Source organism: Carcharodon carcharias, chromosome 2 (genome assembly GCF_017639515.1).
Source record: "Carcharodon carcharias isolate sCarCar2 chromosome 2, sCarCar2.pri, whole genome shotgun sequence".
NCBI lineage: Eukaryota > Metazoa > Chordata > Chondrichthyes > Lamniformes > Lamnidae > Carcharodon > Carcharodon carcharias.
In genome coordinates this window covers 28,193,798-28,482,155 of record NC_054468.1, presented here as the reverse complement: position 1 = coordinate 28,482,155, position 288,358 = coordinate 28,193,798, and the positions used below count along the sequence as shown (strand labels likewise).

Here is a 288,358-nt window from a genome sequence, read left to right as displayed (position 1 = left end):
CAGTGTCTTCTAACTGAAAGATTACTTACCTGTATAAAGAATGTGGCTCATGGCAGACCAATGCAGTCAATGAATGAATAACTGGGCCACCTACTTAGCTTTGCTACATACTGTATTATAGATAATGCCATCAAGCAGTTGTTACAAGGCAGGCAGTGTATTAACGTCAAAAGCAGAAGACAAAATGCCATTGGATGCTGGAAATCTGAAATATAAACAGAAAATGTTAGAAATGCTCAGCACGTCAGGCATCAATTGTGGAGAGAAAGAGAACTAACCATTTCAGGTCTGCAACCCTTCTGTCCTCACGGCAACATGCAAAATGTTAACCTATATTTTCTCTTTTCAGATACTAATGGGCATTCTGTATATTTCCAGCATTAGGAGTATTTTCTTCAGCTCCTCTTTTCTCCTTTTGATTCAGAGTGTGGGATTGAAGATTGAAAGTTTCATTTCCACTACTATGGTCCTTTCCTCCTTTGCAGTGTGCTAATCTGATGTCATGTCCCTTTTCTGAGGTGCTCCTACCCTGTAAATATTTGTTTCTCTGTCATCAGCTGAAATTCTGCTCTGCTCCTTCAATATTGGCTATCTGAACTTTTTGATTCCATTTCATCCACTTCCTCTGTTACCACAATGGGCATTTGCCCAGAGAGATATCCTCAACATCAAATATAGACATAATCATCTGTGAAAATGTGAACATCTTTATAAAGTTACGACTTTTAACAAATGATCTGTAAAGATCCATTTTAAGTATACCAAATTAGATTTTGAACTCCATTTTTGTTCAAATTTATGGAATGTAGACATGAGGACACTGAACATTGCAAATGTGTTAAAATGATATCATTTACAACAAGTAGCCCATATTACATTCATCTGATATCAGTGTAATGAATAACATCGTATCATGCAGGTATTATAAATTGGTTAGCTGACTGAATTCCTTCATTGTATGATGAGGGGTACCCTTCTTAACAATGTGATTTTTTAAACAGGACCCTTTACATTTTCACCCTTACTTTGTTGCAAATTGTTTAAGTATAGCCATCCTTTTAAATTCATTGGATCTCTCCTTCATTTTTCAGCCTCCCTAATGAAGTAGGTTACTTTATTTACTTTATTTTAGCTATATAACCAAAACACAGAATGCCTGAATGATGTGGGAAAATGTTACTTCTTTTCCTGAAATATGTTTGATGAGCTTAGGTTTGCCCACTATTATGGAGGATTTGTGACTGGTACTTCACTGTCAGTAAGGTGGTAAATTCTTTATTCTTTCATTGGATGCGGGTGTTGCTGGCAAGGCCAGCATTTGTTGCCCATCCCTAATTGCCTTTGAACTGAACACTTCGGAGGGCAGTTAAGAGTCAACGACATTGCTGTGGGCCTGGAGTCACATGTAGGCCAGACCAGGTAAGGATGGCAGATTTCATTCCTGAAAGGACATTAGTGAATCAGATGGGTTTTTATGACAATGGATGATAGCTGTCATGTTCGTTACTACTGGTGCCAGCTTTTGATTCTAGATTTATTAATTGAATTTAAATTCCACCAGCTGCTGTGGTGGGATTTAAACACACATCCCCAGAGCATTAATTAGCCTGGGCATCTGGGTTACTAGTATAGCAACATACCACTACTCCACTATCTCCCCTAAATATTGCATTAAAACTAACTTCCATTTGAATGGCTTTAATTAACACTGACAGTAAATTACCATTTGACAATACAGGAAATACTGTTCTATTAGCTAAATGGTGGTATGAATTTACCATCAATAATGTCTTACACCACTACCAGCCCCCACCCTGTCACCCTCCCCCTCCCAACAACATAGGATGATTCCGCAAAGACTTACCACCACACAGGATTGTTGTGTAACTTCCAAACATGTACCATCAGAAATATGTTCATTTTTAAATTAATGGATGAAATATTATGACAAGCATGTGTTGTAAATTCCAATGCACATGACCCATGAATGAGGCTTCCCACAGGGAGCATGAAGTTAACTTTCATATATACTCCTTATCCCAAATTTAACAAGGCCTGAGTCAGAGTCAGGACTATATTATTCCTTTACTTATTTCCACTGGTATGGATCAGGAAGAAATGTATTGCTGCCCCTATGCTTTCGTGTAGATAGTAGGAGTAGGGGAAAGAAATCATCCTGTGTGTCTGTGCCAAATTACTTTTGGCTGTGAACTTGAACTTCAAGATAATGTTTTAGGGAGGAGATCAACACATATATTGGTGAATCAATGAAGTTATAAAAGGACATTCTTGGATTGCCCCCCCCCCAAAAAGATAAAACAACATTTGCATGGATGGAGAATTGGTTAATGGACAGAAAGCATAGAGTAGGAATAAACAGGTCATTTTCAGGTTAGCAGGCTGCAACTAGTGGTGTGTCGCAAGGATCAGTGCTTTTTACAATTTATATCAATGATTTAAATGAGGGGACTGAGTGTAATATATCCAAGTGTGGTGATGATACAAAGTTAGGAGGGAAGGTAATCTGTGAGGAAGATATAAAGAGGCTGCAAAGGAATGTAGACAGGTGAGGTGAGTAGGCCAGAAGATGACAGAAGGAATATATCCACTTTAGTAGGAAAAATAGAAAAGCAGAATATATTTTATATGGTAAGCGTTTGGGAAATGTTAGTGTTCAGAGGGACTTTAGTACCCTTGCTCTCAAGTCACAGGAAGTTAACATACAGGTACAGCAAGCAATAAGAAAATCAAAAGAAATGTTAGTCTTTCATGCAAAGGTATTGGAGTGCAAGAGTAAATAAGTCTTACTGCAATTATCAAGGGCCCTGATGAAGTCACACCTGGAGTACTTATACTGTTTTGGTCTCCTTAGCTAAGTAAGGATATACATGCCTTACAGAAAATGCAACAAAGGTTTACTAGACTGATTCCTGGGGTGACAGGATTGTCCAAAGCAGAGAGATTGATGCCTATGAGATATTATGGTCTCATGAGGATCTATGGTCCCTAAAGTTTGGAAAAAATAAAAGGTGACCTCATTGAAACATTTAAAATTCTTAAGGGGCCTACAGGGTAGTTGCTGAGAAAATGTTTCCCCTGGCTGGGGAATCTAGAACAAGGGGTCACGGTCTCAGAATAAGGGGTCAACCATTTAGGACTTGAGATGAGGAAAAATTTCTTTACTCAAAGGGTTGTGAATCTTGTGAATTCTCTACCCCAGAGAGCTGTGAAAGCTCAACTGTTGAGTATACTCAAGACAGAGATTGATAGACTCCTGGATACCAAGAAAACCAAGGGATATAGGAAAAGTGCAGAAAGATGGAACTGAGGTAGAAGAATAGCCATGAACTTCATGAATGGTGGAGCAGATTCAAAGGACCAAATGGCCTACTCGTGCTCCTATTTCTTACATCCTAATTTCTGGGCACCAAAATTCCTGTGCTAAGACAGCCAATTTCTCAGATTTAGGAAATTTATTAATCAAGACTCATGTACTATTATATGTCATGTTATTTAACATATTCAGATATCAGCCACATATTTCTTTATCAGCCACATGAAAAGAAAGTCAACTTGGTAGAATATTAAAGTCTCTACACAGCATCCTGCTTGAAATTGATGTCCATTGTCCACTTATATCTGCATTCTAAAAAGAGTTCAATATCTTGTCAGGTAATCTTTTAAAAAAATCAGAATGCACAATAAGTACACAGTTAGATAGTCACAATTTACACACTCATATCTACACGGATGATGCATCCACACGCAGCATAATGGCTGAGTTATTCGACAAATATCTCATTATTCTCTCTAAGGAGGAAAGCAGCTCCTATGATCCTCTTCAAAGGAAGAGGAGGGAATGGAATCTTTCAGCATTAGACAATCAACATTGAAGGGCTATAAAAGAGCCCAGGAAGAAAAGCAGAGATAACCTCAATGTCAGCATCTTCCAAAGAGCTACCTAACATAAGGACAAAGATATTGGAAAAGATATGAAGGGACACATTAGCTGCAGGAATCATGATTTCTTTCAGAACCTTTTCCTCACTACATACCTTGGGCTTATCCTAACTATCAGTGAATGCAGGTGATATTGCATTGACAACCAATTATACACACCGTTCAATTTCCTTTCTGTTGATGTCAAACTGCCCTGTTGGGGTAATCAAAACAATTAGATTGTGGGAGGAGTTATCAGGTCATATATTGATGAGAGTCATTGGAACAAAGAGTCTTTTGGCTATTAAATATTGGCCTTTCAATCATTAGCCTTATCTCAGTGGTAGCATTCTTGCTTCTGGTGGGTCAGAAAGTTATGATTTCAAGACACACTCCTGAAACTTGAGCACATGATTTAGGTTAACCCTCTGAATACAATGAGGCCCATGTCCTCTCAGTTGCACATAAATTATCCTATAGTACTAGTCAAAGAGCAGGGGAATGCCTGCAATGGTCTGGCCAACATTTATCTCTCAACCAACACCACAAACATAGATTATTTGGAGATTTATCTCATTGGTGTCTGAGGGACCTTGCTGTGCACAAATTGGCTGCCCCATTTCCTTACATTACAACTATGCTTACAGTTCGAAGGCATTTCATTGGCTGTGAAATGTTTTGGGATGTCTCAAGGTCATGAAAGGTGCTATATAGGTGCAATTTCTTTGTTTCTTCCTTCTACCAATATGAGGGCATAAACTCACCAGTGTACAGCACTACAGATGTAGAAAAGGACTCAAAGATATGAGACCCATGCAGTTGCAGTACCTAGAATGTACTGTATGGATTCTTATACTTGACTATGGAATGTGTTGAATGGCTTGGCACATTTTACTCATTGAATGGCTGGGGCCTATTTTAGGTTTACAACTGCTGGTGGATAGCTTACAGAATTCCAAGGCTGAACTAGGAAGCCATTTTGGAATAAGTGGAAAAGTAGTATAAGAAATATCATAATTGGTTAAAGGATAGTGTTCACTTCAAAAAAGATAAGGAAAAATACTCTGATTTGAAAGTTAATCCCACTTCTTGTGTAACTTGATCTCTGAAACAGGGGCACCATTTTGCCATCAGATTGCTACTGTAGTTCATTGCAGACTTCCAGTCACCGGATTCTGAGCTAGCTCTTCACTTTGATTCCAGTGGTCTAAATAATCAATGTTAGAGCTTGTTCCAATACATTGCCTGTGGACTGTACATTTACTTTTTGCCTGTTCATGGGATGTTGGTGAGTTTGGGAAGGTCGCAATTAAGTTGCTATTGAAAGGGTGGTGTTGGACCATCTTGGACCACACAAGTTTTGCAATTACTAACCTCTGATATTAGTTTTAGGTAAGGCATGTTTGGATTCTGATGCTTCATCGTTTATGCTGTTGATACATACTCGAGTCAGTATACTTATTGACTTGGAGGGGAACTTGGAAATGATGGTGTTCCCTTGATATTGCTGCTTTTGTTCCAGGTAAAAGTGGTGGGGGTGTGAGTGTTGACAGGGCTCTTATTTGTCTCACATAGCAAACTTTAAACCCTTTTCTGTTTGTAAAAGATATGTAAAGCATTCAGTACACAAGATAGGAACAAAGGAACAGGACATGTAGCCCCTTGGACCTGTCCTCCCATTCAGTGAGATCATGGCTGATCCACGGCCTAACTCCATGTACCCACCTGTGCCCTGTAACTGATACCTTTGGCTGACAAAAGCGTATTTTACAATTAACAATTGATCTACCAATCTGATTTTTTACTGGTTTATCTCAGGTGGACGTAAAAGATCCTATGGCAAAATTTCAAAGTTGAGCAAGGGAGTAATTCCCAGTGTCCTGGCCAACATTTGTTCCCCAATTCAGATCACAAGAACAGACTAACTGGCCAAGATTACATTGCTGTTTATGGGACCTTGCAATGCATAAATGGGCCGCTGTATTTCCTACATTACAACAATGACTAGACATCAAAAAGTACTTCTTTGGCTGTAAAGTGCTTTGGGATGTTCTGTGGTCACGAAAGGCACCATAAAAGTGTTCTTTTTTTTATTTATTTTGGGTTTTTGGAGTAAATGTTATCACAACATTTTACATTACGAACCTACTATTATCATGTCGATTCAGAATGTTCTCAAAGAAAGACCTCATCACGCCAATTTAAGAACAAAGTGACTATATCTTCGGTCTGGATTCTCCCATCCGGGACTAAGTCCCATGGCAGGAATGCGGAGTGTTTCCCTCTGTAGAGGCCAACAGCGTAATTAATTATGCATCCAGGGCTTTGCACCGTCTTCTGTGGCACAGTGGGCTTGATGGGGCATGCCATGCTGTAGTATCTAGGCACCATATTTAAAAAGCACCCAGACATCCACAATGTCAAATCAAGAGCAGAGATGTCTGCAAATCATCCACGAGTACAGCTCCGAAATTTAGTGACACCTCCCTACACTTCCTCCTGGACCATGTCCAGGTGTGCAGGAATGGGCTGAACCCGCCTGATGGTAGGAGGGGACCAAGCAGGGATACCAACCCTGCATGGGTGCAGTTGGCCAATGCCATCAGTGCCCAGGGGTTGCACAAGAGGTCAGCAGCACAGTGCTGGAAGAGAATGAACGGCCTTATTCGCTCTGCCAGGGTAAGTCTCACCAGATGGTCACATAAACCACAAAGACCCCAATATGTCAGGGTCCAAGACCAGGTAGCAAGGGCATGTTCTGCCCCGCAGTCCCACTTCAGTGCATTCACACTGTGGTGGAGTGACTACTGTGCCTCCTTACCCTTCAGCAGATATGGAACACTGCGTGGAAGGGGGAAGGGGGGAACCGGCTTGGGTGCAGAGGGAATGAGCAACCTCTGCAAATCACATGCCAGTCTGAGCCTTCCCCTTGCATGTGTATGTGGGGGAAGATCATGCAGAGCTGTTGGAAGCCCTCAACAGAGCAGCATGTGAATCAGAGGAGTCTGTCCACCTGCTCTCTGATGAAGTGGTGCCCATGTGTGCACAAATGGAGGTCTGCATGGGGAGGATGGCAGACCCCATGGAGACCCAGGTCCAGCAGAATGCCCAGTTTCTGCCAGAAATGCATGCAGACTTGCATTCCATTGCATTAGCCACGGGTGAGTTCCTGCCGTGGCAACGCAAGAGGGGAACAAGGCACCTTGACCTCGTCTAGGTGTTCCTTCCCCTCAAGGAGTCAGGCCAGGGCCCTTAGGCACACAACGGGAGGAGGAGCGGCAGCTGGACACGCTTGGGTCATCCACTCAGGAATCCCAGAGGTTGTCCGCTCCCTCTGAATCCCCTTTGCCTGTGACCCCTTCAAACTCTTCCTCTGTCACCGCAGAGGGAGCAGCTGGCAAACTGAAGGACAGCCAAAGCAAGCCAGGGCCCTCAAGGCCTTGGCCCTCCAGAGGATGACTGCCGAAGTCATCAAAGGCAACTGGGCAAACAACTCCACAGGCTGCGGATGTCAGGGCAGCATCTAGAAGAAGTGGTGGGCCAAGAAAAATCAGAGAATTTTGATCACAAGTGGTTGCAGGGTGAACACAGTATTGTCACTGATTAATCTGCAAATATATTCACTTTTACTGCATAATGTGTACTGTTGTCTTTCAGTGTCATTTTGTAGGCTTTGTGAAGCCTCCCCCACCACACCCCTCCCACCCCACTAGCAGTTCAGCTGCACGCAGCCGGACCGTGAGTGAATCTGGAGAGAGAAGTGTGCGTGTGGCAGGGCCTTTTGGAGCCTCGTGCAAGGCCTGTCCCACACGCACAGACCCTTGATCCATCACACTCATCTCGCTGGTCCCAAGCATTTTCAATCCTGCCTGCCGGGGTTCCCTTTCAGTTGTCCAGCCAAGATGACCTGCATCCCCGCCCGCCTACTGATTTGCACCCCCATGACATTCTTCACGAGGTCCCTCACCAATTCCCAATTCCCCTCCCCGAGTCTCCCATGTCCTTTCCCCCCATAACCGTCGGACCGCCACCGCCCCCGCCCCCCCTCCCTGCGCAATAACCTTCAACCTCCCCATCATCACCCTCCAGCCCGAACAGAATGTCCAGGTGAATGTGCACGTTCCCTTCCTCCTGGAGAATCTCAACCCCATCCACATTGACCTCCTCGACCTCCTTCTTCCCAACCCCTGTGCATATGTGATCCTCTGTGTTCCCACCAACAACCCTCACCGCCCCTTCTACCGATACCGTTGAACCCTCACCCTCCCACCCCACCAACTCCCTCTGCTTCCTGTTACACCAGTCATCCCGTCCTACCACACCCCACTGAGTTCGCTCCCCAGGAGTCAGATATTGACTCCACTGACCCCTCCCTGTGAGCACATTCACTTGGACATTCCCCCGCACCCCCCAATTCGGACCTAGATATTCCCCCCACACCCTTTGTCGCCCATGTGGAAGTTCCTGGAAGAATGCTGGGGGCTCCATGCTGAGGTCCCTGGAAGTCCGAAGCCCCAGCAAAGTCAAAGTTGTTACATGGATACCTCCCGCCTTCCAAAAGCTGCTTTGTGGAGGAGCCATGTGAATGAGTCTCCGCCCACTATGCGATGCACGTGCTCCTCCAGGTTCCGGCAGCAGTACACCTCCATTATCATCTTCTCCTCAGATGTCTGAGTTGAGCAAGGCCCTAAAGGGAAGTCCTGACTTTTGCACACCACGCTGGTCCAGACATGTTCTGGACTCGTGTGTTTTCCCACTGGCATAACGGAGAAATGGGCTTGGGGCGGGGGAGGGGGTGGGTGACGATTCCAGTCGGGCCTTCATTTGCATCCCGTTAGCAGGATGCAAATCGGTATTGGGCCGGCCTCCAGAGAGTTTCCCGATCCACCATGGCAGGCAGCATCGGAAGACCCCGCTGTAATTTCACACCGGCGTAAAAACAATTTTTAGATCTTCTGCTGAAATCTCCCTCTCCCCACCCCCCGACCATTGATCCCACTGGTGGAGGCATGGGAGAATTGTATCCTTTTAGCAACTTGCTCTGGACTGAATATGTAGGGGTTAAAAATTATTCAAGAGTTTCGTTTTAGTTTTTACAAGGTCAGCTAACATGCTTGCATGAAGTTCCCAGCATTGAAAATCTGCCATCCCAGTCCACCATGATAACAATAAAAGACTGGAAACTCTTCAACACTGGCCAATTATGCACCTGATTGCCATGGAACTTCGGGCGGGCGTTTCTCATAATTTAAATTAAATGGATGGACGTACGTGCCAATAGTGATAAAACTGGATTAGCTGTTGTACACTCCTACAGTCACTATTACAGGAATACTCCACATAGTGCATTGAACTTTTGCAATTTCTGCCAAATAATGGATATCTTCAACATTTGCCTGTTAAATAAAAGTTTTGAAAATTAATTTCATTTATGGTGGCTTCCTGATTGGGGAACTATTTTCCCAAAATTTCCCAGTGGGGGAAATAGTGATATTTGAAAGCAGGTGGAGTGAACGGCTCAACTTCATTCCTCACTCAGTCTACTCCTTACACTTGTGGATGGAGCATCTCTGAACCACTGAGAAGCTTTAGTTACATTTGAAACAGGCGTATGTTGTATTTATTATCATTTGAAACAAAGCATCTCCCAAAATAAAGCTGGACATTGGCAGCTGGAGGCTTTAGAGTCCTAAGCATGTTCAGCTGCTACAGAAACAATGTTGAAGAAGCTTTGATGCGGACAGAAGCTGCAAATGGCACAAAGTCACTTTCAGATATAATTATCATAATGAACATGCTTTTCAAATCTATTTCTGTGTTCAAATTCACAGAGCCTTCTTAGAATACTGTTTCTGCCTGGAACACTGGGCCGAATTTTCCCCTGGACATTAGGAACCTAATCATTTAGGGCTGAGATGAGGAGAAATTTCTTCACTCAAAGGACTGTGAATCTTTGGAATTCTCTACCCCAGTGGGTGGTGGATGCTCCATCATTGAATATATTTAATGCTGTGATAGACAGATGTTTAGTCTTTCAGGTAGAGGGAGGGAGCGTGATAGTGGAGTCAAAGCTGAGGACATGGCAGAACAAGTTTGAGGGGCCCTATGATCTACTCCTGCTCTTATTTCTTAGGTTCTTTAAGAATCCCATGACTGTGGCACCCCAGCTCAAGCCTGGGCCTCACTACCTTCTTGATCAGTGGCTCCAAAATCAGACAACACCCTTTGTTTCTGATAGCCCCTTTTGTTTCTCGGCCACAGCTTCTAGCAAATACTCTCCCAGCTTCTCAAAGCTGTTCCCAGGACTCAACTGCAACTGTTGGCAGCTTTTTCTGTCTGCCTGCTTCCAAGCTGTTCCAGCTCCAGATGTAAACTACCTGTGTCTGTGAGAAAATACACAGAAAGATCCAAAACAAAAGGGCAACTCCCTGAAAACTATCCCCATGGCAATGTGGCACACCTGAGGTGTCCCAACTAGAGATTTCAACTAATTAACTTCAATTCCCAAGCCTAGTGTACGGATACTTTAAGACCTTTGCTTGTTCACCAGTTGCTTTCTAACCTTTCTTTGATCTGGGAAATTACATGAATAATTTAAACTCCTTATGAAGACAACTGTAGACATCTTGTCTCTACCAAGAAACTCAGAAAGGGGCCATCCATTGTTTAATGATTCCCCACATCCAATTTGTAGCTTGTTAGAGACCACCCTTTGAATGGCAATTACTCAAGATCTGTTCACCAGCTTCTCACAAGGGATTCCCGCCCATCTTACATTTAAAAACGTAATTCCCAAACTAAAAGTTATACTACTAAAATTTATAAAGCATAAAACTGACATTTCACAACATCCTTTATTCACTATTTGTAACAATTGTAGTCTGCAAAATATTCTAAAACTTTATATTCCCTAACTGCTAACCTAGCTGTGACATTTAAAGACCCCTCTCTAATTTTTGTGCAGGTTAAATAGTTTGCTCCATGTTCGATAAATTAATCTCTAGCCTGGCAGCCTATGAATTTCCAGCTACCTCATCGCTATATAGATGTTTGACTAACTCTAGTTTCTATATATTTTGGGTTCCTGTATTCTAGGACTTTCAGAATGGTTCTCTATTTGATAGATGTGCAAATTACACTGATGTTATCATAAGTGCACTGAATGTCTTTGTGTGAATTTTCTTTGCCCACTATTGGAAAATAAATGGTTAAAATATTGGACATAGGAATCTGATTCAAACATGCGGAATATTCATGTATTAGTGTAGTACAGCATAACTTCCCAATATTGGGGCTGAATTAAATGAGTGCCAGACTCCCTGCCCCATCCCCGGGCTAAAAAGCCTGGGGATTGCCTGCCAAGTCTAACGCCGGCTGCCCCACAACCATTTAACGGCCAGCAGACCATTAATAGGCAGGAGGCTGGAATTCTGCCCCTCGGGAAGAGAGAGTCCTGCCTCAGAGAGCCGCCAGCCAATCAGAAGGTGGCAGCTCTCCCGCACTTCGGGACAGAGGTGTGGGACGTTGGATTGGCATTTGGGTCAGTGTTGTGGCCGGGGTGGGGGGTCTTGCCAGGCCCCAGCGATGGGTGAAAGGGAGTAAGGGCTGGGGTTTGAGAGGCCAATGGGGGTGCGGGGCAACCTGGAAGGGCCCCAGAAGGAAAAATCTGTTCAGACCAGTACGCTTACTTCCTAGTTTGTCTGGTGTTCCATTTTAAGGTATCCAAGACCAGTTTGGACCAGTGTTCTTATTTCCCAGTTTTTACTCATTCTACATTCTGGGGATGGGAGGTGCGGGGGGAGGGCAGTGATGGGGGGGCCCACTGATGGGCCCAGGGGGGGCTTTTAAGGCATGACTGCCAACCAGCACAGGGAAACTGTCAGGCTGCCTACTTGGTGTGAGCTTCCACCGCCGCTGGTTAAATCCCAGTGGTGGGGGGATGAGGCCCTTAATTGGGAATTAATTGTCCAGTTAAGGCCGTCAACTGGTCAACTGGCGGGTGGGTCGCTCAACACCACCCCTGCTGTGAGTATAATTGCAGTGAGGTCAGGGGTGGACAGTGGGCTTGCTGCCCCCTGGATTTAACCAGCCCCCTCACCTTCAAACCTGCCAGCGGGGGAGCATTAAATCTAGCCCATGGATTCTAAACTCATTTTGCATTACATGTGTTTTGACTTTGTATTCTATAGCCTTCAGTCTTGCCTTTTCCTCTGTGCACTCATTTAATTATTCATATGGCCAAAGTTCCAAAAGCTAAAGTTAGGAAATTAACATCAAGAAGATGGGATGTTTTCACATAATGATAAATCAACTTGTCAAATAAGTCACTAAGGAAGGCACAAATGGGTTGAAATTACAACAAAGTGAGTTTTTGGAAAAAGAAGCAGTTGGGATATAGAGGTTGAAGATACTCAGGATTCACAGCAAACAAAAAGGATCAGGTTTGCTGATGATAAAATCTTTTTCTTGACCCAAGAATTTTTACTTTTGTATTCAAGAGACAATGAGCAATAATAAATAGACTAGTAGACAATAGTCTATAGATTTCTGCCTAGCTTTCCATTTCTTTTGAGCTCTTTGCACCATAGGGCAGAATTGTCCCAGATTTGGATAAGTGCAGTGGGGAAAAAGCATGTTTTACCCACAGACCGCAATGGCGGTTTTTCACGCCGTATCATCCCAATCCCGCCTCATTAATCATGCATTCCCAGAAAACATGCCGTATCGATGGTGGGCGGGCTCTCATTTGCTCGCCACACTGTCACCTTGCCGCTTCCTCACGCCGGACGCCATATTTAGAGTGCAGCTGCGCACACGTCTCAGTGCTTCCAGCCCAGGACTGCTTCACAGAAGACATGGCTCCGAAAGGCAAGAAGACTGCAGTCCCCTGATTCTGTGATGCGTTCATGGAACACCTTTGGATGCCATGGGGGCCCGCCGTGATGTCCTCTACCCCTGCTCTGGCCATAGGATGTCCAGCAATCTCACCACTCTGGCTGGGTAGGCAATGGCAGTGGTGAGCAGTGCCAATGCTGCACAGAAGAGTTTGGCCATCCAGTTCAGAAAGAGGATGAATGATCTTATCTGTGCTGCCAGGGTAAGGTAACCATCTCATCACTCTAAACTCACACACTCATGCCCCTCACACATTCACTGGCATCTCACTCAATGCCAACTCAAGAGACATCACCACTCAGCCTCTCACACACACACCCTCTCATCTCCATCTGGCCTAATCTTCTCTGAAGACTGAAGCATCCTCAGCTCGCACCATCTTGAGGCCACTTGCAGAGAACTTGTGCCCCCGCAAACGCCCTGGGATACCCTTCTTTCTGAGTACAGCCCTAGCCCAGCAGCCTCTTCCCTTGCCTGAGGCCACTTCTCTCCCTTCCCCAAGCACGCCCTAACCCTGCCTTATGGCTGGTCTGGTAGGTAGAAACTTGCCTGTGAGCCCCCCTAAAAGTGATGTGGTGCTGTCTACAAAGCCTGGCGCTGAAGACTGCGATTGCTGCCCGAAGCAAGGTAGGCAAACTAGCTTCAAAGCCCCAAGCGAAGTTCAGCTCGGCAGGTGCTTATTGTACAATTGTGATACACATCGGCGTGCAGCCACACCAATGTGCTTGGATGATCCAGCGTGGGTGGATGATTCCGGCAAGCTGGGCTTATAATGATATGCAGATGTATTACAATGAAGTTTCCAATGTTCGACAGTAGGAAACATGGCCCACCATTGCCGGGCAGAGCGGAGGATTGCAAACTGGATTCTTGACGTCGTGAAACCGATTTTAGGCCTTCTCGCCTTATTGCCCACTTGCACCGCCAAACACGTCCGCCGCCAATGTGCATAGAAAATTCCACCCATAGATTCTGGACTGACCTTATTCATACAGCGCTACATGTTTATTCCTAGCCCTGGTTACCATAGTTTCTTTATTCCCCTACATTCTTTCTATGTGGATGCGTTGAATGTCCTGAACTGTAAATTTTTGGTTAGCTAGAGCTTCCACAATTTCTTGGCTTGCTCTCTCTTCTGTATATTATTAGCTAGCTCTGTGTTTTATAGAACCTGGCTCTGTATTTTAAAATTTTCTAGGTATCTCAGGTTTCAATAACTTTCTAATTAGCCTTCCACACCTGATTGGGTGTCAGTCTTAGTTCAGTAGTAGCATTCTCACTTCTGAATCAGAAAATCAGGCATTCAAAATCTGTTCCAGAAATTTGGCTTTATAATTCTTGCTGACTGTCAGTGAAGGAGTGAGGGAGTGCAGCACTGTTGCAGGCGATATTTTTCAGATGGCACCATAAATTGAAGCCCCGCCTGCCCCCTCAGGGTGACATAAAATATCCCATGGCAATATTTAAAATAAAGCAGGGGAATTCTCCTGGTGCCTGGCCCAGTGTATCTGCTTATCACTAAAACAGATTATCTGGTCATTCGTTCCATTACTATTCAGAAAAAGCCAAGAAAATAAGGAAATGCTCAATTAAGAACATAATTGAACAGGAATCTATAGAATATCCATAAAATCAAAGAAGCTGTAGAATATCAAGTGCATTAATACTTTACACATGACAGAGCTAGCAAGTAATTAATAGAAGACACAGGCCTATCCAGGATTCTATAACATACAAAGCTAATCAACAGCTATAAAACAGAGAGCTGGGCAATATTCTATAGAAAGTATAGCTAGCAAGATTGTATAAACTACACAATGAACCTAAATAATACTGGTCATCATATCTCTAAAACAAAATGTCTATAGAAAGCACAGCTGCCCAGCAATCTACAAAATACAGAGCTAGTCAATAATCTAAAGAAAGACAAGCTACACATCTTATCATATCCTCAAAAAATTCAGAGCTAATGAAATATTTTTGAAGTGTTCTCAGTAGCCAAATGTTACAGGTTCAAGACCCCTAAGCCTCAAGCACAAAATCGAAACTGATGCTCCAGGACAGTAATAAGGTAGAGCAAACTCCCATAAACAGCAACATGATAATGACCAGAGATTCTGTTTTAGAAATATTGATTGCGGTATAAATATTGGTCAAGGTGCCGTGGAGAACTCTGCTGCTCTGCAACATCCACTTGAGAGGGCAGACCAGGTTTTGGTTTAACATCTCATCCAAAAGACAGCACCTCATACATATATCCCATATTACTGTCCTGGAGCATCAGTTTCAACTTTGTGCTTGAGGCTTAGGGGTCTTGAACACATAACATTCGGACTGAGAACTATCCCCAATATTATGTTCACTATCCTTATGCTCACTGCATTGTCACAAATCAGAAAGCCTAATACCCCCATCAAAATTTTGACCAAATGTGAAATACGAATATCTTAAATAGAAATAAATAATAATGTGCATGTATTTATGCGGTGCATCATCATGACAAAAGTTCAAAACATTTTGCACAATTAATTACTTTTGGAAACAGTGTCTATTATTCATCAGACAAGCATAAAACTCTTGGCAGATGAAATTCCTCTGCATCTTAGACCTAATGTGCACGTTAAGCTATGTTAATACATAGTGATGCATTAATACATTATACATATTTATAAAATTCCTTTGTGAACTAATCTGGATTTATGGAGGCCACTTTTCATTTTAATAGGGTGGAAGCCTCAAAGTGGGATCAGCAGCCTTACTGTTTGGTTAACACAGACAAAGAGGCCATGGCCAATTTAAAAGGGTGGGCTCTAAAGTATCTGCCTGTTACAGGGGGTAACATCATTTCAATTTGCATATCATTGTCATAGGACCCTGAATGCCATTTCAGGTTGGAAATGGTCAGAAGATGCACCATCCTTACTCTGACCCTTCCTGGGATGACAGTGGAGAGATCGAGGCTCAGCCAAAGTAATTTGAATTTTATTTTGTAGGGTCTGTTGGAACAGCACTGCTTCTCCAAACCTACAAAAATGATCAAAGCTGCAATCGCACTCCCTGGTCATCTTCAACATCTCTCTACATTTACTTTGATGGCTCCCAAGGTGGTCCAATATTGGTTAGTCTTTATCTGGTCACCAACATGATGATTGTTTAGTACCCTGCAACTTTACAGCCCAATTGAAAAACACAGCAATCACTTCGCAATGGTTATGGGTGACTGTTTGATGTGGGTACTGGACACCATCAGTGTGGGTTCAGGTGACTGGGCAGTGTAAGTATGAGGCACCAGTTGATGTGAATACAGGTGACCAGCTGGGGTAGGAATTGGTCATCAGTTCAATGGACTAACGGTTGGTGTCGGTACAAATGACTGACAAGTAGTGGATATGCAACCCCATTGGAAATTAACGTACAGACCTTCCGTTAGCAATTTTTCTTAGTTTTTTTCTTAGTTTCTTGGCTTGATAAGCATCAGTTAAAGACAAATATCCAGCTTTACTTATGCATGCTTTCAAGCCCACAATACATTAATGATCGCCATTATGTAAGTATAATTACAACAGAAGAAAACATTATTAGAGGATTAGAAAGGAGTGGAGGATATTGTAAGCAGTTTCAGCCCACGCAGAACCCTGGTCTCAGTATGCTGGACATTTGAGAGTCAGGAGTTATGGGGGATAGGCAGGAAATTGGAGTTAAGGCCACAATCAGATCAGCCGTGATCTTATTGAATGGAAGAGCAGGCTTGAGGAGTCAAGTGGCCAACTTCTGTTATTTCTTATGATCTTAACGATCTTTTGAATGAGGAAGAGCAGCAGTAGAAGAACTTGCAGGTCACAGGGGGAAATCTTCCAAGCCTGCCATTAGCTACAGACTTCAGTTGAAAAGAGAATCTGATGGAATGTCAAAGGACCTGCCCATTTACTATTGCCCATTTTGCATTACCAGACCAAACGCATTCCACCCCCATTCAGTTTACGTTGTATTTAAGCAACAGAGAGAACTTGGGAATAATCTTAATTAACTGTTTGGAAATGGTCGTTACAAGACTTCAAATATCTCTCGTCTGTGACAGGAGGTACTTACATTACACGCTCCATCTAAAACAGAAGGTGTTTACACCAGGTACCTCTATTATCTAATGCTTCAATAAACATCAATGAGCTTTGCTCATGGCTGAACAAGAGACAGAAGGAGATAATGTTCTTCGGGGCAAGAAATAAAATGTATTGTTAATAAAAAGGTCAAACATAGGTAAGGACTTGTCAACACATCTTTTTAAACACTTTATATTGATACAAGGGCCATTAGGAATAAACTTTTGATATTAGGTACAAGCAACTGGTGGAAATACTATTTACATTAATCACACCAAGGATAATTTTGACTTTGGTCAATGATGGACAAGGTTGAAAGTGATTCATCCCTCCTGAATTGAAAATGATTGTATAATGAGCACCTGTTTCAAGCAGTTCATGGACATGAGTTGGAACTAACAGATTATATAATGTTTTACAATGATTGATGTGTTTAAACCAGGTGCAACAGTGCCATTATTGGTGCGGGATAAATATAACTGCCATTAAATAGTTGGAACAATAGGTGGAGAGATGACAAAAGAAATATAGACAAACATCAGACTGTAATAAAGTAATAATTGGTGGAAGCTGATTTGGCAGGCCACAACCTTAGCCTGGATCTCTAGTTCGGCCCAATTCCACCATGTCTGGCAAGGAGCGCAGATGCTCTACAACTAAAAGGCCGTTGCAGAAGCTAGGCCCAGTAGTCAGGAGTCAACCTTTCTGGGTCCCAGCTGTACTTTCATTTTAGGGCCAGTTTGACAGACTCACCAAACGCTGCAGGACTCCACTGCTATAGTTGAGTCTGCCCATTGGCATCCCATCACGAGCTGTTGCCTCCATCAGTTCTGGAAGACATCTTCAATGCTTGGCTCCTCAATGTTTCACACACCTCTTTGTCGCCATAGCTGCATCGTATGCCTGTGAGAAGAATTTTAAATGTTGCAAACCCATTTGCATTTAAAACTCACCACGTAAGTGTAACACATTTCCAAATCATTCCTGTGGACAAATGACCAAAAGAAAAACCCACCGTCAATTACAGGGAAATAGCATGGCCGTGAGCAGTGTAGTAACACATCCTGGAAATCATTCTGACTTTGGGTAACAGGGACATTGAACAAAATCGATTCAGCTGCTTGTTACTGTGTACAATCCTGGGCACCACAGTTTTAAGGAAGTTGCCAAGGCTTTGGAGAGAATATAGTGAAGGTTCACCAGGAAGAAACCAGGGATGAGGGATTTAGTTATGTGGAGAGATTGGAGAAGCTGGGGTTCTTCTCCTTAAGGCATAGAACTTGTGGGGAGAATTAATAAAAATATTCAAAATTATGTGGGATTTTGATAGCATAAATCAAGAGAGAAATCTACATCACCCATTTTGCAACCACCCAAAGTCAAAACGTATACTACACGGAATAATGCACCAGGAAGTAGAAATATCTCTTAACTAGTTTGTTTATAAACACAGGAATTTTCGCACCTCCCCCCCCACCGCCCCCCCCCCCCCCCCCCCCCCCCCCCCCCCCAACACACACACCCCCAGCTTCCAACTCTGTGCAAATAGTACATTCTCTGTGTAGTATAGGTCATGGCTAACAGTGTTTTTGTCTATAGTATAGGATTCTCAGGGCCACATATACATTTTAAATCAACACTCCCACTAAAATGCATATATCCCAAGCTGTGATAGTGACTGATCTTGACATTCTGATTTCAGATTTACCCAACAATGAGGTAGCAATACTGAAATATCTCTTTTCAAATCTTTCATCTTCAAAATTCAGACAAGACAAGACAAGACAACCATTCAGATATATAAGTACAAATAGAACTGAGTTGCCTGGGCTTCAAACACATGTTGCCAAGGCCTGACCGTGACACATGGCCTGAAAACTGCAAGGTGCCAGTGCAGACTATAGCACCTGGCAGGAGATGGGGCACCAGGACACAGCAGCAGAGAGGAGCGGCAGGTTGCATAAAAAACTATGAGGGACAAACAGCAACAAGAGCAAAGAATGGGATTTAGATGGAGGAAGAAAGCAAAGTTGACTAGCATAGTATTGCAATGCATGTGTGTTAATGCGAGGAGTGTTTACAATAAAGGTTGATGAACTCTGGGTGCATTTGCCTCATGGAGCTGCGATATAATGCTTATAACGGAGACCTGTTTTAACCTTGGCAAGAATAGGACCTAAATATTCCTGCCAACAAAGTACTCAGGAGGCATAGAGAAGGAAAAAAGCCAAGGATAACATTGCAGTTCTCCAAAGGACAATTGCAAAAGCGTATGGCATACTTGGCTTAGTGGATAGGTGCATTGAATAAAAAAAAAACAAGGAAATTATGCTAAACCTTACAATTGACCCATTTGGTCTCATTTGGAACACTGTGTACAATTCTGGGCACCACACTTCGGGGAAGATTCCAAGGTTTTAGAGAGAGATTAGTGAAGGTTTACCAACATCTGACCAGGGATGAGGGTCTTCTGTAATGTGGAGCAATTGGAGAAGCTGTTCTCCTTAGAGCTGAGGACTTAAGGGGAAACCTAATAAAGTTATCCAAAATTATGAGGGATTTTGATAAAGTAGGAAGAAAGTGGGTCATAGATTTGAAATAATTGTCAAAAAAACTTGAGAGGAAATTCTTTCATAAAGATGGTTAAGACAGCACCACCTGCAAGTTCACCTCCAAGTCACTCATCATCCTGACTCGGAACTGGATCACTGTTCCTTCATTGTTACTTGTTCAAAATCCTGGAACTCCTGAACACTGTAGTTGTATTACACCGCATGGACCGCAGTGGTTTAAGAAGGTGGCTCATCACCATCTTCTCAAAAGTACTTAGGAATGAACAATTAATGCTGGCCTTGCCAGTGAAACCCCCTCCCATGAACAAGTAAAATAAGAAGATTGGAGTGCATTATCTGTGGTGAAATCACAGGAACTTTCAAAAGGCAGTTGGACATATACTTGAAGGGCACCATTTCCATGGTTATGGGGAAACAAATGGTTTGTGGGACTAAACTGACAGCCAAAGCTGGCACAAATAGAATGGACCAAATGGCCTCCTTAGGAGCTGCACGATTCTATGTGCAGGGTTTTTTGGATGGCAGAGTTTCCTGCCCTGCCACCTGAAGAGTCGGTAGAGAATGCATCCCTGCTGACATCAGCTGCCCTGCAGCCATTTAACATTCAGCAGAGCGTTAATTGGCTAAGGGCAAGACTTCCTTCCCCATCTGAGGAAGGAGTCCGGCCTTACAGAGGCTGGTAGCTCTGCAGTCCCAGCAGCACCAGGTTCAAGCTGTGGCCACTGCTGGGACTACAGGCTGTCCCCAAAGAGGAGGAACTAATGGAGGCCAGACTGAAAGTAAGTCCAGGGTATCAGCAGGGCCTGGCTGACAGGTCCCAGAGAGTTGATTGAGGTTAGAGAAGCTGGGGCCAATTTGAGAGGCTGGCGGCAAGGTTAAAGGGGGGGTATGACCTTGAGGGGCATGCCTCTAATGGGCACAGGGACTCCCAAAGGAGGTAACTCCCCCCGCCAATTGCGCAATACCAACCCATGCAGTTAAAGCTGCCAAGCTACCTGCTTGGCTTGGGGTTCCCCATGTCACGGGTAAAGTTTAAAAATTTTCTTTTTATTTGTTGTTTCATGGGATGTGGGCGTCATTGGCAAGGCCGGCATTTGCTGCTGATCCCTAATCGCTCTTGAACTAAGTGGCTTGCTAGGCCATTTCAGAAAGCAGTTAAGAGTCAACCATATTCCTGTGGGTCTGGTGTCACATGTGGGCCAGACCAGTTAAGGATGGCAGATTTCCTTCCCTAAAGAACATTAGTGAACCAGATGGGTTTTTATGACAGTCAATGATAGTTTCATGGTCACCATTACTGAGACTAGCTTTCAATTCCAGATATTTTGTTAATTAAATTTAAATTCTACCAGCTGCTGTGGTAGGATTCAAACCCATATCCCCAGGGCATTAGCCTTGGCACTGGATTACTAGTTCACTCATATTACCACTATGCCACCATCAACATAGCAGTGGGCTGTGATGAGACACTTAAGTAGGCGTCAAGAGGCCCAAGGGTTCTTGGGCCACCCAAAATCTCCACCACCACCTATAAAATAGGCGACATGTAGGGGACGAGCAAGTGGGCAGCGGGTAGACCGTACACTGCATTTTACAGACCCCCCACCCCCACCTTCAAACCCATTGGTGAAGGACCATAACGTTTCGTCCTATGATTCTACAATTTTTGTATTAAAACCATTGAAACTTTTAACAGATTATTGATGGAAACCAAGATGTACTTGCCTTCCCCTCTCTCTAATTCCTCAGATTACCAGCTATTATTCATTTTCCTACTTTCAGTACAGAGTCAATCTCTCCTGTATTATACAGTAAAACACAGGAGAACTGCAGTGGCTAACAATAATATCTGTGATGTTTTTTTCTAATTTGTCATACTCATTTGAATGAAGCTATGAATAATTACTCATTGTAATGATCACTTTGTGCTGCTGGATATAAGCACTTCTAAGGTAGATTCCTTCAATAGCACCTTCCAAACCCATGACCTCTACCAACTAGCAGCACAAAGGCAGCAGATGCATGGGAACACCACCACTTGGAAGTTTCCCTCCAAGCCACTCACCTTCCTGGCTTGGAAATATATCACCGTTCCTTCGCCGTCGCTGGGTCAAAATCCTGGAACTTTCTTCCTACCAGCACTGTGGATGTACCTACACCACATGGACTGCAGCAGTTCAAGGAGGCAGCTCACCATCACCTTCTCAAGGGCAACTAGAGATGGGCAACAAATGCTGGCCCAGCCAGCGATGCCCACATCTAATGAATGGGTAAAGAAAAGAACTTTAAAGCATGCAATGTATTGAATTTTGTAATATAGGAACCATTGGAGGGAAAATGTTGTATATCCAAGGATGAATATACCGGGCCCAATTGGTCAGCCTCAAAGAAATTCAGCCACTGGGACCAAAAGGGATTTTATGTGTGGGATGCTGGGGCAGCATTTCTCCAGCAATGGCCAATTAATCAGAGGGACGGTAGCTCAGCAACTGCAGCAGCACCACCATTGCAGGCGGGCCACTGCTGAGATCGCAAGGTGAAGGAGAGGGCACCTCAAAAACCGAGGTGCAGGACAGGTCAGATTGATTTAAAGAGCTGGGCCAGGAAGGTGATCGGGCAACACTGTAACCCTGGGGTACTCATTACTGCTGGGGTCTCTCCATGGGCCACGGAGCAACCTCTGTGAGTCCAGTGGCAGGCCCTCCTTTCAAAGGCAAAATGGCAGCAGGGGGCAGTAAGTGGGCCTAGTTGGGCCATCAAGTGGTTCAATTAGCCATTGGGTGGGTACACCACGAATGATGCCACTGCTGGTAATGTGGCATGGCAGCAAGAGGACATCAGGCTCCCCCATCAACGCCTTCTTCCACCATATTACCAGCCCTCCTGCCTCCCTGCCCATTGAATCCAGGGACTGAATGTTTAGGTCCCATTGGGGATGGGCATGGAGATAAGTGAGCAAATAAATTTGTGCCATTGACCAGCATGCTGGTTTCCTGGCACCATCTCGCCCTCATTTTGGCCATTTTTCCAAAGGCGGGATTGGGGGGTTGACGGGGTGTCAGGGGTGGCCTATTAAGACCTATTGCCAAAGGCCGACTAAATTTTTTCAGTTGGCCTTCAAGCCTCCCAAGGCATTGGGGAACAGTATAGCTGCCTGTGGGTGGCATCCCAGCAGCAGACCAAGGGACCAATGCTCCAGCAGTCTTAGAAGCCCTCCCCACCTGCACAGTTTAGGCTGGAGCCTCAGGCCACCCTGATCATGTGTTCCCCACCACAATGTTGGCCTGGCTGCTAAGGATTTTTTATATTTTAAATTTTAAAATGTTGGACAGAAGGTACCTCCATCATGGAGCATCCTCAGAATCACCTGAAAAAGACAGCCTACCACCTCTTCTATGCTGGAGGGTCTCCTATTGGTCCTCCAGATTTGTGAGCCCTCCCACTGTCCTTAATTGGACAGCCAGCCTGCCCTCTGGCCATTAATTGGCCAATTTGGGAAATTGTGCACCCACAGTGGTGTTAGGGAGGAAGTTCCAGGATTTTGACCCAGTGACAGCGAAGGAACGGTGATATATTTCCAGGTCAAGTTAGTGCGTGGTTTGGAGGGGAATTTCCAGGTGGTGGTGTTTCCATCTATTTCCTGCCCTTGTCCTTCTAGATGGTAGTGGTTATGGGTTTGGAATGTGCTGTCTAAGGAGTCTTGGTGAGTTTCTGCAGTTCATCTTGTAGATGGTACACATCCACAGGGATGGTCTTCTGACTCCCAGTTGACCCCGACAGCGGGATCCTGAAGCCCACAGGGAAATTTCTGCCCCAGAACTCCAATGCTGATGTCAAATTTTTTGTAGCAGCTTAAATGAAGATCAGAGCAATTTTCACGTTTTATTTTTCAAAAATTGTCGGCAATGAAGAAGGAGAAGGTGGGGGTGGGCGAGGGGTAGGGAGGAGTTTAAATCCTCTATGTTATTACACAGTGTTCACACAATCAGCATGTGTTGTCTGTGGGCTGGGCTGATCCAAAGTATTGTGCCTTAAATTCTTTAGCTATCTTGAAAAGGAGGCTGTTTCCACTTGTCTCGACATCCCGTACAACTTTGTCCTTCAGTAACTTGATTTTCCCATGGATTTTTTTTCAAAGACATTTTTTAACAAACACTAGTGATATATTTCAGGATAAAATACATATCGGAGTGGGATATTTCAGATTAAAATACTTTACAGTGATGGTGTAGGTGCATTTTGAGCTCGAACAGTATTCTTTCTCCACTGGAGCCTTGGTTTGAATATGCCCCAGACTGAAATCTTTCTCTGTCAGTTATAAGAATTTTGGATAGCCTTTAACCATAATAAATGCAACACAAACGAGCCCAAGCCATAGCACTGGATTGATAACCTTGTTCAGAGAGGTGCCTGAGATATGCAACAAATCACACTATTGCAGTACAAGATGTTTTTTTCCCACAGCAAAGCATTGGAGCATGGTGAAGAGAATTTGAACTTAAATCAGATCTTCTCATATGTTGAGGACCGTTTCTTATGGAAACAGTGCTGCCATCATGGTATTGTGTTGTGGTGTGATTTCCACCTGCCCATGCGATCCTGGTGAATTTTCCATTTCCTGGTGAATGGAGGGCAGGCATGTGTGGTAGGGTCCCTGGTAAGTATCCTGCTCCTGACTGTGAGCTTACCATCGGGAAGAGTAGGAATTAGCAACGACTGCAAGTTTCAAATGCTTCCAGCAGCTTAACAGGCCCCGCAAAACTTGGAGACAAAGGAGATTGGCAAAAAAGAATGAATGAAAGGTGAGCCATGGTACAGGAATTTCAACCTTCTCAAATTGGTGGGGTTTAGGCTGAGTGGAATATTAGTGTTCAAAATATGAATCCTGACCCCAACCAACTCCACTAATCCACTTACAGTTTTAATGGCAGCATGCAAGGAGATGGGCTGACAATATATTATAATGAGACTCTGTGCCTCATATTTAACCACCATTTTTAATTTAACCCTGGCCACCCATGTTTTCCAGGCCTCAGAAAACCCAATGGCTAAAGAGAGGTGAGGACTACGGGGCTCAGGTGATAGGTTTACCTTCTGGATTCAGTTTCCCTGCTCCACCAAGCATCCCCCCCACACCCCCACCCCACAATGGGAAACTCCCCTGTTCCTTCCAGTCTCCCTTCAACTCTTTACATCTCTTCCCTCAACCTTTCCAATCTCCTCCACCAGACTCCGGCCTTTGACCTTTGATCTTTCCTCCAGACTCCAACCCTCCCTCACCACTCCAGCCTTTCCAATCCCTAGCCCTTCTCTCCACTCCCCGGCAGCTGCTGTCAGCCAGCCAGTCTCTCAATCTGGCTAACCATGGCCCAGAAACAGAGATAAAATATTAATCAGGTCCTACCCTTAAATATGACAAGGCCTGCGGGAAACCCATCCTTTAGAGTTTCCCAACTTCAAAACTGCCCACCTCCGAATTAATATCCAGTCCTCTGCTTCCACAGAAGTTCTCCTCAGTGAGATTTGAAGGAGGATAGAGGCCCCGCTGACTCATCAGAGGTCAGGGAATCCCTGGCCACAGCAATGCAATTAAGCATCCCTCCACAGCCCCCATACACATCTAATCAATTGCCACAAGAAGAGCAATGACCTTACCCAGTCAGCCAAGATAAGAAGAATGAAGACCCAATGACCCAAAATGCACTAGACAAAGACATTCAACCAACTGGTTGAACATCTTTAAGAGTTTTCTTGGAAGATCCATTGGTCTAAGAATTGGGCTGTACACTGCCTGTTTTTCTTACTAAACCTTAACTAGGGCTCCAAAATGCTGGTCAGGAAGTGTGTGCATGCTTTTGGCCATGCCAGCCCAGCAGGTAGGTGCCAGCTGAATGTGGAGCTGCAACAAGCACTTATCAGCCTCTATATATGGCCCTGACCCCCAAACACAGAGTCCAGGCCCCCAAAACCTAATCTTGACCCATAAGTAACAAAAGTAACAAAGAGAAGAGATTTTCATTTCCTCCACTTAAACTGGATTCAAACTGAAGGACAAAAGTTAAATGTGCAAACCCATTTTTGCCTCCCTGGAGGGAGAGGAGAAAACCTGAATCTGCCTTAAATGTCGCTCTCCTTTATCTCCTGTTCAAGAGTGGCACTGAAGAAGTCCAGGTGAAAGGTCACCTGGTCACCCTCTGAATTGACAATTTTTTCCACTTTCCAAGCCAGAATTAACATGAGGGGAAGAGTAATATGAACTATGGCAAAATAATTTATCAAATTGTAAGAGAGGGGAAAGTATTTCATTTTTTAAAAAAAATAATGGCATATTGCCCAGGAGCAGTTATAGTATTTGGCTTAAGCCAAGATGTAGGGTGAAATGAAGACGCCAAAGGTACCTTAGTAAGAATATCATTCGTAGTCTTTAGGACGAGTAAACACATTTAAATAAAGGAATTCTAGGAAGATCTTTTTTGAAACACCATAAAAATTAGAATCCAGCAAATGCGACGATGGGGAACAGCGGCCAGGGAAATGTGGAAGGAATAGCGCTGGCTGTCTGGGCCTTTAAATATGGCACCCGGACCATCGACCCCATGAGGTAACGGGTTCATGTAACCCTGGGAATGCCTGCATAGTAAGATCTTCGGAATAATCTGATATCTCCCTGATCCTTATGTTCAAGACTAAAACTAATCTGCACTGCAATCTGTGCATTTCTTTGCCTAGATGGCTATCTTCATGTTACCCAGTTGTTATGACTGTAATTGCAATCTGCCATTTTTTTGATAATTTTATCTGCTATAGCAGATGAAAAATGTCTGGTATCCAAAGATGTTTGAAAGTGTCCTATGTATCCATCTTTCCCTCCTCCCCGACACATTAAAAAAAAAATCAGATTTTTTTTGTTTACAAAATTATTTTCTCTTTTCTGTCTTCCCATCCTTTCTACTGAGTTTCTGTGGCCTGAATCTTGCGTTCTGGAGTAGGTTTGGTGGTGGGTGCGGAAATGGGAGTGATTCCCACTGGTCGGGGTGGGGGAGGGCGTTTGGGATGGCGAACTAAGTGTGATCTAACACTGTTCAGTTCATTACATATGCATCCGCGAGGAGCTCGCCAATTCTTGTGGAGGTGCGGGCAAGAAGTTGCCATCTCTGCCATTACCTCAAGGGGTTGAAGGTTCGGGGCCATATTTAAGAGGCACCCAGACAGCCTGCACTTCACATTGCTTCCACCTTTGCCCAGCCACTGCTCCACCCTTACCTGCTAACCCTTCCTCCCTTCCTTGATCAATCCCCGCACAACTTGCCCTGCCGTCACCCGCTCTCAAGCAAAGGCTGGCATTTACCATTAATCATGGAAGAAGTCTACCTCATCAGGTGCACTCCACTCGTATGATGTTGTAAAAGTGAATGCTCTAATTTCGCACTGGTGGAAGACTTAATTTGGAGTGGGAGCTTAATTTCGGTGAGGTGGCCCTTTAATGTGCATGCATGGCATGCTAATGCATGCAAAAGAGTTTCCTGACATTGTTCGTCAGGAAGCTCGACCCGCCTTTAAAGACATGAGAGCATTATTGCTAAAGTTCATCATGCTGTCGGGAGACTGATTTTTGCATCACACCAAATTAAGTTCCCCCACCCTCCAAGCTTCCTGCTGCTGGTGGGACCAGAAGATTCCACCCTGAGTATCAGATAGATGTTTTCATCTATCGAAGGTGGCCAGACAACATGTCTCCATGTTGTTATATTCCAGAAAGCCAGATGGGGAAGGAGAGAACTGGAGCCAATCTTTACATACTTTTATAAGCATTTAATTACAGAGACTCACATTATAATCATACACTATTCACCCAACAACCATAGTTTTGGTTGGTTCCTATTTCTATTCTTTTGAGTACAACAATTAAACAAATAAACCAATTAACTAAAAAAAAATCACCTCTTAAAGGGGCACTGTAGGTTCCTATTTATAGGGGCACGAGTGACTCCCCAGTTAGTTTCCTCCAACTGCACACAATTAAATACAATTAATATACAATTAACATGTGTATTTGGAGATGATAGGCAGGAATGTATTTCCCTTGCTGGTTTTCTCTCTCCATCTCCATGAAAATATCTGGCCTCTGCTACGTGCCTCATCATTCCTGAAAATATGGTCAAAACCATGAACTTTTCTTTGAAAAATATAATTTCTCCCTTGTGGCAATAAGTTTTGTCATGAACCTGACAGCTAACCCCTTTACACTTAAGGAGGTTCCATCAAAAAATGTTTTTATTTGGGTACAACCAATTTACCTGGTAAAAAGAATTTGCATTTTATATGGAAACCCTGATGTGCTCAGGAAATCCCAGGCACATCACAGCCAATAAACTACTCTTAAACATTAGGCACTCTTATTATTTAAGCAATTACATGGCAGCCAGCTTATGCAGAGCAAGATTTAACAAATATTCATGTAAAATATTTTAAATGTTACTCTGTTTTTGGTGCTGGTTGGGGGATATAATTGGACCAGGATACCATGAAAACTCTTGTTCAAATACATCCACCTGAACAGGCAGATGGAGCTTTGATTTTAATAAAACGCATTCAAAAACTCCGTTGACAAGCAGAGTTCTCTCTGCACCACACTGAAGTAACAATATAGATTTATGTTCTAATCCTAGTAACTGTGCTGCCACCAAACAGACACATATCATTTGTTTAAATTTGAATATCTAAGGGAAGGTATTTTGATATAAAAAAGTAATTTAGGATTAGACTCAACTACAAATATCCAACTCGAGGTTCAAACTTTCCGGATGCATTTTCAGATCCTTCATAGAGAAGGCTTTGAGGTCCTAAAGCTGAGTGCATCCTGGGAGTACAATATAAACATTTGTAGGGAGGATGTATTACGAACTGGAATAACACGGAGGGACAGTTTAATTGTCATAGGGGAGTATTTGGAAAATATGCATATCGATGGTACAGGATGTTCATTTCAAGGGAGGTTGCTGCTTGTAATTTGCAGACACTGCTGATAATATTGTTTGTTTAGAAAAATACTTTCAGTCACAGTGACCTTAATTCATTTAAAATTAAATTTCCTCTCCATAATTTCAGTACTAACAATTACAGTTATTCTTTGGACTTCTATCTTTGATCTCCCAACACATACAAATAAGTTGCCTGCCCATCGACCCTAGCTGAGAACTATGTATGGCACGTAAAGGGCAGAACTTTCCTGGGCTGGAGAGTGTGGGCTTGAAGGTGGGATCAGAGGAGTGTCAAAGATATAAGCATCTGGCCAGTGGGCCAAGTGTCTGCATCTCCGGGTGATCTTCCCAGAGGTAGGTCACCACTGGCAGAGGTTACCCATCCGGCAGCACATGTAACCAGCATGCTTGGTAAAGTGCCCATCTATGAGCGGATTGGAATATAACTGGTCAGCCTCCCACTGAGGGCCAAGCCCAGCAGGTGGCCTAGAGGCAGTTTACCAATAGTTGGTCTTGATGGCCCACAAGGCCTCCTACAGTTAAGCCACCACCAAAGCTGCAGCCATCAGCGGACCACAGCTGTGACTGCCAGCCATCCTGTGCATGGATTTCCCCTCCACAGGGATGGCCTGACAGCTGTGGCCACCATTTATTTTATTCAATTTAATACCTCTTCAGAGGGTGCCTTACTGTCTGTAAGAGTGGGAGCGCCCACCTATGGTGATGGGCCTGCAGTCCTTTCAAGGCTACAGACTCTCTGATTGGCCTGCTTCCTCATGGACCTGCCCACCATCCTTAATTGGCTGCTTCCAGGATGATCTCCAAGGTAGCGCCCTGACAGCCAGAGCAGGTCTGGGACCCAAAAATGGCCCCAATTCACACTTATATCCTGAGAACATGAGATTCCACCCAAGACTTAGTAGAGGAGTTAGGGGGAAAAGAGAAAATAATATTCTAACTCAAATTAGAAATTGCATGTTCTTTGGCCCATAGAGCTGGAGCAGGTTTCGAGAATAGGATGGCACAAGGTGCATGTAAAGATTTGTAAACAAAAAACACAAAAGCTGAAATCAATGTGTTGAGGAATTGGGAGTCAGTAGAGGTTGGTGAAAACATGGATGATAAGTTAGGATTGGGTGTGTTGCAAGTATCCTGGATAAGTTGAAGTCTGTGTATGAGTTTCAAAGGCTGTTGAGAGATGCTTTGGAGAAATTAAACTTGGAGCTTAGGATGAAGTAAGGATTGCAGGAGGTGATTTATGAAATGGAAGTAGTAAAGGACAGAGTGTGGAGTTCGAAGTTCAAGTCAGATAGAGGGCACTGAGGTTCCCATCACATTCTATAATTTAAGGATGAAGAATGAGTATACTCTTGATTAATGTTATTGTTCCTGAGTTTCTATGTTTACAAAGCTTGCCTGAGCATATCTCTATCTACACTTGTCATGCTTTGGGGTTTTTAATCAGTTTTTTTTCTCTCACAGGAACTGGTTTTGAGGTTGAGCTATGTTTGTGTTGTGTTTTAAAACAAGATGAATTTGTGCAATTTTTTAAGAAACACAAGCTGCAAGCATTGATAATGCGTTTGAAAGACTTACAGCTTACAGAATGTCACAGCCACAACTGCCTGGGTAGAATCTTCTGTCCTGGAGTCTGGGTTAGGTGGCAGAAGCGGAAGTCGGAGTGATTTCTGCTGGGGGGTGGTGGGGGGGTGGGGTGTGGGGGTGGGGACCTGACAGCTGACCATGCACAATCTTCTGCTGGCCAGCTCACTGCTTATATTACTTATGTATCTGTGTGGAGCACAGAAAATCTCGACGGGAACGGGCAGGAGGTTGCCATCCCTGTGGTTACCTCATGGGGCTGAAGGTCCATGCGCTGTATTTAAAGGGCACCCGGACAGCCATTCACTCACTGGAGACTAGGAGCTTCAGTCTGGTTGTTCTTAATATCACAGAGGAGAAAAACAGCTTGGCTCCACAGTTCAGCGAAGACTCCCTGGAGACTCTCCTCCAAGCCGTCCAGGAAAGACAGGACATGCTGTCTCCCCAGGATGACAGGTAGGAGTTTCCCCCCGCCCCAGTCTAACCACAAAAGCCTGGATGGAGATTGCAGCAGCGATTAGCGCCTGTGAGGCCCAGCACAGAAACACCTAGCGGTGTCGGAAGAGTACGAATGATCTGCATTTCACCAAGGTAAGTGCACCGTCTACTCTCACTGCAAACTGACACTCATAAGGGCATCAGGCAGTCTAACTGTGCAAATGCACAGGGATGTCAGACTGGAATTTGGGTTGCAGAACTCACCAGAAGATGGGCTGTCTGCACTGAATGTGTGCCAGCCACTTCATGTTCTCAATCTTCTATCAATTGCAGGACATCTTGCTTCTTAATTACTGACTGGGGAGGGTTCAACAGCTGCCATTGGCCTGCATGCTCCTGAACTGTTCATTCTACCATTGGGATTGCGATCAATCCTTCTGTCCTTTTGCAGGAGAAGAACGCCCACAACAAGAGGGAGTGGTCCCAGACGGAGGCAAAATTCCAGACATTTGAGTCCTCGTCCCATGTGAGGCTGCTGAGATAGCTGGGGAGGAGCAAGACCGTGCCTGTACTGAAGGTGAGATAGGACTCCCCCAGGAAGCCAGTGAGAATTCCTCCTGTCTACAGTTGTCAGCTTCACCCACAGAGTGAGATATTGCTTTAATTAAGAAACCTGCATTATCAATCACTAAATCTTTCTTTTTGCTATTCCAGGTGCCAAGAAAAGGGGGAGGTCAACAAGGAAGAACAGCCACAGCCCCACCTCCAACCACCAGTGAGGAAGATGCCTCAGAAGCCTCTGAAGATGCACAATCACGGCGTTCATCCGCACCCTCCACCAGCACAGATACACTCACCTCGGTGGGTCCACGTTCTAGAGCAGGCTGAGGGTCACAATCTGGTGAGCACATCACTGATAATTGATGGAGGAAATGACAGCTGAGGTCTTTGATGCTTGGGAGTGGGCTGCTGGAGCCCCTGCTCAGCCCCATGCAGATGGTGAAAGTCTGGAGTCAGGTCAATGAGACATGTTGGAGATGTACAGACAGGCAGGGGAACATTAGGCAGCAATGCCAGAGGCCATGCTCTGACTGGACCAAAGGCTAGAGGAGTCTGTCCATGTTCTGTCTGATGTCATGGACCTGGTATGCCTGCATTTGGCTGCCACCATGGAAAGGGTGGCAGCTGCCTTGGAGACCCAGGTCCAGCAGAGATACAATGGCTGCCAGATGTGCACTCAGAACTGCACTCCATTAATCTAGCCATGGGTGCAGTGCAGCAGTGGCTAGGGAAGAAGGGGAGAGGGCTTCTCAACCGCCTGCCAGGTGTCCCTCCTCCTCATGGAGTCAGGGAGATGTCATCAGGCACCCACACAGAAGAGAAGCGCCAGCCAGGCACCCAGGAGCTTCAACCTTGAACACTCCAAGAGTGCCCTGCCGCTCCACCTTCCCTCTATCAGTGACCCCATTACCTCAGCAGGTCAGGATGAGGAGGGTGCGCCTATACCTAAGCAGGAGACACTTAGTAGACCACCGGTCCTTATGCCTTGGGCCACCGGAGGATGCCCGCCAAAATCCTCACAGTCAACAGGGCATAGCGGTCAGAATGCTTCCTCCATCTCGGCTGCAGATGTCAGGGCTGCACCTACGCATATCGGTAGGATTAGAAAAATTAAGAAGTAATAAAGGCACACAAGTGGCAGGGGTGTACACTCATTGTAAATAGTTTGGAGACTTATAAATATATGTTCACTTTCACTGTTTGGAAGTGTTCTGGATTCCACCTTGCTGCTAGTTGCTTCACTGTCCGTGGGCATTTAAGGCACTGGAATATGGGGCCCAAGAGAATCTGATCAGGAACTCCCACAGATTCAGTTCTCCCACATTATCAACATAGTGATTACTCAATAATCCCACATTTGCACGATTAAGCACTGGTCATCAGTTGTGGGTGTACTGCCTGGCCATGGCTTGGCCTAAATAGCCAAGTGGTTATGGTACTGGGTTTGTAACCCCAAGATCAAGAGTTTAAATCTCACAATGGCAAACTATGAAACAATGTAACTTCATCTGAAACAGATGGAAACAGGTTTGTACTTGAAAGAGTTACTGCCTGGCCATGCATCATGCAAGTCATTACTTGCAGCTCACCATGTTCTGATCTCTGAAAATGTGTTCATCGAGGTTGCTGCATTCTCCTGCTGTTGTTGCCCTGATGTCAGATCTGGGTGGATGCCACAAGTACTCAAGGGGCAAGTACTCAGGCAAGACATCCCCCTTTATAGCGCTGGGCTGTGCAGGGTGTAGCAGAAAACAATGATCTGGGACACTATGGTGAGCTTTGGAGACTCCTGACATCTGAACTTCATCTTTAGACGGCCTATCGTCTGCTCAATCTCCTCAGCAGCACTCTGCAGATGGCGAACTGGCATCATCAGCCAGGTCTTCTGCGGTATCCCTTTTCCCCGAGGAGCCAGCCCTACAATCACCATGTCCCTTCGAAAACCTGGGAATGGCTCAAAATGTACGCATCATGAGAGGCCGATGGGAACCCTGCACAAATATGCAGGATTTTATTTCTGTGATCACAAATGAGCTGCACGTTCAAAGAGTGGAATTCTTTTCTATTGATGAACGAGACTGGCTGTTGCCAGGGAGCTCTCAAGGCCATGTGTGTACAATCACTAGTGCCCTGCACTTGCAGGCAACCCGAGATGGCTGGAAATCCCATCAGTCTTGCAGCCTAGCTTTCAGGATCCAGGCAGAAATGAACAAATTGGTGCATTCTCCCGAACAGGGCACCTGTGATCTCCCATATGTACTTTTGTGTTGCTGACAGGAGATGCTGCAGAAGTCCCCAGTGGGGCCCTGGAAGGAACCACTGACAAAAATGTTCAAGGCAGTGGTGACCGATAATACCATCAGCATGAGGTGTCCTCCAAGTCCTTGTGGCCACAACTCATCCTGGAGAAGCTGGCGCATGTGGGCAACCACACTCGGGGACAAACATTGCCTTTTGCTCATTTCTAGATAAGAGCAGTACATGTGATTCAGCCTCCCCCATTACCCTGGACACAATTATTACTTATGTTGACATTTCTGCTTTCCTCCCTGTTCCCTTCACTGTCGACGTGCCCATGCCCCTCCTGACTCCTCCCGTTTCCGAGGCCAGCTGTATCCTGACTTTCTAAGACCACCACCCCCCATGATACCATCCACTAACCACACCCCATTTGCCTTGTACTTCCACCCGACCAGATCCAACTCCGTCCTCTGACTGTCACTGTACCCTCTAAGTGCCAGTATCCTCCATAAAACTCCTAGGACCAAATTCAGGAATTCATGGACCACACCCTTTAGACACATCTGTCTACGACACTCACTGATCATAGCGGCCTGTGACCGCCCGACAAAGGGACCAAGACATACGTGACATGCTTACCCTTTGAACATGCCCCAGGCAGTCTGGCTGGCTTCCCAGGACAGCCTCCCGCCCTTCCCGACTGCCATTCCCCCACCACGCACTGCCTCACTCCACCCTTCCCCGCTGGGCCTCACTCCACCCTTCCCCGCTGGGCCTCACTCCCCTTGCCCTGCCTCAGTTCCACCCTTCCCCGCTAGTCCTGCTTCCCCTGACCTACCTTTGCTCTACTCTGCCCTGCTGGTCCTGCCTCTCCCATCCTACTCCCGCTCCACCCTTCCCTGCTGGTCCTGCCTCTGATGTCCAGCCTTCACCCCGCCCATCCCCGATTCCCTGCTGGTCCTGCCTCTGATGTCCAGCCTTCACCCCGCCCATCCCCGATTCCCTGCTGGTCCTGCCTCTGATGTCCAGCCTTCACTCCACCCTTCCCCGATTCCCTGCTGATCCTGCCTCCGATGTCCAGCCTTCACCCCGCCCATCCCCGATTCCCTGCTGGTCCTGCTTCCCATGTCCAGCCTTCACACCACCCTTCCCTGATTCCCTGCTGGTCCTGCTTCCCGTGTCCAGCCTTGGCACAGCTTTTGCTACTGACACCCGAAATGAGGGAGGTTATGCGAGGTCTCCGAGAAGGCAAAAGCAGCGCCTACTGACCTCATAGTCATGGAAGGGGTGAAGCTCACCAGGTGCATAACACTTATATACAGTTATAAAACTGAACGTTCTAATTTCTGGCTGGCAGGGAACTTAATTATAACGAGATGACCTATTGATGAGCATGCATGAGATGCTAATGCATGAGAAAGTCCTTCCGACATTGTTCGTCAAGAAGTTCAACCTGTCTTTAACCCACCTTTAAAGTCCCGTGAACAAAACTCCAACAGATCTTCCTGATGTCAGGAAACAGATTTTTGGCCTCCCCACCAAATGAAGTTCCTCCACCCGACAAGATTCTCACTGCTGGTGGAAGCGGAAAATTCCGGCCTTTGTAGCTACATGAACCATGCAAAGTTTATGAAAACGCACAGAGAAACATAAGTAATAACGTTAATATTCAAGAAGGGCATACATTAATTAGGGGAGAATTTTCTCCCCGTCAGGGGGGTTGGGTAGAAGTGAATCGTCGCTGGCGATCAGCTGCGCGCTGCCATTTTACGTGGGCAGGCCAATTAAGGCCTGCCCAGTGTGACGAACACCTGGAAACGCTGAGCGGGCGGGGGGTGGAGGCTGAGTCGGGGCCTGCGCTCTTTCATGCATGCGTGCGTTAGAGTTTAGAAATCTCCCTGGGGCACAGAGCTGCCTCAGGGAGATTAGTTTGAATTTGAAAGTTTTAAATAAAGAAAAAAAATTTAAGACATGTCCCCTCATGTCACAGTGTCACCTGAGCTGGGACATATCTATGACTTTTATTAAAAAATGTTATTAAATTTTAAAAACCTTCATGAAACCTCATCCTGCCCATGGATGAGGTTTCATGATAAATGCAAAGGCCGCCTGGGCTCCATTAATTAGTTCAATTGATATCTAAATGACCTTAATAGGCCTTTGACAGTGCGGCAGGCGCGCTGTCCACTCTGGTGTGCGCCTGCCAAACTGAGGATCAGAATGACACACAGTGGCGTCGGGACACACACTCGACGTTACCACGCGTCATTTCACGCTTTGGCGAGCGGGCCCCGCCCCCGTACGCCGACCCGAAGATTCTGGCCATTGAGTGTACAGCACAGAAACAGGGCATTTGGCCCAACTGGTCCATACTACTGTTTATGCACTACATGAGCCTTCTCTAACTCTATCAGATGAGACTTCATCTAACACTATCAGAATAATCTTCTATTTTTTTTTTCCTCAGATGTTTTTCTATATTTCCCTTAAGTGCAAATTTGTCTCAACCTTTCCTGTGGTAACAAATCACTCTCTAGGTAAAGAAGTTCCACCTGAATTCCCGATTGGTTTTATTAGTTGTTATTTTGTATTCTTTCACGGATTGTGGGTGTCGCTGGCTGGGCCAGCATTTATTGCCCATCTCTAATTGCCCCTGAGAAGGTGCTGGTGCGCTGCCTTCTTGAACCACTGCAGTCCATGTGGTATAGGTACACCCACAGTGCTGTTAGAGAGGGAGTTCCAGGATTTTGACCTAGTGACCTTGAAGGAATGGCGGTATATTTCTAAGTCAGGATGATGTGTGGCTTGGAGGGAAACTTGCAGGTGGTGGTGTTCCTATGTATCTGTGTCCTTGTCCTTCTAGGTAGTAGATCTCACAGGCTTGGAAGGTTCTGTCGAAGGAGCCTTGGCGAAATCCAAGTGAGATCTTACATCCATGTTCCCTGGTTTTGGTCTCCCCTATAAGTAGAAACATCTCTACATTTACCTTATCAAACCTCTTCATAATTTAAAGATCTCTAACAGGTCACAGTTCAACCTTCACTTTTCTATAGAATGGAGCCCCAATCTGTTCAGCCTTTCCTGATAAATATATCCTCTCTATCATCCTTGTAAATTTCTTTACTGCACCTTCACAAGTTCTATATAATTTTTATAATATGTAGACCAACTATGCAAAGTGCTCTACTAGTCGTCTAACCAACGTTACGTACGAACATACAAATTAGGAGCAGGAGTCAGCGACTCAGCCCCTTGAGCCTGCTCCGCCATTCAATATGATCATGGCTGATCTGATTGTAACCTCAATCCCACATCCCCGTCTACCTCGATAACCTTTCACCCCCTTGTTAATCAAGAATTCTATCTAATTCTGCCTTAAAAATATTCAAAGACTCTGCTTCCACCGCCTTTTGAGGAAGAGTTCCAAAGACTCACAACCCTCTGAAAGAAAAAATTTCTCCTCATCTCTGTCTGAAATGAGCGACCCCTTATTTTTAAACAGTGATGCCTAGTTCTAGATTCTCCCACAAGAGGAAACATGCTCTCCACATCCACCCTCTCAAGACCCCTCAGGATCTTAAAGGTTTCAATTAAGTCACCTCTTACTCTTCTAAATTCCAGTGGGTACAAGCTTAACCTGTCCAGCCTTTCCTCATAAGACAACCCGCCCATTCCAGTTATTAGTCTAGTAAACCTTTTCTGAACTGCTTCAAATGCATTTGCATCTTTCTTTAAAGAAGGAGACCAGTACTGTACACAATATTCCAGGTGTGGTCTCACCAATCCCCTGTACAACTGAAGCATAACCTCCCTACTTTTGTAATCAATTCCCCTCACCATAAATGATAACATTCTATTAGCCTTCCTAATTACTTGTTGTACCTGCACACTAAGCTTTTGTAATTCATGCACTGGGACATCCAGATCCCTCTGAATCTCAGAGCTTTGCAATCTTTCACCTTTTAGATATTCTTCCTGCCAAAATGAATGATTTCACATTTGCCCACATTATACTCCATTTGCCAGATCTTTGCCCACTCACTTAACCTAACTATGTCACTTTGTAGCCTCCTTACATCCTCTTCACAATTTACTTTCCTACCTATCTCTGTGTTATCAGCAAATTTAGCAACCATACCTTCGCTCCCTTCATCCAAGTCATTTAAGGAAATTGTAAAAAGTTGGGGCTCCAGCACTGCTCCCTGTTGTAAGCCACCTGTGATGTGACGTCCTGCCAATGAGAAAAAGACCCATTTATGCCAACTCTCTGCTTCCTGTTAGCTAGCCAACCTTCTATCCATGCCAATATGTTACCCCCTACACCATGAGATTTTATTTTCTGCAATAACCTTTGATGTGGCACTTTATCAAATGGCTCCTGGAAATCTATGGACAGTACATCCACTAGTTCCCCTTTATCCACAGCACATGCAACTCCTTCAAAGAGCTCCAATAAATTGGTTAAACAGAATCAGAGAATTTTAACAACACAGATAGAGGCTGTTTGACCCATCGTGTCTGCATCAGCTCTCCAAATGAGCATTATGACCTAGTGCCATTGCCCTGCCTTTTTCCCATACCCCTGCACATTGTTTCTATTCAAATAATCATCTGATTCTCTCTTGAATGCCTGGATTGAACCTGCCTCCCCCACATTTCCAGGCAGTGCATTCCAGACCTGAACCACTCGAGTGAAAAAGTTTTTTCTCACTTCACATTTGCTTGTTTTGCCAATCACTTTTAATCTATGCTCTCTCATTCTTGATCCTTTTACGAGCGGGAACAGCTTCTCCCTGTTTACAAAACCATGTTGACTCTGCCTGATTGCCTTGAATTTTTCTAAGTGCCCTGCTATAACATCTTTAATAATAGCTTCTAACATTTTCCCGATGACAGATGTTAGGCTAACTGGCTATTTTCCAATTGAATGGAACCTTCCCTGAATCTAGGTAATTTTAGAAAATGAAAACCAATGCATCACTAGTCACTTGTCATCCTTTGCTGTTCTTTTACATTTTTTTCAATCTTCTGGCCTGCCACCCATCTTTGCGCAATTATATGCTTTTCCTTTAAGCTTGACATACTGTCTTTAACTTTTTTGGTTAACCACAGATGGTGGGCCCTCCCCTTGGAATTTTTCTATCTCCTCGGAATGTATCTATTCCGTGATTCTGAAATGTCCCTTTAAATGTCTGCCACTGAATCTCTATTGACCTCTCTCATTCTGTGTAAGCTTAACATAACTTCTCTGCTTTTCAATTCTATCCCTCTAGAAATCAACCTTATTAACTTGTGTCGCTATTTTAGAGATTCTTGCATCTGTACCCCTAGATCACTCTGCTCCTTCACTATATATAGGCTATTACTTTTCCTCCTTATTCTTCTTACTAAAATGCACCACATCTTATCTTTAGTTAAAATTCAATTGGCAATTATACATACATTGTAAAGGTTTATTGCATTTTGCCGCTGACTTCAATATTACCACACCACCCACCTCCCCAGTTCACCCCCATCACCACCACAATTTGGTATCATCCACAAATTTTGAAACTGCACTTCCAATTCCAAAGTCCAAATTGTTTAAACAAACAATGAACAACCGGTTCTAGCACCAATTCTTGTTGAACACAGTTTCCCAGCTTTTTATAAATGTGGATAGCTGCCCTTAACCCATTAATCCTGACTCTCTTCTGTTTTGTTACAAGCTTGTAATCCATCCTGCTGTTGTCCCCTAACTCCACATGCTTTCACCTCAATCATGATTCTCCTGTGCAAAGCTTTATCAAAGGCCTTTTGCAAATCCAAATATATTACATCTACTTTCTTACCCTTGTCCATTCTTTCTGTTTCTTTTATAAGTTGAATGAAGGAGGTCAAGCTGGTCCATCTCCTTGACTGTCAACTTTTTTTTCCCACATTTCCTTCCTAGTTTCATTCTCATTCCCTCAAAATCAGACTTTTTCCAACTTATGTCTTTTTCTTACTTAAGTTTCTCTTAATCATTATTTTAAAACTTATTAACATTGAGGGGCAAAAGAGACTGGATTCAGATGAATGGACATGGTGGAGTGGATGGAGGGATGAGAATGTGAAACCAGCAGGAAGGGCATTGGAACCTGGAAGTGAGAACCACATGGGAAAGAATTTTCCCCCCGTCGGGGGGGAAGTGCAGGAGTGGGCGCGGGTAGGCGCACCTCTGATCGGCGCCCCCAATCGGGGGCGCACCACCATTTTGCATGGGCAGGCCAATTAAGGCCCACCCAGCGTGATGCCTGCCAGGATGCGCTCCCTGTGCGGGCAGGGGTGGGGGGATTCCCGCAGCTGAGAGTGCGCTCTTTTGCGCACATGCGCACGAAAGAGCGTACTGATCTCCCTGAAGCTAAGTGCTGCCTCAGGGAGATTGGCTCCAAATTTAAAAATGGTAAAGGTACAAAAACAAGATTTCCCTGACATGTCCCCTCATGTGACACTGCCACATGAGTTGGGACATGTCCATCACTTTAAATCAAACATTTATTATATTTTTAAAAACCCTGTAGAAACCTCATCCTACCCGTCGGTAAGGTTTGATGCTTTTTCTGAAGCCCGCCGGGGTTCCCAGCCTGCCCGCCAACTTTAAGGTTGAGTGGGCAGGTCCATTAATGAGGTTAATGACTTTGTCAATTGACTCAATAGGCCGTTGACAGGTCAGCGGGCGCACAGCTGATTTGGCTGCGCCCCCACCTACCTGAAAATTGAAATGGCGTGGGGTGATGTCAGGAGTTCCGCCCGACGTCTTCCCGCATTATTTTATGCATTGGTGAGTGCCCCCCCTCCCCCCCGCACCGCCGCTCGCCGACCTAAAGATCCTGCCTATGTTTAAGAATTGCTGGAGCTAAAGTAGGGGCAAAGACAGGCACAAGTGAAAGGAGTCCTGGTCATGAATGTGGGGTACAAAGCTTAGCTCAGAGCAGGATACCAAGGTTACAAATGGTATAATTTAGCCTGAGAAGTGACCATGGAGTAAGTAGCTGGCTGCAGAATTTGTAGTGGGGACAAGGGTTTTGTTTTATCTTTGCTAATGTTGATCTGGAGAAAATTCTGACTAATTCAAATCATGCAGTACAAGGAAATGATAAAATTAAACAGATGGGTGTTATTGGCATACATAAGAAAGTTGGCACTATACCTGCAGATAGTTCAAAGTCATTCATGGGACAAAAGCAAAATACTGTGGATGCTGGAAATCTGAAATAAAAACAGAAAATGCTGGAAAAACTCAGCAGGTCGGACAGCATCTGTGGAGAGAGAAACAGAGTTAACATTTCCCTATGACTTCTGAAGAAGAGTTATACGGACTCATAACTCTAGAATGGATCCTTGGAGGATTTTGGTGTCCAGGATGTGAAGACCAGAAGAAAAGGATTACTGGCGATGTTCTGTTTGTGTTTGGATAGGTAGGATTAGAACGTTGCAAAGTCAGATTCACAGAAGGGGATGACAGAGGTGAGGCATTGAAACAGGATGCCGTGACCAATCATGTCAAATACTGCGGAAAAGTCAGGGATAAAGAGGAGGGATAGTGTTCCACAATCTGTGCACAAAGAATGTCATTTGGCAATGATAATTTTGATGTGAGAATTGTAGAAGCCAGACTGAAGAGATTTGAACTGAGGGTTTTGCGAGAGACGAACACAGAAATTGGAGAGTAATATAGTGTTCATGGACCTTGAAATGGAAAAGAGATTCAGAGATGGCATGGTAATCAAAGAGATGGATTTAGGATGGATTTTTTGAGGAGGGGTTGGTAATGACAGTTTTGAAGAGGCACATGCAATAAAGGAAATACTGATGGTGTCAGTGAGCATGGAAGACATGAGAGAGGCGTTGAGATGAATGGGTATGGGATAAAGGGAGCAAGCAGTGGATGTTGTGGAAAAGATAAACTTAAACATGGGATTGGAGAGGCTGGGGCCAGAACTGCAGAGGAGTGGAAATCACATTTGGAATGCCATACCACTCCTTCTTACCTATTTTTCATTCATTTGCATCACTGACTAGGCCAGCAATTTATTGCTTGTCCCTAATTGCCCTTGTTCAGAGAGCATTCAGGAGTCAACCACGTTGCTGTAGGTCTAGAGTCACATGTAGGATAACAGGTTTCCTTCTCTAAAGGACATTAGTGAACCAGATGTGTTTTTACAACAATGGTTTCATGGTCATCATTAGACTTTTAAATTCCAGCTATGGTTTATTGAATTCAAATTCCACCATCTGCCATAGCAGGACTTGAACCCAGGTCCCCAGAGCTTTACCCTGGGTCTCTGGAGTACGAGTCCAGTGACAATACCACTACACCAACACCTCCCCTACCCTAGTGGGGAGTGGCACATTTCTCACCTGACCTTCCATCTTGGGCCTGGTGAGAAAAGTGCAGCGCAACATGTTCCAGAGGCCTTCAGTGCAGAGCACCAGCGTCGGGGGAAGTGAAGCCATGCCCCCTTTTTACAGCACTAGCTGCCGTAAAGCAGGTAAGTTTAATGGTCCCAACTTTGAGAAGCCAGGGAGAAGGTAAGTGGATAGGATGAGGGGGTTTGGTGGGGAGGGTGGGTAGAATGAGTCAGGTGGGGTTAGGTGGTGGTCATTCAAGGGGGGGTGAGGGGTACTCAGGGGTGTTGGGATTGTAGTCATGGGTCAGGAGAGCAGTGAGAGGGGTGGGGTGGTCAGGAGGGTAGTCAGTATTGGGGGGGCTCAGGAGAGCAGTTGGGGTTTGGAGTGGGGATGGTATTCAGGGGATGGGCGAGTTGGTATGGAAGTCAGGGGGCTGGTGGGATAGTCAGGGCTGGAAAAGTAGTCGAAGGTTGGGGGTGTAATCAAGGGGTTGGGGAAGTGGAGAGAGTAGTCGAGGAAGTGAGGGTAGTTGAGGAAATGGGAGTAGTTGGGGGAGATAGGACGGTTGGGAAGAGTGGGGAGTATCCGGGGGTTTGGAGGGTAGTCAGGGAGTAGTCGGGGGGTCAACAGGGTAGTCAGGATGAGGGTGCTAGTCGGGGGGAGTGTTGGGGGCCATTCAGGGAGTTGAGGGTTCATTTGTGGGGTAGTTGGGGGGTCGAAAGGGTAGTCAGGGAGGTGGGGGTGGAAGTCAGGGGGTGGGGTGTCAGGGGGAAGTTAGCGGTGGGGGTAGGGAGGGTAGGCAAAGGTTAGGATAGTTGGGGATTTGTGGATAGTCAGGAGGCGGGGGTCAGGTGGGTAGTCAGGGTGTGTGGGGGTAGTCAGGGGTTGGGGCTGTGGTGGGGGGAGTCAAGGTGATGAGAGGGAGGGATGCTGAGGGTATCTGGGGCCTCCTATGGGGTGTGAGGAGGGTCAGTAGTATAGTTATCCAGGAGTTAGAAGTGGTTTTAATCCTTGGTTGGAACCATCCGAAGTCTGCGATTTAAATCGGAGTATCCGGTGATTCCCAGTGCAGAGTAATTGCTCATCGGAATTTTGAACTTCCCGGGCAATTGCTGTATAGTCCTTGTGTGAGGACTTGCAGGGAGACAAGCATCCTCTGAGGTAGCCCCGAGGTACGACCCTCCAGAGATTGGAAGTTCAGAGTCATGGAAAAGGCAGATGCAGTGATAAAATGGAGAGAAGACAAGGAGAGGTTAGAGGAGCAGTCATGAAGTATTGAAAGCAACATATACAGCCTATATTCAAGTCTCTCGGATTGTCAGTTTTTTTTGTGACTGATTTTTTTTTTCTAATGCTGTTGGGTAGTTTTAATTAGTTTTCAGTTTACCATGTATCAGACTAAGGGAAGTAGCATTGCTAATAACTTATCTTTTAATCAGTGAAAATATTTTTGTGGGATGGGCACGAAATGATTGGTAGTCTCGCAGGATAAAATGCTTGTGGTTGTGCTGCCTGTCTATGATCTGCAAAAGATATGCTCCTTAGCATATCTCCAGTTTCTCAGTGATCGTTGAATTGTGTATGACGGCTTTGGAAGAATCAGACTAGAGATCTAACAAAGGGAGTGGTGTGATCCAAACTCTGAATTTCCCACAAATCTTAACCCTCTAACAATGGCAGAGATACTGTTAAACAGCTAGGATCACAGCAAGCCTGTTCCTTTCTGTCTAACCCCATGGAACAGTGTCTGTAGATCAATGAAAACCAGCACAACATTAAATATGTAAGTCATAGGGGAGCCTGCAGCTCATTTTCCCACTCTTCTGCCTCATGGATTACAGCACAGTGACACAGCTATGAAAGAAAGAGTATGCGGGGGTAGGGGGGCAGCGAAATGCATCACAAAAATAATGTCTAAAAAACTTTTAAAGGTACTTATCTGATGTGTTATTGTCTCTTTGATCACAGTTTCTGCAGGGCTACATTGACATCAAAGACTTTGACACAGTTTGGAGATTTTAAGTTAGGGGAGAAAATACGTAAAAGCTTGAACATATCTGATAATTCCACATTGCAGATCCAACACCTCACATAGATTTCATATAACCAGGAGATAATTCAGTCTCCAATCAGTAGATAATAAAACTCATTAAACATAACAAGGCAGTGAGGGACAATGAATTTATTGTGTCTCCAAGAAATGAAACATGGAGACATTGATTCAATTTAAAATTACTTCACAATCTATAAATTCTTCTTATGCTGGAGGAAAGTCATGTAGCTGGCTTGTTTTACATATGAAAAACCCATAACCATTGGCTGTTTTGGTCTAGTGCACCCGAAAAAAATCTCATTCCAAAAGATTGTGTCACCGTGCCAGGTTGTTCAAAGAAAATGTGAGAAAGCTAAAGCATCTAAAGATGGACAGGAATCCTTCTCATTTTATTCCCAGGATTCACAGGGGGCAGAATTTTCCGTGCCCGCTGGTGTCGGGCATCATGGTGGGCATGAGCGGACAATATGGCGGGAAGGCCAAAACTTGGTTTCCCGAGATGGTGAAAGCAGTTTGTAATCCGCCCATCAATGGCAGGCCACATTTTCCACAGCGCACGTTGGGAACTTCACTGTAGTACATCTGCAAATCATTATAAACCCAGCTCGTCGGATCATCTACCCACATCAAATTTACCACCCACGCCGGAAGGAAAACACGCAAATGCAGAACACATCTTGACAAGTGTGACATGCAGAGGTTGGGGTTGACCATCAAGGCCTTGGTCACATTGTGGACATCTGAGGAGCAGAAGACCCCGACTTCTTCCTCCATCCTTATGCCTTCCCCTCTCCGGGTTCCAACTGGAGACTGACAGCAACGGGACCCTGGAGGAATGTGCATCTCTTGCTGGGTAGATTCTGATGGACATGGCACCGCCATGGAGCAGCTCACGGAAGGCGGAAAGTCACCGTTGAGGGTCTGCTTTGGGATTTCAGTGTCTTGGCCATGTCTGTCAAGTGGGTGGAGAGGAAGGTCCAGCTGTGTATGGGAGAGAAAGGTCTACGTTCAACTGGGAGAAGAAGGTGCATTCTGGGGTGGGGGGAGGGGAATGAAGGTTACGGGAGGGGTGAGGTTTTGGCAGGGGGGGGAATCAAAGGTGTCAGAAGGGTGAGGTTGGGAAGGGGGTAACAAAGGTTATGGGGGTAGTGAGGTTGTGAGGGGAGGGAGTAATGAGGGAGAATATGGCAACAGGAAGGTAGGTATAAGGGGGAGAGGAAGGTGTAAGGGAAGGAGTTTGGAGGGGAAGGGAATCTGGGGGTGGAAGGAGTCCAAAGAGGGAAAACTGTCCAGGGGAACGAAGGAGTCTGGGGGGAGGAAGGAATGTGGAGAGGAGAAGGCATAAGGATGGAGGAACAAGTAAGGCTGGAAGGAGAAGTCATGAAGGAGAGGAGTCTGGTGGGGGGAGGAATCAGGCACGGAGGAGTCCGGTCGGAGAAGGAGTTCCAAGGGGGGGAAGGAATCTGGAGGCAGGGGGATGTCCAGGTGAATGTGCAAGAGAGGGGTCTGTAGAGTCACTGACTGTCTCCTGTGCAGCAAACTGAGGGTCGGCATGGTAGGAGGGAATGTTGAGAATAACAGAGGGCAGAGTGAGGCTAGTGTGGGAGAGTGAGGGTACAACAGTATCGGTAGAAGGGACATCAAGGCTGATTGATGGGGACTCAGAAGCGGACACGGTCCCTGGAGGTGGGAAGAAAGTAGCCGGGGAGATTAATGTGGATGGGGATGGGATTTTCGGGAAGGTAGGGAATGTGCACATTCACCTGGACATCCCCGAAAGAAAAGGGTTGTGGCTGATAGGTGACAGTGGGGAGGTGGAAGGTGATGGCAGGGTGGTCGACAATGATGTGGGGAAGGACATGGGTGACTCGGGGAGGGGAAAGGACGGGGACCTGAAGAATGATGTTAAACGCAACATGCTTGCAGATCCGAAAGTGAAAGGGGACCCGTGGTGGGTGGGAACAGGTACTGCATGGGAGTGTGATCAGTGGGTGGGTGGAGATGGAGGTCAGCTCAGGTGCACAGCTGAAAGCAAACCCCAGCAGGCAGCAATGAAAATTCTCAGGAAATTGAGATGAGTGTGATGGAGGAAGGAGCCGCATGGGTGGGGAAGCGCTTGCACAAGGCTCCGGAAGGCCCTGCCACACACACACTTTTCCCCCCCAGAATCATTCATGGGCTGGCTGTGTGCAGCTGAATTGCTAGTGGGTTTGGGGGGTGGGGGGGTGCAGAGGGATGACTCACAAAGCCTGTAAATGAAGCACCATTACACATTATTCAGTGAAAGTGTATATATTTTCAGATTATAAAGTGACAAAATGTGTTCGCCCATGCAACCAACCGTGATCAGAATTTCTTAACTCTTCTAGGCCTTACACTTCTAGGTGCTGCCCTGACATCCGCAGCAGGGGAGGAGACAGCCTGTGCAATGGTAGACCCTGTTGCCCCTGATAACTTCGGTGTGGGTCCTCTGGAGAGCTGAGGCCTTGGGGGCACAGCTTGCATCAGCTACCTTCCTGTGGGCCAGCTGCTCCCTCTGAGGTGACAGAGGATCAGTTTGAGGTGGTCACAGGCAAAGGGGGCTCAGAGAGAGAGGACAGCCTCTGAGATTCCTGAGTGGATGACCCAGGAGTGTCCATCTGCTGCTCCTCCTCCCTTTGAGTGCCCGAGGGCCCCAGCCTGACTTCTTGAGGGGAAGGAGAACCTGGAAGGAAGTTGAGGTGCCCCGTTTCCCCCTCTCATTGCCACTGCAGGAGCTTACCCATGGCTACCGCGATGGAGTGCAGGTCTGCACACAACTCTGTATTCTGCTGAACCGAGATCTCCATGGTGTCTGCCATCCTTTCCATGAAGACCTCCCTAAACGCACATGTAGGCATCACTTCATCAGACATCAGGTGGACACACTCCTCCAACTCGCGTGCCACTCTGTTGAGGGCTTCCAGCAGCTCTACGTGATGTTCCCCCACCTTCTGCAGACTCTCTACGATGAGTTGGAAGGCCAAATCCAGAGGCTCACCATCTGACTTAGACCTCACAGATGCCTCTTCCCCAGCAGTGCTCCAAGTGCTGGGGGGGCTCGACTGAACTTGCTTCCTCCTGCTGCGGACACATGGCCGTGCAGTGACCACCAGATTGTGAACTCGAGCCTGCTCTAGGTCTAGGTCCTACTGAAGTGTGCGTACCTGCGCTGTGGAGGGTGTGGGTAAGTGCTGTGATGGGTCTTCAAGACTACTTATTTCCAGCTCTTCATTGGAGGAGTTGTCCCCTTGGCTGGAGGTGAGGACCTGGATGGAGCTGAGGGGCTGGCGTGAGAAAACAGCGAGGTTAAGGCATGGTAGGCAACTGAGAGCCTGCCCACCATTGAAACAGTGTGTTTCCCGGGAATGCATGTTTAATAAGGCGGGATTGGAAGAATATGTGAAAAGTCACCATTGCGGCCACTACCGCACTTAGTGCAAATCTAGGATGACTCCGCCCAGGAGAAATGAATAAGTAATGATTCATTCCAAAGTGACAAAGCTGGAAGTGGAATTTCGGTAACTATTGTAGCTGCTTGTCATGATCACAGTGTGATTGATACCAGTCCCTGTCTCTATTAAGGTGTAGAAGCAAAGTATTATCTGCAGCTGTGGATTCAAATATAGCAGACGTATCACCTACATATCGGAAATATGCAAGGGGTAGGAGGTTAGGTGCCATTCCATTGAAGACACATTTTTTACACACCTTAATGCATGGGCTTCACCCTGCACTCAAATTCACCTTTGAAATAGCGCAGTCAAATGAGGTCCCTTTCCTCAATGTGCTAGTTGAAAAATCTGCCAGGGGCTTCTCTACCACTGTCTACTTCAAGCCTACCTTCACTGGTCAATATACACATTGGGATTCCTACAGTTCCACTGGCTATAAGATTGACCTTATCAGCAACCTCTTAAATAGGGCCCAAGCCATTTGCTCACTGTGCAAGCTTGATGCTAAAATAGGGCGCATCAAAGCCATCCTGCAAGATAATGGCTACCCAGATCAGATCACATTCTGCTTTCTTACTTTAATGCCACTATCAGCGCCTTTTTTAACCCTTACCACTACCATTAACATTCCCTTTGTCCTTTTGTTCATGACATCTTTGTCAGTTTCTCCTTTGCCCCCGCCTTTCGCTGGCCTTCTATCTAGCTTCACCTGCTCCAAACCCATAAACAGGATAAATTTCCTCATATTTCTACTTCTTTTTAGCTCTGAAAGAGTCATATGGACTCGAAACATTTCTCTCTCCACCGGTGCTGTCAGACCTACCGAGTTTTTCCAGCATTTTCTGTTTTTGTTTCAGATTTCCAGCATCCGCAGTATTTTGCTTTTATCTGATCAGATCATTGCTCGCTCTATATCGCACAAACTCATGAACGGGCCTAAGGCCACCACTTTCAGTCCTGAAAAGTGCCCAGCCTACCTCAGATTACCCTGGAAGGCTAAGGTATCTCAAACATTTGAGCGATAGGTGAAGCTCTGTTTCAAGCTTATACTATGTGCGTAGAATAGTAGTGTTCACCACTAACAGGATGCTGCCATCAAGCCAGAAAGAGGTTCTGCCTACAAATGAATAATGTGGGATATGAATTTCAGCGCCTTTGTGACGCTAGGTATGTAGGCCGTACATCCCAAAGACTGGCGGATCATATCAAATAGTGTGTCCCTTCAGCTGTTCGTAACCGGCAAGGTCATGACCTTACCCAACTAGCCAGTGCTTGCAAAACTCAAAACATAGTGTCCATCTCCAGATGTGATTCCACAACTGGACAACATTTGCTAAACAATCCTAACTGTGCTAAGAATTACAGTGACAACCAATTTAAGATTATCAGTTGGACTCGCAGCGTGGCTCACTTATATGTGCTAGAAGCTACATGTATTAACACACAGGGTTCTGTCATTTTCAGACAGAAAGAACATGTACACACACTGTGCCTTTTTCAGCTAAACAAAATAGGCATCGGCCATTCTCTGGGTTATTCCCGAGAGCAATGCCTTGACCAATCAGGATCAACCTGCCTGGATTGAATTTAAACAAAACTTGGCAGTTAACTTTCAGTCATCAGTTAACTGGTGCATTCTCTATGGCAACACCTCTACCTATCAGAGTCTACTTGCCAACCAATCAGCACTCTCTTCTCATGTAATATAAATTGTTGTTCTGTTTATATTTGACGTTCTTGCAAATTGTCCTGATGTGTGCAAGAAGAAAAACTTTGACAAAGTGTGTCTTTTTTCAGCAATTATCTGTCTTATATTCTAACATTCAGAGTTAATTTGGGGTGCATGTGAATTAACTGGCACACTGTGGTCAAAGGCACCACTCTGCACGCTAAAAGGCAAATGCGACCAAGACAGATTCCACTGATTTCTCAATAGCCCATCCAGACGTCAGTAAACACTGTCATTGAAATCTCGTTGAAACCCTGTCTCTCTCAGGAGGGATTCCAGGCTTCACCTTTGAAGATCATGCTTTGGAATTCTCTCCAAAAATCACTCCAACTCGGACTGCCTACGTGGCAGGATTTCAGTCTCATCTCCTGAGACTCCACTTCCCTGGATTCTCAAGTTTGCACCCAGCACCAACTCACAAGCACAACTTCTGCTGCACCAAGCAGAACACTACTGCGCCAAAGAGTTACCTTCACCCCGACAGCTGCAACACAGAGTCACCAAACTTAAGTTGCCCTCTTAGATCTTCAGGGCTCCTCCCAAGCCCTGATTACTCAAAGTCTGCTTACCACAGCCCTTTTTCTGCTTGAAGTTTCTTTCTCTGCTCCTCTCTTTTTTCCTTAACTGGGACCTCTCCCTGTCCCCTCCCCCTCTTTGGGACTCTTCTGGACATGGTGCTCCGCTCCCAGTCACCTGATCCGGTTTTACACATTTCTTTTTCTTCCCATCACACAGGCATCCTGAGAGCACCAAACACTGAGCTACACATGCGCAGCTTGCTCCTGCTCCGCACATGCACAGGAGCACCCAAAGCCTGGCCGGGGCTTGGGAGTTCCCAGCCTCTGCTCACCAATAAGGTGAGTTTGAATCTCGGAACAAATTGAATTTCATTTCCTCCACCTGCCATGCTGGGATTTGACCCATATCCCAGAGCTTTAGCCCAGGCTTCTGGATTACTAGTCGAATGATCACTATGCCATCATCTCCCCCTTAAGTTCCTACAAAGCGGTTGTCAGACTGGAGGCTCTAATGGGCTAGTGGCTACTCAGAGAGGCTACCATGAATTTCATTGAATTGCTGATACAAAACCAAGGGCAGAATTTTTGGCTCATTGGGTGAACCTGAACTGAATGAGCGTAAAATGACGGGTGAGTGTCCCGATGTCATCGTGTGCTCGTGTGATATTTGGGTCGGCAGGTGCGCTGACAGGTAAGCGGCCTTTTAAGGCCCTTAATGAATTAATTGATTGAAATTTTTCACTGTCCGTCCAACCATTTGGTTAGCAGGTGGGCAAAAAGGCCAAGCGGCCTTTGCATTGTTGACGAGACCTCATCCATGGGCAGGATGGGATTTCAACCAGTGTTTAAAAAAAAATTTTAAACTTTTCAAACTCAAGCCTAACACGTCCCTGCTCATGCGGCAGAATCACATGAGGGGACATGTTTTTAACATTTCAAATTTCTTCATAGAACCATAGAGAAGTTACAGCACAGAAGGAGGCCATTTGGCCCATCTTGTCCATGCCAGCCTGAGGATACCCAGATGCCCTTTATAATCCCACCTTCCTGCACCCGGCCCATAGCCCTGCAGCTTACAGCACTTTAGGTGCAGATCCTTTTTAAAGGTACTTTTTGAAAGAGTTTAAAGTTTCTGCCTCTACCACCAACTTGGGCAGCGAATTCCAGACACCCACTACCCTCTGTTTAAAAAAGTTCTTCCTCATGACACCCCTACACCTTCTGCCACTTATCTTGAATTTATTTCTCCTGGTTCTAGAATTCTCCATCAAGGGAAACAATTTTATCCTGTCCACTCTATCTATTCCCCTCATAATTTTGTACACCTCAGTCAAGTCACCTCTCAGCCTTCTTTGTTCCCAGGAAAATAACCCCAACCTATCCAATCTCTCCCTGTAGTTACACTTTTCTAACCCTGGCAACATTCTTGTAAACCTCCTCTGCACTCTCTCCAGAGCTATTACGACCCTCCCGTAACGTCGTGACCTGAACTGCACCCAATACTCCAGTTGTGGCCTCACCAGTGTTTTATACAATTCCAACATTATATCCTTACTTTTATATTCTATACCTCTGCCAATGAAGGAGAGCATTCCATATGCCTTCTTTACAACCTTGTCTACTTGAACTGCTGCCTTCATGGACATGTGTGCTTGGACGCCAAGATCTCTCACTTCATCCACTCCTCTTAGTATATTCTCATTTATTTTGTAATCCCTGTAACTGTTTGACCTTCCTAAATGTATGACCTCACACTTATCTATGTTAAAATCCACCTGCCACTTTACCGCCCACTCCACCAACCCATCTATATCATTTTGGAGATTATGGCTATCCTCCACACCATCCACTACTCGGCCATTTTAAAAATTTTCAGCTCCCTGAGGCAGCTCTGTGCCTCAGGGCGCTTTTACTCCGCGCGCCCTCGCGCATGCGGAAACTTCAGCACTCACGCTCCTCCTGCCCCCACCCCAGCAGCGCTGATCTCCTCAGCAGGCACTTCACGCTGGCTGGCTGTTAATTGGCCAGCCAGTGTGAAAGTGCGGTCAGGGCCTAATCGCAGGCGGCGGCCTGTTTCGTGGCCGCTCCTGCTCACCCACCGCCGAGCCCACCCGACAACCGGAAAGTCCCGGCCCTAAGGTAATAAGTCACGATCGAAACTGAGTGTAGAATTGACAACAACCCTGCAAACTTAGAAATCTAGCATAACCTAGCAAACAGCTTAATAAAGCTGCCTGAGCCATCAAAAAGCTGGCAACTCAAAAACACTCCTGAATACAGGTCGTATGAACTCAAGAAACTGGACTGAAAATGTAGTGAGATGCAGACATGTCATAATTTAAACTGAAATTACCCCGAACACTTGATCACCTTCATTGAAACAGGAAATAGCAAAGTAGACAAAAGCACCATTTTTCAGTGTGAACCTAATTGCATGGTAATGTCTGTTCATTTGATAGAAACTAGCCTACAATGGATTTACGAATTATTGAAAGGAAATGTGAATGCTCAAGGCATGAGATTTATTTTCAATGAACATATTCTCCCTTAAAGATTATGAGTTTTGACAGTTTGACAGTTGCATTTTTAGGCATTTTGGAGTCTGATCTAATTCTGCCTCACAAACTAAAAATAATTTATCATAGCTTTTATTACAGAAATCCAAACCTAATCCTACTTTCATTCTCTCTCTCTTCATAGTCCTGTCCCCTGCTTCAAATGTTTCTTAGCTCCTTCCCATTAGCAGATGGAATGATCTCTGCCTAAATAATTCCTGTGGCAAAGCATGCCACATTTAAACAATTCTGCCTAAATATTACTCGTAACCTATGTCCTTACTATCCTATTAATAATCTTAAATTGATCGCCCCTCATCACTGACACCTCAGAGGAAATAGTGTTTCTCCAATCACCCTGTCAAAATGCTAAATAATTTCTTAAAATTCTATTAAATTTCCTGTCCTCTGTTACAGTGGAAATAATCTAACTGTTAACAATAATAGCTATAGTATCATATTCCTGATACCGTGCTGATGAATTGATGCCGGATGCCTTCTGTGAGTTTAATGTCCTTTCTATGACACACAAAACTGTACACACTATACTCTCTGACTGTGGTTACTGTTGTCTTGCATGGATTTATTCTAACTTCATTCCTCTTGTACATTATGCTGCTATTTATTAATTGTAAATTCTACTTACATTTTTTTGGCTCTCTATATCTCTTTAGCAAGTGTGATCAGCTTTGAAGGAAAAAGATGAATTTGGACCAATGGTACCCAATACTCATCATCATTGGGGTTTTCCTAATGCTGTTCCTGAGTCAAGATGATTAATGACATCAATCACCTTAGTTGATGCCAAAATCGAATTAACTTCGGGAAAGGGGGAATCAACACTGCAGAGCTTTCTAGCTCTTTGTGGGGATTGATTGAGAACAGCAGTGAGTGCTATCGTTTCACAGCTGACGGAAAAATCCAGGCCAATGATGTGCTCCTTTTGTCAAAGATCACATCATCTATATACACTTCAATATTTAGAATGTATCTCTTCTAACCCTTCTCCCATCAGGACCAACACCGATTTACTGTAAATCTTTTGTTTCCTCTCTATAACCAACTTCCTATAAATGAATTTACATTTCCTCTTATTACTAATTTCAGGTCTACTTCAGGTATTCTCTTGGTTTATTATCACCAGTCTCTCTCATAAGAAAAACTTGCACAACTCCTTTATTTTTACCTTCGAGAAACCTGTTCCATGGTGCAAAAGAAATTGAAGAGCCAAGGGGGACAACTGTACATTGTGGTTGATTTGGAATCAATGGCACATCAAGAATACAAATCTGCAAAGGGGTTTCAGGAATTAGGTGGCAGATTAAGGAACAGAATCTGTCCGTATAAATCCTGGTACCATGCTCTCTTCATGTACTACATTATCTAACAAAATAAGTAAATATGTAGCTGGAAAGATGGTATAAGACAGAGAGGCTCAGAAACTTTGGACTAGTTCTGGAGTAGGATTGACTGCAGTGTCAAGACTAATGTCCTCACTAAGAGAGTAAAAAATGCTGTGGAGAAGAGTTTGAATGCACACAGCAATGGTGAAAGAAAGGTAAATTCAAAAGCATAAAGGGAAACAAAAGAGCTAAGGGTATAAAAAGGTTAAAGGAAAAAATGGGAACATTTTTAAATAACAGATTTGAAGAAAGAAGAATTGAAAATAGTAAAATTGACAAACAATTGAACCAGTATTAAGTGTTAGGTATGTGAATGCACAGGACATTTAAGAAGAATGAAGTGTTATAAGAACTAATAACCATATAGGGATATGATATAATAGGTGTTATTGGAGACATGATTTAGATTTGCATAGGTCTTGTGTAAGCCCTAGCATAAAATGCTGAGAATTGTTTTAAATAAAAAGGTCAATGAAACACTGTTTTGTTGGTCTCAATGGTCTATCCTGGGTGCTAAACTTTTTAAATCCCAATAGGCAAAAAATCCTTGAAAGGTTTCATTTATGAAAATTAAATCATGAATACTCTTATAAAGAGGAGGAACCATAGAAGAGATACATGTAAACACTTTCCAGCTATTAAGTGACAAGCAGCTGATTGTAAACATACTGTAGGATCCTCCAACTCATTCCTTATTATCTGGTAACTGTTTCACACCCTCAGGCTCCTGATGCTCCTGTCCTGCCGAATGTAAAAATTATTTCTTTACAAGGTCATTGATAAGCTCTGCGTAGCCAAAACTGCTTATTTCTCAATGCTGCTATTCTCCCACATTGCCAACATGTTGTCAAAGACCATTAGCACTGACACTATCTTATGAGTTGAGGAGTGCAAGTTGAGAAAGGAGCATGAGGTGAGAAAACAGCAGCATGAACATGGCATATTGGATGCAGTAGCAAAGCTGCTCCATATAATCCAACCCCTGTTGCTTCAGTATCCCAAATGTCAACTCAATCACAATTATTGTTCACAAATGTACTTCACTGTAGTTTTCTCCATGGGATAGTGGGATTGCCAACAGGTGCCGTTAACAATATCTGTACTGAGGACCAAAAGTTCCCTAAGAGTCAACCTTCCAGCATTCTTTCACCTTTGACCAATTATAAGCATTGAAGACAGCTATGCAGGCCTTGTAGGAAGCGTGCATTAGCATAAAAGGCCTTCTGTTTTTGGTTGTGTACCATTTTGGAAGGGTGCATGAACTACTTATATGTCAGCTGGACTTGCTGATAGTATTCATAAGATGTGAGGGTGTGTGTGAGAGTGAGCAGTGATGTCCCTTGTGCTGGCAGTGAGTGAGATTCCAGTGAATGTGTGATGGGCCTGTGAGTGTGTGAATTTAGAGTGATGCCTTGCAGCATGGATGAGATCATTCATCCCCTTTCTGCATTGGATGGCCAATCTCTTCTGTGCAGCATTGGCACTGGTCACCACTGCCACTGCCTCCCAAACTGGAATGGTGAGATTGCTGGACCTTCTGCAGCCAGAATGGGGGTAGAGGACATCACAGCAGGCCCCCACAGCATCCAATTGGCATTCCAGGGACTCATCACTGAATAGGCGGGGGGTGGGGGGGGAGGGGGGCGGCTGCAGTCTTCTTGCCTTTAGGGGCCATGTCTTCTGTGCAGCAGTCCTGGGCTGGAAGCACTGACAGGTGTGCATACGACTGCACTTTAAATATGGCATTCCCCCTGATGAAACAGCGAGGTGACGGCGTGGCGGGCAAATGAGAGCCCACCCGCCATCGAAATGCAGCATTTGCCAAGAATGCATGATTAATGAGGCAGGATTGGGACGATACAGGGTGAAAAGCTGCCACTGCAGCCAGCAGGTAAAACGTTCTTTTTCCCGCCTGCTACTGCACTCATTGGAAGTCTGGGATGATTCCGCCTGTAAGTGCAGCGCCATATTCAAGTTGCACTTCTGTGAAAAAGAGAAGGGAGTTTCTTCCTCAGCCAAAATCAGCAAAGGAAAATTAATTGGGCGCCGCTGTTTTTGGGACTTTGCTAATCACAAATATGGCCAACTCATTTCCCTACATAACAAGAGTGATTACATTTCAAAAGTAACTAATTGTCTTGGGACATCTAAGGGAATGATTTTTTTCCCCCCTTGTTCCCTCTATGTGAGTTCAGTGCATAATTCTCCACAACTTATGATTTGATCTTCTCGAGGTACCTTTTGTCGTGTCTCACACAATAACCTCCATTGGATAAGTCTGCACTTTCAATGAGCTATAAATCAAGAGCTTGTGTGGAAAGTAATCTGGGATAGGGTGCCATGGACAATCGACAGGTCAATTTAATTTTTCTTCAAAAAAATAGGCAACTACTCCTCCAAAGGGGAAACCTCCTATTGGTGCAGAATCCTGCAGGCATCTTGCCTAATAGCCGTGTATTGTCTCTGCACCTGTTGTAACTAGGGCATAAGTTAGAATCTCATAGCTGTAAAACCCTCACAAATACAGTTTCCTTTAAAAAAAAGTCAGCCTAGGGAACTTTATTTGAACAATGGGCAGCAAAATCCGTAACATGTACACAAAAGCAGCTATTTGACAAGTCCTGCCTTGTATTAGACCCAGCTCAATTAGATTATGTTACCAATTAATAACCCAGTGATACTGTTTCTAAGATCTAGGTAGATATCAGTCTTCTGTCATTATTAGTTGAACAAAAGGGTAATTTTGCTCCACTCTCATGTCTGGCCCTAGTTTTACAAGACTGCCTTAAATATAATTAATGATATCAAGAAATATAACTTAAAGTCTTCCTGTTACATAGCTGTGAACCACAGATGGTGGCATTTGTGGCTCAGGCAATTTACATACAACGCCCAGTAAGCTGTGTTGATGTAACCCCTTTTAAAGTAACTACAATGCTTTCAATAATGCAACAAATAAATATTAAAACATGATGTTGGTCCAGTTAATTCATTTGAATATCTTAATGATGCTCCTATTGAATGCTGCCATGGAGCCAGGGCCCACAATGGCAAGCATCAGCAGCAGTGTACAGTTCTGCTATTACTTTAAACTTTAATATGATATGGCAGAAAGGTGAATTGAATATTGATGGCCTGCAGCAAGGTGGGACAGGAGATAATTAGCCTGATACCAACTGAGACACCCTGCAGTATAGTATTTGATTTTTCAGACAGGTCTCTCTTGCAGCACCTAGTACTGTTGAGACTGTATGGAGCATTGCTGAATTGCTCCAGCTGCTTTCTGAAAAGGTCCCAAAGTTAAATGATTTTTGAGGCCTCGCTGCGCCTTGACCGCTCTTGGTTTGCTCAATGCTGCCTGCCTATATTAGGACACAGTGACTATATCAAGTATGGAGTAAACAACAGTACTCCTTGTCTGATAACACAAGGCCCTGGAACCCAGAGTGCTACGGCACTTGATTGGCAATCTGTCATTGTATTACTGGCCCCTCAGAGTCTTGTATAACTTGAAACATGATCCACTTTTGATCCATCATAGTCACCAGAACAGACATATTGATTGCTGTCTCCTGCTGCACTGTTGCAGAAAGCAAACAATCATGTTGTACAAATATCTAGAGAGTGGCTATTTTAACAAACACAGGTATTTCAATGTTAATGGCTCATTACAGGTGCAGGTTCCTAAATCAGCTCAAGTGGGGTGGTACCTGAACTGCCTAAATACTGTTCTCTGCTATAAAACCTCCTCCTACATCCCCAAACTCTCTGGGATTGCCTTTTCCTCCACCTAAGTCAATAGTGGAACATCATGGCAGGAGGGGAGGAGGACCTCCGCCTCAGTCTCTCACTCAGCCACCATAAAGTTAGCAGAAACAACCTCCGAAAGGTCCTTTATGCTGTTTTCCCAAGGGTGCCCGACCAGATCAGGCGTAAAATAGCGCACGATGGTGTCATGCGAGCGTCCCAGCATCATCACGGCTTGCGTGATATTCCGGTCAGTGGGCACCCGCAAGAGTCGGCAATGCTGCCGCCCATAATTAAGAGGCCTATTCAGGCCATTCATCAATTACTTAAAAGTTCTTTTTCACTGCCTGTCCAACCGTATGATTGACAGGCAGGCAAGCCGGCCAGGTGGCCTTTGGATTTTTTAGGAAACCTCACCTACTGGCGGGATGAGGTTTCCAACATTAATTTTAAAAAAATGTTTTGACATAATCTTTATAATGTTTATGTTCATGTGTGAGTCTTGTGTGGGGACCTTAAGTTAAAGGAGACAGTTTAAAACATAACCATCTTATAAATTCTTGCATTCCTAACAGTACACAGTACTGCCAGGATGTGCCAGTGGAGGGAGAAAATGTTTAAGCTGGTGGATGGGGTACCAATCAAGGGGAATGATTTGTCCTGAATGTTGTGTTGTTTCTTGGATGTTGCTAGGGCTGCACTTATCCAGGCAAGTGGGGAGTATTCCATCACATTCCTGACTTGTGTCTCATAAATGGTGGACAGGCTTTCGGGAGTTAGGAGGTCACAGCAAAATACCCAGCCTCTTATCTCCTATTGTAGTCACATGTGGTACATGACTCCACATGTGGTACATCCAGGTAAGTTTCTGGTCAATGGTAATCCCCAGATATTGATTATTTCGGAGTCATTGACGGTCAATGATTAAACTCTCTCTTGTTGGAGAGGGTCATGCCTGGAACTTGTGCAGCAAGAATGCTACTTGCCAATTATCAGCTCAAGCCTGCATTTTGCCCAGGTCTTTTCGCATGCGGACATGAACTGTTTCATATTCAGAGGAATTACAAATGGAATTGAATGCCATGCAATCATTAGTGAATAGCCCCATTTCTGACCTTATAATGAATGGAAGATCATTGGTGTAGCAGCTGAAGATAGCTGGGCCGAGGACACTGTCATGTGGAACTCCTGCAATGATCTCCTCGGGCTCAGATGATTGGCCTTCAACAACCACAACCAACTTCATTTGTGCTAGGTATGAGTCCAACTAGTGGAGAGTTTCCCTTTGATTGCCAGTTACTTAAATTTTGCTAGGGTACCCCGAAGCAATACACAGTCAAGTGCTGCCTTGATATCAATAGCAGCCACTCTCACCTCATCTCTGGAATTCAGCTTATCTATCTGTCTTTGGATTAGGACTGTAATGGGGTCTGGAGTTGAATGGTCCTGGCAGACCCCAAATGGAGCATCAGTAAGCAGGTTATTAGTGAGTAAATAGTAAGCAGTGAATAAATGCTGCCCGATTGCATTGTTAGCAACGTCTTCCATCAATTTGCTGATGATCAAGAATGCACTCATGGGGTGGTAATTTTCAGGATTAGATTTGCCTTGCATTTTGTGGACAGGACATACTTGGGAATTTTCCACATTGTCGGGTAGGTGTTGATGTTTTGGCAGTACTGGAAAAGTGTGCCTAAGGGCGCAGCTAGTTCTGGACTCTTCAACATTACAGCTGGGATATTGTAGGGGCCCTTGGGTGTATCCAGTGTGTGCAGCTATTCCTTGACATCAAGTGGAGTGAATCACGTTGGCTAACAACTGACTTCTGTGATGGTGGGGACCTCAGAAGGAGATTGAGATGGATCATCCATTCGGCACTTCTGGTTGAAGATGGATGCAAATGCTTCAGCCTTGTCTTTTGCATTAGTGCGCTGGGCTCCACGATCATTGGGGATGGGAATGTTCATGTAGGCCCCTCCTCCCGGTAGTTGTTTAATTCCCTACCACGATTCATGACTGGATGTGGCACAACTGCAGTTCTTTGATCTAATCCTTTCATTGTGGAATCACTTAGCCCTGTCTATAGCATACCGTTTCTACTGTTTAACATGCATGCAGTTCGGTGTTATAGCTTTACCAGGTTGGCATCTCATTTTTAGGTGTTGTTCCTGGCATGCTCTCCTGCACTCCTCATTGAACCAGGGTTGATCCCCTGACTTGACGGTAATGACAGAGTGAGGGATATTCCAGGTCATAAGGTTACAGGCTGTGGTGGAATACCGTTCTGCTGCAGCTGATGGCCCACAGCACTTCATAGATGCCCAGTTTTGAGCTGCCAGATCTGTTCTGAATCTAATTTAACAAAGTATTAGTGCCAAACAACATGTGAATGGTGTCCTCAGTGTAGACAGGACTTGGTCACCACAAATATTGTGCAGTGATCACTCCTACCAATATTATCTCAGATAGACACATCTGCGAAAGGTAGTTTGGTGAGGGCGAGGTCAAGTAAGATTTCCTGGCAGAACTCAGCCAGCTCAATCGTTAGTGGTGCTACTGAGCTTTCTTGGCGATGGACATTGAAGTCCCCCCCAGAGTTTGTTCTGTGCCCTTGCTACCCTCAGTGCTTCTTTCAAGTGGTGTTCAATATGGAGCAGTATTGATTCATCAGCTGAGGGAGGTGTCAGTAGGTAGCAATCAGCAGGAGGTTTTGTTGCTCATGTTTGACCATGAGACTTTATATTGTCAACTTTGAAGACCCCCAGGACCACTTTTTCCCAACTCTATACTGCTGTGCCACCACTTATGGTGGGTCTGTCCTGCTGGTGGGAGAGGACATGTCAGAGGTGGTGACAGAGGAATCTAGGACTTTGGCTGATTCTGTGTATGGAATTGTCAGGCTGTTTCTTGACTAATTTGTGGGACAGCTCTCCCAATTTTGGCACAAAAGTGTTAATGAGGATCATTGTAAGGTGTGCCTTTGTCATGACCAGTGTCTAGGTCAGTGTTGGGTGATTCATTCTTAATAAGTTTGGGTCAACTGGGTAGTTTGATTGGCCATTTCAGAGGACAATTAACAATCAACTATCTAGTTGTTGGCCTGGAGACGCATATAGGAGAGACTGGGTAAGGATGGCAGATTTCCTTCCCCACAACTCAATGCAGTTTCCTGAATTAACACCGCTGTGATTGCCACTGACAACTGGACCATTGCAAAACAGTGCTGGTGGGCTCATTTGTACAATCACAAAAACCACATTTTAGTGCTTAAATTAACAAGCAATTGTATTGGCCTTGGTACTCAAATCTTGATGAAAGTTGCAGATTGGGATACACAGCAGTCTAATCTAAGGGCCCGGATTTTGTGATGGTAATAATGGCAAAACTGTCAGTGTTTACTGTCATCACTTCACAGAAACTGAGAGCAACTTCTGGAGTCTGCACTTGCGCAGAACGACACAGAAATCCAAAAATTGCCGTTAGTGAGGCCACACTTCTCTAGAGGTGTGCTGTTGACTCCAATCAATGGGGAATCAATTGAACAAACAAGAACCTCCACTCTTACGTTGTTATTCTCACAGTAAAAACCCTTGAAAAAGTTACACCTTATTGAACGATGTATAATTCTTTTTTAAAGGTGAACTAACTTAATAATTACTGTGAAACACTGGACTTGGAAAGCGAATTTTATATTTGTCAAATGTCAAATTTCTCCATTATGATAAAAACTTCCACATATTTTTGACATTTTTTTTATTTTTTAGAAGTTTTTTTTGTTTTAGCTTCTTTATTAATCCAATCATAATCATTTATTTCAATGTATTAAAATTTAAATTAAAAGTGAAGGATATTAACTATGCTTTTAACTTGCTGGTGTGCTGTCTAAGCGATAGGCTACCCCACCTGCTGGCTGACATCACCACTGCTACACACCAAGACTTGGTGCCAGATGTGAACTGCTGTCAGAAAAGAGGGAAAACAACAAGCCTCAGAGATCACCAAACCTTTGCAGGCATCTTTTTCACGGTCAGCCGCAAGTGCCCTCGCTGCACGGCTGACCACAAAATCCAGAACATGGTGCTCATTGCTAACAACACCTCAGCAGTGAATTACAGCTATTGTGCCTCTGATTTTTGCTTTGGTGCATTTACAATCAGACTGATAAATGGAAATGCAGGGAGTGAAGTGTGATCAGCAGAGAATGACTGGTCAGCATATGAGAACACCGTTAATGTTATCCCAAAACATTCATACCTTATTACTAAACTGTTACACTGCTGCCTGAGGCAAAGGATGAATGGTTTCATGGTTCAAGTAATTTTATACAAAGCTGGTGGTAATGGAGGGCCAAGGGCTCAGGTGTGGCTGGCATCTAATGTTGTACAAACCTATTAATAAAATTGAAATGCTCCTGCCCATGAGATTACACTGCTGTGAGGTACTCGAACGCAAACAATAAAGAAGCCTGTTCAGCAAATGCATTTAATTTAAAGTCGACTGAAGGAACAATACTGAGTGGAAGTTAGTGGAGCCCCTGGAGCTGGCAGGTTGGTGGGCCAGCTGGGAAATTGCACCAGAGGTCACGCGTCTGGCTTCCACCGACAGGAAAACTGTCCCACATTTAGTGAGCAGTGGGAAGGGACCAGTGCAGGAAAGGGAACAGTTTTTGTTCCGGGATAATTGGAGTAGAATGTATGCAAGTGATGCCTGAGTGAAATACCTGAGAATCTTTGACTTCCAGCAAAAACGGGCATGGAGTTGACAGAGTGACCATGCCACCTACCCGAAGCCAACGTGGAGAGAAGAAACCATTTTCATGTTCAGGCCTCATTTAAGTGTCGTGGGAGAGCCAGAAATCAGTCATCTTCCACACTGAGTGTTTCTCTATAGTGGAAAGTGGCAATTACCTGGACAATTTCACCATGTCGAGGGCTGGTATTTATCTAACACCTGCATTGTTTCTCAGTGCCCAATGCTTGGAGAATGTTACTGGTATTTGTATAGCATATTGTGCAATGTTAGGTCCAGCCCTATGTCAATGACACAAAGAGGCAGTTAAGATAGTTTTATTTAGACAGATTGATGCAGCACTGATATTCTGCCACTAGATGCTGCTGGTATATTTATTAAGTGCTGTATCATGAAGGATTTAAAATGCACTAATTTTCCATTTTGACACAGTCAAGAGACAATGGGCTGCTGAAAAATGTGCAATAGAGCCAGAAAGGACTTCTTATTTCATTATGTTAAATCTAATAATTGTTTGACCTTCATACTTAGTTCCAAATGAGTTGTCTGCGATGACCCTTGTGCTTAATCCCACATGACTAGGTTACACAGTACTGTAAGGTTTAATCGTTTCTGAACTGTGCCCTTTTCTAATCTTTTTCATGTCTGTTTCTTTCAGTCTTGTACATGCAGTGGCAAATCAAAGTGTCATTGCGATGGAGTGAAAGGCAGCAAGGTAAGACAGTCAATATCTTCTATAAACCAATGCACTGTCTGTACTTTAAGAATTAAAAGTCAAAGAACTGCCAACTGTGATGTAAGTTAAATTATTAATTCAGTAATATTCCAAATTATTGCACCTTTTACAAAGACCATATACCAGGTAAATACAAATTCTGCATGATTCAGCTAGATCTCAGTGCAAGCTCCTGTGAATACACAGCATGAACTGATTACATTTCATACCCAACACGGAAAAGTGAGAATGGGGTAAGCTAAGGGTTTCTTTTATTGCTCTCCTTTCTCTTTCTGTCCTGCGCAGTGTGCACTGGTACTTGGCCCAAACTGTCACTCATTGCTGTGGTCTCTTAGATGTGGAGGGATAGAGTTTCTATCGTGGTTCCCCACAGGACCAACTGTCCTGTATTTTAAAGGATTGTCCCTTATTTTGTCTGTTTACATCATGTCCCTTAAGATTCGACTTTTGTCTGATAATGCTAGGATAGCCTGTGGGAGACAGATCCTGGGGATCTCCAGGGTGAGTTTGAATGATTTCGAGTTGGATTGCGAGTAAGTGAGTTGGCCAGCAGAGAGGTGATAATGATTCAACAGGATAAGTTGTAAGTTTTAATTTATTTTAACTCCCTCACCTCCCACCCACCCACCCATCCACCCCAGCTATTATGGTCTCAAGACCCCCTCCTCACTCCCTGTCATGTTGAACCATCCCCCACTCTCACACTTACCAACAACCCCTCTCTGCTCTCACAGCCCCTGCTCCTACAGTCACCAGAACACCCACCCTTGTCCCCCTCACCTCGCTGATCTCACCCCCGCAGCCCCAGTCCCATTGTCAAAGTGTCTCTTAGTTTATTTCACAAGTCACCCTGGTTCTCCAACCACCTGCTATAGCTTTGCCGTAAACCCCAGAGAAACAGTATTGTAAATTAAATAGTAATGATTTCCTGGGAGTGGAGGGAACCCATACTGGCTGCTCACAGGCACATTAATGTACCAACAGTAATCTTATTTTTTCAAATCATATCCGATCCATAAGAGACCTGCTGCACATTTACTCACTCAATAGAGGGGAGATCTCCCCAGGAGCACGAAGAACAGTGCAATGGGAAGATACATGTAGCTGGACAGTAAATTACATGGTCAGGTACTATATCACTTACAACTGAATGAGAAATCACCTGGGAAGAAACACCCAGGAGCAGAGATGTTGGAAAAGTGAAAATGGTGACATTTATAGAACAATCTCTCAGAAAAATCTCAGGAAAGGAGATGTAATTTGATAGTAGGATCATGTTATAGATAGCAGAAATGTCTGAATATGATATGTATATGGAGGTTTATCGGATGGATGCTGAGGTCAAGAGGTTCCTTGTCATTATTGTGAGAGGAAGGGGAAGGAGTGGGGACAAAGACATGGATTGAATGTAGTGGGGGCCATTATTGGCCACAAAACATGGTAAATAGGAGAGAATAGAATTCCAGAAGCTCTTGAGTAAGCAATGTATGAGTAAGTTAAAAGGAACAGAATCCTAAACACGGTGCAAATAGCCTGGGCTTGCAAAAGAGCTGAGGGTTTGCATCAAAACCCAGATTGTGAACTGTGTATTGCTGGTTGGTCAGTTGAAAAGGAACTCAGGAAAGCGACACCATCAGGACTGACGTGACCTGAGTAAGAGAGGGATTGTAGGCATGTGCCTTGTCAGCGTTAGCCTTATCTGGGGACCTTGGATGGAATACGGCTGCTGGAGGATGTGACTCGTGTGCTGAATCAGTTGAGTGGGAAAGTGAGAGATCCTGCGTACCAGAGGTCAATTTAGAGAACTTTGGAGCTGCATGTGGGCCCAAATTTGTAAGGGGAGTGATGCGGGTGCTTGTGGTTGCATAAGACGTATTTTTGTTGTGTTGACTATTTCAAGTGAAATTTACCCTTTTATTTCAAGTATCATTTTCTTGTTAATACATGTTTAATTTCCATTGATCCTGATTCGCGCTGAAGCAAAAGTTACAAAAAATGAAATCTTATTGATAATTTCTTCATTCGGGGATCGTTTGGTTAGTTTTGGTTTACGGTTTCCCCACAAGGATTGTAACACCTTCAAATCATTCAACATAAGTTACACATAATTAATTTGCAATTTTTTTTCAATTGAGCTGAGAATTGGGTTTTCTTTCAGAATGTTTTCTTCAGAGTTAGGGGAAAACTTTATTCAGCTGAATTATCAAATCAGGTGAGGATGTTAACAGTGTTATTTTTGTGTCACGCCTGAGAAATATTGGTCAGGCTAGAAGCAGGCAATTTGTAGAAAATCACTCATTACTTTATTATCATACTGTCCTGTTCCAATTATCACATGAATGGGAGAGCAAACTTATGTGTTTGCAGTCCATATACACTGATCCTGATACAGTCCCAGCAGATTGGAGGGTGGCAAATGTAACCCCACCATTTAAAAAAGGAGGGAGGGAGAAAACAGCAACTTACACACCAGTTAGCCTAGCATCAGTTGTAGGGAAAATGCGAGAGACTATTGTAAAGGAGATGATAACAGGACACTTGGAAAATATCAACGGGATTAGACAAAGTTAAAATGGATTTATGAAAGGGAAGTCATGTTCGACAAATCTACCAGAGTTTTTTGAGGACTTAACTAGCAGAATAGGTAAGGGAGAACCAGTGGATGTGGTGTCTTTGGATATTCAGAAATCTTTTGATAAAGTCCCACATAGGAGGTTAGTGTATAAAATTAAAGCACATGGGATTGGGGGTAATATATCGGTATGCATTGAGAATTGGTTAGCAGACAGGAAACAGAGAGCAGCAATAAATGGGTCTTTTTCAGAGTGGCAGGCAGTGACTAGTGGAGTACTGCAGGGATCAGTGCTTGAGCCCCAGCCATTTACAATATATATCAATGACTTGGATGAGGGAACAAAATGTAATATTTCCAAGTTTACTGAAGACACAAAACTTGGGGGAACAGTGAGGAAGCTGTTAAGAGGCTTCAGGGTGATTTAGACAGGTTGAGTGAGTGGGCAACTACATGACAGGTGCAGTGTAATGTGGATAAGTGTGAAGTTATCCACTTTGGTAGGAAAAACAGAATGGCAGAGTATGATTTAAATGGTGATAGATTGGGAAATGTTGATGTATAAAGGGACCTGGGTGTCCTTGTACACCAATCACTGAAAGCAAACATGCAAGTGGAGCAAGCAGTTAAGAAGGCAAATGGTATGTTGGCCTTCATTGCAAGAGGACTTGAGTATAAGAGCAAGGATGTCTTACTGCAGCTGTACAGGGCCTTGGTGACACCATACCTGGAGCATTGTGTGCAGTTTTGATCTCCTTATCCAAAGGATATACTTGCCATAGAGGCAGTGCAGCGAAGGTTCACCAGGCTGATTCCTGGGATGGCAGGACTGTCATATGAGGAGACATTGGGCCGACTATTTCTGTATTCAGTGGAGTTTAGAAGAATAAGAGGGGATCTCGTTGAAATATATAAAATTCTGACAGGGATGGCAGACTGGACGCAGGGATGATGTTTCCTCTGACTGGGGTGTCTAGAACAAGGGATCACAGTCTTAAGATACAGAGTAGGCCGCTTAGGACTGAGATGAGGAAAACCTTCTTCACTCTGAGGTTGGTGAACCTGTGGAATTCTCTATCACAGAAGGCTGTGGAGGCCAAGTTATTGAATGTATTTAAGAAGGAAATAGATTTCTGGACTCTGGATTCTGGGGCATGGGGAGAGAGTGGGAGTAGGGCATTGATCATATTGAATGGTGGACCGTTCTCAAAGGGTTGAATGACCCACTCCTGCTCCTATTTTCTATGGGCAGAATTTAAATTCCGCAGGCAGGCACGCGCCTGACCCGATCAGGCATAAAATCACGCAGAATGACATTGGGCGAGTGTCCTGACGTTATCCCGCAAGCGAGCAATCTTCAGGTCAGCGGGCGAGTGGGGGTGTCAGAGCCACACCCGCCATCAATTAAAAGGCCACTTAAGGCCATTAAAAAGGCAATTGTTTGTGATTTTACGTTGCCCGTGTGATTTCGCACTCGTCACACGGGCAAAACGGGCAGGCGGGCAGCCCAATTTTTACAAAACCTCATCCAAGGGTGAGATAAAAAGGGTCTGCAGCATTGTCATTGTGAGTAGTGAGGAGTTTAGAAGATAGTTTGCTGCTGGTTGCTTATTTGAACTTGACAGCTTCACCCCTGATCTCAGCTTCATTCTTAGCATTTCTAGGCTTCATTTCAGGAATCATTGATGTCTCCAAGGCACCTGGAGGATTTTGACCATGTGGACCCTTCCAGGTATCAGCCAGCCTTCTGTAACCCTGGTAATGGGGATTGTGGTTTCCACTGGTGGCACCTCCTCTGAGGAGAAAGAGAGGGACAGGAGGCCAGGTGTCCCAATGCAGCTTCCAGCGGAGCGACCTGTGGGAGGAGAGGCGCAGACACAAAGGGCGCAGGGCCAGCAGGTAGTCCAAGGCGTAAGGGTGCACAGAAGATGCCACTATCCTGCTGCTAGCGATGAAGCTACTTCAATATGTCCGAGGTGCAAAGCCGAAGGAGGCTCCGCCTCTCCAGGGAGACAGTGACCTCTGTTTGTCATATGATTAGGCCTGAGATCACCTCCAATTGTGGCTCTGAAGGTCACAGTGGCCCTCAACGTCAATGCATCCGGCTCTTTCCAGGGCTCAGTGGGGGATCTTTGTGGAGTCTCCCAATCAGTTGTGTCAAGCTGATGGCTGATGCTGTTTTCTTTACCTTACGGATGAGGCCAGCCAGGCACAGCGAGCCAGAGGGTTTTCAAAAACTGTTGGGTTCATCCACATCCAGGTTGCAATGGACTGCACACATGTGGCCATTAAGGCACCAGCATTTCAGCGGGTGCCTTTGTCAACAGGAAAGGCTTCCACTCCATGAATGTCCAGTTAACTTGTGACCTCAAGCTGCAAATTCTGCAAGTCTGTGCAAGGTACCCTGGTGGCTCCCATGACATTTACATCCTGAGACACTCCCAGGTGCCGAGGCTATTCAGTGCTCCAGCCCGCTTGGATGGATGGCTGCTGGGTGACCAGGGCTATCCATTGAAATGATGGCTTATGACGCCTTTCCGCTACCCAAGAACAATGGTAGAGCAGCGTTATAATAGGTAGCCTGCCTCCACAAGAGTGGTGATAGAGAAGACCATAGGTCTTCTGAAGGTGCGCTTCCAAGTCTGGACCATTCAGGGGCAGCACTACAATGTCCCCCCCACAGCAGGTGTCACTGATAGTGGTTGCATGCTGCACTCTCTACAACCTGACATGGAAAAGGAGGGACCCACTGGAGGAAGAGGATCTTGACTGCGTGAGGGCTTGCTGGTCTGACCGCAACCCCAGGAGCCTCTGATTCTGTCCCTAGATCTGCCTCTCCATGAGCATTGTCACTCTCAATGGAGGAGACAGTGTGCTCGGCCATGAGGGTCAACGCAGAGCTCATGTTCCGCATGGACTCCTCCACAACAGAGACCATGGCACGCATACCCTCATGGATCCCCACCAGATCCTCCCACATATCTTGCTGGACATCCAGCATCTGTTGCCTAATGGACAGCTCCAGAGGCTCATCATCAGCCTTTGATTCAGCATCGTTCTGGTCTCCTCCAACTGCCAGCACCCTGGACACTCTCTGCCTCTGCCTGCTCCTCAAGCGAGTGTGAAGTGCCCTCACTGCTGTGCATTGACATTCTAGCCGATGATCTAATGTCCACCGAGGTGCTGGCATCAGCAATGGTGCCTGGTTCAGAGACAGAGTGTGACGGAGGTGTATCTGAAGCCCGGCAGTCCTCTGGGGACAAGGGTAGCTCTTCAAGGGTCCTGCATTCGAGTGCCTGCTGGCAAATCTAAGGGAGAACAAGGACATGTCATTAGTTAAAGTCACCACAGTGTTACTGTGCATGCCAGGCACGCAGGTGAGACAATAGAGATCTGCATCATGGTGCCAGCATCTTTTAATGATCAATGGGGACTCCAGGTTTGAGGCTCCCATTATTGATGAGAATACACAAGAATGTTCACACAATCTGACATTCTCACCTCTGTGCACTGCACATTTACCTTCGTCAGAGATCCCTGCCTCTCCATGACTGGCTGAACGAGCTGGGTGGCGGCTCTCCAGCTCCAAAGCATCCATTTCGTACCTTGTCATGGTTAGAAGGTTTGGGGGGCCTCTGCCTGTCCTTGACCTCTCTATGTTGTTATGGCTCCTCTTCTCCTGAAAGGACAGAGGAGCATTGATTAGTCCACTTTCCACCTGCAGCACCACTGCAGCCTGGCCAATCCTACCTGAGGAACACATCGCAGGGCACATCCGAGCCGCTAGGTACTCAGGCCAAGCAGCCAGGGCTCACCCTCTTGGCCAGCTCCAGCGTCATTGATAGTGGCACTCAGACTCTAACACCCCTGAGCCCCACGGGAGACGGCCAGCCCTTAACACTTCTCCACACTGATCCATGCCAACACAGTACTTACCCATGCCAAGCGCAGCAGGTTGTTAAACCTTTTGCGGCACTGCACCCATGTGCACCTCACAACATTGTGGCTGCTAACCACGGCTGCCACCTCCTCCCAAGCTTTTTTTGGTCTCCTCCTGCCATCCTTGGGAATGAGGGTGTCCTGCCTGACACCCACCTCCTGCATGAGGACCGGGAGGCACTCGTCCGAGAAACAGGGCGGCCAAGTGCCCACCTGACCTGCCCTCCCATCTGACGTTTCCTGCCACTGGTGAGGCCATTTTCCAGTCTCTGGACCAAATAAAGATTCTCACCTTGCAGCCTTCAGGGAGCTGCCTTTGCTGATTTTAAAGCGTTGGACCCATTGGGCCCAGCGCCTCTGCCTGGCCCCACCCGACCATTCAGAAGACGTGTTTCACACTGGGCGGGCCTTAATTGGCCAGCCAGCGTGAAATCACGTTCGGGGGCCCATTTCCCGACGGCTCCCAGGCCCCCTGATCACGCACACCCGACAAGGGAAAAATTCAGGCCTATGTTTCTGATGTGAATTAATATCAATTCATGCTGTAAATGCGTGAATCCCAATCACTGGCCCCTCTCTCCACCGATCACTGCCCCCTCCCCTGCAGATGAGGCCCGAGGCCAAGTATCGGTTTGGCCCAGTTCATGCTGTCAGGTCAATTTCCAGGCCATTGTATTGGGTTTGCCCAGAGTGGCGTGATTGCTGTATAAATTTTGAGTGAAATGGCACATCCCAGTGCATAATATTAAGCTAAAGGACCTTTAGTTGTCTGAGTCATTCTTCTTTTAAACGTGGTTATGTTTACTTATTTTGAACGTGCAGCACCTGACTAATGCCCACCAAGTCCTTAATGAAGACCTCCAGTGCCGCAGAGATTTTCTTATTACCTCCCTCAGCATACTAAGATATATACCACGAGGCGAGGCGGGGGAGGGGGTTGTTAGTCTTAGCTGTATTTAACTTTCCGAGTACTTCTACAAAAATGACTTCAAAATCTTCCTTCATATCATTGCAGGGTGAAAGAGGTTTCCCTGGTCCACAGGGTGCACCCGGAGTTCCAGGGTTTCCAGGTCCAGAGGGTCCACGAGGTCCAGAAGGTCCCAAGGTAGGTCAGCTCCAAAGAGGCTACAGGTAAAGACAAGGACAGGAGTAACCAAAACAAAAACAAAAAAAAATGCTGGAAAAACTCAGCCCTGCTGATTCCGAGTGCCCTGCAGTCATTTCATGATTGAGTCAGTGTCATTTGTCTGCAGGTGGGACTTCTGCCCTCACTCCGGAGGAAGTCAGTGAGATAGCAGTGTAATGGTAATATCACTGGATTAGTACTCTAAAGGCCCAGGCCTGGGGACAAAGGTTCAAATCCCACCATAGCAGCTGATGGAATTTAAATTCAATTAATAAATCTGGAATGTGAAGCTAATCTCAGTAATGGCGACTGTAAGAACTTTTGATTCACTTATGTCTTTTAGAGAAGGAAAGCTGCCATCCTACATGTGACTCCACAGCTCATGGCTGACGCTTAACTGCCCTCTGAAATGGCCTGGCAAGCCACTCAATTCAAGGGCAATTAGGGATGGGCAACAAACACTGGCCTTGCCAGTGATGACCACACCCTATGAAAGAATAAAGAAAAAAAAAGTAAGCCACCAGGCCTTGATGACATGCGCCCTTACCAGGCAGCAGAGGCCACAATTCCTCAATGTGTCGTAGGATTGGAGGTACAGGTTTGTTGCGATGAGAAATTTGTAACTAACAGAGCAGTAATTTCTATTAATACCTTCCCAGGCTCTGTGGCATCAGTCACTCCTCAGCATCTTATTTATATGAGAACAGACATGTACTGCTGTATGGTTACTTACATGATCGGATAACATGGGATGTAATATTAACGCCCACTTTACAACCTGAAGCAGATATCATGCCCATCACGCATGTTTCCTCAATTTCTCTGAAGGCACACCAAACAAACATTTGGTGAGCTGCGGTCAAATACACAATTATTTCACAGTAAGGTGAAAATACAAGACAATCGTTACAATCAAAGTCACTTAATCCAATCAATACCATTAACCTTTGCATAAATAGCACATTGGATGTGAGATGTTTCAAATACTCGAGATAAGGTTATCATTTATACTGTAAATGGGGAAACAATATTATAGCCAGTGCAATATCATCTCAAATAGCAAGCATCTTTTTTTCACTAGTGCGAACATGCTGTTTTAAAACACAGCTATTAAAGGTACCAATCTTTTCCCAAATGTTTGTGTGGCAAAATGGTCAAAAATCTCAAGGAATTCCAGAGTAAAGAAAATTGAAAAATGTACCTTTCAAACTTAATCAAAGCTACCAATTAAATTTACACTTTAAGAATACAAAGACATTTGCATTTGAACTGATTGACCAGACACCCTACCTGGGGGCAAGAATGTCTTAAATGTTTTAGAAGAATCCAATTGGTGCCTATTGTTAATCACCTTTTTACATAGTGTCACGGAGTCCCAAAGATTGTTCTACAGAGAAGGTTGTCTTGAACGCTACTTTAATGAAGATTGTAATACTGGACATTTTCATAGCTAAATCTGAATGCATTTCAACTTTTTTCCCATTTTTGATATTAACAGGGCAATCTTGGATTTCCTGGATCTCCAGGAATGAAAGGTTTGAGGGTAAGTGTTTCCATACTCAGCAGACAGGGTAGCAAACATAGAAGTAACAACTGCTTCCAAACTGCTGTTGCAGTGACTCTGTCATGTTCTTACCTGGATATTTCCATCAGTTTCAATGTCACAGGACACTCCCATAAGCAAGTCCTTCCCAACCAACAACCATAGAACACTAAAGCACAGAAAAGCAGGCCATTTGGCCCTTCTAGTCTGTGCCAAAATATTATTCCGCTAGTCCCATTGACCTGCACCTAGTCCATAACCCTCCAGACCTCTCCCATCCATGTATCTGTCTAATTTATTCTTAAAACTTAAGAGCGAGCCTGCATTTACCACGTCAGATGGTAGCTGTTCCCCCTAAACCTTTCCCCTTTTTCCTAAAGCCATGTCTTCTCGTGTTTATTTCTCCTAATCTAGTGGAAAGAGCCTACTCACATTTACTCTGTCTATACCCCTCATAATTTTGTAAACTTCTATCATATCTCCCCTCATTCTTCTATGCTGCAAGGAATAAAGTCCTAACCTGTTTAATCTTTCCCTGTAACTCAACTCCTTAAGACCCGGCAACATCCTAGTAAATCTTCTCTGCACTGTCTCAATCTTACTGATACCCTTCTTGTAGTTAGGCGACCAGAACTGCACACAATACTCCAAAGTTGGCCTCACCAATGTCTTATACAACCTCACCATAACATTCCAACTCCTATACTCAATACTTTGATTTATGAAGGCCAGTATGTCAAAAGCTTTCTTTACAACCTTGTCTACCTGTAATCAACCTAGACTTCACCTTTATTTGCCTGTTATCTAGGTAAACGTTGCATGTTCATTGGTTGAATCAAGAACCCTTATTGTTATGTTGGAACTTGCTGGATAAACCACATGATTCTGTGGGGAGAATTTTCTCCCCATTGTGGGGCGTCGGGGGGGGCGGGGGCCAGGGTGGTTGCTGAGCAAGAGTGGGCACGGGCGGGTGCATGGCTAATCGCCGCCCGCTATCGGCTGCGTGCCATCATTTTACGTGGACAGACCAATTAAGGCCCGCCCAGTGTGACGCTCACCTGGAAGCGCTCAGTGCTCCCTGTGCGAGTGGGGAGGAGGGAGGGTCGGGGCCTGCAATCTTTCGTGCATGCGCATGAAGGAGCGCAGAAACCTCCCTGAGGCACAGAGCTACCTCAGGGAGATTAGTTCGATTATTATGAATTGATATAAGGAAAAAAAATTCAGACATGTCACCTCATGTGACAGTTTCAGATGAGCTGGGACATACCAATGAATTTTAATCAAAAATTTTATTCAAATTATAAAGCCTTCATGAAAACTCATCCCGCCGCTCCACCATTGAAGGAAGAGCAAACAATTGATTTATAATAATTGTGCATTTAATTATGCTAGAATTTACAAAATAGCAGTCATCTTTTCTGCACTAACACCCATTAAAATCTGAATCTTAAAGCATACTCCCTTCTATGTAGATTCTTATTGACTGATCACATGTGTGTCTGCCTAATGCCTATGTGATGACTTCAAAGCAGCTGGAGAAAGGTAGCCTCAGATATACTTGTAAAAGTATTTTGAAGTTGTGAATAGGTTTCGTAATTTATCCTTCAAAGTCAATAAGAGCTGCCAATCAAACATATAAAAAGACTGTTGTTCAAAATCACGAGGGTGCTAGACAGAACAGCTAAAGAGGAACTTTTCCCATTGACAGGAGGGTCGAGAACTAGAAGGTATTGATTTAAAATGATCAGCAAAAGGATAAACATAAGGAAAAGCATTTTTACACAGTGAGTGACTAGTATATAGTTTGCACTATCTGAGAATGGCGGAGGCAGATACAATTTGGGCTTTCGAAAGGGAATTGAATAAGAACATGAAGAGAAAATGTTTGCAGGGCTACAGGGAAGGGTGGGGAAATGGGACTAGCTGAGTTGCTATTGTAGAGAACCTGTACAGACATGATGGGCTGAATGGCCCCCTTCTGTGCTGTAACCATTGTAACATTGTATGATTATGTGACTCTATGGCCTGAATCTCCTGGTCGGGATGCGAGGGTGGGCCCCGCTTGCCGAGGCGTAAAATGACGCGCAGTGACATCGAGCTGGGAAGGATTGGGAGGAGCATAGTGATAGACTTCAAGAGGATGTAGACAGGCTGCTAGAATGGGTGGACACATTCAGTTCGGCAAACGTGCACCGGAGTCAGCTGCCCACCCACCATAGAACCATAGAACCATAGAAAAGTTATAGCACAGAAGGAGGCCATTTAGCCCATCTTGTCCATGCCAGCCCGAGGACACCCAGGTGCCCTTTCTAATCCCACCTTCCTGCACCCAGCCCATAGCCCTGCAGCTTACAGCGCTTTAGGTACAGATCCAGGTACTTTTTAAAAGAGTTTAGAGTTTCTGCCTCTACCACCAACTTGGGCAGCGAATTCCAGACACCCACTACCCTCTGCATAAAAAAGTTCTTCCTCATGTCCCCCCTACACCTTCTGCCACTTATCTTGAATCTATGTCCCCTGGTTCTAGAATTCTCCACCAAGGGAAACAATTTTGTCCTGTCCACTCTATCTATTCCCCTCATAATTTTGTACACCTCAGTCAAGTCACCTCTCAGCCTTCTTTGTTCCCAGGAAAATAACCCCAACCTATCCAATCTCTCCCTGTAGTTACACTTTTCTAACCCTGGCAACATTCTTGTAAACCTCCTCTGCACTCTCTCCAGAGCTATTACGACCCTCCCGTAACGTCGTGACCTGAACTGCACCCAATACTCCAGTTGTGGCCTCACCAGTGTTTTATACAATTCCAACATTATATCCTTACTTTTATATTCTATACCTCTGCCAATGAAGGAGAGCATTCCATATGCCTTCTTTACAACCTTGTCTACTTGAACTGCTGCTTTCATGGACCTGTGTACTTGTACACCAAGATCTCTCACTTCATCTACCCCTCTTAGTATATTCCCATTTATTTTGTAATCCCTGTAACTGTTTGACCTCCCTAAATGTATGACCTCACACTTATCTATGTTAAAATCCATCTGCCAATTTACTGCCCACTCCACCAACCCATCTATGTCATTTTGGAGATTATGGCTATCGTCCACACTATCCACTGCTCGGCCAATCTTTGTGTCCTCTGCAAATTTCCCAATCATGCCCCCCCATGTTCACGTCCAAATCGTTAATATATAACACAAACAGCAAGGGTCCCAACACCGAGCCCTGTGGAACACCACTTGAGACAACTTTCCATTTGCAGGGGCATCCATCAACCATTTGTTTCCTGTTACAAAGCCAACCTTTTATCCAGTTTGCCACATTATCCTAAATCCCATGGGCTTTTACTTTCCTGACCAATTTGCCATGTGCGACCTTGTCAAATGCCTTGCTAAAATCCACGTACACAACATCCACTGCGCTACCTTCATCAACCCTTCTTGTCACTTCCTCAAAGAATTCAATCAAATTTGTGAGCCATGACCTTCCTTTACCAAATCTATGCTGACCATCCCTGACTAGTCCATGCCTTTCCACATGACAGTTAATCCTATCTCTCAGGATTGATTCTACTAATTTGCTAACCACCGATGTAAGGCTAATTGGTCTATAATTGTTTGGCATTTCCTTTGATCCCTTTTTAAACAATGGAACTATGTTTGCATTTCTCCAGTCCTCTGATACCACCCCTGTATCTAGTGAAGATTGGAAAATCATCCTCAGAGCATCTGCTATCTCCTCCCTGACTTCCTCCAGCAGCCTCAGAAACAATCTATCTGGCCCTGGTAACTTATCAACTTTCAAGGATTTCAACCCTTCCAGTACTTCCTCTCTCTTTATGACTATCCCGTCCACAATCTCGCAGTGTTCCTCCTGTACTATTATATCTACATCCTCCCTTTCCTTTGTAAACAAGGAGACAAAATATTCATTCAAAACCCTTTCCACAGCCTCTGCATCTACACACAAGTTTCCATCTTCATCTCTGATAGATCCCACTTTTTCCTTAACTAACCTTTTAGCATTAGTGTATTGGTAAAACATCTTTGGGTTATCTTTAACTTTACTTTCTAATCTTTTTTCATGTCCCCTCTTTGAGTTCCTTATTTCCTTTTTTAGTTCATCCCTGCACTTCCTATATTTGTCTCGGCTATCTGCAGTGCTTAGTTCTTTGTGCCTATCATACGCTTTCTTTTTCTGTTTGATCTTCCCCTGTATTCCTCTAGACTACCGGGGGATCTAGATTTGGCAGTACCACTCTTATTTTTGTAGGGGACATGTCTATTTTGTACAATTAGCATCTTGCTTTTTAGTGCTTCCCACTGGTTTTCCATTGTTTTATCCTCCAGCGGTGCTGACCAGTCCACCTCAGCCAAGTCCCTTCTCATTTCTGCAAAATTTGCCTTCCCCCAGTTCAAAACGTTTACTCCTGCCTTATTTCTGTCCTTATCCATGGTAATGCTAAACCTAACTGAATTGTGATCACTGTCCTTGATATGGTCGCCAACTGTCACTTCACCCACTTGCCCTTCTTTGTTCCCCAAGACTAGGTCTAGAATTGCATCTCCTCTTGTTGGGTTTGTCACTAATTGGTTGAAAAAATTTTCCTGGACACACTGCATTAATTTTTCTCCCTCAGAGCCCCTTATATTGTTTGAATCCCTTTTGGTATAAGGATAGTTGAAGTCTCCTACTATTATTGCCCTCTTGTTCTTACAAGCAGAAATTTGCCTACATATTTGTTCTTCTATCTCCCTTTCACTATTTGGGGTCTGTAGTATACTCCCAGTGTGACTGCCCCTTTTTTATTTCAAAGCTCAATCCATAAAGCCTCGTTTGTTGACCCATTTAGTATATCATCCCTTCTCACAACTGGAATTGATTCTTGAACCATTAGTGCTACCACCACCACCACACCACACCCCCCGCCCTTCATTTGTTATCTCCTACCCTATCGTGTCTGAAGACTCTATAACCAGGGATATTTAGCTGCCAGTTTTGTCCTTCTTTTAGCCAGATCTCCGTTATAGCAATGACATCCTGCTGCCACTTGTCTACTTGTGCCCTTAACTCATCTACCTTGTTTATAATACTCCTTGCATTGAAGTATAAACAATTTAACCCTGTCAATTTCTCTTGCTGGACACTTTTTAAACTTTGCTTCTCCTATAACTCCATGTCTATCACAATGTCCCTAGGTAATGTTCTACCACCATTTTTCTGATCTGACTGTCAAAGGCCTGTTAAGGCCATTAATTAACTAATTAAACTGATTCTCGGGGCTGCCTGTCCGACCTTAAGGTTGGCGGGCAGGTAAAGAGCCCGGGCGGCCTTTGCATTTTTCATGAAACCTCATCCATGGGCAGGATGAGCTTCTAATTAAATAGTGGGAATTGTTCTTTTATGCTTATTGTTCTTTTTTTTCTTGTGCAGGATGAGATTTCATGAAGTGTTTATTAATTAAATAAAATCTGTTCTGGAAATTCATAAACATGTCCCAGCTTATGTGACAATGTCACATGAGGGAACATGTCTGAGTAATTTTATTTTTTATTTTTTGCAATGTTTCATTGTTATACTAATCTCCCTGAGGCAGCTCCATGCCTCGGAGATTTCTGTGCTCTTTGTCCAGCCTTCCGGACTGAATATTGAGTTCAACAATTTTAGATCATGAACTCTCTCCTCCATCCCCACCCCCTTTCCAATCCCCCTTTTTTCCAATAATTTAGATAGATTTTTCTTTCCCACCTATTTCCATTATTTTTAAATGTATTTCCATCCATTGTTTTATCTCTACCTTTTAGCCTATTTCGATCCCTTCCCCCCCCCACCCCACCCCACTAGGGCTACCTGTACCTTGCTCGTCCTGCTTTCTACCCTTAATGTCACCATTAGCACATTCCTTAGATAATATCACCACCTTCAACACCTCTTTGTCCTTTTGTCTATGACATCTTTTGGCTATCTTCACCTATCACTGGCCCTCTATCCAGCTCTACATGTCCCACCACCGCACCCCCACCCCCCCACCGCCCCCCTTAAACCAGCTTATATTTCACCTCTTTTCTATTTTTCCTTAGTTCTGTTAAGAGTCATACGGACTCGAAACGTTAACTACGTTCATCTCCGCAGATGCTGTCTGACCTGCTGAGTTTTTCCAGGTATTTTTATTTTTGTTTTAGATTTCTGCACTCTTTTGCACACATGCATGAAAGAGCACAGGCCCCAAATCTCCCTCCTCCCCCCCGCCCGCACATGTAGCGCTGAGCGCTTCCAGGTGCATGTCACACTCAGCGGGCCTTAATTGGCTCCCCCACACAAAATAGCGGCACACAGCCAATCAGCTACGCACCCCCCCGCACCCGGACCCGCTCCCGAACCACCTGCCCAATGAGGAGAAAATTCTCCCACATGTGTTTGAATTGAACGGCTTGATTCTCTACCTGTGAATAAATCATCCCACCCCACCTAAATGTTTCTGTGAGAACCTGGTTGGTGTCTACTAGTAATTACTTTTTGAGCACAGTGGGTCATTAAGTAGGTACAGAATTTCAATTTACTTAGGTATGTTTCCTTGACATATAAATCGCTCAGTTGTATGACTCTGAAAAAGGTGTAAATGTTCACTCTCCCACCTGACTGTAAAGCTAGAATGCAAATCAGCCACCTATTATAGATACCATTCAAATTGTGGTAATTGAAAATTAAGCAATTTCTATAACAGACAAAAACAGAATTACCTGGAAAAACTCAGCAGATCTGGCAGCATCGGCGGAGAAGAAAAGAGTTGACGTTTCGAGTCCTCATGACCCTTCGACAGAACTCAGGTGGGAGAGTGAACATTTACACCTTTTTCAGAGTCATACAACTGAGCGATTTAGATGTCAAGGAAACATACCTAAGTAAATTGAAATTCTGTACCTACTTAATGACCCACTGTGCTGAGGACTCGAAACGTCAACTCTTTTCTTCTCCGCCGATGCTGCCAGACCTGCTGAGTTTTTCCAGGTAATTCTGTTTTTGTTTTGGATTTCCAGCATCCACAGTTTTTTTGTTTTTATCTCTATAACAGACAGTTGGTTCAAAATGTCTGCTTTAGGCCCAAGTAGCAAGCTGAAAATCCAGCCCCTGGCACTTCTGCTATTTCCCTTTAAGTGAATCCTAATTTTAACCTTGTATGGGCCAAGACCCAAAAAAGGGAACAAAATAATACATCGCCAACAAAAAGGTTTCACTTTAACAGTTTTGTATGTTACAGCTAAAAAAATCATAAGAAATCATAGTGATTAAAGCAAAGCTATGTTGACTTGGAGGAAGAAAGGAAACGGCCTCACACCTAATAATCTTGAAGATTCAAAGTGTTATATTTATTTCAGACTGTCAGTCTCCTCTGCATGACTAGGATCATAGACAACCATCAGTCCTAAGGGCATGATTCAGGTACAGACCATTGTCGGGATGGAACGTGACATCAGAAGCCTCACCCATAACTGACTGTCAATTCCAACATAACCTTTGTTAACACAGGCATTTTATATAAACAAATTAGTATTTTCATATATCAATGATGGACAGCATGATTTCAGCCTATCTGTGTAAAAGTGGCTATGTTAACAAAAACAAGTTCCTGTTTGTGTTTCCATGTGCTCATAAGAATTTATATATATTGCACAGTCTGTATTGTAACTGTATCACTTTATAACTTCAGTTCTTTTCATTTCCATAGGGACCTCTGGGTTTACAGGGCTATGCAGGGAATCCTGCTGTTCCAGTAAGTAAATAAAAATGAGAGGTTATTTTTTTTTCCACGGAACACCATGCAATGCCTGTCTTTCTTTCACCACAGGATACGCACAGCATAAAATACCAAGAGAAATGCAAAACAGCTAAAGCTTGTCACAAGAAAGGATAACATTATGGACCAGTGCCCTAGCCCATATTTATCAACAAAGCATGTATTTATATAGTGCCTTTAACACAGTAAAACATCCCAGGCATTTCAAAGGATAGGAAACAGTATTGGTGAAAATGCACTGCAGCAGGTATCCAGTTCTCTCCTGTCGTGGGACCAGGAAAGGTGTGTCAATCTCAGAAACTCATCAACTCCTGTTTTCCTATTGGGTGTGTGATCATTGGCTGCTAATCTTCTCTCTACCCCAGTGCTTGAAGTGTATGCATCTGAATTAGGGTTCTGCCTTCACTAGATCATGTCTCTAGTGATGCTTTAAATAAAAACAAATATGGGCTACATTCCACAAAGTCAACCAGACCACTTAATGCACATTAATATTAGCCATCAAATTTAGCCACTGTGATTCAAAGGGTAGGAGGACTGGGTGGTGCAGTGGGTAGCATCCCTACCTCCAGGCCAGAAGCTCTGAGTTCAAGTCACAGGACTTGATGGCCATGGAAGGTGCATTCATAACATGGCCAAACATGTCCTCCAATGCAGGTGGTAAAGAGTGGGAGGATTTCCTGGTCAGTCATCCTGTAGAAAGCAATGGCAAACCACTGCAGGACTTTGTCAAGCATAATCATAGACAAATCCAATAGAAGCCCATGATCACCAATGCTCTCTTAGGGCATGGTGCCTGAAGGAGAAGGAGGAATTCAAAGGGTGCAAAATGCATATAAGGAGCTCCATTTCTAGCAGCACTATTAAGACCTACCTGCATTTTTTTGGGACAAGCTACACTTTTGGTCACTACCTGCATGGGTGTCCCCTGTGTGCACTGGAACATATTGATTTGGTGCTATCCAGACATCAATCAGCCTAACCGACTGTTGTGACTCCAGAGTCCCAAATGTGGGCAAAACTGGTCCAGGCAACGCCTGCTTTCTCTGCTCATAAAAAACAAAGCGTGAAGCATCAAGATGGGCCCTGCAGTAGCCTTATTTAAAGGATCAGGCACCCTGATTGCAGATAAGTTAATTTTTTGGATTTTTTTTCCATTGCAAAGTGACTTACAGTACTTTGGAGTGTTTTTGGAGATGTTTTCTTGATTTCCTGCATTTGCCAGGAAGTGTTGCTGCATCCTCACAGGAAAGGCAGAAGAGTAGGTGACCTAATCAAACAAAGGCTGCAACAGTTATGGGGGTAGCAGTGGCAGTGCCTCTGAGTGTGCAGCTCCACAGAGAAATGGAGGAGAGGTGGTGGAGAAGACAAGTTCCACGCCACGTCCTCGGCCAAGTTGGAGCCCGACTCCTTCACAAGGGTAGTTAGGAATGGCAAAAAATTCTGGCCTTGCCAGTGATGCACCCATCCTATGAAAGCATAAAAAGAAAGCTCTGTGACATTTTGGTGTGTATGCCTATTCAGCACCCATCAACATTCTCATTGAGTCCGCTGCAGCAGAACTTGTCTTCCATTTTGCCCTCCAGTGAGGTAAATGAATCAGCCTTCCATCCCGGCCTAGTTACAGTGCACTCATGCCCGGTGACTCACCATGTGTTGATCCCAGCTTTAAAGGAGTGAGCTGCAATAGAGGTTAAGAAAGGCAGAGGGTGCTTCAAGATGGAGATCACCTCACTCCAACTCTTTTAAATCTTTAATTAAAAAATGGATCATCAACAGGCCACCACTGCTGATGAGGGGTGCTAGCAGGAGGAAGTCCCTCTCCCGGGCTTCCTGTAAATGCTCATGTACCCAGGCAGGCAGGGAAGGCCTCTAGGCTTGCCTGGACTGCTACCCTTCCACTCCCCGGCCTGCCGCCCAGAGTTCACTTCCAGGCAACTAAGCTGGTCCCCGCCACCAGTGGTAATCTGGAGACCGAATGAAAAATCCCAGTCAGCCTCCTTTCACTAGCCTCAATAGATCTTTAATGAACCATGTTGGTTACCCACAGTGTCTGGGCAGGTAGCCCTACAGCCGCGCCCCTCCGCCCCCAACCCCTGCCTCGACAAAAATGGCCTGGAGGTGAGATGAAACCGAGAAACCGGCATGTCTGCCAGCAGTCGCTTTTATTCTAGTTTCCACTCGCCTCCGTTCCTCAGCTGAATGATTGATTATGCCAACAGCTGCTGCACCTCCAGCACTGCTCTCTGCTCCTTAATGCTGCCTGTGAGCTCTGTACACAGCGGGAGGCCCCGGTAGTATTGTTTACTGAAAGCAATGCAGGTGAGCGTGAAAAGAGATGCCAATGCCCCACAGGGGACCAGACACCCCTAAAGAACCACCCTGAGAATGGAGTGGGAGAAGGTGGCCAGGAAGGCCAACTCCTCTTTAGCTCCCACCCACTTCCGTTCCCAGCCCCTGCTGGAGCTCAAAATGCTGCCCACGGTGTTGGCCTTCCTGGCCACCTTTTCCCATTCCATTCTCAGGGTGGTTCTCAGGAGTGGCTGCGCCCGCCACCACATGTTACCCCCCCCCCACCCCGGCAGGGCCATGGCATCTCTCCTCATGCCTACCTGCATTGCTAATGCCTCCAGGACTACATGGATCCCTCTGACTGCCCTGATGTTTGTTTCCAAGAGCTTCCATTGCAGCAATCTTGCCTTGCTGCTTCCATTTAAGAGGCGGTCTGTCTCACCTGTACCCTGTGATCAGCAAACAATGCTGCTGAGGCCTCCTGCTGTGTACAGAGCACAAAGACAACATTCAGAAGTAAAGAACAGTGCTGGAGGTGCACCAGCTAGCAGCACAATCATTCACAAGAATTTTGTGTATTGCCAACCTCAATCTGAACTGGTGCAAGCATATCATTGAATTGCAACCCTTCTGGCTGAAAATCAGTACAAATAATTTTCTGGCTCATAGAGTCTACTAGACCCAAATTGGCCTCATGAGTCCGAGTCAGATAAGAACCTGGAGAGAGAAAATTATTTTCTAATTGAGCTTCTAAGAGGGTTATGTCAGAGCAAAACAAACAAAATTGGTTTATGATATTCTTGTACTGCGAAATGTGCCTTAATACAACCTCAGAAGATCTCAAGCTACCGTGACATTTCTGTTTTCCGCTCTAGCCATCACCGTGGCTAACCTGAATGTGAATGTTCTGAGTTATGGATAGTTTTGCACAATGTCAACTAGGACCTAGTGCAGAGTGAGCTAATTCCTTTCACTTAAAGAGCTATATAGGGGAAGGGGGCTGCTCTCCCATTAATCTATACTGGACTTTTGGCCAGAGCTACAAGGACAGAGTGAAGCAATTAATCCTTACACTATAACACACTTTGCACATCATTTTATATACTGATGCTCTGCTGTCTTTGCATTTGTATAATCTAGCCTGGATGATCAACTCAAGAAAACATAAACTGATATCAAAACTACTGTTCATTAGTAAATTTCTGAAATAAACTGCAACATACTTTTTCTGTTTAGGGTATCCCTGGAAAGGATGGTCCCCAAGGTCCTAAAGGTATACCAGGATGCAATGGCACAAAGGTAAGTTCAACTTGAAAACATCAGCTTGTCAAAAAAAATGGCTAGCATTTGATTGCAGACATGTGCTGCATTGCCAATCCTCAGAATTTCTATTATAATTTGAAACTTCTAGAAAAACATAAAGGCTGTCTTACGAAGGGATACATAAGTTCTTTCTTTTGCAGGGTGACCCTGGCTTTCCAGGAATTCCTGGCTTAGACGGACTGGAAGGATTTCACGTATGTATTTTCCAAAGCTTACTGAAAACAATGCTATCTGGTAGATTTTATTTGCGCTCTCCCTGGTTGCTATCCCTTTCTATTGTGCACCAGGTGAGTTCTCTGCAGACAGCACAGGGCAGTTAAAAAGTGGTACAGCAATAGTAGAAAGAGGTAACTGGAGGCTTTGCAAACAGGCTGAGAGCTAATGCTGCTTACAGAGCTGAGAGACTGCAACTTGTACCAATGCCATTCACCTTTATGTTGACTAACTATTTACTCCAAATAGTTTGCTCCCAACTAATAAATTTTGATGAGAGTAATTTTGGCTTTTTGTGGTAGTGTTAAACAGGTGCTACATTACATGACATGAAAACAATGATGACACTTCAAAAGTACCCTGAAGACATGAAAGGTGCCATATCAATGGAAGACTTTTACAGCCAATTGGCAGTCTGATTTACATCATACCTTATTTACATCTCTCTTGATTTTTAAATCCATTGGCTTCAGTGGAAATTAAAATCAGGAGCGATATGAAAGAGGCTGTTGCTTCACTATTACCCATTTTACATTGTGGCAGAAAGTCAAAGTTACCGCCAATCAGAACAATGTCAATATTTCCAAGAGGAGCTAAAAAGTTAAATTGCCATTTAACCCAGTTTACTTACTGCAAACTTTGAAGTGCTTTTCTGTCAAAATCCTGAATTAAATTTCTCTGAACATTAATTTTCAGGGCCGCTCGGGAGTTCCAGGACAAAAGGTACATCATTCAGTAAAACGAATACCAGCACAGGCGTGATGGGCCAAGTGGCCTCCTTCTGTGCCATAAATGTTCTATGATTCTAGAAGGTCTTTCATTTAAAAATAAAGTTAATTCTGCCTACTGATGCACTAAAAAGAGAATTTGATTGGATAAAGCTTATGCAAAAGCCCATAAATATAATTTTGAATTTTATTTTGTTTCTTCAAATAGAAATGACCAAAATATCTGAGTATTTTTGAGTGACTTTTTTTGCTGCCATCAATCTGTCAATGATTACCAACAGTTACAATGAAGGCTAATATTCACTCAGCAACAGTGAGGCTGAAAATATTCTTGAAGATTGATGAAAATTGACACCTAAATTGACCATGCGGGTGAATATCCACAAACAGATTGATAGAGTTGATGGTGAAGGTGAATATTCACAGATTGACAGCAAGGGTGGTTATTCCTACAAAAATTGAGTGTAAGACTCACACATAGGGCAGAATTCAATGCTTTCCCCACCAGAGGAAGGAGGACCTGCATGATCAGGCGGGAAGGCATGAGGTGGCAACCCCGTCGACTTCCCCGCTCCCCATGATTAAGTCCAGAGCGGAAATGGTTGAGGATGGCCTTCCCACCTGGAGGCCAATTGAAGCCCCTAGTTGGCCATTTAAGGGTGTTATAAGGGCCTCATTCCACTGCCACTTGTATTCAACCGGTGTCAGGCTGGGGCCATGCCATGTTGGCAACTGCCAGGTAAACCCTGCTGGTTATGGATATGGCCTAGTTGGCGTGGGGTTGTGGGGGAGGGGGGGGGGGGTGGTGGTCGGGTGAAGGCCCCCCTACTTCGGCAATCTGTGCCAATGGAGGAACCATCCTGCGCAAGGACTGCCCACACGTGAAAACCCCTATCTGTCCTCAAAACTAACCAACACTCCGGCGCCCCAAGCGATAAGGCCTCCCTGACTGGTCCCAGCAATGCTACCTCACTTTCCTTTCCTCCATGACTCCTGGGCGTGCTGCAGTACTGGCAGTAGCTTCTGGTGGTGCTGCCGCTATTGGAGAGCTGCCAGGCTCTAATTAGATGGCATCTTTCAGAGGAAGGACAATCCCCTAGACTCGATGAGGACCCTGTCACCGATCAGCTAAGTGCCTGAATGGCATTACATCGAGTCAGGGTGTCCGGGATGGCCACAGCAGGGTTGGCTCTGGAGTTCCAGCTGGTGGACATGCACACTGCCATTACCATTAAATTCTATCCATAATTTGACTGCTATGGTGAATAATAATATTCACACGCACAATGGTGGATTGCATTTTAGCACAGAGTGATTGATAGCCAAAATTAATATAAAGCAACAGTCAAGGTAACATTCTCTCAGGAACATTTTAGTCCAATGTTATTCTTGTCAATAATAAATTCTTGCTTTTGGAAACAGCCATGGCCATGATGAATAAATATCTTCTGATGTATAAGTGAGAAAAAAGTAGTTCTGGTGCAGCCTTAGTTTTGCTGACTATGCATACACTTCTTACTCATTTACCAGGTTAAGTACTAATTGTTGTGTAACTATGCACAGTTTATGTTTATTTAGCAGGTTAAGAGTTACTTAACACAACTGTATGAAATTGACACTTGTTAAGCTGGAAGTGGAGGTGGTGGTGGGGATTAATGCCATAACTGATTAATTTTGTAATATGTTTATCTCTAAAGGGTGAACCAGCTCAAATTATATCGTTATATCCAGGAGACAAAGGAAGCCGTGGCCCTCAAGGCCCTCAAGGACCTCCAGTAAGTGTGACTTCCCAACCAGGTGCGGTTAGATCTGCTGTGTGTGACGTACAGGGTGAGACTGATCAGATACAAAATATAGCAGAGCACAATGCAAAATTGGGCATAGTGGTACCTGTTAATTGGCCATTACTGTTCGACTGCCATTTAATTTTAACTGACACCTCACCCATGTTTATACTTTAACACTGGAGTCCTGATTTTACAAGAGCAGCAAAAAATGGTGTTGAGCTGTTCTGTGGTGCAGACTTGCATGTGTCAATACCTCAGAGAGCAGGATACACTGATTTGAATCAGATTCGGGCACATGAAAATCTTACCCAGAGTGCCTGGCTGCAAATGAGGTATCAAGAGGGAGGGAAGTGTTTGTGTTCTCTTCACCTTTAGGCATTTTTCTCGTGGGGCTTCTCCTCAACCATCAACAGCCCCTCTGAGAGATACCATTTTGAGTATTGTGCAAAACCGTTGCTCTTTGGCACACACCTTTTCATTGTACCCAAACTAAGTGGAGGTGATGGCTGTGGAACTGCAAACAGATCCTACAACTTACTGCCTCAGGCCCTCCTCTGTTGTTAGGTGTTTCCTGTTGAGGTCAGAAGAATGGGTAGTCTCCCAATGGCCACCCACCTAGTGTTTCTCCTCCTACACAGAATGTGAGAGCTTCCTGGATAATGGCTACTTATTTTGCATGATGTTATTTCTGCTGATCAGACACCACCAGAAAAATAAATTGTTTTTTAAATAGGAGTCCAAATGTACTTATAGCAAAAAAAAAATTCAATTTATTAATTATCTAATTCAAGGGTCAAGCAGGGCTTCCAGGACAGCAAGGACCCACTGGGCCTCCAGGTCCCTCAGTAAGTGTCTCTTTTTCCTACGTTAAGGGTCTCTGAGGCTTTATGTAGAAGATTAAGGAAGACTGCTTATGTTAGTATAGAATATACTTCACTGGTAGCTGACTAGCACTGATTGACAGTTTTGTGCACCGAATAATACTGAATCACAATGCTGCCCCAACAGCTCTGTAAATCAGGGAGTACTGTGACTCACTGCCACTGATGAGGCCAAGGGAGGTAGCTGAATGGAAAGGAAAATGAAATTGTTTTGGCTGACAAGAGAATCGAAGAAAATCAGTCAAGTCGTTAAACGTGCTCTGTTTTGCCTGAGTGAAGCTAATTCATTCCACATGCGCCAGGTTCAAACCTGGGACATCATGGGTTCAAGAGCATCCCAAGCCCATCACTGAGCCACAAGAGAAAGAAAAAGCAACACTTTCAACTCAGTCAAATTTCATATAGAAGATATTCCCCTGTGAATGTGTAGGGAGATGGGGAGATTATTCAAAGAAGTTCTGAATGATAGTGAATGTATATAAGGATAAAAGATGTTTCTCAGCCCTTTGACAGATGGGGATAATTTTCTGAATTACAGTTGTTGGCGGAGAACCCCTCAATACATGAAACATAGTGAGCAGTGTAAGCGAGCTTCCTGCTGGCAGCACAAACCCCCATACTTTCTCTGTCATAATAAGAGAATAACCACAGAAGCGTCAGAAGCTTGCTATCAGCCAATTATGGTACATGATTTCTGATTCCCAATTAGGGGGAGTTGGTGGCATAATGGTAATGTCACTGCAGAGGCCGAGGCTAATGCCCTGGAGACATATGTTCAAATCCTACCACTGGAATTGAAAGCTAGTGGCCATGAAACTACCATTGATTGGTGTAAAAAGCCATCTGGTTCACTAATCTGCTATCCTTACCTGGTCTGCCCTACTTGAGATCCACATAATATGGTTGACTCTTAACAGCCCTCTAAAATCGTCTAGCAAGCCACTCAGTTCCAGGGCAATTAGGGATGGGCAACAAATGTTGGCCTTGCCAGCAATTTCCACATCCATGAAAGAATAATAAAAAAAATACAAGAAACAGAAGGGGAGGGGCATCATGATGGAGAGTTCAGGCAATAAGATTAAAACATGTCTGCAGCACACCCAAAATAAAACCCACTTTAGTTAGGGAAAGTTCTACACCTCCACCAGACTGTATTTGCAAATTGGTCATTTTAAGTATTTATTATAAAAAAACAAAGCATATTTACAATTAAACTAGTTTTCTGTAGGGAAATATTTTTATGCATTGGATATTAAGAATTGAAGGAATAAGTGTGAAACTTCAGAAAACTATGGCAATTTAAAAATAGCTTTTTATATCAATAAGCACATCATGCCTGTGATTTCATTATAAATGCAGAAATCGGTAAGGTCTGGTACATTAATCAATGATAAATCAAACAGAGAAGACAGGAAAGGATGGAGCAGAAAGATAGATTTGAGAGGTGGGAAAAGGTTTCACTTGTATCTTGTCCTGGAGAAGGGGCAAGTGTTTTGAAGACTTCCACATGTTCACCCCAACCCAAACTAGACATGGACAAAATAACAAGGTTACAAGATCATCCTCAATTCACAGAGTGAAAATAAAAATGTAACATTCACTTCCAAGGAATAGTCCCAATTGCAACCTAAGAAACAATCAAACTTGTCCACCTTCACAGCATTCTCTGATTCAAATCAAAAGCTTTTTGTGAAGGATTTTGTAAATGAATCCAGTTTTGCCATCTGATTGTTATTATTATTCTTATTAATATTGGCTATCCCTCGCAAGTGGGGATGATTGTCTTCCATGAGTCCAAAGATGGCTGCTGAGGCTGATTCAGGATCTGCAGACTTTAGGACACGTAAGGCATTTGTTGTTATCTGGGATGTCCGGTCATGTAATAATAACTAGAAACTTCCAGACAACACAATCCTGCTCTCATCACCACTTACTGGTCACCAAAGGGCTTAGGACATAGGCTCAGAACAAAAGACGCCGTCTGATGTCCAAGACATCTTCTTGCGTGGAGAATCTGTTGCACACCAGCTCCCACACACGTCTTTACAGAATGAAACGTTGATCCAATGGCAAGGAAACCAGAATAATTGGAGGTTTCGTTCTGCTGTAGCCTTTGTCTGCCAGGACAGCCATTGAGATATTCCAGATGCCATCTGACATACTTTGAACAGCCAATTTCACACGCCTGGAATAAGTTTCAAATTTTAATTTTGATCTTCTTATTTGTTGCTAGGGGCCACCAGGACCACCTGGTTATCCAGGACCGAAGGTAAAATGTGTGGAGCCAGCTTTGTTGTTTTTACCCCGCCATTTAAAAGATTATTTTAAAAGCTTCGATAAAATATAAATCTGCTTGAATTTTTCTTTGTGCAGGGCAACATGGGATTGTTCTTTGTGGGTTCCAAGGGCGACAAGGTAACAGAAGTTTGTTATTGGGGTTGTGGCTGGGAGGGGGCTAGATGAGACCAAATAGTTTGTATATTTAAAGAGGGTTTACCACAAATAGTGGAAAATGGACATACTGTGCCACTGATGGATTCTGTACCTATAAAATGATATTTTTTCAACCACAGTTCAGCAATTATGCCTAAATTGATGAATAGCAGATGCATTCTAATTAACCATTTCTCAAGTTATGACTACATCTGATAACTTGATGCTTACATTGGAAACAGGGTGTGAAAGGTCTTCCTGGCCCTGTTTATCGACAAGAACGTGGCCCGACCACTACCGAGAAAGGACAGAAGGTAAGTTAGGCTTTCCGATAAAGCAGTTAAATCTGTGTGATGTGGCCTCTACCTATGCTGTAGCACCCATAATTCTACTTTTCATTGTATTTAACTGTGAGCTTGGGTCAGCTGATAGCACTTTTCCCTCAGAGTCAGCTCCAAGTTTGTGGCTCCAAGAGCTACACTAGGTCCTGAGCACATAATCTAAGCTGACAGTTTAGTGGATCCGGTGAACCTGAAGACAGAAACTCTCCTTACTGAGTGTATCATTGGTTCCTTAGTAAATCTAACAGTACTTCAGTGGATAGAAAAACAGCTGTCTGATAAGTTTAAAGAAATTTCTGAGTTTGCATAACCAGACAAAATAATGATTCACAATAGATTTACTGACACAACTGGTGAAGACGTTTCAGTCACTGCTAGTATCTGCCTTGTTAGATGCAGTTCCAGTAGTATAAAAAAGCATAACTTACACTCTTCCCATAGATAACAATGTTATTATTCTTTTTCCTTTCATGTGGATTAGTGTAAACACTTCTTCTGCTCCACACGATGCTCCTCCTTCTCCATAAAGCCTGATTAGTTCCTCCTACACTGGACAGGAGGGTATCCAGTGTATACAACAATTACTTATATTTTTATCAGTGCATTTGATTGAAGGAATATCAATCAAACATACAATATTATATTTTTAAATCTTGAGTTTTGCGTTATACAGCTTTTTGTTTAAAGTACTGAGACTGTCCATAACCCACTCTAACAAATGAGAGCTTTCCAGAGTCTACTGATGGTGCTGATCTCCAATGGAAACAACCATTTAACAGTAATGATATAATTTGTAAAGAGTGGGTAGTTGGTAAAATAAAACGAAATATATTACATTAGTTACGGAAATAATAATAAATTAAAACATGGGGCTAGATTTAACTGAGTGCCAGAGACCATGACCATGGGTAGGGGGGTGGGGGGGGGCAAGGGGAATGTGGCGCTGGGGTAGACAGGTTGGGGGAGAAGGGAACCAGGGTTTGGTGCCGAACTTAGAGGCGGTAAGAGCTGCTGGGATGGACATTCGGTGTGGGCCTCTCCCGCTACAGATTAAATCCCATTAATTGGCCACTTAAAGGGCTTTAATTGGCTCACAGGCAGTCAGGCTGCCCAACACCTCTCCCACCGCTTGGGTGGGTAGGTGACAGGGATGATGCCCATGACAAATTTTGGGGCCAACCTGTTGCTGGGGGCCGTAAAATCCAGCACATGATATACTCTACCTGAAAAATGGGAAATAAATTGAAACACTATTTGATACATCACCAGGCAGAATGCCAATTGGAGGGGCAAATGAATGCCAAGTTGAGGAAGACAGGGGTGCAACATTTCAGGAACTTTTTGCTTGCTCAGACTGCATCCCCACAGCAGTTCACTGATTTTTGTTATCTTTCTAATCGCCCTCGCGGCAGTGAGCCTGACCTTATCCACAGGCTAATCATTGATGTATGCAGGACTTTGGATGGACAACTGGAGAAGTAGAACTTCCATGCAAAATTGAGACTTAGAGCAGGTTACCCTGAGCGGTAACAGTGTGTGTGGGCAGGTACAGCTATTTCTTTTTCATATTTTTTTTATTCATTCATGGGGTGTGGGCTTCGCTGGCTGGGTCAGCATTTATTGCCCATCCCTAGTTGCCCTTGAGAAGGTGGAAGTGAGCTGCCTTCTTGAACCGCTGCAGTTCATTTGATGTAGATACACCCACAGTGCTGTTAGGAAGAGAGTTCCAGGATTTTGACCCAGCGACAGTGAAGGAATGGTGATATATTTCCAAGTCAGGATGGTGAGTGACTTGGAGGGGAATCTCCAGGTGGCGGAGTTCCCATCTATCTGCTGCCCTTGTCCTTCTAGATGGTAGCAGCCATGGGTTTGGAAGGTGCTGTGTAAGGAGCCTTGGTGAATTCCTGCAGTGCATCTTGTAGATGGTACACACTGCTGCTACTGTGCGTCTGTGGCAGAGGGAGTGAATGTTTGTGGATGTGGTGCCAATCAAGTGGGCTGCTTTGTCCTGCATGGTATCCAGCTTCTTCAGTGTTGTAGGAGCTGTATTTGCCCAGGCATCCTGTGGATCGCCCCCAGCTGCGGTGCCCTTCAGCCTCCCCAGCCGGCGGGTGGCCTCGGCCGGTGCCTAGCAGCTGACTTAGAACTGGTGCGGACCAGGGGAATCCTTCTGTTTAATTAAGACAAAGCATTGCAAAGGCCACAGGAGGGTGTTGATGCGGTGTGACTTCTCCCCAGTGCTCTGCCACTACAGTGAGCACAGAAGCCCAAGGGGGGAGCGAGAGGGGGGGGGGGGGCAGGTGGAGCTGCCACAGGTGCAGATCTTGATGATAGTATCAAACAATCAAACGACAATTTTTCATACATGTACATGTGTTGCTTCAGAAGGTGGGCGTTATGTTGACTCTGGGTAATTCCAGTTTAAAACAGAGAAGGATTATTTTACATGTTGCTAACATATCCCAGAACAGATCTATGGACAGAGCTAAGACCCATGGCCAGAGTAATGAGGCCCTCTTAAACGTGCATGCAGGAGTTGTCAGAGTGGGTAGTTATGGCTAAGTTAGAGTCAGCGAGTTTACGGGTAAGTTAGGATTTTGTTGTGAATTATGACAAAACAAGATGGCAACAAGAAAGATTTTCAAAATAATATTTTAAGTAATTTAGTTGGATTGCATTCTTCTCCTGGCTAGTTGCTATGTTAATAGTATTGATAGCTGTTTGCTGACTGCTGATCCTTTATTGGTAGTTTGCTATTCTTCCCAGAATTTCTTCATAATAGTTTTCATTTACAGATGCTACTTGCATAATGGTGCCTGTTAAATTGTGATTGATTTTGTTGTATATGAAATTTGACCAGTCACATGCCAGTGTGGTATTTAGAAGTGTGGCGAACACAAGGTAAATATAAGATATTTATGTCCAGAATTAGTATGAAAATGGTACATGTATATTAAGTTGTACTTATTCATTGACATTTCAGTCACGTCCAAATTTTATTTTCTTCTACAGGGCAATCCAGGGCCCCGTGGAGAGCCAGGGTTTCCAGGCCTCACAGGTTTACCAGTAAGTAGCAGTGGTGATTACTCTAAACAATTATTTAGCTTCTGTGTTTTCAATTTCACTATCCAGTCAGCTGCCACTGCCTGCCATGCTGGATTGACGATGCCGCTGCCAATCCTGCGGCCAGAGCGGGGGTAAAGGACATCACGGCGGTCCTCCATAGCATCCAGATGGCATTCCAGTGACGCGTAATTAAACCTTGGGGCTATAGTCTTTTTGCCTTTCATGGACATCTTCCCTGCAGTAGTCTTGGGCTAGAAGCACTGAGATATGTTCGCGCGGCTGGACTTTAAATATGGTGCCCAGCGCGATGAAGCAGTAAGATGATGGTGTGGTGTGGCAGGCAAGTGAGAGCCCGCCCATCATGGAAACAATGTGTTCCCTGGGAATGCATGAGTAATGCAGTGGGTTTAGGATGATACGGTGTGAAAACCCACCATCGTGGCCAACGGGTAAAACACCGTTTTACCCACCCGCTACCGCACTTAGTGTAAATCTGGAACGATTCCGCCATATGGTGCAGGTGAACAGGACCATGATCAGAAAGTGGGAGCCCTGTTGAAATAATAACAATAAAAGGCATTGAACTGAAAAATGCAGCTGGGGTGTAGGGCTGCAGGAGGGTTCTCACCACCCCCCTCACGTAACTTCAGCAGAAACATTGTGGTGACCTCAGAAAAACAGCATAAATGTTAGCCAAACAAGGGAACTTCTGTAAAATTCACCATCTGTGTCTTTTTGGCAAAGTTATTCATGTTCACTTGCTGACACGTGAACAAGAATTGACAAAGGTCATAAATGAACATCTCATCACCAATTTCATATCACCTCCAAATATAACTGATACATTCACTCACTTCATTCATTAATGAAGTAGAGGAGCATTTAGTCTTAACCTGAACCTAAAAGGGTAAATAATAAAATGTCTTTATTTATGTTCATTAGATTATGCATGTTACAGGAATGGAATCCTTTTTGTATTTTGATTGTGTTAAATAATAGAAAACTTCCTTATTTGTTTTGTAGGGTCTTTTAGCACCTGGGTTGAAGGGAGCAAAAGGAGAACCAGGAGATCCAGGGGCTCCGGTACGACATGATCTCCAGAAATGGACTTGATTAGTTCAGGAAAAAAATTTCTGCACCCACTAATGAGTTTTCTCTTGCATATTTATTAATCATTGGGTTGCTTAGAATCATAATAAAGAAACCTGAAGAGTGGATGTAATGTAAGGATGTATTGGGCTAGATTTTCATCCTACCACCAGACTGTAAAACTAGTGCTGCAGGTCAGCTGCCTGTTAAAGAAACTGTCTGATTTTTATTTCCAAGGGAATGAAAATCGAGTGGCTTCTGTAATGGCGGCCAATTCACAATGCCAGTTTTACAGTTGAAAATCTACCCTGTTGTATCTGAATAAAGAATTGCATTTCAAGTATAGTTATTATAGAAAATAATGGCGAACAAAGAGCGAATTAATAATTCCAAATAAATGCAGGAATTCAGGTGGTTTATATATAAAATAATGTTCACTTACAGTATGCTCTTCTTTAGTTCTCTTCTGGAACACAGGTCCAACCCCCAAAGTGCCACACTCTTCATCGTGGATAGGGCTCCTTGCAGGTCCCAAATCCGTCCCAGCCAGAACAGGGTCAAACCCTATGCTTTTAACACCAATCTGATCCACACTGGCTATCCAACCAACTGAGCAACCGCCTCCCCCCAAGGAGTCCAAGTTGCTATGGCAACATGCACTTGACATGCATGTTGTAGCCTGAAACTATGGATGGTGATGGTAAAGGTTCCAATTTTCTTTCCACCACATGGCTGACCACAAAGCTTTCACACTTTTACTGCCTTCCATTGACATATGTTGGAAGGATTTACAGGTTGATACTCAACCCATTTGGGCACATTATGAACATGCCTTCCTTGACCATCAAGTCCCGGAATGGGTCTTGAACCCAGAGCTTCTGGCTGAGAGGCAGGGACATTACCCCTGAACTACAAGACCTCTTTACAGTGTGTTATAAATGATATAATAGCCATTTTTCTAAATGACATAAACAGTCAAATATATTCTCCCTGTTTGATAATATTAACAAAACATCAGTGTAATTTTAAAGTACGTTTAAACAGTTTATACAAACAGAGCAAAATATACCACTATCTGTGTGTTCTCAACCAATGTATATGCTGTTTTGTTTATAATATGTATTGTACATGTTATTTCTATAACATATATATGTATTCTTTGCATTACATACACTGAGTGTTAGCTCAATAATATGTACATCGCATGGTGATTCTATTTGTAACTCACATCCTGGTAATTGTTCTCCATCATTCTAAAGTGCAAATTGATCACATGATTAAATATTATTCCAATGAAAAGTATTATTTGGCTTTAGTTTTGAACAATATCCAAAACACAAAGCCCAACTGAATTAGCTCATTTTATTCCGAAGTTCTATGCTGTAAAATTTTCCCTTATTTGTTTGCACCAGGATTTATTGTTGGTATGATAACATTCAAATTAAGCTTATCTCTGTAACTCACAATCTGTATGTGCTCATGTTTTTACTTTCTCTTTTAGGTTATAGAAGTGAATTATAGAGTTGTAAACTGAGTCGATTCATTTTTTAAAAATTATTTTTAGGGAAGGCCAGGTAAAAATGGGACACCGGGACCACCAGGTCTTCAGGTTAGTCTGACTTCCATTAATAATAAAGTTCAGACATTCATCAGTTCAGTTTTTTTGCAACAGGTGTTTGCTTTACTCAACTGAAAAGAATACTCCAGAATCTCTTGGTAGTTACGATATAATTATTAATATTTTTAACTGACAAACTGTGCCACCGATATTAACCAATTAAAATTGAGACATTTTTTTTCAAAGTTGACATTCCATCACAAGGAAGTGACCATGTTATGAGCTCTGTCATTGTGTTTTCTGTATCTCAGGGATTGAAAGGTGATTCAGGTTTCCCAGGGTTTCCAGGAAGAGAGGGAAGACCAGTAAGTTGCTGTGCATTCTGACTAGTTGACCAGTACAATTTGGTTTCATTGTAATAATCATGCAAATGCAATATATTTTTTAACGAGTTAACATACTAAATATTATTATTTTAATCTAGGGAAGGAAAGGGGCAATTGGTCTTCAAGGACCGCCTGGCCCAGTAAGTACTCACCTCGGTTTAAAACTCTTTCACTATAATACATTATTTTAAGATTTAGCTTCAAGAACAAAGCTTTCTTCTCTCCTTCCCATTCATCATCAATAAACAAAGGGGATTCAGATCTTTACTGATGATATGGAGTCAAATGCTGAACAAAGACCATGCCTAGTTCCTTCAAATTGAAAAGAGTTCATTCAGTTGGCAATAATTTCACCATAAACACTTCTCCTCTCCATTTCCCATTTACTTTCTTCAATTTCTTGGTGGGCTGCCATTGGAACTGCTATCTCTGCCATGGACCACCACTCTCACATCCCATCCCCACCCTACCTACCTTGGCAGGGTGGGAAACTCATTGTAGCAGGCATCTGGTGCCTGCTTATACCTGCATATAAGAGCAAGCTGCCTGCGGGGCAAGTCAACCAAATATAAAAAAAATACATTTTCAGCGCAATCAATTACACTTCCCGTAGAGCCTTCAAAATTTAATTCCCTCCCCTCCCTCCTCCAATGTCACAGAAATACATAGGTGTTCCTGGCACTCAGCATTATTACAGCATAAGTCGTTGGAAATGTGTCAGATGGCCATTACCAATCAGTCAGAAGAACTTTAAATATTTCAGCTAGTATTCAGGCTGACAATGTCTCAATCTCCTGTCAGTACAGGAAGTAACTTCAATCAGTTCTGTAATGCTTAATATCCTTGTCTAGCAACAATCTTATCAATCCCAATTCTGGCATTTTCAATTGACCCTCCACCCTCAATGGCTTTGTTTGAGTGGGAGAGAATCAGCAGTACAAATTCACATTCCTAGCTTATCAGTAGAGCAATGATCTGCCCCGGAAGAAGAATTTTGAAGCTTAATAAGATCAAGCAGTTCAGTTGCAACCTACTTTATATTTAAAATCAGGCCAATCAGATTGAGAGATCTTCAGCACTGACATGATGTGGTCATGCAGGATGAGGCAGAGGTTAGTGGGGGCCAGCAGAGTAGCCCCTGGGCAATTTCCTGCTAGTCTATTGGAATCATCCCAAAGAGCTGGACTAATTTAGCAAAGATCTTGATCATTGCATCTAACAGAATCCCGCTGCATAATCTCAATTTTGATAACCTGGCAATGCCCTTTATGTTTTTTGCAGCAAGCTGAAGGAGACGATCGAATCTGTGGAAAAGGACCTCTTGGCTATCCAGGTTCTAGAGGACCTAAAGGACAACCAGGATTGCCAGGTGATGTTTGGTCAATTTGCTCTACTTCAATTGCTTGAAGTCGTGTGTTATCAGCGGTGAATAATATATAGATCAATAATGGATTATGGCAGCCTCTTTCAGTATGGGAAAAAATTTGCATCTAGTCCTATTCTTGTATTGCTTTCTGTAGTCTAAAATTGATCGTTCATCTTCCCTCATCACTGCATTCAATAGCCTGTGACTATTACATTTTCCTGGTCTGTATCTGACCAGTGTAACTCAGCTGACTATTGAATACATTTAAGGCTGGGGTAGACAGATTTTTGGTCTCGAGGCAATTAAGGGATATGGGGAGCAGGTGGGAAAATGGAGTTGAAGCTCAAGATCAGCCATGATCGTATTGAATGCTGGAGCAGGACAATGGGCCATATGGTCCACTCCTGCTCCTAGGTTTTGCGTTCTTATGCTCTTGTTTTTCCTTATTGAATTTGCCTCATGAAATATCACAAATTTTTGAAAGTTGGAACAGTGTTGCTTCCTCCCTCTACTTCTTGGTGGGACAGCCAAGTTACTTGCATCAAAGGACAGTAAAATCCTTTCTTACCTTCTCACCTGTTTCTAGGTTTCTTGTCTGTAGTTAATTCACAGACTATGACATGTCAGTGTTGAAGATTTCTCAATCTGATTGTCCTGATTTTAAATATAAAGTAAATTACAACTGAACTGCTTGATCTTATTAAGCTTCAAAATCCTTCTTCTGGGGGCAAATCATTGCTCTACTGATAAGCTGTAGAATTTGGATTTGTATTGCTGATTCTCTCCCACTCAAACAAAACCGTTGAGGGTGGGGGCCAATTGAAAATGTCAGAATTGAGATTGATAAGCTTTTTGCTAGACAAGGATATTAAGCATTAGCGAACTGAGGTGTGTGGATGAAGTTAAGATACAATCAGCCATGATCTAAATGAATGGGTGGAAAAGGCTTAAGAGACTGAATGGCCTCCTCGGTTCCTATATTCTTAGTTGAGTAGCTAGTGAGTGATTAGAATCAAACTTTTTTTAAATTCTTTCATGGAATGTGAGCGTCGGTGGCAAGGCCTGCAGTTGTCCATTCCGAATTGCCCTTGAAAATGTGGTGATGAGCCACCTTCTTGGACCATGTCATGAAGCTCTTAATGTATATAATGTTATTGAAATTATTTTTTTAAAATAGAAGTTTAGTCTGTGGGTGTGTCTGTGCATGTCTTAATTGGATTAAAGCTAGCTAACCTGGATGCTTTGATGTATAATAGTTTTGAGATGTAAACAGAGATAGAAGTACATTTGCATTTTCTTGAATAGAGCATTCAAGAGTGGGAGTGAAATCTTGCACCTAGCTAGGAGACACCAAGCAATAAAATTGGTACTATGAAAGGAGTTCAAAGGGCCTGGTGATACAATGAGAATTTACATTCAAAGGGAAGTGCTGGGTATAACCTGAGAGGAGTTTGTGTGTGCAAAGCAGAGGTATGTAACATTAAAGCACTGTAAGCCTACAACTGTCTGCAAAGAAACCAAAAGAACCTCATTTTGAATTTGTAAGGTAAAAATGCTTTGCCTGGTGTCTGCTTAAAGTCTATGGCTGTTGTTGCCTTAGTGGAGATTAATTTTGGAATTTGTTAGAAGTTATGACAATAGTAATTTGTAACCATGTGTATATGTTTAAATTGTTGCAAATTAATAAATGTTTCATTTAGTTTGATATAAAAACCTCTCGAGAACTGGTGGTCTTATTCCTGAATTTAGAACTGCAGCTCAAAACATACCAATTGAAAATATAGGTTATGACAGTTGTTTAAAGTTTCCCTTTGGGATTTTAAATAACACAGCCTTTAATAACTGCTTTGTCATAACAGACCACTGTAGTCCATCTGAAGTAGGTACACCCGCAGAATTTCCAACTTGTAGCCACAGTATTTATGTGGCATTGACCACATTCTGGTCAGCTGTAACCCCAGGATGTTGATGGATTTTGCAAACCTCTTTACAGACCATTGTAGAAGTTAGGCCAGGAAAGATGCAAACTGGTTCCTTCCAATCAAAGGTAGATAAGGTGACAGGAAAACTTAAAGCAAAAGAGATTGGTCAAGGGGAAAGACACAAAAAAAACAAGGGAACAAGCCACCAATCTTGTTGAAGGTGGATATCGAAGTATGCTCAAGGCAGAATCTGAGATTCTTTACAGTTGTGCCTGAATCTCCAGATGGTGTTGTAGCTGTGGTCAAGACTGGAACAGCATCCATAGTTGATGAGAAAGCTTTGCTGGTGCCCAAGTATAAGTCTTGAACATTGGCCAAGAGTAAGAGTCTAACACTGAATGCTACAGAAACAATTCAAGTCTCTCTTGGCTTAGATGATCAAATAATTATTTCTGATACAAATATTTTGTCAAGCGTTTTATATTCATCAAATGAAAACCATGATAAATTTCAGAAATTCAAGGCAGTCATCTTGTTTTTTTATAATCCATATGTTACAAAATGAAATTATTAACTTATTTTTAACTTTACAGGTGCTGATGGTCAACCAGGCTTACCTGGAAAACCAGGTAAGATCCTGTATTTACCCTGTTTAACAATAAGGGGAGACAGTGGTGTAATGACAATGTTATTATGCTAGCACTGCCAAGGCACCTGGCTAAAACCCTGGGGACGTGGGTTCAAATCTCACTATGGCAGTAGTTGGAATCTCAATTCAATTACTTAATTTTTAAAATTTGGGATTGAAAGCTCATCTACTGTAATGGTGTCATGAAACTGTCATTGATTGTTGTAAAAACCCATCTGGCTCACTAACATCCTTTAGGGAAGGTGTGAACCCCAAAGAAAGAAAAACATACTTACCTTTTAAATTGGAGATCAGGCCCTCAGAGTTTGGGAACTACAGTTCCCAGTGGGTCCAGGCGGTCTCTGCAGATGTACTGACCTTGGAATGGCCACACATGCGTAGTCCGTGGTTTTTCCGGTTTTGGGTCTTCTGCTCATGTGCCAGCCAGAGAATGGCCACACATGCGCAGTTAGTGTATTTTGCCATTTCAGGCCTGTAAATGGCCCTGCGCACATACGCAGTTGCTTTCTTTAATATCTTCAGCCAATAAACCAGCTCTGCAAGCCTGCACAGAAGGGAAAGAAGACCCAAAAGTGAAACAACGTGACCTAAAAGAGGCGCAGCATTCCAGAAAAGTTGTTCAAAGGAGCAGGGCATGGGATGGGGACAGGGCACAGGTCTCAAAATAAAGAAGCGGGCCCCAAACCAGGGAGTGGGACAGAAAGAGATCCCAAAAAGACAGACTAGTTAAGGGACAAGGACAGGAATCTGAAACAGGTCCTGTTAAGTGAAATTAAAGTGAGGAGCAGAGGAATTAAAGAGAGAAAGCTGCAGGGAGTAGAATTGAAGGGCAGCGTGCTTGAGAGAAGCCTGAAGATCAAAGAAGGCAGTCGAAGTTTGGTGACTCCTTACTATTGTCCTTTGGAGCAGTGGTGATCTGCTTGGCATGACCGAATATCTGAGAGTGTGCATGGAAGGTGAATCTTGAGTGTATGCGGGGATCCAGGGGAAAAGAACATCGTAAGGAGAGACTGAAACCTGGAGGTGGATCCTTGTTGAAGATAAAAACAAAAAAACTGCGGATGCTGGAAATCCAAAACAAAAACAGAATTACCTGGAAAAACTCAGCAGGTCTGGCAGCATCGGCGGAGAAGAAAAGAGTTGACGTTTCGAGTCCTCATGACCCTTCGACAGAACGTTCTACCTTGTTGAAGATGTCTGAATGAAGGCAACGTTTGGGAGAGAATTCCAAAACGAGTTCTTTGAGCTTGAAACTGGAACACCACCACCGCCTGCCCCCTGCCACTGTGAGAAAGACAGAGTTTCAATGAAACCATTTGGCTCACAGTGTGACAAGCATCTGGGGGTTGATGAGTGATCCATAGAACCCACTTTGGCTGCATCTGTCACTGGGGGCGGAGTTTTCCATGCCTGCTGGCATTGGGTGTGTTCGATGGCATGAGTGGACAATATGGCGAGAAGGCCAGAAATCAGTTCCACGACCTCGTGGAGGGAGTCCCAGGGGAGGAGGGAGTGGGAAGAGGGGAGGGAGTCTGGAGGGAGGAAGGAATGCGGAAAGGGGAGGGAGTCCAGGAGGAGGAAGGAGTGTGGAGAGGGGAGGGAGTCCAGGGAGAGGAAGGAATGCGGAGAGAGGAGGGAGTCTGGGGGGGAGGAAGGAGTGCAGAGAGGGGAGGGAGTCCAGGGGGAGGAAGGAGTGCAGAGAGGGGAGGGAGTCCAGGGGGAGGAAGGAGTGCAGAGAGGGGAGGGAGTCCAGGGAGAGGAAGAAGTGCAGAGAGGGGAGGGAGTCCAGGGGGAGGAAGGAGTGCAGAGAGGGGAGGGAGTCCAGCGGGAGGAAGGAGTGCAGAGAGGGGAGGGAGTAAGTTTGGAGGAAGAAACAAGGCTGGAGGGAGGAGCCGGGAGGGGTGAAGGACTAAGGGTGGCAGAAGAAGTCAGGGTGTTTGAAGGAGTCAGGAAGGGGGAAGGACTAAGCATAATGGGAGTCTAGGGAGTGGGGGTACTAGGCAGGAGTCCATGGGGTGGTAGTGGTAAGGAGCTCTGGGATGGGGGGTCAGGAGTTCCAAGGGGGGAAGGAGTTTGGGACGGGGGGAAAGGGTTCCAAGGGGGGAAGGAGTTTGAGGTGGGGGCAAGGGGTTCCAAGGGGGGGAGGGATTCCAAAGAGGGAAGGAATTCTAGGGGGAAGGGATCCAGAGGTGGGGATGTCCAGGTGAATGTGTAAGGGAGAGCTCTGATGAGGGGAACGAACTGAGGTCGGCGTGGTTCAAGGGAATGGTGAGAATGACCGAGGGCAGAGTCAGGCAGTAGGGTGGGAGGGCGAGGGTTCAACGTTATCGAAAGAAGGGATGGCAATGGTGATTTGTGGAAACTCGGAGGCAGACACGGACCCTGGGGGTGGGAAGGAGGAGGTTGGGGAGGTTAATGTGAATGCGGATGGGAAGGAAGGGAACATGCACGTTGACCTGGACATTCCCGAAGGAAAAGGGTTGTGGCTGGTAAGTCACGGAGAGGAGGTGGAAGGTGATGCCAGGAGGGCCAACAGCGATGGGTGAAAGGAAATAAGTCCCTGAGGGAGAGGAGAGGATGGGGGAGTGAATGAAATACTGTATTACCACCATGTTATCTAAATCGAAAGTGAAATGAGAGTCATGGTGGGTAAGATCAGGTGCTGCATGGGAGTGTGATCACTGGATGGACGGAGATGCAGGGCAGCTCTGATGGACAACTGAAAGTGAGCCCTAGGAGGCAGCATTAAAAATGCTCATGACATTGAGGTGAGTGTGATACAAGAAGGATCTGCATACATGGGAGAGTGCTTGCACGAGGCTCCGAAAAAGCCCTGCCACACACACATTTCTCCCTCTAGAATCACTCATTTTCCAGCTGCTCCCTCTGCGATGACAGAGGACAAGGTTGAAGGGCTCACAGGCAAAGGGGACTCAGAGGGAGAGGACAGCCTCTGAGATTACTAACTGGACCAGGGGTGTCCAACAGCCGCTCCTCCTCCCTTCGGGTGCCTCAGGTCCCCAGCCTGACTCCTTGAGGGGAAAGAGCACCAAGTAGGATGCCGAGGTGACCATTTTCACTCCTGCGTTGCCACTGCAGGAACTCACCCATTGCTCTTGCGATGGCACACATCTCCAAGCTCTACTGAACCACGGTCTCCATGGCATCTGCCATCCTTCCCATGGAGACCTCCATATGTGCACATGTGGGCACCATTTCATCAGAGAGCAGGCAGATGCACTTCTCCGACTCATGAGCCACTCTGCTGAGGGCTTCCAACAGCTCCTCATGATGTTCCCCCACCTTATGTTGACTCCCCCAGATGAGTTGGAAGGCCAAATCCAGAGGTTCTTCATTGGACACAGACCTTACAGATGCCATTTCCCTAGCAGTTCTCCGAATGCCACACCTGCCTCCTCTTGCTGTGGACATGTGTCTGTGTGGTGACCACCAGAGTGTGAATGTGAACCTGCTCTAGACTTAGGTCCCTCCAAAGTGTCTGTCTCTGTGCTGGTGGAGGGTGTGGGTAAGCACTGTGATGGGTCTACAGGTTGCTTATTTCCAGCTCTTCAATGGAGGAGGTGTCCTCTTGGTTGGAGGTGGAGACCTGGATGGAGCTGAGGGACTGGCTGGCTGAGAGTGTTGGCCGCTTGGCAGAGCTCCCTGTAAACCAAAGTAGAGATAAGTAGTGCATGTCAGCAACGTCAAAAGCAGGAGAGAGAGCACTCACATTTGCATTGAGAGAGGGGATGATGTAGTGCAGGATCCTCATGAGGGCGTTCGCCACTGACCTCACCATCAACGTAGGTACAGTCGACATCCTCACCAGTCAGCGCGATGGCACACTCCCTCAAAATGAGTGAATGGCCTAATGTGGGACACTCCACCCCTGGTCTGGGACCTCTTCCTACTGATGTGACCAGGCTTCTCCGGCATGAAAACAGATGGAGAAAGTGTGAGCAGGACGCAGGGCACGGCGTGGAATGATTATGTAGTGAGCGGACTCATGGACAGGATGAAGACATGAGCTTGAGAGGATATGTGCTTGATGGAGATGTGAGGGTGTGTTTTTTTTTTATTCATTCACGGGATGTGGGCTTCACTGGCTAGGCCAGCATTTATTGCCCATCCCTAGTGCCCTTGAGAAGGTGGTGGTGAGCTGCCTTCTTGAACCGCTGCAGTCCATATGGTGTAGGTACACCCATAGTGCTGTTAGGGAGGGAGTTCCAGGATTTTGGCCCAGCAACAGTGAAGGAACAGCAATATATTTCCAAGTCAGGATGGTGAGTGGCTTAGGGGGGACGTCCATTTGATGGTGTTCCCATGTGTCTGCTGCCCTTGTCCTTCTAGATGGTAGAAGTCGTGGGTTTGGAAGGTGCTGTCTAAGGACCCTTGGTGAATTTCTGCAGTGCATCTTGTAGGTGGTACACACTGCTGCTACTGTGCGTCAGTAGTGGAAGGGGTGATCATTTGTGGATGTGATGCCAAACAAGTGGGCCTGCTTTGTCCTGGATGGTGTCAAGCTTCTTGAGTGTTGTGGGAGCTGCACTTATCCAGGCAAATGGGGAGTATTCCATCACATTCCTGACTTGTGCCTTGTAGATGGTGGACAGGCTTTGAGGAGTCAAGTGGTGAGTTACTTGTCGCATGATTCCTAGTCCCTGATCTGCCCTTGTAGCCACAGTATTTATATAGCTAGTCCAGTTCCGTTTTTGGTCAATGGTAACCCCCAGGATGGTGATAGTGGGGAATTCAGTGATGGTAATGCCATTGAACGTCATGGGGCGATGGTTAGATTTTCTCTTGTTGGAGATAGTCATTGCCTGGCACTTGTGTGGCATGAATATTACTTGCCACTTGTCAGCCAAAGCCTGGATATTGCCCAGGTCTTGCTACATTTGGACATGGACTGCTTTAGTATCTGAGGAGTTGCGATTGGTGCTGAACATTGTGAAATCATCAGCAAACATCCCCGCTTCTGACATTATGATGGAAGGAAGATCATTGATGAAGCAGTTTAAGATGGTTGGACCAAAGACACTACCCTGAAGAACTGCTGCAGTGATGTCCTGGAGCTGAGATGACTGACCGCCAACAACCACAACCATCTTCCTTTGTGCTAGGTATGACTTCAACCAGCGGAGAGTTTTCCCATTGATTTCTATCGACTCCAGTTTTGCTAAGGCTCCTTGATGCCACACTTGGTCAAATGCGGCCTTGATGTCAAGGGCAGTCACTCTCACCTCACCTTGGGAGTTCAGCTCTTTTGTCCATGTTTGAACCAATGCTGTGGTGAGGTCAGGAGCTGAGTGGCCCTGGCAGAACCCAAACTGGGCATCAGTGAACAGGTTATTGCTGAGCAAGTGTTGCCTGATAGCACTGTTGATCATCCTTTCCATTACTTTACTGATGATCAAGATTAGACTGATGGGGTGGTAATTGGCCAGGTTGGATTTGTCCTGCTTTTTGCGTACAGGATATACCCGGGCATTTTTGTACATAGCCAGGTAGATGCCATTGTTGTAGCTGTACTGGAACAGCTTGGCTAGGGGCGCGGCAAGTTATGGAGCACAAGACTTCAGTACTATTGTCGGAATATTGTCAGGTCCCATAGCCTTTGCACCATCCAGTGCCTTCAGCCATTTCTTGTGGAGTGAATGGAATTGGCTGAAGACTGTCATCTCTGATGCTGGGGATCTCCGGAGTGGGCCAAGATGGATCATCCACTCGGCACTTTTGGCTGAAGATTGTAGCAAATGCTTCAGCCTTACCTTTTGCAGTGTGCGAGAGTTAGTACTGTTGTCCCTTGAGGTGTGAGATCCCTGTGGATGTTTGATGGGCTTATGAGTTTGAGTTGAGAGTGATGAGAACAGTGACTTACCCTGGCTGAATGGATGAGACCATTCATCCTCTTGCGGCAGTGAGTGGCTGCCCTTGTTTGCAGGGCGTTGGCGCTGACCACCACCTCCCATGGTGATGCTGCTGCCCATCCTGCAGCAGGGGCGGATGTAGAAGACATCATGGTGGGCCTCCACAGCGTCCAAAAGGTGCTCGAGGGACACATCGCTAAACCTGGGGGCTGCAGTCTTTTTGCCTTTTGGGATCACCCTGGGCTGGAAGCACTGAGAGCTGTGCGCCCAGCTGTACTTTAAATGTGGTGCCCAGCGTAATGAACCGGAATGGCGGGCGAATGAGAGCGCCCCAGTCATCGAAGTGGCGTGTTTCCCGGGAGTGCATAATTAACGTGGCAGGTTTGGGACGATACGATGTGAGAAGCCGCCATTATGGCCGACAAGTAAAACATCGTTTTTCCCACCCACTACCGCACTTAGTGCAAATCTGGGACAATTCCACCCTGGCTTTTGGTGTGGTGTATCAGATCCCAGTTCACCTATTAGCTTACATGTACTGCGTACTTACCCATGAATATTAGAGTATAAGAGAGGTTTTGTAACTTGTGTTATCACAAATTTGTAGGTATCTGTAAAGGTATAGCTGGAGTGAGAGAATAGCGTGATTTGATACATTTACTCGTGTTTGTCTTGAAAGCTTTTCAACCTTTTTTTCTAGTGAAATATAATTCATTTTTCTCGTTTAATAAATGTTATATTCTTTTGTTAAAAGTTTATCAACAGGCTCCTGTGAATCTATTCAATAATTGCCCTCCACAGTTTCTAAAAAGAATATAAGCTAGGGCCTATCAAGCCAGGCTCCACGCTGGGATCTGACTTGTCCTGCGTTAACATCAGTTGGGATCATAGCAAAGGAAATTTGCTACCCTTACCAGGTCTGGCCTACACGTAACTCCAGATCCAGAGCACTGTGATTGACGCTTAGCTGCCTTCTTAAACGTCCTAGCAAGCCACTCGGTTCAAGGGCAATAGGGATGGGCAACAAATGTTGGCCCTGCCAGCAACGCCCACATCCCGTGAAAGAAATCTTTCAAAATGAGGGGCAGAATTTTACGTGGGCAGGTGCAGGCCCGACCTGATCAGGTGTAAAATTGCACAAGATGACGTCAGGCGAGCTTCCCGCCGACAATTAAGCGGGCAGTTAAGCCCATTAACAGCGCAATTGCCTGCGATTTTTTTGTGGCCCATTCAACCTCACGGTTGGCGGACGGGCGAATCGGCCAAGCGGCCTTTACATTTTTGATGAAACCTCAACCAAGAGTGGGATGAAATCTCCGTCAGGAAATAAAGAAAATAGAAAGAAATATCTGGGGTCGGCATTTTTATGAGGTAGGCTTTCAGGTGCTTGATTGTGATGCATGGACACTTTTTATGCAGCTTTTTAGTGCTTCAGTTTATTATTTGCAGGTCTGCCGCTCCCTGAGGCAGCTTTCTGTTTTCAGGGAGCTCTCTTGAAGCGATCACTCCCGCCTGCGGTGACATCGTCAACCTGTCCTCTTCCTGCCCCCACCTAGGCAGCGCTGAGCTTTTCAGCACTGTTACTTGGCAAGCTAGCGTGAAATCACAGTTGGGGATCAATCGTTGTTGGGGGCCCTTTTCTCAACTGGTCCTGGGCCCGCCAATCACACGTGCCCGACAAGGGAAAAATTCAAGCTGATGACTCAATCCCATTGACACACGACCAAACTCTTGAATTTGAGTTAGTATTGACTACAAAGGATTTAAACCACAACTCTCTTTTAAGGAAGAAACAGATAGAGAAGTTTCTTAGTGAATGATAAAGTAAAGGTTATGCTTAGGAATATGAAGTGTGCACTGCATTTTTATAAAAAGATATTCTACTTCTGATCCAAAGTTAAGTATTACTGAATAAAACTTTGCTGTTCAACATTTATTGAGTAATTTCTATTAAAGACGTGAAAATTGGAATTTTATGGAAAGTTTCAGCATAACGTCAGAGATTTTCCAAGGAAATTCATGCATCAGTGACTTTACACCAGAACATTGCGGCACACAAATTTCCTTGATCATTTGCTCCACTTCCCTTGCATCTACCGAAACCCTGCTTAACTTATTAACCTAGCTCTGCCAACATCCCCCACCACCTTCCTTCCCCCACCCCCCACCCATGCAGAAGGCTAGAGAACACATTTCCTGCATTTGCACGAACTCTGTAAGGATATAATTTTATACCCAAAATTTTAAGCACAATCAGATCTGAAGTCATTCTTTCTGGTGTCCTGTTTTATTCTTTCATTCCCCATTTACTTTCTTTCCCCTTACTGAGACCTGCATTACAGTTTATATACTTTTGGATTTTTTAATGGCATCAGAATCTGTTCATTAATGAGGATAAGTTTTTACAATTTCACTTACTCTTATAACATGTTGTGCTTAATGTGCACAAATGATGGTTTGAAGGCTTGAAAATTTAATTTTCATAACATCAGTAAGATAAAGAAGTGACTTAAAGAAATGGCATATGTTTTTCACTATCTTGGCACAACAGAAAATTGTCCCTCCACCTTAGTGATCTCTATTGTGTTTCCACTAGAATTCTTGCTATCTGCATGGGGCTTTTTTCCTCTTTATTTTTCTTGAGCCATTACACGCAAACAGTGCTGTCTCCAATAAAAACAGAAAATGCTGGGAACATTCAGAAGGTTTAACAGCACCTGTAGAGACAGAAACAGAGTTAGCACTTCGAGTCCATATGATTCTTCTTCATTCTCTGTTTTTAGTTCAGATTTCCAGCATCTGTAGTATTTTGCTTTTCTTTTAGTGCTCTCTCCAAAGCTGGATTACGAAACTCTCCATATTTTATCCTAGTTAAAAGACAAGTTAGCCACTTCATTGGAGTTTAGAAGAATTAAAACTCATAACATTCTTAGACACCTTGACAGAGTGGACATTACGAGGCTGTTTCCCCTAACTGGAGAGTCCAGATCTGTGCATGTCACGATTACCGGGTCAAAGTCCTGGAACTGCCTACCTCATAGTATTGTGTGAATGCCTTCACCACATGGACTGCAGTGGTTCAAGAAGAAGGCTCACCACCACCTTATCAAAGACAATAGGGATGGGCGATAAATACTGGCCATGCTGGCAACAGTCATATCCCTGGATTGAATAAAAGGAAATCAATGTAGATGGTGTGAGGTAATGGACAAATGAATTGAAATGAATGAGTTGGAAGCACAACCTACAACAAAATAGATGGCTGAGCATGTTTGGGGGGCAATCATGCAGGAGGTCAATGCGATGTCAACTACCTGATACCTTTGGTAAGGTGTGTGGAAGAAGGTATCTGTTTTGAACAAAAATGCCACAGTCGGCTCTGTCAGTTGTCATATGTTGCCACATAAGCATATCTCTTTATATGTTTATATTTGGAATTATGTATTTTGGGTAAGAACATATTTGCCTGAATAATTCCTGCAAGAGTCTTATTAACCCAAATTTGGCCAGTACCTTTCTGAAAGTGGAGCACAGAACTGAAATAACTGGGATATTTCTGAACTATTACAATAAGCCTTAAATAGTGGACTTTCAGCTGAGGAAGGTTGTTTATTTTTACGCAGAGATAGAACTGACAGAATAAAAATATATATCCTTCTTTACCATCTTCAGCAAGTAAGGTGACTCACACTTCATCTTCCTAGAATAACTCATCTATATGCTGTTGTATAGCCTTTGCTTCATTGCATAATTGCACCCCATCCATTCAGACTCTTTTTTAGAGGAGAAGTGACTTCAGCAGGCAACCCTGTGACAGGTTAAGCAGATTAAAGATATGTTACTGATGTACATTACTGAGCATGACTTCTGTTCCCAATTGTTTTACCACATTCTTTAGGAAGCTCCAATCGTGGACCCAAAGGTCAACCTGGATATCCTGGACAAATAGGTCCTAAGGGAGATAAGGGTGACCCTGGGCGGATTTTTGAAAGTCCTGCAGGACCTCCTGGTTTTCCAGGTTTACCAGGCCCACCAGGTCCTATGGGTCCAACAGGTACAATATTTACCTTTATTTTATCTTGAACAAGTTTGTAACGCTATATAATGCAGTGAATTGTTAACAACAATACGACTTTTTATTATGGAGGCAAAAAAATGTGTTCATGTACTGAAATATTATTTACGTGATGATCTTCTGCAATGTGTTAGAGCTTGAATATACCACACTTCAGTTGCTCCAATTGTACAAGTTACTTCAAGTAAATGTGACAAGAGGTATTGGTATTGGTTAGATTTCCTCAGTAGGAATGTCAACTAATTCTTCACAAAGGAATCTGTGGTAAATAAATAGCTGTTTGGTTGTACAGAACTTGAGTATCACTGAAAAAAAGGCACGTGTCAAAGCTTTTCATCTTGCACTCATCAGGACATTCATAAGAATACCAAATGTAAAGGGAACACAATTTATCCTTCATGAGAAGAGAGTGCTGCTTGGTTAGCATGTGGACTCTGATTGGTAGAGGCATTCACATGGAGAATTCACCAGTTGACTAACAGTTAACTTCCAAGCTTTGTTTAAATTCAAACCAGGCAGGTTGACTCTGATTGGTCAAGGCATTGCCCTGGGGAATGAACCAGAGAATGGCTGTCGTCTGTTTTGTTTAGTTGAAACAGGCGCAATGTGTGCACATGTTCTTTCCACAATGTGTGTACATGCCCTTTCTGCCTGCAAAGAACAGGGCCCTATTGATTAATATATGTAGCTTTTAGCATGTGTAAGTGTGCCACACTGTAACCCTAACTGATAATCTTAATTTGGTTGCCAGCCTAATTCTTAGCACACCCAGGATTGTTTAACAAACGTTGACCAATCACAGAATCACATCTAATGTTGGACACTGTGTTTTGAGTTTTGCCAGCACGGGCTGGTTGGGTATGGTCTGCACCTTGCCTGCTGCAAACAACCAAAGGGACATAAAAACAAAAAACTGCGGATGCTGGAAATCCAAAACAAAAACAGAATTACCTGGAAAAACTCAGCAGGTCTGGCAGCATCGGCGGAGAAGAAAAGAGTTGACGTTTCGAGTCCTCATGACCCTTCAACAGAACTAGGTGAATCCAAGGAAGGGGTGAAATATAAGCTAGTTTAAGGTGTGTTGGGGGTGGGGGTGGGAGGGGGGTGGTGTTGGGTCGGGGGAGAGAAGTGGAGGGGGGCACACCCACCCCCTCCACTTCTCTTCCCCCGCCCCCACACCTTAAACCAGCTTATATTTCACCCCTTCCTTGGATTCACCTAGTTCTGTTGAAGGGTCATGAGGACTCAAAACGTCAACCAAAGGGACATGCTGTTTGATACGATCCACCAGTCTTTGGGATGTACGGCCTACATACCTAGCATCAGACAGGCACTGAAATTCATATACCACATTACTCATAGGCAACAATCATTCTCTGGTTCATTCCCCAGGGCAATGCATTGACCAACCTGCCTGGTTTAAATTTAAACAAAGCTTGGAAGTTAACTGTCAGTCATCACTTAACTGTGCATTCTCCATGGCAATGCCTCTATCTATCAGAGTCCACATGTCAACCAATCAGCACTCTCTTCTCATGGCGTATAAATTGTTGTTCCCTTTACATTTGGTATTCTTGCAAATGACCTGATGAGTGCAAGTCAAGAAGCTTCAACATGAGTCTGTGGTGTGTGGTTTCACATTCATGTGTCTTGCCTGGTATTTCGCTTGTCCTAGATGTGGTGGCCACAAATCCACAACACTACTGGCATACTCCCACTATAACCCTGGCAAGAATATAGCACAAGGGTCACAGATTAGGCTGAGGCCTGAGGAGATCAGCCATGAATAGTGGAACAGGCTCATGGAGCCAAACAACTTACAAGAAAAATAAAATTATTTTATAGAAAACTCCTGTAGATACAATTAAACATTTTGAATGAACTTTTTCAGGTGAAAGAATCCGTATAAGCGGTCAACCAGGAGCTCGAGGGCCACCAGGTCCAGGAGGCTATGTTGGTTTTCGTGGCCCAGTTGGATGCAAAGGTAAGCAAAGTAGCGTTTGTTCATTGGTTTAGACTTAGTGCTGTTAATGGAAAAGGAAAACATGAAGGAGGACAGAACACAATGCAAGGCAGAGGAACTACCAATGCCAAAATCTACACTTGAATTGAAATTCACTCATGAGTCATGAACATCTCTGTTGTATCATGATGTAAATTATTGCTTGAAAACCACATATCTCCCCTTTGCCTAATTTTTGTCCACATTGTCCAGCATTGTAACAACAGTCAAAAACTTCCTCTGGTCAATTCATCACTAGGGTCAGTTGATGCCAGCAGCTAGATCCAAGAATTGTGCATGAGTTCAGCTCAAGTCATCTGTAAAGTAACGGGAATGGTAACATAGTGATTATGTTACAGGACTAGCAATCCAGAGACCTGGACCATGGTTTCAAATCCCATTATAGTAGCTGGGGAATTTAAATTCAGCTGTTAAATAGATCTGGAATTACAAGCCAGTATTAGTAATGGTGGTCATGTAACTACCAGATTGTCATAAAACCCATCTGATTCACTGATGCCCTTTAGAGAAGGAAATCTACCATGCTTACCTTGTCTGGCCTACATGTGGCTCCAGACCCATGGCAATGGCTAACTCTTAACTACTCTCTGAAATTGTCTAGTAAGCAATTCAATTGTCAAGAAGGCAGCTCGCCACCACCAGCTCCTCAAGGGCAATTATGGATAAGTAGTTGAACTGTCCTCGTCACATTGGGAAACTAGAGGCTAACTGGAAAATCCCACTTGGGCTCCTTTCAGTGGCTCTTACTGAACATAATTGACTGTCTGCCTCATGGGAGAAGATAGCCCTGCTGGCTCTTCAACAGGAATGACTGATATCAGGAACTGGTCAGGAATTCAACCAGCTTCAGGCGGTTGAGTCGACACATGGAAAGCCGGAGAAGCAAACCCAAGCTAATAGTAGGATCCCTTCTTCAAAGGCACTCAGTGGCTGATCAAGACACAAGGCATCAGGAAGGTGGGAGCTGCTGAGAGCCACCCCCTGCCTTTTCTTCTCACCACCTCGTCCCCACATAATCCCCACCAACACACACCCCCCTCGGGCTTGTTCCAGTGCCCAATATCCATATGTGCTGAAAACATCATTTCTGCTTGCTTTATCTGAAATATATTGTTTATCCCAATCAGTTTATTGATAGTCCCCGCATGACTTTCGAGCGAGGTAGTCAGGTTTTGAATGTACCGTGTCATGCCCTGGTCTGTGTTTAATTGGGTGTTGTGAATGCCCTGTCCCCGTTCTAAAATTTCCTTAAACTTGGAACTCAACGTCCGGACCTTCTGATCAACAGTTGCCAAGTTCTGAATCAACCACTGATGTCCCTATATTGAATATCGTGGCAGCATCATTTATCAGGCTGCGCTTATTTTGGTTTCCTTCTAGACCTGATTGCATCCCGCCATTGAACTGAGATGCTTCAGTCATCAGCTGGCCCATTACAGCCATATATGGTGCTCGAATATGCTCTGAGCACCACTGGGGTTACTCTGGACATGTTCAAGACTACAGGTACCAGCTTGTGGTGCACATTATCATACAAAACTTCTGATTAACCAGTACCAAATCATTCGTTGGTCCTGGATGCATGGTTGGACAAGACGGGTCAGTCGATGTGATTTGAGGGGCTTCAATTATCTCTACTGGGACTGTGGAAGTAGACGTGGGAGGTGGCTGGATAGCGGCAAACCTCCCATGCCCGATCTGAAGTAAACCCTTACTACAATTCGAAAGCACTTGTTCTCCTACTGTTACATTTATCATTCCCCATTGCATGTCGCATTCGGCACTGTCCATGCTGTACCAAAGTTCCTTCTGTGGTGCGGGATGAGTAGTGATGATCCCCGACCTTATTGCCAGTACTGATTTGCCCATGACCAGGACCATAGACCTGTGGAGACATTAACATTCCCCAGGTTACTGCTTGGTCAATTGTCATGTATCTTTAACTGTGTGTAATGCCTCCATTTACTTCCCGTTCTCATAATCTACAAGTGCCCACGTATCACCTCTCATAATTACCTCATATGGTCCATGCCTGTTCGCTCCGGGCTCACCTTGACCATCACCTTATTCCCCACTTGGGGGGCGGGAGTCCATTGTTGGTCTTTGGATTTGCCTGTTTCCATATTCTTAATCACCTGTCGGTCTCTGACTTCCTTCCTTAACTCATGCAATTGCTTACTTATTTCCCTCACATAGTCTCGCATCCTTGCTTTCAGTGGTCCTACATTTCCCACTCCTACTATGATTCCCTCAGGTAACTGCATTGTCATTATTTCAAATGGGGTGAACCTGGTGGTCCTGCTTGGGGTAGTCCTAAGGTGCATTAGAATATTGGGCTATTCCCTGTCTCTTGAATTGCTTTTGCTATTGATATTTTTTTTTAAGTTTGGTTCATCCTTTCCACCATCCCCAAGCTCTGTGGCTGGTAGGGAATGTGGAATTTCTGTTTAAATTTAAATTTATACATTTCTTTAATGACTCTTCCTGTGAAATGAGTTCTGTGATCTGAATCCATCTGGATAGGTACCCTCCACTTCTTCCAGCCTACTGTCTCCTGCTGCTGTCCCACGTCGGACCTCAATTCCTTAAACTGCCTGTACAACTCTACAATGCACCTGGAAAAACTCAGCAGGTCTGGCAGCATCAGCGGAGAAGAAAAGAGTTGACGTTTCAAGTCCTCATGACCCTTCAACAGAACTGAACAGAACTTCAGTTCTGTTGAAGGGTCATGAGGACTCGAAACGTCAACTCTTTTCTTCTCTGCTGATGCTGCCAGACCTGCTGAGTTTTTCCAGGTAATTCTGTTTTTGTTTTGGATTTCCAGCAACCGCAGTTTTTTGTTTTTATCTGCAATGCACCTTCTTATCCTATCAGTATCTTCTCTTCAAGTAATGGAGCTCTCTAGGAGCCGCTTTACTCTGTCTGTCATCATAGTGGTCTTACTTTTTGTAGCTCGCAAGCACATTAATACAATCAGTAATACATCTATTTAGCCTTTTTCCAGCTTTCCCTTTACCTGTATCCATCTTGTGGTAAATTGTTGTTATGTATTGTTTCTCCTTACATTTCAATTCCTGAACTACAGATTCCACATAGTTTTACTTCTAAGTTTTTTTGTCCCCCTGACCATGATCATCTTAAGATTCTCTTGATGTCAGTTTTTCTACTGTCTTGATCAGTTATAATGTTTCCTTGCTCTTTAGGCCGTATTAACTATTCCATGTCAACGAGGATTTCTGTCTCTAGGTCCTTGCTTATCTTCCCCTGTGCATTTCCAATGTATCAGTTGATGGCCAGATTATCAAATTCACTTCCCTTAAAAAAGTTTGTATATTGAGTCCTCTTTCTCTTACTCTTTCTCCTATTTGCCTCATAACATTTTACACATGCAACAACTACCATCTTATCTTGTTCAGGTTGCCTGGAGAGATTTTAAAATAAATAAAATATTCTCATAACGGTTTTAAAAACAGAAATCAGGCATTGACATGTTCCTTATCTTCTTCTCAAACAACATTTTATTGTCTCAAAAGTAACTCACTAAATTGTGTCTGACCCATTTCCTTTAGAATTATCCCAGATTCATTAACTCAGCCAAAAATTGGATTTCTGCCAAATTTTGCCAAGGTCTTGAGCTTAGCTTCATATTTTGGATACAGACTTACAAATGCAAAAGCTTGCAGCATTTAAATTAGTGCCAATTGTTGTCAAACCTTTTAAAATGAAAATTCCCTTTTGAGAAATTATCAGGAACCAAACCTTAAATTTTAAACTTTGTAAGAAATGTAATTTACATTATTAGAATTAAAACTACCACTTCCTTATGTGTATTGATTTATATCCCAGTTATAATTCCCGTATATTTATCAACACATTCTTTATCTTAATTAGGATCCCAGTGATTCAGAAGTAATCTCCTAAACTACATCGCACTTTACACCTCAAGCCTTGTCCCAACTTCAAATAACAGTACTGTTGGGATACAGATTTCCTTTCAGATTTAGTTCATCTCTTCAAAAGAGACCCCTTTTTATCCATTGGAACCACCTAGACCGTGTGTTTATGCCTTTTGGTTTTCCTAGAATCCCTTGAGCTTCAGGTAATTTTTCCCCTCAGAATTTTAGAATACTAACTCATATGAGTTAATGCAACTCATATGTATCAATCGCAATCAGCTTGGAAGCTGGTGATACTAGTCTGCAAGGGGGTGGTACAAAGGTTGGTTCATCTAAATAGATAAAAACAAATAACTGCGGATGCTGGAAATCCAAAACAAAAACAGAATTACCTGGAAAAACTCAGCAGGTCTGGCAGCATCGGCGGAGAAGAAAAGAGTTGACGTTTCGAGTCCTCATGACCCTTCGACAGAACTAAGTAGAAATAGGAAAGGGGTGAAATATAAGCTGGTTTAAGGTGTGTGTGTTGGGGGATGGGGTTGGGTTGGGGGAGAGAAGTGGAGGGGGGTGGTGTGGTTGTAGGGATAAGCAAGCAGTGATAGAAACAGATCATCAAAAGATGTCACAGACAACAGAACAAAAGAACACATAGGTGTTGCAGCTGGTGATATATATCTAAAAGAATATGCTAATTAAGAATGGATGGTAGGGCACTCAAGGTATAGCTCTAGTGGGAGTGGGGGGAGAATGACCCAAACCTCCCTGTCGCTTGCCATTTCAACACTCCACCCTGCTCTCTTGCCCACATGTCTGTCCTTGGTTTGCTGCATTGTTCCAGTGAAGCCCAGCGCAAACTGGAGGAACCACACCTCATCTTCCGACTAGGCACTTTACAGCCTTCCGGACTGAATATTGAATTCAACAACTTTAGGTCCTGAACTCCCTCCTCCATCCCTACCCCCTTTCTGTTTCTTCCCCCTTCCTTTTGTTTTTTTCCAATAAATTATATAGATTTTTCTTTTTCCCACCTATTTCCATTATTTTTAAATATTTTTAAATCTTTTATGCTCCCGCCACCCCCACTAGAGCTAGACCTTGAGTGCCCTACCGTCCATTCTTAATTAGCACATTCGTTTAGATATATATCACCAACTTCAACACCTATGTGTTCTTTTGTTCTGTTGTCTGTGACATCTTTTGATGATCTGCTTCTATCACTGCTTGCTTGTCCCTACAACCACACCCCCCCTCCACTTCTCTCCCCCCACCCAACCCCCCCCCCAACAAACACACACACCTTAAACCAGCTTATATTTCACCCTTTTCCTATTTCTACTTAGTTCTGTCGAAGGGTCATGAGGACCCGAAACGTCAACTCTTTTCTTCTCTGCCGATGCTGCCAGACCTGCTGAGTTTTTCCAGGTAATTCTGTTTTTGTTTTGGTTCATCTAACCCTGTTTAGCTTTATGATACCTTCAAATTGCGAATTTTTTGCCAGAAATCTCAACTCAAACCTTCAACTCAAAACTTCAGAATGTTTTAGTGTACTTTTCCTTTAATCTAACATGGGGCTTTCAACCCTAAAATGCTGAACTACGCACACAAATGACAATTTACGGAAGAAAACACATTAAAACTCACATACAAATGCTTCCTTGCACACAAACAAACATATATTTAGAGGTATGTATTTATATTCCTGTATCCTTAACTTGACTTCAAATTCTCATATTCTAAATGAAACTTCAAATAGCAGTGGGGGAAATAAAGGGACCTTGAAGACTCCACCTATAGGGACCATCATAAATTGACGAAAGTTCACATTTCCCCTACTCCTGCCTGTCAGTGCTTATTAACTCCCCAGGACTACCCCCCTTTTCTCTCTCTCTTCAGCACAAGCAGCTCTTGTAACTTAGATCAATTATACAAGGTAATAGTAACCATCACCCCTTTCTTTTCCTTATCCTTTTAGTTCTATTCCATCACTATTTTTGTTCTCCAGGGGTTCCCTGTGGATTCCATCCCCCTTGCTGCATTTTTGTGATTAATCTTGACTGTTGTTCCGCTATGAACCTTGTAATAGAGTCTGCGGTTCCCCAGTTGAGTTCCATAGCACTATTCTGTTTCCCTGACGGGACTCTGTTCTTATTCCCGTCTATCTCTGCGCAGTACATTCGCGTGGCCCTAACAACTTAGTTACCTGTGGTATGTGTGGCTTCATTTATTTCTATGGGGTCTGGCCTCCCTCCGCGGCTTCAGCTAGGGTTTATTTAAAACTGTAACCCGCCAGCACAGCTCCACCCTCCTCGTACTGGGTTCTGGCCTTCCTGCGCAGCTTATGATTATATTTCAAACCGTAACCTGCCAGCATGGCTCCGCCTCCCATTTCGGGTAGTGGTCTGGCCTCCCTGCGCAGCTTCAGCACCGCTAGCCCGCCTGCGCGGCTCCCCCCCCTACCCCGGCGACTCCTATCTCTGTCCTGTCCTGAGTCCTTCTCCTGATCCTTTGATACTCAGCCGGACTATGCTCGGGTAGGCTTCCTGCACTAACTACCGGTGGTAAATGAAATATACTCACCCACTTTTCAGAGCCATCCTGAGGGTCCAATCTGAGTATCCTGCTGACTACGCCAGACTGTTGTGGTCACTTTGACAAATGGACCACAGGAGTCTCAGGTACAGGTCATTTATTTGAGCAATTGCAAGGAGAGAACCATCTTTGTGCAGCTTGAGACAGTACTCTGCTAAATTACAAGTATTCAGTATATTTATACATTATTGATAATGTACAAGAACAGTTTCCAGATTCTGATCTTGTCAACATATAGGTTTACATTAAACAGACATCCCTGGTAACAAGTACATGCACCGTATGTCTCTATTTGTTTTCACGCAGGCAGAGACCTTCCCTCCTACCTAAACCAGGACCATCTGTTCTTCCCCTTTCTGTTGAAGAGCACACTTAATCTTAGTTGTTATTGCCAATGCTCTGACTCCAGTCTGGCTCCCAAGGCCTTTCTGTTGTTTGCAGGCCCTAAGGCTGTGCAAGGTTCACCTGGTAACCTTTAGCTGTCAATGTGCTCGGTAGCACTGGCTGCATGGAGATTTTAAGTAATTCATTCCTTTTAAATAAGTTCTTTCTGCACCCCTATATTCCCCCCCTAACACAACCTTGTGCAGCGCTCACGAGCATCACCCGTAGGACGTCAAGGAGGAGGCACTCGTGCTTCGGGGTGGGGGGGGGGCGGGGGGGGCAGGGGGCACAGGCAAGTCACTTTTTCCCAACTGCCTTTCAGTGCGGTGCCCAGGATAACATTCCAGTGGGGCAGAGCCCAGGTGTGGGTGGAGTGGGGGTGGTTTGGTTGGAGGCAAAGCAGCACAGACTGCAGGTCTGAAGGAAGTACACAAGCATATGCTGGGGGTGGGGGAGGAGGGCGTGAGGGAAGCGGCCCTGTACTTGGAAAAGCTTTTCAAAAGTAAGCACCTTCCGCAGCTGAAGCCGTTCAGCCGCAGCTCCTTTGACAGGCTTGGAGCTGGGCCTCTGAAGCTTTTCTGCTCACTCAAGCAACACAAGAGCATGAAAGTGCCATCAAATGTTCCAGAACTTTTCACCCCTCGGGCGCACACTGCAAATTAATGTGCGTTTTAGGGGCAGCGGAACAATTGGCCGACTGGGCAAGTTGTAGAATCCCCTTGCGAAAGGTGGTCATGGCGCAGTCACTGGTGGAGGCGCTCACAACCCCTTGCAATGTCTTTGTTCAGGTTTAGACCTGTATCCCTCATGGTTCAAGCTAACAGTGCAGCCTTGCAGTGCGGGTTAGGAGAATGGCTGCACCTGAGAGCACATCATGCAGTCCAATGGCTGAAGCTGCCGCCAATCGGTCAGGTGGAGGTGAGTGGGGTTTCAGACAGTCATGAAGTGCATCACACACTGGCCATCCAAGTGGTTGCCAGCACTTGCTGGCATGCGTGAAGAGACCTTCAGACTTAAGCAAGAGAGGTTCTTAGGACACCTATGCTAACCAGCGCATCTCTCTCTTTGATCCTGCAGGAGGAGAACATCAGGTTCATGGAGCCTGGTGATTCAGCAGTATGCCTCATGGCTTACAGGGAGCAGAGAAGAAGAAGAAGAGAGCAGCGGAGGTGCCTGGCTCAGCAAAGGGAGGAGCACCTCCCTCAAGATGAAGGTGCGGCAGGGCCTGCTGTGCACACAGCTGAAGGTCCACAGAGAGCCGTCGCTCGTAGGCACCTCACTAGACCCAGGGTTTATAGACAGTGCCTGTCACTGCTGCAGGTGACTGAGAACCAATGACGCCAAAAGCTGCGCATGTCTATGGAGCTGGTTGGTCACATATGCCACCTGCTGCAGGATTTGGCGAGATATGGGGAGCACCCACTGCCAGTGGCCATGAAAGTGACTATGGCGCTCAATTTCTATGCCAGTGGCTTCTTCCAGGGCTCCACGGGTGACTTGTGCAGGATCTCGCAAGTCTCCACTCACAAGTGTAACCAGGAGATCATGGACGCCATCTTCACAAAGGGACAGAATTTTGTGCGTTTCACCTGGGATCAGGAAAGCCAGGAAGTAAGAGCACTTGGATTTGCGCAGATCTCTGGTTTTCCACAGGTGCAGGGGGCCATCAACTGCACTAACGTGGTGTTTAGATCTCCGTGGCAACAAGCAGTCAACTCGGGCTTCCACTAGCTGAATGTTCAGCTGGTCTGCAACCATCACAAACACATCCTACAGGTCTACACACGATTCCCAGGGAATGTCCACAACTCCTACATTCTTAACAGGCCTCAGATCCCTGACATCTTCCAGGGCCCACAGACACTGCAGGGTTGGCTCATCAGGGCAAGGGCTACCCACAGAGGATGTGGCTGATGATGCTTATGCAGCAGTCTCAGAATGCAGCAGAGCAATGGTTTAATGATAGGCATTTTGAAAATGGAGCTCTGGGGCCTCGACAGGTCTGGTGGAGCACTGCAATACAGCCTCCAGAGGGTGTTGCACATCATCATCACTGCTGTGCACTGCACAACCTGGCGCTTCAATGAGGGGTGGACATGGCTGAGGAGGAGATGGAAGATCTGCACATCTCCTCCAATGAGGAGGACATCGAAGGGGATGACGATGGTGAAGCCCTCGAAGGTGAGGATGCCGGCAATGAGGCCATGAGGCACTGGCCACACGAGGCAGGCGCGCTCAGGTGGCCCTCATAGCTGCAAGACTCATGGAGGATAATGACGAGATGTAGAGAGGACAGTCCTGGCTTCCTCACCATGCATCTATGAACGTTTGACTCCTGTGTGGCTGATGGCAGCGCACATACCCTCAGTGTTCAGGCTCATGTCATGGAGACGTAATGGAGGCCCTAATAATCACTAGAGACCAGGAGGATGATGAAGACATGCAGTGAGGACACACCATAGATCTTCACATTGCCTCAGTGAATGTCTGACTCCTGTTTGGCTGAGGGCAGCTTGCTTGCTGTCTGTGATCAGGATCAAATCGTGGAGATGCAGCCGTGAAACTTCAAATGCACCTAATGTGTTGTCATCCTTCAGCACCTGACCCCTTCAGGATCATATCACAACATCACCAGTCACAGACGCCGAAGAGATGGGGGGTCAGCCCCATCTCAAGGATGCTGAAAGCACACAGAGAGATTGATGGAACTCTGTGATGCCTGCCCATGACATTCTGGCAGCAATGACAAGCACCGTTGAGATGCAAGTATCACCAGTCCAGTGAGTGTGAAGCCAAACCATCACTTTGCTCTGAAGGTTACACACTGCACAGCAAAAAGACCCTGGACTGAAATACCTGCTTTTATCACGTGCAGGAGCTGCTGGTCCTCCTCCCTCTGGCTGCCCGACAGCCCTGGTTGACTCCTTGATGAAAAGGGGAAGCTGGAGTGAGATCGAGCTGCCCCACACCCCTCTCATATTGACATTGTTGGAAGCCAACTATGGCATCAGCAATGGAGTCCAGCCCACAGAGCAATGCAGGGCCGATGTCATGGAACAAGGTCACCATGGCAGCCGCCATGTTTGTTGACCTCAGTACATCGGCATGCTGGCACTATCACCTTGGACTGAAAGTGGACAGAGTCCTCCATTGTCCCTTGTAATCTGAGGAGTGCACCAGACATCCCTTCCTGATGTTCCCGTGATTGCCTTTGCAGCTTCACCAACTGATTGAAGACCGAGTCCACAGGCTCATCATCTGAGTCAGACTCAGTAGATTCCTTGCCTCCAGCAGTCCTCTGAGTGCCAGCAACCAAGGATGCCCCTGCCTCCAGCTGCTGTGGAACAGATTGTGTACTCTGCTCACCAGATTGTGTTCCTGAGGCTGCTGTACCTCTAGGTCCCACCGAGGTGTGCATCACTGCTCTGATGGAGGGTGTGGGTGAGCGACGTGATGGGTCTTCAATGGTGCTGCCCGCAGGGTCCTCATCTGAGGTGCTTTCAGCGCTGGGGTCAGGGTCAAGGTTGCCTGAGGGCAACATATCAGATGTGCCTAGTGGAGATTATTGGTGCTTGGCAGTTGTGTTGAACACAGAACAGTGGACTCAGAGTTGCATTGAGAGACGAATGATGTAGTGCAGGATCATCACATGGGTCTTCATCACCAACCTCACCGTTGCCGCAGGAACGGTCCACATCCTCTCCAGCCAGCTCCAACATGCGACTCTCAGACGGAGTGAGGACCTTGATGTCTGGACCTCTCCCGCTGATTGTGCACAATCTTTTCCTGCCTAAAGACAGATGGAGAGAGTGTGAACAAGGTGCATACCAGGCCATATGAGAAGGACGTCAGGTGCATGTGTGAGTAGAGCCATGGACAGGAGGAGGAGGTTATCTCAAATGGAGATGTGAGGGTGTGTGTGAGAGAGTGAGTGGTGATGACCCTTGAGCTGGCAGTGAGCTAGATGCCAATGAATGTGCGATAGGCTTGTGAGTGGGTGAGTTGAGATTGATGAGATGATTGATTTACCCTGGCGGCATGGATGAGATTATTCATCTATTTTCTGCACTGGATAGCCAACCGGTGTGGAATGTTGGCACTGACCACCTCTGCCATCACCTCCCAAGCCGGAGTGGTGAGACTGATGGGCCTCCTCAGCAAAAGCGGTGGTAAAGGACATGGAGGCAGGCCCCCACGGTGCCCAGAAGACACCCCAGAGATGCTTTACTGAATCGAGGGGCTGCACTCTTCTTGGCTTTTGGGGCCCTGTCTTCACCGGAGCAGTCCTGGGCTGCAAGCATGGAAAACTGTGCATGCAGCTGCAATTTAAATGTGTCACCTGGCATGAGAAAGCGGTAAGGTAACCAAGTGACGGGCAAATCAGAGGCCAATAACCAGCGATCCAGCATGTTTCCCATGACTGCATAATTCCTGAGGCGGGAAGAGGATGACACGGAGTGAAAACCCACCACTTCAGCCAGCGGGTAAAAGATCTTTTTCCATGCCTGCTACCACACTTAGAGGAAATCTGGGATGATTCCGCGCTTTGAATATTTTTAAGGCAGAGGTACATGGATTTTGTATAAGCAAGGGTGTGAAAGGCTTTTGGGGATAAGCAAGAATGTGATGTTGAGGTTAAAATCAGATCAGCCATGATTTTATTGAATCGCGGAGCAGATTTGAGAGGCTCAGTGTCTCCTAATTCCAATGTGTGAATGCACATAGCAGGAAGCTAGGGAAATGTGAAGAGGTGGTTCTGTTAATTAATGATGGTATCAGCACAATAGAGAGGAATGATCTAAGTTCAAGAAACCAGGACGTAGAAGCAGTTTAGGTAGAGATGAGGAATGATGAATGCAAGAAGTCACTTGTGGGAGTGGTGTACAGGCCCCCTAACAGTAGCCACAAGGGAGGACAGAATATAAAGGAGGAAATAATGGAAGCTTGCCAGAAAGATACAGCAATAACCATGGGGAATTTTAATTTACATGGAGACTGGAAAAATCAGATGGACAAAGTTAGCCTAGATGAGGAGTTCATAGAATATTTTCAGGATAGCTTCTTAGAACAGCACGTTCTGGAGACAACCAGAGATCAGGCTATAGTAGATCTGGTATTGTTCAATGAGATAGGATTAATTAATTAATGACCTCATAGTGAAGGTGCTCCTAGGTAGCAGCAATCATAATATGATTGAATTTTACATTCCGTTTGAGGGAGAGAAGAGTGGGACCAAGACTAGTATTTTAAACATGAATAAGGACAATTATGAGGGTATGAAAGCAAAAAACTGGCAAGGTTAAGGTAAAAGCAAAAATACTGCAGATGCTGGAAATCTGAAACAAAAACAGAAAATGCTGGAAAAACTCAGCAGGTCCAATAGCATCTGTGAGAGAAAAACAGGGTTAACACTTTGAGTCTGACTCTTCTTCAGAGCTAAAGCGAAGTAAAAATGTGATGAAATTTATACTGTTTAAAGGGGGTGGAGCATGTGAAGCTGGATAAAAGGCCAGTGACAGTTGGAGGCAAAGGAGAGATTGACAAAGATGTCATGAACAAAAGGACAAAGTGGGTGTTATTGGTAGTGGTAAGGGCTAAAGGAGGTGCTGATAGTGGCTTTAAAGTAGTGGCATTTTTGATCATTTTTCCCCCCCCTCCATCCCCTTCCCCCACCCCACCCCCTCAAGGGCCATCTGTCACTTGTTCATGTTGTTCTTTTCAGAGTACTTACCCTGGTCCTGCTATTATCATATTCTGCTTTCTTATCTTACAACCCTTTCTCACAACCCCCTGCAGACTTTGATCTAACACTCCAAAGCAAGCAGAATTGCACTGGATACCTAGCATCAGAGCACTTGTAAATGCAGCAGAGTTTGGCCAAACTGTTCACTATTAAGCCTAGTTTTCTGTAAGACAACCTCAATTGGTACTTTATTGTTAGTGAAGTAGAAAGGGAGTTTTACCCTGCATCAGTTGTGGCCTGGAAGTGTTTTGTGCTGAGAAAGATATGGCCGGAATACCATCCCCTTCACTGAAATTACTCACCCATATGGAAACAAAAACATACTGAAATGTGTAAAATAAGCACTTGAAGTTTAAAGTTAAACTTGCCTTAAAAATATAGACCATGCTAGTCACAAAATATATGTCAGAACCCTATTGGATACAGTACTTTTCCAGGAGAAAATTCAATGTCCCAACCAGAGCTCCATTTGTTGGCTAACTATTATACCAATTAATACAGCAGTGTGTATCAGCTATGACACTTAACAAAATGTTGCCTTGGTTCATATACAGTGGGCTCAGTTTTAACTCTATGTATGTAAATGAGGTTTTCGTGAGTTAAAATTGAGCCTTTTCTGTTGTTACAGGTGATAAAGGTGACCTATGTGTAACATGCAGAGGAATTTCACATCCTGGACCTCCTGGTCCACCTGGCCCTCCTGGAATACCTGGTAAACTATTGTTGATGTTAATATGTTTCATACCTGTACCTATATAATAGATAGTTATTTTATGGCCGTAACTTCTGAGCTCCAGCACATTGTAACTGGGGGGTATCACAAAGATATACTGGGGAACCTGCCCCACCGCTGGAGGTTCCCAGGTAAGGATTTTCACGGCGACTGTCCGGGAACTGCAAACTTCCGATGGGCAATTGCCTTACACTGGGAACCACACAAAAGTGTGATTTAATCGGCAAACTTTGGTTGGTTCCGATTGTTTTGCATCAGTAGTTACCCAGAAAAAGTTAGAATTAAAATCACTTCTAGCTTCTGGGTAACTATTGTACTGACCTCCCCTGACTCCCACCATGGGCCTCCTCCCACACCCCCCAACCCCCAGGGGACTCCACCCACCCAACCACCCCCCCCTCCCCCCACCACCCCGCCCCCGACTACCCCCCCCCCCCAACCCCGCAACAAAGGAATCTCCCCTCCCCACCGACTACACCCCCACGGACTCCCCACGCTCACAGAATTCCCCACTCATCCACTACCCCCATCCACGGGACTCCCCACTCTCATCGCACCCACCCACCTCCCACCATGGAAACTCCCCACCCCCACAGGACTCTCTCCCCATGCCCAGGCGGCTCCCCCCATTTCGCCTATGGGACTCTTGCCCACTACGGAAACTACCCACGCCCACGGGAACTCCCTCCCACAAGGCGTGCCTCCTGATTTCACATCCTGCCCCATCACCACCCCTCCCCCCAGCCTTGTCCAGGCTTGACTGCCAACCACCCCGCACTGCTGGCTAGGCCTGACCCCACCCATACCAGGCTTGACTCCCCCACCAGACCCGGCTTCACTTCCATCCCCCAACCCCTGCCAAGCCTGACTTACCTTCCCATTCCTGTCCAGGCCTGCCTCCCCCCAACCCATCCCCAAGGCCTGACTGCCGACCTCCCCACTCTCCCTCCAGACCTAGTGCTGTAAAAAAAGGGGCATGGTGTACTTACCTGAGACTGAGTTGCCCTTGATGGTAGGCCCCAGGAACGTGCTGCACTACACAGATCTCACCCGGCCTGAGTAGGAAGGTCGGACGAGATGATTACCTGGACCTCCAGGTAAGTACTTTTTAGCGGAATGGCAATCCAACTCAATTGCCACTCCATCAAAAGCTATGGTCCAACATATGGTGCAATTAAAATTTTGGGACATCAAAATAATTCATTTTTCGTACATGTTTTATTTTTGGTTGATCCTTCCTATCAGCTGATCCCATTATATTTTTAATATCGTAATGAGCAAAAATCATATTACTATGTAGGTAGTACAGAGATATAGCAAAACATTTATTAGCTGGCAAGTAATGCAGAAAGTCCAACGTTCATCTCCAAATAACCACTGAAATAATTCCATATTTCAGGGTACTGTGATTAAGTTGATCTGTTGTATTTTATTTGAATTCTTGCCTTAAAGTTATCATTTGAAGGTTTAACCGCTCTGAAAAGTTTTGATATTTTGCCCAAATCTATGACTCTGTTAGTTGAATGCAGGATGAGAGATGGTGGTGTAGTGGTAATGTCATGGGCTAGTCATCTCAAGAATGATGCCTTGGGGAGATGGGTTCAAATGCCAGCTGTTGGAATTTGTATTCAATTGAATTTGAAAATTGCTGTATAATGAGAGAATACTAAGATGTAGTTGGGGTAGTGGAAAAGTGATAAGAGGATGTTATTGGTGTAGGGGAGTTGAACAAATGATAGGATGCAGCCACTGAGGGCTACCAGCCACATTTTCGGTGTGACTCCCACTGGAAAAGGTAATCCGCAACCCTCAGCAGTTCCTTTTCCCATCACCCTGCACACACAAAAAGAAAGAAGATGGAGAGAAATGTCTATTACTGTTATTACCATTATGCAAGATTAATATGTTATTTAAGCTACACTTCATACCCCTCTCAGAATGTTCCCCCATTCATTTGGGTCTTTCTAATTTCTAAGAATAACAAGGTTCAGGAATTTGAAAAGCTTTTATAGTGTTCCTGCTTTGGTATATATGATTCGCTTTGTTTCCACGATAGGTAGACCAGGATTACCGGGCCAGAAAGGAAATCCTGGTCATTCTGGTGAACGTGGAAGAACAGGTTTCCTGGTAAGATTCCTTTCATTTATCCTTTATACCACCGCCCCACCTCACCACCCCCACCTCCCCCCTACCCCCAGCTCCCAGTTTGCAGAGATCTCACATTGAGTACCCCCCTACCAGGCTGGAATGTTTCTCCTCACTCTCTGCTCCTGCCATTGTGTAGCCAGCTGATTGAAGATGCATTTGAGGGCATCTACTCTCTCCCATTACTATGAGTATAGTCTCAATCAGGAGAATAATGTTGTTCTGACAGTCACCATGACCAGTGACCAAAATACATGTAAAAATAAAGCAGAACTTGTAGTGCTGCGGAAAAGGTTAAGCCATCTAAGTATTCAGTTTAAAGTAATTGCTGCAAAGTAACTGACATCAAATTTTCCAGATTCTGTCCATTTCTTTGGCATTCCTTTGTTGAAACTGCAAATTAGGAAAGGAAGACTTGGACTTATATAACACTCCTGTTGACTACCAGATGTCTCAAAAGTGCTTTGCAGCCAATGAAGTATTTTTGAAGCATAGGCACTGTTGTAAATGCGGGAACAGCAGCCGCCAATATGTGGACAGCAAATTCCCACAACAGCAATGTGATAAATGACCAGATAATCTGTTTTTGTGGCTGATTCTCTTTATTCCATCACTGTTAGAACAATTAGAATAATTTTGTGGTCAACTTTATGTAATTCCATCCCCCCCCACCCTCCCCACACTACAAAAGCCTAGCAGTGGGTTCTTCTGCAATCAGAATCACAGCTTTGTCTTTGAGCTTTGTCACAGCTCAGTCATGGCTCAATTGGTCGCACTCTAGCCTTCGAACTAGAAGATTGTAGGTTCAAGTTCTACTCTATGACTTGAGCATAAAAATCAAAGCTGTCATTCCAGTAAAGTACTGAGGGAATGCTGGACTTTCAGGTGAGATGTTAAAATGAGGTCCTGCCTGACCTCTCAATTGGATGAAAAAGATCCTGTGGCACTGCTTTGAAGAAGAGGAGGGGAGCTATCCCTGGTGTCCGCCTGATATTTACACCTCAATCAACATCACAAAAACATATCATCTGGTCATTGTTGGAATTTGCTGTACCCATACTGGCTGTCACATTTCCTATATCACAAAAGCAACAACACTTCAAAAGTACTTCATTGGCTTTACAATGCCTGGTGGTTTTGTAAGGTACAATGCAAGTCTTTCTTTCTTTCTCATTAACCTTCAACTCTGGACACTATCCAACCATAAAATTCAGATTAAAGAGAAAAATAGCAAAACTTTGTCAAGGAAACAGCATATAACAAATATAACAGCATACTTCCAAAATTTAAAATAATGTGCCGTAGGTCTGTAGGACAGAGTATAGAGGGGGAAATAATGGGGGCTCGTGAGAAAGGTACAACAATAATCATGGGTGATTATAATCAACATAGATTGGACAAATCAGGTTGGCAAAGGTAGCCTGAATGATGAGTTCATGGAGCATTTTTGGGACAGTTTTTTAGAGCAGTATGTTTTAGCACCAACAAGAGAGCAGGCTGTGCTAGATCTGGTAATATGCAATGAGTTTCAATTAATTAATGACCTCATAATGAAGGCGCCCCTTTGTGTTACAATGTTACATAATAGGCCATAACTTCTGAGCTCCAGGGCAGTGTAACTCAGGGGTACCCCAAAGATGTTCAGGGGAATCCCCCGCTAGAAGTTCCCAGGTAAGGTTTGCACGGCAATTGCTTGGGGAGCGCAAACTTCCCTTGGGAATTGCCCTGCGCTGGGAACCATCCGAAAATGTAATTAAAATCACAAACTTCAAATGGTTCCAACTGTGTTACATGAATAGGTAGCTAGAAAAAGTTAGAAGGATTGAAACCCTGGATTAGCTTATGGGTAACAATTGTACAGGCCCACAACAACCTCCCCATGAGACTCCCCTCATGCCCCCGAACCTCAGGGAACTCCTCCTACTCCATGGGACTCCCCCACCCCCTGACTACACCCCCCCCCCATGAATTCCCCACCTCCACAGGATTCTCCTCCCACAGGATTCCCCACCCACAGGATTCCCTCTCCCCATAGGATTTTCCCCTCCTATGGGATTTCTCCCCTGGGAGTTACTCCCCAGAGGATTTCCCCCCATGGGATTTCCCCCCAAAGGATTCCTCCTCCCATGGAAACAGCCCCCACGGGAAACACCCACTGCCCCCCCTCTCCAAACACAGGAAACCCCCTCGCATGATTCCCCAACCACCCCCACCATCAGGACTCCCCCTCAAGGCCAGACGCCCGGCTTTCACCGCCATCTCCACTGAGGCCCAACCCCAACCCACCCCTCATCGAGGCCCAACCCGAAGCTTGACCCAACCATCCCTCCGAAGCCTGAACCCCCCCCAGCCCCTGAGGCCTGACCCAATTCCACCTCCCATCTCCCCCGCAAGGCCCAACCTGATCCCCCCCCACACCCTGAGACCCAACCTGACCCCCCCACCAAGGCACAACCCACGCCCACCCCCAACTTATCACCTGCTGATATTTTAAACTAAAATAAGGGCAATTATGAGGGTATGAAGGCAGGGCTGGCTAAATTGAACTAGGAAATTAGATTGAGAGACAGGTCAGTACATTTAAGGAGCTATTTCAGAATACTCAGAGAAGATATATTCAGTGAGAAAAAAAGGTTCTAAGGGAAGGATGTACCAGCCATGGCTAATTAAAGAAGCTAAATATAGTATCAAATTGAAAGAAAAAGCATATAATTCCACAAAGATGAGTGGCATGTCAGAAGAATGGGCAGAAAATAAAGAACAGCAAAGAATGACTAAAAGGTTAATAAGGAAGGAGAAATTAGAGAATGAGAGAAAGCTAGCTACAAATATAAATACAGATAGTAAAAGTTTCTTCAGGAATTTAAAGAAGAAGAGTCATTAAAGTGAGCATTTGTCCTCTAGAGAGTGAGAATGGGGAATTAATAATAGGAAATAAGGAAATGGCAGATGAATTAAACAGATATTTTGAGTCTGTCTTCACTCTAGAGGATACAAATAACATACCAGAAATAATTGTGAGTCAGGAGGTGAAAGGGAGGGAGGAACTTTAAACAATTAGAATCACCAGAGAAAGGGTACTGAGAAAATTATTAGAACTAAAAGCTGATAAGGTCTTGATGTGCTTCATTCCAGAATCTTAAAAGAAGTGGCTGCTGAAATAGTAGATACATTGGTTTTAATATTCTAAAAGTCCCTAGGTTCTGGAAAGGTCCCATCAGATTGGAAAATAGTGAACATGATTCCTCTATCCAAGAAAGGAAGGAGACAGAAAGCAGGAAATGACAGGAGCTACAGATTAACATCTGTCATAGGGAAATTGCTGGAATCTATTATTAAGGAGGTTATAGTGGGGCACTTAGAAAATCTCAGTGCAATCAAGCAGAGTCAACATGGTTTTGTGAAAGGGAAATCACGTTTGACTAATTTATTGGAGTTCTTTGAAGAAGTAACAAGCAACGTGGATAAAGGGGAATTTGTAGATGTGCTGTACTTAGATTTCTAGAAGGCATTTGATAAATAGATATGACAAATGGAGTGCCTCGGGGATCAGTACTGGGGCTTCAAATATTTATAATTTACATAAAAGACTTGGATGAAAGGACCGAATGTTTGGTTACTAAATTTGCTGATGACACAATGATAGGTAGGAAAGTAGGTTGTGAAGAGGACATAAGGAGTCTGCAAAGGGACATAGATAGGTTAAGTGAGTGGGCATAAATTTGGAAGATGGAGTACAATGTGGAAAAGAATGAGCTTGTTCACTTTGGCAGGAAAAATAGAAATGTAGCATATTATTTACATGGAGTGAGATGCAGAATTTAAATGTTTCATAATTGTATTGAAGCACCTCAGAGTGCAACATGACGTATGTCAATAACTCCAATACCATAGTAGTGTCTGACTGTCTGTAATGACCATTATGAAATGACTGTAATGTTCATCGATTGTATTGAAGCACCTCGTGATCCATGTGGAAAAGTTGAATATGATTGCAATTTTTGTGATGGCTATTTAGAAATGTTTTGTAATGTTGTTTCAGATATTTTATGAATGAAGTATATTTTTTCAAAAAAAAGCTCTGAGTTACAGAGGGATCTAGGTGTTCTGGTACATGAATGGAGAAAAGTTTATATGCAGGTACAGCAAATGATTAGGAAGAAATGGAATGTTGTCGTTTATTGCAAGGGGAATGGAATGTAAAAGGAGGGATTTGCTACAGTTGAACAGAGCATTGGTGAGACCACAAGTAGAGTACTGTGTACAGTTTTATAGCCTCTTTATTTAAAAAGGGATATAAATGTGTCAGAAACAGTTCCGAAAAGGTTCACTCGACTGATAACTGGGGTGACGGGTGTTGTCTTACGGGGAAAGGCTGGACAGACTGGGCGTGAATCCATTGGCGTCTGGAAGATTGAGAGGTGTTCTTATTGAAACATAAGATCCTGACGAGACTTGACAGGGTGGATGCTGAAAGGATGTTCCCCCTTGTGGGGGAGACTAGAACTGGGGGACACAGTTTAAAAATACGGAGTCTTCCATTTAAGACAGAGATGAGAACATTTTTTTTCTCTCAGAGGGTCGTGAATCTTTGGAACTCTGTTCCCCAGAGAGCAAAGGAGGGGGCAATTAATATTTTTAAGGCAGGGATAGATAGATTTTTGACTAACAAGAGAGTCAAAGGTTATCGGGGGTGGGCGGAATGTGGTGTTGAGGCCACAATCAGACCAGCCATGATCTTATTGAATGGCAGACCAGGTTTGAGGGGCCTAATGGCCTACTCCTGTCCCTAATTCGTATGTTTGTAAGTATTTTGCTGATTGAAATTCCCTATTTTTTTCTAGCTTTACATTGTCACTTTTATTTTTTGTTTAACAACTTCCAGGGTTCTCCAGGCTCTCCAGGTTTTGGAGGATCACCAGGATTGATGGGTGAACCAGGAATCGGTGGCAGCCAAGGTGATAAAGGAAACAAAGGTGACCCAGGCTTCCGTGGGGATACAGGAAGGGAAGGAAGTGAGGGAATACCCGGTCGACCGGGACCACAAGGACCCCACGGAATTAAGGGCGACCCGGTCAGTACATTCATACTGTTACTTGTTCTTAATGTGTCAGCTTTGACTCAGTGTTAGTATTCTCTTTGAATCTCCTCTATGCTCACCACCAGCCACAAGAGCTCAAGGACTTCTTTGCCATTAAGATTGAGAGCACCAATCAGCTGCCTCTGCTGCTTCTCTCCTTTCCACTAACTCACTTGGCCAAATTTCCTCTAAGGCTCTCCCCTGCCCTAGCCCTGAAATTGTATCTTTCCTTTGTTTCTCTCCTATCTTTTCTTATGCCCTGTCCAAGTTCCTCCTGTCCATGGGACCCACCCCTTGCTCCCTCAATTCCATTCCCACTAAACTGCTAACCACCTGAATTCCCTTCCTGGTCCCATGTCACTGATATTGTTAATAATTCTCTCTTCAATTCATCCAAAACTCTGCTGCCCACATCCTAACTCACACCGAGTCCCTTTCACCCATCACCCCTGTGCTCGCTGACGTACATTTGCTCCCTGTTAAGCAATACTTCAATTTTAAATTTTTCATTTCCTTTTCAAGTCCCTCCATGGCCTGCCCCCTACCTATCTCGCTAATCTCCTCCAGCCCTGCAACCCTCTGAAATATTTGTGTCGTCCTATTCTAGCCTTTTACGCATCCCTAATATTAATTGCTCCACCTTTGACAGCCGTGCCTTCAGCTTGCAAGGCCCTAAGCTCTGGACTTTCTATCCCTGAACCTGTCCACCACTCCCTTTCCTCCTATAAGACACTTCTTAAAACTTACCTTTTAGCCCTAGTATCTCCTTATGTGGCTCTCCCCCAGTAGTGCACTGAAATTTCAGCCTAGATATTGTGCTAAGCTTGGTGTTAAATGTTGCTCTATAACACTCCTGTGATTGGCTTGAATTTTTAAATATGTTAGAGGCCTTTTATAATTACAAGTTGCTGTTCCTGTTGAATCAGAAGGAGTAGTGTTGAGCCCCACTCCAGAACTTAGCACAATATCTAGGCTGACGTTTCAGTGCACTACTGGAGGAGAGCTGCGCCGTCGGGGGTGCCTCCTTTTGCATGAGACTTTAAACCAAGGCCCCATTTGCAATATCAGGCAAAATTAAAAGATCTCATGACACCATTCAAAGAAGAGCAGGGGAGTTCTCCCAGTGTCCTGACCAATATTTATCCCTCAAACAACACCAGCAATACAGTTTGTGCATTCAATTCTCTTCTTGGTGTTTGTGGAACTTCGTTCTGCGCAAATCGGCTGTGAAGTTTCCCTACATTACAACAGTGACTGCATTTCAAAAGTACTTCATTGACTGTGAAGCACTTTGGGATAGCCTGAAGTCATGATAGGTGCTATATAAATGCAAGTTATTTTTCTTTTACAAAAAATCTGTGCTAATTGTATAATAATGTTTTAATAGTCAATAGATTCAATTCTAAACCATTGACCTTTACTTTATTTCATCAAGTACTGCAATGGGATAATCAAATTCTGACTTTACAATGAAGATACTTATTTTCCTATGGAATTTATAGAAAGTAGCAGGACTTATTAGGAAGAATCTGATGTCCCAGATGGGAAGCTGCAGGGACACCAGCAGAGAGCTTAGGCCAGCCCCATTTTAACAAAAAATCTTTGGGAATTCAGTGGCCAGGAAAACATATTTTAACACTGGACTGGAGAAACTGGGGGCTGTTCTCCTTAGGGAGGGGAAGATTTCTTTTTATTCTTTAATGGGATGGGAGCCTCACTGTCAAGGCCAGCATTTGTCAGCCATTCCTAACTGCCCTTGAGAAAGGGTGATGAGCCGTCTTCTTGAACCACTGCAGTCCATGTGGTGTAGGTACACCCACCGAGCTGCCTGTAAGGGAGTTTCAGGTTTTTCAGTGACAGTGAAGGAACTGTGTTCTGGTTCCAAGCCAGGAGGGTATGTGACTTGGAGGGGAATTTGCAGGCGATGGTGTTCCCATGCATCTGCTGGCCTTGTCTGTTTAAGTGTCATGGGTTTGGAATGTGCTGTCAAAGGAGAATTAGCAAGTTGCTGCCTCCTGTAGGTGGTCCATACTGCTGCCACTATGCACTCGCCATGGAGGGAGTGAATTATTAAGGTGATGGATGGAGTGCTGATCAAGTGGCTGCTTTGTCCTGGATGGTGTTGAGCTTCTTGAGTGTTGATGGAGCTGCATTCGTCCAGGCAAGTGGAGAGTATTCCATCACACTACTTACTTAAGCCTTGTAGATGGTGGACAGGCTTTGGAGGCTCAGGAGGTGAGTTACTCACTGCAGAATATCCAGCCTCTGATCTGCTATTGTAGCCAAAGTATTTATATGGATGGTCTAGTTATGCTTCCAGCCAAAGTCAGGATGTTGCTTGTGGGGAAAGTTCAGCGATGGTAATGCTGTTGAATGTCAAGTGGAGATGGTTAGTTTCTTTCTTGGTAGAGATGGTCATTGCCTGGCGCTTGCATGACATGAAGATTATTTGCCACTTATCAGCCCAAGCCTAAATGTTGTCCAGGTCTTGCAGCATCTTTACACGGATTGCTTCAGTGTCTGAGGAGTTGTGATTGATACTGAACACTGTGCAATCATCAATGAACATCTCCACTTCTGACCCTATGATGGAGGAAAGATCATTGATGAAGCAGCTGAAGATGGTTGGGCCACCACGCTGAGGAACTTCTGCATTGATATCCTGGGGCTGAGATGATCGGCCTCCAACAATCATAACCTTTGTGTTAGGTATGATTCCAACCAGTGAAGAGTTTTCCCCCGATTCCCATTTACTTCAATTTTGCTTGGGCTCCTTGATGCCACTGTCGGTCAAATGCTGCTTTAATGTCAAGGGTAGTCACTCTCACCTCATTCTTGGTTTCAGCTCTTTTGTTCAGTTTTGGACAAAAGTTGTAATGCAGTCAAGAAGGCTGTAATCAGGGTAAGAGGAGATTTGATAGAGGTGTTCAAAATCATGAGGGGTCTAAGTAGAGTAGTTGGGGAGAAACTGTTCCCATTGGAGGAAGGATCGAGAACCAGAGGTCACAAATTTAAGATGACTGGAAAAAGAACCAGAGGTGGAATGAGGAAAATAATTATTACATAGCGAGTGGTTAGGATCTGGAATGCACTGCATGCCTGAGAATGGGATGGAGACAAATTCAAACATGGTTTTCAAAAGGAAATTGGATAATTATCTGAATAGGAAGAATTTGCAGGGCTATGGGGAAAAGACAGGGGGAGTGGGACTAGCTGAGTTGCTCTCACAGATAGCTAGCATGACACGATGAGACAATTGGTCTCTTCCTGCATTGTAACCATTCTTATGATTCCATGATTCTATGAAAAGACTATAATATTGGAAACAAAAACAGAATTACCTGGAAAAACTCAGCAGGTCTGGCAGCATCGGCGGAGAAGAAAAGAGTTGACGTTTCGAGTCCTCATGACCCTTCGACAGAACTTGATATTGGATATGTGTATCATAGTGCCACCTATAGGAACAATTGGTGCTGCAGGTACTTATAGAGAATTTTCAATGAAACTTGCTCCCCCACATCAAAAATGCAATGGCCCAGACTTTCTGGTCCAGTAGCTTCGCCCTAGCGCCCCCTGTAATCACCTGAAGGCCCCTGTAAACACTTGTAAACATTCAAACCCACTTGTCAACACTTAAAAACAATTGAAAGTATTTTAAAGAGTTGTAATAGTTAAATTCTGCTTAAAAGCATTAAGTAGCACCTACCAGAATACTGGAGCACCGCTGGACCTCAAGGGGCATGCCTTCCTCCAATGACATCAAAGGGGTTGTGGCTTTGCTGCAGCCAAGCTTCACCACTTGGCCTCATGAATCTCTTTGCCATTTACTCCTGGCTGCAGTGAATGTAAAAGGTAGAAGCACACTTTTAAATGCAGTGAGAGGTGTACATCTCAGTTTCACCACTGACTATTAGTTTGGTTCTCTATCCCACTGGATCAATAACACAATCATTCACTTTCAATTGGGACGTTCTGTTCACTGTGAACTTAGGTGTATTGGGTGTAATAAAACTTTTTTGCAATAAATTTTAGTGCTGCAGGCTTAAGAGTTTTTAAAATATTGAAGTTTGCAGTTGTGTTTTCCCCTGCAATTAGCTAAATTCATGTGCTTCTCCTCAGAAAAAGCATTTTAAAACTTACCTATGAAGTTCTCAATGCGGCCTCCAGCAGTCTCCTCAACATCAACCCCACTTTGTTCTTCAAAATTGGATCAGAGCCCTAACTAGTTAGGAAACTGCTGGACTGTGTGATGTTTTTTTCATTGTTCTCAGGATGTGGGCAAGGCTGGCAAGACCACTTTCATTACCATCCTGAGTTGAGTCAAGAAGGTGGCGGGGGCCACTGTCTTGATTACATCTGTGTGACTTGATCAGACATTTCATGGAACATGAAGCAACTGCTATTAGTTTTGGACTAGAATTGTGTGCAAACCAGATCAAGTAGAAGTGGCAGGATATCTTTCCTGAAAGACATTTGTGAACATGTTGAATATTTTCTGCTAGTCCACATATTACCAAGTTTATTGAATTCAGTTCAAAACATGCCTTAGTGGGTTTTGACCTGCTGTGTTACTGGTTCAGTACCATCACCATTATATTATTGTATCTGATAAATCAGCTAACTGACTGGAAACTGCTGTATACTGCATGCTTGACTAGGCTGAAGAAGTCCAATGAAACAAGAGTGGATCTTACTGACAGTGTTACCTATGTTCTTGTCCCTTTCATGGTTCTTTGTAATTTTGGGCAGCATTTTTCAGGTGGTGGGGTATCCCGCCCATAAAATTCTGTCCCTAGAATTGGTGCAAAATGAATAGGCTTGCTTGCGTTTTAAAAGAATGATATTGCAGGAGCATTCACCCATTATTAAGAAATGTATATCTTACAGTCTTTATCTGCTTTAAAATCAGCTGTTCAAATTGATCTATTGCCAGTTGCTAATTGTTAAGGGAAAGTCTGTAATCTAAAGAACAACTGGCACAAATCTGCATTGGTGTAAGTAGAACAAAAAGGTAAAATAGATCCAGATTTGATTTATAAGGTCTATTACCACAAGCTTTAAATTAATTTTCATATAACAGCCCATCCTGAATGCTTACCCAAGTTGAATGTACTTACACAAACTGTCCTGCATGCTCAAATGTCACAAAATTGCAGCCGTAATCAACTGCCTAGATTTAAACATTTAAATAAAGCTCCTACTTCCAGACCCTCAAAAATGTGCAAATTGGGTATGAGGCATCTTCACCAGGCACAGTTTCCTCCACCCAGAAAGGCAAGGGCAGCAGGTGCATAGGAACACCACCATCTGCATATTCCCCCTCTAAGTTACACACCATTCTGACTTGGAACTATATCACCATTCCTGCTCGTCCCTGGGTCAAAATCCTGGAACTCCCTCCCTAATTACACTGTGGGAGGACCTTCACCAGATAGACTGCAGCAGTTCAAGAAGAAGACCCACCAGCCAGCGCCTTCCTAAGAGCAGGTAAGGTTGGGCAATAAATGCTGGTTTTTGCAGTGATGTCCACATCCTAAGAATGAATAATAACTTTTAAAGTTATTAAGTTAACTTAAGTAAGGAAACAGTTATAAATGTTCATATTATATTATGACAGAGTGGTTTTTAAACCTAAACTCACAATACTTCTTCATTCATTACATTATTTAATGAGTACTAATTTTACAAAACCTTTTATCTACAGACACCATTTTCACCAAAAGGTGCCACAGGTCCACAAGGTCCCCCTGGAAACCCTGGTATTCCAGGACCTATGGGCCCCTCTGGACCACCTGGGTTTGGACCTCCAGGTACACAAGGACCCAAAGGTAATCGTGGTGTGCCTGGATTTCGGGGAGTTGGTGGTGTCCCAGGTTCGTATGACAATTTGGAGTTGTAGTGAGGTTTGTAAGTTTTATGTACTAAAAACGCTCATAGCTCCTCACTCCATGTATTTTTGTGTGGGCAACATTGACTGACCTGCTGAGTATATTCAGCTAAAAAGTAGAGTGGTGAGCATTATTGGTAAGAGCACAGATCTGTTTATTTTTTGTTTCAATCCATCAAATTTAACACAATCTATTAATAAATAAAAATTTCTAAATCATTTCTTTGATGGGGTGAGCAATTCAAAGTAGCTAAATGACAAATTAAAATAAAATGTAGAATTTCCTCATCCTTTCTTGGGATCCAAAGGTCCGGAAAAAGAAAGCACAGACCCTTGATGGGAGTCAAAGGGTACAAGGGATAGAGAGGAAAGTAGAGTAAAGGTCACAATCAGATCAGCTGTGACTTTGTCACATGGTGGAGCAGGCTTGAGGAGCCAAATGGCCTACTCCTGCTCCTAATTCGAATGTTGATGTTGTGTCTTCCCCCTTGACACAGGGTTGGATTTCCAAGGCACCATGGTAGGTCCAAGCTCATTTTCTCCACCCGGCCAGCTCCCTTTTGACTAGTACTAAGCTTGGCCAGGCGATAGACCTATTAATGGTCAAGCATATTATAAGGCTGCACCAATTGCTGTCCTGCACAAGGATAGAGGGGTGGCAGGAAATTCAGCACCAGAATGTTGTGGAGCCTTAATTGCCACTTGCTTCATTTAATGTTTGTGCTTTTCGAGGTAGACAAACTTTATGCTGAGAAATGGAACACATTTCCATCACAGGCCTACAGAATGAACATGTAAGCGTCTGTAATTTTATAAATATCACTCTCTTCCTTTCTGTTACTAAGCCATACAGACACAGAAGGTCCCAGGTTGATCCCTGGTTGTGCTGAACTAGCTGGCTACATAGATGATAGTATGGAGATGCTGTAAATGGTCTCATCATTCCTGGACTAGGAAGGTGATTACTATCCCACAAACTTTGTTGGAAAGTTTGTGGGGGGTGGGGGGAGGGGGGGGGGGTTGGTGGGTGGTATTTTCAAGAACGAGAGTGTGCTTCACTGTGATAATCAACAGTTAATAACCCTTTGACAACCAATGCCTCGCACATGAACAATGCCTTCCTGAGCTAGATGCCACAGGATTGGCAGTGATCATGGAACTATTTCCTATTGTAAATAACCACTTGCAGCAGAGTAAAGTAGAAAATTGCAACAGATGGGGCCTCACTTTCTTATCTCCTATGCTGAGCTATGGCAACTTTTAACAGTAAGCCTAACTCATCGTAAGCAGTTATTCTGTGCTGTTTCACCAAGATCTGAAAAAAAATGTGGGCTCAGCTCTAATTTTGTTGAGACTCTGGAGCTGTTAAGTTATGCACCACCTGTGGTTAAGAAAGAAGTGAATATGCTCTGAAACCTTTATCATTGGGCATTAGGAAGCATGCAAGAAATGACCAGTAGAGATGCTTCCTCTGATTTTCCCTTAACACTGCTCCCCACCACAGCACTTCAACTCAGATAAACAACTGGAGGCAAAAGGGAATTGTACTTCAGTTCTTGCTGGCAATTTCTTGTTATGCTATTGAGATGCTATGGAATAGAGATCTGGATTTGGTACAAAATGTCCTTTCATAGATTTATTCACCATATCGCTTAACTCTCTCACTGATGGTCTCTGTTCCAGGTGAAAAAGGAAACAGGAATAATGGGGTTGCAGTCCCAGGACCAACAGGGGTTCGTGGTGAAACAGGAGCTCGCGGACCACCTGGTATCCGAGGTAAGTGCAGATCCTTTAGTGTGATCAAAATCAGTAATAAGTGAATGTTAACACCAAGAAACCCAAGCTAATTATCATTAAAAAATTACTGCACAGAGGAAGTCATTCAGTCCATTGCTACTTACTGTCTGCTACACTGGGGGGTCATAGGAACACAGGAACAGGCATAGGCTATTCAGCCTATCGAGCCTGCTCTGCCACTCAACACAATCATATCTGATCATCCATTTCAATGCCTCTTGTCCACACTATCCCCATATCCCTTTTAGTCATTGGTATTTAGAAATCTGTCAATCTCTTCTTTAGACATACTCAATGACTGAGCTTCCACAGCCCTCTGGGACAAATTCCAAAGATTCGCAACCCTCTGAGTAAAAAAAATTCTCATCTCGGTCCAATGTGGCTTCCCCCTTATTTTGAAATTGTGCCCCTGGTTCTAGATTCCTCATCCAGGGGAAACATCTTATCTTCATCTACCCTGTCTACTCCTTTAAGTATTTTGTAGGCTTCAATGAGGGCACCTCTCATTCTTTGAAGCCCTAGAGAATACAGGCCTAGTTCCCCAATCCCTCTTCATAAGACAGTCCCACCATTCCAGCAACAAGCCTGGTGAACCTATGTTACACTCCCTATTTGGCAATAATATCCTTCCTAAGGGAAGGGGACCAAAACTGCACACAGTACTCCAGGTGTAATCTAACCAAGGCTTTAACAATCGAAGCAAGACTTTGCTACTCCTGTACTCAAATCCTCTTGCGATAAAGGCTAACATACCATGAGCCTTCCTAATTGCTTGCTGCACCTGCTTGCTAGCTTTCAGTGACTTATTAATGAGGACATCCAGGCCCCTTTCTCCATCTACATTTTCTAATCTCTCACTGTTTAAGAAATACACTGCACATCTGTCCTCCTACCAAAGTAGGTAGCCTCAAATTTTTCCACATAGTATTCCATCTGCCACATTCTTTCCCACTCACCAACTTTGTCCAGATCCCCTTGAAGCCACTTTGCATCTTCCTCACAGCACACATTCGCACTTAGCTTTGTGTCATCCACAAACTTGGAAATGTTACATTTAGTCCCCACTTCCAAATCATTGGTATATATTGTGAACAGCTGGAGCCCCAGTACTGATCCTTGCCGTATCCCACTAGTCACAGCCTGGCAATATAAGAATTACCCATTTATTCCTACTCTCTGTTTTCTGCCTGTTAACCAACCCTTAATCCATGCCGGTATATTACCTCCTATCCCATGTACTTTAATTTTGCTAACTAACCTCCTGTGGGGGACTTTGTCAAAAGCCTTCTGAAAATCCAAGTACAACAGCACCCTTTTATCAATTCTGTTAGTAACATCCTCAAAAAACTCCAACAGGTTTGTCATACATGATTTCCTATTCATAAATCCATATTGACTATGTCCAATCGGGTCATTGTTATCTATGTGTCCATTTATCATATCCTTTAAAACAGATTCCAGCATTTTCCCTACTACTCATGTAAGGCTAACAGGTCTGTAGTCCCTTGTTTTCTCTCCCCCTCCCTTGTTAAATAGTGGGGTGATATTTGCTACCTTCCAATCATTCAACACTCTGGCATGTAGAACATCAGGTCCCAGGGACTTAACAACCTTCAATCCCATTAATTTCTTCAATACAACCTGCTCACTAATACTAATTTATTTCAATCCCTCATTCTCCCTAGTCCCTTGATCTCTGATTCTGGGAGATTTATTGTGTATTCCTCATTATTCATGTTACTTTCTGAAATGACTCAGGTTTCACTGCTATCCAGCAGCACTTACACAGCAATAACCTGCTCACTGATGCTCAGTTTGGGTTGCGCCAAGGCCAATCAGCTCTTGACCACATAACAGCTTTGGTCCAAACCTGAACTAAAGAGCTGAATTCCAAAGGTGAGATGAGACTGACTGACCTTGACATTAAAACAGCATTTGACTGATTGTGGCATCAAGGAAAACTGAAGACAATAGGAATCAAGGGGAAAACTCTCCACTGGTTGGAGTCATACCTAGCATAAAAGAACATGGTTGAGGTTGTTGGAAGCTAATAATCTCACTTCTAAGTCATTAGTGTAGGGGTTCTTTAGGGTAATGTCCTAGGCAACCATGTTCAGCTGCTTCATCAATAACCTTTCCTCCATCATAAGGTCAGAAGTGGTGATGTTCACTGATGATTGTACATTGTTCAGCACCATTTGCAACTCCTCAGATACTGAGGCAGTCCATGTCCATATGCAACAAGACTTGAACTGAATTTAGGTTTGGTCTGATAAGTGACAAGTGACATTCATGCCACACAAGTGTCAGGCAATGACCATCTCCAACAAGAGAATCTAACCATCTCTCATTGACATTCAATGCCGTCACCATCACTGAAACCCCCGTTATCAGCATCCTGGGGGTTACCATTGACCAGAAACTGAACTGGACTTACCATATAAATACTGTGGCTACAAGAGCAGGTCCGAAACTGGGAATTCTGCAGCAGGTAACTCACCACTTGACTCCCCAAAGCCTGTCCACTATCTACAAGGCAAAGTCAGGAGTGTGATGGAATATTCTCCTTGCCTGTGTGTGTGCAGCTCCAACAATACCCAAGAAGCTCAACATCATCAGGACAAAGCAGCCTATGCACCGACCTAACATTGACTCCTCCACCACCAACATACAGTGGCAGCAGTGTGTACCATTTACAAGATGCACTGCAGCAACTCACCAAGGCTCCTTCAACAGCACCTTCCAAACCTGCAATCTCTACCACCTAGAAAGACAAGGGCAGCAGATGCATGGGAACACCACCACCTGGAAGTTCCCCTCCAAGCCACACACCATTCTGACTTGGAAGCATATCACTATTTCTTCACTGTCGCTGGATCAAAATCCTGGAAATCCTTTCCTAACACCACTTGGAATACAGTGGTTTAAGATGGCGGCTCACCACTACCTTTTCAAGGACAATTGGGGATGGGCAACAAATCCTGGCTTTGCCACATAATATCCACATCCCATGAAAGAATTTTTTTTTAAATGCTGGAGAAAACAGTAAGATTGTCCATCTCAATAGTTTTGATCATCAGCTATGCTGAGATGTATAGCGAGGGGTTTTGCTATTCAGTACTGTTGCCATGTTTATTAAGTGTATACTATGGGCTTTCAATATTCAGCAGCACTGAAGCAACTCAGTGCTGAGTTGGATTGAAATGATGAAGTTTAATATTGTGCTTGCAGGTAATCCTGGACCTCCAGGTAGAGATGGTTCACATGGTCCTCTGGGAGAAAAGGGAGAGAGAGCACCATCAGTAAAAGGATCAAAAGGTCCTCCAGGTCTTAAAGGTACAAAACAGTTCTTCGTGTGGTGCCTTGTATTTTTCCCTATTCACCTTTTTGTGTGACCCAAACTTTGGTTAAACCAGTAGAAGATGTTAAAGTAAGTTCCATAAAGGGAGTTGGTAGAGTTTCAGAAATGCAATAAACCACTTTCCAATTCAATATTCAGCTTCAAATTTTGCAAATTATAGACTAGAAACTAAAAGCGTTTATCCTCAACAGCTTTCCAATTAAAATCCCGAGCAATACTGTTGACAATCCAATTTTCATTGAGACCTCTCAAAGGGGAGGTGCATTCAGGCTGCAGCATTGTACGGAACTGTTTGTGAAAATCTTTGAGGAAGGGAAGAAGACTACCAATAGGGCAACAGGCCAGAGAGAGAACTCCCAGGTTATCTGATACTGAGCGAGAGGCCTTAGTTCAGGAGAAGAGATGATGTTTCCGCAAGGGGTCAGGAGGCCCTCCTGGCATTTCTATGAAGGGAACATGATGAGCACATGACCTTGGAGGGTAATTCCTGGAGATTACCCCCAAGGACCTGACATCAGTACCAGAAAACATTCAATGAGCTTACAGGGGTATTCAAAATCAGTGAATGCATCTTCCATTGACATCGCCTACCCACCATACCACCAGCCTATTAAGCTGCTCAATAATTCAAAACCCCATCATTCACCCATCAGCAATCAAGACTCATGCTTAACATTCATTTACTCTACTTCACCCTCACACAGTCACCAATGCTTAGGACCTCATACCCACCTCTCGTATCTTCCTCATAGTGCCAGCTATGACAGGCACATCATCCAAACACATTGTGGCACATTCACTGGCACTCTTCCCTTTCTCTTGCAGGACAAAGTTGCACATAACAGGAGGGAGCAGCAGAGGACCAGCAGGGACAGGCACGCTTGCAATCCTGAGCCACTTGCAGGAGACAGTGCTCTGCATTATTGGGCCAGAGTCACTGAGAACATTCAATATGATATGTTCCAGCTTTATGCACCTTCTCAAAGTCCACTTCACCCTCTTCCTGTTATCTGGCATGAAGTGCTAGCTGCAGGTTGTATAACCATGGACCTCTTGCTTTCCAACCCAGCCCCCTTCCTTCAGTCCAACCCTTCCCTTCTGCAGTCCTGTTTTCAGATACCCAAGACTTGCCACTTGGCCAGCCAGTGCAGCTACAACATGAAGGGCATGAGCAACAGCAGATGTCTGATAAAGGAGACTATCACTTGATCTGACACTTTTCAGCCACGAGCTCAGATACTGGCACTGCACCAATTTTAGAGGATAGTATAGAGGCAGGATCAGCACCTGGTGGGTCACAAAGCAGGAGAAGGCTACAGCCAGGACTGGGGAAAGTGATACCATGTGTATCAGCTCCCTGAAAGGCAAGGTCGCACACCGGTTCTGCTGCAGGGAAGATGAGGACTTTGATAGGGTGATGCACAGGAGAAAGCTGATGGACATTCAGACAGATGCTTGTTGCCTGCCAGAGATGCGCTGTTACTGTTAAGAAGTATAGAGACTACAACATGGCAAAATGCATTCAGCAGAACTCGGTGCCCATCCTTTCCACTGTGGAAGTGATGGCCAACTCTATGACAGTACTAACAGAACCAGTCATGATGCTACATCTGGTAGTCAATGTCTCAACTTCCACTGCAGCACAGGTGACAACCATCCAACATCACAGTGCTGCAATGGGAACTCAGGCTGAGAGCATCAAATCCATGCTTCCTGCCATGCCAATCCAGCCTGGTGCCATGCAAAATCAGACTGATGCCATCACGGCTGTAGATACCAGTGCTCAACAGGACTTGCAGGTCCAGCAAACTGTTTTCCAACAGATTACTAGGATTGCTGAGGTGCCACCCAGTGGAAGTGGCTGTGGCTCCATGGTGCATGATCCTGCTATCCTCTCTCAAGATGACAGCTTTCATCCTCCCAGCACTGCCACACCACCAATGCTCTTGCTGTTGCCTCTCAGTCAAAAAGCTCAGGTTGTTGCCCCCCATTCTGAAATGGTACAGTCTGAAGCTGGGCCCTCAAGTCCCAGAGGTGCTTGAGGTCATGCTTCAAAGTCATCCGTGGTCTCCTGCACCAAAAGTCAGCGGCTTTTCACCAGCTGTGGTACAGCCACTAGGGTAGCACTGCATAGGCGCAGTAGATCAGGCAAAAAACATCCGCAAGACAGGCACTTAAGGGATTGCTCCAAGGTGAATAGTTCAGTTCTGTACTGTATTATTGGTAGTGTTGTTAAATAAAATTGTTGTGGGTTTTTATTTTTGTGGTGTCTTTATTTCAGGCCTCTGACCAAGAGAACACTGTGAGGAATTATGGGACAGTGGCGATTTGAGGATGAGATTTTAAGGGAACCGGAGTCTGGTTCTCTGGCCAATGACAGTCCATATGGAGCGACATGTTCCTGGGTGCCTCCTCACTTCCTCCTCCACCCTTCCTCGATCGTCCTCCTCTTTTCCCCCCTCCTCTTCCTCCTTGTTCTCCTGGGATCCTTACCAAAAGCCTGGTGGCAAGGGCTGTGCCCTCATGAGAGCCAAGTTGTGAGGACGCACCATGAATTTGGAGGCTCTTAATGGCGAGTGCTAGAGGGCTCCATTATTTCAAAACACAGATGGTTTGCTCCATGACATTCCTGTTGGCACATAGCGCTCATTGTTGATACGCTGTCCATGTGTGGCCAAGCACCAAAGGGAGCCATGAGCCTCAAGTGGAACAGGTAGCCCTTGTCACCTAGAAATCACCTACCATTTCATCATGGAGGCTCGGATATGGTGGGAAGGGTTTTACTGGTGCAGGTTGAAATAATTGTGGCTGCTGCCAGGATAGCAGGCATTGACCAACATGATCCTCTTGGCCTGGTCGCATACCTACTGTGTGTCAAGGGAATGGTAGCCCTTACAATTACAGTGCATCTCCCTGTTAATATATCACTCAGAGAGATGTGTGCAATTGATGGCTTCCTGCAATAGTGGGAATCCCACTACCCCATCAAAGCACATGCTCGCTCTTGCTGCTTCTCTTATTTATATGTTCATTCATGGTATGTGGGTGTCGCTGGCTAGGCTAGCATTAATTGCCCATTTCTAATTGCCCTTGAATAGGTGGTGTGGCGCTACTTCCTTGAACCAATGCAGTCCATGTGCTTTAGGAACACCCACAGTACAGTAAAGAAGGGAGTTCTAGGATTTTGACCCAGTGACAGTGAAGGAACGGCGATTTGATATGGTTTGTGGCTTGGAAGAGAACTTGCAGGTTGTGGTGTTTCCATTTATCTGCTGCCCATGCTCTTCTAGTCGGTAGAGGTCATGGGTTTAGAAGGTGTTGTCGAAAGAGCCTTGGTGAGTTGCTGCAGCGCATCTTGTAGGTGGTACACACTACTGCCACTGTGCTTCATTGGTGGAGGGAGTGAATGTTTAAGGTAGTGGATGGGGTGCCAGTCAAGTGGGCTGCTTTGTCATAGAAACATAGAAAAGAGGAGCAAGGGTAGGTCCTTCAGTGCTTTGAGCTGCTTCACCATTCAATATGATCATGGCCGATCCTCTATCTCAACACCATAGTCCTGCTCTCTCCCCATACCCCTCGACACCTTTAGAGTCCAGAAATCTATTTCCTTCTTAAATATATTCAGTGACCAGGCCTCCACAGTCATCTGTGGTAGAGAGTTCCACAAGTTCACCATCCTTTGAGTGAAGTGGTTTCTCCCCATCTCTGTCCGAAATGGCCCACCCCGTATCCTGAGATTGTGGCCCCTTGTTCTAGACCCCCACCAGCCAGAGGAAAGATCATCCCTGCATCCAGTCTGTCCATCCCTGTCAGAATTTTATACATTTCAAAGAGATCCCCTCTCATACTTCTAAACTCCAGTGAATACAGGCCTAGTCGGCCCAATCTCTCCTCATACGACAATCCTGTCATTCCAGGAATCAGTCTGGTGAACCTTCGCTGCCCTTCCTCTATGGTGAGTGTATCCTTTCTTAGGTAAGGAGACAAAAACTACACACAATACTCCAGATGTGGTCTCACCAAGGCCCTGTACAGCTGCAGTAAGACATCCTTGCTCCTGTATTCAAGTCCTCTTGCAATGAAGGCCAACTTACCATTTGCCTCCTTAACTGCTTGCTGCACCTGCATGCTTGCTTTCAGTGATTGGTGTACAAGGACACCCAGGTCCCTTTGTACATCAACATTTCCCGACCTATCACCATTTTACTAATACTCTGCCGTTCCGTTTTTCTTCCCGAAGTAGATAACTTCACACTTACCCACATTATACTGCATCTGCCATGTATTTGCCCACTCACTCAATCTGTTTAAATTGCCTTGAAGCCTATTAATACCCTCCTCACCGCTCACATTCCCAGCAAAGTCTTGTGTCGTCAACAAACTTGGAAATATTATATTTTGTTCCCTCATCCAAACCATTCATATATATTGTGAATAGCTGGGGCCCAAGCACTGATTCCTGCGATACCCCACTAGTCACCACCTGCCACTTTGAAAAAGATCCTTTTATTCCTACTGTCTGTTTCCTATCTGCTAACCAATTCTCAATCCAGACAAATATATTACCCCCAATCCCATGTGTTTGAATTTTACACACTAACTTCTTATGTGGGACTTTGTTAAAAGCTTCCTGAAAATCCAAATACACCACATCCATTGGTTCTCCATTATCTATTCTGCTAGTTATGTCCTCAAAAAAAACTCCAGTAGGTTTGTCAAACATGATTTCAATTTCATAAACCCAAGTTGACTTTGTCAAATGCTGTTGATATAATCCTGGATGGTGTTGAGCTTCTTGAATGTTGTTGGAGCGGCACTCATCCAAGCAAGTGGAGAGTATTCCATCACACTCCTAACTTCAGCCTTGAAAATATTGAACCGGCTTTTGTAGTCATTCTAGGAGGTAGAGGCCACAGATTTGGAAAGGGATATGCAAATACACAATTAGCCAAGGTGTAGAGCAGCATGTGAGCAGCAGCTAGTAGTATGTGTGTACAATGGCAGTGGTGCTGTCCTCATAGTAATTGTTGCTGAACCTATAAAGTAGATTTGTCTGTTGAGCCATCCTGTACTGTATATTCAAATAAACCAAAACTATATCTAGTTTACTAGTTCTGGTGTGAGATTGAAAGTTTGTAGAAAGCAAATATAGAAACACATCAAAGACTATGAAGTCCCCTATCCTGTTGCACAGAGCCTCTGTCACCACCTTAATGCAGTGATGCATAATTAGCTGTGATATGTTGGCACTGTCACCAGATGCTGCACGGAAGGATCCATTTGAGTGGAGATTAAAGGTCACAACTATCTTGGCAGCCTCTTGCAGCGACATCCTCACCCTGTTTTGCAGCTGCAGGTTCAGTTTTAGAGACATGGCACAGTTAAGCGACCACACTTGGTAAGGCCATGTCAGACACTGCTCCTGGCTGTGGTGGAGGTAGAGAAGTGTTCCCTCAAGACCTTCTATTCAGAGCCCTCCTCTTGCTCCCTTTGCACCCAGCTTCTGCTTCATCTCCCTTTCATACTGCAGCCCAAGAGGTACTATAACCATAGCCCTCATTGGTGAAAGCAGGCTTTCTGCTAACAGGGTTTAAAACCCCTCTGAACTCCTTGGAAAAGTCCAGCACCGCTCCATTCTGGCTCCAATAACTTTTCAGAACTCCTCCAACAACAAGGAACAGTACTTCCACTAACTCTGCGCAATAAAAAAAAGTCAAAAGTGCCTCACCAGAAAGTCCCATGTTGATGCCTTTAAAATAGCACCAGTGGGGGGAGTTCCTCCGGCAGCTGATCAGCTGATAGCGTTTTAAGACATGCTGTTAATAGGACCTGTGGAGCTCAAAATGCCAAGTCAAGTGCTAAATTAGAGTTTGATGCTGACTGACATTGCAATCTGTCCATCTTATACTTCTGGTATATGCATGGCATGCCTGAACTAGTGCCCTTCCAAACATGGCACGTCATGTGGGCTGCACCAGTAGTGACCAGAAGTGCTTTCGCTGCCGTATTCAGGTTTTTTGGGTTTCTCTGCAGCATCAACGCCATTTATACCAGGGAGCCAAAGTTAGTGACCATTTTCTGCACAACAAAATAGCACAGAGGTAAAATAAAATTAATAAAACTTCTGGGGTCACTCGGTTCAGAGCAGAAACTTACAACGTCAGCACCCATCGGGCCCAGCAGAGGGAGAGGTGCAGCCATTTCCTGTCTGTTCGCTGCAAACGCGGGACCGGTAGTTTCTTATTAAGGCTCTGCAGCCTGTACCAAGTGTTTATGAAACGTCATTCTAGTTCCTGTATATTAGATGAGCTATTTCCTGCATGCTTTTTGCTGTTCAGATGACACATTTTTCAGGTTTGCAATGGTAACATTGAACAAGATTCTAACAAAGAGCATCAAATAGTTGTGGATCACTCATTGCTGTGGATCACTCATTGTTGTGGATCACTCATTGCACAGATGGTTGCTCAAAAGTCAAAACGAGCCCCCCTGCTTCTTGCTATAACACCCTGTTGTAACACTTTCTGTTTTGATAATGATTGTAATTCCATTGGCTTGATGAATTGCTAAATTTATACATTCCCTCAATCTGGCACTTTGCTCTGATTTTGATGCAGTGCATTAAGCATTGGAATGAACTCCAACACCTGTTATCAACTGCATTAATTAGAAACACAGCAGTGGCATCAAGGATTATTACAATGCATATTCACACCAACAATGCCACACGTTGACAGCTTTTTCATATTGACTGGGAAATACTGAAAAGAGGCTTTGAAATCTTTCATGTAAAAGCTGTCGGAGTCTATAAGATGGCATTGGCAGATGTCTGGTTACATGTCTGCAGCCCATTCTCCCAACTGGAAAGGTCTTCGTTACAGGGAAACTTCAAGTGCACAAAAGGGAGGAAATCATTAGTAGTTTTGTAGTATAGAAAGGATCATCTCAAAGCATTTTCCAGGATTGTCTTTATGAAAAATTGCTGCTGAAGAACATTACATAAAATCCAAACTATTCTTATTATCTTGAACAATTATGAATAATTTCTCCCCTGCTGTCCCCAGAATATCTATTGAATGTAACCATAAATTACCTCTTTCCATACACTTTACTGTTTTGTAGGAGAGTCAGGGCCTCCTGGAGCATTGGGTCCTCCAGGGATTTGGGGAAGACCAGGAGCACCTGGACCACAAGGGCTGTCAGGAGTGGCAGGTCCTAAGGTTAGTTTACCAGCAAGAGTTTCAAATTATAAATCATGAAGAATCAGTCCATGACTTTACTTACTGACTTTTAAGGTAGCTTTGTAAAATTTTTGAACAGCCATGGCATCTTTATTGTGTGCATTTCTATGCATGCACGCTCTTGTTTATGGAAATGTCCGAATGGATGAGCAAGAGCAGTCAAACAGATGGCAAAGGAGCGCGTGCAATGGCAAATTCTGGGTTCTATAGCTAATCCAGTTATGTTGACTGGATAATAGTTTGGAATAGTGCTTTAGCATGATATTGTAGTAGAATACTTTAATGTACAGCATGATATTTCAACACTGTATTACTACCTCTCTATACTGTTAAAATTACACTATAATATAATCATACAGGAATTTGGTACTGGATAATCATATATTGCAGCATTATAGTATTTTGAATGACCTATAGTGCATGTATTTATTTCTTTGTCATTCAAGTAAGCAGAAGTATAATACTAACTGAGGCTTGAAGACATATTAAATATTGGAAGCTATGGTTTGCCAGAAGTATGCCCTTAAGGAAATAGCTTTGGACTGGCCTTGGCCCATTTTTATTTTAGAAACGAAGAATGGGAAAGACATTTTTTCTATTATTTAATTCTACCAGTTAAAATTCCAAATTATGTTTTCAAAAATGTATAAATGATGCAAAATATTGTATCTTCTTTTCAGGGTGACATAGGTTTTGGACAGCCAGGCTCCCCAGGCCCTGCAGGAAATGTTGGACCACCAGGGGAGAAGGGTAATCCAGGACGTCCTGGACTACCTGGAGATGAAGGGCTACCTGGTCGAAGTGGCCCTCAAGGTCCACAAGGTATTGAACTCTGCTTCTGTTTCTGAATATCAAAGTAGCACACAAGTCAGTTTATCCTGGACATGATCCTCAATGAAACTTGCTATAAACAGATTGGGGAATGGGGAAAGATCCCCCACAGATCCTTTGATTAATATGAATAAGTCATAAACTTTCTTAAATAAAAGCAAATTATGGTGGATGTTGGAGATCCAAAATAAAAAACGCAAGTGCTAGAAAAATTCAGCAAGTCTAGCAGCATCAATGGAGAGAGAAACAGTTAATGGGCAGAATTTTCCCATTGGCGTGCGGGGGCCAATTTTTTGGCACCCGTGCAATCTTCGGGTCAGCATAACGGGCAGGCGGGTAGGACACATTTGTATAAACCTCGTTCACGTGCGGGATAAGAGGGCTCACTGGAGTCATGAGTGTGGTCTCTCAAGTATTGATTTTTGTAAGTTTTTGAAACTTGTCTATGTGATCTGCAATACTTTAAACTGTATACCAGCTGCTTTGTCTGGACTCTTAATCCTCAGGTCGGCACTCTGCAGTGAGGAATCTTTTTTGGGCCTGCAGGTTTCTGGAAGCCTTTCCATAGCCTGGGAATGGGAGCAGAACTCTCCAGTGGAGGCACCTCCTTTGAGGAGGAAGGGAGGGCTAGAAGGGGAAGGAGGCCAGGAGTGCACATTCAGCCTCCCGGGGAGCCACCTTTGGGAGGACAGGTGCAGGCACAAGGGGCACAGGGCCAAGAGGTAGACCAAGGCGGAAGAGGCCACTGAAGACGCTGCTATCCTGCTGCTAGGGTATACAGGCGGCGAAGCAGCTACCTTAATATGTCTGAGGTGCAGTGCCGAAGGAGGCTCCGTCTCTCAACTATATCTGTCAGATGATTGGGCCTGAGATCTCCCCTAATTGTGTGGGTGGACACCCCATGCCAGTGGCTTTAAAGGTCACAGCTGCCCTCAACTTCTATGCCTCTGACTCCTTCCAGGGGTCGGTGGCTGATCTTTGCAGTGTCTCCCAATCAGCTGTCCACACTTGTGTCAAGCAGGTTACAGATGCTCTGTTCAGATGGGCATTGACCTTCATCCACTACATTTAGGACCAGGCAAGTCAGGCACAGCGAGCCAGAGGCTTTGCAGCCATTGCTGGCTTCCCCCGTGTCCAGGGTGCAATAGACTGTACACATGTGGCCATCAAGGCGCCAGCAGGTGAGCCCAGTGCCTTCGTCAACAGGAAGGACTTGCACTCCATGAACGTGCAGATAATGTGTGATCACAGGATGCTGATTCTACAAGTCTGTGCAAGGTACCCAGGCAGCTCCCAAGATGCCTACATCCTCAGACACTCCCAGGTGCCGGGGCTCTTCAGTGCTGTGGCTCGGCTGGATGGATGGCTGCTGGGTGACAAGGTCTATCCCCTCAGAAGGTGGCTCATGATGCCCCTCCACCACCCAAGAACAGAAGCTGAGCAGTGGTACAATAGGAGCCACACCTCCACAAGGGCTGTGGTGGAGAGAACCATCGGTCTTCTCAAGATGCACTTCCGATGCCTGGACTGCTCGGAGGGCGCACTGCAATACCCCCTAGATCATGTGTCGCTGATAGTGGTTGCATGCTGCGCTCTCCACAATCTTGCACCGGAAAGGGGGGACGCAGTGGACAATGAAGACGTTGACGCAGTTGCTGCGGCTGTACATGATGAATCCAGCAGTGAGTCCGAGGATGAGCACGCACAGGGAAATGCTGAGGGGGTAGACGCTGACCTGGGATACTCCAGGGAGGCAGGGACACCCGGGAGGCTTTAATCCAATGAACCTTCAGCTAGTACACCACAGATGGACCTCCAGGACAAGCCTGGGCTGTCGGCTTCATACTCGATACCTAAGTGCCAAATCTTCCAGGTTAGGAACAATAACTAAGGGCCTTGTTAACAAAGCTGAATGTCCCACAAAGCATCCATTACAGTTTTGGAAACCATACACAAGCAGAAGAGGCAGCCTCCGCCATGGTCACATGTCTGAATTTAATATCACAAGCAAAGAAACTTAATGAAACAAAGTGACAAGAGTGTTTCAATTCGAAACAAATCATAAAGACCTCATCTCGGGCCAACACAAAAGAACCAGTGATAAACCCATGGTGTGCTTAATGTGCCTTATGTTTCCGTTTGTGGGTGCTACATCTTAGTGCTACCCCATCACTGGAAGTGGCATCTGAGACGGCCTGCTGACTCTGCTGTCCTGTTGGCCTCGATGACCTTGGCAGTCATCCTCTTACCCGTGGAGCCTGTGCTGGCCCCGCCTGGGAGGGAGCGGCCAGTTCCACAGCTGGCATCTCCCCAGTCGCCGCAGCCTCACCAAATGAAACGGTCACTCGGAGAGGGGCGGAGGAACTGCCACCCTCATCCAGAGCGCCCTGAGAGGTGCCTGCAGAGACACCAGGCAGCTGCTGCACCAATGTGAGGTCGCTTCAGACCTTCCTGCGAATGGAAAGGCACCGAGATGGGAAACTTGATGCCCACACCATCTCCCACACTGGCACTGGCCATCTGAAGTCAATGCTGATGTGAGGGCTTGCTGGTCAGAGCACATCCCCAGAAAGCCCTGATGTGTCTCCTGGAGGAGGGTCTCCTGGAGGAGCCTCTCCACGAGAGTCACCACTCTCTCCATGGAGGACACATGGCACTTGGCCATGAGGCCCATTGCTTCGGCGATCGTCTGCGTAGACTCCTCCGCCACGGAACCCAGGCCAAGCATAGCCTCATGTATCTCTCCCAGATGCTCCCGCACACCCAGCTGCATTTCCTGCACTTGCTGCGTTGCAGACGACTCCAGAGGCACAGCATCAGGCTGAGCATGTGCTTGGTCCCCTGCAGTCCTCCAACTGCCAGTGCCATGGGCACTCTCTGTCCTCTGCCAGCTCCTCCAGCGACTGTGAAGTACCCTCACCCTCAAGTACTCTGCCCCGGGACACTAGCCGATGTTCTAACTCCCACTGAGGTGCTAGTATGTGCGCTGGTGCCTGCCTGGCAGAGATGGTGTGACGCAGGTGAGACTTCAGGGCCCTCAGGTGTGAGAGGGGGCCTCTGCTGCTCCTCCTTCCAGCCATGCTCCACTGATGCTGAAAGGAAGAACAAGAACATTGGATCAGTTATCGTGGTGACAATGGCAAAGTCCATCCCTGTCCCCCGGATCATTATGCGCTCATCTTCCATAAGCAATGGTCAAGCCATGTTGCAAAATTAAATCACTTAACATTCAGCACTGCTATGGCTGTTGGGAGAACAATGCTGACCTCACTGCTGGGCATAAATACCTGGCTGTGGCACCCCAGCCTCACCGACACCAGTGGACCTGGGCGCATGATGCCTCTCCAAATCCAGGGCCTCCTGCTCAAACTGGCTGAGAATGGCTAACTGCTCCTGGCTGCCACCAGTTCTCGCACGCTGTGCTGCATTGTGAGTATTCTTCTCCTGAAAATGAGGGAAGAGCATTGATTAGTGCAAATTGTACATGGACTCTCTTCGCGCACAGCCCACCCCAACCAGAGTGAGAGATACCAGGGCTCCAGAGCCTCCTCACCCCGCTGCTGCCAAACACTAATACAAAGGTACTAGGCCTGTCCTCCACCCGCGCCCCCATCCACCGCCCCCACCCCGCGCCCCCCTTCCCCATACTGGACACATGCTGCCTACATCACATTAGGCACCACATGGTATATTCTTCCACAGCAAGGAGGTGCAAGCACGTGGAGCACAGAGGGCAGCAGATGGTTCGTTGCCACGCCACCTTGAAGCTCCCCTCCCAGCATCTCATCACCCTGACTTGGACATGTACTGCAGTTCAAACACAGCACTGAGGTGCAGCTCCTCCAGGTTGCCCCCAAAACAGTCATGTGGGCCTCAGTGTACCACATGCTGCGGGTGCAGAACCCATCTCTTCACCTCAGCATGGGCAATATCTGCTGGCCCACCCAGAAAAGGACACATGCCGTCAATGATTCAATGTAGGCACTACACTCAGACATTGGGGGTGGGGAGTGGGGAGGGTGGGGGGGGGAGCGGCGGGACAGCAGGGGGAAAAGCCGACCTGCTGGGTTAAGTGACCAATGCCAACATTGTCCTCACCCTTCCAGAGCATAACATGTCGTTGAAGCACTCGCATCACTAGATCCAAGTGCACCACGTTGCGGGAGTTCACCACCTCCACCAGCTCCTCCCAGGCACATTTCGTCATGTGGGGGGGGCCTCCTCCTCCCCTCCTGGGGAATCAGCACCTCCCGCCGTCCTGCCAAGTCCTCAAGGAGGGCAGCAAGGCAGCCATAGGAAAAACGAGGGGCACACTGACCACCATCCCCCCCCCCCACCCCGCCCTACCCTCCGGCCTGGCCTGCCCTGATGTCCTACCCTCTGGACTTGCATAACTTCCATTGCCCCTCTGCAGAGCTCTTCGCCAAGCCTTTGCGAATAGCCTTTCCAAGGCTGCCAGGCCTTCCCTTATACAGGCTGCCGGGTCACCACTGGACCTGGAGGGCTGAGTGTGCCCGCCGCTGCCCGTCCACTCCCGCGATGCAAGGGAGTCATGAAGCATGCTGGGTGGGTCTTAATTGGCCCACCTGCATAAAGTGGTGGCGCGGACCCGATCGCGAGCGGTAATCGGCCGGGGGGGGGGGGGGGGGGGGGGTGGGGGTGGGGGTGGGCAGCCATCCAGAAAATTCTGCCCAATGTTTCGAGTCCAATGTGACTTCTTTGGAACAGAAGAAAGGCAGGTAAACTTTCTGATCTGTTCGATAACATTACAGCCTAAGAGAGCAGATGTACCAATTGTAAGTTCAGAAGCATATTATTTTTGAGGTATATTGTAAGAAATAATTACTTTTCATCATTTGCAGCATTTGCATGGGATTTTGGGACGTGTCAGTTTTAATGGTCTCTATCGGAAACTCCAGCAAATTGTTCCTTATCTGTTGAGGACATAATAACTGTGTGAGGACTGGCGTGCTGGTTTTCAATTTTCCTTAGGTCTCTAGATCTACTCTATTGTATTTGGATAGTGGGGAACTCAGTGGTGGGCATTTCAACTAAAGGAGGAAAAAATATTCAATGGGCTGAATTTTCCCTCCTTTTTGGGGGGGGGTAGTTGATGGGCGGGTGTGTGCAGGCCTGCCTCCAATCGGCTCCCCCGATCGGAGGCGCGGCGCCATTTTATGTGGGCGGGCCCAGCGTGACGTCCGCGTGGAAGTGCTATGCGCATCCTGTGCAGGCGGGGGGGGGGATGCTTAAAATTGAGAGTGCGCTCTTTCACGCATGCGCACGAAAGAGCACGCTCAATTTCCTGAGGCTAAGTGCAGCCTCAGGGAGATCGCCGCTACTTTCAAAAATATTACAAATAGAAAAAAAAAATTCCCTAACATGTGGCAATGTCACCTGAGTTGGGACATGTTCATAATTTCCAAAAAAACTTTATTAAAATTTTTTAAACCCAACATGAAACCTCATCTCGTCTGTGGATGAGGTTTCATGTTTTTTCCATTTCCTGCTGGGTGTTCTAGCCTGCCCACCTACCTTAAGCTTGGACGGGCAGGTCCATTAACTACTTTAATTGCTTTGTCGATGGCTTCCAGTGGCCGTTGACAGGTCGGCGGGCCCGCAGCTGACTTTGCTGTGCCCCCGCCTTCCTGAAAATTTAAATGGGGCACGGTGACGTTGGGAGTTTCACCCAACATCACCGCACGTCATTTTACGCGTTGGTGAGTGGGCCGCCCTTGCCGACGGTAAAATCCAGCCCAATAACAGTCAAAACTGGGCAGATGCACAAAGGCTTTATATTCCAATAAGTAAGTGTGTGTGTGTGTGTGTGTGTGTGTGTGTCTCTGTCCATTTGGCATGTATACTTCTGTTCATTTCATCGAGCTCTTACTTCCACTTTATAGGTGACCTTGGAAGTCCTGGTATTCAGGGGCCAACAGGTCCACGAGGACTACCAGGGAGAGGGATATGTGGAGTTATAGGTCCTGAAGGCCCAGCTGGTGCACCTGGCCCACCAGGTACTGAGATCACGTTACTTCTTTCCTATTTTAATCTTTAAGAGAGAAAAAATGTCATTTTGTGACATTCACTAGTTGTCATTTCAAATATTAGTCAATAATACAACAATTTACTAGCAAATAATTTATGTATTAATATTATTATTTGATTGTAATGAGAGGCTGATCATCGTTACCTGATTTTTGTTTTATTTATTCATTCATATGATGTGGGCATCACTGTCTAGACCAGCATTTATTGTGCATCTCTAATTGCCCTTGAAAAGGTGGTGGCAAACCACCTTCTTCAACCACCACAGTCCATGCAGTGTAGGTACACCCACAGTGCTGTTGGGAAGGATGTTCCAGGATTTTGACCCAGCAACAGTGAAGGAACAGTGATATAGTTTCAAATCTGGATGGAAGGGAACTTGAAGCTGGTGACATTCCCATGCATCTGCTGCCCTTGTCCTTCTAGGTGGTAGAGGTCATTGGTTTGGAAGGCGCTGTCAAAGGAGCCTTGGTGAGTTGCTGCAGTGCATCTTGTACCTGGCACACACTGCAGCCACTGTGCATCGGTGGTAGAGGGAGGGAACGTTGAAGGTGGTGAATAGGATGTCAGTCAAGCGGCTGCTTTGTCCTGAATGATCTCAAGCTTCTTGACTGATTTATCCACATTAAATCCATTCTGCTTTTCCTTAACTCATCCACTTAATTTACCAAAATTCCATACTTAATTTACCAAAATTCCATTTGATGCTTTCACTTGTCAATCAGCCACACAGCTTGGGATGTTATCAGTAAATTATGTGACTAGTGGTACACTTCTCCATGTTGTTAAAAAAAAATAAACAATAGGAACTAAGGCAAAACTATTCAGACCTTCATTTATCACTATCCCTCAGATAGCACTTGTAAGGGTATTGTTCTGTCTTCAATTTAAAAAGGAAAAGAGTAAGTAAAGTGAGTGTTGGTCCTTGACAGGATGACAATGGGGAGTTAATAGTAGATATTAAGGAAATGGCAAACGAAATGAAAAAATATTTTGTTCTGTCTTCACTATAGAGGATACAAAAAACATTCCAGTAATAGTTGCAAATCAGGAGGTGGAACAAAGAGAGGAACTTGGTGGAATTACAATCACTAGGGAAGCGGTAATGAGCAAACTGATGGAGCTATGGGCTGACAAGTCTCCGGGTGCTGATGGACTTCATCCTAGTTTCTTAAAAGCGATGGCAAATGAGATAGTAGATGAGTGGGTGTTAATTTTCCAAAATTTGCTAAATTCTGGAAAGGTTCCATCAGATTGAAAAGTAGCAAATATAACTTCTCTATTCAAACAGGGGAGGGAGGCAGAAAACAGGAAACTATAGGTCAATTAGCTTGATGTCTATCATGGCGAAGGTGTTAGAATCGATCTATAAGGAGATTATAGTTGGGCACCTAGAGGAGCTCAAGGTAATGGGGAAGAGACAGCATGGTTTTGTGAAAGGGTATTTGTGTTTAAACAATTTATTGGAACTCTTTGAAGGAGTAACATGCGCTGTGGGTAAAGGGAAGCCTGTAGACACATTGTACTTGGGTTTCCAGGAGGCATTTGATAAGGCGCCACATCAAAGGTTATTATGTAAAATAAAAGCTCATGGTGTAGGGGGTAACATATTAGCCTGAATAGAAGACTGATTGGCTGGCAGAAAACAGAGAGGATGCATAAATGGGTCTTTTTCTGATTGGCAGGATGTGACAAGTGGAATCCCACAGGGGCCTGTGCTGGGGCCTCAACCTTTGCAATTATTATCAATGACTTAGATGAGGGGAGCAAAGGTATGGTAGCTAACTTTAATGATGACACAAAGATAGGTAGGAAAGTACGTTCTGAAGAGGACAGGAAGAGGTTGCAGATGGATAGAGATAGGTTGAGTGAATGGACAAAAATCTGGCTGGTGGAGTATAATGTGGGAAAATGTGAAGTTGCTCACTTTGGCAGGAAGAATAAAAAAGCAGTGTATTAGTTAAACAGAGAATGACTGCAGAATTCCAAGCTGCAGAGGGATCTAGGTGTACTAGTGCATGAGTCACAAAAAGCTAGTATGCAGGTACAGCAAGTAATTAAGAAGGCTAATGGAATGCTATCCTTTATTATGAGAGGAATTGAACATAAAAGTAAGGATGCTATGCTTCAGTTATAGGGCATTGGTGAGACCACATCTCGAATTCTGAGTGCAGTTTAGGTCTCCTTATTAAGGAAGGATGTAATTGCAGTGGAGGCGGTTCAGAGGAGGTTTAATAGATTGATACCTGGAATGACTGAGTTGTCTTATGAGGAATGGCTGGACAGACTGGGCTTGTTTCCACTGGAGTTTAGAAGAGTGAGGGGTGCCTTGATTGAAGTATATAAGATCCTCAACAGTCCTGAGAAGGTGGACGTGGAAAAGACGTTTTCTTTTGTGAATGAGTCCAAAATTAGTGGTTACCATTTTAAGACAGAGATGAGGAGAATTTTTTTTTCTCTCCGAGGGCTGTGCAACTTTGGAACTCTCTGCCTCAGAAGGCGGTGGAGGTGGGGTCATTGAATATTTTTAAAGCAGTTGTAGATAGATTCTTGTTAGGCAAGGGAATCAAAGGTTATCGGGAGTAGATGGGAATGTGGAAACACAAACAGATCAGCCATGATCTTATTGAATAGCGGAGCAGGCTCAGGGGGCCGAATGGCCTACTTCTGCTCCTATTTCGTATGTTTGTATGCGCCCTCCCATCAAAGACTCTCACCTGCCAAGAGCACCTGGGAGTTTGATCTCATGTTATGCCCATGTTTAGTCTAACAGGTCACTTTACTATTAGTTAAATGTTATATATAAAATGTATATTCTTTATAAGACTTAAATAATATTAGATTCTTTAGGGAATTCAAAGTGCTTAAACAGTCTTTCCAAGCTCATTCATATCAGCTGCAACTAACTTATCCTTAAAAACTTTCTTGGGTTGTGAAAGATATAACTAAATGGGCAAAAAATTCAGATATAAAGCATTTGTTTTTTTTGCGTGCTACACTTGGCTTAGAGGTACAAAATGGCACCCACTCTATCTTTGATGTGAATAATTCCAGATGTGATAGTGGGGAAGACAGTGAGTTTCACCTAAAGTATGCAGACTAGGCAGTACCACTGTTTTGACACCAGAGGTGCTATTTTGGAGCTCAGGTTCCAGCTAATGCCCTCAACATCCTGGCCTTGCCTATATCTATAAGGACAGTGGCTGAGAAGCAGGAGAATCAGTGGGCAGACCAGGAGGAGGAAGAGGAAGGGAAGAGGCAACCCAGAGAGCTCTTTTCTTCCCAGGCTGTGCGTGAACAACTCATTGACCTGCATTGCAGTGAAGGCAACATGGCAATTCCCCATTCACCATCAATCTCATACCTTCCCCCATTACTGAACTACAAAAAACAAATAAAAGCCAACATAAAATAAACATTCCAAATCTAATTTATAAATCAAAGCATGCCATGCAGTATACAAACATCAACTAATCACCCTTGTGCATTTCCATTTTGCCTGTCTTCTAAGTACTTTGCCTGTCCTAGTGCTCCTACATAGTGCACCCCCAGCAGTTAAAGCATTGCTGGCGGAAGGCTGCTGATTTTCACTCTGGGCAACTGCAGATTGCCATAGAGGATGACTTTTAGAAGATTTGAGCCTAGACTTTGGACTACATCATCTCAGCGTGGGTGGCAGACGTTAGGCTGAGGGACAACAAGGGCACTGCTGGAGTGGCAATGATGGGATCAACAATGCTGTCATCCTGAAAGAGCACAGCAGGTTTGTGCTTCATGGTGCCATGGTCACTCTCCCGGGGTGATGCCTCAGCAATCCTAGTAATCTGTTGGAGACGTGGGTATCCACAGTCACAATGGCAGCAGTCTGAGCTTCCACTGCTGAACTCAGGTGTTGCCTGGCTGCTGCTTGTGCTGAGACATTGGCTATCAGATGCTGCATCATGTTATGTCCACAGGTTTGCGAATGAAGTTGGCCACCAAGATGGTTATGGACTACCCCAGGTTCCCAGACATGACATACAGGTTTTCTAACATGCCTGCCTATGTACTGAGCATTTGATTGTGTATACTTATCTGCCTTCTTCCATAACCTGCTCCATCAACTTTTGCTGTCAAACCATGGTTTTCAGAAGTTAAAATGTCACATTTGTTTCCCATCTTTGGTTGTATAAATTATTTTAAAAGGAATTGGATAGTTGCTTGGAAAAATGTGAATATTAAAAGGTATGGGGAGTGAGCAAGAGAGTGAAATTAGATGAAGTGGCCCATGTGCTGCTGGCGCAAAGTTAATGAACTGAATGGGCGGAGGGTGGGACTGGAAAATGCGGCAAGCTGTTCAAAAGTCCATTGATGTCAGAGGGACCAGAAAATCCCACCAGTGGGAGGGGCCGGAAAATTCCACCCAAAGTCTTGTTTGTTTGCTGTATCAGGCCTTGATTCTATCATTTTCAAGAGTAAATGTATTTTTTACAGGAGTACCAAGTAGAGGACCTCCTGGAGATCCAGGAGTTCCAGGACTGGACATTCCAGGCCCCCCTGGTATTCCAGGGTCAATTGGAATTCCAGGTCATCCAGGCCCTGTTGGATCAAGAGGCTCTCCAGGGAATCCAGGACGACCAGGAACACCAGGCAGATCAGGTAAAGCATTCTATGTATTGGAGCCTTAAAAGGAAAAATTACAAAGTATATAAATATACGGGGCTCAATTTTTGCTGAGTCATGCTGATTCAAGCACTTTTTAAAAATTACACCCCACCCAACCCCCCAAATCCCGTTTCCAGATATTTTCATCAGCATGGAATAAGGTTGTAGGTAGCTGGCCTGCACACAGCACTCATGCCCTGACTGGCTCCATTGTGGGAGTGGGCAGTTCAACCACCATTCACCCCACTTCAGGACGTATATGTGGTTCACGGCTCTCAGAGGGGTCATGAACTACAGAGAATCCCCAGTCCAAAGTGGATAAGCAAAAGAAAATTGTCACCTGTTCCTGGAATTATTTCATTGATAAATAAAATAAAACATGTGTTCTTTCAGTTTCAATAGTTAGATACTGTATTGAAACTTAGATGTGTTTCCACTGCAGTGATTGATTATGGGACTCTGTCCTGAAAAAGGAAGTTGACCATTACATTAATGAGCATTGTGTAAGTGTTGAGATGCATTAAAGTTCTTTTCCTGTTTGGAAAAGTGCTCTTATACATTCAAAACTGAAGAGAACACTGCTTTGGAACTCTAGTGTAATGATTGGAAGTGATTTAAATGCCCGAGCCCTTTAAAAGTGAAAGAAACCCTCAGCAGCTGTCAGTTTGACAAAAAAAATCCCTACTGCTGGAGTGCATTGATTAACAGGACGTCTGGTCTAGCTTAGAAAAACTTAGCCATCTATTTTTGCAATTTCAATAGGCTCCATTGTTTATAAGCTAGGATTGTTTGTTATGAGCCCACTATGAATGTTTCTCTGAACTTCAACAGTCCAGAACCACTTAGCTCATCAGGGAGCTGTGTTCACATTTAAGCGATGGTTTTGAGAGGTTATTAAAGGATTAATGGTCTTTGAAGTTGTTAGTGAAATAGATGTTTGTTTATTTTTACAGCAGATTGACTACTTGAGATGATTTTTGTTGCAATGCCTCTTTTTGAAGGAGAGGCTTTTTCGGTATGGTGTGTTTGAATGAGTTTAGATTGTTGGAAGTTTTGTAATGTCCATTTCAAAGACACCCTGAGATCCACCCATTGTGGGTACTGGGTGAGTGGCTATGGAGGATACGTGGTGGAAGGAGGAGATGGCATTGGGGATACGAGGAGGCATGGGGGTGTTGAAGGTTTGAGACGCTAACATTCGCCATCAATACTGGACCCATGTCCCAGTAAACGGAGCTGGGCGTTCTAGTCTGTTGGCCTGGCCATCCACCCAACTCTGTTGCTGCCTCAGGCCTGCCTCCAGAGGTGCAGACCCAACTCCATCTCACATAGAATATTGGAACCATAAAAAAGTTACAGCACAGGAGGCCATTTGGCCTATCTTGTCCATGCCAGCCCGAGGACACCCAGGTGCCCTTTCTAATCCCACCTTCGTGCACCCGCCCCATAGTCCTGCAGTTTACAGCATTTAAGGTGCAGATTCAGGTACTTTTTAAATGAGTTTAGAGTTTCTGCCTCTACCACCAACTTAGGCAGTGAATTCCAGACACCCACTACCCTCTGCGTAAAAAAGTTCTTCCTCATGTCCCCCCTACACCTTCTGCCACTTATCTTGAATCTATGTCCCCTGGTTCTAGAATTCTCCACCAAGGGAAACAATTTTGTCCTGTCCACTCTATCTATTCCCCTCATAATTTTGTACACCTCAATCAAGCCACCTCTCAGCCTTCAATGTTCTAAGGAAAATAACCCCAACCTATGCAATCTCTACTCGTAGCTACACTTTTCTAACTCTGGCAACATTCTTGTAAACCTCCTCTGCACTCTCTCCAGAGCTATTATGTCCTTCCTGTAATGTGGTGACCAGAACTGCACATAATACTCCAGTTGTGGTGTATTGTATAAAACAATTCCAACATTATATCCTTACCTTTATATTCTATACCTCTGCCATATGCCTTCTTTACAACCTTGTCTACTCGAACTGCTGCCTTCAGGGACCTGTGTACCTGTATGCCAAGATCTCTCACTTCATCTACCCCTCTTAGTATATTCCCATTTATTTTCTAATCCCTGTAACTGTTTGACCTCCCTAAATGTATGACCTCACACTTCTCTATGTTAAAATCCATCTGCCACTTTACTGCCCACTCCACCAACCCATCTATATCGTTTTGGAGATTATGGCTATCCTCTACACTATCCACTACTCGGCCAATCTTTGTGTCATCTGCAAATTTCCCAATCGTGTCCCCGACGTTCGTGCCCAAATCATTAATATATAACACAAACAGCAAGGGTCCCAACACCGAGCCATGTGGAACACCACTTGAGACAACTTTCCATTCACAAGGGCATCCGTTGACCATTACCCTTTGTTTCCTGTTACAAAGCCAATCTTTTATCCAGTTTGCCACATTACCCTGAATCCCATGGGTTTTTACTTTCCTGACCAATCTGCCATGTAGGACCTTGTCAAATGCCTTGCTAAAATCCATGTACACAACATCCACTACACTACCTTCATCAACCCTTCTTGTTACTTCCTCAAAGAATTCAGTCAAATTTATGAGGCAAGACCTTCCTCTAACAAACCCATGCTGACCATCCCTGACTAGTCCATGCCTTTCCACATGACAGTTAATCCTATCTCTCAGGATTGATTCTACTAATTTACTCACCATCGATGTAAGACTAACTGGCCTATAATTGTTTGACATTTCCTTTGATCCCTTTTTAAACAATGGAATTACATTTGCATTTCTCCAGTCCTCCGGTACCTCCCCTGTATCTAGTAAGATTGGAAAATCATCCTCAGAGCATCTGCTATCTCCTCCCTGACTTCCTTCAGCAGCCTCGGAAACAATCCATCTGGCCCTGGTGACTTATCAACTTTCAAGGATTTCAACCCTTCCAGTACTTCCTCTCTCTTTATGACTATCCCATCCAATATCTCGCAGTGTTCCTCCTGGACTGCTATATCTACATCCTCCCTTTCCTTTGTAAACACGGAGACAAAAAATGCATTCAAAACCCTTCCCACAGCCTCTGCATCTACACACAAGTCCCCATCTTCATCTCTGATAGGTCCCACTTTTTCTTTAGCTAACCTTTTAGCATTAATGTATTGCTAAAACATCTTTGAGTTATCTTTAACTTTACTTGCTAATCTTTTTTCAAGCGCCTCCCCAGAGTGTAAATATGCCGTACGGGGACCCTTTTAAAGGAGACAAGTCTGCTTGTTCTGGAAGTTTCCTGACTTCACCTTCCTGCCTCCTCCACGAAAATCTGGCCCATGAAGTAGTGATGTTCAAACTCATCATAAAGAACTGTTGTGAAAATATGACACTGGAATGAAACAAGCTCATTCGATCCATCTCATTCACTCGGTTGTTCAGATCTACGTAAAGAATACAATCTGATCATTTTCACATTCCTGCTGATGCCAAGCACATATACCTTAGTCCTTGTTGAAACAGAAACTATTCACTTAGTCATTCATTGCTTACTGCATTGAAACCAATGGAACAAAACATTGTATGAGGTGTATAACAAGTAATCAATGCAACACTGCTTGTTTTGCTTTACCATCCAAACTGAATTTCTGCCCAACTATGTATTCTCTATTTTCTATTCCTAAGAAAAAAATCTTATTTTACCTGCTAGGGGTTTGCACTAAAATAATAATGTTGATTAATTTATGAATAATCCTTCTGAATCATTGTGATATTTAACTCAGAAAAATTTTATTTTTTTGTTTTTAACCTTTGTCAAATAAATATTTCCAGACCATGTCTGATTATGTTTTGATCCCAATCCTCAAACAGGTCCAAAAGGTGAACCAGGTGTTATGGGAGATCCGGGGAATGCAGGGTTAACTGGTGCACGAGGATTTCAAGGCCCCAGAGGAGACAAAGGTAAAAGACTGAATAGAACACAGGTGTGGGACCAAAAAAGAAATATTACAGTTATGTCTTACCTTATTCCATGATCAAAATGTCTCAAGTTTGTCAATGCAGTGATTGTAGGTAAATTGCAATTAGAATCAGAAAATCTGATTCACTCGTTTCAACTTGTATCTCAAATAAGTGCCCCTGTTTGGCTCAGGGTTTTCAAATGCAATGCTCTATCACAGACTTGTCCATCCAGTGGCCAGTGGGCCAGATTGTGGCGTGCAAAGCCCCTCTATGTGGCCCCTGGAGCCACTGTTCAAAATGCCAATAAGACAGGTAAATAAAATTCAAGATTTTGCAAGAGACTGCTCCTTCCTTTCCTGCTTTTGCTGCTGATTGGCTCACTAGTGAGGCTATCTGCAGCAAATGAGGAAGAGAAACAGTCCCTGATTGGAGGAGCAATGAACACCAGTGGTGGTGAGTGTGTTGAGGGCTGCCAGGCCCTGGGAAGTGAAGGTGCAACAAGGCCGGGGCCAGGGTACAAAAGTGGGGCTGGAGCCTGGGGAAGTGAAAGTGTGGCAGGCCCGGGGCCAGAGCACAGAAGTGTGGCGGGGCTAGAGGAAGGGAAGGTGTTGTGGGGCTGGAACCCAGGGAAGCGTAAGTGCGGCAGGGCTGGAGCCCACAGAAGCAAATGTGCCACAGGGCCAGGGCCCAAGGAAGCGAATGTGCGGCAAAGCCAAAGTCTGGGGAACAAAGGTGCAGCAGGGCTGGTGGAGAGGAGAAAGTGCGTCAGGCCCAGGGGGAGGGAGAACCTGTGGGGCCAGGTGGGGTGGGAGAAGGTGCTGTTTTGTGTGTGTGCGTATGTGTGTGCGTGCGCCTGGCTCACTCCCTGCCTCAGGATTCTCAGTCACTCTCACCCCCACACAACAGCATATACTCTCTCCCACTCTCACCATGGGCGAGGATGAGTGAGTAAAACACCCTGAGACTATGAGTGAACCAGACACTCACACTCTCAGCCTCTTACAGTCTAATGGTCATTTTTTATTAATTACTCCTTTTTTAAAATATCAATTGATTGCTTTATTTTTGCTCAGCAAGTTGTTTCTTTCCTTCATACTCAAGTTTCTTTGAATTTCATGTATATTTCTGAAATTTGCTTATCGGCCCCTTGACTGAAAAAAAATGGAAATGTGACATCTCCCACGCAAAAAGGTTGGACCAGCCTGCTCTATCAAATATATGTGTGGCATTCTGGTTTTTGTCAATCTTATTTTTTGTATTTATAACAAATTCACCAATCTTTAAACGTTATAAATATAATCCAAAATGGTTGTCAGTAAATAGATTGTAGAGCAATCTATTAAGGTGAAAACAAATACCCTGAACTCCTTCACATGAACTGACAACCTATTTGAGGAAACGTCAGAGGCAGAGCCAAGCAGCTTATCTTCTCTCCTTGTCATTCCAGTGTATGGTGCAGAAGGAATTAATGGAGGTGATAGCAATGCTTTTCTGTAACCAGCTACTAGGATGTGTGTAACAGCACAAAAACAAAAACACCTGGAAAAAATGTGTGTAACAGCAATTAGGTTGCCTCTCCCTCCGAGTTTCTCTCATTTTCTGTAGATAAGCACCTGCCCTTTACTCAGTTTATGCCCATTGAGATTGTATGACTAAGATAGCAAACACACCAAATGAAAATCACAGGCAGGAACCTCCTTCCAGTACTCTGTTGAATCCCAAACATGTTGCAGCATGTACACTTCACTGTGATAGTCACTAAGCATGTAACCTGACAGAATGGAAATAGAGACATCCTTTTAGTTCATTGTTGTTGATTCAAAGCCGCAGTTCATTCACTAACCCAATGATGGTTGAGTACACAGAGGCAGGTGTGAACGCACAAACTTCAGAATTTTAAGTTTCAAAACCTTTCTGTAAATAAACTCTCCAGGGAAATATTGCTGCCAAGAATAATAAGCAGCTTGCCTTTCTTTCTCTGTTTTTCTTGTTGTTTTATTGCAGGTTCTGAAGGTCAGACAGGACTGAAGGGTGAACAAGGTGCGATTGGAATGATAGGTCAAAAAGGTGAAAAGGGAATGAAATCAGTTCCATGTAATATGACAGTGAAAGGTGCAATGGGAAGCCCTGGGCTACCAGGTAAATCACTACATTTTTCAAGCTTTTTGAAAATTTGCGATATATAAAAAGTGAAGAAGTTATATATCATCCACTATAAATCAAGTTACCTAAAGATAACATTAGACTCATCCCTTAGTGGCAAGCTTATCCTCTAGTATAGGAAACCATCATAAAGAAAATTGAGGTATCATACAGATGGTGCTGGATTTGGTGCTCAAATTCAAATCCCCTTATGTGTCTTTCTAATTAACTTTCTAAATAAAAGCTCCTTTACAGTTGTGTATAGGGTTTAATAATCTAGAAGAGGATTAGGTTTTATTTGTGTTATTTCATCATGTCCATGAGAATGGAAGCATTGGCTGCTAACCTTTGCAGAAGCTCCTCCAAAAGCAAATGTTCAAGATGATACTTTTACCCAGTTATTTAGCCACTCAGCCATTAGGACTGGTTTCAAAATATATGATGATTTTGATTTTTTTAAATGATTTATGGGAGTGGGCATCGCCGGCATGGTTAACACTTGTTGCCCTTCCTAATTACCCTTGAAAAGATGTTTGAACCCCTACTATTACTGCCCTATTATACTTACATTTCTCTGAAATTTGATTACATTCTTGATCCTCTACCTCCCCCTGACTGTTTGGGGGTCTATAGTACACACTCAACAGCGTGCTTGCCCCTTTTGTGTTTTTTACTTCTACCCATATGGCCTTATTTGATGATCCTTCCAAGGTATCATCCCTCCTCACTTCTATAATTGGTTCCTGGATCAATATTGCAGCCCCCGCCCCCAGTCCTCTTCTATCCCTGTCTGTATCTCATCTGAATACCCTACAACCAAGAACGTTGAATTGCCAATCCTGCCCTTTTATCCAAGTCTCAGTCATTGCTGCGATATCATACTCCCACGTACCTATCTGTACCCTTAGCTCATCTGTCCTATTCCTCAGGCTCTTTACATTAAAATATATTCTGTTCAGCCTTGTAAACTCACTTCTTTCTTATCTAGTCTATGTTTCCTCTGCCTTCCAGACTCACTTACTAGCATTTTAACTTCTAATTCCATCTCAGCTTCTCTCCCCTCTGAACTACTTTTCAGGATCCCATCCCCCTGCCAATTCAGTTTAAATCTGCCCCAATAGCATTAACAAACCTCCCTGCGAGGATGTTGGTCCCATCCCTGTTCAGATGTAACCCATCCAACTTGTACAGGTCCCACCTCCCCCAGAAATGGTCCCAATGCCCCAGGAATCAAAGCCCTCCTTCCTGCACCATCTCTCCAGCCACGCATTCATATGCCTTATCCTTCTAGTCCTATACTTATTACTGCGTGGCAGCGGGAGTAATCCAGAGATTACTACCTTTGAAGTCCTGCTTTTCAATTTCCTACCTAACTCCCAAAACTCTGCTTGCAGGGCCTTATTTCTCTTTCTTCCTATGTTATTGGTCCCAACATGAACCACAACCTCTGGCTGTTCACTCTCCCTCTTCAGAATGCCCTGCAGCCGTTCTGTGACATCCTTGACCCTGGCATCTGAGAGGCAACATACCATCCTACAGTCATGTCTATGGCCGCAGATATGGCTGTCTATTCCCCTCATTAATGAATCCCCTACCACTATTGCCCTCCCGCACTTCTTCCTCCCCCCCGAGCAGCTGGACCACCCACAGTGCCTTGACCTTGGCTCTGGTTGGCTTCCACAGAGGAACCGTCATTCTCACCTTTTCCCAAGGCCATAAAATGGTTTGCAAGTGAGATGCACTCGGGGGATTCCCTTACTACCTGCTTGGTCCCCCTCTTCTGTCTGACGGTCAACCATTCCCTCTCTGCTTGCGCTTCCTTATGCTGTGGTGTGACCATGTCCTTGAAACATGCTATCCATGAACCTCTTAGCCTCGTGAATGCACTGCAGCGCCCCCAGCTGCCGATCAAGCTCCAAAACCCGGAACTCCAATTGCTCCAGTCGGAGGCACCTCCAGCACACATGGTCATCCTGACCGCCAGGAGCGTCTAGGATTTCCCACATAGCGCAGGATGTGCAAATCACAGGACTGAGCTCCCTAGACATATTTTAACTGAATAGAATATGGACCCTTGCTTTTATTTTACTCTTACTCCTACTTGAGTCTTGCTGTTTTAACCTCTCTCTCCCAAAGTCTCGCTGTTTTAACCTCTCTCTCCTGAAGTCTCACTGTTTAATCTCTCTGTTCCGAAGTCTCTCTGTTTTAACCTCTCTCCCAAAGTCTCACTGTTTTAACCTCTCTCCTGAAGTCTCGCTGTTTTAACTTCTCTCTCCCAAAGTCTTGCTGTTTTAACCTCTCTGTCCCGAAGTCCTGCAGTTGAATCTCTCTCTCCCGAAGTCTCGCTGTTTTAACTTCTCTTCCCAAAGTCTCGCTGTTTTAACCTCTCTTTCTCGAAGTCTCGCTGTTTTAACCTCTCTCTTCCTAAAAGCCAACGTATCAGCAGCATTGGAAAAGACCTGGGAGTCGGTTATCTGCCTGTGTTTTCTTCACTGTGAACATACTTGCCAGCCAAAGAAAGTGTTTGAAAAACAAATGAGTTTTAAAATGGGGCTCTCAAAAATGGTGAGGAGGTGAAAGTGATGTTGTTAAATTGCAAGAGTAAATATCACAAATTCTAACATTTCCTTACCAGGTTTGAAAGGAAGAACAGGACCAAAAGGTGAGGTTGGTTCTTGTGGTGAACCAGGATACATAGGTAAAGAAGGAGCACAAGGGCCTTCAGGTCCACCAGGTACCAAAATTTAAGTACAATTAAACATTACAAGTTTATCGTTAAATTATAGCATAATCTTGTTAACCTGTAAGAAATGGAACTGTATCTGGACTGACTCTCCTACTAAAGAAGGCAGGATTATAACACCCTTGCAGAAGGCTGGGGGGGAGACTAACAGTCCCCCTGCCCAAGAATCTCGATTGGAGGCCTCTGGCTACTGACTCCAGCAATGTGTGAGAATTCCTACCTACTGAATGCAGCAACCTTCCATTAGCAACTGGACTTTCTCTCTATTTATTTCCCCAGCTCCTTTCCCCCTCTCATATTCGTTATGAAAATGAGGTAAGGTTGCTTGTATTACACCAAAACTAGCCTCACTCTGCAGCTAAACCTAGTTAAAGTATTGAGCTACTGAATTAGCAGGAGGCCAGAAATTGTGTAACCAAGTATTTACAAAATAATTCATTGGACGGAATTGGGAAGTCTCACCTGTCAGCTACAGAGCTGGTAAGAAACCTGCATCACCTCCTTTGGAAAAGGCCTGCCATATTAAGTGCCATTTAAGCACTTAAGTGGGCAGTGTTATGACCAGGCCCGGGCAAGATACTCCCAATTTGTTATGCTTCAGGAAGAGATACCCAAATTGTAATGCTCCCGGGACAGGAGGGATGAACTAGCTCCCCATTTTTATTCAACCGCCTCAGTTGGTCGCAACAAGGTTAATTTAAAAAGGATCCCTTCCCTGGTGGTTCCGTCATGGATACTTTACCCAGTCCAAATGTATTTATGTTTTAAAAGGAGCCAAATTTACCAGGCCTTCCTGAGTCAAAGAAAAAGTGAATTTATTAGTTACTGAACGCAAGGAAAAAACAATATTTCTTATTCATTCAAAGGATGTGGGCCTCTCTGGTTAGGCCAGCATTTATTGCTCATCCCTAATTACCCTTGAGAAGGTGGTGGTGAGCTGCCTTCTTGAACTGCTGCATTCCATGTGGTGTAGTTACACCCAAAGTGCTGTTAGTGAGGGAGTTCCAGGATTTTGACTCAGCGACAGAGAAGGAACGGCGATATATTTCCAAGTCAGGATGGTGAGTGGCTTGGAGAAGAACTTCCAGATGGGGAGTCCCCATGTATCTGCTGTCCTTGCCTTTCTAGAAGTTGGCGGTTGTGAGTTTGGAATGTGCTGTCTAAGGAGCCTTGGTATTTTCTGCAGTGCATCTTGTAGATGGTACACACTGCTGCTACTGTGCGTCAGTGTGGAGGGACTGAATGTTTGTGGATGGGGTGCCAATCAAGTCGGCTGCTTTGTGCTGGATGGTGTCAAGCTTCTGAGTGTTGTTGGAGCTGCCCAGGCCAGTGAAGAGCATTCAATTACACTCCTGAATTGTGCCTAGTAGGTGGTGGACAGGCTTTGGGGAGTCAGGAGGCAAGTAACTTGCCGCAGGATTCCTAGCCTCTGACATGCTCTTGTAGCCACAGTATTTATATGGCTACTCCAGTTCAGTTTCTGGTCAGTGGTAATCACCAAGATGTTGATAGTGGGGATTCAGTGATATTAATGCTGTTGAACGTCAAGAGGCGATGGTTAGATTCTCTCTTGTTGGAGATGGTCATTGCCTGGCACTTACATGGCATGAATGTTACTTGCCACTTGTGAGCCCAAGCCTAGATATTGCCCAGGTCTTGCTGCATTTGGACATGGGTTGCTTCAGTATCTAAGGAGTCACGAACAGTGCTGAACATTGTGCAATTATCAGCGAACATCCCCAGAACTGACCTTATGATGAAGGGAAGGTCCTTGATGAAGCAGCTGAAGATGGTTGGGCCTAGGACACTACCCTGAAGAACTCCTGCAGTGATGTCCTGGAGCTGGGCAAATGGAGTGCAGCTGACAAACTGAGTAAAAGGACTTGGAGTTTGGTGCGAGGGGAGTTCGGAGCGAGGGGAGTTCGGTGAAGGGGGAGAAGGAGTTGTTCGTTTTCTCTTTTCTCACCCCATAGAAATTGGTTCTTGCTACAGGGAAAGAAACTAGCTGTTTGGTGTGTATCTGGAAGTGCGTAAGTTGTATTCTATCCCTAAGATTTAAAATGGTATACAATTTGGTCGTAATATCAATAAAATATATAAGAAAGAAACATAAGTGATTAATATAATTAAGTAATTATTTAAAACACATTAAGGATGGCAGGATAGATGATGTGTCAAGGTGGGAGCTCCTGGATAACATTGTGATCCAGAGCAAACACGTCTACAGCAAACATTTGAGGCTTGAGGAACTTCGGCTCAGTTATTGAGCTGGAGGCTCAGCTGCACACTCTGCAACACATCAGGGAGGAGGTAAGTTACCTGGATGTGTTATACCAGGAGACAGTCACACCACATAGGACAGGGTGTTCTGATTGGGTCAGTGGCCAGAAATAGGAGGGTGTGACTGCGACTGACGCAGGTAAGGAAACCCAGAGGGCAGGACTGTGAGCCTGCAATTGTCCAATAGGTTTGAGGTTCTCTCAGCTTGTTTGGATGAGAGTGGGGGCTGCAGTGTGGATGGGCAAACTGACCATGGCACTGTGGTACAGGAAACCATTCAAGTTGGGAGAGCAAAAAGGAACGTAGTGGTAGTGGGGGACAGTATAGTAAGGAGAATTAACGCTGTTTGCAAAGAGCGAGAGTCCAGATGGCTTTGTTGCCTGGCTGGTGCCAGGGTTCGGGACATCTGCTCAGGACTGGGGAGGTACTTGCAGGGAGAGAGGGATGATCCAGTAGTCATGGTTCATATAGGTACCAATGACATAGTCAAGTGAGGAAGGAGGATCTGCATAGTCAGTATGATGAGCTAGGCACCAAATTAAGAAGTTGAGCCTCAACGGTAATAATTTCTGGATTATTACCTGAGCCACATGCAAGTTGGCATAAGACAAATAAGATTAGAGAAATGAATGCGTGACTCAAAGATTGGTGTGGGAAAAGTGCGTTTCGGTTTGTGGGGCACTGGCACCAACATTGGGAAAAGTGGGATCTGATTGGAAGATTTGATAAACCAAAGAGTAGAGACAAGGAAAAAGAGACAGATATTAATATGGGAAATGATAAACAGACTGTGACAGGAAGGGGCAGAAAGTACAATTTTAAGAGTAAATCAGTAGATAAGGCTAGACACTAGAAAAATAATAAAAGGACAAAACTAAAGGCTCTGTATCGAAATGCACATGGCATTCAAAACAAAACAGATGAACTGATTGCGCAAATAGAAATAAATAAGTATGATCTGATAGCCATTACAAAGACAAGGCTGCAGGATGACATAGATCAGGACCTGAATATTGAAGGGCACATGACATTTAGAAAGGACAGGAAATTAGGAAAAGGTGGAGGGGTGGCTCTGTTAATTAATGATAGTATTAGCGCATTAGAGAGAGATGACCTAAGTTCAGAGAACTAGGATGTAGAAGCAGTTTGGGTTGAGATGAGAAATGATAAAGGCAAGAAGTCACTTGTGGGAATGGTGTACAGGCTTCCTAATTGTAACTACACAGTAGGACAGTGTATAAAAGAAGAGATAATGGGAGCTTGCCTTAAAGGTATAGCAATAATCATGGGGGATTTTAATCTACATGTAGACTGGAAAAACCAGATGGGCAAAGGCAGTATAGATGAGTTCATAGAATGTTTTCGGGATAGTTTCGTAGAACAGCACATTATGGGGTCAAATAGAGAGCAGGCTAAACTATACCTGCCACTGAGCAATGAGATAGGATTAATTGATAACCTCATAGTGAAGGCACCCCTAGGTAGCAGCAATCATAATATGATTGAATTTTACATTCACTTTGAGGGAGAAATGAATGCATCCAAGACTAGTATTTTAAACTTAAATAAGGGCAATTATGAGGGCATGAAAGCAGAGCTAGCTAAAGTGAACTGGCAAATGAAGTTAAGGGATAGGTCAATAGAAGTTCAGTGGCAGACATTTAAAGAGATATTTCAGAACACGCAGAATGTGTACATTCCAATGAGAAAGAAAAATTCCAAGGGGAGGGCCCTATCTATGGTTAACTAAAAAAGTTAAAGACTGTATCAAAATTAAAGAAAAAACATATCATTATGCAAAGACGGGTGGCAAGTCAGAGGATTAGAAAGAATATAAAGATCAGCAAAGAATGACATAAAGATTAATAAGGAGTGAAAAATTAGAGTATGAGAGAAAGCAAGCTAGTAATATAAAGACTGATAGCAAGAGTTTCAATAGATATTTAAATAAGAAAAGAGTTAACAAAGAGAGTTTTGATCCTATAGAAAGTGCGTCACGGGAATTGATAATGGAAAGTAGGGAGATGGTGGATGAATTAAACAGGTATTTTGCTTCGGTCTTCATTATAGAGGACAACAAGTCACATCCCAGAAATAGCTGAAAATCAGGAAATGGAAGGGAGAGAGGAAGTCAGGAAAATTACAATCACCAGGGAAGTGGTGTTGAGAAAATTGTTGTGATGTGACAAATCTCCAGGTCAAGATGGATTTCACACTAAGGTCTTGAAAGAAGGAGCTAGTGAGATAGTTGATGCACTAATTTTAATTTTCCAAAATTCTCTAGATTCAGGGAAGGTTCCATTTGATTGGCAAATAGCAAATGTAACTCCTTTATTCAAATCGGAAGGGAGATAGAAAGTAGGAAACTATAGGCCAATTAGCCGAATTGTCATAGGGAAAATGTTCGAAGCTATTATTAAGGATGTTATAGCAGGGCACTTAGAAAAATTCAAGGTAATCAGGCAGAGTCAACATGACTTTGTGAAAGGGAAATAATGTTTAACCAATTTATTGAAGTTCTTTGAAGGAGCCACATGTGCTGTAGATAAAGGGGATCTGGTGGATGTACTGTACTCAGATTTCCAGAAGGCATTTGATAAAGTGCCACATCAAAGGTTATTGCAGAAAATAAAAGCTCATGGTGTAGGGGGTAATATATTGGCATGGATAGAAGATTGGCCAACTAACAGGAAGCAGAGAATTGGCATAAATGGGTCTTTTTTCTGGTTGGCAGGATGCGATGAGTGGTGTGCCGCAGGGAGCAGTGCTGGGGCCTCAACTTTTTACAATTTATTTAAATGACTTAGATGAAGGGACAGAAGAATAGTTGCTAGATTTGCTGACGACACTAAGATAGGTAGGAAAGTAAATTGTGAAGAGGACATAAGGAGGCTACAAAGTGACATATATAGGTTAAGTGAGTGGGCAAAGATCTGGCAAATGGAGTATAATGTGGACAAATGTGAAACCATTCATTTTGGCAGGAAGAATGAAAAAGAAGCTTATTATCTAAATGGTGAGAGGTTGCAGAGCTCTGAGATTCAGAGGGATCTGGCTGTGCTAGAGCATGAATTGCAAAAGGTTAGTATGCAAGTACAGCAGGTAATTAGGAAAGCTGATAGAATGTTATAATATATTGTGAGGGGAATTGATTATAACATTAGGGAGGTTAAGCTTCAGTTGTACAGTGCATTGGTGAGAGCACATCTGGAATATTGTGTACAGTACTGGTCTCCTTATTTAGAGAAAGATGTAAATGCATTAGAAGCAGTTCAGAAAAGGTTTACTAGACTAATACCAGGAATGGGCTGGTTGTCTTATGAGGTAAGGCTGGACAGGTTAGGCTTGTATCCACTAGAATTTAGAATAGTAAGAGGAGACTTACTTGAAACCTTTAAGATCCTGAGGGGTCTTGACAAGGTGGATGTGGAGAGGATGTTTCCTCTTGTGAGAGAATCTAGAACTAGGGGTCACTATTTAAAAATAAGGGGTAGCTCATTTAATTACCGTGCCGTACCACCTGTCCCTCGTGGGAAAATTTATGCAGAGAAACACCTTCGACCACAAGTCCGTCAGGCAGTGGTCGGCACGTAACATCTTAAAGGCCCTGAGGGAAAAGGAGAGGGTGGATCCTGTGGGATGGTTCCCTGAGCAGACTGACAAAGTAATTTGGCAGAATGCCTCATCACCAGAACTTTCCAACAAACACCAAGATGTAGCTTGGCTGGTGGTGAGAAAGGCCCTCCCTGTGAGATCCTTCCTACACGCCAGGAGTCTCACCCCCTCTGCACGTTGCCCTCGAGGTGGCTGTGTTGGGGAAGAGACCGTTGTTCACCTCCTTGTAGATTGTGTCTTTGCAAAGAAGGTCTGGAGAGGGATGCAGTGGTTGCTGTCGAGGTTCATCCCGAGCAGTTCTGTGACAGAGGACTCTGTGCTCTACGGGCTGTTCCCAGGGACACACACCGAGACAAACATCAACTGCAGCTGGAGGATCATCAACTCGGTGAAAGACGCTCTTTGGTCTGTCCGAAACTTGTTGGTTTTCCAGCGCAAAGAGTTGTCCCCGACCGAGTGTAGCAGACTAGCACTTTCCAAGGTCCAGGGCTACGTGCTGAGGGACACAGTTAAGCTTGGGGCAGCCGCCACAAAGGCGCAATGGGGAAGGGTCGCTGCCTAAGACCTTTCTGCCACAGTGCACTGGGGGGCTGGGAACTGTAAAGAGCCCCTCAGTCTGTACAGATTAAAATGTATGTCTGCCAATGATTGAAATATTCATTGTTTTTTCTGATACACCTTGTGTTTTCAGTTTGTAAAAGTTGAACCTTTGTATTTTTGTAATGGTGATTTAAAAAGTTTCGAAATGTTTTTGAAGATTTATGAATAAAGTATATTTTTGCAAAAAAAAAGGTAGCTCATTTAATTACAGAGATGAGGATAATTTTTTTCACTCTAAGGGCTGTGAGTCTTTGGAACTCTCTTCCTCAAAAGGCAGTGGAAGCAGAGTCTGAATATTTTTAATGCAGAACTAGATAGATTCTTGATTAACAAGGGAGTGAGAGGTTATTGGGGTAGGCAGGAATGTGGGGTTGAGGTTACATTCAGATCAGCCATGGTCTTATTGAATGGCGGAGCAAGCACGAGGGGCTGAATGTCCAACTCCTGCTCCTAATTCCTATGTTCGTACATATGTTCGTAGCTGAGGCGACTGAACTCCAACAATCACAACCATCATCCTTTGTGCTAGGTATAACGCCAACCAGCGGAGAGTTTTCCCCTGATCCCCATTGACCCCAGTTTTGCTTGGGCTCCTTGATGCCACACTTGGTCAAACGCGGCCTTGATGTCAATGGCAGTCACTATCATCTCACCTCTGGAGTTCAGCTCTTTCGTTCATGTTTGAATCAAGGCTGTAATGAGGTCAGGAGCTGAGTGACCCTGGAGGAACCCAAACTAATTGTCAGTGATCAGGTTATTGCTAAGCAAGTGCTACTTGAAAGCACTGTTGCTGACCCCTTCCATCACTTGTTTTTTTATTCATTCATGGGAAGTGGGCTTCGCTGGCTGGACCAGCATTTATTGCCCATCCCTAGTTGCCCTTGAGAAGGTGGTGGTAAGCTGCCTTCTTGAACCGCTGCAGTCCATGTGGTGTAGGTGTTAGGAAGGGAGTTCCAGGATTTTGACCCAGCGACAGTGAAGAAACGGCGATATATTCCCAAGTCAGGATGGTGAGTGACTTAAAGGGGTTCCCATCTATCTGCTGTCCTTCTAGATGGTAGTGGTCGTGGGTTTGTAAGGTGCTGTTGAAGGAGCCTTGGTGAATTGCTGCAGTACATCTTGTAGATGGTAAGCACTGCTGCAATTGTGCATCGGTGGCGGAGGGAGTGAATGTTTATGGATGTGGTGCCAAACAAGCGGGCTGCTTTGTCCAAGCTTCTTGAGTGTTGTGTGAGCTGCACTCATCCAGTCAAGTGGGGGCTATTCTAACTCACTCCTGACTTGCACCTTGTAGATGGTGGACAGGCTTTGGGGAGTCAGGAGGTGAGTTACTCATCGCAAGATTCCTAGCCTCTGAGCTGCTCTAATAGCCACAGTGTTTACTTGGGCTAGTTCAGTTCAGTTTCTGGTCACTGGTAACCCCCAGAGTGTTGATGGTGGGGGATTCAGTGATGGTAATGCCATTGAACATCACAAGGCATTGGTTGGATTCTCTCTTGTTGTAGATGGTGATTGCATAACACTTGTGTGGCATGAATGTTACTTGCCCACTAGTCAGCCCAAGCCTGGATGTTGCCCAGGTCTTGCTGCATTTGGACATGAACTGCTTCAGTATCTGAGGAGTCATGAATGGTGCTGAACATTGTGCAATCATCATCAAACATCCCCCACCTCCAACCTTATGATAAAGCAGCTGAAAATGGTTGGGCCAAGGACAGTGCCCTGAGGAACAGTGATGTCCTGGAGCTGAGATGACTGACCTCTAACAACCACAACCATCATCCTTTGTACTAGGTATGACTCCAACCAGCAGAGAGTTTGCCTCCTGATTCCCACTGACTCCAGTTTTGCTAGGGCTCCTTGAAGCCACACTCCGTCAAATGCGGCCTTGATGTCAAGGGCAGTCACTCTCACCTCACCTTGGGAGTTCAGCTCTTTTGTCCATGTTTGAATCAAGGCTGTAATGAGGCCAGGAGCTGAGTGGCCCTGGTGGAACCCAAATTGGGGTCAGTGAGCAGGTTATTGCTAAACAAGTGCTGCTTGATAGCATTGTTGATGACCCCTTCCATTATTTTGCTGATAATTGAGAATAGACTGATGGGGCGGTAATTGGCCAGGTTGGATTTGCCCTGCTTTTTGTGGACAGGACATACCTGGGCAATTTTCCACATAGCTGGGTCAATGCCTTTGTTGTAGCTGTACTGGAACAGCTTGGCTAGGGGTGTGACAAGTTCTGGAGCACCGGTCTTCAGTAGTATTGCCGGAATATTGTTAGGGCCCATAGCCTTTGCAGTACCCAGTGCTTTCAGCCATTTCTTGATATCATGTGGAGTGAATCGAATTGGCTGAAGACTGGCATCTGTGATTCCGAAGACCTCCGGAGGAGACCAAGATGGATCATCCACTTGGCAGTTCTGGCTGAAGATTGTAGCAAATGCTTCAGCTTTATCTTTTGCACTGATGTGCTGGGCTCCTCGATCATTGAAGATGGGGATATTTGTCATCCTCCAGTAAGCTATTTTATTGTCCGCCACCATTCATGACTGGATGTGGCAGGACTGCAAAGCTTAGACCTGATCCGTTGGTTGTGTGATCACTTAGCTCTGTCTATCACTTGCTGCTTATGCTGTTTGGCATGCAAGTAGTCCTGTGTTATGGCTTCACCAGGTTGACACCTCATTTTTAGTTATGTCGGGTGCTGCCCCTGGCATGCCTGTTGCACTCTTCATCGAACCAGGGTTGATCTCCTGGCTTGATGGTTATGGTAGAGTGGGGGATATGCCGGGCCGTGAGGTTACAGATTGTGTTTGAGTATAATTCTGCTGCTGCTGATGGCCCACAGTGCCTCATGGATGCACCATCTTGAGTTGCTAGATCTGTTTGAAATCTATCCCATTTAGCACGGTGGTAGTGCCACCCAACACAACCGAGGATATCCTCAATGGGAAGGCGGGATTTCATTTCCACAACGACTGTGTGGTGGTCACGCCTACTCATACTATCATAGACAGATACATCTGCGGCAGGCAGGTTGGTGACAATGAAGTCAAGTATGTTTTTCCCGCTTGTTGGTTCCCTTACCACCTGCCGCAAACCCAGTCTGGCAGCTACATCCTTTAGAACTCGGCCAACTCGGTCAGTCATGGTGCTACCAAGCCACTCTTGGTGATGGACATTGAAGTCCCCCACCCAGAAAGCATTCTGCATCCTTACCATCTTCAGTGCTTCCTGCAAGTGCTGTTCAACTTGGAGGAGTACTGATTCATCAGCTGAGGTGGGGGCGGGGTCGGGGGGGAGGGGGCGGTGGGGGTGTGCGGCTGTACGTCACGATCAGCAGGGAGTTTCCTTGCCTGTGCATGGCCTGATGCCATGAAGCTTCATGGGGTCACACATACACGGATTAGAAATGAGTCCAGAAATAAAGGTTAAGAAAAAATATATACTTATCAATCTTTGGCTTGAATGTGAGGAGTAGATGGCGAAACATTGTGGCAGTTAAGTTGGGTGATTTCGGTAGAGTTGACTTTGGCAGTTGAGCAGTGAGTTTGGAAATTCTTGGTTCTGCAGGTTAGCTGAAAGGAATTATCCTGTTTCCTTTTCAATTGTGGCTTTGCTGACTTGTGATTTGCTTCCAGCAATCAGAGAGAGAGAACTTTTTTACCTGCAAGCACAGGGATGCCTAGTTGATGTTCTTCCGCTGTAACCTTCACAGCAACACCCTCACACACCAGGCCTGGAACACCAAAACTGTCACACAGAGACCAGGGCTGCAGTTGGTTTTTAACCCCTTGAGCATTCCTGGAGGAAGAAAACAAACATGTCTTTCACCCAGAAACTGCTTTCTTTTAACTGACATATGCCCACAGTCTGAGGTATAATTCACAGGAGATGGTTTCGGCTGAGTTGGTAAACTGCCTTTATTATCTTTGCAAGCACAGGAGCATTTTTGCATTGCATCTTTTCCTTTGAAGTATCTCTGTCTGAATTCAGCCTTGACACCCTTTTAGGTGCAATATTCCATTCTCTGTGCTCGTTGGTCAAGTGTAAACCACATAGGAATTTTCCAACGAGTGGTTACTTTACAGTCTAGTCAGCTTTTGCTTGTATGTCTGTTTTCTCAAAAACACATCTTACTTAAAAGTTCAATATGTCCTTAAGTAATTCGGGGCAATGATTTTGTGGCCATGAACGCAGCAGCAGCTCTTCCCCAGCCGTGATCAAGGACCCTGGAGGAGGAAATCCTGCCCCCGCCACCCCACCACCAATCATAGCTGCCAGTCAATTGAGGCCAGCTGGTCCTCATTGCTGCCAGTGCCACTGGGGAAGTGGTGGTAGTTGCTGGTAATGCACCCACTAGGGGCCGAGGATCAGCGAAAGACCCAGGTTGCAGTGCATGAGGACAGGATGGTGGTTGCAGGGAAGGGGTCACTGGCTCTGTGGGCAAGGGATTGCAAAGAAAGGGCAGGGAGGTGGCTGTCAGCATTAATTGCCTACTTAAGGGCCTCAGTTGGCATCAGGGTAGAAGGCCGTCCACAAACCTTCTGCCCCAGACTTAATCAGGGCAGAAACGGGAAGGCAGCAGGGTCCCCATCCAGTAGCCTCCTGCCCAATTAAACTACCCCAGCCTCTGAGCTTGCCTCGGAGGAGGGCATTCAATTTTGTCAATTGTTTGTAAATATAAGGAGCCTGTGCTCCTTGATTCTTGCCTCTGATTCCATCTATTGATTTGCATCTTAATCTAGCCCATCACCATACTATGTTTCCCAGAGTATTGCAATATTGTAATTTGTATTGTGGTCCTGCTGTATAGAGGGAGAAGTGATAAATCTTTTATTGCTGTATGGTTAGTGCTGGCAAGTTGAAAAATTTCTAATTGTCCTATATGTTTTTTCCAAACAGGTCCACCAGGCGATCCAGGTTTACCAGGCAATCCGGGCAATCAGGGGTCTCCTGGGGTTTCAGGATCTACAGGTCCAATGGGCCTGCCAGGTAGGTTCAAGTTTTGGGACATACAGATGGAATACGGCAAGTTTCTAAAACTATCCTACTGCATATAGCAATGAGTCAAACAAATTCACACAAATAGATTTATTCAGAAATAAGTATTGGCCTGAACTGAACAAGAGCTAAAAGCACTTTTTTGAAGGGAACTTTTCATCTGAAATTAAAATAAACTTGGATTTGAATACGGAAGAGCTTAGGGTGAGTAGTAAATATAATTGTAATGGGGGTAAATACTGGACTACTGTTAAACTATAATAGGCAAAATACTGGTGGTCTATAGGATAGTGATCAAGCTATAAGGAACTTTGAGGCTTTGTGACTTTGTGACTACATGCTATTGTAATGTTGTACCTAGGTGAAGCTGGATGTATAATAGCACCTGATGGGACTGTGTGGGACTGAGGTACTGGGTAGTGCAACAGAACTGTAATGGGTGCAGAGCTGAAAATTTGAATACATGATGCTGAGTGTGTAGTGGGTCTATATATAGGGTACATTGTGGTGCTATATGCGATTTTTTTTTCTGATGCTTTTATCAGGTGACAAAGGAGAGAAAGGGTTCGCAGGAACACCAGGATCTTCAGCTTTACCTGGTTCTCATGGCATCACTGGTTCAAAGGGAGAGAAAGGAGAACCAAGTGAAATAACCTATGGCAACCCAGGCCTTCCTGGAGAAAAGGTAGATTGATATTCGTCTGAGAGTTAAAATTATTCACCAAAATGTCATTATCCCTTTATGAAATAATTCATACCATGAACCCAAAAATAGATTGAAGAGTAAAATACTGTGGATGCTGGAAATTTGAAATGAAAGCAGAAAATGCTGGAAATACTCAGCAGGCCTGGCAGCAACTGTGGAGGGAGAAACATAATTAGCATTTCGGGTTGATTATCCTTCAACAGAGCTGCTGCTTTTAAACAATAGGAACACATTTTAGGAATTTGGATGCCAAGATCTGTGTTCCTGTATCACAGAGCACACAATATTCCAATCAGTAATGGATAGATGAAAAGGCTATGCAACCCATGAATCAACGACAAGAGTAGCAGGGATCAACTTCTCAATAAATGATCCCATCACACAGTTTTCTGCACTGGGAACAATGATTTGTATATGTTTATCCCCTTGCTTAGAGATTATCTCATGCTTTAAGTAAAACTTCTTCTGTCAGGTATTCTTATGTTGTATTGACAGTGCTAGGTCTAAAAGTAAACCATTCATTTGATCATCATGTATTTTAGGGTAATCAAGGTCCTTCATCCCCCAGAGGATCACCAGGTCCTCCTGGGTCTCGAGGTAAACCAGGATTTGATGGGCGTTCTGGGACCCTTGGTGAAAAAGGTGACCAAGGCCAATCAGGTTGTCCAGGTATTTTGTTTTCAATTGTTCCAGATCATCTCTAAAAGTCAAATGGGCAGCTGCATTGGTCAAAGGCACAAATGACTTCCTCTGCAACTGAGATTGGGTTTAATGTTGCTGCTTATTCTTTTCAACCTTTTTGTTGCCTTTAACACCATTGGCAAATCATTCACATCTAACATCTTTCCTCAGCGGTTCTTCTTTATGGCACTGCAGTTCTCTAATTTCATTCATATTTGCACCAACATTGGCCACACATATCTATAAATGGATTCTCCACTATCGCCCACACAGTCACCATTGACGTACCCAGGCTCCATCCTTGGTTCTCTCCACTCATCATGCAAATGCTGCCCATTGGTGGCATCATGTTTTGGAAACCCAGGATCTAGCTCCATATGCATGTTTTGGCTTACATTTTACTTTTTTGTCTCCTCTGTTAATTCCAGAACTACTATTCTTTCCTGAAAATGCTTCACCCATTATCAGGTCTTGGACAAATTAAAATTTCTTCCCATTCACTAATAGCTTAAATCATCTTTTTCCTACTCCTGATTGGTCTTTAAAGCAATTTTTTTTTATTTCCATGAATCTCTTTTAACTGCCACTTTGGACTAGGTTGGTGATTCAGAACTGTGACATGCTGCATGATGCAGAATTCTGTTTCCTTCCCCACATATGTCACATAGTCATTTTAAGCTGCCTTTGGCTTTACTTTTCACTCATTGCTGCCAAGACTCTAATCCATAATTTTCATCTCCTCAAAACTTCTCTAACTCTATCCAAATTGACCACTCTACTTCTGCCCAAGCGTGACAATGTCCTTATTCTCTCAAATCCCTGCACCTCCTCACTCCAGTTATTGACAGGCTCCACTGACTCATGTGCCCCTTCAAATCAATTTCGAGATTTCCACTATCTCACCCACTCCATCCTACCTCAGGCAATCTCCTTTAGCCTTGATCTTCATCACAACATTGACTCTCCTGACATGGATGTACTCCTTTTTCATCATTTTCTTTTTCTATTATTACTTGCTGTTTATTCTGCCACTGTGCATCTATCTTCTGAAGTTCCCTCCCAAAATACGTCCAACTTAGTTGCTCCCTCCCTGATTTCCAACACCATTGCGTAACTTTCTTTGCTTTTCTTTATCCTGTTCAGCCTCACTCCTGAATTACCAGCTCTTCTCTCCCACTCAGTGTCCATTTCTCTCTCCATTCTGTCAAGTGTTCTGCAATTTCTTTCAAATTAAGTGAATGTTGTTGCAGATAATGTGCCAGAAATTGTTCAGCAAGATTGTGCAAAATATCGGTATTGTCAGCAATTGAAGTCAGCTTCTTTTTATTTACATTGCTTTTACTGGTATTTTCTTGTAGGTTCTCCAGGTCCTCAAGGCACTAAAGGACTGGATGGGAAACCAGGCTTACCAGGAGGTTTAGGTGTCCCAGGCACTCCAGGTAAGGTTCTTCTCTCCATTAGCTAAAACCTACTCTGGCCAGAAAATTCTGGGGAGCTGATCCTGTTCTGCTGGCATTACCTGGCCAGAGGTGTAGTGAAAATGTCATTGGCGTGCATAAATGGAATTTCCACCTCAGTTCCAACAAAGTAACACCAATGGAGAGGGGGAATTTCCAAAGCATTTCCCAGCCTCTACCTTTTCAAATTATTTGCAGATCTAAGCCCCACGATGGGTTGCTTTGTACTGTTTCATGATAAATACAATTTATTAATTCAGGGGTTATTTGTACAATTCAGTGTTCCTACATGGAGCTCTGAGTAAGAGGAGAGCGCATGAAGAATTCCAGCATGGAAGTCAGCATATCTGATTAGCAATCTGTTGCTTAAAGCAGTAATTATGCTTATTCTTATGCAGTGTATTTTTATTAACAAAATTATAGGAATTTACAATGAAAATAATAGTGAACCTATCAGTGCTCACCTCTATAATGGAAGGGGTTTGATAGCCACTTCTGGAGTCTGCACATGCGCAGTTTAAGGTGGAAATTCAGAAATGGCTGTCCAAGATATCCTGTTTCTCCGCTGGAGTGCTGCAGGGCTCCTATGTAGTATTCCAGGCAGCGTAAGCATTGTTTAAGAACCCCAGCGGTCTGCTCTGTCACATTTCATGTGGCAGCATGGTTTTCATTAAATGCACGCTGCCTACTTGTGCGTAGGTTGCACGCCAGAGTCCCGTGCATTGTTACCAAAGAATAGCCCTTGTCTCTGAGTAACCACCCTTTGGTTTGTTATGGTGGCTCAGATGCAGATGACACAATGCAGTGCTATGGAATGACTGCTGCCAGGATGCCAGGCATTGACCTGTATGATTCACTCTGTATGGTTACATACCAGCTGGACATTGAAGAATGGATTCCCTTCAGGTTCGACATACAGAGTTGACATGCAAAGTGACTTACATGCAGTCAATGGCACCCTGTACCATAGGAAAGTCTTCAATCCTTACAAAGCCACATGCTCAATTTACCTGCTTTTCTCTGGCAAAAAAGAATTACTTGTATTCAGCTGTCTTGAAATATAGACTCTCAGTGACCTCCCTTAAGCAAATATAGACAACAAACTAGGAGATGTTTCAATTATCTCCAGCTCCAGTCCGGAAGGAGCCAGACACAGGAAAGTTCCTGGCCATGGTCATCTTCACAATAACTGGTTATGCAGTCCTCACCCTACTCTGAGGTTGCAGTTGTAGATGCAGTAACTGGCAGATTTCAGTGAGGACATCCTTAACTGAAACACAGATGTTCATCACTCTGTTCCTCGCTGAAGTTTGGGAAGGAAAATTGTTCCCTGAACACCTTGGGCAGATAAGGCCTCCTGCTTGGCAGATAAGGTTCTCCCCTTCCTCCTCCTCCCTCTAATTTGGGCAGCTTGTCCTCCTTTCTGTGACCTCTGAACATTCTTTCTTTCATGCTGTAGTCCCAGAAGGATGCACACTACTGGACTCATGTCTGTGAGTAAGTAGTTTGTGCAAAAATAAAAACAGAAAATGCTGGAAATACTCAGTGGCTCAGGCAGCATCTATGGAGAGAAACATAGTTAACGGGTGGGATTTTCCGGCCCTGCCCACTGCCAGGATTGTCCAGCCCCAACGAAAATCAATGGACTTTTGGCTGGGCAGCCAATTGTCCTGCGGCAGGTCCCACCATGATGGGGCCGGAAAATCCCAGCCAACATTTCAGGCCAACCATAACCCATCATCAGAACCCTTCTGTTCTGATGACAGGCCATCATTCATCTGAAGCGTTACTCTGTTTCTCTCTCCCCAGATGCTGCCTGAGTATTTCCAGAATTTTCTGTTTTTATTTCAGATTTCCAGCATCTGCAGTATTTCACTTTTGTATTAGTTTGTTCCTTGAAGCCAGGGCAAAGTCCTTCAGCATGTGTGGCACCACTCCCTGTGAACTTTAGCAAATCTAAACAACTTTAGAAACCACCAAACACTTCTACAATCGCAGCGAGGTCTGGTAGAAATCAATAGCAACAAACATGAAAGAACTTGATGATAGGGGCAAGGGGATCCTCCCTGCTTAAACTCATATACAGCTGTGCAAGGCTAAGTGATGGCATTAGCTGGAGCACTGAGCTGCAAGATAGCAGTGCTGGTGTCAACTCAATGTTACAGACTGTTTGACATCACTATCTGTCTACTCCTTATACTTCAGTCAGATGCTCTCTGTGTATGCACTAACACCCTCACTAAAATGGTGTCTGCCACAGCTCACACCAGAAGTCTTGCCTGACTGCCAGGGAAGCTATTTTGGTGGCAAAAGAGCACTTTTAGCCTCAAAAAAATGGACGCAAAGGAGCTAAAGTTTGCGGCCTGCGTATCCCAGTGAGAATTCTTCAATCTGATTAAGAGCATCACTGTTGCTTGTCCTGCTCCCAGGTGCCCCAGGTCCCCCGTCGAGGAAGCAGCATTGGGAAAAATCACCAGATTAGAGAAAACCTCTGCTGACAAGCCTGGGAAACTCTGTGGGTAGCTTTCAGTGAGGTGAATGGTGAGCGCTGTTCCTTGCTGCTGAGAGCAAAATCCAGGTCAATTGCAAGAGCAGTGTTAACCATATCAGTGATTAGCCATATAAACTTTGGTAATACTTATACTAAAAAGATTCATTCTCATTAAAGTCATGGGCATGGAGTAAAGGTTAAGTAAAAGCATGTGCTTTAACGCAATTCTTTGGTTTCACACAGTTTGGGGCTTTAGTAACATCACTTTAGATGTGGGTAGCAATGTAGAAGGGTAGAGACGAAGAATGCTGATCCTAAATTCATGTCGCTGCTCTTTTAACACAGGCTTTAAAGTAAATAGTTTTCACTTCTGGCTACTTCTTTGAGACAAATATTGCAAATTTTCAATCCTTTTTTCTTGATGTCCCAAATTTAATATAGGAATGACAGGACATTGTGGTCCACCAGGAACAACCGGAGAAAAGGGAAATCAAGGATGCGATGGTATTCCAGGTCCTCATGGACTAAAAGGAGATCCAGGTGAGCACCTCCTGAAAAAGCATTTTGAGTTCATCTCTAATAACATTTGCTTTCATTTGGATGAGTTGCAACAATTCTTTTTTTTCCTTTGTTCAGTCAGGCTTACTTGCTGAATGACCAGTAAACATTACTGGTAGCCTAAATTCAAAGAACTACCTTACACCTAATTCTTCACCAAAATGAACATGTTGTGGTAACCTGAGCAGTCTCACTAAGTCCTAAATCCTCAGCCCTCCATTGGCAGTGGAATTATAATTGAACAATCACTGGTGACATCCACTCCTGACTCACCAGAGCAAAGTCACTTAAACTGCACAGATTTTGCAGGTTGCCACGCAAATCTGGGTGCATTTTTGGGTGGAATATGCAGCAATTGCAAGCAGCCCACTGCCAGCCAAAATGGTTTGTTTAAACGCTGTGAATAATTAGCCCATTTTATAAGGCCACCGTGTCTTTTGTGTTGCTTTTCATTTGGGTGATCCATAACTACAACCTAAATGAATCCCAATTCAAACTTTCAACCGACCTTTACACTGAAATGAGGTTCATCTCAGTGCCCAGAGCTGAGGAAATTCCAGTATGTAAATTTTTTCCCCTCATTCCTGCACCCCAGACCCCAACATCATGAAGGCAAATATGGGTAAGATATTGGTTTCATCCATCCTAGACCTAGTTGGAAATTCCAGAAGCTGAAAGAGATTTACAAACATACAAAATAGGAGCAGAAGTAGGCCATTTGGCCCCTTGAGCCTGCTCTGCCATTCAATAAGATCATGGTTGATCTGTTTGTGTTTCAAGTTCCACATTCCCATCTATCTCCAATAACCTTTGATTCCCTTGCCTAACAAGAACCTATCTCCGCCTTTAAAATATTCAGCGATCCAGCCTCCACCACCTTCTGAAGCAGAGAGTTCCAAAGTCACACAACCCTCTGAGAGAAGAAAATTCTCCTCACCTCTGTCCTAAAAAGGTAACCCCTAATTTTAAAACAGTGCCCCTGAGTTCTGGACTCACCCTCAAGAGGGAATATCCATTCCATGTCCCTTTGTTAAGACCATCAGGATCTTATATACTTCAATCAAGTCACCCCTCACTCTTCTAAACTCCAGTGGAAACAAGCCCAGTCTGTCCAATCTCCCTCATAAGACACCAACCTGCTCACTCCAAGTATCAATCTAGTAAACCTCCTCTGAACCACCTCCAACGCATTTACATCCTTTCTTAAATAAGGAGCCTAAACTGCACACAGTATTCGAGATGTGGTGTCATCAATGCCCTGTATAACTGAAGCATAACATCCTTACTTTTATATTCAATTCCTCTTGTAATAAAGGATAGCATTCCATTAGCCTTCCTAATCACTTGCTGTACCTGCAAACTAACTTTTTGTGACTCATTCACTAGTACACCTAGATCCCTCTGCAGCTTGGAATTCTGCAGTCATTCTCTGTTTAAGTAATACTATGCTTTTTTATTCTTCCTGCCAAAGTGAGCAACTTCACATTTTCCCACATTATACTCCACCAGCCAGATTTTTGCTCACTCACTCAACCTCTCTACATCCGTTTGTAACTTCTTTATGTCCTCTTCATAACTGGCTTTCCTACCTATCTTTGTACCATCTGCAAAGTTAGCTACCATGCTTTTGTTCCCCTTATTTAAGTCATTGATCTGAATTGTAAAAATTTGAGGCCCCAGCACAGGCTGCTGCAGGGCTCCACTTTTCAGATCCTGCCAATCAGAAAAAAAAAACATTTAAGCATACTCTGTTTTCTGCCAGCCAGCCAATCTTCTACCCATGGTAAACTGTTTCCCCCCTATGCCATGAGCTTTTATTTTCCTCAATAACCTTTGATGTGGCACCTTATCGAATGCCTTCTGGAAATCCAAGTACAGTACATCTACAGGCTCCCCTTTATCCACAGCACATGTTACTCTTTCAAAGACTTGAATAAGTTGGTTAGAGGTCAGAAAATAAGATAAATGTTTTTTACACAGAGGATGATGAGGCTATAGAATGCAATATTTGAGTTAGTGACTGAGGCAGAGAACTCAGCAACATTTTAAACTAGGTTAGGAAAAATGATATAGAAACAGAGTGGGCTATTGCTCATAGGGAGAATAAATACCAATATCAACTGGTTAGTCTGAAAGACCTGTTTTCATGTTTTCATTTCAATGTAATTCTAATCCAAAATGAACAAACAGCTTTTGTTTTACTGAAGCTTTAGAGTTAAATGTATCTTTAAGAATGGTGGGAAATCATTCTGTCTATCACTGGCATTTATTACAGCTGTCCAGAGTCTACAATCAACTAACCCACCAACACTTGAACAGGAAGCTAGGAAAAAGTGAAAGGACAGGAAATTAGAAAAGGGTGGATGGACAGGAAACAAGGAAAAGGTGGAGGGGTAGCTCTGTTACTTAAGGATGACATTAATACATTAAAGAGGGATGATCTTTGTTCTAAAGATCATGATGTAGAATCAGTTTGAGTAGAGATAAGAAATAGTAAAAGTAGGAAGTCGCTTGTGGAAGTAGTTTTTTTAGGCCTCCCATCATTAACCACACAGCATGGCGGGGTATACAGGAAGAAATAATGGGAGCTTGTAACAAAGGTACGGCAATATTCATAAAGGCTGATTTTAATCTGCATATCAATTGAATGAATCAGATTGGCAAAGGTAGCCTGAAAGATCAGTTCATAGAGTGTTTTTGGGATAGTTTCTCAGAGCAGTGCCTTCTATAGCCAACCATGGAGCAGTCTATTCTAGACCTCATCGATGTGCAATGAGACAGGATTAATCAACAGTCTCATAGTAAAGGAGCCTCTGGGTGACAGTAATCATAACATGATAAAATTCCACATTCAGTTTGAAGGTGAGAAGTGTGGGTCTAAGACTGGTGTTTTAAACTTAAATAAGGGCAATCATAAGGTTATGAAGACAGAGATGGCTGAAGTAAACTTTGAGATTAAGGTTGAGGGAGAGGTCTGCAGAGATGCAATGGCAGACATTTAAAGAGATATTTCATAACACTCAGCAGATAATTCCAGTGAGAAAGAAAGACTCTAGGGGACGGGTGCATCATCCGTGGCTCACTAAGGAAGTTAAAGATAGTATCAAATTGAATGAGAAAGTGTACAATTCCATGAAGATTAGTGGCATTTCAGAAGATTGGATAGAATATAAAAAACAGCAAAGATAACCAAAACAATAATAAGGAGGGAGAGATTAGAGTACAAGAGAAAGCTAGCTAGAACTATAAAAACAGATAGTAAGAGGTTCTGCAGGTATTTAGAAAGGAAAAAAGTAACTAAGGTGAGCGTTGGTCCTCTAGAGAGTGAATCTGGGGAATTAATAATGGAAAATAAGGAAAAGACGGAAGAATTGAACAGATATTTTGCATCTGTCTTCACTGTAAAGGATACAAATAACATCCCAGAAATAATTATGAATCAAGATGTGAAAAGGAGGGAGAAACATAGAACAATCACGATCACCAGGAAAAGGGTACTAAGGAAATTATTAGCACTAAAAGCTGACAAGACCCCAAAGCCTGATGAACTTTATCTTAGGGTCTTAAAAAAGTGGCTACTGAGATAGTAGATGCATTGGTTTCTTTTCAGGCAGAGTCAACATGGTTTGTGAAAAGGAAATCATGTTTGACTAATTTATTAGGAGTTCTTTGAGGAAGTAACAAGCAACATGGATAAAGGAGAATCTATGGATGTGGCGTACTTAGATTTCCAGAAGGCATTTGACAAGGTGCCACATGAAAATGTGAACTTATCTGCTTTGATCTTATTGAGTGGCAGAGCAGGCTCAAGGGGCTGAATGGCCTACTCTTACTCCTAATTCGTATGCTCATGGGCTGAATTTTGCCGTCGGCGAGAAGGGGGCAGGGCCGACGTGTAAAATGACGGGATGACATCGGGAGGAACCCCCAACATCATCCCACCCCATTTAAGTTTTCAGGAAGGCGGCGGGGGGGCACAGCGAAATCAGCTGCACACCCGCCGACCTGTCAATGGCCAATTGAGGCCATTGACAGGATCATTTAAACAATTAAAGGATCTGCCCGTCCAAGCTTAAGGCTGGCGGGCAGGCCGGGAACCCTGGCGGGCTTCTGAAAAAACATGAAGCTTCATCCACCGGCGGGAACTTTAACTTTAATAATGTTTTATAAAAATATATATAAACTTTAATAAAGATTTAGTGAAATTTATTAACATGTCCCATCTCGTGTGACATTGTCACATGAGGGGGACGTGTTAGGGATTTTTTTTCTATTTTTAATGTTTTTAAAACTGTCAGCGATCTCCCTGAGGCAGCACTTAGCCTCAGGGAGATGTGTGCTCTTTCGTGTGCGTGCGTGAAACAGCGCACTCTTGCTTTTGGGGAATCCTCCCCTTCCCCACCCACCCGCACAGGAAGCGCATGGTGCTTCCCACCGGGCATCACGCTGGGCGGGCCTTAATTGGCCCCCCCCCCACTTAAAATGGCGGCAGGGCCCGCTTCTCCGGCGGGGATCGACTTCCCGCCCACCGGAGATTGGGTCGGGCCCGGCAGGCAGAAAATTCTGCCCCATGTGTTCAGTGAAAATTAAATCTACCGCATTTAATGTTTCAGTTTAAGGGTACAATAATTTAGAATGTCAAGCTTTGATGATTTAGTTGTCATTCAAACTAAATACAGATTCTCTCTCCCTCACTCCCTATACAGGTTTACCTGGAAGAGGATCTGGAGGTCAGCCAGGCTTACCAGGCTCATCAGGTCAGATTTAAATATACATGAGTAACATTGTGCCAATGCAATGTAAGTGAGTAATATCCAAATATATGTTAGCAGCAGCGATCTGCTCCCACAGAGACTGCATTTTGGAAAATTTTAGACATGCCATCCATGATTTTTACATCTGTGGATACCAATTATTGATATGTACTGCTGGTAGAAAAGAATCCACTGCCAATGCCCGCTTGGAATATTACCTATGTATATCTAGGTGTTGTTCACATTATCTGAAATTAATATTGTTCTTAAATTCAAACAGGTCTGAAAGGAGATACAGGACTCCCTGGTGATGAGAGTGAAGCAGGTCCCCCTGGTCTACGAGGTGACCCGGGTCCTCGTGGACCGTCTGGCCTCCCTGGTGAACCTGGGCCACCTGGTCCTACAGGAATGAGTATTCAAGGTCCCAAAGGAAGCAAAGGCCTACAAGGCACTCCTGGGCCTGCGGGTAAATTCTAATTTCATAAATTAAAACATTATAGTAACTAATCTTACACACAAGCATCAGTTGGGGAGAAATTAAAACTAAAAACATGAAATCCAATAGCAGCCTGCCTCAAACATGTCCATTGCTGGTTATAACACTTTTTTTTTATTCATTCATGGGATGTGGGCATCGCTGCTTGGGCCAGCATTTATTGCCCTTGAGAAGGTGGTGGTGAGCTTCCTCCTTGAACCGCTGCAGTTCATATGGTGTAGATATACCCACCATGCTGTTAGGGAGTTCCATGATTTTGATAGTGAAGAAATGGTGATATATTTCCAAATCAGGATGGTGTGTGGCTTGGAGGGGAACGTCCAGGTGGTGGGTGACCCTATGCATCTGCTGCCCTTGTCCTTCTAGATCATAGAGGTCATGGGTTTGGAAGGTGCTGTCTAAGGACCCTTGGTGAGTTTCTGCAGTGCATCTTGTAGATGGTACACACTGCTGCCACTGTGTGTCGGTGGTGAAGGTAGTGAATGTTTGTAGATGTGGTGCCAATCAAGCGGGCTGCTTTGTCCTGGATGGTGTCAAGCTTCTTAAGTGTCATTGGAACTGCAATCTTCCAGGCAAGTGGAGAGTATTCATCACACTCCTGACTTGTCCCTTGTAAATGGTGGACAGGCTTTGGGGAGTCAGGAAGTGAGATGCAATGGTGGAGGAGTTGGGGGGTTCTGAGTGACTAAATTGCACTGAGGAGGCAGATCAGTTGGTAACAGTTTTTAAGAAGGAATTTACTGCATCAGGTCTTCTGACATAGGCTGGAAGAACCTGTTGGGAAATTCTGCAATTCCAGCCTGTATTTTCCAAGCACGAAAACTGAAGTGAAATTTGCATCTAGAATACAGGTACAAACAATTAGATAAGACAACGAGTTAGAAATGTTATTAAACCCAAGGCTAACTTCCATTGTGATGTTATGGAGAATGTAACATTACCAGATTGCATCAGAAAATTTGTTCTGTAACCTGAGATTAGCATTGGTTTCATTGATTGAGTTGTAACCATGGCTATGGATGCAATGAGCCATTGGATATTTAATAATTCATGTATTTATTATGTTAATGATGAAATTGTTAACTGAAGTTCATTAATTAGTTCAAAATATTGTAGGATTTGCAAATCAGCTGAAATAATTGTTTCTGGAAATTAATTCCTGATGACTATTATCTGAAACATCTATTTTTGGCATGATGTGTGTATGCACATAAGGGGCAGTTTAATGCCACCTTCGGGAGTGGGCTAGGAAGTCAGGGGCAGCTGAGACATACGATTGTGAGGGAAGGTGGGGGGTGGGGGGGTGAGCTCTTTATCACCTTCCCAACTCCCTCCGATTAAATCAGGAGTACAGAAAGTCGAGCATGCCTTCCCATTCCAGGAACAATTGAGGCTTAAGTGACCAGCCGGTTGATGGGGCCACTGCCATGACCGCTGAATTCAGCCCAATACGTCTATATTTAATAGATGTACAGGGACTATATAAAATGAAGTGGAAAATACTCTTATCTTATTAAATTGATACCTTCTCTATGTTTAGGTCGTCGTGGACTGAAAGGATTATTTGGAGAGCCAGGGACAGATAGTCTAAAAGGAGATAAAGGCTCATCTGGTTTACCAGGACTTCCAGGCAACCCAGGTGACAGAGGTGATCCAGGTGTAAAAGGGCAACCAGTAAGGAATTTGTAAAATAATTTATTTTTAGTACTTTCTTGTGTGTATATCTTATGGTTGTGGTGTAAGGCACAATTCCATTTATGACTTGTTGACTTTTGCAGTCTGTCCAGATAGCTGCAGCTCATATCATGAGATAGCACCTCATGTTGCAGTGAGGTGCTACATATCTTCACCTTTGGAACTGAGACTAGAGTGAGAAGGTATTTGTTATTTTTCACCATTAGGATGAATGCAATAAATTAAGAGTCAGAAAATGATGTGCACTTTTCTGATGTGCAATATTGGTGGTTGAGACTCCTTGTCAGAAGAAGGAAGTCAGAAAATCGTGTCATATATGAAATTCATTTTAATGCCCTGAACCTGGTTCCTGGACCCACAATACCAAAATATCCATAATTCAGTAATACTTAGTACTAAATGGAAAGTGGTATTTTTTATTCATTTACAGGATGTGGGCTTCATTGGCTGGGCCAGCATTTATTGCCCATCCTTGAGAAGGTGGTGGTGAGCTGCCTTCTTGAACCATTGCAGTCTGTCTGGTGTAGGTATGCCCATAGTGCTGTTAGGGAAGGAGTTCCAGAATTTTGACCCAGTGACAGTGAAGCTAAGTGGCTTTGAGGGGAACTTCCAGGTGGTGGTGTTCCCATCTATCTGCTGCCCTTGTCCTTCTAGCTGGTAGTGTTTGTGGGTTTGAAAGCCACTGCCTGAGGAGCCTTGGTGAGTTTCTGCAGTGCCTTTTGTAGATGGTACACACTGCTGCCAATGCTCATCGGTGGTGGAGGGAATGAATGTTTGTGCTCCTCTGAGCACATGCCTGGAGCACATATCAAGGAAATTGCATCCAAATGAATGGATAGAAAACAATGGCTGGAAAATGCAATTTGCAGATATCAGTTCCTGGTATGTGATCCGAATGCAGAAATAAAAAAAAAAATGACCACCTCACCTAGGCCAAGAAAAGTATCTGCTTATCCTGAATCAACTCCAATCCCCGAAGTCTCAAATTTGAAATGTTTATCTTTGTATTTAAATAACTTCATGGCCTTTCTGCTCCATATTTCTATAACCTTCTCCACCCCTTCAAGCTGGCCTTTACATTCTATTCCTCTTACACTGATCTCTTTTGCATTCACCACACATTTGAAGACTACATTCAGGTGCCTAGGCTGTACACTCTGGAACCCCCTCCCTTAAAAACCCTCTCCAATCCATTGCTTTCTCTAAGAGTCTCCTTAAGAACCAACTTTTTGACCAATCTTTACTTCACTGCCCCTGTTATCTCCTTTGGCTCGGTGTCCATATGCATATTGTGAAGACACTTAGGGTGTTTTTCTACATTCAAGGTACTACATAAATGCAAGCCTTACTTTTTCTTGGTAAAACTGAAAATCACCCTGCAGCAATTGAGGAAGCTTTGCTCGAAGTGCTCAATAGTGCTAAAAGTTGAACTTTGTTCATTTACAGAACCATATTAATTTTTTTGCTTTCTCAGTTTAGTCTCTCTGAATGAGATTATCAGTTTGTGCTAAATTGTGAACAGTTTGACTCCGTGTTCACTACAAGATGGGATCCGATTAGCAAGATTTAGGGCCTTTATAACCAACAGCATCAGAGGAGACTTCCATCTCATCAGAACGGCTCGGAGCAAAACATAAGTCCCATTGGTGAAATGATAGATTTCCAACCTATTCTACCCAAATCTCCCAACATGGTCAATGGGGAACAATGCAGCATATAGTCCCCAAACCTGAATTTTTAAACATCACTTCAAAATCCAGAGTTGTACATGTGCAATATCCAAATGTATGCAGACTGTTCTAAGCTCCCACATCCATTTTACATTGAATATAAGCTTCCAGGTTATCCCTCCAATCTTCTGAGCATTTGAGTTCCCTCTCAAGTGACAGCAACAGCTTGGGCAAACAATGGAGATTGACAAGGATAGTTGATGGTGTGCAGGACTTAATATTAGGTGTGACCTGAGTGGCAGAATTCTGAATCAGTTGTAGTTTATGTAAGGTGGTGCTTGAGAAGTCACAGAAGGAACATTGAAAAAATCAAGTCTTGAGATGACGAAAGTGTGAACCATTGGTTTCGTCAGAGTTCGAAGTGAGGTTTGGACATACAAAGGCCTCTAAGTTAACACCCTGCAATGAGCGAGCCAGGGTCTTGAAATATTTTCCATTGCAAATTGTACCCTTGCCGAAAGTTCAGAGCTGAACAAAAGCAGTTTTGGTGTGGACATTCACTCAGGCTTAATGATATGAAATTTTAGCAAACAAAAATGGGTGTGTTGGGAGAGGATGAGGAGTAAAAATGGTAAATTGTGAACCTCAATCCAACTTGCTTCCAACCCACTCACTCCTAGGGCAGAATTTTATGCCTCGCAGGTGAGCACGCGTCTGACCCGATCAAGTATAAAATCACACGAGATAATGTCAGGTGGGTGTTCTGATGTCATCCCGCACGCATTCAATCTTCAGGTTGGTGGGTGCGTGTTGGTGTTGGAGCCGCACCTGACAACAATTAAAGGGCCACTTAAGGCCATTAAAAAGCCAGTTGATCCCGATTTTTACACTGCCTGTGCAATTTCGCATTCATCGCATGGGCAAAACAGGCAGTTGGGCAGCCCACTTTTTGATAAAAAGGGTCAGCAGTGTTGCCATTGTGAGTAGTGAGGAGTTTAGGGATAGTTCACTGCAGTTTGCTTATTTGAATTTGAAGCTTCAGCTCTGTTCTGAGCTCCATTCTTAGCATTTCCAGGCTTCATTTCAGGACTCATTGGTGTCTCCAAGGCCCCTGGAGAATTTTGACCATGTGGACCCTTCCAGGTATCAGACAGCCTTCTAACCCTGGTAATAGGGATTGTGCTCTCTGCTGGAGGCATCTCCTCTGAGGAGAAAGAGAAGGGAAGAAGGGAGAGGAGGCTAAGTGTCCCAATGCAGCTTCCAAGGGAGCAACCTGTGGGAGAAGAGGCACAGGTACAAGGGGCATAGGGCCAGCAGGTAGTCCAAAGCATAAGGGGCTGCAGAAAATGCCACTGTCCGGCTGCCAGGATTTACAGGCAGCAATGCAACTACCTCAATATGTCCGAGGTGCAATGCCAAAAGAGGCTCCGTCTCTCCAGGGAAACTGAAACCTCCATTTGTCATATGATTGGGCCTGTGATCAGCTCCAACTATGTGGGTGGAAACCCAATGCCAGTGGCTCTGAAGGTTACAGTGACTGTTAACTTCTATACTGCTGGCTCTTTCCAAGGATGAGTGGGAGATCTTTGTGGAATGTCCCAATCAGCTGTTCACAGTTGCATCAAGATGGTGATAGAAGCTGTGTTCAGGCTGGGAGCTGGGGAACCGCTAGCTCAAGAAGTTAAGCTACAACACTCCTTGTCAATGAGGAGTATAAATGCTCCCAAAAACCAACAACACCTCCAGTTTCTCCTGCCATGATCACAGACCTTCTCACCTCCAGCCCCTAACTCATACTCCTTCCCCCCACCACCCCATCTTCCATGATGGCCTCCTTCCTCCTGCCATCCTGATCTCTCCCATTCTTCCTCATGGCCTCTCTTCCTACCCCCAGCCCCAATTTCCCACTCCCTCCCCCTTCCAGATTTGCTGGGCAGGAAACAGAATAAAAACTTTATAATAAAGTCCTGCCTTTAAATTCTGGTGGACTTCCACATTCCCAGCCTTGCTAAGCATACTCTGTGCTTCCTTGCACCCCTTCAACCTCCCTGTTAATACTGGGGCTACACCGAAGTTGCCATTTTTTGATATCCTTATGAAAAAAGCAGAGGGTATTCACCTATGCACACATAATGGGCATTCTGACTCCCACTCAGCTTTACTGTAATCCTTGTAGCTGGAGTTGTAACTTGTATAAATATGTTGCTATTGTTGGAATGTGTACTTCTCCAGACGATAGGAAATAAGAAGAACATTTAATAGTCGGCAAGCAAATGTAGTCACCAAACATTGTTCACTTTAGTTTGCACAAAGGTGATTATCTAATGTACACTGCTGGTGGACAAGGGTTCCACCACCCCCTCCCCCATCCCACTCCCACCAGACAGAACATACTTTTTGATTCTTCTCTCCCTTCAATCCTGCAGGGAATTCCTGGCACTTCAAGTCAAGGTCCCAGAGGCGAGAGGGGTTCAACTGGTACCCCAGGGTTCCCAGGTATTGTTCAGGATTATTTGTACTTCTGCTATATTCAACATTGCAAGTTCATGCTGGAGTTGTAGCATTCATCAGAAATTACAACAAATGATCAGTAGTTATCTGCAGACTTCGTTATAAAACTTTCTGATGAAGGAACATTAAAGTGTGCTTCCAGCAGTAATATAAATGTATCTGTTCATTTTCACCTTGACTATTTCCATAGAACACAGGCAGAGTGGATTGCTCACCCATTCTAGAATCTGATTTCCACAGATTCCTCAATACGGGGGGCAGGGGATAGGAGGAGGGGGAGGGAGCCACCAAATTAGCTGAGAAGCATGAATTAGTGGCCAAATCAGTTGCACCAGGAACCAAATCCATAAAAAAAACACAACTTTCATTTATAGAGCACCTTTCACATCCTCAGGACATTCCAAAGCACTTTACAGCCAATGATGTTCTTGAGATGTGTAGTCACTGTTGTAATGTAGGAAACACAGCAGCGTGCTCTCATAATCAGCAATGTGATAATCAGTTCATCTGTTTATTTGTGATATTGATTGAGGGATAAGTATTGCCAGGGCATCAGCATAAGTTCCCTGCTCTCCTTTGAAATAGTGCCATGGGATCTTTTACATCCACCTCTGATCTAAAAGAAAGCACCTCCAATCGTGCAGCACTTCCTTAGTACTGCACTGGTGTGTAGCCTGGATATTTATGCTGAAGTCTCTGGAATGGGACAACCTTCTGACTCAAGAGGCAATGGTAAAATGCAAGTCTCAGCTGGAGAATTCAATAAAAATTACTTTAAAAATCACTATCATGCTCCAGAAATCTCAGTTACCACATTATCAGTTGACACTGGCTTGTGCAGCACTTAATTTTCAGTTGTAGATCTACACTAGAGCATAATTTGCATAAACCTAGGAAATGTGCCTTAACTAGGATTTTGCAGGGGACTGAATAGAAGCTATGTAATTGAGTGATAGAGACTGATGTGTCTGGAAAGTGGCACAAACTATTGAGGAAATTTGTCCATAAAGATGTTTTGGCCTAAAACCAGCATAAGTCAGTTATGTATGAATTTCCTTGGTAAAAACTCATACACCAAAATTGAATCAAAACTTTCCAGGAAATTCCAAGGAATTGAAAGTTTCCATTTGCATTGAAATTACATTAGAGGCAGTAAAATATAGCTGGGTTCAATGTCATCTGCCTGGTGTGCAGGGACTCAAAATTCTACAAACAGCGCCAAATTTCAGGAGTGTTTTCATGTCAAAATAAATGGATTGGTATTCTTCAGATTCTGATGGGCTGGTTGAACTGAATAGCTTGTTTATATTTTGCATATTCTATTTAATTCTAATTTTAATAATCTTTCTACTGTAGGCTTACAAGGTGACAAAGGAACCCGAGGCCAGGCTGGAGATGCAGGATCACCAGGATTGCCTGGGCCACCAGGTAATTTTGCTCCTGTTAATGTGTAATGAGTGTAATGGGAAAGGGACTATTAAAGTCATTGGGCCATAACCTAACACTTCTTGCAAGATATTTACTTTTGAATAGAAAGGTGAGCATGATATTATCCCATGCTGTGTCACAAGTAGCTTTTAATTTTTGAAATTCATTTTAGTGTCCTTGAAGCACATTGTAAAACCTCATGGTAAGGCTGTTGCAATGGGGCTACAGTTTTCATTGAACACAGCTCTGTAAAGTTAGGAATCAAAGCTGTCATTCTGGTATTCTCCACTTCATTGGCAATGAGAAGAACGGCAATTGGTAATTTCTGCGTAAATACTATCTAGGGACATTGGGGCCTATGGGTTTATTGCAATCTTGTTAGTGGTTCATTAATTATGATGAAAAAATGAACATCTGTTTCAAAAGATTTAAAGAGATTTATTTACAAATTTAAGTGTGTCTTTTTGACGTTGTTCTTATTTTGCTTGTAAGTGCTTACTTTTGCTCTTAGGTCCAAGAGGGACGCCAGTTCTGGAACAGATATTATATATAAAGGGCGAGACTGGATTCCCAGGTACACCAGGACCTGAAGGCCAAAGTGGAAATCCTGGATCTCCTGGACCACCTGGATGTATTGGTACGTTCAAAACTCCAGAGGAGCCTGAGATTTGAGTCTTACTCACAAGCAAATTCTCACAAGCACCGCAGTCTCCCAAGAAGGAAGAATTGAACACATTTAGGCATTTTAGAAAGATAAAATGTGGGCAAAATCAACTAATTTTATGGGGTTTTCATATCCAAAGTGAGCCTGAAATGGGTCTGATGCCATATTGGGTCTCACAATATTTAGGCGTCACTGGCAGCTGCTTGAAATAAGCATTAGTCTCCTTGCATATGCTAGTGAAGAGTTAAATGCATGTCTCAGGACTCTCTTCATAAATTTGTGCACACCAAGAAGAGCATATTCCAGCCATACTGCTACATAACCAGTGGTCCTTCAGTCCTAACTTACTTGAATGTAGAGCCAGGAGGAACAGGAATGCTTCTTACGTTCTAACAATACTGAGGATGAATTTTATTTTGTAACCTCTGGTCTTTCTTGCAAAATCGAGCGGAATAGGTGAAGCAGGTCGGCACATTGCCACACAACTATGATGCCAGTGCTGACCTCGAATGGCATGATTACAGAAGTAATTATGTTAAGAGAGATGTCTTTGCCATTACTGAGAAACAAGAAATGGAACTGTCACATTACAGATTTAATGTAAACTGAGACAAAGTGGTTGATTTTTAACCCAACCTATCTGGCCGAAAACTGGCAACAATGCATCATCTACCCATTTTACAAACCGCCTGAATTCCTTTGAGGGCAGCTGTGCACAACCTCAGCCTGTCATTTCACCTTGAGCTGAGCTTCAAAGCCAATATATTGCCCGTCCCAAAAGAGGCCTATTTTCACCACTATTACTTGGCCCACCTCTACCCCTGCACAGTTCATCCACAGGCAAACTATCATCCAAAAACTTGAGCCCATCTAAAAGTCTGCTGCTCATATCTTAACCCGCGTTAAATTCCATCCATCCGTTCCCTCTATGCTTGTTGAGCTATATTGGCTCAAATCCCTTTATGACTGCCCTTCCTTATCTCTGTATTCCTCAAGTAGCCCTACAATCTTTCAGGAACTCTGTGTTCCCCTGCTGGCTGCTTACACATTCCCCATTCCCTTCATCTTGCCATTGGTGCCTGTATTCACAGCTGTCTAGGCCCTAGGCTCTGAAATGTCCTCCCTAAAACTCTTCACCTCTCTGTCCACCTTTAAGAACCTCTTTACAAACTACTCCTTAACCAAACTTTTAGTCACTCATCCAAATATCTCCTTCTTTGGATCTGTGTTAATTTTGTCTAATTATGCTTTGTTGAAACATTACATAATGTTTTCCTACATTAAGGGCACCATGTAAATACAAGTTGTTATTGTATCATGATACTGTTACATTTTTTTCTTTTACGCACTAGGAAGCCCAGGTCCACCCGGTCCAGTTGGTCGTAATGGGCCTCCTGGAGGTAGACCACGTCCAGGACCTAAGGGGTCCCCAGGCTTTCCTGGACAACAAGGTAAATGAGACAACAGTTTCAAATAACAATGTTTAATTCTTACTAATTTTTATTGTTAATTGGGGAGGGAGCACAGTGAAAAGAGGCATGAATCATCTCATATTTATAATATTACCTGCAGTTGAGACAATGATATATTTAAAACAAATTACAACATCCCATATTCGTAAACAAGCACCATGGATTTGCCAAGTACTCTACAATCAAAACTATGGCACTTTATTTTAACTGGGAGAGCAACAGTGGGCAGTCTGGAGATTGACCCTACTGGCAAGAAGATAGAAGAGAGTGTCATTGGTGGAATTTTTTTGATTTTCAGACTAAGTATGGTGGCAGGCGGGATAGTCGGCGTGTTTCTCACTGATTGGTGCCCAATTTTCTGCTTGAAAGTTCATTAATTATGCATGGTCAGCTGCTCGCTGAATCACTGATTTGACTGCCCAGCATTACCTCATGGGGTCAAAGTTCCCAAGCATCACCCAAACACACATTCACTCTCTGCACGCTTGCTCACCAAGATGTCCACCAGGAGAAGCAAGCCCTGTGCGCCACTTTTCAGCCACAACTCCCTGTTGACTCTCCTCCAGGCCATCCACAAATGCCAAGATGTCCTCTTCCCAAGGGATGGCAGCAGGAGGGCAACTAGCCTGACCTCTCCAGTGTTGGAGGAGATTCCCAAGGAGGTCTGTGCCTGTGGCACACAAAAAAGAAATGCCCTACAGTGCAGAAAGAGGATGAATGACCTCATCTGCTCAACCAGGCTAAGTCTACCTTCCACTCACTCTCATAAGGGCATGAGGCACTCTAAGGGTTACAATCCATAGGGATCTCATACACTATTAGCAGAAGTGCGACTTTGAACAAGAGTGCTGAGAGTTGGGTGAGTGAGGAAATCTTAACCTCTTCCTAAAATTCGAACTTTGTTTATATTTAACATTCAATATCTAACTGAAATTTACTGTTTAAATTCTAAATTGCATCCAGGCTTAAACAGGGATGTACAAGCTCTCTATTGGAGAGCAGTTGAAGTTAGTTAACTTAAGAAACTGGCTTAAACTTGTTTTTCTGTACCTGGGACTGAGCTAGTGTGATGAAATGCGATAATTACCTCACTTTTAATTTGGCGGTCGGAGCTTAGAGAAATGACTGCACCTGTGCAGTTCAGGTTCTTTTTTTCTACGTATTTTGGGCCTTCAGCACATGTGCCAGCCGGGAAGTGGCCGCACATGCGCAGTTAGTGTTTTTCTGTTCTTCAGGCCAGGAACCGGCCCTGCACAGAAGAAAAGGAAGCAAAGGAGTGAAGCGGCATAAAACCGCAGATCAGGTGACCTGAACCGGAGGACCATTAAAAGGAAGATGTCCCAGGAAGCGGGACACAGTGAGGGAGACAGGGAGAAGGTCCTAAATCAAGAAGAAGGTCCCAAACCAAGGAGTGAGAAAGAAAGAGGTCCCAGAAGGAAGTCCCAGGCAGGGATAAAGACGGAGATCAGAAAGACATCCCAGAAAACAGTCCCAGGTCAGGGACAAGGACAGAAATCAGAAATAGATCTTGTTAAGTAAAGTTGAGAGAAAGGAACAGAGAAATAGGCTCAGAGTTAAAGAGGGATCTACGAGGAGCAGCCTTGAAATGAAGCGGCCTCGAGAGAAGCCCAGAAGATCCGAGGAGGCAGCCCTAGGTTGGGGACTCCTTACTGCGGGTTTTTAGAGCAGTGATGTTCTGCTTCGCATGGCCGAAGATCTGAAATTGTGCTTGGAAGGTGAGGTTTGAGTGCACTCCAAGATCCAGGGGAAAGGAATCTCGGAAGGTGAAATTGAAACCCAGGAGGTGGATCCTGGTTGAAGCCGTCCGAGCGGGAGTGATGTTTGGAGAGAATTCCAAGGTGAGTTCTTCGGATGTGGAGATTGAAATCCCTTGTGAAAAAGAGTTTCAGTAAGACTACCATCCCCGGGAATGAGGGTGTCTTGCCTGACACCCACCTCCTCCACAAGGACTGCAAGGCACTCATCCGAAAAACGGGGGGGCCAAGTGCCCACCTGATCTGCCCTCCTGCCTGATGTCTCCAGCCACTGTTGAGGCCATTGCTCCAGTCTCCAGACCACAGAATGATTCTCCCTTGGCAGCCTTTAGGGAGCTGCCGCTGCCGATTTTAAACCTCCTGGCGGGTTTGACCGGTGCAGGCACAATGGGCCGAATGGCCTCCTTCTGTGCTGTAAATGTCTGAGTCACAATTGGACCCAGCGTTGGACAGGCCCCCGCCCCTTCCCGACCACTGGGAAGACACGTTTCATGCTGGGCAAGCCTTAATTGTGGGCCGATAGTGGTCGTGGGCCTGTTTCCAGACTGCTGCTGGGCAATGGCGCGCACCCACCAAGGGAAAAATTCAGGCTCAGGGTTCGGGACATCTGCTCTATGCTGGCAAGGAATTTGGAGTGGGTGGGAGGAGAATCCAGTCTTTGTGGTCCATCTAGGTAGCAATGCCTGTTACATTGGAACAGTCTACACCTTAACTGTGTTGGGACCAGTGCTCTAGTGAGCCGCATAACTACGGTTGTAGAGAGGATTTTAAACTAAATAGTGAGGGCAAGGGATCAAATCTAGGATGATGTGGCAAATCAAAGAGTACAGAGAAGGCAAGAGAGAAAGGTACTAATATGAAAGGATAAGGAAAGAAGTGCTGCATAGTCAGTATGAGGAGCTAGGCACTAAATCAAGAAGCAGAACCTCAAAGGTAACAATCTCCGGATTATTATCTGAGCCACCTGCAAATTGACATAGGGCAAATAAAATTAGAGAAATGAATGTGTGGCACAAAGACTGGTGTGGTAAAACTGGGTTCTGGTTTGTGGGTCACTGGCACCATTATTGGGAAAAGTAGCAGCTGTACCACTGGGACAGGCTACACCTGAGCTGTGCTGGGACCAGTGTTCCAGCAAACCACATAACTAGCGATGTAAAGAGGAATTTAAACTAAATAGTGTGGGCAAGAGATCAAATCTCAGAAGATGTGGTAAATCAAAGAGTACAGACAAGGCAAGAGAGAAAGGTACTAGTATGGGAAATGATAAACATACCATGACAGGAAGGGATAGAGGGTACAAATCTAAGAGTAAATCTGCAGATAATGTTAGAGGTTACAAAAATATTATGAGGAAAAAACTAAAGACTCTGTATCTGAATGCATGTAGCATTCAAAACAAAACAGATGAACTGAGAGCACAAATAGAAATAAGTAAATAAAATAGCTATCACAGAGGCATGGATGCAGGATGACATAGATTGGGACTGAATATTGAGGAAGGACAGGAAGCTAAGAAAAGGTGGAGGGGTGGCTTCTTTTAATTAATGATGGTATTAACACATTAGAGAGGAATGACCTAAGTTCAGGAAACCAGGATGTGGAAGCGGTTTGGGTAGAGATGAGAAATGATAAAGGCAAGAAGTCACTTGTGGGAGTGGTGTACAGGCCCCCTAACAGTAGCCATATGGTAGGATGGAGTGTAAAGGAAGAAATAATGGGAGCTTGTCAGAAAGGCACAGCAATAATCATGGGGGTTTTTAATCTACATATAGACTGGAAAAATCAGATGGGCAAAGGTAGCCTAGATGAGGAGTTCATGGAAGGCTTTTGGGATAGTTTCTTAGAACAGCGCATTCTGAAGACAACCAGAGATCAGGCTATACTAGATCTGGTACTGTGCAATGGGATAGGATCAATTAATTAATGACCTCATAGTGAAGGCATCCCATATAGCAGCGATCATAATATGATTGAATTTTACATTCAGTTTGAGGGACAGAAGAGTGAGTCCCAGACTAGTATTTTAAACTTAAATATAGCCAATTATAAGGGCATGAAAGCAGAACTAGCTAAAGTGAACTGGCAAATGAGGTTAGAGGATAGGTCAATAGAGATGCAATAGCAGATATTTAAAGGGATATTTCAGGATACACAAAATAGATACATTCCAACGAGAGCCATGGTTAACTAAAAAGTTAAAGATAGTATCAAAACTTAAAGAAAAAGCACATAATTGCACAAGGATGGGTGGCAGGTCAGAAGATTGGACAGAATATAAAAACAGCAAAGAACAGTAAAGATTAATAAGAGGCAAAAACTATGGTAGCTAAAAATATAAAAACAGATAGTAAGAGTTTCTATAGATATTTAAAAAAGAAGAATCAACAAAGTGAGCATTGGTATTGTAGAAAGCGAGTCTGGGAATTAATAATGGCAAATAAGGAGATGACAGATGAGTTGAACAGGTATTTTACATTGGTCTTCACTATGGAGAATACATGTAACATTCCAGAAATAGCTATAAATCAGGAAATGGAAGAAAATTATAATCACCAGAGAAGTGATACTGAGCAATTTGTTGGATCTGCAGGCTGACAAGTCCCCAGGGACTTCATCCTGGGGTCTCAAAAGAAGTGGCTAGTGAGATAGTTGAGGGGTTGGTTTTAATTTTCCAAAATTCCCTAGATTCGGGGAATGTTCCATTAGATTGGAAAATAGTAAATGTAACCCCTTTATTCAATAAGGGAGGAAGATAGAAGGCAGGAAACTACAGGCCAGTTGGCTTAACATTCGTCATAGGGAAAATGTTAGAAGCTGTTATTAAAGACGTTATAGGAGGGAACTTGGATAAATTCAAGGTAATCAGGCAGAGTCAACATGGTTTTGTGAGACGAAAATCATGTTTAACCAACTTATTGGAGTTCTTTGAAGAAGTAACATGTGTTGTAGGTAAAATGGAACCAGTGCATGAACTGTTATTAGATTTCCAGAAGGCATGTGATAAAGTGCCACATCAAGGGTTATTGCAGAAAGTAAAAGCTCATGATACAGGTGGTAACATATTTGCAAGGATAGAAAGTTGGCTAGCTAACAGGAAACAGAGAGTAGGCATAAATGAGTCATTTTCTGGTTGGCAAGATGTAACGAGTAGTGTGCCACAGGAATCAATGCAGAAATCAATTTATATAAATGATTTGGATGAAGAGACCGAAGGTAACGTTTGGTTGCTAAATTTGCTGATGATACAAAGAAAGATAGGAGGGTAAATTGTGAAGAGGGCATAAGGAGGCTACAAAGGAATATAGGTAGGTTAAGTGAGTGGGCAAAGATCTATCAAATTGGGTATAATGTGAGAAAATGTGAAATTGTCCATTTTGGCAGGAAGAATAAAAAAGAAGCATATTATCTAAATGGTGAGAGATTGCAGAGCTCTGAAATGCAGAGGGGTCAGGGTGATCCTAGTACATGAATCACAAAAGGGTAGTATGTAGGTATAGCAATTAATTAGAAAAGCTAATAGAATGTTATCATTTATTGTGAGGGGACTTGAATACAAAAATAGAGAGGTTACGCTTCGGTTATACAGGGCATTGGTGAGACCACATCTGGGGTATTCTGTACAGTAATGGTCTCTTATTTAAGAAAGGATATAAATGTGTTGGAAGCAGTTCAGAGAAGGTTTACTAGACTAATACCTAGAATGTCTTATGAGGAAAGGTTGGACAGTCTAGGCTTCTATCCGCTGGAGTTTAGAAAAGTAAGAGGCGACTTGATTGAAACATATAAGATCCTGAGGAGCCTTGACAAGGTGGATGTGGAAAGGATGTTTCCTCATGTGGGAGAATCTAGAATTAGGAGTCACTATTTAAAAATAAGGGGTTGTCCATTTAAGACAGAGCTGAGTAGAATTTGTTTCTCTCAGAGGGCCCTGAGTCTTTGGAACTCTCTTCCTCAAAAGGAGGTGGAAGCAGAGTCTTTGAATGTTTTTAAGACAGAGCAAGATAGATTCTTGATAAGTATGGGGTGAAAGGTTATCAGGGGTAGGTAGGAATGTGGAGTTGAGGTTACAATCAGACCAACGATGATCTTATTGAATGGGGGAGCAGGTTCAAGGAGCCAAGTGGCCTACTCCTACTCCTAATTCATATGTTCGTATGTAGAAGGGACATCTGCACGGAATGTCTCGCGCACTCTTTAACATCCTCACCATCTCAAGTATCATCCTGCTCAAACAACATCATCTGCCCTTACTGGGGAGGCACAGCACACACAGTAGCCAGGCATGCTTCCCAACTTCTCTCCCCTTCGTCCTCATCACATTTTATTCCATCTGTCTTCATGCAAGCAAAGCTGTCCCACAGCAAGACAGAGCCATCCCAAGGCTGGTGGGGGAACCCCCTATATCCAGGTGCTGACTCCCTACGAGGAGGAAGCAGCCAAGTTGGCAGGGGAGGACAGGGATTGCTCCTGTGGCGAAGGCACCCCCCAGCAACCCAGTATGTATGAACCCTCCATTAGTCGGACACATCATGACCTTCACAGTGAATTAAATGTAATGTTGGATTCTGCCTACTCAGGAACTAATTCTATCTTCTCTCTCTTCCGGTACCAGAAGGAGTTGGCTGAGAAACACCTCCAGCCAACCCCTCAGCCACCAGCCCACCTTGGAAGATGATGCCCAGGACCCATTAGATGTAGAGCTGTCACTGCATTCACCTCCACCCTCCACACACCTCAGTGTGTCTTAGATCTAGATTGGGCTTGAGTTCACTATCTGGAGAACCTCTCATGGACACGTCTCTCCAGCAGTCGGAGGTAGTGACAGCCCAGGTCTCTGGCACTCGGAGAACTGCTGGAGAACAGGGCCCTGCTGAGTCCAAGTCAGATGATGAGCCTCTGTATTTGGCCATTGCACACATGCTGGAGATGCAAAGACAAGCAGGGGAACATGAGGCAGAGTTGTCAAGGCTAGTTGTCAAATCACCAGACTAGAACAAAGGATGGAGGAATCCGTCCTCATTTTCTCTGATGTCACGGCTCCAGCATGTGAATGCCTCGAAGTTGCCATAGGAAGGGTGATGGCCACCTTAGAGGCCATGGTCCAGCATTCTGTCAAATTTGTGCTCGGACCTGCACTCCATCTTTCTAGGCGGGATCTAGGCAACAGGGGAATGGGGCACCTTGACCTCCCTCCAGATGCCCCTTCTCCTCAAGGAGTCAGAAAGGGGTCCTCAGGCACTCAAAGGGAGGAGGGGCATCAGCCAGACACCCCGGGGCCAATGACCCAGGATACTCCAAAGGTGTCTAGCCTTTCCCAATCCCCTCTTCCTGTGAACACATCAGCTCCAACTGCTAAGGCCAAGGAAGGTGCATTTGCCCCATAGCAGGAGACCCAAAGCAGCCGGGGCTTTCCAGCCCCAGGCTTGCAGAAGACACCCGCTGAAGTCATCTCATGCAACAGGGCTTGGCAGTCAGCAGACTGCCTCCACCTCTGCTGCAGATGTTGGGGCTGTATCCAAGCGTAGCGGGAGAGTGCATAAAGTTAAGAAATTATGAAACTGGTGGCACAGGTGCTCATTCACTGTATATATAATGCACCTTCGTAAATAAAATTCCACTTTATGGGGTATGACCCAACGTCTCAAGATATAAATGCCTCTTGCATTTATGTGTCATCTGATTTCCAGGGTAACCTAAGCTCCCACTCCTCAATTGTCTGTCTTTGTGTCCTTCAGATTCATGTTATGATTAGCAAAGTCACATTAGTCACTTATCCCTTGTGTCATCCAAGAGAGATGTGTCAAGCCAGAGCCTGAAAGCGTATGTAGATAGAGAAATGCTCATTTAAGCTTTGCAGCATATGATTAAATTATGTGCGCTCCTGTGTCTTAGAGGGTGACATCGAATGTTGTGGCATCAGCACTGAGCTGTGTTCCTTGCGAGTGTGAAAGTACTTGACCTGGATGCCTTATGATCACTGCAACCAAGTCCAATTCTCAATGGCCGCTGAAAGTGTTGCATGCCGGCAGCAAAGACTGCACAATGTGCAGTTGACTCAGGTTGCGCGCGGTGTGCTGCCTCTTACATTGCACAGGCACCACATTTAGCATTGGGTGCTGACCTTAGGCTATCTAAGGAGCAAGTAAAAGCATAGTCCAAAAATGAGGCAATAACATCACTTTAATTCTTGTTGCAAATTGAACGAATGTTATTTCTGTTTAAAATTAGGACCAAAGGGCTATCCAGGTCCCCAAGGAAATCAAGGAGACCAGGGAACCTCAGGAACACCAGGAACAGACATCCAAGGTTTTATCTTTGCACGACATAGTCAAACCGTAGAGATACCTTTGTGCCCAGGCAACACTAAACAGCTATACGTTGGTTACTCTCTCCTCTATGTGCAAGGAAACAAACGTGCATATGGACAAGATTTAGGTATGTTAATCAGTCCTGAACAAATTTATGTTTAATTTTTAAATGTGTTTAAAAGATGATTGTGGCAGATCAGTTTTAATGGAATCCAGGGCCCCAAGGAAATTAATACCTGATGTCACATCCAAGTAAAAGCATGAGAAAGAAACAAAATATTTGTGTTGCTATGAAATATTTTTATTTGCATATAATGCTGATGTTTATTTCTCCTGTATAATCAGGGGAGAGACAAATCTCTCAACTCTGGGATCCAGGCTGGGATTTTGTCAACAGTGTGCCATTCCTGATATTGTAACCGGAACTGTGCGCCCCTTGTGCACCATCTCTCTTCCCATTTTCAACACAATTACAATTAAAATTCTAAGTGCTGGCTTAGTTAGAGAGCTAAATGTACTGGCATGCCTCATGTTTGGCATGCATTGATGGTTGCGGGGGGGTTAGGGACATTTCCTTTATTGCGGAAGAAACAACGTGCTTGATTTTTTGTTCAGTCTTTACTGAATGTCCATGTTAGTGTCCAGCGTGGTACTCACCATTGTGTGGGACATGGCTGAACTTGCAGGCTCAGCTGGCCCTCCCTTCCATGCATTTTAAAGGAGATTGTCCAAGATCACTCTTAGCGGGGATAATTGAAATATTGTAGGTGAACTCAAAGCCTTGTAAGGACTCTGCCAGCCAACACCCTGAGATGAACTCACATTTGGACAGTACTGACATTGCCCTTTAGGCCCCTCATTTTCTTACCTTTTACCTCTTTACCATTTTCTTACCACCCCTGACCCCACCCTCTGTCCTTCCCCCAGATCCCTCTTCCACACTTCCATCTCCACGACCCCACTCCACAACTCCCCTCACCACTGATTCACCCTTGCTGATCCGAAGCCTCCGTGCAACTGTCATTCTTCTGCTCCCTTCCATTGTGCCATGGGGTTCAACAAGGAAAACTGCTGCTCTTACACACAACTGCACAAAGCCCATTGATGCACGCCATCTTTAAATGATCGTGAATCAGGTGCCACAAGATTCTTGTGCGCCACTGACTTTATCCTGAAGGTAGGACATGATTTAAAAAAAGCTTTACGCTAATGAGTATTCATGGCATGCGGAAGAATTACACGTACAAACCTGCCTCAGGCCAGTGTAATGGCTTGACACACTGCAAACACACCGCTGACTTTATCATTGCAACCTGCCGTCGGGAAATTTTCCATCCCGCCTAGTTAAGTCACCTCGCTTCCCACTCTTGTGGGGGTTCAGTAAAATCCCCCCAAGCCATGGACTTTGGAATTCAGTGTTACATTTGACAGTAGTGCCACAATCCAAGTCAGTTTAGAGAAAGCTCGTCGTCCCGCTTGGCATTTGGGAGCAGTGCTTAACCAGTATGGTGCACAGTACAACATGTTGTATGAATCCAATCCAGCTGAACTACAGATATTTCAGTTTTATGTTTCTTTGTATAATCTACTTCTTATTTTAATGTGGTTTTCAGGAACTGCTGGAAGTTGCTTGCCAAGATTCAGTGTCATGCCGTTTTTGTTCTGTGATGTTAATGATGTCTGTAGCTATGCATCAAGAAATGACTATTCTTATTGGCTGTCGACTTCAAGACAAATGCCTATGGATATGGCTCCAATTAGTGGACAAGAACTGATGCCATTTATAAGCAGGTAGTGCCTTCAATAAACAGTTAGGGTACACCTCTCCAGAAATTGAAAGATGAAGTACAGCTCGGGCTTAGCAAGTTACCCAGCGAAGAGTTGATGACTATGGATAAGGAAAGTCCCACATTCAATCACTGCATGCTCTGAGTTAGCAGATCGAGGCATCAATATGACTAGTGATGTCCTGCAAAGATCAGGCCTCAACTATTTACCATATGTATTAACAACTTAGATGATGGAATAGAAAGCCACATATCCAAATTTGCCAATGGTACAATGAGAGGTGGCACTGTAGAAACATAAAATGAGATATTGATAGATTAAGTGAATGGGCAAAACTGTGGTAAATAGATTTCAATGTAGGCAAATGTGAGGCCATCCACTTTGGGACCTAAAATGGATAGAACTGTGTAATTTCTAAACAATGAAAAACTAGAAGTAGTGGAATTTCAAAGAGACTTGGGGGTCCAAGTACATAGATCACTAAAATGTCATGAACAGGTATAGAAAATAATTGAAAATTTGAATGGCATGCTAAACTTTATATCTAGGGGAATAGAATACAATGGGGTAGAAGTTCTGTTTCAGTTATACAAAGCCCTGGTTGGACCACACCTGGAGTACTGTGAGCTGTTTAAAAATAATGGGTCTCCCATTTACGACAAGGATGGGGAGAATGTTTTTCTCTCAGAGTCATTAGTCCATGGAAATCTCTTCCCCAGAGAACAGTGGAGGCACGGTCATTGAATATTTTTAAGGCTGAGTTAGATAGATTCTTCATTGACAAGGGAGTCAAAGGTTATAGGGGGTAGACCGGAAAGTAGAAGTGAGTCCACAATCAAATCAGCCATGATCTTATCAAATGGTGGACCAGGCTCAAAGGGGCCAAATGGCCTACTCCTGCTCCTAATTCTTATGTCCATATAAGCAGTTCTGGATGCCACACCTTAGGAAGGACATATTTGCCTTGGAGGAGTGCAGTGTAAGTTTATCAGAAGGCAGGCGGTGACTGGTGGGATACCGCAGGGGTCAATCCTTGGGCCCCAGCTATTCACAATACATATTAATGATTTGGATGAGGGAACCAAATGTGATATTTCCAAATTTGCTGATGACATGAAACTTGGTGGGAATGTGAGTGGTGAGGAGGATGTTAAGAGGCTTCAACGTGATTTAGACAAGTTGAGTGAATGGGCAAATACATAGCAGATGCAGTATAACCTGGATAAGTGTAAAGTTATCCACTTCAGTAGGAAAACAGAATTGCAGAGTATTATTTAAATGGTGATAGATTGGGAAATGTTGATGTAAAAAGGGACCTGGGTGTCCTTGTACACCAGTCTCTGAAAGCAAGAATGTAGGTGCAGCAAGCAAGTTAAGAAGGCAGATGATATGTTGGCCTTCATTGCAAGAGGACTTGAATACAGGAGCAAGGATATCTTACTGCAGCTGTATAAGGCCTTGATGAGACCACACCTGGAGTATTGTGTGCAGTTTTGCTCTCTTTACCTAAGAAGGAATATATTTGCTATAGAGGGAGTGCAGTGAAAGTTCACCAAACTCATTCCTGGGATGGCAGGATTGTCGTATGAGGAGATGTTGGGCTGACTAGGCCTGTATTCACTGGAGTTCAGAAGAGTGAGAGGGGATCTCATTGAAACGTATAAAATTCTGGCAGGGCTGTACATACTGGATGCAGGGATGATGTTTCCTCTGGCTGGGGGGTGGGGTCTAGAACAAGGGGTCACAGACTCAGGATACGGGATAGGCCATTTAGGACTGGGATGAGGAGAAACTTCTTCACTGAGGGTGGTGTACTTGTGGAATTCTCTATCACAGAAGGCTTTGGAGGTCAAGTCACTGGATATAATTAAGAAGGAAATAGATAGATTTCTAGATTCTAAAGGCAGAAAGAGATATGGGGAGAGAGCGGGAGTATGGCATTGAGATAGAGGACCAGTCTTGATCATATTGAATGGTGGAATAGGCTGGAAGGGCTGAATGAACTACTCCTGCTCCTATTTTCTATGTTTCTAATGATACCTGGACTCCAAGAGTTAGACTATGAGGAGAGTTTACACCAACCAGGGTTGTATTCCTTGGAATTTAGAAGATTAAGTTTGATCGAAGTTCTCATGATATTAAGCAGGACAAATAGGATAGATAAAAACAAACTATTTCCGCTGATTGGGTCAGCTCAGACCATTTAGGGCCATTGCCTAAAAATTAGAGCCAGGCCTTTCAGGAGTGAAATTAGGGAACACTTTTATACATAAAGGGTGGTAAAAGTTTGGAACTCTCTTCCATAAATGACAATCATTGCTCGAGCAATTGTAAATTTTCAATCTGAGATTGATAGATTTTTGTTATTCGAAAGTATTAAGGGACATGGGGTCAAGGTGGGTGTATGGAATTAGGATGCAGATCAGCCATAAATGGAATGGTGGAACAGGTCTAGGTGCTAAATGGTCCACTCATGTTCCTCTGTTCTGAGGGCAACATGAGGGTTCTACAATTGGGCTTTGTTTCCCAGGTTGGGGAGGGGAAATTAGTCAGTATTTCCACTCCTAATCACTACCCAGTAACCCCTACTGGAAATTCAAATGTCCGAATGTAGATTGAAGAAAGGATTAGTCTCAGTTCCATTTACCAACAATGTCTTCCACCTTGATAACCACAAAATTAAACATTCACAAAGAGAGGACTTTTTTTTCCTTAGGAAAAGGTAATTGTTGCCTGATTTAATATATTTACACTTTTTTTATAGTACAGTCCACTGATAATTTAGTCATTTTTCACACTAAGAAACTAACTTGTCCATTAATTTCAATTATGTAAACACAAGAATTCAGTGCTAAATAAATTACCTTAGTCCGATAATATGAGTTAAATGACTTTGAATTAAGAGTAGGCCATATTATGCGAACAGTAAATGTGTCTTGTTATCTAGATGTATCGTTTGTGAAAGTCCTGCAATGGTCCTAACTGTTCATAGTCAAACAGTTCAGATTCCATCATGCCCGAGGGGCTGGACGTCCTTGTGGATTGGCTATTCCTTTGTAATGGTATGTATATGAACAATAACAGTTTGTACTTATACAGTGCCTTTAGTAGTAAGGCATCCCAAGGCACTTCAAAGAGATGTTATAATATATAAATTTGTCACTGAGTCACATTTGTCTTGTCTGTGCCTTTTTACATCACTATGGTCACCCTACTGTCAGTAAGTCAGATAGAGCAATGTGGCAATTCCTGTGCTTGTCAATTTTGTACTTTTTTTATCCTTTACTGAAAGCCTGAAATATTTCAGTCTTCTGTCTGACTGAGAAGAGACGTCACTGTCTCACTTTGTGGTCAATGGGCTAGGAGAGGTTGGAGGTAGATATCTTCCTTCTCACCACATTGCCATATTGGAGATGGCCACGAGGTGATGCAGGACAGCAGCTTAGTAATGACTCTATCTTCCATTTTCCAGTTTACTGAAACAACTACTTCCTCTACTGTTTCCTATTCTGAAACTACTCTCTCTGATCTGTACTTCTGTGATTCTTTTTTTAAATGAATGATATTCTTTCCCCCAACCCCACCCCCCACCTCCAGCACAGAAGCTCAGGTGCAGAGGGATCAGGTCAAGCATTGGCTTCACCCGGCTCATGTTTAGAAGAATTTCGTGTTGCGCCCTTCATTGAATGCCATGGGAAGGGAACATGCAACTATTATGTAAATACCTACAGTTTTTGGCTGGCGACGTTGGATCCCTCACGGATGTTCAGGTATAAAACCAGTACCTCAGAAAGATTTATGGTGATTGTTATGTGTTAAATAGAATGTATTCTCTGCTCCTTGCATTTGTAACATCATAAATCGAAACATGGGTTTATCACTTCTGTAGGTGAATGGAGATTCTTTGTGGGCCAGACTATTATCCGAACAAGTGATAATGTGCTGGATACAGTAGTTGGCTGATGCCTAGTGAAAGTCTATAAACTAATTTTTCAGCCTAATATTTTTTGACGTACTTTATTTGTTTCAAGTTAAGGATATTGTAATATTTTCTAGTACCTATAGAAATTTATGCTGAACAGTTTTGAAGAATCAATGGAAATGGAATTCATCTTGAGCAGTAACGGAAGATATTTGATTGCAAATTGGCTGCATTGTTTTACACCTCATCCAATATTCATTCTCATTGGAAAAGAAACTCGGGGGAATATAAAACAGGCTGCCAATTCGCTATCAACCCTTCTCAAAATGTATTTGTTCATGGGATGTGGGCATCACTGGCAAAGTCAGCATTGATTGCCTATCCCTAATTGATCTTGAGAAGGTGGCGAGGAAATGCCTTCTTGTACTGCTGTGGTCCATGCAGGCACATAGTGCTCTAAGGAAGTTCCAGAATTTTCACCCAGCAACAGTGAAGGAATGGCAATATAGTTCCAAGTCAAGATGGTGTGTGGTTTGAAGGGGAACTTGCAAGTGGTGGTGTTCCCATGCGCCTGCTGCCTTTGTCCTTCTAGGTGGTAGAGATCATTAGCATCTTGTAAATGGTACACAGAGCAGCCACGCTGCACTGGTGATGAAGAAAATGAATGTTTAAGGTGGTTCATGGGATGCTGATCAAGTGGGATGCTTTGTCCTGAGTGTTGTTGGAGCTGCACTCATCAAGTAAGTGGAGAGTATTCCATCACAATCCCGATCTGTGCCTTGTAGGTCGTGGACAGGCTTTGGGGAGTCAGAATTGAGTCACTCGTCGAAGAATACTCAGCCTCTGACCTGCTCTTGCAGCTATTTATGTGGCAGACCCAGTTAATCTTTTGGTCAGTGGTATCCCCCAGGATGCTGATAGTGGATTCAGCGATGGTAATGCCCTTGAAAGTCAAGGGTAGATGGTCAGATTCTCTCTTGTTGGTAATGGTCGTTGCCTGGCACTTGTGTGGCACGAATGTTCCTTGTCACTTATCAGCCCAAGCCTGAATATTTTCCAGGTCTTGCAGCAAGCTGGCATAGACTATTCCTATTATCTTAGGAATCGTAAATTGAACACTATGCAATCATCAGTGAACTTCCCAATTTTGACCTTATGATGGAGGGAAGTTCATTGCTGAGGCAGCTGAAAATGGTTCTGCACAACTGCCCAAAACAAAGTTCACCCTGTTACTTGGCATATTTTGGGTATAAAATGGTAATATTTACAGTTCTAACCATGCAAAGAAAAGCTGGGTTTTCACAATGATTTCCAAACATTTCCATATAAGGGACCTCTTGAAAATATTGAAACACTTGATGACTGTCATTGACAATCATCCAAGGACTCCCCGTGCTAACTTCTAACAGTGTACAAAGTACACAGTCCTATCATTCCAGAAAATGTTATTATTTTATTTTTGTACAGCAAAGAAATAATATACTAAGTAAGTAGAAAATATATAGATTATAGAAATCTAATGGCACTGCTTATGAATGCTTGTCTCCAAAGTCTGGTGACTTTGGAATCTCCTCAGTTTGAAAACATATATTTCAGTATAAAGAGAGAAGAAATATTTTTACAAGCAAGAAAATGCATTAGGGCTGAAACTCAACTTCAGAGTGTCCAGGGAAAAGGGGGAGGCAACGAGGGAATGAGAGGATGCAGCAACATTGGATGGAGGGAAGACCCTTTCTTGCTGGGTCTAGGGCTCCTGTGGCTGGCTGGAGGAGGGGGGCTTTATGGGCAAGGATGGTTAGAGAGAGCATGTCCTAGAGGGTGGGGTCAGTGCTGTCGATAGTGGGGTCCTGGGGGTTGAACTGAGGATACTGAGCGTGGGACGGGACAGTCACAGTCAGAGGGGTGAATGGGATGCTGTAGGGTGGCAGCTGCAGGGTGATAATCTCGTGGATTAAGGTTTAGCTGGGGTGGGGGGGTTCATGGAGGTGGACTACATAGGTGGCTCAGAGAGTAGGAGGGGTCAGGGTGGGCATGGAGACAGTAATGGATGTCAGTTCTAAAGAGAGGAAAGGCATGTGGAGGTGATTGGTAATAGGTTCCAGAGTAACAGAGGGAGGTTCAAAGGTGACAGAGGGGAAAGGAATGGTGATATTGGGTGGGTCAAGGGTGATGGGCCGAAGTTGGTGGGAGACGGGAGGGTAGAGGGTAGGTGAGCGAGTTTGAAAGGTGACGTGCACCATTTTATTAATCTGACCCGGAGAACACAATTAGTCGATGAGTGCAATCCCTCGAAGTGGGTGGAGCTCAAGGTCAGCACAATTGGCCGACCAAAGGGACATCCTAAAAATGAGGCAAAAGGATGATAACCATGTTCAGTGGTGTTCTCCTCTTTAAGATGATGCCCACACGGCAACAGGTTTGTTCCCAACTCATGGGTCTCGTAACCCTGAGATCCCAGCAAGGTTTGGAGCTGTCGTTCATTCTGTGCCATTTGCTATCTGCTGCTGTCTGACTGAGAAGGCGATAGGTCTCCTAAAGATGAGGTTCAGAAGTTTGGACAGCTCAGACCGGACTCTCCGATACTCACCACAGAGAGTGTCCTGGATCATCATTAACTGCTGCGCCCTCCACAACCTAGCGCTACAAAGGGAGGAAGATTTGGATGAGGGAGTCTCCTCCGACAATGGGGACAGTGAAAGGGATTGAGCTGACAAGGGCCAGATATCGCTGAACCACATGCAGAGGCCATGGCAGGTCTATAATGTGGCAGACAGGCCCATGCCAATCTGATAGCTAACAGATTCCAGGCAGAGTAAGATGCCAACCCATTTCCTTAACTTTCTAGTTTTCTGTCCTCTGTTGGTTGGAAGGCCCCAGCTCCTTTTTGGTTAGAGACATTATACTTTTCTCTAACAATCCTTGATTTATGGTAGCTAAATTATATTGCAGTAGTTACTGTCTGCCCTGCTAGAGATTTGATTCTTTGCATCCACCAAACTATGCTAATATGCAGAGCCCTGGCAGTATATGTGCGCATTAGAACCTGCACAGCACTCCAATCTCCTATGGCCGCGGACACCTGTAAGTGGAATTTTGACTTTACCCACTTCCTCTCAAAGTCCATGTACATGGCAACTCGGAAGCAATATCCAATCTAACCTCAACAGGAATGCACTTATGTCACCCTCACACCTGCTCCCAATGAGGCAGAAGCAGATAGATAAGCCCACAGGAAGGAGCAGCATGAGAACACCATTTGGCCCCTCAAGGTCACTCCCCCATGCAGATTGATAAGGGAAGATAGTGTTCCTGACCACAATCGTCTCTCACACATCATTAACCTTGCATCCCTTGACATCTATATCATGCTGAGAAGTCTTGAGGTTACTTTGGAGTCCACTCACTGAGACTGCCTCACTTGCACAATGGGTTGTTGAGTAGCAACCACTGCAGACACTCCAATCGTAAAGGCCCCTCCAAGTCTCAGTCCTAGATGGCCTTAGCTTTAGTGCAAGACCACTATCTATCATTGTGGACAACCCAGCCAAGGTAAGCTTCTTTCCTGCATGGACCCTGCAGGGGCTAGCCAAAGCTGCTGATACTTCACATGGATAGCCTCACAGTCCTTGACACAGTCCAGCACACAGGGCCCTTTCTACTCTCTCTCTCTTCATTCACTAAAACCCTGGTCCTTCAATGATGTCCAAAGCACTTTGGTTGCAAACCCTATATGTGAGGTCTACTAACACCCTTGATAAGGAGACGAGCAGGCCACACAAATCTCCATGTGAGCTCTGACAAAGGATTCAGGCAAGTGCACACATGCCTCTAAAATCCCACACTCTTGCAGTCAAGGCCAATGTGCCCATTGCATCCTTACTTGCTGCCTTCAGCTGCATGTTAGCTCAAAATTACATATCACCAAGGAAGGACATTAACGATTGAACCGTGCCCACCACAGCTTCCTCCAGATATGTAGGGCAGCCTCTGGTTTTCTACTGTGTTCCTTGCCACTCACACAGCAGGTTTAACTCCCCTCGACTACTAGTGGCATCCACCCACATCTCACATCAGGGCAATAGCAGGAGACCTCGATGAACACATCTTCAGGACCATAACTTCCGACCAGCATCGGAAAGTGATGGCCTGCAGAAATTAGAAGAAATAAATACACACTTTCTGGTCTTGAAAATTGCGTTGCCACTTCTGTTCGCCAAAGCTGCTTGGGGCCTGCATCGGAAGAATCCTCGCAGGCCCCAGCGAAGTGTAGATCCAGCGCATTCAAGGAAGCCACGCCCATTTTTTTACAGCACTTGCTGCCGTAAAGCAGGTAAGTTTAAGGAACCAGGGAAATTGACAGGCCAGGGGAAGGTCTTAGGTAAGTAAATAGGATCGGGGGTTTGGGGGTGTCTGGAGGTCAGGGGGTCTGAGGTCTGGCGGAGGCTCCGAGGTCGTTGGCGAGGGGGTCCGAGGCCTGAGGGGTGTGGTGCGTCTGAGGTCTGGGGTGGGTCTAAGTCTGAGGTCGGAGTGGGGATGGGGAGAGTTCTAAGTCTGTGGTCAGTGGAGGGGGTCCTGGTCTGCGGTGGTGGCGGGGTGGGGAGGTCTGAGTCCAAAGGTCGGCCGGGGGCGGGGGGGGGCGGTGTTCCAAGTCCGAGATCGAGGGCCGGGCTCCAGGGTCGGTGGGGGAGTCCAAGTCCGAGGTTGGGGGGGGGGGGTGGGGGAGTCCGAGTTCAAGGGGGGGTCAGAGTCTGAATCCAAGGTCAGTGGGGCTGAGGTCCAAGATCGGGGGGCATGGGTCCAAGAACGGGTCGGGGGGATCCAAGCCTGAGGTGGGGGCGGAGCAGCAGGGTCCGGGGTCCCAGATCGGGTGGGGGGTCCGAAGGTCAGGTGCTGGGCACCGGGCGGTCAGAGGATCCGAGATCAGTGCAGATGTCCAGAAGTCGTGGGTCGTCCAGAGGTCAGTTGGGGGGATCCAGAGGTCGGAAGGGTCTGGAGGTGGGGTGGGGGTGTTTCATAGCTCGGGAGAGGGGGTGGGGCAGCCTGTCCAGAGGTCGGGTGGTGGGGGGGGGGGGCGCAATCAGAAGTTGGGGTTCCAACCAAGGCCTGAGCGGGGATTCCGAGGTGGGGGGTGGATGAGGGGAGGGGAGGGGTGAAATCCGAGGTCAGGTAGGGGGGATCTGATGTCAGGGATGGGGGGCTGAGGTCAGTGTGGGGTGGGGGAGGTGGGTGTGTCGAAGTTCGGGTGGGGGAATCCTGTTGAGGGGGTACGGGGATTGTGGGGGAGTCCCACGGGGTCGGTCTGGGTCTTTACAATAGTTACCCAGAAGTTAGAAGAAGTTTTAATTCTTCTAATTTTTTCTGGGTAACTATTGGTATAACCCAGCGGAACCATCGAAATTTGTAATTCAAAACGCACTTTTGGATGGTTCCCAGCGCAGCATAATTACCCAGAGGAAGTTAGCACTTCTGGGCAATTGCCTGGGAACTTGCCAGAGGGATTCCCCATCACATGTTTGGGGTACCTCCAAATCCGACGCTGGGGAGCGCAGAAGTTACAGGCCTCAGAGCTCAGAACAATGGATTGCCTGATGCATGGCCAGACAGTACACCCACAGCTGGCGGCCAGTGCTTAACCATGCACATGTGGGATTATTGAGTAATCATTATGTTGACAACAAGGGAGAACTGAATTGATGGGAGTTCATAACCAGACAGGATCCCACATTCCAAACCTTTAAATGCCCACAAAGCAACCAGCAGCAAGATAGAATCCAAGAGATTTCTAAACAGTGCAAATGAACTTTTATGTACAAATGCCAAACTATATACAATGATTGTACACCCATGCCACCTGTGTGACTTCACAGTCTGCTAAAGTCTCCTCTTGAGGCGGAGGGGGCAGCCTCCTTGGCCTGACCTGCTGGAGGCAATGAGGTCACTGGCAGAGGGGAAGTCGAATGGCAGGGAACCATTGGAGTGTCATGGGACGATATCCCCAGGGTGCCTAGCTGGCGGTCCTCCTCCCTGTGTGTGCCTGACGACACCTCCTTGAGAAGAGGCACCTTGAGGGAGGCCCCAGCCCCTCTCGCTTAGCCACTGCTGCACTACACCATGGCTAGAGCGATGATAGAACAATAGTTCTGAGCACACATTCAGCAGAAACTGTGTGTTCTGCTGGACCTGGGTCTCCAAGGCAGCCATCGCCCATGGAGGTAGCCATGTGCTCGCATGCCGGAGCCATGATGTCAGACAGAAAGTGGATACACTCCTTCAGCCTTCGGTCCAATCTGCGCACGGCCTCTGGCATCTCTGCCTGTGTGCATTTCCAACAGGTCTCTTAGACCCAATCCAGAGGCTCATCATATGTGTGGGGCTCAGCAGGGGCATGGTCTCCAGCAGTCCTCCAAGGGTCAGAGGCATTGATAATCACTGCCACCACCAGCTGTGAACTTGTGTCAGTGATGGGCTCACCAGATTATGACCCTGAGCCTACTCTAGAACTTGGGCCTACCGAGGTGCCTGTATCTGCGCTAGTGGAGGGTGCAGGTGAACTACGTAACGTTGCATCCTCTGAGAATTCTGAGATATCCTCCTTAGAGGTGGGTTTGGGGCTGAGACTGTGGCTGGTCCAGGCCTCACTCCGCTTCTTGCTCGTACCTGGAATGGAGAAAATAAATATTTAGTGATTGACTGATAGGCTCCTTATTTAAAGCGATGTGTTACTCTGTTCAGACTGGAGGTATCCTCACTGGTTCCCTGGGGAAGTCCTATTTCGCCCTCAGCACAGGCACATTCCTGCTCCTTCCTGGCTAGCTCTGCGGCCATCTCCTCGAAAGAGGTTCTCCGTTATGGTGAAAAATCCATGAAACGACTGAAAATTCTAAGTCCTGCTCCTGAACTTAGCATTTTCCATCTTCACAGGGATGGGACTGGAGTTGGGCCAGGGTTTGTGCATGCGCAATACATGGAGGCAGTTGGCCATTTAAATCACCAGCTGCCTCAACTGAAGTGGGATTTTGGAAGAACAGGAGTGTGGAATTCAGAGTTTGCAGGTTAGAACAGGTAAGAAGAGGTCTGAACATGGTGAATAACCAGGTAAGGTAAGGTATCTCTTTGGATAGGGTCCCATTACACCATTGAAAGATGTAAAACACCCTTTGGGATTGTTAAAAGTGAACATGATTGTTGACTTTTTACGCACAAAATCATTGGAACTGTCAAGCTGTCAAAGAGCTGTCCAGCTGTCAAGGAACTGTTCAGCTGTCAAGGAACTGTTCAACTGTCAATGAACTGTCCAGCTGTCAAGGAACTGCCCATCTGTCAATGAACTGCCAAGGAGCTGTGAATACGAACATACAAACATATGAATTAAGAGCAGGAGTAGGCCAATCAGCCCTCCAAGCCTGCTACACCATTCAATAAGATCACGGCCAATCTGATTTTAACCTCAGCTGCACATTTCTGCCTACCCCCAATAACCTTTTATCCTCTCACTTATCAAGAATCTATCTACCTCTGCCTTAAAAATATTCACCTCCACCACCTTTTGAGAAAGAGAGTTCAAAAGACTCAAGACCATCAAGGAACTGTCCAGCTGTCAAGGGAATGTTAAGGAGCTGTCCAGCAGTCAAGGACTGTCCCGCTGTCAAGGAAACTTGAATGAGTTATCCAGCTGTCAAACCTATCCAGGAAGTGTCAAAGCTATCACTATACAGGAAATGTCAAAGCTGTCAAAGAACTGTCTAAGGATACTAGGTGAGTTAGAATGGAGGGGGTAAGGGCAAAGGGTGGCGGGGTGGGGGGGCGGGGGCATGTTCCTTGACAGCTGGACAGCTCATTACAGTTCTGGTCTCCTTATTTAAGGCAGGATGTAAATGTGTTGGAGGTGGTTCAAAGGAGGTTTACTAGATTGATACCTGGAATGAGAGTGTGTTGCCTTATGAAGAAAGGTTGGGCAGACTGCGCTTGATTCCACTGGAGTTTAGAAGAGTGAGGAATGACTTGATTGAAGTATATAAGTTCCTAATCGGTCTCAAAAAAGTGGACATGAAAGAATATCTTGTGGGTGAGTCTAGAACTGGGACAGATCAGCCATGATCTTATTAAATGGCAGAACAGGCATGAAGGTCCAAATGGTCTACATCTGCTCCTGATTCTTAGATTCATATGTAGTTCCTTGACAGCTGAACAGCTCTTTATCAGTTCCTTGACAGTTGATCATTCCCTAGGTATAGAGGTTATGGGACAATGGGGTGGATAGAGGGCCACTAAGTTAGCATAGGGGTATGGGCACCATGGGGAGTGGGTGGGACATGGGTTGGCATAGGGGGTATGGGGGCCTTGGGGTTGGGTGGAGGAGTATGGATTGGTATGCATGAGAAAGACGAGTGTGCAGGGGGGTGGTGATGGCTGGAAGAATGTTTTTGTTTTACTATTTTATTTAAACACAATGCCGGGGACAGAGGCAGACCTTGCACCCAGCCCGCCTCGGCACCAGGCAGTCTGCACATTCATTCCAGAGTCATCCTCCCCTACTCCTATTTCACCCCACCCACCCCCCTCCATACACCTGACTGAAAATCAAACCTTGCAGGTGAACATTTTTAAAGGTCGGGTTCACTGAGCTGATCCGGGGCTGAAAATCTGGGCTTTGGATCGCCTGATGCCCTCATGATTGTCAGTTTGCAGTGAGTAGACAGTGCATTTACATTGGCAGAGTACAGCAGATCATTCATCCTCTTCCTGCACTGCTGAGTATTTCTGCTTTGGACCCATGGGTGCTAACCTCCACTGTGACCTCCACCCATGTTGTCATGATAAGGCGAGAGGGCCTCCTGCAGCCAGCCTGGGAAAACAGTACCTCCCACTTTTCCTGAACAGCCTGGGGCAGAGTCTCCAGGAGGATTTCATTCAACCGTGGGGCCCCACGGTATTTTCAACTCTACCTTTTAAATATGGCACCTGGACCTTTGATCCCAATAAATAACGGTGGGGACAGAGACTCCCTGTCTTCCCCTGCCACGAGATTCGCCATGCACTGCACAGATGCATAAGTCATGAACTGAACAGCACAAAACCGCGCATGTTCAGCTGTCCCACCCTCCAGTGGAAAACACTCTGGCCAGGATTTTACGGCCCCGCAGTGTGCCTCCCCCCGGTGGATGCGGCAAGCCATTTAAATCTCCATTCAGTTCAGTGTGACTGTAATATCCCGTCGGCCGGGATGGGCTGTAAAATCCTGGACTCTGACTTGCACTCCCACCACCGAACTTAGACTCCAGAACGGAAGAATCCACCCCTCACTTCAGACTCTTTCTACTACAAGCAGTGTATATGGTGCTTTCCTTCAAAGGCTTGCAAACACTAAATCATTGTCTCCATTAACCCAGAAGCTCTAGTTGAAGTCATGGTTCGCCCATTTATGAACTGAGCATAATTACAGTACTAATGAGAGGAGCCTACAGAAATTCTTTATATTTATATTACAGGAAACCGAGACCACAAACACTAAAGGCAGGAGAATTGCGATCCATAATCAGCCGCTGTCAAGTCTGCACAAAATAAATGTGGACTCAAAAGGATATAATGGTGCTGTTCCTAATCATGTTTTAAAATGTATTAATATGGCGATGAAGATGATCAAACATTATTTTATGGTGCTGATGAGACTCTAGCAAACACAACCAGTAAACCTGCCACTTTGCTACTGTTGGTAACATTTACAAACACACTCACGTCAACAAAGTAATTAGTAGTCAGTAAAGTAATGGTGCTGTTACCAAGCTTGGCAAAACCTCTGCCACTTTTTTTTCCTAATGATAAATATTGTAAGCATCTTACAGAACAGATGCGGACTCCACTGATCTTCAGACCATAATAAAACCAGTGTAGGACTTTGATAGAGCATCACACCCTTATCATTTTCAGGCATCTGATGATTCTAACAAATCTTTGGCCTAATTTGTGAGACTACATGATAACTTTGAGCCATGAGTACATTACACAGATAGTGTTTATTTAATAATGTGTGTGTAATATAGATAAATGATCTGAGCCCCATAAATCAAATAAGCATTGACTTTGTAGAATAAAGAACTTTTCGTGTCATGGTTACCTATATATTTTGGTAGTTATTCAGGTTATACTAAGTGATATCCAGTGGAGCTCAACCCATTTGAAACTGACATGAGTGGACCCAAACTGGTTTCTCCTAGAGCTCTCAGCTACATCAAAGCCTAAATTCCAGAGATGAAATCATTGTCACCCAGGGCCTTGTATATTATTGTGCAATAATGAGTTGCATTGAAAATTCAGGCAAGAGGAGAAAACCTTTGCCTAGAATTAAAGGTTGTTTATGGAGAAACTGCCAATTAGCACATGCAAATTTTTTTCAGAAACCTTAAATGCTGAGATAACGCATAACCAAAATATAAATCTTTATTAAAATAAGGTATGCTTTGTATTTTTAATTGTGAGAAAATTGTGGGTCTGCCTTCATTTAAAGCAAATGCATACTAAGTAATTAACCCATCAGTTCCATGCTGAACTTCATTTTCTAGTAGATTGCTACACACCTCTGCTCTTTATCTTGAACTATTCAAAGTACAGATAATTTGATGGGGGCAAGTTCCTTGTTTGATTGCTTCTACATATTATGTCAAGAATGCAGTAACTGTGTAGAAGGGCTAATAGAAGCAGCACCGAGACACAAGATGTGGGCGTGGCTGGCTAGGCCAGCATTTATTACCCATCCTTAATTGCCCTTGAGAAGGTGGTGGTGAGCTGCCTTCTTGAACTGCTCCAGTCCATATGGTGTAGATACACCCATAATGCCATTAGGTAGGAGGTTCCAGGGTTTTGACGCAGCAACAGTGAAGGAATGGCGATATAGTTCTAAATCAGGATAGCATGTGGCTTGGAAGGGAATTTGCAAGTGGTGTTCCCATGCATCTGCTGATCTTGCCCTTCTAGGTGGTAGAGGTCAAGGATTTAGAAGGTGCTGTCGAAGGAGCCTTGGTGAGTTGCTGCAGTGCATCTTGTAGATGGTACACACTGCTACCACTGTGCATCGCTGGTGGAGGGACTGAATATTTAAGGTGATGGAACGGGTTCTGAACAAGTGGCAGCTTTGTCCTGGATGGTGTCGAGCATCCTGAGTGTTGTTGGACCTGCGCTCATCAGGCAAGTGGGGAGTATTCCATCACACTCCTGACTTGTGCCTTATAGATAGTGGACATTCTTTGAGGAGTCAGGAAGTGAATTACTCTCTGCAGAATTCCCAGCCTCTGACCTGATCATGTAGCCACAGTATTTATATGGCTGGTCCAGATGAGTTTCTAATCAATGGTAACTCCTAGAATGTTGAGAGTGGGGGATTCAGCAATGGTAATGCGATTGAACATCAAGGGCAGATGGTCATTACCTGACACTGTGTGGCATAAATGTTACTTGCCACTTATCAGCCCAAGCCTGGATAATGTCCAGGTCTTGCTGCATATGGACACAGACTGCTTCAGTACCTGAGGAGTCGCAAATGGTGCTGAACATTGTGCAATCATCAGGAAGCATCCCCACTTCTGTCTAAAACAGATTACTTCATTGCCTTAAAATTACAATTTTTGTAGTTATATATGAGTTAAAATGTATTCTTTTAGATGGTTATCTCTAGTAATTTCCATGGGGGGGTCTCTCAAACTTCCACCATGATTTCTGCAGATTAACAGAAACCCCGGAGAAACATGTAAATAGCGATTTACACCAATGTTCCAGAGCTTCTGCCAATGTTATATCAGGGCAGCATGGAATACCCACAAAAATTCTACCCCATTTTTTATTTAGTTCCTTTATGAGTTCTTTCGGCAAAACAGTTTTTGTGTTATTCCCTTTTATGTTGGATGCGGATATCTATCATCTTCTGATGCCACTCACTGTTAATATCATCTAGTACCAACTAACAGCCAATACTGCAAACCAATTTCTCCCAGGAAATACAGTGGATACTCAGCCAAGAATACAGAATAATTTATTACCCTGTTGTTAACCCCATTTGGCAATGTTTTCTCCAATTCAGTTCTCCTCTTCCATACTAGATTAAGCCTTTATCATCACAGTGTGCAGAAGAGGCCCTTCGGCCCATCGATTCTGCACTGACACATGAGAAACACCTGACCTACCGACCTAATCCCATTTCACAGTACTTCACCCATAGCCAAGTGCTCATCCAGGTACCTTTTCAAGGATGTGAGGCAACCCATCTCCACCACCCTCCCAGGCAGTGCATTCCTGACCGTCACCATCCTCTGGGTAATAAAGTTTTTCCTCACATCTCCCCCTATGCCCCCTGCCCCTCACCTTGAACTTATGTCTCCTTGGGACTGACCCTTCAACTAAGGGGAACAGCTACTCCCTATCCACCCTGTCCATGCCCCTCATAATCTTGTACACCTTGATCAGATCGCCCCTCAGTCTTCTCTGCTCCAACGAAAACAACCCAAGTCTATCCAACCTCTCTTCATAACTTTAATATTTCATCCCAGGCAACATCCTGGTGAATCTCCTCTGCACCCCCTCCAGTGCAATCACTTCCTTCCTATAATGTGGCGACCAGAAGTGCACACAGTACTCCAGCTGTGGCCTCACCAAGGTTCTATACAGCTCCAAAATGACCTCCCTGCTTTTGTAACCTATGCCTCGATTGATAAAGGCAAGTGTCCCATATGCCTTTTTCACTACCCCACTAACATGCCCCTCTGCCTTCAGAGATCTCAGGACACACACGCCAAGGTCCTTTTGCTCCTCAGAACTTCCTAGTGTCATGCCATTCATTGAATACTTCCTTGTCAAATTACTCCTTCCAAAGTGTATCACCTCACACTTTTCAGGGTACAATTCCATCTGGCAATTATCTGCCCATTTGACCATCCCGTCTATATCTTTCTGTAGCCCAAGACACTCAACCTCACTGTTAACCACTGGCCAATCTTTGTGTCATCTGCAAACTTACTAATCCTACACCCCACATAGTCATCTATGTCGTTTATATAAATGACAAATAATAGGGGACCCAGCACAGATCCCTGTGGTACGCCACTGGACACTGGCTTCCAGTCACTAAAGCATCCTTCTGTCATCATCCTCTGTCTCCTACAACTAAGCCAATTCTGAATCCACCTTATCAAATTACCCTGTATCCCATGTGCATTTGCCTTCTTTATAAGTCTCCCATGTGGGACCTTGTCAAAGGCTTTGCTGAAATCCATATAAACTACATCAACTGCACTACCTTCATCTACACACCTGGTCACATCCTCAAAAAATTCAATCAAATTTGTTAGGCATGACCTCCCTCTGACAAAGCCATGCTGACTATCCCTGATCAAACCTTGCCTCTCCAAGTGGAGACAGATTCTCTCCTTCAGAATTTTCTCCAATAGTTTCCCTACCACTGATGTGAGACTCACTGGCCTGTAGTTCCCTGGCTTATCTCTACAACCCTTCTTAAATAGCGGAACCACATTAGCTGTTCTCCATTCCTTTGGCACCTCCCTCATGGCCAGAGAGGAATTAAAAATTTGGGTCAGAGCCCCTTCGATTTCCTCACTTGCCTCCCTCAGCAGTCTGGGACACAAATCATCCGGACCTGGAAATTTGTCCACTGTTAGGCCTGCCAACACCTCCAATACCTTGTCACTCCCTATATCAATTTGCTTAAGAACCTTGCAGTCTCTCTCCCCGAGAAATATTAAATATTTCATGGTGTTATGCTGAAATTAAAACCTATGATAGGGTACAAGTAATAATCTCGAAACAGTAACTGCAGTGGTGAAATGATCTCAATATATCAACAATCTGATGTTGTTTTCTTCATACAAGCTTCATTACTTGTATTTAAAACATTAATGTAATAGTTTCATCAGAATATATAGTATGTACTCCTAGTTTTTTAAACCTGAAAGGAATTTTGATTGTGTTATTTTCAACAGTTTAAAATTATCTTTTTAGATGTTAACAATATAAAAAGGCAAACATGGCAATTTAATCATTTGCTATCCTTGGGCTAATGTAGTGACAGAGCATTTTGAAATTAGTAAGGTATTATTGGAGAGTGGGTAATGCTGATAATTTCACATTCTTGTGTACATACTCTGATTTCATGGAACCGGTGTTCTTATGTAACTTTTTTTTAAATCGCTACTTGTTAAAAATTTACAAATAAAACAGACTTGATAAAGCCAATCCAGTCTCGGATAGTTCTGTTCTGGTCACATCAAATAAAAGTATTGCCATTCATTTGCCCGGTTGTCAGCTATAACTTCAGGCAGAAAATCTCCAAAAACCCCAGGGAATCTTCCAGTGATGTTACGGTGGACAATCAAGAAAACCTCAGTGGAAATGCAACTTCCATTGCTCAAAGAGTGACGTGTATTACCTCTTCAGAGAATAAACAAAGCCTTTCCTTGTTAGGGTATGTTTTCAGTATATAAACAAGTCAAACTTAGTCGCGGGTGCTGAGCTTCAGGAGTCTGCAGCCCAACTCACACAAAATCTGTGTTTGTGCTATAATGCAAGGTCAGCTCATTTAAATAGTGGCACAGTCAGTGCTCCTGTGTACAGGGCTTGATGTTCTTTAGAACACACTTGATCAAGAGGCTGGAATAATCACACAAATACTGTTCAAGGGGAGATGGTCACCCTTAAAAGTACGTGGAGGGCAGCAAGGGTGGATATGATAGAAGAGATATGGGCTGAATGGATATTCTAGAAATTTTCCTAACAATCAATTTTGGGGATCAGGGAATATTTATTTATGCAGAATTTTTCCTTAGAAGATTCAATATGTTCTGTGATAAGGTAGGTGTACCTGATCTGTAGAAGATGGATGAATGGCCTTACCTCATTCATATTAGTATAACAATTCAATCAAAAAGGGAATAGTGCCAGAGGCCTGGTGGACAGCTAAAATGTTTCCAATTTTTCAAAAGGGAAACAGAACAAGTCCCAGGAACTATAGACCAATTAGCTTAACATCTGCGGTAGAAAAGATAATGCAATCCAGTGCGTCTAGAATTTGAAAATATAATAGTATAGTCAGCATGAATTTCAAAAAGGAAGATCATGCTTGACCAACCTTGTCGAATTATTTTAAAAAGTAACAGAATGAGTGGACAAGGGTAATTCAACTGGTGTAATATATTTGGATTTTCAAAAGGCCTATGATTAACTCAAGACTAAAGCCAGAGTTTGTGGAGTCAGGAGTTAGCAAGCTAGCTACAAACTGAAAACAATAACAAAATGTTAATGATAACTCCACTGACTGGCAAATGTGATGTTCCACAGAGATCAGTGCTGGGATCAATGTTGTTCACAATTTACATTAATGATTTAGACTCGAGAATTAGAAGTACAATTTCAAAATGTGTAGATGACACCAAATTGGGGGATGTAGTTAAAAGAAAATGACAAAATACTGGAAGACATTACTAAAAAATAAAATCAGAAAATTCTGGAAATATCTAGCAGGTCTGGCAGCATCTTTGGAGAGAGAAACAGAGTTAACATTTCAGATCAATGACCTTTCATCAGAATTCATCATTGATTTCCAACATCTACAGTATTTTGTTTTTGTAAGACATTAATCAGTTTGCGGAATGTGCATGTAATTGGCAAATGAATTTCAATATAGATAAATGTGACGTGGTGCAATTTGGTGGGAGTATGGAGGCCACATATTGCTTGGATAGTAAAAGTCTGAATGGGGTAGAAGAGCAAAGGGACCTAGGGGTACAGCTACACAAACCATTAAGAGTAGCGATACAGATTAATAAGACCTTAAATAAAGGAAGCCAAGATCTGTGGTTCTTTTCTAAAGGGATAGAACTGAAAATCCAAGAAATTATGTTAAACTTTGGTTCAACCATATTTGGGAGTGCCATGCAGTTTGGCACTGTGAAAAGTTCTGTCTCCAAATTATAAAAAGGATATGAAGACATTGGAGAAAATGTAAAATACATTCACAATTTCTTTCAGAACTGAGAGGATATACTTATCAGGAAAGGCTGAAAAGGGTGAGGCCCTTTTTTCCAGAGGAGAGGAAGCTGGGGAGTAACCTGATGGAGGTCTTTAGATTAATTAAAGAATTTGACAGGGATAACATAATAAAAATGCTTCCACTTGAGGGTAAGTAAAAAATTAGAGATCGTAAATATAAAACAATGAAGCAATTGGGTATCAATAAGGTTACACTAAAGTCCTGCCATTCATGAGGTTACGTTCCCACGAAACCTCGCGAACAGTGAAATCGCAATGAACATGTTTTTCAATGGAACAAACACAGAAAATGCTGGAACAACTCAGCAGGTCTGACAGCATCTGTGGAGAGAGAAACGGAGTTGACATTTTGAGTCCGTAGGAGGTGGTAAGAATGTAGAACAAATTACCACAAGAAGCAGTTGAGACCTCTTAAATATATTGTTGCCTTCACTCTTCTTCTTAGGCAGTCTCTCAAAATTGAGGATGACTTTCTTCCATTCCATTTTGATGGGTTCTGAGATGGTTGATAATCCCAATGCATGATCTGCTGACTCTGCCACATGGACAAGTTGTGCTTGAAGAGTTGAGTAGATAGGTTATTTGGAGGTTTGTGCACTCCCTCTGACACCTCGACTTTGCCTCTGCATATTCCCAACAAAGTCTCTTGGTGTACTCATGTCTTCCCGAATGAGCATTCTCCATTTTGGTCGGTCATGAGCCAGGGTCTCTCATGAGTTGATGGGTTTGACCTCTGCAGGGATGCTTTGAGTACATTCTTAAACCTTTTCCTCTGTCCTCCTGGGAGTCTCCTGCCTTAACCGAGTTCCCAGTAGAGCAGTTGCGTCAGAAGTCTGGACAAAGCTAGACATAGACAACAAAATTAATCATCGTCTCCAATGTGCCAGTTCAGCCTTCAGGTGACTGAGAAAAAGAGTACTTGAGGACCAGGATCTCAAACCCGAGACTAAGGTCATGGTTTACCGGTCACTGGTGATCCCCACACTTCTGCATATTTCGAAGATCTGGACAACCTACAGCAGGCACCTCAACGCGTTGGAGAAGTATCACCAGCTGTACCTTCGCAATATCTTCAAAATCTGGTGGCAAGAAAGGCAGTCTAACAGCAGTGTCCTCTCCCAAGCCAACTTGCCCAGCATTGAAGCACTAATCGCTCAAAACCAGCTCCGCAGGGCGGGACATGCCTCCGCCAACCTTTTCCGAAAAATCATTATTAAATATTGATCATTATCACAAAGTGCCGCATTTTTGTGAAGCTTGAGACTGCCGTTTTGAACAATCTTTTGGACTGATACAGAATGGTACCATAATATCAATGAAATTTTGGTTTAAAGTAGTGATCTGCGTGAAGGATGAATACGTTCTCTGAAACTGTTTTCAATATAATCTTGCAAGAGAGAGAGGAGGTACTAGCAAGTTTAGCGGCCTTAAAAGTGGATAAATCCACGGCCTGGATGAGATATATCCCAGGCTGTTAAGGGAGGCAAGGGAAGAGATATCAGGGGCCCTGGTTATAATCTTCAAATCCTATCTGGCCACAGGTGAGGTGCCAGAGGACAGGAGGACTGCTAACGTTGTCCCATTATTAAAAAAGGGAGGAATGGATTGACCAGGAAATTACAAGCCAGTCAGTCTAACCTCAGTGGTGGGGAAGTTACTAGAAAGAACTCTGAGGGTCAAAATATACCTGCATTTGGAGCGACACAGATTAATCAGGGATAGACAGCATGGGTTTGTTAAGGGAAGGTCGTGTTTGACAAATTTGATTGAATTTTTTGAGGAGGTAACCAAGACTGTTGATGAGGGTAATACATTTGATGTGGTCTACATGGACTTTAGCAAGGCTTTTGATGAGGTCCTTCAGAAGGTAAAGTCGCATGGGATCAGAGGTGAGCTGGCAGGATGGATACAGAATTGGCTTGGACATAGAAGACAGAGGGTAGCAGTGGAAGGCTGCTTTTCTGAATGGAGAGCTGTGACTAGTAGAGTTCCTCAGGGATCAGTGTTGGGACCTTTGCTGTTTGTGGTATACATAAATGATTTGGAGGAAAATGTAACTGGGCTAATTAGTAAGTTTGCAGACGACACTAAGGTTGGAGGAATTGCAGATAGTGAAGAGGATTGTCAAAGGATACAATGGGATATAGATTGGTTGGAGACTTGGGCGGAGAAATGACAGATGGAGTTTAAGCCGGACATATGCGAGGTAATGCATTTTGGAAGGTCTAATACAGGCAGGAATTATACAGTAAATGGCAGAACCCTTAAGTGCATCGACGGGCAGAGGGATCCGGGTGTACAGATCCACAAGTCACTGAAAGTGGCAACGCAGGCGGATAAGGTAGTCAGGAAGGCATATGGCACGCTTGCCTTCTTTGACAGGCGTGTTGAGTATAAAAGCTGGGAAGTCATGCTGCAGCTGTATAGAACCTTGGTTAAGCCACACTTGGAATATTGCGTGCAATTCTGGTCACCACAGTATCAGAAGGATATGGAGGCATTGGAGAGGGTGCAGAGGAGGTTTACCAGGATGTTGCCTGGTCTGGAGGTTATTAGCTATGAGGAGAGGTTGGAGAAACTCAGATTGTTCTCACTAGAGCGACGGAGATTGAGGGTCGACTTGGCAGAAGTTTACAAAATTATGAGTGGCATGGACAGAGTAGATAGACAGAAGCTTTTTCCCAGGGTGGAAGAGTCAATTACTAGGGGACATAGATTTAAGGTGAGAGGAGAAAACTATAAAGGAGATGTGCGGGGCAAGTTTTTTACGCAGAGGGAAGTGAGTGTCTGGAATTCGGTGCCAGAGGAGGTGGTGGAAGCAGGTACGATAGTGGTGTTTAAGAGGCAGCTTGACAAATACATGAATAGGATGGGAATAGAGGGATACGGACCCCGTAAGTGCAAATGTTTTAGTAGATGGGCAATATGATCAGCGCAGGCTTGGAGGGCCGAAGGGCCTGTTCCTGTGCTGTATTTTTCTTTGTTCTTTGTTCTTGAAAGTAAGAGCCCATGGGATCCAAGACAAAGTAGCACATTGGATCCAAAATTGGCTGAGAGGCAAGAAGCAGAGGGTGATGGTAGAATGATGTATCTGTGACTGGAAGTCTGTTTCCAGTGGGGTTCCACAGGGCTTGGTGCTGGGGCCCTTGCTGTTTGTGGTGTACATAAATGATTTGGACATAAATGTAGGGGATATGATCAAAATATTCGCAGATGACACGAAAATTGATAGGTGGTAAATAGTAAGGAGGATAGCCGTAAACTGCAGGAGGATATCAATGGACTGGTCAGGTGGGAAGAACAATGGCAAATGGAATTCAACCCCAAAAAGTGTGAGGTAATACACTTGGGAAGGGCTAACAAGGCAAGGGATTAAACTATGAATGGTAGGACCCTGGAAAGTACTGCAGATCAGAGGGACCTTCGTGTCCATATCCATAGATCCCTGAAGGTAACAGGGCAGGTAGATAAGGTGGTTTATTAGCAGAGACATAGAATACAAGATCAGGGAGATTATGCTGGAACTGTATAAAAAGTTGGATAGACCAAAACTGGAGTACTGCATGCAGATCTGGTCACCACATTATAGGAAAAATGTAATTGCCCTGGAGAGGGTGCAGCGAGGATTTACCAAGATGCTGCCTCGGCTGGAGGGTCTAAGCTGAGGAAAGATTGGGTAGGCTGGGGTTGTTTTCCTTGGAGCAACGAAGGTTGAGACGGGACCTGATAGAGGTGTATAAGATTATGAGGGGCATAGATAAGGTGGATAGGAAAGCACTTTTTTTCCATTAGTAGAGGAGTCAATAACCAAGGGGGCATTGATTTAAGGTGAGAGGTAGAAGCCTCAGAGGGGAGTTGAGGAGAATTTTTTCACCCAGAGGGTGGCGGGAGTCTGGAACTCACTGCCTGAAAGAGTGGTTGAGCCAGAAACTCTCGTAACATTTAAAAAGTATTTAGATATTCACTTGTGTTGCCATAGCCTCCAGGGCTATGAGCCAAGCCCTGGAAAATGGGATTAGTTTAGTCAGGTCTTTGTTGACCAGCAGGGACACGATGGGCCGAATGGCCCCCTCCTGTGCTGCAGACGTCTATGAGTCTAAGAGACCGTCATCCACCCACACGATCTCAAGGCAGAAATGAAAGAAACTTTAACCTGCCTTCGTATGAATGTGATTTAATTATGCGCTTGATTTGGTGTTCAAAATTGCAAACATTCCCTGTCAATAATCCTCACTCACACACACACACACACACACGGTAAAGTCCAAACCTTGGCCAGTTGCTCTATTCATTATTTCCCTCTCTGTGCTTGCAGGTGGTGCGCGTGCGCATCAGGGACGGTGCGGCAAGGCATCCGTGACGCGCATGCGCCGTCGCCCACCTGAGGCGGGCATGCGCAGTGTAGGCGGCAGCCTCGGCTACGGGGGCCGGTTGAGATCAGCTCGTCCGCGCCTGTCGCCTTTCCTCGGTCGGAAGAATCGGCCGCTCGGCGCATTCCTTTTCGAAATGATTCCTGTGCTGTGATACGAGGTTTGGGCGAACTCTTCATTGGACCCGGCAAAAAAAAAACTTTCGATATCAACTTGGAAATTGCGGCCTGGAATCGGGTTGAGGCCCTGGCCCCTCTCTCAGTTCCCAGTGAAGTCGCCGCAGGTCCGACCGAGTGGAGGTAAACACGGGGAAGCAAGGTGGGAAAAATATCAGTCTGCCGTTTCATAGGGAGGAGGAGGAGGGGGAGGGGGAAAGCGTTTAGCTAAAACTTCTCCGACAAGTGGTAAATAATGTTTAAATGACATACAAAGTGAAGGACGTTACTTGAACCCCTCCATTTCCCTCGCTGTCAGTCCTGGCCCTGGGTTGACAGCTTCATCCCAGTGGTGGGGTTAGTTGGTGTAGGAGTTTGGTGTCATCGAGTTAGACAGCACAGAAACAGGCCCTTCGGCCCGTCCCATTGGAAACCTTGTGTTAATGTATTAGGGGTTGTTCTGAGGTCAAAGCATAAGGCCTCAATACGGATCTGGCTGTGCAATTATCCTCCTCCACTGTACATCCTTTATAGAGTAGCTCTTTCACAGGATAGAGTAGCAACCATTCCTGAAGGTATTATGGATAATATATATATACAATGTGTTATTATTAAATTTGTCATTTAAACCAAAGATTTGCAAACATCTTTAGCAATGTCATTTCTTCCCAGTACTGAAAGCATTGAGAAGCTTTAGTATTTGGTAAATCGTTTTGGTTTTGCTTTTGTTTTCATTTCTACTTACTCCTGAGCTATTTTTTTCCTTTTGCTAATGTTTGTGTTGATGAAAGCATTCTAGCTTAGGTGTGCACAAACTTAAACTATGGCCTTAGTTGTGTGGAAATTATATCCCATGGATGCAGGTGTTAACACTGCATGTGGAGGTTGGAGGGGAATAAGTTTGAACACAATAACCGCTCCAACACGAAAGACGTGGAGAGGGGTTCAGTAACCATAGTGCTGCTGTTGAAACGTCAACTCTTTTCTTCTCCGCTGATGCTGCCAGACCTGCTGAGTTTTTCCAGGTAATTCTGTTTTTGTTTTGGATTTCCAGCATCCGCAGTTTTTTTGTTTTTATATAGTGCTGCTGTGTACTGTTTGATATCCCATCAAGTAATTGTATGTGCTTATAAATTGTGCCAATACTTGTGAGACCAATTTGTATCCTAGCAGTTTTATTCAAGCAAGAATTAATTTGTTTCTGTTGCTTCAGTAAATATTGAAGAATTGGGATTGGATTTGTGGGATGTATTGTTATCTTCTGAAAGAGGTAAATTCAACTTTTGTCCTCATTCAGATAGTCACATCATTTAGGCATCTAGGCTGACATCAGTGCAGCACCACTGGGCACATGCAGAGAAGTAATTAATTTGCCCCTTTATATACTTGTTCATATTTTGTTAATTTACCTCAGACTGATTAAGCAAATTACCAGAATATCCCTCCTCATAAGTCTTGAGTTAATAATTATTCCTAGAATTTCTTGGCTGGGAATTATGAGCAGCATCAGAATACTTTTTCTGGGGATGGTAGGGTATAAAAGCAAGTGGATTCCCTTTTGAAAGGCATTTTGAAAATCTAACTTGGGTATAGTTAATAATGTCATGTCATGTGTGCTCTGTCCAAAGCCAGGCTTTTGGCTCATCGTCAGCTGATCCTTTATCCTGAGCTGTTTTCATGGCAATTTTTGTTAGTGGCGGTTTGCCATTACCTTCTACTCTCATGAGCAGAGTGTGGAGGTAAGCCCCAAGTCAACTTCACCCAGTACAGGAATGGAACACTTGCTATTGATGTTATTTTGAACCACATATCAGCCAACTGAGCTAACCAGCCCCCGGTAGTTAATAAGACTAAATATATATTTATAATTTGAAAGTATGCTAATCTGTAAAATTGAAAGGAGTGGAATTTTACAGCATAGAAGAGGGGCATCTTACCGATGAGAACACTCTGATGGAGTTAATCATTTGGGCACAATCCCACCTTGTTTCCCCATACCCTTTTCAATTTGTCATTTTCAACTATTTATCCACTTTCCTTTTCAGCACTGTTTCTGGCAGGGATTTCAATATTCCAACAACACCACTACACAAACAAACACACAACCTCTCCTTTTTTGGCTATGATCTTAAATTTAAGCCTTTCAGTTACTGACACACTGACCTAATAATGTTAATAGTATAAGTTATAATGATATGACTACATTACTCTGTAGGTTGTAAATACAAGAATAATCTGCCCCAGTATTACCACGAGGGTTAATGCATACGTGGTCCAAATATTCTTTCGGAAAAAAAGCGGTTGATCCAATGTTCTCTTGAATATTAGTAATTCAACATGTCAGGTGGTACCCACTGCTACTATTTCACCTTTCTGCACTCCCTCCTTCCCTTTGCCCCACTGATGACAACTGCATTCAGCCACTTGTGCCCCACAGCCTGGAATTTCATCCTTAAGCCCGTCTGCCTCGACACCTTCCTTCCTACTTTTAGATTCTCATTAAAACCCACTTCTTTGAGCAAGCTTTTGATCACCTTCCTAATATCTCCTTCCTTGACCCAGCATCCATTTTGTTTTTTTTTTTGTTGAATGTGCCTTTGTGAAGTACCTTGGGGTATGTTGTTATGCTAAAGGTTCTATATAAATGCAAATCACTGTTGTAGTGTTGCGTAGCAAAAACTATAATTGTATCAGTAACTGAGTGTACTGGGCATATGTAAATTTCACGCACCTGCTACCATGCTTTGCTGGAGCACTAGTGACAATGCTGCAGTCGCATATGCAGATTGTAAGTCAGGGAAGGGCTACAATAGCTAATCTGATTTTATTCTGTTAACTAACATCTCTGAGATTTTTAAACTCAACCAGTGAGTAGGGAGAACACAGCTTCGGGACTGCTTAATGATGTGGTTATGCTTGACCAGAGCTATTTTAATTTCTGATATGTTCCATTTCAGTTTCTTGTGTGTCGTCTTGCAGTTGAGATTGTGTTTTTAACTTATCAGTGCCGTGCCTTGCTCTGATAGTCACTATTATTTTCAGTATCATGAACGTAGCAGCATTTCCTTCTCCAACCGCTGATATGGCAGAAATTAACCGTATCCAGTATGAGATGGATTACACTGAAGGCATTAGCCAGCGAATGAGAGTTCCCGAGAAACTACAGGTTGCAGCGGACGATGTTGAAGACAAATGGGCAAAAGGAGATTGTCAAAGCACCACAGTTGTGATGGAGGTGCCAGAAAGGATTTTCATAGCAGGTACTGTACTGTATTCCTGGTTCAGGCTAAAGCTTTAGAAATATTATGCAGCATTCGAATTGCATTGAATGTACAACATAGAAATAAGCCATTTGTCCTCTCAGATCTAAGCTGGTGTTTATGCTCCATGTAAACCTCCTCCTCCTTCATCTAACCCTACAAGCGTATGTTTCTATTCCTTTCTCCCTCATTTACCTATCTAGTTTCCTCTTAAGTTCACCTATGCTAATCGCCTCAGTCACGCCACGCGAGTTCCACATTCTCACTCGTTCTCTGGGTAAAAAGGCTTTTCCTGAATTCCTTATTAGATTTCTTAGTTACTATCTTATATTAATGGCCACTAGTCCTGGTCTCACCCACAAATTGAAACTTCTCCTCTCCATCTACCCTGTCAAAGCTTTCCGTAATCTGGAAGACCTCCATCAGGTCATCTCTGAGCCTTCCCTTTTCTAGAGAAAAAAGCCCCAGTCTTTAGAACTGGTCGACTTCAGAGTTAATTGGAGATCTTCATTGGCTCCTGTCTCGGAAATCCTCTCCGCCCCCACCAATCTCCAGATTGATGAGCATGTTTCCATGCAGCAGACTCCTGAAGTTTCAGAATTACCCTAGCAACCTGCTAGACCTGATTGGCCAGCTATTTTAATTGAACTGTTCAAATGCACTGCTGCTTTCTAAGCTTATTCATCAGCAGCTGCTTAATTAGGATGTTAATCCAAATGCTCCTCATGTGAGAGATGTTTTCCAATTGTAAGACCAAGTCTCCCCACAGGGTGTTGAGTGACTAATCATGAAGTCCATTGTACTCCCACTCGACACCTTTCCCATCTCTTCACTGCAAATGTAGCTCAACTCAGATCATGCACATGGCCCAATGGAAGACCTCCTTCTGCTTGCCTAGAAACTTGGAACTACAATTGAGGACACTTTCCAGGTTGCCCATCAAACAAATTGGCACAGCACTGACTCTTAACTAAATCTTATTTTTTGAAAACAAAAGTGAAAGGCTTGCATTTATATAAAGACTTTCACAGTCTCAGGTTCTGAAGTGCTTTACAGCTGATTAATTACTTTTGAAATGTAGCCACTATTGCAGTTTAGGGAAATTTGCTGTCTTAGTTTGTTGTTACTGCCTTTTGCCACTCTCTTCTGCCCACAGGTGGGTTTGTTCTATGTCATCCCACGTTCCTCTAACTTGGAGATAGCACTCTGATCACTCCTACTGTGAGCTGAGAGTGCAAGATGGTCCAAGCGTTTATATTAGCATCAAATATCCTTGATCTGGAATAGTAATGAAACTGACTGAGTATCCAGTGGAGTGGGAGAGGAAGAGAGGTTAAGATACAGCCCTCCTTGTAGAAATTATGTTTTGCTTAAAAAATGTATTTGTTGGTATCTGGAAAGCTCTGACTTTGCTTCTGGTGCTATTTTGTGAATAATTGCTTGGTACTATAGAACTTGAGTATTGCTGAAAAAAAAGAGACGTGCTGTTGAAGCTTTTTGTCGTGCACTCATCAGGATGGCAAGTGCCAAATTTCAAAGGGAACAACAATTTATGCTGCATGAGAAATCCATGTACTGGAACCTCTCCTCTGCAGGCAAAAGGAATATGTCTAGACATTGCATCTTTCTTGGTGCAATCATGAAATCCGTTGTACTCCCATCTGACACCTTTCCCATCTCTTCAGTTGCCTTGACAACCAACCAGCACCCCTTTTCTCACGTAATATTAATTGTTGACACCTTTAAAATTTGGCATCCTTGCATCTATCCTGATGAGTGCAGGGCGAAAAAGATGTCTCTTTTTAGCAATAAATTTCAAGTGTTTCCCTGTGCCTCTGTTCTGTCCACTAATACTGACTTCTTTAAGACTGCATGTTTCATATAATTGCAAGTCATGACCTAACACACAGGAAGTTCTAAAAACAGGGAATTTGTCCCTACAGTGGGTTTTCCGTTTACACCCTCATCCGGAATGAAATCGGTGACATGAAAAACTCCCTTTATCCTGGAGGTTGTCTTAATTTGGTCAAAGCATAAAATTGCAGAACCTTTTAATTTGAAGGTTTTGTATCAGTTATGTCCCTTCCTGTAAGGGAAGGGGATAAGATGCTGGTAATTGTTCCAATGCTACATCAGCAGCCCAGTTACAATTATATTTTGAATTCTCTATCTTGGAGAGCTCTGGAAGAGGAGTTGAGTTAGAAGAGCAACTATGATCCTATTAAGTGATGTAGCCTTATGCCTACATCTCCTATTTCGAATGGTGTTGCATTCTTTACAGATACAGCGATGGGTGTAAGTGTTTAATGTTAATGCTGAAGGAAAAAACAAAACTACTTCTTCAGTTTTCTGCCTGAAGGCAGGTCCAACCCACAGCGTCGTGATCTTGATCACAGGTGGGGCAACGAGGCAGGTGCCAAATCCACCTTACCTGGAAGGGATCGAACCCCATGCTGATCTGCACCAACTGTCCAGCCAACCAGTCCCAAGGAGTCAGAGCTGCTATGGCAACATGCATTTTTACAGTCCAGAGCAATGAATGGTGATGGCAGAGGCTCCAATTTTCTTTCCATCACATGGATGCTCAGAAGTTTCTCCTGTTCTTACCACCTGCTATTAGTATAAATTGGAAGGATTTTCTGATTGATACTCAACCCGTTTGACCATATTATGAATGCAACTTCCTTGACAATCAAGTCCTGAAGTGGGCCTTGAACCCCAAGCGTCTGGCTCAGAGGCAAGGACACTACCTGCTGTGCCACAAGACCACCTTTAAAGCAAAACTGCAAAATGATATCAATTTAGAAGCATGCAGCTGACTTTTGGAAATAAATGACAGCTCAGAATGTTATGTTATGCTTTGAAGTGCTGACAATAATCCTGTACCTTTTCACTTCAATTTTTGTAAATTGATTACTAATGGAGTACGATGACTGTCCTTATGTTTCAGTGCATTCTTTTGGCTGATATAAAAGAATTTGCCATTCTGAACAGAGATTTTTGTGGTTATGATCTTTTTTAAAACCAGGGTCCAAAAGAAAAATATTAGAAGCTATTGTACTACTAAAATCCTCCTCCTCCATTCCAAATCTTACCGGTGGTTCTGCGTTTTCCATGTAGTGCTGGCCAATTTTTGGTTGGGAGGGTTTTTTTGTCTATTTTACAATTAATGTTTGATGATTATTGTGTCACTTTTTACATGTTCATTTTAGTAACTGTACAACCCAGAAACCTTCTAAAGTGTGACAAACTGTGCTGGTTGTTGTTCTAGGTGACCATAACAATTCCAGACCAAGGGATCTTGATCTCATGTCATCAACCCCTACAGAACCTTTGGCATTGAAGACCCCTCCTCGCGTGCTCACTTTAAGTGAGCAACCTTTAGATTTCTTGGATCTTGAGCAACCTGTTGCTCCAACACCGCAGAATGAGGAAGTAAGTAGTTAATGATACAAGCAGAGCCTCTTGTGCAACAATACAATGTTATTGTTCCATGCATTTTTCTTTGTCATGTGTCAAGGTTTCTCTGTGCAGCAGCTAGGGCTCAGGATAATGATTTATCATTCCACTTTGATGATGCAGCCACCAAAATGTATGTGTTTCTTTGTCACTCAGTGTGTTTAATCTTTCTGTATTCAATTGAAGCTTCTCACTGGGAAACACTATAATGACCAAAGACTCCCTTACAGTTTTGTCACATTTGTGCATGATTCATCTGGTGTCTAAACAAGTAAGATGATTTTATGTGTTTTTTTTTGGGAGATGGCACCTCTGACAGTGCAGCACTTCCTCAGTGATGATTTTATGGCTACGCCATGTAAAATTTGTTTTGAAAAGAGCAGTTGTTACTTTAAGAGAGTTCATTAGCACAACTGGTAGGCCTCGACGTTTCAGACAATATACTCTGGTCATCATCTGGAGGAATAACTGGAACTGGTGAAAGATGTAGCTATATATAGTGGAGGATGGGAATATGGGCATAATCTTTCTTCTGATTGATCAGGCTATTGTAATTGTAATAGATCGGTACATGCTGACATGTTTGCTGTTGATTGGTCAACTGTGCAGAATGGATGGTAATGTGTTTTTGAGTAAGGCTAGCTGGGTGTAACTGATGAAAGGACTGTCCCCAAGACAGCAATGTAGTGTTGGTAGATCTCCGTGGCCTCCCTGAGCTATCTTGTATGCCAGAGCTTGATGGATGACACAAGTCTAGATTTGGACCAGTGAATAAGGTGATTATTAATTTGAGCATTCCTTAAGTCTAGTGTGTACGCTGCGACTTGTTTCCCCAATGTAGGTGAGTCTGCAATCGCGTGGTGTGCTGCAAATTCCTGGTTTTTTGTGAGGTATTTCTTGTCTTTGAGGGTTTGAAGGATGGAATGAGGTTTTTTAGATGACTTGTGTCAGAATTCTGTGTCTGCTGACTTGAGTATAGACTGTAGTCTGCGAGGTGGAACCAATGTATGGGACGCTAACTCTTATATTAATGAAAGTAGATATGGAGCAAATAACAGATGGGTGTGTGTTATTCTTGTTAATCCGTTGAATTCAAATGTAGACTTAATGTGATGAAGCTCTTGTAAGTACTTCTCGTCATTGCTGCAGTAGGCTCTTCTAATAAGAGTGTTGGAAACCAATTGGAGGGTAAAGGATGATTGAATGATCAGTAGTTTGGATATCTGACAGTGTGATTGGACTTATGGTAGACTTGATTTATTGGTATGCTGCTGTAAGACTTGGTGTTGAGAACTTTAAGAAATGGTATGGAAAGTTGTTGGTATCTAAATGTTTTATTGAGTTGTCACTCGCTCCTAAAATGATTAGAGTTAAATGCTCACAGGAAAATTTAAGAAAATGAGACAGCTCAGCTAAACATAGCATGGCCTGTATGTTCTTTGATGATGTTATTCCTTGTCACACCTCAATCATTTGCAGTAGGTTTATACCAATACACATTGAGGGTATGAAGGTGACTTCGGGATTGACTCTGTTACATGACATAATGGAATGTTAAGTAAAATATGTTCCTCTGTCACAGGAACATAAAGCAAAGAGCAAGTTTATTCAGCCTGTCAAGCCACTGCTGTACATACATGTCGTGTACCTTATTATGGAGTCTATTCTACTCACTCCATTTATTTTTTTAAGTGAACTTCCTATTTAAAAACTTCAGATCTCAAGACACTCAGGTGAAACTCCAGAACAGTTGTCCATTCCTATTGTTCTGCACAGATGTCACATAAGCTAATGTGTTCTTTGGATTGCTTGATCATTTCAATCTTTACTTAATCCTGTTACCTTCTGCCATTATTACTGTCTAATGTTTTCTTCATTTGTTTAAAATGCTGGCACCTTCTCATACTATAGTAGCACCAGGCAAGGTTTGTACTAGTAGTTTTCTATTTAAACTGTTTCTATGCCAGCAGCCTTTCCAGTAATATTTGGAAAATGAGTTATTGCCTGGGCTTGTGCTGAAGAAGTATTTATAGATTTTAGCTTGGAGGTCCAAACTTAGAAACTTATCCAAAATTTTAATAAGAGGCAATAAAGTCTAAAACAAATTTTTAAAAATTACATTTCAATATTGGGCATAACAAAGGGATCAGATGTACCAGGAAAAAGGGAGAAACAGAAATGAGGATTATAGAAGGGGGGGAAGTTGCTGATTTGATTCACAAGCTACCTTCAAGAAGGAAATGCCTTGGATGTTGAAAGCTTCCTCTGAAAGAAAGAGGCCATTTAGTAAGTTGAGGGTGTTTTTAACTTGGAAATAATTAGACAAATTTGCCTGCTTACTAAATATCTTCTTTTCAGGTTCGTTCACATAGTCGTGTGCGGAGGGAGCGTTCAATGAGTGAAAATGCTGCCCGACAGAATGGGCAGCTTGTCAGAACAGAGTCCATGTGAGTAGGCCTCGGACAATATTTCAGTTCCATTGAGAGCTTCAGCAATCTTTCTCTTTCCTCCTTTATGGTAGTCTTTTATGGTATTTGGTGTACTCTTTCCTAACCTGGAGCTGGTAAGTTATGTCTTAGACCACCTGTCTCTATGGTTGTTGTTTATTCCTTTTAAGTATGGCCAGTTTTGTATGTAATGATCTAGACCTTGAATATTATCCACTTCTGGTAATTTTTTACACAAATAAATTGGCAGCAAGTATTTCAATATTCTTGGGCACTTATTCTTCCTGATGAAGCCCTTTGTCCTGCCGTATATTTAATTCCTTGTTAGATATCCATTTCAATGACCCTGATCAAAGCTCATTGTGAAGGAGATGGGGATAAATACAAAGAGAAGCTGCTTCCCTTTCCCTTTGATTCAACAAACCAGAAGCTGAACAGTAAGTTATAATCGAAAAATTTATGATAACTATATAATTATTTCATTTGAAAACACAGTTCTGTTTGATTTGTTGTACTTTAACAAGAGAGAGTTAAGCCCAGTATTGATTGAGGCAGATTTCACAATTTAGTTTTTGTGGTATCTATCATTTTTCTCCACCCCACCAATTTCTATGGACTGGAGGGATCCTTGTCAGTATTCTGGTTCTTTTTAAATCAAATGATTACAGAAAAATTGATTTGTAATAATCATTCAATACTGTACAGTGAACTTAAAGATGGTTTTTGATGGAAGGATCTAATCTAGTGGTTTTGTAACCAAATAGCTTATCCACGCGTGGTCATCAGCTTGCAAAAAAACAAGGAATATTAACTTACCCTTGGCCACCTAAAATTATGCACTACATTTGGGGGTGCAATGTCACATGCATCTACTGTGAAAAATATTTTAAACTGTAGTTAAATGAAGAAGATGACCTACATAGAATACAATGACTAATAGCAAATATAAGAACCAGAAAGCAGTAGCATTGATTCACAGGCTTAATAATTAACAATGCAAGACTGAGTTCATCTCAAGAGCTGGACCACTTGCTGGGGAAATTTTAACTGCCTTTAAAGAAAGAGCTTAAGACTTTGCTACAAGTATAAAACCAGACAGTGTCCCTCACCATCCTGATTATGTGGAGAAAGAAATTTAATCCATTATGATGTAACAGTAGCTAATTACATTTGTGAATTGGATTAGGGTGCAGAAATATTCATCCAAATTGCATGATTCAGATATATTGAACTATTCGTTTCATCTTAAGTTCTCTTCAAGTGACAGATAAATTGGTGACCAATTTTAAGAATTTTCTTTCACACCTGTGGTGGCAAGCTATACCTCATTATATTCACAACATCTCCATACAATAGTACATTGGAAAAGGCCGGTATATCACTATTTATATTGGTTAACTGAATTCCAAAAGTTCTGTTCAAATGGAAGAAACTACAAACCTCTGACTTTTAAGAAGTTCTGAATAAAATCTTGCCCCAATTCCTCCATTTAAAAACTCACTGGGGCATATTGACAAGCGCATAAGAAATCTGTGTTAGCATTATTATTGTTTATGGAATGAAAACTCAGTTGGAATATAGACAACTTAATGTCCAGAACTTTGATCTTTCATCACCATTCATCTTGTGTTTACATTCATTCCCAACAATTCTACTGATTTTAACAAAATTGAGACCAAGAATGGAACAAACCACACTGACAATTTAAAAACGGAGGGTTTTATCTCACTTTTTCTACAAAATCATTTCATTTTTAACAACTTTCAAAAAAATCTAATACTAAAACTTTTTGAGGAATTCTATGTAATTTATTTAACAAATCAATTTCATGTTTTTTCTTAATATTTTAAAGAGAAAAAGCAACTGAGTAAAATTTGGATATTGTGACTAGGGGCTGCCTTCCCCCTCATTAACCCCCTGCAGCAGCATCTTCCATTTAGCACATGACAGGAAGTTTAAGTGGTGACTGGACCATTTAGTTTCTGGCTAGATGATATAAATAAACATTGCCCCTCAGTCACCTTCTTGCACTAGGAACAAAGTGGAAGATTTTTGAGATCCTGTGAAGAGTCTCACAGAACTTCCACTTGTGAGTCACTGTACCAGATAAGACCAGCCTGGCATTAGAAGGATCCTTTGTTTATACAAAATATATTACTTAGTTCTCAGAGAAAAACAAGCCTACTTTATGTGCAAGTATGCAAGCTGAGTGAACATGTATGTCATTGCAGGAAGACCCGATTATTTTAGTCCATGTTTTCAAGAGAAGACCTCAGGATTCAGTAATTTGATGGTGTAATATTCTATCTTTTTTACCCTAATCAAGGGTGTAAAAGGCTTCAAGGAAGTGTAGTAAAGCAGCTCCAGGTGATCTGCTCAATTTACTTTTGGTTCTTTCCCTCTCTGTAGGGAATTGGCTACCCTGCATCATTCTCAGATTTATTGGGAATTCGAAGTGCACAGTTGTGTCTACCATCCTACTCTATACATTTTGCCACTTTGTAATGCTTCCATTTAAAGATTTGAATTCAAATCCTCTAATATAGCAACAAAAAGCTTCCAAGCTGCGATGCTTCTCTTCAATTTTGGCAGTGCAGCACCACATGTTTTTGCACCTGAAGACCAGTGGTTTTTGTTTCTACGCTCAAGAGCCCAAATACTCTACCCAATGGGTGAAAAATTAGGAGCTGGCAAGCACAGCAGCAGAAACCATGGTTGGAACCTTGATCTAGTACCTGCTCACTATCCCACTGAGCTCTGCATCGCTGTAGTATGTGGTTCACCACATCGATTTCAAGCCTGCAGACTCTGCAATTTTTCTAATATCCGATACCAGATTGAATGTTCGCTGGCGCATCTAAAATCCGGGGGTGGTGGGGTGGGTGGGATAATCGTCTTTTAAAAAAGAAAGAAATGTTATTTGCCATGGTATTTTTGAAACTCTGTAAAGCATTAATGTATTTTACTGTCTGTCGGATGATCTCTTCTTAATTTCACTGATACCGAGGTGGTAACTTACTGAAATATTACTTGTTTGGATTTTTTTTAAAGGTGGAATGTTGCCATCTATAGGGCTGTTGAACCCTATGTATTATTCATTTCATTCATGTATATGATGGAAGTAACATAAGCCAAGAGGATCCCATAGAGTACTTCTAGTCCATAGTATTGGCATTGGTGTGATTAGAAGCTGTTCACAGACTGAGGTGTGTCCTTTGATTTGCTGTTTATATTTCAGGTCTCTGAGTATTTGCTTTTTTAAAAAAATTTCACACAAAGTAAGTACTCGATGGAAACTGGGGACAAGTGGAAAAAAGATAATTCTCACATCTTTGACACTATCATGGATGGCACATACTCCATGGGGATCCCGGTGACTAGTGTTCCTCCCATTTATTTGCTTTCCATTCCAATGTTTGTTGAAGAAAATGGAGATCAATTCTTTGCTAATATTTTGAAAAATTATTTTTTTAAAGTATGAGCAAATCACTTAAAGGTGCACCATCAGTAGTGGCACCTTTAAAGTGAACTCTTCAGAGCTTGGAAGTGACTAGGAGACTTGTACTCTACAATATCACTTATATGAAGCTCACTATCCATTATTTGTACTTCTGTCTGAATCTGATTTCCGTGTTTTTCTCTTACTTTGTTGTGTGCATATGGACAGTGTGACACCAACTCCCCAGCCTCAGCCTCAGCCTCGTCTTTATCCTCCACTCATCTCCTCTGAAGACGGACCAAACGCATACTCTCCTCATGGCATTTTGTCAATAATCCACTCCACCACCCGTAGGGCCTACCAGCAAGTCTTGGACATGCTAGATGAAAATCGCAGAAGGTGATTGGCTGTTGGACTTCAGTTGTGTTGTGCTGTAATAAGTGGGGGATGCTAATTGCTTATCATCAGCATTCCTTCTCCATAATGTTTACATTTAGATGCAGTGGATTATGTCTAATTTCCATGTTCTGATATTAAAAGGTTGGTCCAAAATTCACTTTTTAAAGTGGTTGGTAGCAGAATATGCATTTGTTTCTGCAGCCTATACCATGAGTTCATATTCTCAGTCCAGCTGTCAGTGGAAAGGCATAGGACTGGGTTACTTTGGTAGAAACATGACTGTAGATAGCAAGTCCCCTAAAGAAAAGGCGGAAAACAGACTGTATCCACATAATAAATAAAACTAGAGCTTTCCTTATGCCCAGTGAGTTCATCCTGTGAATAGCTGACTACAGATCATGGTTGTTCCAGTTTCAACCTGTAGTATAATGCAATAAAAATGGAAAATGATGTAAAAAAGAGCAATTGGTGCATCATGCTCATTCTACATGGTACAATCTACACCCACCTGACGCCACATGTTTCCCCACCCACAGAGCTACACAATCTCCGAGAAGAGGCAAGAAAATAGGTGGAAGGGGGTGGTGGCGATCAGGGCAAACCTTAGTCCAATCTATAAAAGGACTCCGGGAAATTTCTCATCAACCTTTGCAGGCAATTACACAAGCTCCAGGATACCACGGTGACATACCACAAATTAACCTACCTACCTCTTAAATCCTCAAATGTCTTTCACCCACAGGAACTTGTCCAGCGCCCTTTTGAGGTAATAGTTGATCTCAGCACCCCAATGATAAGATGGAGGAAATAATTAAGGATCACTGCTGCTTTTCACTCTACAGTGATCCTTAGTAGATGGGTGTGGGTGTGTGTATGTGATGTCAGGTGAAGGCGGGATTGTATTTGTCTATGAATCCCCCTCTGGCTCTTGCCATCCTATCTCCAGTGATCAAATAACCTTCTGCATGAATAATGCCCAGTCGGGTGAGTTATCAAAAGGAGACCCATGCCCTTGATACACCAGCAAGAAGTCAACTCTTCAAAGGACAAAGGGTGGAGGGAGAAAAATTGATGATCATGTTAGAAAAGCATGATGGCCTCAATTAGCCCAAGGTTTATCTACTTATAGTATGTTGACTGTGTAGATTTTGTTGTCTCTAGCACAGCCACATCTTACCTTTTCTTCAGTACACTCCACGTTGGCTTATGCTGTGATTTGTAGAAGCTGAGTATCGGTGACAAGTTTTTTTATTCATGGGATGTGAGCAGCATTTATTGCTCATTCCTATTTCACTTTGAGGAAGTGGTGATGAGGTGCCATCTTAAACCACTGCTGTCTGTAAGATGACAATATTCCCATAGTGCTATTCAGTAGGAATTCCAGGATTTTGACCCAGCGACTTTGAAGGAACAGCGATATATTTCCAAGTCAGGATGGTGTGTGTTCTGGAGGGGAACTTGGAAGAGGCAGCGTTTCATATGCTCTTGTCCTTTTGGGTGATGACATTTGTGGGTTTGGGAAGTGTTGTCGATGGAGCCTTGGTGAGTTACTGCAGTGCAGCTTTTCTATTTAAGTACTAAGGTTCGGACCCTAATGATCTCCCATATTTGTCCGCTAGGTCTTCAAGAAAAATTTAATCCTGTCTAAAGCTAAATGTATGGATGGAATAATTTCTCATCAAATAATAGGCTTCAAGATTGATTTTACTGTATTTCAGCAGTTGACTTTATTGATTGGAATACAAGTTGAATGTTTCTTGCATGTAGCTGCTTGTAAAAATTCATGAGGCACCATCCATTGACTTCCTAATTATGTCAGAGAATGATAAAGCACGGAAACTGAGAAACATGCACTTTTTTTTAAAGTTACATACCTTGTCCAAGAAAAATTTCTGAATCATTAGCATTATAGGGCTGCCTAAACTGTTGTGGCCATGTTTTAAGTTGAGCACCTTCTTTAATTTAATGAAAGCAGCAAACAGTTGTTTTCCTTACTCATGCTTGATTATACCAACTAAACCTACCAGAATCAGTTTACCAGTAATCACTTTATATAACAGTTTTGGGCTAAATTATGCATGGACCCTCCCTATTTATTGCAAGACAAGGCTTGCATATTTTGGCACACTAATCCAAAAAAAGGGTTAAATTCATTTTGTATAGACCATAAATCTCATAAATCTTGGCATAGTTTAAACAATGTTGAGATTGATGTTATTGTAAACACAGCCAGCAACGTATTACTGTGCTATTCATGCAGTACTAGCTCTGCAAAAAAGGGGATGGGAGTGCTCAGTTGTGCTAAGTTGGTAGAACAATTGATATTTAAGAGACACTGCAGTACTGATACAGCTGGATATTGGACTCCAAAATAATAAAAACAAGACAGGCTGGTTTATAAATAGAACTTCAGGTACAAATAACACATTTGGGACAGCGACATATGTTCCAAGGGCTGAATGGCTATTCCTGTTCCTTTATTTAGAAAAATATTCACTGGCTTTGAAATTGAACAGCTTAATTACTATACTACTAATTAGTTGTAAATATTGTTTAAATATTAATTTGGAGGCCTTTCAAGAAAGCTTACATTCAGTGCACAAAAAGTGAATTTTGGACCTGCCAGTCATGCGTGTGATATAGTGCAGTTTTTCTTGCCTATAGCAATCTATTATTGCATTTTAATCATGCACTGGTAAGCAATAACAGAAGTGAATTATCTAATAACTTGCACAAGGTTGTTTATTGGCAAAGCTGTGCTTTTTTTCAGCTTTTCTAATTCTAATCATGCGAAGTATTGCAAGTGATTTGTGTGCTGCTGCTATATTGTGCCTTTTATTGAAGGAGATTGACCAGCATGCAGCTCAAATGGTACAGCCTCTAACAGAATTCTTGTCTGTGAATATCTTGCTATAAATATTAGTGACACCGTGTTGAACTATAAGTTTTGATTTCCAAACATATAATAGTGAGACATTGTCATCAAGCCCCTCTTTTCACTTCCCCTACTCCAAACCAGTGAATCAACCATAAAATACATTTTAAACATTTAAAGCAAACTAAAAAGCAGCCCCTTATTTTTCACAAATCCGATTCTGCCATCCTCCTCTTGCTTTTATGGGACCTAAAGCTATGTGCCATTTTGTAAAGCAAAAGAGTTAGATGGACAACTGCTTCTGAGATAAAAACAAAAAAACTGCGGATGCTGGAAATCCAAAACAAAAACAGAATTACCTGGAAAAACTCAGCAGGTCTGGCAGCATCAGCGGAGAAGAAAAGAGTTGACGTTTCGAGTCCTCATGACCCTTCGACAGAACTTGAGTTTGAGTCCAAGAAAGAGCTGAAATATAAGCTGGTTTAAGGTGTGTGTGTGGGGGGCAGAGAGATAGAGAGACAGGGAGGTGGAGGGGGGGGGGTGTGGTTGTAGGGACAAACAAGCAGTGATAGAAGCAGATCATCAAAAGATGTCAACGACAATAGTACAATAGAGCACATAGGTGTTAAAGTTAAAGTTGGTGATATTATCTAAACGAATGTGCTAATTAAGAATGGATGGTAGGGCACTCAAGGTATAGCTCTAGTGGGCTTTTTTTTTTATAATGGAAATAGGTGGGAAAAGGAAAATCTTTATAATTTATTGGAAAAAAAAGGAAGGGGGAAACAGAAATGGGGTGGGGATGGGGGAGGGAGCTCACGACCTAAAGTTGTTGAATTCAATATTCAGTCCAGAAGGCTGTAAAGTGCCTAGTCGGAAGATGAGGTGTTGTTCCTCCAGTTTGCGTTGGGCTTCACTGGAACAATGCAGCAAGCCAAGGACAGACATGTGGGCAAGAGAGCAGGGTGGAGTGTTAAAATGGCAAGCGACAGGGAGGTTTGGGTCATTCTTGCGGACAGACCGCAGGTGTTCTGCAAAGCGGTCGCCCAGTTTACGTTTGGTCTCTCCAATGTAGAGGAGACCACATCGGGAGCAACGAATGCAGTAGACTAAGTTGGGGGAAATGCAAGTGAAATGCTGCTTCACTTGAAAGGAGTGTTTGGGTCCTTGGAGGTGAGGAGAGAGGAAGTGAAGAGGCAGGTGTTGCATCTTTTGCGTGGGCATGGGGTTGTGCCGTAGGAGGGGGTTGAGGAGTAGGGTGTGATGGAGGAGTGGACCAGGGTGTCCCGGAGGGAGCGATCCCTACGGAATGCCGATAAGGGGGGTGAAGGGAAGATGTGTTTGGTGGTGGCATCATGCTGGAGTTGGCGGAAATGGCGGAGGATGATCCTTTGAATGCGGAGGCTGGTGGGGTGATAAGTGAGGACAAGGGGGACCCTATCATGTTTCTGGCCCTCACGCCTTCTCCTCCCTCCTCAACCCCCTCCTATGGCACAACCCCATGCCCACGCAAAAGATGCAACACCTGCCCCTTCCTCTCTCCTCACCGTCCAAGGACCCAAACACTCCTTTCAAGTGAAGCAGCATTTCACTTGCATTTCCCCCAACTTAGTCTACTGCATTCGTTGCTCCCAATGTGGTCTCCTCTACATTGGAGAGACCAAACGTAAACTGGGCGACCGCTTTGCAGAACACCTGCGGTCTGTCCGCAAGAATGACCCAAACCTCCCTGTCGCTTGCCATTTTAACACTCCACCCTGCTCTCTTGCCCACATGTCTGTCCTTGGCTTGCTGCATTGTTCCAGTGAAGCCCAACGCAAACTGGAGGAACAACACCTCATCTTCCGACTAGGGACTTTACAGCCTTCTGGACTGAATATTGAATTCAACAACTTTAGGTCGTGAGCTCCCTCCCCCATCCCCACCCCCTTTCTGTTTCCCCCTTCCTTTTTTTTCCAATAAATTATAAAGATTTTCCTTTTCCCACCTATTTCCATTATAAAAAAAAAACCCCACTAGAGCTATACCTTGAGTGCCCTACCATCCATTCTTAATTAGCACATTCGTTTAGATAATATCACCAACTTTAACTTTAACACCTATGTGCTCTATTGTACTATTGTCGTTGACATCTTTTGATGATCTGCTTCTATCACTGCTTGTTTGTCCCTACAACCACACCCCCCCCCCCTCCACCTCTCTGTTTCTCTATCTCTCTGCCCCCCACACACACACCTTAAACCAGCTTATATTTCAGCTCCTTCTTGGAATCAAACTCAAGTTCTGTCGAAGGGTCATGAGGACTCGAAACGTCAACTATTTTCTTCTCCGCCGATGCTGCCAGACCTGCTGAGTTTTTCCAGGTAATTCTGTAACTGCTTCTGAGAGACTGTCTTACCTTCAGCATAATATAAGGGTAGGAATAAGATTTATAACCTGAGTGGTAGGGGTTAGGTTGCCTATCAGTTTTACATGCATAATTTTTTTCTCATGTACAATCATGCCAACACTTGCCATACTAGTGAATTATGTGAAAGGTTGTATGGTTGTATGCAAAATAATGGACTTTAATCCTAGTTCTCATAGCTTATGGAATATGTATGCTCTTCCTACCCTGCACCTGCCTCACCCCTTCCACATGTTCTGTGAGAATTACTCTGTATAGTGTAAGGCCCCGGGTATGACAAGGCACAAGTCAGAAGTGTGATGGAATATTCTCCACTTGTGTGGTTGAGTGCAACTCCAACAACACTCAAGAAGCTCGGCACTCTCCAGGACAAACCAATCTGCTTGATTAATACCTCACCCACCACCTTAAACATTCATTCCCTCCACTACCAACACCCCATATATCACCTTCAACATCAGCTTCTTCCACCAGCAATGCACAGTGCAGCAGTGTGTACCATCTGCAAGATGCACTGCAGCATCTCACCAAAGCTCCTCGGACAGCACCTTTCAAACCTGCAACTTCTACCACCGAGAAGGACAAGGGCAGCAGATACATAGGAATATCACCACCTACAAGTTCCCCTCCAAGCCACACATCATCCTGATTTGGAACTGGGCCAAAATCTTGGAACTCCCTTCCTGACAGCACTGTGGGTGTACCTATACCACAGGAACTGCCGTGGTTCAAGAAGGAGGCTCAACGCCACCTTCTCAAGGGCAGTTAAGGATGGACAAAAATACTGGTTTAATCAGTGACTCCCATATCCCATGAAAGAATTTTAAAAATTGATGTGCAGTATATACTAGACAGCCAAATACATTGCTTTGTCAGATAAAGTTGAGCAATCAGTGTACATAACCGGACTGAATCCTGATCCTTTGCACAATCACGTTGAAGATGTAACAGGTAATGTCATCCAGTCTCACCAAGAGGGAGTAATGATGCCTAGAAATTGATTCATAAAGGCTGCAGCATAGAGGCCACAGTGGAGGCTGTGATAGGTTAGTGTTATTACTGTGTACAGTAATGCAGTGCATGGGAATGGGTCTGTACAATATTTGATGTAAGTCCTTGCACTTTATTTTCAAAACTAAATAGTCAGATGTTTTGCTACATTAAAGGCCATATATGTAAGTTATGTTTTCAATAAAAAAAGCATTGAATCTTGTATTTGTAATAATCTAAGACCTGTCTGTCTAAGTCTGTGTGTACTTATTCCTGTTCTTTCCTTTGCCATTCTATATCCTGAATACTGTCATCTGTCCTATTGTCTCTTTTCCTGGAAACCAGAGCAGTACTTCATGGTGGGTCAAGTTGTGCTACTTCATCTAACCCTCTGCTTGATGGCTCCAGGTAAATATGGCCATTTGTGGTCTCCGTTAGAGGCTTTGATATTAGCTCCTCATCTTCAACTTCTGAAATCGTTTGACTGATAGACTCCTAATTGGAAGTATAATTTATTAATTCCAGGAGTCCTGTAATGAGTCACATGAGCAGTGGAAGGATGAAATATATAAAATCCATGTTAATTTGTTTTGTCGTCTTTTGTGGTAGCCATGAAGTTCCTTTCTTGCTTGCTATAGTTCTGATAGTTTGAAGTTGTTCCACTAAAAAATGAATTGGCCTGTAACTTAAATCAAGCAATTTAAATTTCACAGCAAGTTGGCAGTGCTTAAAAATGTAGATAATTTGAATTAAGACATGTAGACTGTGCAAATGTCTTGTTTATAGTGTGAACTAGTGTCATAATCTGTCTGACTTTGCAATACATGTAAATACTTTGACTAAATTTGGTCCCTTTTTAAAAAAAGGTCAGCAAAACCATAGTTTTTTGGAACATACAAGATGCAAACAAATTAATTTTGGATGTGATTCTTTTATAGCTCATTGGGAGTCTAGATAATTGTGTTTGTAATATGATACTAAAATCTTGATTCTGGTGGGATGGGGTGCTGGTGTGGATAAAGCATAGGTGAGATATGCAACATTAACAATTTGGCATCCATAGGAACAATAGATGCAGCCATGACTCAGGCATTTAGTATATTTTTCAATTGGTTTCCACATGAAACTTGCTACAAGAGTGGGTTCAATATATCCCCAATGAACAGGTACTTGGAGATGCGGAACCCTTATGACCCTTATGACAAGGTTTAACTTGCCTTTTGAGGTCTAAAATTTGTTTTTTTTTTTAAACATTTAGACTGGGGTTGTTTGCAATATTTGCTAAGTGACAGTTACTTCATTGACCTATTAAACCCTGCAGTTGTATACGTTATTTCATTATTACAGTAATCACATTGCCTCTATACAATAGAATTCCTTCAGTAACAACTTCTCACCATTTAATTACATAAAATGTTTGAAATAAACTTTTCAATAATCAGAGTTGGAATCATTGAAATGTAAACCATACTGATTGTCTTTGTGCAAGTTAAGAACTAGGTAGCAACTCAGCTGTTACAAGTAAGTGAGACCAGATTGGATGAGGAATAATATACAGTAACTACAGAGAAATGAAACAAATAATTCATCATCAATGTAGGTCTCCTGTAACTTAGTGCAACAATGATAAAGGTGAATGAAATGTATTATTTGTTGATTTGGGTGTATAGAAAATAGTTTCACCTTGTTCTTTTCACTAGGTATAGTATTTCCAACTATGATTCTGCAGTGGAAGGAACACCAGATGACATGGCTCTAGTGGATTCTGTTTCCTTACGAAGACAGGTACTGCATTAATTTATTAACTCTCTCATCAATATTTTTGAACAAATATGCCTAGCTTATGGGATTCTGGCAAGTAAATGGAGGAACACAATTGGCAGGGCCTGGATATAGGATGTTTGTCGTCTTTTGGCTGAGAATGGTACATAATGAAAGAAAGGAAGGGAGATAAAATAATTCACTAAGCATTACCCTTCCTATCCCTTCCCACCATAAAGGAAAATCTTCTAGGCACGTAAATACAATACACTCAAGTATGCTTGCACTCCTATAGCGTAATTATTTTTCAAATTACATTGAACAGGACTACATGGGCTGCTTCTCTTTAAATATGATATTTGTTTCTGTCTTGCTGTCAGATAATTAAACTCAACCGTCGACTCCAGCTCCTGGAGGAAGAAAACAGAGAGCGCACGCGTCGAGAAATCTTTATTTACTCAATCACAGTGGGGTTCTGGTTGATCAATAGCTGGCTTTGGTTCCGGCGCTGAGTAGACATTTTATGAATCAGATCATGTGCTAACTGAACAACAGGTGTTTTCAAAACCAGCTGGTGACATGAAGGGCCAGAGATTGTTTATTGCTTCTTCTGTACCATACAGACTTCCTTGAGGTCCATGCACTGATTGCACACTCCATACAACACAGGAAAAGGAATCATGGGGACAAAGGGATGCTTTGTTGCTTCATTTAAAAATATTTATTACATCACTTCATAAGACGTTTATCGACACATTGTGCATGCCTGTGATTAGGGAATGTGTAGCTTTCAGGACTTTTAAACATGTTATTGAACCTGATGTGCATGTGACTGTATAGGTCCCGTAGAGGGGGTGTTTTGGAACAGAACAAAGAATAAAGCTAACAAACTGGGTTTTTTTTTTGAATTTATGACTTATTGATCAGAAGAATTACATATAAATTGCAGGAGTTTTATGTGAAGGGATGTACATAAACGTATTGTGTATGTATTCCATTGTCACATGAAGATAAATTTCTGGTTATGGGTCCCTATGTTTTCTGTTTTTGCACTGCGTTTGAAAGGAATACTGTGGGTAAGGCAATTAAACCTTTCCTTTTTGAGTATGCATCAAAAATGTATCCTCCTTTCATTTTGAATTTTTGTCATGCGAATCTACCATCTGGTTGGGACTGATACATATTTGGTTGTGCACTGAAATGCCAGTATGCTTGCCTTTTAGCTCCTAGCATTCCTGTGCTCCACTGAAAGCAATTAGCAGCATAGGGTGCGAAGAGTTGAAGCCAACCCCCAGTATTTCATTTGAGCATCTATCCTCTGAAACTGTGTGAATGGATCTGTTCTGTTAGTACTTCTCTGCAGTAGAATTCTCCAAAAATTGTTTGTAAATATATGCGAAGAAGCAGGTTGATGGGGGGAAATATGTTTTTCCATGAATGCTGCAAGAGGCCATTCTGCAGCTTTGACCTAACGTATTCCATTAATTTTTGGATCGGAAAAGTATTTACATTGTAAAGATTTCAACTAAATGATGTATCTTTGAGTATATTCTCTACTTTGTACTTGACCTGCAGATACACAAATTTAAATCTTGACCTTGTTAAAGACGCTTACTGCAGGAGCGTTGAATGCAAACAACTTTAAAGGAAGCATACTTCTAGGTTTACGCTATGTAAATTTTTAAAGTAGCAAACATTTTTTTTTCTATTGTACCTTTTATGTGAAGAAAGCTTGCGCAAGATTATCAGAAGTACAATTGTGTGTGTAAATATAGTTGACTCTATACAATGTGGCAATAAATAAAATTAAGTCTGAATATTGTGTTTGTCATACACGCTGGGTGTGAAAATTTTTTTTTGTAAATCAATACCTGTCTTGTTGGTTGGCCAGGGAAGGGGAGAAAATAGAATCACTGGAACAGGTAATCCAGAGGCCTGGACTAATAATCTAAGGAACCTGAATTCAGTTTGAAGACAGTTTGAGAATTTGAATTCAGTATTTTTCTTTTTAAAACAAAAACCTGAAAATAAAAAATCTGTTACCAGCAAAGGTCATTACAAAGCTGTTGTTGTAAGAACCAAACAGTTCTTTAGACAAGGACCCAGTTTGTCCTATCTCTCTAACCTACAGCCCTACACCCTCTCAATTCTCTGCACTGTTCCATTCTGGTCTCTTGCACATCCCCGATTTCCATCATCCAACCATTAGCGGCCAAGCTTTCAGCTTTCTAGGCCCTGAGCTCTGGAATTCCCTCCCTAAACCTCTCCCATTTTACTCCTCTCTCTTTTAAGATGCTCATCCAAACATGCCTCTTTAACCAAGCTTTTGGTCACTTGTCCTACTATCCTGTGTATAGTTTCATTTTTATTTTATGTTATATGTGACTGTCCGATCCCACACCAATGTGGCTGAGTTAACTATCCTCTGAAGTAGCCTAGCAAGCCGCTCAGTCAAAGGCCCACCGCCAGCCTCTCAGGGCAACTCAAGCTGATTAATAAATACTGGTCTTGGCAGTGGTGTCCATGTGAATCAATTAATTTAAAATAACATCATAATTGAAGTAAATTATAACATCATTAAAGAAGATAGACCAAATAAATTATTTTCTGATCTGTGGATTCTGGAAGCTATTTTTAACCCATAAGCATCCAAGCCAGGTTCTGGTTAATGTTTTAATTTCTGGAGTGTTTTTCAGCAGGGATGTTGATTGGCACAATTTCCTTCTGTGCTGTAATTCCATGATTAATAATATCTCTCTAGTAATTTCTACACCAATAATAAATCCATGATTAATCAGGGACTAAAGTTTATTCTAAATTCAGAAATCGAGGTGATGGGTTATAGTGTAGAATAGGAGTGCCCAACATTGGGGCCATTATGCAACCTCTGACAATATGGCCCTTGAAGCCCAGTTTTATTTGGTGGTTCATCCCATTTAAATTCTGTGCGCCTGGAGATTTGAAAAGGGCTGCTGTTAGCATTGTTGCCTCATTGGTGAAGAAATCCTACGTCATAATCTGTCTCTCTCTTGCGCTCTCTCTCTCTCTCTCTCTCATGCCCTAAGAAGGTGTTGGGGATCATGGATCTCCATATGCATCTTTCTCTGGAGACATGGATCATCTTCGTTGGTGTTACGTTCATCCAGTTTACGAGGCTCTTCAGAAAGATTGTTCTTTTTCTACCTCAATCTCTTTTACCATTAATCTTTCCCATCAGCGTCAGACTTTCTAAATCATGATTTCTTATTACGTGCCCAAGAAATTCAAACTGTCTCTTCCTGATCTTGGTCAGCAGATTTTGTCTAAGATTTTACTTACCACCTCTTCATTGGTGGTGTGACTTGTCCAAGATATCTTCATTATTTGCCTTCAAAACCACAACTCTGCAGCCTCAATTCTTCTCTGCATTGCTTCGCTGATTGTCCGACATTCGCTCCCATATTTCAAAATTGGTGTGATGTAGCATTCTAGGATTCTGAGTTTTGTTTTCATGGCTAATTTTATGTTGATCATAATTTTTTCATTTTTTGAAATGCATCTTTGGCCATTCACTTCCTTCGTCTTATTTCTTGGTCGCATTTTCCATCCAAAATTTGGTCTACCTGTGTGACCTTTTCATTCTTCACTGTGATCTTACATTCTGGTATGACTTTCTTTTTGGACACTACTAGACATTTTGTTTTCTTACAATATATGCTCAGCTCTTTCTTCTATCATAATACCAAGATTACTATCAGCAGTTTGAGATGCGTATAAATAAATGTGGCTCTAAGCATGTCCATATATTACTCAATAAAACAAAAGCTTGGACACCAAGAAAAAGCCGCAACACTATGACGGTAACAACTGTAAGTACCAAAATGTCAGAAAAAGCGACAGATTAGGTATCCAAAATGTAATTGTTGGGGAGGGGTTGGGGTGGGGGGGGGGGGACTTGACCCCAGGTTCTGCTTCAAAACTTGTGTGCCTTTTATATCTTAAGTAATTTCTACACCAACCATATGTCTACTGCAATAGAATTGAGTATATGTCTCATGGCATCATAGAAATTTACAGCACAGTAGGCAGCCATTCAACCCATCCTGTCTGTGCTGGCTGTAAAAGCAATCCAGCCCAATCCCACTTTGGAGCTCTCGGCCGTGGGTTTATAGATTACAGCACTTGAAGTGCATATCCAAGTATGAGGGTTTCTGCCTGTACCACCCTTTCAGGCAGTAAGTTCCAGACCCCCACTGCTCTCTGGATGGAAAAGAATTCTCCTCAACCCTCTATAATCCTTTAATTAATTACTTTAAATCTATCCACCTGGTTATTAACCTTTCTGCTGAGGGAAGTGTGTCGTTCCTGTTCAATCCAGCTCGGCCCCTCATAATTTTGTACACATCAATTAAATCTCCGCTCCGCCGCCTCCATTCCAAAAAAAAACAACCAGTCTATCCAAACCTTTGTCATGTGCTAAAATTCTCTGTTACTGGGAACATCATTGCATTTCTCCTCTGTGCCCTCTACTGTGCAATCACATCATCCTGTAATGTGACCAGGACTCCACATGGTACTCTGGCAGCAGCCTAATTCCCGCTTTATGCGGTTCTAGCATAACTTCCCTGCTCTTGCATTCTGTGTCTTGGCCAATTAAGGGAAGTATTCCATATACCTTCTTAATTACCTTATAGACCTGTCCTATAACCTTGACCAGGATCCGTGGTCATGCACCCCAAGGTCATTCTGCTCCTCTACACTTCTCTGTATCCTACCATTTATAGTGTATTTCATTGCCTTGTTTGCCGTGCCCAGAATGCATTGCCTCACACATCTCCAGATTGAATTCTATTTTCTCTCCTTAATCAATCCGTGCATTTCTAAATGATGATTAATACTATCCTTCAGAATTTTCCAAATAACTACCCCACCACTGAGGTTAAGCTATAGTAAAAATAGAAAATACTTGACAGGGCTGGCAGCAAATGTGGAGAGAGAAACTGAGTTAACATTTTGAGTCGAATATGACTTCTTCAGAACAGAAGGAGAGAAATATGCTGTTAAAAGGGGGGAGTTGGAGGAAGAACAAAAGGGAAGTTCGGGGATAGGGTAGAGGGCGGTGGAGATTAAATGACAAAGGTGTCATGCAACAAAAGGCCAATGGAGTGGTAATGGTTGTAGTAAAGAGACAAAGCGTTGGTCCAGAGTGAGTGTAAATGCTCAAATAATGTCAAAAAGCAAAATCAATATTTAAACCAGCACATGACAAGAAAAAGAGTTCATGCTCTGAAACCCAACATTGAGTCCAGAAGGCTGTCAAGTGCCTAATCAGAAGATGAGGAGCTGTTCCTCGAACTTGCGTTGAGCTTCACTGGAACATTGCAGCAGGCCGAGGACAGAAGAATGAGCATGAAAACAAGGTGGTGAACTAAGCAATCGGAAGCTCAGAGTCATGTTTGCTGACTGAGAGGCGGTTTTCTGCCAAGAGGTCACCCAATCTGTTTCATCTCCCCAGTGATGAGGAGACCGTGTTGTGAGCAACAGATACAGTACACTAGATTGGAAGAAGTATAATTAATTCACTGCTTCACCTGGAAGGAGTGTTTGGGGCCATGGGCAGTGAGGAGAGAGGTGGTAAAAGGGCAAGTTTTACACCTCCTGTAATTGCATGGGAAGGGGACAAGGTGTTGGGGGTAATTAACGAGTGGATCAGGATGTCACAGAGGGAATGGTCCCTTTGGAATGCTGACAGGGGAAGGGAAAGTGGTGGTGGCATCATGCTGGAGGTAGCAGAATTGGCAGAAGATGATCTTTCGAATTTGGAAGCTGGTGTGGTTGAAAGTGTGGATAAGGGGGACCTTATCATGGTTCTGGGAGGGAGGGGAAGGGGTGAGAGTGGAAGTGCAGGAACTGGGTCGGACACAGTTGAGGACCCTGTCAACCACAGCGGGGGCAGGGGAGGGGGAATCCTTGGTTAAGCAAAAAGGAAAACATACCAGAAGCATTGTTGTGGAAGGCTGCATAATCAGAACAGATGCAACAGAATCAGAGAAACTGGGATAATAGAATGGAGTCCTTACAGGAGTTAAGGTGTGAGAAAGTGTAGTCAAGGTACCTGTGGGACTCGATGGGCTTATAATGAATATTAGTATAGACAAACTATCCTCTGAAATAGAGACAGAGAAGTTGAGGAAGGGAAGGGAAATATTGGAGATGAACATATGAAGGTGAGAGAAGGGTGGAAATTGGAAGCAAAGTTGATTAAATTTTCCAGTTCCAGGCAAGAATAGGAATCAGCAATGATGTAGTTTCTTCTCCGCCGATGCTGCTAGACCTGCTGAGTTTTTCCAGGTAATTCTGTTTTTGTTTTGGATTTCCAGCATCCGCAGATTTTTGCTTTTATATTATGATGTAGTCATCACTGTACTGAAAAAGGAGTTGGGGGAGAGGGGACTGAGCAAGACTAAAACAAGGAATGTTCCACATACCTCACAAAAAGACAGGCATAACCAGGATCCATGCAGGTAAACATAGCAACACCTTTTATTTGGAGGAAGTGAGACAAGTTAAATGAAAAATTATTCAATGAGAGAACAGGTTCAACCAGGAGGGTGGTAATGGATGGGGACTAGTTGGAGCTCTTTTGAATTAAGAACAGAGAGTCCTCAGACCACCCTGGTGGGGGATGGAGGTGCAGAGAGTTGGATGTCCAACACGAAGTAGAGGCAGTTCGGACCAGGAAACTGGAAATTGTTGAAATGACGTAGGGTGCCAGAAGACTCACAGATGTAGGTGAGAAGAGAGCACAGGGACTGGTCTCACTTGGTTCCATTCTCATCTATCTCATTGTATCCAGAGTAGCACTTACAATAGTTTCGGTTCCTGGTCCCACTCCATTTCCTCGGCAAAAAGATTTATCCTTGGCACTCTCCTATTTCTCATCTACTATTTGTCCCTTTGCAACATCATCCAAAAGCACAGGGTTAATTTTCACAGGTACGCTAACAACATCCAGTTCTACCTCAGATGCATTTCTCTTTAGTCATCCACTTTTGCTAAATTGTCAGATTGCTTATCCAACATTCAGTACTGGTTGAACAGAAATTTTCTCCAATAAATATTGGGAAAACCAAAGCCAATGTTTTCAGTCTTTGCTTCAAATTCATTCCCTAGCTACCTAATCTATCCCTCTCCTTGGCAACTGTCTGAGAGTAAACCAGACTGTTTACGAACTTGGTGTCATATTGACCCTGAAATGAGCTTCAGATCACATATACACACCATCACTTTGTAACCACCTTTGTAACATCGCCCAACTTTTCCCAACTCATCTCACCAGCTGCTCCAACCCATAGCCTTGAATACTTCCAGAATTAACTATTCTACCACACTGCTGGATGATCTCCCACACTCTATCATCCACAAACTTGAGGTCATCCAAAACTCTGCTGCTCGTGTATGAGCTTAAATCAGGTCCCATCCATTTATCACCGCCGTGCTTACTGAGTAACATTGGCTCCCAGTCAATCAATATATTGATTTTAAAATTGTCATCCTTGTTTTCAAATCCCTCCATGGCCTCACCCCTCCTAATCTGTGTAATCTCCTCCAACCCCACAGGTACCTTGATTACACTTCCTCACGCCTTGCCTCCTGTAAGGACTCCATTCCATTCTCCCCCAGTTTTTCTGATAGTGTAATGGGTTAATAGAATAGATATGCTAATGAGTCATTTAGATTATGATGTATCATTGACATCAGCAGTCATGTATTGGAGACTCTATAGCAGACCAGCAGCATTCAGAGGAGATGTGCCTACTCAGTAACCAACCTTCTATATAGTATAAACAAACAAGTTTTTAGTAATTACCTGAGTCAGAGTCCAGTCCCTCTTCATAAGGTACATGACATAGCACGTGCATCAAACACCCACAAACCTTTGCGATATCTACACTCATCCGATTCTGGCTTCTTGAGCATCCTTGATTTTAATCGCTCCGCCATTGGTGGCTGCGCCTTCAGTTGCCTAGGCCCTAAGCTCTGGAATGCTCTGTCTAAACCTCTTCGCCTCTCTACCTTGCAATCCTCCTTTCTTAAAACCTACCTCTTTGACCAAGCTTTTGGTTAGCTGACTTATTATCTCCTTCCTTGGCTGTGTGTCATATTTTGTTTTATAATGCTTCTATGAAGTGCCTTGGAAGGTTTCAATTAAGGTGCTATATAAATATAAGTTGTTTTTCATTTCACCCCTGCACTTTTTTAACTCCTCTAGGCTTTCTGCAGTTTTGAGCTCTCAGTATCTGACATAAGTTTCCTCTTTTTTTGCCTTATCCTATCCTGTATGCTCCAGGGACTCTAGGTTTGGGAGTCCCACCCTTTTTCTTTGTGGGAACATATGTGAACTGAACACTCACTCTCTCCTCCTTGAATGCCTCTCGCTGCTCTGACACTGATTTATCTTCAAGTAGTTGTGTTCAGCCCATTTATGCTAAATCACACCTCACCTTAGTAACATTGGCCTTTCCCCAATCGAGAATTTCAACCCCTAGTCTCTTCCATAATTATGCTAAATCCAGCTTACTAATGATCACTACCATCAAAATGCTGCACCACTACACCCCTTTTACCTGCTGAATTTTATTCACTAAAACTAAGTCCAAAACTGCCCCATCTCTTAAAAAAGTTAGGATGAAAGGTCATCAACCTGAAGCTTTAACTCTTCACAGATGCTGCCAAACCTGCTGAGTGTTTCCAGCATTTTTTGTTTTTATTGCCCCTTCTCTTGTTGGACCTTCTACAAACTAGCTTAAAAAGGCTACCCTGAATTTATTTTAAGAATTCTGCACCCATTATATCTCTATCCCCTCTTTGGGAGGTCCAGAGTACACTCCTAGCAGTGCTATTGACCCTTTGCTTTTCTTCAATTCAACACGTGACCTCATTTGTTGATTCTTTTTTGCCTCGCATCCCTCCTCACAGTTGCAATTGTTTCCTTAATCAATAATGCAACTTCATCCTCTTTTGTATTTTTTTCTATGCTACCTGAAAACCTGAAACCAAGAGTTTGAATCTGCCTTTTCTGCCTTTCTTTAAGCCATCTTTTAGTAATAGCTATGGTATCATCTTTCCAATATCTGTACCCTCAGCTCATCTGCTTTATTCCCTCGACTTCTTGCAGCTTAAGTTATGAAAAGTATGTCTGGTTTCCACTTTGAGTCCAACTTCTTGTCTGTACATGTCATAAGGGTGAGTTTCAAACTGCTTTTTGGCTTCTGGTTTTTTTTTATTCTTTCGTGGGATGTGGACTTCGCTGGCAAGGCCAGCATCTGTTGCCCTTCCCTAACTGCCCTTGAACTGAGTGGCATGCCACAACATTTCAGAGGACAGTTAAGAGTCAACCACATTGTTGTGGATCTAGAGTTACGTGTAGGCCAGATCAAGCAAGGATGGCAGGTTTCCTTCCCTAAAGGATATTAATGAACTAGAGGCGTTTTCTGTTCCCTCAACACCTCACATTTAAAATTCTCAACCTCATGTTGAAACCGCTTCCTGCCCTCATCCCTTTTTTATGACCTTTTCAGCCCAACAAACCCCCAAGAATTCTGTATTTCCCCAACTCTGGCACCTTGTGTATCCCAAATCCCATTGCAACAGTCATGTCTTCAGCTGACCGAGCCCTCAGCTCTGGAATTCTCTCCCTCAATCTCTCTAGCATCCAAAAAGTTGAAGACTCTCCTTAAAACCCGGTTCTCTGGTCAAGCTTCCAATTACTTCTTTGGTTGTGCCATTTTTGTCTGATTACACTGCTAAGTTCAAGAAATGTTGCTTTCCCTGGCTGGGGTATCTAGAACATAAGGGCACCGTCTCAGAATAAGGGTTTGATCATTTTGGACTGATATGAGGAGACATTTCTTCACTAAAGGGTTGTGAATGTTTAGAATTCTCACATAGAGGATTGTGAATGTTTTTTTAAATTCATTCATGGGATTTGGACGTTGCTGGCTAGGCCAGCACTTATTACCCATCCCATGTCCAGAGGACGTTTAAGAGTCAACCACATTGCTGGAGTCACATGTAGGCCAGTAAAGTTCCATAAAGAACCAGATGGGTTTTTAAAACAATCACTTTATAGTCATCATTAGACTTTTAATTCCAGTTTTTTAATTGAATTCAAATTGCACCATCTGCCGTGGCAGGATTCAAACTGGGGTCCCCAGAGCATTACCCTGGGTCTCTGGATTACTAGTCCAGCAACAATACCACTACACCATCGCCTCAATTGAAAATAATTAAGGCTGATTTAAGACAGATTTTTGGTCTCTCAGCGAATCAAGAGATATGAGGAGAGGGTGGGAAAGTGGAATTGAAACTCTGGATCAGCCATGATCATATTGAATGGTGGAGCAAGTTCGATGGGCCATATGGTTTTCTCCCACTCCTATTCCTTATGTTCTTATAAATGCTTGTTCTTACAGACACTTGGGGGCTATGTAAGTTTTGGCTAAGGAGGTCTTGTGGCACAATGGGTAGCCAAAAGCTCTGAGTAAGGAAGATATGTTCATAACATGACCAAACAGGTTGAGTGGTAGGTGGTAAGAGTGGGAGAGATTCTTGGTTAGCCATTGTAATGGAAAGACAATGGAGCCTCTACCATTGCTGTCCATAGTTCCAGGTTACAATTTGCATGTAAAAGTGTATGTTTCCACAGCAATTTAGACTTCTTGGGAGCTGGTTGGCTCAGTCAGTTGGATAACCAATGTGGGTGAGATTGGTGCCAACAGCAATGGCCTGAAGGTGCTGGGGCTATGGTTCGGAGGGACCGGGGCATGCGTTAGAAACTGGAAGGAGTGAGTGTCTATGGTGCAAAGAAAACTGGGCATGTGGGAGCAACGCTCCCTCTCCATTGCGGGTAAGAACCTGGTCATCAGGTGTGAGGCACTCTTGCTGTTGCTGTGCGTCTGGCCCATTCCAGACTCCTGTGCGAAGGCGATCACCCGAGCCATCTTTTGCTTTATCTGGAGGTTGAAAATGGATCGTGTCCACAGGAATGCAATGTATAAGCCTCTAGATAAGGTGCGGGTGGGGGGTGGAAATGTTCCCAACATCACCGTCATACTGATGGCCACCTTTGTGTGCAGCTGCATCAAGCTGTGCGTAGATCCTCGGTACGCGAACACCAAGTGTTACTACGTGCTGAGGTTCTACCTGGCCCCGGTGTTGCGAAGGACGGGTCTGGCCACGCTGCCGTGGAACGCTCCAAGTAGTTGGACCGTGCCGTACCACTTGTCCCTCATGGAAAAATTTATGCAGAGAAACACCTTTGACCACAAGTCCATCAGCAGTGGTCGGCACATAACATCTTAAAGGCCCTGCGGGAAAAGGAGAGGGTGGATCCTGTGGGATGGTTCCCCGAGCAGACTGTCAAAGTCATTTGGCAGAATGCCTCATCGCCAGAACTTTCCAACAAGCACCAAGATGTAGCTTGGCTGGTGGTGAGAAAGGCCCTCCCTGTCAGATCCTTCCTACATGCCAGGAGTCTCACCCCCCTCTGCACGTTGCCCTCGAGGTGGCTGCGGTGGGGACGAGACCATTGTTCACCTCCTTGTGGATTGTGCCTTTGCAAAAAAGGTCTGGAGAGAGATGCAGTAGTTTTTGTTGAGGTTCATCCCGAGCAGTTCTGTGACACAGGACTCTGTGCTCTACGGCCTGTTCCCAGGGACACACACCAAAACAAACATCAACTGCAGCTGGAGGATCATCAACTCGGTGAATGACGGTCTTTGGTCTGCCTGAAACTTCTTGGTCTTCCAGCACAAAGAGTTGTCCCTGACCGAGTGTTGCAGACTGGCACATTCCAAGGTCCAGGACTACATGCTGAGAGCCGCTGCAAAGGCGCAATGGGGAAAGGTCGCTGTCTAAGACTCTTTTGCCATAGTGCACCGAGGGACTGGGAACTGTTGAAAGCCCCTCGGGCTGCACAGCTCACAATGAATGTATGCATTGAATAGTAATTGTATTATAACTGTATTGAAGCACCTCAGAATGCAACATGATGTATGTTGATAACTCTAATACCACTGTCTGATTGTCTGTAATGACCATATTGAAATGATTGTAATATTCATTGATTGTATTGAAGCACCTCGTGACCCATGTGTAAAAGTTGAATCTGATTGCACTTTTTGGGATGGCGATTTTGAAATGTTTTGTAATGTTCTTCGATATTTTATGAATAAAGTATATATTTTTAAAAATAGCACTGGGTTTATTCCCTGTACCCGCTTGGGACCTGCCTCCTTGCCCTGCCTGTGGTGGAGTTTATGGTGCTGTGGGCTGGACCTGCCTTCAGGCAGAAAACTCAAGGGAAGCTTTGGCTAAATTTCTAGGTATGTATGGAATGAGTAATTGGGTGCAAACAACTTTAGGTTTTAAAAACTTGTGAATTGAAAGGAATAAACAAATAAAATGCTTCAATTCTGATGAGGGCCATCATTGTTCTTAAATGGAAACTTTCTCTCCATAAATGCTGCATGACCTGCTGAGTGTTTCCAACATTTTCTGTTTTTGTTTCAGATATAGACCATTTTGTTTTGTACTGTGCTGCAACTGTTCATTAATGAGTGAGATTTTCTACTTCGTGACATTAGCTTCCCTATTTTTAGTCAGTAACTCTTTCGAGTACAAACACGTTTCCATCTGTTCCTATTCAGATGAAGTTACATTGTTTCATAGTTTACCATTGTGAGATTTGAACTCTTGATAACTCCTTCGAGTACAAACCCATTTCCATCTGTTTCAGATGAAGTTACATTGTTTCATAGTTTGCCATTGTGAGATTTGAACTCTCGATCTCAGGGTTACAAGCCCAGTACCATAACCACTTCCGCAAACAAATTTCACATTCCTACAACCAGCCCCATTAAGCGCATGCGCAGACTGGGGTGGGGCGGGGGGGAGTTCGCCAAGGACTCACGATGCGCAAACGCAGACGGAGGGTGATCCCGAGGATTCACGGTGCGCAGGCGCAGACTGAGGGTTTCCAGAGGATTCACGGTGCGCAAGCGCAGGGTGAGGGTTTCCCCGCGCGGATCACGGTGCACAAGCGCAGTGTGGGGGGTTTCACCGCGGATTCACGGTGCGCAAACGCAGTGTGAGGGTATCCCCGCGGAATCACGGTGCGCAAGGGCAGTGTGAGGCTGGCTCTCAGCTCTGTCATGGCGTCGGGGGTGCTGTTCCGAAGTGTTTTCAATTCCTTCAGACAAAGTCTTTCTCTCAGCCGGACCATCCTGTTCACACAAACCAGGGAGAAGAAAAGATGGATGAAATCTTACATGTTACTAATGGAAAGAAAGAAAAAACTTGAAGGGCCCCCACCGCCTCGACCTCGGTGTGTATGAGTGTGCTTGGGGACCAGGCCACAGGTCCTTATTTACCCAAGTGAATGGATGCTCTGAGTGAAAAAAATATAAATTTGCCTTTGTTGTTTGCACTTAATATACCAGACTATTTATGTTGTGCGTGACAGCATGTTGCATTTTTATACGACCTTTAACAGATGTTTCTCAATACCTCACAGAGGTGGTCAAGCCAATGAAGGAGATTTTTGGAGGGGTGATAACATTTGCTTATAGGAGGTGAATTTGAAGAGGTCATTAAAGTTGGAGAGGCAGAGGGTTAGTGAGGGAATTCCAAACTGAGGGACCGAGACAACCTCAGGAACGTTTGGCAGTATCAAGGAGCAGAGTTGTCTATAAGAGGCTGGCGTGAGGAATGGAGACATCAGCGCACTTGAGCAGGTTATGGAAATAGTTGGTGGTTGGTAATGTGCGGGTAATGACTTTAAATTGGAGATGTTGGAACCTTGTGAGCAAGGATGGGAATGATGGATGAGCAGAACTTAGGGCAGCAGGTTATGGGCACAGGAGTTTGGATAAGCTGAAGTTTAGGGAGGATGGAATGTTGGTCAGGAGAGCTTTGTAATAGCTGGTTGACCACAGCATGAATGATCATTACTGAGGAAGGTCAGATTTGGGTGATGTTACAGAGGGAAAAGTAAGGGACTCAGAGGGGCTCAGTTTGAATCAGGCGCACATTGCAAGCTTTTTGATTTGAGCTGAGGCAGGAAGGGGCACTGTGTCATTGCCAAGGGTACAAAACATGGAGGCTGAGAGTGATGTCTGCGGTCTTGCCAGCTTTTAGCTAGTGAAAACTGTGACTTGCCTAAGACTGGATGGCAGACAAACAGTAAGAAGGTGCAGAGGCAGTAAAGGAGTCAAGAGAGGTGGTAAAGAGGTAGAGCTGGGTGCTGCTGTATGTATCTCATGTCTGTGAATGTTGCCAAGGGATAGTTTGTATCTGAACGGGCGAATCCTGGATTCTTTGGGAACTCCCAAAGTGATGGCATGGGAATAGAAGCGGAAGCGATTTCTAGAGATGCTTTGGCTATAGAGCAAAGTAGTTACAGTTACAATATGCTGTCAATAGTTTAGGATCGTATGAGATTCTGTAATCAAGATGTTAATCTATTATACAGATTTGTGCAAATCTCCTAGGACTAAGAATGCTAAACTGCTGTATCATATTCTGTACTCGTAATTCTGTGATTGTCCTATTAAGCTGTCAACGTCACTGAGTAAGGGGATATCAGATGGGTCTTTGAAACTTGGCTGTGTCATAATTATCTGGGTGAGCATCAGTGGCCCCCAATGCAACCAATTGATATATTGACGTATTGTGCCATGGAGCGATAAGATGTGATTGTCATGACAAAATCCTGATTTATTTGAGGGTGTGTGAGTATTATATAGTGGCGAGTGATTTCTCACAGAAGGAGAAGGAAAATTGGGCGTTGAGACGCCTGGGTTGTCGCATTAGTGGTATTGCCAAGAGTCTTGAGACTGAGTCCTAGATGTGGTGCAGAAGTACAGTATTTTAAATTAATATATGCTTTTAATAAAAGCATCAAATATGATTGATCTGTGATAGAGAACAACAATCGCTGTTTCTGTGAGCTGAATTTTAAAATATTTTGTTGCATTGTCAGATCACAGCAGCCAAACTGGAACTATCATGCTGAAGTAGAGGCCTTTGGTCAACGTCTTCATGAGAATTTCAACCTGGACCTTCTCAAAACAGCGTTCATCAATCCCTGTTATATTACGTTTGAGGAAGCACGCCGCCGGGAACTTAGACTGGAAAGAGAGGAGATCACATTAAATCTCAAAGACAATCAGCAGTTATTTGAGAAAGGCTCACTGTTTTCAGATACTTACCTCCAAGACTGTTTTAGTAATGCCTACCCAAACTTACCTGCCAATGGTGTTAAGGCATTTACTACTCACATCACAGGGTCAGGGATTGTGTGCCATGTTGCCAGAAACTTAGCTGTGGAAGACTTGATACTAAGTGCAGAGTTCCCAGTGCCACAGGAGGTTTTACAAAAGACGTTCTTTGCTGTTGTTGGAGCTTTGCTTGAGAGCAGTGGACCTGAAAGAGCCAGCTTATTTATCCGGGTAAGATACTGGGGCAATAATGGTGGGGAGTGGACCATATTGTACATATAAATAATCATAAGAGACTACACTGGGTACAGTGATAGTTGCCCAAAGTTCAAGCAGATTTACAGGTTGTATGAGCAGTAACAACAAATTGCATTCATACAATTCATGTAGAGCCTCACAAAAGTATAATCAAGAAAAAATTGAATGACAAGATTGGCAGCTTTGAGCAGTCACAGATTTAAGGTAATCAATAATAGAACCAGAGAGGAGATGAGATTTTTAAAAATTTATGATCTGGAATGCATTGCCTGAAAGGGAGGCAGAAGCAGTTTTAATAGTTCATTTCAAAAGGGAATTAGATGTATACTTGAAAAGGAAAATATTTGTAGAGCTATGGGAAAAGAACAGGGAAATGAGACAAATTGAACAGTACTTTCAAAGAGCCAGCACTGTTACGATGGGCTGAATGGCTTTGTTCTGTGCTTGATCATTCTGACACCCAGACAAGGAAATATTAGGAGAGTTAACAAAAACATGGTCACAAGAAGTGGCATTTAAAGGAGGAACTGGAGCTAATGAGGAAAGGGATTTCTGTCAGGAATTCTATAGGGCTTGGGGCTGTAGTTAGTCAGGCTGTACAAAAAGTGAAGGTACCAAGTAGACTTACAAACAAAATACCCACTGGTGTATCATGTGATTGGTAGGCACATTTGATTGAAGATGCTGGGACCACTGAGGAATGTGTGTTTTAATGAAGCATTATTATACAAAACCAAGGAACGAGGACAGTAGAACTCAGCGTGTTTGAAATTATCTATTTTAGTTGAACTTCTTGCTTCCCAATTTTTAGCTTATATCTTTTGGGAAATATTTGTGATTAGTGAGGAGAGATGTCAGTGATGGAATGTTTTTTTATACTTCTGTTAGCCAGCATCAAAGTTGTACAGCAAACCCAGGCATAGTAAAACTCTCTATATTTTGCTTTAAACCCAGCCTCTAATACTTCCTATGTTTGTTTTATTAATTCATGGGACATTGGCACTATATTGTACATAGTTATTACAGTATAGCTGGACAGTAAATGGGCAGTGCTTTTTTCTTCAATGCTAAGAATTTGTGATGTAAATTCCGAGTCTGGGCCTGATTTTGTCCTGGATTTATAGCCTGATTGCAGAGCAAAGCTGCCTTGCACTGGCACTGCAGTTGTATATATGTAGGCTCAATTAACCAGCTAAAACCCTGCAGTTTATCAGCACAGGGACAGTTAAATTTCCTGCTGCTTGTCCAACGAAGATCATTCTATACATTAGGGCTTTGGCTTTCATTTATATAGCTGAATAGGAAGAATTCCAGTCTAACTTTGGGTTGTTCCTGTTGTGTCTTGACTCAGTGTGCTGCTGCAGTTGTGTATGATTTGACCTGACACTGGATGTGACACCTGTTCTGTGTAACAGTGGATGCTATTTTTGACTTGTTATATTATAAGCATGGCTTTACATGCTGATTCTTTTGTTCTGTGTGACTAGTGATTCAAATGATTCATGAATGTGTAACATCCTATTAACAGCAACTGGACTGTTTGCTCTGCCTTTACTTTTGAATAGAATATCTGACTCTCAAATGTATTTTCTGATTTATTGGTCTTTTTATAGGACTTCCTCATTTCTCAACTTATTGGGAAAGATCTGTTTGAAATCTGGCCTCTTGTTAATCCCATGGGACTATTGGTGGAAGAGCTGAAGAAGAGGAAGATGTCTCTTCCTGAGTCCAGACTAACCAGGCAGTCTGGAGCCAGCACTGTGCTCCCGGTGTATTTCGTTGGACTATACAGGTACATGATAAATGTTGTTCAACGTGTTGTGGAGTAGCTATGCACTATAACCTTATTAGGTTAAATATCCAAAAGGAACTGTTGTAAAAATGCATGGTATTATAATCTTTGTATTTTGTATTCAATTTCATATGTTCGTATGTTGTTTCCTGCCAGTAGTGCAAATGCACCATAAACTGTAAAACATTGATTTTAGTTCACTGAAGAGCTGTTGAGAAGCTTGGAAATTTTTGCTTGGCATAGAGACACTGTTAGCTGTTTGTAAGAATGGGAGAAACCCTCTAATTGCTAATGAGAAGGATTGGAGGTTGATGGGAGAGGGGTGGGAGGCTTATGATTTGTTGATTATTTGAAGCAAGATTTGTATATTATGCTGTGGAAGGGCAATTTAGTGGCTGCTGAATCGAGGTGATGGAGAGAGTTGCTGATTGGATGAGGAGGTGGCTATGGTGAGAGTTGCTGATTGGATGAGGAGGTGGCTATGGTAAACTGTTTATTTGAAAAAAGGAGCTGCAAATGGGAGCAGTTGTTTGCCAGTCAACTGTGATGTATTGGGAGAGGAGTTCACAGTTGCTGATTAACATAGTGAGCAGGCGAAGAACCATGGTGAACTCTTGTACCAGGAGTTGCATTACTTTTATGAAATGCTGAATTCAAAGATGGTCATGCTTAAAACACTAAATATACACGTACAGGAGCTAACCCTGCTGTTGGGGGTGACATGCTGATTCGCTGACCAGAGGGTGGCAAGAAATAAAGTCTCATAAATCAAGAGGCAAGCTCTTAAAAATCAAAGGTACTGGTATAAAAGGGATGAGGTTTTTTTCCAAACACAAACCAATACAGATTGACAGTAAGCTTTAAGTTCACTTAGAAATTGTGTCTCTCGCAATTGATTAATGAGAATTGGCATGTCTGCCTTATTTTTCCTCAAGACATAAATTGCCAGGCACATATTGCACAGTCGAAATTTTACACAACATGATGTTATGGAAAGGGTTTGTTGACTTTTTAATTTGTTCTCGAGATGTAGACATTGCTGGTAAGATCACAGTGACGGCCCCATTCCTGGTTCCCTAATAACGTGTTTATGGGCCACCCTTTTGAACCACTGCAGTTCTTGTGTTGATTGGCCTGTAATGGTGTAGATGGAGGATTCCAGGCTCTAGTCCTAGCAACTATTATGAAATGGTGGTATATGCCCAAGTCAGGATGATGTATTACGTGTCCTTCTCAATGGTAGGTTTTTTATCGACTAGCTGGTAGTGTTAATGTAAGCTTATCATCTTGTAGATGGTACATACCGTAGTTCCAAATACGCTGGTGGCAGAAATAAGTTCAGTGGTGGTGCCGTTGGAGAGCTGGTTGTTGTACATGCCACTTATCAGCCAAAGTTGGGATGCTGTCTGGATCCTGCCTTAGTCTGGTGTGGGTTGTTTCCAATTTTAGTGAAGTTACAAATGGAACTGAATATTGTGAATCAGTCGATGTACAACTTAACTCTAAATCTTGCCGAATGAAGATCACTGGTGAAGCAGCTAAAAGTTTTGGGCCAAGGTGCTGCCTTGAGCTCGTGCAATGATTTCTTGTGTTTGGCCTGTGATATACTTAGTGCCTGGTACAATTAACCTAAAAATAGTGAGAGAAGAGCTTGCAAAAAGAGAATGAGAAAAGTGTCTAAAACGGATCAAAGACATTAGGTAGAGTGAGTGCAGCAGTACACTAATTTATAGTGGAGTCTGGGGAAGATGACCAGCTCCTAAAAACACATGACTACTTAAGAGGCAAAGTTTGTTCTCTTGGGTGATTCAATATAATTGCACGAATTAAATATTTCTAGAATTGTCAGTTAGTTTATATAAATAAATGTTTGATCCAAAACTAAGATGCGCTTTGGACTTCCAACTTTCAGGCATGATTTTTCATTTTATGGTTTTGTTCAGCTTGCCTAAACAACTGGGTTTTACCAATTGACTGGGTTAGATGAAGGGGTGAGTCAAATGGTTTGTGAAATAGTGAACGCTGCACTGGTTAAATTTTGTATGACAAGTAACTCATCAATTTGCCAGGATATACTTGGTTTTAAATCAGTAATGGAATCTGTCATGCATTTATATCGGAAATGACAAAGTTCTCACCTGGAAATGCTGGTATTAACAGATGTCCAATGTCTTGTTGCAGTGATAAGCAGCTAATTGCAGAAGGACCTGGTGAAACTGTGCTGTCAGCTGAAGAAGAGGCAGCACGAGTAGCGCTGCGTAAAATTTATGGTTACACAGAAAACAGACGACCTTGGGATTATTCAAACCACATAAAGCAACCTGTGGCAGCCAAGGTTCTGAGCAATTAATATGCTGGATTCATTCTATGTGACTTACATCATCCAAATATTAGCTCTGGTTATGGCACCTTAACCATTGTGCAAATATTCATGATTTTGCAGCTATAATAAAGATATTCAAAATCAGTTTTCAGTATTTATTGCAAAACTATTTGGGGAAGTTGCATCCTAATAGTGTGTACAGCTCTGGTCACCATGTTGTGCAATGGATATTGAGGCACTGGAGTGGGTGTGAAAGTAACATTTGCAATGATTATACCGAGCTTTGAGGCTATATCTATCAGGAGAGGATTAACAGGCTCTTTTTTTCTGTTCAAAAGATGTGATTGAAATGTGATCTGATAGATCTTTAAGATTAAGAAAAGCTTTGATAGAGCAGGCACAGAGCGTTTCCACTTAGGTGACGGTGGGGGGATAGACCAAAAATAGAATCCATAAATATAGACATAAAGATAGGCACCAAGAAACCAAATAGAAAATAGAAGAAACTTCTTTGTCCAAAAAGTGGTGAGAATGTGGATCTCTGCCACAACAAATATTTGAAGTGAATAATAGATACATTTAAGGAATTCGGTTCATAAAGAACTGTCACACTGATGTGGACAAGCCACTTGCAGTAAAAATGTTAAGGATAGTAGCTAGGTAAACATATGAAGGAGAAAGGAATCAAGGGTAATTATGATAGATGAGGAAGGATGGAAGGAGGCTTGAAGGGAACATGCACTGGTTGAGCCAAATGGCCTATTTCTGTGCTGGATATTCTAAGTAATATACTATCATTGGAGATCACTTCTAATTGCCTTGCTCTGAAGAGTCATACTGACCCGAAACGTTAACTCTGTTTCTCTCTCCACAGATGCTGCTAGACCTGCTGAGTTTTTCCAGCATTTTCTGTTTTTATTTCAGATTTCCGACATCCGCAGTATTTTGCTTTTATTCAATTTAATGCTGTTTGTTGAAATGCAATGATCATTTCAGTTTGACAATTTTTTAATAAATGCCTTCTTGATATAATTGGACGATTGGTACAGGAAAATCTCGTTGGATGCACCCTTTTAATTTATTCAGGATTAATTTTTGAAACTAGTAATGATATTGCTCAGATATCTTGTTTTTTTGGTCCTCTTCCTGGATATTGGAAACATTTTCAAGCCATCTTGATTCCATTATTTCAGATTTAAATACATTACTGCAGCTTTTTTACAAGAGGTAATGTTTAAAGTACATTTCAAATGACACTTTTTTTTTACCATTTTCAGACTAGGATTCTGAGCAGCAAGAGTTGGAGAATAGGGATCTTCTTATCGTGTCCACAGACAGTCTATACATGGCCCAGCCAGAACTGGACACATTTTTGCGCCTTGTTGTTGAATTCAGCAAGATCTGCAACAAGCAGATGGGCATTGCAGGAGATGTTGCATTGTCTGTGGCTCAATTCCACATTCGGGCTGGTTGTATATCCCCATTTGCTTAGTGACACCTTTGAACGACCTACCCTAAGTCTGTTAAGGCACTTCCAAGTTGCCCAGTTGCAATTAGCTCCTGGGGGAAGGCTTTCATCCGGTAGAATTTCCATCGCTGGGGGTTGTACGAGACTGGCGAGCCGGTCTTTCCACAAGGCAATGCGGGCTTCAGATGGCGTTGATTGTAATGGAACAACAACGCTTATGAAGCTCTTCCTTGACTTCAGGCGGCTGGGTGTAGGTGTATGACCATGTAATGGTTGCCTGTCATCTGATGTTTGACGGAGTTGCTCTTTCTTGTTGGCTACCGTTCTTATCGGGGGAGCGATACCCAGGAAATATAGACTGTTGGTGTTTGTTGGTTTTAAACAACCTGTGATAAGTTGGCAGCTTGCGTTCAGAACGGCATCCATCTTCTTAGCATGAATAGATCTTTCCCATGCAGGGCAGGCGTATTCAGCAGAGGAATAGCAAAGAGCAAGTGCACTGATTCGCAATGTTTTCAAGCTTGCTCCCCATAGGGATAATGGGTGGATACTCTAAATGGCAGGGTGTCTCACAGAGTACTGGTGCCAAGGTCCTTTAATTTTTTTTTCATGTGCACAGTCTGGTTATCTGCACAGTGCCTTTAAGTTTTCTTGCACAGCTGAGGATGCTTGTATCTTTTAGGCACAACTTCTGAGTGGCCTCTTCAATACCCACCTGACATGGGTGCAGCTTAACGGGAACATTGATGGAGGCCTCAACTCATCACCCAATTTATGAACAATGCATGATGTGACAAAAGAGACAAATATTTAAGTTTGCCAATGATACAACGATCGGCAGCATTGTAAGCAGTGTAGATAAAAGCATAAAATGACACATTAATAGAAGAAGTGAAAAGGCAAAAGTGTGTGTAGTAATCCACTCCAGACCTAAAAACTATAGATCAGTGTACTTTCAAAATAGTAAAAAGTTAAAAACAGTGGAGGTCCAAAGGGACTTAGGGATTTATCACTGTACCACTGTCAAAAATTTAATGGACAGGTGCAGAAAATAATCAAAAAGGCTAATGGAATGCTGTCCTCGTGTTTAGAAGATTGAAGTACAAAAGGGTAAAAGTTATGCAACAGCTATACAAAGCCATTAGACCAGACCGGAGGACTATGTTCTGTTCCAGACACCTCATCTTAGAAAGGAATTTTTGGCCTTGGAGGAAGCGTGACGTAGATTTACCAGAATGATACCTGGATGCCAAATGTTAAAAACATTACACAAACTAGGGTTGAATTCCCTGGAATTTAGACGGCTAAGGGGTTAATTTAATCAACATTTTCAAGATGATGTGAAGAACTGATGGGGTATATGGAGAGAAATTTGTCATTGGTTGGGAATCTTACTCAAGGGCCATAGCCAGCCTAAAAGTTATAGCCAGATCTTTCAGGAGTAAAGTTAGGAAATGCTTTTACAAGCAAATGGTAAGGAAGTTTGGATTTCACTTCCATAAATGGCAGTTGATGATAGGATTTAACAATTGTTCTATCAATTTCAGGTTTAAATTTTTTGTTGACCAAGGGTGTTAAAGGATATGGAATTAGGTCATAGATCAGCCATGATCTCATTGAACGGTGGGAAAGATTTGAGGAGTTAAATGGTATTTTCTGTTCCTATATTCCAATTCTGTTTTTTAAAAGGCTGCTTATAGTACCTGAACTTTAATATTATAAATGAATCTGGTATTGCAGAAGGATTTTGGGTTCCTATTCTAATTTGATGAATTTGATCTGATCCAGAAAGACTGAATCAAAGCCATTATACCTGGATTCCAGTATATAGCTCAAGCCATTGATCTGACTTTAAAGACAGTACTGTGCAGGGAAACGCATTGGCTATTAATATCATAATCTTCTGTTCAATCCCATATGGCAATTCCCTGCCAATCCAAAACCACCTTTTTCCCCCCCTAATCTTGATTCCTAGTTCTGTGTGAGATCTGATTTTTCTTTTAATGGATGCAAATATTGTTATAGGGGATGGGCCACCTCCCCATATAACAGAAGAAAGGGGTGAGGGGAGAGAAAAATACTTGATGGTACAAAGGGATCAGTGTGCCAACTATATTTACACCCACTGGCATGCTTCTAAAATTACCTATAATATTGATTAGGCGCTTATAGACATGGCTGTGGAAGTATTCAACAGCATACCCACTGTGCTAAATTCAGCTTTAAACATGATGACAGAATACAGCTCACAGGCAATCTGTAATCAAATTTAGAAGGCTCCAAACATCATAATTTCACATCAATATATGCAAAGTAAAAACCAGGTCCATATAAGCACCATACATAAATATGATGTAAAGTAACTTTAAAATTACATTGCACATTTTCCCCCAAAAATAATTTTATATTAATTTGAGTAGTAAACAAGACATAGCCTCTGTTGGTAGAAATCAGTTTAAAAACACATTGTTGAAAGAAGATAGACTCCATTCAATGGATGCATTTTCACTTCCTTGTTTCATTTAAGTTTTCTTGCACAGCTGAGGATGCTTGTATCTTTTAGGCACAACTTCTGAGTGGCCTCTCCAGTACCCACCTGACATGGGTGCAGCTTAACGGGAACATTGATGGAGGCCTCAACTCGTCACCCAATTTATGAACAATGCATGATGTGACAAAAGAGACGGAGATATTTAAGTTTGCCAATGATACAACAATTCTGGTATTCTCTGAAGTTCTGCCAAAGTTAAGAGGAATCTTTGATAATATATTAGCCACCTCAATATTTTCTTAACTTAGAATCCTGGAATCAGGTGAAACAATTACAAATATAATAAACAATTTGTAATTTGGTATAAGAGAGCCAACAAATGGAAAATGGAATGTGTTTAAAAATAAAAATGGAATGTAGGAATCCCTTGCTAGTTATATTGTAGCTTTGTCAGATTTTTATTCTCCCCCTTCCCAAGCCTGTGCTATATGAATGTTAATGTCCCATGAGCCACTTTCTGGCAAGAAGCTGCACTCTTGGTTTTGCTGCCTCTTAATAAGGTCTCATTGCTGTACTATTGACTTTTCTAGCAGGTTGGTTAAAGTTTAGTCCTTTTACATATTTGATCAAAATGACAATGTTTAACCACTAGCAGTAAATCTTTGATTCTTCATTAAAGTCTGGGAGCAAAGGTCATCATTAAGCTGTAACCACAGAAAATTTTGCACTTTGGAGGACGAAGACTCTTCTCATTCTTTGTAGTCAAAACCAGTGTAACTGCTGCTTTCCAACAGATTTTACTCATTGATTATGAGAATCTACTAGGAAAAGTGGAAAATTGCCCCTCTCTGTGCTGACCACCACAAAAGGACAAATCCAATCTGGCAAATTACCATCCTGTCAGCCTGCTCTCAGTTGCTGGCAAAATGATAGAAGGTGTGCACTTACCAATAACCTGTTCACTAATGCCCGGTTTGGATTTTGCCATGGCCACTTGGCTCCAGACCTTATTATAGCCCTGGTCCAAACATGGATAGAAGAGCTGAATTTCAGAGGTGATGTGAGAATGACTGTCCTTGACAACAAGGTAGCATTTGATCGAGTGTGGCACCAAGGGGCCCTAGCAAAATCAAGGGGAAACTTTCCACTGCTTAGAGTCATACGTAACACAGGGAAAGATGGTTGTGGTTATAGGAAGTCAATCATCTCACCCAGGATTCTGTTGCAGGAGTTCCTCAGGACAACTATCTTTAGTTGCTTCATCAATTACCTTCCCTACACCTTAAGGTTAAAAGTGGGGATATTTGCAGATGATTATGCAATGTTCAGTTCCATTTGCAACCCCTCAGATGATGCCTCAGTCCGTGCCCATGAAGCAAGCTAGACAATATTCAAGCTTGGGCTGATAAGTGATGTAACATGCAGGCTGCATAAGTGCCAGGAAATGACCAACTCCAACAAGCAAGAGTCTAACCTCTCCCCTTTAACATTAAATGGCATTATCCTGGTCAAATTTCCTCCACTAGAAATATCTTGGGGGTCACCAATGACCAGAAAATTAACTCAACCAGCCAAATAAATACTGCAGCTACAACAGCAGTTCAGGGAGTGGGGATTGTGCAATGTGTGACTTGCCTTATGACTCCCTAAAGCCTGATGACATGATGGAAAAATCTCCATTTGCCTGGATAAGCACACCTCCTAAAACACTCAAGAAGCTCGACTCCACCCAGGATAAAACAGGCCAGTTGATTGGCATCTCATCCACCGCCTTAAACATTCACCTCCTCCAACATCAGCGCACAAATGCAGCAGTGTCCCATCTACAGGATGCTTTGTACCAACTCACTAAAACTTCTTCGATAGCACCTCCCAAACCCATAACATATACCACTTAAGAGCAGCAGGCGCATGTGAACAACACCTCCAAGTTTCTAGCCAAATCACACAACTTCTTAGCTTGGAAATATATCACCATCACCACTCAAAATCCTGGAATTCCTACCTAATAGCACTGTGGGAATACTTTCAGAACATCGATTGCAATGTTTCAAGAAAGCAGCTCACCGCCACCTTCACAAGGATTGTTAGAGATTGGCAATAAATGCTGGTCCAGCCGGCGACGCCCACGTCGCATGAATAAAACCAATGTAGATGAGAACTAAATAAGGTGGGTAGCAGATCTGTTGGCTTCAATGGGCAGTAAAATGGGCGGAGGTCAGGTTAAACTCTTAAAAAGTCAAAGGTAAGAGTTCTTTTTGGAACTTTTAGTCTCAGTTGTAGAGGATTTTGGTATCGATTGTGTAACTAGTACGAGTTGTTCAGCTTGTGCTTAAAGCGGTCAGTAATTACACTATCACTCCATTGTGAGGTTTTCCATTATAACACTGCTTATAATAAAGTTGGAAGTATGATACTATCTATTATAAACCTCCATCTGCTAACTGAAACTCTAGGTTTATATATCACACGAGGGATTTACGAAATTGAATTCGCTTCTAAGTAACGGGCATGAAAACCGGTGCTTTATTCGGCTTTAGAAAAACCGTTTGTGAAAACCCATCACAACCGAAAACCAGATTTCTGCCAACGGCGGAAGCTACGATATGTCGTTCGATAATTTTCATACAAAGCAGTAATCTGGCTGGTATAAATAATTAGATACTTTCACAGTTGGGATATTACGTTAACGGTTCGGACAATTCAGCATGTAAGAGATTTCAGTGAGAGGAAGGCATTCCGCTAGATCATGACTTTTTTGTACAATGCATTTTAGACAAACATTATTTAGAGTGCACTGGGAATGAAGACGCCATCATGATTTTTTTTCCCGCACCAGGAGCTGTCATTTTTTTCACTGTGGTAGTAATGGAGCTGACTGCAGGTTTATTACACTGGTCTACTGCGCCTCCTCTTGGATGTTCCGCAGATAAAGCCGAAAACTCCAACGATTATTTGCAACGCACTGACCAACACCTCCAGTATCCCAACCAAAAAGAGTCCGCTGAATGTGATCCTGTGAATCGTCTTTTGAAAGTCTACATCTGTCTCTAAGGTGGGAGCTGTTGATGCGGCTTTCACGCTAGAAACGGTAGGAACTGTAGAAAAGTTGGTACCTGGTAGATCAGTTGGTACAATGTGAAAGCCAGTTTGATTAATTCCACAATTGTCTTCCACAAACCACTTCAAATCAATCTTGAGATTTGAAAGAGACCTAGAAAAAAAGGTTTTATTAATTCAGTACACAATTTGTGTGTATCAATTAATATTTTTCTCTAGCTTTTTGTAATAGGGTGCACTGCCCACAATATTGGCAGATCTCTACCAATGTCAGTAGCTGGTGCACAGATTACCAGAGACAGATTTCTTGTGATTTTCTTTCATGCCTTAATAGGGAGCACCTGGATATATAGGTGCAGGGATTAAATTAAACCGGATCAACTACAACACAGCTAGATCGTTCTAAAGATTATTATTTAAAAAAAAACACAAATAAATCAAGGCGGGCCACCCGGAACTTTATTCAAAAGGAATTGTTGCTGTTAATTTAAGATTTGAAGAGCTCGCTGCCGCAAAGGTAACTTTGTCCCTTCATCTTTTGTTGTTGGAGGTCTGCTATCAGGCTGCCAATTAATAGGTGATTTCCCAGATTCCCCCAGGTGTTTTCGCTATACTGCACGTTTCTCTCTTCCTTCTGGTCAGTCGCGTGGGTCTCTTTGAACTGCCTGCAAGTGCTAGAAAATCTCCTTCGTTTCCTGAGAACCGGAACTGGACTCTTACGCCCCATTCGATCAAATTATTCATTGGTTTAAATTATACGAAAACGAAATAATAATTATAAATAATAACCAGTGAGCCAAACGTTCAATCGTTATACGGTGTATAGAAAACTTAGCGAAATCGCTGTCTAAGCAGCATCCGCGTTCTGTTGCAGTGTGATGTACCACTGTGCTGTGCAGGTGTCCTTGCACCAGTATTTGGTTTATCAGTTGTTATAATATATACAAAAAATACTTGCTTTATGTCTTCTATTGAGAAGCTGCAGTTTTCCAGACTGTGACTTTCTGTATCGCAGACCAGTGGCCCCTTAATCAGGGAATGCAGTGAGACCAGTACACAGTACAGGGCTCCAAGAACACTGATCAGACTGAAAAGTGCAGACAGCAGGAGCTGCAGGTCAGAACACAGAATGGTGAGAATAACATGTTTATGCAATGATCACATGCAGGGTTTTTTGTTTTGTTTTCAAGGTTCGAAATAAAATTCAATTAAGTTATTATTTCAATGTGGACCGGGTGCTTTGAGTTGATTTTTGCACCTACCCCTGTTTTGGTATTGCAGTTTTGTCCCTTCCGTGCTGCCAGAGACATGGATACTGTTGGAATGACCTGTATCAAACGGGAGCCGAAACAAGTATTCAGAAATAACTACTCTGGGGGTAGGAATTTGTAGAACAGACTATCTTAAAAGTATTCAACAGGAATAAACAGATGTGCGATTGAACTGAAACTGCATAGAAATGGTCTGGCATTGTGGGCAAACGTAAGTTTTAAAACCCCCAAATGAGTGTGGAGATGATTGAATTCTCCGTTTTTCATTTGTCTACAATTTTAGCCACATGATAACACAGGAGAAGTATTCCAAAATAATTATGCTGAAGATTAAATTTAAAACAGTCTCTGGCTAAATGTTGCTTTCGAAGATAGCTAAGGGCACAACATACTAAATATGTCCTTCTGCTTGTATCTTCCAGTGAATCAAACGAAACAGAATCAGAGTTCTCACAACATTGTTGCCTCATGCCTCAAGAACCTCGTGCGGATGGACCCACTGGAAGACAAATAAAAACAGAATATGCTGGAAATACTCAACAGGTCAGGCAGCAAGAGCAGTGGAGAGAGAAACGGTTAATTCTCTTGGAAGGTCATCGGCCTCTGTTTCTCTCCCCGAAGTTGCCTGACCTGCTGAGTATTTCCAGCGTTTTCTGTTTTTATTTCCGATTTCCAGCATCCACAGTGTTTTGCTTTTCCACGGGAAAACAAGTTAGTTTTCCAGCCTTCTGGGCTGGTTTCTAATGACCATTTTCATAAGACTACAACAATTTTATTGTTACAACATGAAGCTCTATACCTGAAATATCAACAAGTACTCTTTCTTAAATAAAACAGAAAATGATCTAAGTACTCAATAGGTTGGGCAGCATTTGTGGAGGAAGAAATGAACGTTTCAGACCGATGACCTTTCGTCAGAACAGTTCTTTATTGTTCCTTTACAGATGCTGCCTGATCGCTAAGTGTTTCCGAGATTTCTGTTTTTTGTTTCCGAGTTCCAGCATTAGCAGTAATTTATTATTTTACAAAGTCAAACAAATGGAAATACACCCGACTACAACCATCTTACAGTATCCCTATTTAGGTGACATGGAATTTCTGTCGACGGCAATTATATAGTTATCACCTGCTTTGAACTGAATAAGATACTGGAATACCAGGCTTGATATTTTCTTTGGACGTTAAGTCCAGAATAAAATTATTATCCAAGACTGGTCAGCCATTGCACTATACTGCTCACTGTCCAGTCGCAAAATTCTTGTTTTTTAAATATGCCATGGTCCCAGTCAAGCACCTACACTGGCTCTCGTACTAGAACATTCCTAATTCAATTATCCTGTTGAAGAAGCAAACTCTACTAAAATCCTACAAGAGGATTCCCTAGCTGGCTCTGCGGTGCAATATCTTACCAAGATCCCACCTCCAAAAATACCAGGTAGCCACCATTCATAACATGATATGGAGTTCCGAAATAACCGACCATCGTGGCAGTTCACGATTAGAGGTATCATGTTCAGGACAATAGCCAAAATGGTCAAAACCAGGAGACAAGAACCATTAAACAATGTGAAGCACGGCATTCCCGATCTCTTGCAGGTACAGCAGTAAAAGGCAGCTGGAACTCAGACTAATAAATTACAACCGCTTCAGGGCGATTGACTTTTAAAATGTTGTAGTTAAATATTAGTTCAAAGTTTAAGGCTATTTTTGGGGACTTTTTAAGTAAAGTTGTGATGCAGGGGCTGTAAAATTCCGTACTCTAGTTCTGACTCACTAATTTGAATCATTAACATTGTTTAAGCAGAGCTCGCGGATAAGGCCAGCCATTTAGACTAGAGGCATTCCATGTAATATAAGTATATGTTTTTTTTATTGATTCACGGGATGTGGGCTTCGCTGGGTAGGCCAGCATTCATTTCCCATCCCTAGTTGCCCTTGAGAGTGGTGAGCTGTCCTCCTGAACCGCGACGGTCCATGTGGTGTAGGTACACCCACAGTGCTGATAGGAAGGGAGTTCCAAGATTTTGACCCAGCCACAGTGAAGGAACGGCGATATATTTCCAGTCAGGATGGTGAGTGACTTGGGGGGGAACTTCCAGGTGGTGGTGTTTTTTTTTAATTCATTCA

General features: G+C 43.7%; 4 protein-coding genes across 7 annotated transcripts; 3 read left to right on the top strand and 1 right to left on the bottom strand.

Annotated features, from left to right (window-relative positions):
* The first annotated feature begins 121,516 nt into the window (after window positions 1-121,516).
* On the top strand, window positions 121,517-226,427 carry LOC121287139 (collagen alpha-5(IV) chain-like). The gene is made up of 32 exons (XM_041204713.1): window positions 121,517-121,610; window positions 124,887-124,970; window positions 127,048-127,118; window positions 132,022-132,210; window positions 137,921-138,044; window positions 138,601-138,623; window positions 139,787-139,879; window positions 144,731-145,295; window positions 150,384-150,481; window positions 151,183-151,324; window positions 157,237-157,350; window positions 161,855-162,019; window positions 165,853-165,942; window positions 167,947-168,081; window positions 170,720-170,818; window positions 182,222-182,311; window positions 182,866-183,005; window positions 183,569-183,695; window positions 185,066-185,146; window positions 188,097-188,195; window positions 192,920-192,970; window positions 193,248-193,433; window positions 195,004-195,137; window positions 199,255-199,324; window positions 200,696-200,767; window positions 201,279-201,404; window positions 202,784-202,882; window positions 210,910-211,116; window positions 212,603-212,780; window positions 215,725-215,839; window positions 216,375-216,547; window positions 226,188-226,427. The coding sequence occupies exons 1-32, from the start codon at window positions 121,517-121,519 to the stop codon at window positions 226,261-226,263; spliced, it is 4,110 nt and encodes a 1,369-aa protein (XP_041060647.1). The 3' UTR covers window positions 226,264-226,427.
* A 10,719-nt stretch (window positions 226,428-237,146) lies between these two features.
* mffa (mitochondrial fission factor a) lies at window positions 237,147-260,125 on the top strand. 4 transcript variants are annotated; one of them, XM_041215105.1, is made up of 9 exons: window positions 237,147-237,434; window positions 238,135-238,296; window positions 240,314-240,531; window positions 243,803-243,966; window positions 246,349-246,437; window positions 250,105-250,275; window positions 256,893-256,955; window positions 258,248-258,332; window positions 258,689-260,125. In XM_041215105.1, exons 2-9 carry the CDS (start codon window positions 238,148-238,150, stop codon window positions 258,818-258,820), a joined length of 1,071 nt encoding a protein of 356 aa, XP_041071039.1. In that variant the 5' UTR covers window positions 237,147-237,434; window positions 238,135-238,147; the 3' UTR covers window positions 258,821-260,125. The 4 variants fall into 4 exon arrangements, with proteins under 4 accessions (XP_041071039.1, XP_041071056.1, XP_041071047.1 ...); XM_041215122.1 differs by lacking the exon at window positions 250,105-250,275; XM_041215113.1 differs by lacking the exon at window positions 256,893-256,955.
* Window positions 260,126-271,377: 11,252 nt separating this feature from the next.
* On the top strand, window positions 271,378-278,085 carry mrpl44 (mitochondrial ribosomal protein L44). The gene is made up of 4 exons (XM_041215144.1): window positions 271,378-271,674; window positions 273,331-273,799; window positions 275,440-275,618; window positions 277,800-278,085. Exons 1-4 carry the CDS (start codon window positions 271,502-271,504, stop codon window positions 277,966-277,968), a joined length of 990 nt encoding a protein of 329 aa, XP_041071078.1. The 5' UTR covers window positions 271,378-271,501; the 3' UTR covers window positions 277,969-278,085.
* A 6,704-nt stretch (window positions 278,086-284,789) lies between these two features.
* On the bottom strand, window positions 284,790-287,811 carry LOC121287131 (transmembrane 4 L6 family member 20-like). Its single transcript, XM_041204700.1, has 4 exons — window positions 287,641-287,811; window positions 286,223-286,288; window positions 285,919-286,070; window positions 284,790-285,114 (listed from the first exon to the last, which is right to left on the bottom strand). The coding sequence occupies exons 1-4, from the start codon at window positions 287,809-287,811 to the stop codon at window positions 284,790-284,792; spliced, it is 714 nt and encodes a 237-aa protein (XP_041060634.1).
* Between the last annotated feature and the right edge of the window lie 547 nt (window positions 287,812-288,358).

Bases quoted from the DNA above. Each gene is read 5' to 3' on its own strand.
- LOC121287139 (XM_041204713.1), top strand. From the start codon at position 121,517: ATGGCATCAGCAATGGAGTCCAGCCCACAGAGCAATGCAGGGCCGATG. The intron at 165,943-167,946 runs GTAAAAGACTGA...GTTTTATTGCAG, and splicing joins AGGCCCCAGAGGAGACAAAG to GTTCTGAAGGTCAGACAGGA. The intron at 168,082-170,719 runs GTAAATCACTAC...TTTCCTTACCAG, and splicing joins GGGAAGCCCTGGGCTACCAG to GTTTGAAAGGAAGAACAGGA.
- mffa (XM_041215105.1), top strand. From the start codon at position 238,148: ATGTGGAGGTTGGAGGGGAATAAGTTTGAACACAATAACCGCTCCAAC. The intron at 238,297-240,313 runs GTAATTCTGTTT...TATTATTTTCAG, and splicing joins GACCTGCTGAGTTTTTCCAG to TATCATGAACGTAGCAGCAT. The intron at 258,333-258,688 runs GTACTGCATTAA...TCTTGCTGTCAG, and splicing joins CTGTTTCCTTACGAAGACAG to ATAATTAAACTCAACCGTCG.
- mrpl44 (XM_041215144.1), top strand. From the start codon at position 271,502: ATGGCGTCGGGGGTGCTGTTCCGAAGTGTTTTCAATTCCTTCAGACAA. The intron at 271,675-273,330 runs GTGTGTATGAGT...TTGCATTGTCAG, and splicing joins CCCCCACCGCCTCGACCTCG to ATCACAGCAGCCAAACTGGA. The intron at 275,619-277,799 runs GTACATGATAAA...GTCTTGTTGCAG, and splicing joins TATTTCGTTGGACTATACAG to TGATAAGCAGCTAATTGCAG.
- LOC121287131 (XM_041204700.1), bottom strand. From the start codon at position 287,811: ATGCCGTGCTTCACATTGTTTAATGGTTCTTGTCTCCTGGTTTTGACC. The intron at 286,289-287,640 runs GTAAGATATTGC...CGTTTGATACAG, and splicing joins TTTTTGGAGGTGGGATCTTG to GTCATTCCAACAGTATCCAT. The intron at 285,115-285,918 runs GCAAGTATTTTT...CTTTTTTTCTAG, and splicing joins TTCTCAATAGAAGACATAAA to GTCTCTTTCAAATCTCAAGA.